Consider the following 288,358-nt stretch of genomic DNA (forward strand, 5'->3'; position numbering starts at 1 on the left):
TTCTACGAGCAGTAATAATACTTGATAACGTTAATATCCTGTGGATGAAAACAAATCCACAGAGAGATCAGAAAGGAACTCAAGGAAACACAGGAACCTAAGATTTCAGTCTGTGTTACATGAAACAATTCAAAATGGCGGACTATTACTTACATTTAAAAAATTTCCGCAATGAGGGCACTAAATACATACTGCAAGATGTTACTCGAAAACACTCAATATTTACCAACGTGTAGTTAAAAAAAAAAAAAGTTTTGGGAGTACAAATCCTCGTAAGGCACCCGCATTCAGTGTTCCAGTCAGTAGTCAGTTACTGCTCCTGCGAATGTATCGATTCTTCTTTGGCTTTTTTCCTTTTCAAAAGCAACCTAGATCCAAGTGCGTTTTTCTCTGTTCTCCTCAAATCCTTAATTTTAATTCATGAATTTACATTACCAATCCCGAAGCAAAAAGGATCCCCGACGCCTGCGGCTACAAAGCAGCTCCGCGGCGGAGTGCGCGAAGGGCAGGAGCGGACGCCCCCTGGCGGCGCAGCCCCGCGGGCCCGGGGCGCCCGAACCCGCCGCCAGGACTCCAGCCCGCGCCGCACCATCGCGCCCGAGCGGCCCGCGCCCCCTCCGGACCCGGCCCGCCAGCGCCAGCGGCCGCGCGGCAAACCGCCACGGTGAGACCCGGCGGCCGCGTAGGCAGTGCCGCGCCGGCACACGGCGCCGACCCAGCGGCTCGGAGCTGGGAGAGAAAGGTGTGAACCCGGAAGTACATCGCTTGCCCGCATCTCGGTGGGAACACGGGGGGCAATAAATCAGGGCCGGCGAAGGCAGGACGCCGCTCCGGCTCCCGAACGGCAACTTGCTGCGAGACCTGTTACTTCCCCACCTGGCCCCGTCCTTCCCCCTCCCCGGCGCGCACGCCTCCTCCCTTCTCCCGGCTGCGCCGCACCGAGCTCCCCTCGACGTTGCTCACGTGCCAGACCCGGGGCCGCGAGCGCCGTCGGCACCCGCGCGCACCCCCGGCCCCTCGAGCACTCGCCCGGCCGCGGGGCGCGCTGCTTACCTCCGGGGCCTCATGGTCGCGTTGCTCGCCCGGGTGGAGCGGGGGAGAGGGTGTGAGTACGAGTGTGGCGTTCGGTCCGGGGACGGGGCGGAGGAAGGGGCCTGGACTCTGCCACTTCCTGAGGGAGCGAGGCGGCCGGACACCGGGGATGCGCGCGGCGGGGCCGGGCCGCTCAGCACACTGTGAGCCGGCGAGGGGACGCGGCGCGGAGGGGCCGGGGAGCGAGGGCGGCGCTCGGCTGCCGGGCTGGAATCCGCGGTCGCCGCCGCTCGGCCGCCACAGCCCGGCGGGGAGGAGGGGGCCGGGCCGGGGTGGGGGGGCCGCGGGGCGCGGCGGCGGCGGCGACACCAGGCTGCTCGACTGGAGCCCTGCGTCAGGCGGCGGCACGCGCACACCTGCCCGCCGCCGCTCCGGGCCGCACTATTGGCTGTCCGCGCGGAGCGCGCGAGATTGAACTTTCCATTCATTCTTGGGCCCGCCGGGCGCGCGCGGCGGCGGCGGAGCTTTCCCCGGGGACTCTCGAGGACGCGCGCTGCCCGCCCCAGCCCAAAGGCGCGTCCCCGCACGGGCTGTGGGCGCGCACGGCCGCTGCCGCCGGCTCTTCGCGTGGCGGTAGCGCGCGTCGGGGCCTGTCACTCGGGTCCCGCTGCGCGCTGCACGGGCTCCTGGAGGACCCTCAGCCGGCGGTCCCTGGGCTGCGCCTGGAGAGGCAGCAGCGAAACTCTAAGAAGGTACCAAATGGTATCCTCAGACCCGCGTCCGCTCCTTAACCAACAAACCCTCTGGAGGTACTGGTAGATAATGTATTCCTAACGGCAGTTCAGAGCAGTGAGTAAAGTAGTGAGCATCGTAGTGTCAGAAGTTGGGTGGAACCTAATATCAGTTCTACACTGTATTTCCTAAACAACAAAATACTGAACCTCAAATTAAATACAGACGTTGTCGCACACAATGCTCGAAGATCTGTGGCCAAAAATACTGTGCTGTATGTATCTATGGTATTTTTTCCCAAAATAACGCTTCCTTCGCCCCTGTTATTTTCTACCTAACGACTTCATAGTTATTTCTTGTCAAAGTTTCTATTTTCTCAGAACCAGATGCGAAGTCCTGATCAGTTATTGTCTGACCAGCTACAAAAATGACAGCCTTGTGATTTGTGAATGGATATGATCAAATATAGACTATTTGGTGGAACTGATTAAAAGGATTAAGTATTTCAGCCAACTAAAAACTAGATGTGTATGTATAACCAATTAAAGTCGAAAAATTTAAACATGACCAATAAAGGCCAGTTAGCTGGATAACCTGTGACTAAAAGGCAAGCCTCGAAACCATTCCTGTATAACGTTGATCATGTTTTTCCTTCCAGCTACTGGATTAGGATTAGGAAACCAGTTCATCTGTCAGGAATAACCAGTCTAGAAAAATCACTTATAGCCTGGGGTTGAGAGAAGTGCAGACAAACTAATCAGAAGCAAAATCCCTATGACTCCCTAAGAATTTTCCAGGTCGACCACCTTTGAAACATTCCCTAAATGGCTGCCTAATTTTCCACTGAGCGTGTGTACAACTTGACTAACTTTAAAGTTGCCTTTTCATTGGGAAGTTCATAAAGTACTTCACATTACTCATGGAGCAATACTGAGGATTCTTTTAGATACAATTCTTAGTTTTAACCATTGTATTAATCCACTGCAATTGATTTGCTACAATGCTGAATACTTTACAGTATGATTTCAAAGATAATTTAGTGGAAAAGGATGCAGACATTGATCACTGGGAATAAAAACAGCAATTATATATCACCATCTGAAATATATGATTTGATTTAAAAGCATTATGGTAAGTTTTTATTTATGAGTAGAGCTTACAAATGATACACTTACACCTACCAGGACACTTAAGGTCCCTTGGCTGTGCCTGGAGGAAGGCAGCAGCGAAATGGAGGACGGTACCAAATAATATCCTCAGCCTGCATGTCTGCTCCTTAACCAACAAACCCTCTGAAGATACTAGCAGATAATGAACTCCTAACGGCAGTTCAGAGCAATGAGTAACGTATTTCAGAATCTAGTGAGCATAGTAGTGTCAGAAGTTTGGGGGAACCTACTCTCCGTTCTGGGTTTCCTCCCCGCCAATACTCTTTCAGATGCTTTTTAAGACTTTAAGTATACTTATGTAATATCTGTTTAAACTCCTGAGAAGACTTGTAATAAGAAAACAAAAATTAAAAACATTAAAATATAACCTGGACTTGGTATTCCAAACAGTCACAAAGTCATCTTTCTTTTTTATTTCTTATTATTACAATGGTTCCATGCCACTGTTACAAAAATGAAAAATGAGACATTGTAATGCTTAATGTATTATTTCATATCAGGTGACAGAAAGGGAAGATAATGAACTTTGATAGACTAAGCACTTAGTAGAGAATATCTTATCATGATTAGAAGTGGATGAAAAGTCACAAGAGAAAGTTAAAAGCAAATGAATTTATCATTTGGGCATGGCCCACGGCAATTATTAAAAGTGTATTTTTCTCTGTTCATTTCTTTGCATTTGTGCTTTTTCAATAAAAATACTTTTAACTGAAAAAAAAAAAGTTGAAAATAAAATGATAATGATAAAAAAAATAATAAAGTAAACAAAATCTTTAAAAAATAAATAAATAAATAAAAGTGTATTTTTCTACCTGGGGCTGTGGTGATAATTTGTAAGTGAGTGAATGAAGGATGCTCAGTTGGGTCTGACTCTTTGCGGCCTCATTTACTGTAACCCGCCAGGCTCCTCTTTCCATGGAATTCTCCAGACAAGAATACGGGCATAGGTAGCCATTCCATCAGCAGGGGTCTTCCAGACCCAGAGGCTGAACCTGAGCTTGGTCTCCTGCATTGCAGGTAGATTCTTCACTGTCTGAGCCACCAGGGAAGACTAAATTGCTTTACTTTAAAAATTATATCTGATAATTACTCCCAGGGAGCACAAGTTTTATTTGTTTCTTTTTACCCATATTAATATCCTCAATGCCTACAACACTGCCTGACACATAGTAGAAAGAAATGTCATTTTTTAATTAGTGCATGAGGATGCATTCTGAATATATTTTCAAGCAATAATTAACAAGACATTTAGAAAATATAGAATACAGTGTATTATATCTCACTTTCCCCTTTTTTAGTGACTGTAGTGTATGAAAATAAATCCCAGACATCGTGACATTTTACTTATGCATTAGAAGTATTGAGTGTTATCATTTGAAAAACTAGGCTCTTTATGTCTTTATTCTCCTGCTCAAAAACAATTTCTAAATAGAGTTTGCTGCTGCTTCTGCTGCTAAGTCACTTCAGTCGGGTCCGACTCTCTGTGACCCCATAGACGGTAGCCCACCAAGCTCCCCATCCCTGGGATTCCCCAGGCAAGAACACTGGAGTGGGTTGCCATTTCCCTCTCCAATGGATGAAAATGTGAAAGTGAAGTTGCTCAGTCGTGTCCGACCCCTAGCGACCCCATGGACTGCAGCCTACCAGGCTCCTCTGTCCATGGGAGTTTCCAGGGAAGAGTACTGGAGTGGGTTGCCATTTCCTTCTCCGAAATAGAGTTTAAGAATAATGAAAGATTAGATTAAAAAAAAAGAAGAATAAATATTGTATTTGTATTATATTTGTTTGCTGGAGCCCACTCTAATTACTTCATCTTCATTTGATCATCTGCAAAGATCCTATTTCCAAATAAAGTCATGTTCACAGTATTGGGGGTTGCTGCTGCTGCTGCTGCTAAATCGCTTCAGTTGTGTCTGACTCTGTGCGACCCCATAGACGGCAGCCCACCAGGCTCCTCTGTCCATGGGATTTTCCAGGCAAGAGTACTGGAGTGGGGTGCCATTGCCTTCTTGCCTTCTCCGGTATTGGGGGTTAGGACTTAAGCAATTTTTGGAAGGGGCACAGTTCAGCCCATAAGGTATTGTTGTTAGAGCTAGCTGATTTTGCTTCTTAACTGATAGCTTTCTGCAGGTACTGACTAGATCCACATAGGATTTTTTTTCCTCCATTTATTATGGTAAGAGAAATAACTCCAGTCATGAAAGCTTGTTTTAAACCGCTATATGCCTATCAGAAACATAATTTATCTTCTTTTCAAAGTTTATAAAGCAAGCACTGTCATCCAGATTGTAGGGTAAGGTATCTATTGAATTCTCTCTCTCATATGCAAAAGAGAAAAATGAAAATTGACAGGAAGTTTAACCTTCATAAAAGTTATGACCAACTTGTACTTGCCAATAGAACTAGCAAAAATCCTAGTTTGACAGCACTGAGTGTTGGCAAGACTGAGTAAATCACTACCTTCATACCCTACTGAGGGAATGCAAAAGGGGTATGACATTTAGAAAGGACAATTTTGTGACATCTTTTGAAATTATAAGTGTAGCCTATGACCTAGCAATCCCTCTTTTGGAAAATATCCTACAGATACAAATGCCCACATGGCAAATTATGTATATACCTGAGTTGAACATTCTTATCATAGCAAATAGAATGGAAATAACCTGGATCCATCAACAGAGGTCATATAAATAAAAAGCAATGGTACGTTGATACAATGGATGGAAAGGACTCCAGAATACATTATTAAATATGAAAAGTCACATGCCAGATTCCACATATACTGCCTTTTGTCTGAGAAATAGAGGTGATAATATGAGTATACTGCTTATATTTGTTGTTATTTGCGTATAGAAACACTGGAAAGATACTTGGGAAATCAAACATTTGCCTATTGGGGATGAATAGGTCAGTGTGTGTAGACTAGGGGTGGGAGGAAGACGATATATGCCTGTTTAATAGTTTTGATATTTGAACCATGTGAATGTGTTAACTTTTTTGAAAAACTTTTAGTGAAAACAGTGAAGTGTGACAAGGTATTAATCCTGTTTCTATGAAAACCAATGCTACTTCTATGAAAACCAATGCTACTTCTATGAAAACCACTGTTTAAAATCTTTCTGCTTCTTGAAAACTCATTTGTTTAAAAAATATCTCCAGAAAATCAGAGAGAATGGACTAATGAAGCAAATGTAATAAAGCCTTAACTGTTGAATCTTGGTATAGGCGTGTGGTAGTTCATCATATTATTCTCTCTAATATGATGTGTCTGAATATCTTCATATTTCTTAAGTTCTCTCTGTTTACATATAGGTTTTCATTCTTCTCATTTATTTTTGGCTGTGCTGGGTCTTCGTTGCTGAGAAGACTGGGCTTCTCTAGTTGAAGAGAAAGGGAGCTACTCTCTAGTTGTAGTGGGTGGACTTCTCACTGAGGTGGCTTCTCTTGTTGCAGAGCACAGTCTTAGGTGCCCTGCAGAATGTGGGATCTTCCCAGACCAGGGATCGAATACATGTCCTTTGCATTGGTAGATGGATTCTTAACCACTGGACCACCAGGGAAGTCCCTCTAATGTTCTCTTAATCATTAGGATTTATAAAATCTCATGGGTTATATAAAAATTGGATAAATTTCTAAAAAGTTAGAGAAATCAGATGTCACTTAAAAATTGTTAGTGCTGCGCTTCCCTGGTGGCTCAGTGGTAAAGAATCCGCCTGCAAATGCAAGAGACACAGGTTCAGACCCTGGTCCAGGAAGATCCCACATGCCACAAAGCAGGTAAGCCCATGTGCCAGATCTGTTGAGCCTGTGCTCTGGTGTCCAGGAGCTGTAACTACTGAGCCCACATGCCACAACTTCTGAAGCCCACGCACCCTAGAGCCCATGCTCTGCAACAGGAGAAGCCATCTCAATGAGAAGCCAGTGCTCCACAACTAGAGAGTAGCCAGCCCCCACTCACTGCAACTGGAGAAAAGCCCACACAGCAACGAAGACCCAGCACAGCCAAAAATAAGTAAATAAAATTATTATTTTTTTAATTGTTAATGCCTAAATTTCTTGGCTTTGGAGGAGTCTACATAATTCAGAGCTTTAAGGCAGTTGGCTAGAAATAATTAGTAAAGCCTCCTTTGAGGTCAGACATGAGTTTGAGTGAACTCCGGGAGTTGGTGATGGACAGGGAGGCCTGGCATGCTATGATTCATGGGGTCGCAAAGAATCGGTCACGACTGAGTGACTGAACTGAACTGAAGCCAACAGGAGAAAAGGAATGCTTGGTTGAAAGATTACTTACTATTACAGTATCTTTCTATATGCAACCAACAGCCTTGCCAATAGTATATATCATAGTCATACACAGAACTGTAGACCCCAACTTTTTAAAATTGGATTTTCTCATCTAGCTCCAACTTCTAAAAGAATCATTATAGTTCATTTTTAAATTGTTAATTTTGATTGTATTTTAAATTATTAGAGCTATGGTATAAAAGCTGTATGTTTTACCTCATCAGTGAGCATATATCTCCTCCAATATATATATGTATTTATAGCATGTATACATACTTGTGTACTAAAACCATTACACTTTCTCTTCCTGCTCCCCTTTTCCCGGCATGTGTAATTCAATGTTTACATTAATGACTATGATTAAGAATGTTTATATAGTTAAGATTATATAACATAAGCTTATATAAGTGACGTGTTATTCTTACTCTGTACTGCATTTTTATTTCCTTGAGTTAACAATTGACTTTGTTTGCATAGGTTTCTGCGTACTTATTGCTGATTCAATCCAAAACTCTATGTTCAGACTATAAAAGTATATTATGTACATTGTAAAACATGTACAAAGTAGAAATTTAAAATAATGAGGTAAAAATCAAATTTCGATTTTGTATTTTCAATTTCTCATTGGATTGTCTTCTGCGCGCTTTCCACTTGGAAACCACTGGATTGGAGCATCCATGTTGGATGCCAAGGACGGTGCACAGTCCTGATCCTGCCCTGCTATTGCTTAAGGGCACAATGAAAATAGAAAAGTACAGATTAATAAAAATGTATCCTCCTTTTTGAGCAAACTCTGGGAAGTAGCAAAGGAGAGGGAAGCCTGGCATGCTGCAGTCCACAGGGTCACAGAGAGTTGGCCATGACTTAGTGACTGAACAACAGCATCATCCCCATTTCTTTACTTCTGCAAAACTGAGATCCAAGATTTAATGATGTGCATCAGTAGCATCATTTTTGTGTATTACAATATAATAATAATTTAGCCCCACTAGGACAGGTATGTTTGCTTTATTCTTTGGAGTAGGTACACAAAAAAATAGTTGTGGATTAGATCCAATAGATGAATACTTGCACCAGTTTCACCCAATTCTCCCAAGTCTTTGAACAGGAAAGGATTTATTAATACTAGCCACAGAAGGTCCAAAATACAGGGTCTTGCAATATTAAAACGGCAACTACATGTTTACCTCATACAGTAAAACATAAAGAGTTTGAAAAGCTTTGGCTAATTAAAAATTAGTCTTGAGGGGCTTTCCTGGTGGCTCAGTGGTAAAGAATCCACCTGCCAATGCAGGGGACACAGGTTCAATCCCTAGTCTAGGAACATCTCACATGCTGTGAAGCAACTAAGCCCACATTGCCACAACTACTGAAGCTCATATGCTCCTTGTGCATGTGTAATCACAGGCAAGAATTCTTTTTATGTGGCTTCTCACACAACTTCTCCTACCTTTGCTTGCTGCTGCTGCTGCTAAGTTGCTTCAGTCGTGTGCGACTGTGTGACCCCATAGACGGCAGCCCACCAGGCTCCCCTGTCCCTGGGATTCTCCAGGCAAGAACACTGGAGTGGGTTGCCATTTCCTTCTCTTACCTTTGCTTACTAGGAAGCAAAGATAGACAATTTTAGTTATTTAGGGAGGGAGGGGGCAATTGCTTCTAACTTTATTTGAGAAAAATAGAAGGTAAATGTATCAGAATAGAGGCTTGGTGGGTGGGGATGGTGAGTGTTGGCTACTGTGATGTGGGTAGCTGGGTTAAGGCCTTTACTTGGTTGCAAGCTGTTTGGACTTTGCAACTTCTGGGCCCCCGAGCTGGGCACACACCTGGAAGGTGATAGTGGTGGTCATCTCTGCCAGTGGGGTGGCCAGTGCGGGCGACGGGACAAGAATTTCAAGCATAGACACATTTGTTCTGAGTTGCTTCCTGGGTGGGGGGAATAGGGAGTGGTATGTGGGCAACATAGGTGGAGGCCCCTTTGTTAATCTTCAAAACATACCCATCTTTTTTTACATAAAATTATGATTGATTCACTAGCCACTGAATGAAAAGGTTAACAAATGACATACATATAAAAATAAATTCAGGTACTTCCATCTCTCTTCAATAATATTTCTCAGAACTTCTTCTAAATATAAATCGTAAGAGGTACTAAGGCAGTATAGTTCAAGGCTCCGTTGCGTAATAATCATTTAATGCAGAAAAGGAGTGCCTGGCATCATCTGCTTTTAGTTTCGTCAGAAACACAACATATGAGACAATACATTTTAAATAATTTTTATAATGGTTTTCTTTTTTTAAACTGGAAGTGCCCTTCAGACTTGTAGGTGGTGATAGCCATGAACCTGTATCTACTCATTTTTAGAGCCCATTTTCATTTAGATTTTCCCCCAACAAAAATTCACAGAGGGGTCAAGGACTGGCCTTAAAAACAGAATTATTGAGAAAAAAAGACTTTGGAGTTATTATGTTGCAACATATTTTGAAATGTCAAAAAACGGAAAAAAAGGTTGCCTCAAAACTTTGCAGATTTGCACACAGTTTGTCTTGTTATTTAACTTTAGCATAGATTATATTAAGCACTTGACTTTTTAAAATATAGAGTTGATGCATGAAGAATTCCAAATTGAGATCTGCCCTGGGTCATTTTCTCTTTTAGTCTTACCTTAGTAACTGAAATTGCTGTGCTTTCAGCACTACAGATCAAGCTAGAAAGCTAGTGTTAAAGTACAAATTGCACTCGGTGTTTAAGATAAGCATGGGAGCTTAAATTCCCTTGGTGTTTAAGATAATCATGGGAGTGTCCCTTAGTGGTAAAGAAACCACCTGCCCTAGCAGGAGCCACAGGTTTGATCACTGATCTGGGAGGATCCCACATGCCATAGAGTGACTAAGCCCATGAACCACAACTATTGAGCCTGTGTTCTAGAGCCCTGAGGCCATGTGCCAGAACTACCGAAGCCCTTGCACCCTAGAGCCGGTGCTCTGCAACAGGAGAAGCCCCTGCAGTGAGAAGCCTGCACACCACAAGTAGAGAAAAGCCCACGGAGCAATGAAGACTCAGCATAGCCAAAAATAAATAAATAAAATGATATATAAAGAGGATAAGCATGAACAAGTTAGCTCAAATTATGTAGCAGAATTAAAATATTGTGATAGCCATCTTTATTCCCATTTGTTAGAAACGCAATATAATCATGGCTGTTAACCTGAAGCAGGTGATAAACTAATGTTAAGCAGTCAGTAAAGCTATTCAGAAGTAAATCTAGCTGAAAACCAGAATGTATTTATTGTAAAGTGAATAGGGAGAAATTATATTGTAATTCATCACTTTTTTGTATGGTGGAAAATAACTTCGAAAACTGAAAAGACAGGGTGTGGGTAAAGAATTAACATGTATGAATCCTAAGTGCCAGACCCTGTTCTAAGCATTCACGGACATTATCTCATTTTCATCTCATAAGAAATCTATGAAATAAGCACAATGGTTTCCCTTTAGAGAGGTGGATTCTGAGGATCCTCAGTGTTTCTCACAGATCACCTACACCAAAACCACCCAGAGAGCTTAATAGAAGTTTAAATTCTTACACCTCAAATCAGATTCCCCTGAATCATAATTTCTGGGGCACCTTCAAGAGAACCAAAAGGCATAAAATACGTAAACTTTTTTGGTGAGTGGATGTTAAAGTCATCAGTTAATCTTTTTCTGTTCATGACAAAGTTCCTTAGTGACCAGTATCTGTGTCTATGATTACATTCCTATGTTATAAATGGTCAATTACTAATTTTTCAACCTGTAAATAAAGACAGTGTAATAGGAAAGAGACCAGCATTCTAGACTTTCATGTTTACCTAGTCTGTTCCTCAGTTGACTGCCAGGAATAGCATCAAAAGCAATTGTTAGGGCCATTCTTAAGGCACACTAGTAGTTATTTTAGTAATATATCCTTTTTATTTTGCTTTCCTTATTTCAGTCTCTCTTTTTCAGTATCTTATTGTACACCAGTTTTTCTTCTTCCCTTACTGTGCCTTGGGTTTGTTACTAGTTTCCGCTGACTTGATGAGGTATTGAATAATGCTCTATTCTACTTTCCCAGTTCTGAACCACTTACGATATATACAGAGAAGCAAGACAGATGGAGATTAAAAAGCTAGGTTGAAAACTAGGGCTTAGATCAACAACCAGTCAAGCTTCCTAATACTTCTCACCATACAAACCTTGGAATGACCCACTTACCTGGAATCACTGCTTCACATGTCGAGCCTTGAGAGTGGGAACAGAGACAAGTAGTAGCCTCCAGCCATGCTTTTAGAAGACAGTTTCAAGTCAGGTATGGGTATTAGTACCATTGTATTGAGACATATTTAGAATATATATGAGTATGTATTGTGACTGTGCAGCAGAGGGTTCTGCTTTTTTTTTTTTGCTGCCATGTAGCAGAGAGTTCTGGATAGAATAGTATGACATAGTCTGTGGCAATGGTTACGTTAACGGTGGGGTCACTCAGCTTCAGATGAAGCCTCCTAAAGTGTTATACAGAGAGGAATAAGACTGTCCCACCCTCACAGTATGTATAATTTAGTAAATAAAGGAGATAGGAAGAACTTATTTCAGTAGTAGCAATAAGAAGAGTGACAACAGCCAGCATTTATCGTGTGTTTACTGTATTCTAGGTGATCATAACACTCAGTTGATCCCTCCCACAGAATCCATTTTTCTAGGTACTAAAATAATTCTTTCTGTATAAGTAGATAAACGGACACTTGGTGGGGGGAGGAGTGGGTATTAAATAGTGTGCTCATGGACACACAGAACAGTAGGTCCTTAAGCTAAGATTTAAACTCAGGAAAAAGAATATGCCAAGTATTAATGAACACAAAACCCAGCATATAAGCTGGAAAGTCAAAATTAACTGGAAAGATGTGTTGGAAAGTATGGTTGCTTTCCTCAACAGACCAGCCCCTTGCCTAGAACACTGTAGCTGTTATTGAATTGTGTGTGATAACCATGATGAGCTTACCTTGAGTTTTGGAGAAGGAAGTGGCAAGAGTCATATTATGTGATTTTTGATTCGAATCTGTGTTTCCATGTTTTGCTAATGATCTGAAGAGAGACAGAAAGGAGAGGGTTTAACAGGCATGTTTCAGAACAGATGGAAGCCAAATCTGACAGTAAGAGAAGTGCCAAGATATCAGGTCCCAGAGATTATGGTGGGTTCAGACACAGATAGCTAGGGCAATTAGAATATGCAAGTAATTAGTGAGAACTAATTAGTTAACAACAGACTTCCAGCTTAAGCCTTGACCACATAAAGTGGCAAAGCCACTGAAATAGCTAAGGTAAAGCTTTAGAACAATGTTCCCAAAGTAGAACATTTAAATTGAAGCAGCAGACATAATTGTAAACAGGTCCAAAATACCTGAAGTGGGATATTTCTATTTTTCATAGCAGTAGCAAAGAAAACTAAAGATCATCATAGATATAAGTTAAGATTTACTCGGAAAGCAACGTGACTTGTACCTAAAAAGATGTATTTCTTTTATATCATTTTGTATATTTTTTCACTTTGTAAAATGAATAACTGTGGATTCACCAAGCAAAAATACTGGAGTGGGTTGCCATGCCCTCCTCCAGGGGATCTTCCCAACACAGGGATCGAACCCAGGTCTCCCACATTGCAAGGCGGGTCCTTTACCATCTGAGCCACCAGAGAAACTCCCAATAAAAGTTTATTTACATTAAACATTTACTTAGTTTAAAGAATTGTCATAGATTCCAGCTAGTAGCCTGTGCTTCTGAATCCTAGTAGGGTAGCCCAATGCTATCTTATATGAGGAAGTATAAGAAATATCTGATGGACAGGAGATGCAAGGATGCAGAAAGTGTCATTGCTTATTAATCTACCCATGTGAACTTCAAAGCAGGTCACAGAATTTTCTTTATTGTTTAGAGACTCAGGAGCCCTTGGAGAAAACTTTGTACCTAACAACTAGGTCCTTGTGATAATGAAATTAGTAAAAAGGGGAGATGAAATCCCCTCAACGTCTATGCAGAATGAAGGTTGAGATTAATGCATCAAGCAGAGAAAACTGTTGCCTACATAGCAAAAGAGACGTTCTTGCTGATCATCAGGAACAGAATATTCCTTTCAGCCTTTTTTTTTTTTTTTGTCTGTCATTCAGGTTCAGTGAATTTTGTTTATCTGTCCTTTCCTGTTTCCATCTGTTGTTGCCCATAGGTGCCTGTGGGAGGTGAGGTGGAGGGTATGAACATCCTGGGCCTGGTGGTGTTTGCCATCGTCTTTGGTGTGGCCCTGCAGAAGCTGGGCCCTGGGAGGGAGCTGCTCATCTGCTGCTTCAGCTCCTTCAGTGATACACCCTGGTGCTGGTCTGCTGGATCATGGGGTAAGTGGTGGAAGGAGGAACATCTGCTCCTTCAAACCGGATGGCCCAGACTCAAATTCAGTGTCAACTATTCCCTGGCTGTGTGACTTCGGGCAAGTGACTTTCTCTGTGCCTGTTTCCTCATCTGTAAGATGGGGACAGTGCTGTATTCCATAGGAGCTAAGACTGATCCCAGAACCTTCTTGATCCTACTGGAAGGTGACAAAAAGACAGCCGAGCTGTGGCCACAGCCTGGCTGTGGGCCATCTCCGTTTTTGAGATTTCAACGTCATCAAATGTTCACCTTTGGATCGATGACCAAAAATAGTGCCTGCTTGATAGGGTTATTATGAAGATGAAATGAGTGACTGAGGCATAAGTAAAGCACTTAGAAAGTGTTTTAAATGTCTAGCACCTACTAATCATTCACAATGTTGGCTACAATTATTACTATTATGTATGTGCTTTTGTTAAATGGCCTCAGATAAGGAGGGAAAAAAACACTCAGAGACATTCGACTTCACCCTTGCCACTTCCCTCTGCCTCATCTCCACATGGTATCACACTGATTCTCAGGACTCATCCTGGATCAGAAGGTCAGAAATCAGAAGGCGAGTGACTTTCCTGGAGGTCCAGTGATTGAGACTCCTAGCTGCCAATGTAGGAGGTGTGGGTTCAATCCCTGGTTGGGGAACAAGGATTCCCACATGCCATGCAGCACAGCCAAAAAAAAAAAAGAGAAAAAGAAATCTGGAGGTAAGTTAGGGCTTCTGCATTTTTACCGAGTCTTCCCCCAGTTCAAACCTGAGTCTGGGGTAGTTGATATCTAAGAAGTTGCTGTGTGGAACTAATAGAAACACTTGGTGGTCAGGTCAGAGCAGGCTCTGCAGCTGGACAGCCTGGCATCTCATCCCAGCGCTGCCATTTCCCAGCTCTGTGCCCTCAGTAACAACAAGTTACTTATCCTGCTGTTCCTCAGTTTCCCCATCTGGAAAATGGACTTGATGGTACCAGGCACAAGTGAGTAAAGTTCATAGGACAGCGCCTAACCCATAGCGTGCCTATAGTAAACAAGCTTAGCTTTGTCAAGCACTTGTATAACTTTTGGGCACATCCCATTGGCTAGAACCTGGGCATTTGGCCAAAACTAGGCGCACAGGTGGCTAGGAAATGGTGCTTTTCTTCTGTTATTAAAAAGGAAAAGAGGTTTGAAGACTGGTGGCTCAAGTGGTAAAGATTCTGCCTGCCAGTCCTGGGGACGTGGGTTTGATCCTTGGGTTGGGAAGATCCCCTGGAGAAGGAAACAGCAACTCACTCCAGTATTCTTGCCTGGGAAATCCCATGGACAGAGGAGCCTGGCAGGCTACAGTCCATGGAGTCACAAAGAGTCAGACATAGCAACTAAACAAGTTAACTGCTTCTATTCTGTCATCACTCTACAAATGAGCCCATCCAGTGATTCTTTTTTTATTTTGGTTATTGTGCTTTTCAGTTTTCTGTTTTCCATTTGATTCTTTTCCTTGTATTTCTTTGCTGCAGTTTTCTGCCTTTTCATTTGTTTCAAAGGAAATCATAATTGCTTTTTGAAGCTTATGGATTGCTCCCTACAGTCCATGTCAGATAATTCCAGTATCTGATGCACCTCAGTGTTGGCATTGTTTCTTTTTTTTTTTTTTTTCATTCAGCTGGTGATTTTCCTGCCTGTTAGTATTACAGGTGATTTTCTGTTGTGTCCTAGACATTTGGGCTGTTGTGTTAGGAAATTCCAGGTCCTGTTTAAATCTTTTTATTTTAGCAGCAGTCACCATGTTTAGGTTTAGCACGCACAACCTGGTCTACTTGTAGCCTGTGGTTTTAGTGACACTTTAATGTTGAGCCTTTATTGTTCTATTTTAGTCTGCTTGGCTCCTCTGGTGCCTCTAGGGTTTCCACTCATCCCTGCTGTTGCAACCTGTGGAGGTGAAAGTCACTTTCCCAGTCCCAGCCACCTGTCTCTGGGTTCGAAAAGGAAATCTTCAGCCCACACCGATAACAAGATTTTCCCCTGGGCCCTTGTTTTCAGAGGAGCTTCCCCTCTGTCCCCACTGCCAATGCCAATGCCTGCCTGCTGTTATTGGCAGGACTCTTCTTTGACCTAGAGGAGAAATGAGTCTACCTGGGCCATCTTCTTCCATCAGATGGGGGTTTAGGAGACATAGAGTATGAATTGCTTTTTATTGCTAGATCAGTTCAGTTCAGTCATTCAGTCATGTCTGACTCTTTGTGACCCCTTGGGCTGCAGCACGCCAGGCTTCCCTGTTCATCACCAACTCCTGGGGCTCGCTCAAACTCATGTCTGTCGTCAAGTCAGTGATGCCATCCAACCATCTCATGCTCTGTCATCCCCTTCTCCTCCTGCCTTCAATCGTTCCCAGCATCAGGGTCTTTTCCAGTGAGTCAGATCTTTGCATCAGGTGGCCAAAGTATTGGAGTTTCAGTTTCAGCATCAGTCCTTCCAATGAGTATTCAGGACTGATTTCCTTTAGGATGGACTTGCTGGATCTCCTTGCTGTACAAGGGACTCTCAAGAGTCTTCTCCAACACCACAATTCAAAAGCATCAATTATTTGGTGTTCAGCTTTCTTTATAGTCCAACTCTCACATCCATACATGACTACTGGAAAAACCATAGCTTTGACTAGATGGACCTTTGTCAGTAATGTCTCTGCTTTTTAATAATGCTGTCTAGGGTGGTCATAACTTTTCTTGCAAAGAGCAAGCGTCTTTTAATTTCATGGCTGCAGTCACCATCTGCAGTGATTTTGGAGCCCAGAATTTATTGCTGGGTAGGGAGGATCATAAGTTACCCAGCCACTGTGATGGTCCTTTAGTCTTGGGTCTCTAGCCAGTCTGCCTTTCCCTTTTAACCTTTCAGAGTCCTCTATGGTTGCTTCTTTTGTTATTTCCAGGGTTTATAGTTGTTCTTGGACAGACAAATCTATAGCATTTTGTCTGGACCAAAAGTCAACCAGAACAGCTATTTTAAAAGGCAGTGTTGTTGTAAATATTCTCCAACCAATCCTTAAAGGACCTGAAACATTCACTGAACAAATACTGTTGAGCACTTACTATGTGTCAGGAAGTGTCATGGAGATAAAAAATGAACAAAGTAGATTTGGTGCCTTTCCTCATAGCGGGGACTGACTGTTCAGTAGAATGGGGAATTATTTCATAGTAAAAGTTATACTTGGAGGCCAAAATGGTATCACTTAGAAAGAACACTTTCTCATCTGTCTGTCTTCCACTGTAGGGTCCATACAACAAAGACCAGGAGCACGTTATGGCTAGAGATGCAGAGAAGAGTGCCGACTTCAGAATGACAGTGAAAATAGTAGCCCAGAAAGCATTGCCAAGGAACAGAATCCTGCAATGTTTACCAAAGAAGAACATGAGCTACATGGGTAGGTCAAAGGAAGGGACTTGAGAGTCCTGGTCCTGATAGTAGGTAGAAGCTCAGGCCAATTCTCATCACCTCCCAGAAACACTGGGGAGAGATGTAGAGGATGGTTTGATTAGTCCAGGAGGTTGGACAGTAATAGGAAACATGTATAGGAGACAATTAAGGCTCTGTTTCACACAACTAATAAGAAGCCAAATTGGGAAAAAAATATCATCTCTGATACTGAGTCATGGAACAGTGTTTTTATCTAACAACTCCCTTTGCTATGGTGATGCTCCGACCTTCAAAATAAAGCTGTGGGGCAATTGGCCATAAAATAAACAATGGATTCAGAGTGTTGTGAGATGCTCAAAATATTTAGACTCTCAAGTTTCTTCAGGGTTCCCTAAAAGCTTGAAGCACAGGCATCCCTACTAAGCTGAACAGGTAACCTGAAAGGGGTTTCAATAATGATTAGTGTATTATGAGAGAACTATCTGATTCAGGTTAAAATATCTGTGTGTTTGTGAGCATCTGCAGTATAATCACTGTCTCACAGAAACAATGGGGAGGTTGTTTCAAGGGCCAATGATTGATACCTGTGGTCTACTGAGATGGAATAGTTTTCATGATGATTGGGAAAACCAGAGCACATCTATAAATGCAAAAGTAGTCCCAGCATCTTCAAATATTTGAATATTTGTAAAGTCAGTTAATTCAGTAAGAGGCCCTAGATCCCTTTTTCTTGAATATTTTCTTCAAATTGATAATTAGATTATATTGAATACAATTTTTGTTGCATTCCAATAAGATTAGTGCCCTTTCTCGGCCTGTGTACTTGTTCTAGTGTATTTATCTTCATTTGGAAAAATTTTATTATTGCTATTTCTTTTTAGTCATTATTCTACCCATTTTTCTATAAGGTATTTTCTTTTTATTTACACATAACCATTTCACATGTAAATTTCTGGTACTAAAATTGTATTTTCTGAAATATTAAAGCTGATTAATTTTCTAAACTTTAATCTTAAAGTTATTGAAATGAAACAAGTTTAGAACAGGATAGAGGACATAATGTACCAAGTAGAATTTTCAGAGATAAGAGTTTGGTGTATACTTTTCCATAGCATCAACAAAGCATTCTAATACTTTTGGTCATTTGTAGTTATTATCAGAGGTAAATCAAGATAATCAGCTGCCCAGTGTACCCCCATTTTAAAAAAATTTTGGCTGCACCGAGTGGCTTGCAGGGTCTTAGTTCTTGGGCAAGGGACGGAACCCAGCACCCTCAGCAGTGGAAGCACAGAGTCCTAACCATTGGACTGCCAGGGGATTCCCTGTACCCCCATTTTGAAAGTGCATGACTAAAAGCATGGGCGGTAGCAAGAACAGCAGAGACCAAGCTGCCTGGAGCCCGTTCTCTAGTGCAGATGGTCAGTTGTAACAGACCTTGTGGTCCCTCAGTTCAGTTGAGTTGCTCAGTCATGTCCAACTCTTTGCGACCCCATGAACCACAGCACGCCAGGCCTCCCTGTCCTTCACCAATTCCCGGAGTTTACCCAAACTCATGTCCATTGAGTCGGTGATGCCATCCAACCATCTCATCCTCTGTCGTCCCCTTCTCCTCCTGCCCTAATCTTTCCCAGCAACAGAACAAGCTTCTTCCAGCTCAGTGTTTTTCATGATGTACTCTGCATATAAGTTAAATAAGCAGGGTGACAGTATACAGCCTTGATGTACTCCTTTTCCTATTTGGAACCAGTCTGTTCAGCTCAGTTCAGTTCAGTCGCTCAGTCGTGTCCGACTCTTTGCGACTCCATGAATCACAGCACGCCAGGCCTCCCTGTCCATCACCAGCTCCCGGAGTTCACTCAAACTCATGTCCACTGAGTCGGTGATGCCATCCAGCCATCTCATTCTCTGTCGTCCCCCGTCTCCTCCCACCCCCAATCCCTCCTAGCATCAGACTCTTTTCCAGTGAGTAAACTCTTCGCATGAGGTGGCCAAAGTATTGGAGTTTCTGCTTTAGCATCAGTCCTTCCAATGAACACCCAGGTTTGATCTCCTCTAGAATGGACTGGTTGGATCTCCTTGCAGTCCAAGGGACTCTCAAGAGTCTTCTCCAGCACCACAGTTCAAAAGCATCAATTCTTCGGCGATCAGCTTTCTTCACAGTCCAACTCTCACATCCATACATGACCACGGGAAAAACCATAGCCTTAGCTACCATTAAAAAAATTCTCCAATCTGGATTCTTGGACCTTCTCAGGTGGCTCAGCAGTAAAGAATTGCCTTCCAAACAGGAGATATGGATTCAGGATTGGGAAGATCCCCTAGAGAAGGAAATGGCAGTCCACTCCAGTATTCTTGCCTGGGAAATCCCATGGATAGAGAAGCCCAGTGGGCTACAGTCCATGGAGTCACAAAAGAGCCCGACACGACTTATTGACTAAAAATAAAAACAACCTGGATTCTGAATCAGGGCAAGAGGGCTCTGAAGTATAAGAGAGAGAGGAGTCTATGTTGGAAGTCAAATTTGCTGCAAAGGAACAAAAACGATGGGATGAAAAAGGATCAGGAAAGAAAAAAAGGAAGGGAGGGAGAGAAAGGAAGGAAAGAAGGGAAAACGAAAAGGGTTAACCAATCTGTCACACTGACCTGATTTCTTAGCTAAAGTCTTTGGGGTTTTGTTTGTTGTCATTTGTTTTTATTGAAGTATAGTTGATTTACAATGTCCTGTTAATTTTCGATGTACGTCACATTCATATGTATGTGTACATACGTATGTATATATGTATATGTACTCTTTTTCAGATCTTTTCCCTTATTGATTATTATAAAATCTATAGAGGTTAGGGCTTCCTAATGGCTCAGTGGTAAAGAATCCACCTGCCAATGCAGGAGACAAAGGTTTTATCCCTGGTCTGGTAAGATCCCACATGCATGGGGCGACTAAGCCTGTGCGCAACAACTACTGAACCTGTGCCCTAGAGCCTGGGAGCTGCAACTACTGACCCAGGTGTTATAGCTACTGAAGCCCACACACCCTAAAGCTCTGTGTGTTCTGCAACAGGAGAGGCCACCCCAGTGAGAAGCCTGTTCTCTGCAACTAGAGTAGCCCCAGCTCTCTGCAACTAGAGAAAAGCCTGTGCAGCAACAAAGACCCAGCACAGCCAAATAAATAATTCTTTTTTTAATATTAAGGTTAGTTCCCTGTGCTATACCCATTGTTGGTTACCCATTTTATATATATAGTAGTGTGTGTATTTAACCAAATTCTTTGACTTATCCTTAAAGTAGAGAAAAACCCAACACCCAAGGACATTCCACTGAATAAGAACAATAAAATACTCTTCACAATTTGGCATACCTGGACAGTGGTGGAGTTTCTTTTTTTAACATAAAGCTGGCTTCTTTCAGCCAGAGGCTTTTAACCCCACCCACTTCTCTACACTTAGGCAACCAGGGGACTGGTTGATTATAGGATAAAAAGCATCAAAATGAAACCTCCACCTTTGTATTCTAAGGTAGTGATTCAGAGGTCCCCAGGTGAGTAAGGACATGCAATAAGATGATTCCACCACACTATTTCTTCAGCAAATTGCAAGAAACACTCCTGTGAAACCTGTGCAAAAATGCTAGAACAAACACGGAATGGACTAGAGGATGAAGAACAGAATTTTACAGAATTCCTTTGATTCTAGATTAAAGAAAATAAGGACTCTACAAAGCAAGAAAAGAATGTCAAATAACCCAAATTCCAGCTCTAACTCTCCATATTGTATTTACTAAAACAAGTAAACAAAAGCAGTCAAAGAATCTTTTTCTTCATCTTTAAAATGTAAAGGAAAATGTATGATCAAGTTGTACAGGAGAGACCTGCCGATACACATTGAACCCACTTAAACACAGAATTAAGTTCAAATAACTCTGGTAATGATACTTAGAAGGCAGAATCTAAATCTTATAATCACTAAAATAAAATCTTTGTGTGTAACAATGATTTAGCTAATAGTCTGGGACAAAATTCTCAGAGCATGCAAACAAAATGGTGAGGCTGGGGAAAATGGAAAGAAGGATTAGTGCCTTATTTTTCTTCTCTATCATAAGACATGCTCCATAGAAACGTTAATTCTGTGGTGTGATTTTTGCCATGTTTTTATTTTTAAGTGAGAAAAGCCTTTTTCATTTTCTTAAAACTAAATTCAGGTGATGCACGAGACTAGCTGTATTATAGAGCCTCACTTATTATAGAACTGTTACAGAAGAGATCTCTGAGACTATCTATGAAAATATCTAATGGCCTAACACATTCTATTGTTTCATTTCAGACTCGGAGCAAAATGATGCCAGTCAGCTGAGCCAAGTGTGTACATTCCTCACTCAACCCCAGACAGCTTAATAATGGTTCATTAAGCAGCTAATTAGACTTGCAGACCTTTCAGCCTGGCTCACAGACCCCACCCAGTCAACACACCTTTGCCGTGCTCCTTTCTCTTGGTGCTTCTCACTTGGCTTTGCTGTTTAGAAGTGGCCCAAGGGGAAGTTTTATATTCTAGGAAAAACAAGCAAACAACTTTTGTATTTTAACCATTCTGTCGGTGCAGTGATTTTTGGTTTGTTTTGTTGACTGTGCAGCAAAAGAGGTGCACTAGGGAACTCAGTGATTCCATGACCTAAATCTAAAAAAAGAGACTGAAAATAGTTGGGCAGGTGCCAAAAAGCTACACAGGCAGCACGTGTGCAGGACCATAACTAGTGTGGTTCTTTTGTGACGAACATCTTGCTCTCATGACCTGAAGGAAATCCCAAAGACATAGATTCAGACTCCACTTATTTGATTGAGATGATTGGGTATTGCTTATGGAGAATCCTTGCAGTTAGAATTTTGTCCTGGTCCTGCCTTGGCAGAGTGCCAGTTTGTGAACCTCCAGGGTCTGCAAACTGGTCATTTAAAGTGAGATTTTTGTTCTTGTTTTGAGAATTGTCATAATTGAATTTATTGTTTCCTAAATATAGTATTTTATGTATTTCAAGCAAACATTTTACTTATTTACCAATTATGTTTTTTCATCAATCATAATAAAGAAAAAAAATGAAACGGACCTCAGAACTGTGGGCAGGATTGCTGTTCATAAGTGCTGACATCTAGTGGTTGCACTTTAATAAAGTTCTTTATTAAAGGACTATCCAGGGAGTCTTTTCTGCGAGTTCTATCGTAAGTGATTTATTTATTTATTGTCTAAAAGACAATTCATGGTACACATTTTATTTACACTCTTGTACATTATCTTAATATAAGTGGGACCGCTTTTCTACTTGAGCTGTTTTTAAACCAAAGCAAAATAACCTATGTAGTACAAAGTGTTAAAATACAGCATAAAGATACAAAAACAGAGATACTAATTCTAACTGGGGCTTCCCTGATGGCTCAGTGGTAAAGAATCCACCTGCAGTGCAGGAGACGCAGGGGCCTTGGGTTCAAATCCCTGGGTCAGGAAGATCCTCTGGAGGAGGGCACGGCAACCCACTCCAGTATTCTTGCCTGAAAAAATCCCTCAGGTGGAGGAACCTGGTGAGCTACAGTACACGGGATCACAAAGCATTGGATGCGACTGAAGTGACTGAGCACGACAATTCTAATTAGGAGTGTAATTATCATGTTTTTTTTTTAATCACAATTTTGTCTAGAAAATCACAGAAACATAGATCACTGATTTGAAAGAAATGCATAAATTTGTAGCAAGGCTTTGTAGTTACAAAAACCAAATGAAATTACCAAAGAATGCACAGATTAATGTTTATTTCACCTTTGGGGCATATTCCTGTACACTTCACCAATGTTACATAAGGAAAAAGAAAAGCGAACCAAATGAAAAACTGAAATCAGAATCACTAATGTTATCAAGTAAGGAAGCAAAATCTAGCAGCCATCAGCAAGAGTACAACACAGGCAATTCTGTAAGAAGAAACAAAATTGCTAGAAAACTGTGTGCATCATACTCTTTCAAACCAGCAAAATGTGCTCCTACGTACAATGGAATATAAACAGAATTGTTCTCTTGTAAGGCACAGAAATGCAAATTCTTTTTTTTTACTCTTGTAGATGAATCAAATGTGTTTGTAATGGTTAATTAAGCTATTACAGAATGGGCCAGGAACAACACATTTATGGATTCTGGAGATGATGCCTGCTCCAATTCTTTAAGGACAGTGGACCTAGTGATGTCGACCTAGTGAAAGTCGCTCAGTTGTGTCCCACTCCATGGACTATACAGTCCATGGACTTCTCCAGGCCAGAATACTGGAGTGGGTAGCCTTTCCCTTCTCCAGGGGATCTTCCCTGGGATCTTCTCCAGGGATCGAACTCAGGTCTCCCTCATTGCAGGTGGATTCTTTACCAGGTGAGCCACAAGGGAAACCCAAGGATACTGGAGTGGGTAGCCTATCCATTCTCCAAGGGATCCCAGAATCGAACTGGGGTCTCCTCATTGAAGGCAGATTCTTTATCAACTGAGCTATCAGGGAAGCCCCAGTGGACAGTGGACACTCTAGCCAAAATTTTTTAAAAAAATATAAACACAGAAGTACAGGATAAAGGTAACTGAGGCTTCTCATTTCTTAACATCATTTAGATGGAAATCAAATTTAAATGCAGTCCAGCGTGCTTTTGAATTGGCTTTGGTTCAGCTCCCAGACCTTGATTGGTTGATGCAGTCTCCTATGAGAATACTCAGAAGGTGTCATCTTAAACAACATACCTATTTTTTATGGTGGAGCCGCTCTTAGTAGCTGTGTCTTCATGGGACTGATAACCTATCACTATCTTTGGAGGAAGTTCTAACCTTTCCTTGTCTCAGTTCAGTTCAGTTGCTCAGTCGTGTCCAACTTTGCGACCCCATGAACCACAGCACGCCAGGACTCCCTGTCCATAACCAACTCCCAGAGTCCACCAAAACCCATGTCCATTGAGTCGGTGATGCCATCCAACCATCTCATCCTCTGTCGTCCCCTTCTCCTCCTGCCCTCAATCTTTCCCAGCATCAGGGTCTTTTCAATTGAGTCAGCTCTTTGCATCAAGTGGCCAATGTATTGGAGCTTCAGCTTCAACATCGGTCCATCCAATGTACACCCAGGACTGATCTCCTTTAGGATGGACTGGCTGGATCTCCTTGCAGTCCAAGGGACTTTCAAGAGTCTTCTCCAGCACCACAGTTCAAAAGCATCAATTCTTCGGCGATCAGCTTTCTTCACAGTCCAACTCTCACATCCATACATGACCACTGGAAAAACCATAGCCTTGACTGCTGCTGCTGCTGCTAAGTTGCTTCAGTCATGTCCGACTCTATGCGACCCCATAGACGGCAGCCCACCAGGCTCCCCTGTCCCTGGGTTTCTCCAGGCAAGAACGATGGAGTGGGTTGCCATTTCCTTCTCCAATGCATGAAAGTGAAAAGTGAAAGTGAAGTAGTTCAGTCTTTTCTGACTCTCAGCGACCCCATGGACTGCAGCCTACCAGGCTCCTCCGTCCATGGGATTTTCCAGGCAAGAATACTGGAGTGGGTTGCCATTTCCTTCTCCAATAGCCTTGACTGGACGGACCTTTGTTGACAAAGTAATGTCTCTGCTTTTTAATATGCTATCTAGGTTGTTCATAAGTTTCCTTCCAAGGAGTAAGCATCTTTTAATTTCATGGCTGCAATCAGCATCTGCAGTGATTTTGGAGCCCAGAAAAATAAAGTCAACCACTGTTTCCACTGTTTCCCCAACTATTTGCCATCAAGTGATGGGACCGGATGCCGTGATCTTAGTTTTCTGAATGTTGAGCTTTAACCCAAATTTTTCACTCTCGTCTTTCACTTTCATCAAGAGGCTCTTTAGTTCTTCACTTTCTGCCATAAGGGTGATGTCATCTGCATATCGGAGGTTATTGATATTTCTCCCAGCAATCTTGATTCCAGCTTGTGCTTCTTCCAGCCCAGTGTTCCTCATGATGTACTCTGCACATAAGTTAAATAAGCAGGGTGACAATATACAGTCTTGAACATTTCTTTTCCTATTTGGAACCAGTCTGTTGTTCCATATCCAGTTCTAACTGTTGCTTCCTGACCTGCATTCAGACTTCTGAAGAGGCAGGTGGTCTGGTATTCCCATCTCTTTCAGAATTTTCCACAGTTTATTGTGATCCACACAGTCAAATTCTTTGGCATAGTCAATAAAGCAGAGATAGATGTTTTTCTGAAACTCTCTTGCTTTTTCAATGATCCAGCCAATGTTGACAATTTGATCTCTGGTTCCTTGGCCTTTTCTAAAACCAGCTTGAACATCTGGAAGTTCACAGTTCATGTATTGCTGAAGCCTGGCAGGAGAATTTTGAGCATTACTTTACTAGCATGTGAGATGAGTGCAATTGTGCGTTAGTTTGAGCATTCTCTGGCATTTCTTTTCTTTGGGATTGGAATGAAAACTGACCTTTTTCAATCCTGTGGCCACTGCTAAGTTCTCCAAATTTGCTGACATATTGAATGCAGCACTTTCACAGCATCATCTTTCAAGATTTGAAATAGCTCAACTGGAATTCCATCACCTCCACTAGCTTTGTTCATAGTGATGCCTCCTAAGGCCCATTTGACTTCACACTCCAGGATGTGTGGCTCTAGATGAGTGTGAGTGATCACACCATCATGATTATCTGGGTCGTGAAGATCTTTTTTGTACAGTTCTGTGTATTCTTGCCATCTCTTCTTAATATCTTCTGCTTCTGTTAGGTCCTACCATTTCTGTCCTTTATTGAGCCCATCTTTGCATGAAATATTTCCTTGGTATCTCTAGTTTTCTTGAAGAGATCGCTAGTCTTTCCCATTCTATTGTTTTCCTCTATTGCTTTGCAGTGATCACCAAGGAAGGCTTTCTTATCTCTCCTTGCTATTCTTTGGAACTCTTCTTTCAAATGGGTGTATCTTTCCTTTTTGCTTTGGTACTTTTCTCAGCTATTTGTAAGGCCTCCTCAGACAGCCATATTGCTTTTTTGCATTTCTTTTTCTTGGGGATGGTCTTGATTCCTGTCTCCTGTACAATGTCATGAACCTCCATCCATAGTTCATCAGACACTCTATCAGATCTAGTCCCTTAAGTCTATTTCTTACTTCCACCGTATAGTCATAAGGGATTTGATTTAGGTCATACCTGAATGGTCTAGTGGTTTTCCCTGCTTTCTTCAATTTAAGTCTGAATTTGGCAATAAGGAGTTCATGATCTGAGCCACAGTCAGCTCGTGGTCTTGTTTTTGCTGACTGTATCGTGCTTCTCCATCTTTGGCTGCAAAGAATATAATCAATCTGATTGTCTACCCTTCCTATTATGTGTAACAGCGTCTCTCTTTTCACAGTCGAGTCCATATTGGTATTTTATCAGCTTTAGCTCTAACATTAACAACAGCACCACGTATATCATCACTGCAGTTGTCATCAAAAGATTCTTCAATAAGGCACAGCAGCATCTCTAGCCAAAAACGATTGAGATCACTTCGTCTCTGCTGTTTGTTCAGTGTTATTAGCCATCATCCTCCTTGTTTGTTTTTCTCATCTTCCCACATAGGCTCAATTCCATCCTTAAAAAGTGAGTAGTCACAGCTGGGCATTAAATTACTAGGCAACTGGATATGGTTGTACAGAGCCCAAAAGTCTTCAAGAGTATCAAACTTAGAGATCAGTTGAAGGTTTGCTTTTGCCAAGTTTTACTTATTTTTAAAAAGCTGGAGTGCCCATCTGTTCTGTAAAGGATGTTTAATATATTATTCTGGATTAGCCACCTCCTGATTAGATTTCTGTTTTCTTCTGTAGGTAGGGATTAGGAGTAGAGGTGGTTTCTGGTTCCACAGTCACCATCTTAGATCCCTCTCCATAATAAGTGATTTTGAAAGTACTTCAAAGTGTGGGTTATTTTGTTTCTCCTTATAAAACTATGTATTTCAAATGCTTTGGTTAAGAAAAACCAGTCTAAAACTTTGAAACTAAACACAGGATTTTCAGACTTTTCCCCCCTGCAACTATGCCCTTCAGAAGTGTGGTGCTTTCTCTTCATAACATCCTGCTCGATGCAGTGATTTTCAGGAAGGTCATGGAGGAGAGTGCAGGTCATGGAGTAGGGTGCAGGTAAGGAGTTTCCTGAACTTCTTGAAACACTAATTTTAAGTCAGTCTTTAGTTCCTGTTTTTTAATGTGGATAGCATTGCTGGATAGTCATGATGTTTAAATTTGTTGGAAATTCCTGGAAGCTTAGATCTCATACTATTTTGGTGATTAAAAAAAAGACCACTTAGAATAAAAACATACACTTATTAGGCATGTGCCCAGACTAGCCCTAGGGATACAACATGAATTATTGTGAACCTTAACACTGAGAAATCTTAATATCAGGAAGCCAAATGTGTCATAAAATAATTTTGATTTAGTATGAGAGGTAATGCATTGGAATTCCAGTAGAACTATTCAAAACCCTAAAGAAGGATGCCATCAAGGTATTGCATTCAATATGTCAGCAAATCTGGAAGACCCAGCAGTGGCTACAAAACTGGAAAAGGTCAGTCCTCATCTTGATTCCCAAGGGTAGTACCAAAGAATGTGCTAACCATCGGACAATCGCACTCATCTCCAATGCTAGTAAGGTCATGCTTAAAATCTTGCATGCTAGGCTTTAGCATTGTGCGAACCAAGAACTTCCAGATGTTCAAGCTGGGTTTAGAAAAGGAAGAGGAACCAGAGATCAAATTGCCAATATTTGCTGAATCATAGAGAAAGCTAGGGGATTCCAGAGAAACATCTACCTCTGTTTCATCAACTACACCAAAGCATTTGACTGTGTGGATCATAATAAACTGTGGAAAGCTCTTATGGAGATGGGAATACCAGACCATCTTACCTTTCTCCTGAGAAAGCTGTATGCAGGTCAAGAAGCAACAGTTAGAACCCTATATGGAACAACTGATTTGTTCAAGGTTGAGCAAGGAGTACAGCAGTACTGTCTGCTGTCACCCTGTTTGTTTATATGCTGAGCACATCATGAGAAATGCCAGGCTGGATGAGTTGCTGCTGCTGCTAAGTCACTTCAGTCGTGTCCAACTCTGTGTGACCCCATAGACGGAAGCCCACCAGGCTCCCCTGTCCCTGGGATTCTCCAGGCAAGAACACTGGAGTGGGTTGCCATTTCCTTCTCCAATGTGTGAAAGTGGAAAGTGAAAGTGAAAGTGAAGTCGTGTCCGACCCTTAGCAACCCCACAGACTGCAGCCTACCAGGCTCCTCCATCCATGGGATTTTCTAGGCAATAGTACTGGAGTGGATTGCTGGATGAGTTACAAGCTGGAATCAAGACAGGTGGGAGAAACATCAACAACCTCAGATATGGAGATGATGCCACTCTAATGGCAGAAAGTGAAGAGGAACTAAAGAGCCTCTTGATGAGAGTGAGGGAAGAGTGTGAAAGAACAAACTTAAAACTAAATATTAAAAAAATAAATAAGATCATGGCATCCAGCCCCAATACTTCATGACAGATAGAGGAGGGGAAAGGTGGAAGTAGTGACAGATTTCTTCTTCTTGGGCTCTAAAATCACTGCGGATGGTGACTATGGCCATGAAATCAGATGTTTTCTTTTTGGCAGGAAAGTTTATAACAAACCTAGACTGTGTGTTGAAAAGCAGAGACATTACTTTTCTGACAAAGGTCCATATAGTCAAGGCTATGGTCTTTCCAGTGGTCACATATAGTTGTGAGAACTGGACCATGAAGAAGGCAGAATGCTGAAGAATTGATGCCTTCAAACTGTGATGCTGCAGAAGACTCCTGAGAGTCCCTTGGACAGCAAGGAGATCAAACCAGTCAATCCCAAAGGAAATCAACCCTGAATATTCATTGGAAGAACTGATGCTGAAGCTGAAACTCCAGTATTTTGGTCATCTGTTGTGAACAGCTGACTCGTTGGAAAAGTCCCTGATGCCAGGAAAGATTGAGGGCAGAAGAAGAGGGCGTCAGAGGATGAGATGGCTGGATGGCATCAGTGATGCAACATACATGAACTTGGGCAAACTCTGGGAGATGGTGAGGGACAGGGAGGCCTGGCGTGCTGCAATCCATGAGGTGGCAAAGAGTCGGACATGACAGGACGACTGAACAACGGCAGCAAATGAAAGGTAAAACTTTTGATTGTGCAAAGCACAAAGGAGAAAGTTACCTGAGAGATGGAAAATCTTCACAAAGAAGTGATCTACAAGCCAGGTTTTGAAAATTATTTATGAATTACCCAGGTGACAAAACAGAGGCATTCCAGACAGGCCATTAGCCACTCAACAAATATTTATATTGAATAGATATAGTATATATTTATATATACTATATATAGTATATATATGCACGGTTATATATATATAAAACCATGGTTATATATATATATGGTTTTATATATATATATATATTTAGTATATATATAGGCATATAGTAGGTGCCTCATGGGTTATAACATGTGCAAAGGCTGGAGATATAAATGATATTTTAGAATGTTATTGCCAAAGCAGAAAATAAGATAAATAGATGGAGCAGTAGGAAATGAAGGTGTGAACTGAGGAAAGACATATCCAAATTCAAATCCCATATCCACCACACTTACTTGGTCTATGCTGCTGCTGCTGCCAAGTCGCTTCAGTCGTGTCCGACTCTGTGTGACCCCATAGACGGCAGCCCACCAGGCTCCCCCTTCCCTGGGATTCTCCAGGCAAGAACACTGGAGTGGGTTGCTATTTCCTTCTCCAATGTGTGAAAGTGAAAAGTGAAAGTGAAGTCGCTCAGTCATGTCCGACCCTTAGCGACCCCATGGACTGCAGCCTACCAGGCTCCTCCATCCATGGGATTTTCCAGGCAAGAGTACTGGAGTGGCTTGCCATTGCCTTCTCCGGAACTTCAGCAAATAACATAAATTCATTAAATATCAGCTCTCCCAGCCGAACAATATAAGAAAGACTGTTTATTAGATTATTGGAAAAGTCAAAGGAGCTTATAGTTGTAAAAGTTCATGGCATCGAACAAGGTCTAAAATATTAATTATTATATCTTTCATCTTTTGCTGAATAATAACTACAAAATATTTGTGGCCTACAATAATTAGCATTTATTTTCATGTTCATTGAGTCTGCAGGTCAACTGGTGATCAAATGATCTAGGCTGTGGTTGGCCAGGAAGTTCTGCTTCAAGCTTGTCTGCTTAACCCACATATCTCATTCTGGGCTCAGATTGCAGGGACAAAGGCAATCAGGGTATATTCTTCTTAGAGTGATGGCAGAAGCACAAGCCCAACCATGCAAGCTCCTTTCAAGCCTCTATTCATGCCACATTCCTAACATACCTTCAGTCAAAGCAATCACATGGCTAAGTCAAAAGTCAGAGGGCGGGAAAGCACTCTGTGCCTCCATGGAAAAATGACAAGGATGTGGATGTATAATACAGAGAGGAATAAGGTTTGGCAGTGATTTACTTTGTTATATATTATAGCAAAGGCCTTGTGTATTATCCTAAGGAGTTTGAACTTCATTTTTCAGGTAATGGCAAAACACCTGATCAAACCTGTGATTTTGTTTACTTATTTTTGATATTTATTTTATTTGTCTGTGCTGGGCCTTAGTTGTGGCATGTGGGATCTTTCTTTTTTTTTTTTTTTCAATTTTGGCTGTGCTTGGTCTTTGTTTGCACCGGGGCTTTTCTCTAATTGCAGTGAGCAGGGGCCATTCTCTATTTGCAGTGTGCAGGCTTCTCATTACAGTGGCTTCTTTTGTTTTGGAGCATGGACTCTAGGACACATGGGCTTCAGTAGTTGCTGCACGTGGGGTCAGTAGTTGCAGCTTATGGGCTCCAGAGTACAGGCTCAGTAATTGTAGCCCATGAGCTTAATTGCCCTATGCCATGTGGGATCTTCCTGGACCAGGGATTGAACTGGTGTCCCCTGCATTGCAAGGCAGACTCCCAACCACTAAACCACCAGGGAAACCCCCCAGACAGGATCTTCAATCTTGGTTGCAGCACATGCGCTCTTTTAGTTGCAGCATTTGGGATGTTTTATCTCAGCATGTGGGATCCAGTTCCCCGACCAGAGATCAAACCCAGGCCTCCTGCATTGGAAGCTGAGTGTTAGCCACTGGACCACCAGGGAGGTCCCAAACCTGATTTTAGAACACAGGTTGCCCTGATGTCGCGGAGAAGAGAACTGAAGACAAATATGACTAAAAGCAGAAATACCCTGACTAAATAAAATAATATGTTGTGGTGATCTTAAAGATGACAAAGGCCTGAGCTAGAGTGGTGCCTTGGCCTGCATCGAGGCAACAGAGTCCACTGAATAAAAAAGAAGAGAGTAATACTGTAGGTTAAATCCTGAGGTTGAATCACGAAAAATTTATTAATTTTATTTTATTGCTTTGTTCATTAAAATTATTGAATAAATCTGACCAGAGCAGTTCTTCAGGCCATGGAATTTAGACTTAATAAATGAGAAGTAATCTTTAATTGCTCCTTTAGTCTCCTGTTGGATGATGTAGAAAGTGAACTCAGAGGTTTACTAGAGGCAGCTTATACTGACTTGGTAAGAACCAAATGTTAAGTTATCAGGAATTTTGTGAGCCAGTTGACTTACGTGTTAAAAATTAAAATGTTGATTTATATTATTAAAAATTAAACTGTATAAACTTACAATGAAATATACTGAAAATAAAGATAATTACTCTGCTTCCAGTCAAGATGAAGTAACAGGAAGTGGATTGACTTGTCCCAGGTGGCGCTAGTGGTAAAAAACGCACCTGCCAATGCAGGAGATGTAAAAGACATGAGTTCAATCCCTGGGTCGGAGCGATCCCCTGGAGGAGGGCATAGCAATCCACTGCAGTATTCTTGCCTGGAGAATGCCATGGACAGAGGAGTCTGGCGGGGTCTCAAAGAGTTGGACACGACTGAAGTGACTTAGCACTGAGAAAGCTTACTGCCGTGAGAAAGGTTCCCAGTCATGGAGCAGAGAGGGAGCATGCCAGCAGAGCCCAGGACTCACTGAGCTGAGGAGACAGACCTGAGGGTCCAGGATAGCAAGGGAGCTCCAGTTCTCAGGCCAATACCAGGGGAGAGACCTGCAGGGAGAGAGCATCTTAGAACTCTGGATAGGGTCCCACTGGAATATTATGCAGAGTACCAACCAGTACATGCATGAAAGAAAATAATTTGATCCTGGAAAAACAACTATCTGAAAGGATTACAGGAAATAGTAGTCTGTGCTCACACATGATCTGAAATAGTGCCTGTTCCCACAGCTGGAAAAACTCATAATTTGGATAAAATACTCAGAAAGGCCTTGGTACTAGGGAACATCCAAATCTAGACTAAACACTGTTCTGGCCTCACCTTAAAAACCCTGAAAATTGAGGCCCGAAAGGAACAAACCATTTTCAAATAACTTTACTACATCTCAGGAAAAGCTCAAGAAGATGTACAGGAGTAAATCAATATGCTGCACTCAACAAAGTAAAATTCAGAGTGTCTAACCCAAGATTACAGGATTGCAAAGAAGCAGGAAAACAGGAGCTGGAGAAAGAAAAATTAATCAATTAAAACCAACTCAGAACATACAGTGTTCATAACTGGCAGAAAGACTAAAAAACTGTTATTTATTGTAGCTGTATTCTATGTGCTCAACATTTAAGCACAAACACAGACTTTCATTTAAGCACAAACACAGACGTTAGGAAGTTGGTGAAGTTGAATACATAGCAATAGAAATGAAACCCAAAGAGTAAAAAGAAAATTTTTAAATGAAATGAGCATCACTGAACTTGGAGATATAAACAACCCAAATATCAATCAGTAGGTAAATGGATAAACAAATTATAGTTGTTCATACTATATGGCTTAGCAATGAAAAGAATAAGTCATTGATACGTACAATATGGGTGAATCTCAAAATAGTCTCTGAGAGAAGTATCATAATGAAAGGGTATACATTGTATGATTCTACCCATATAAAGTTCTGGAAAATCCAAATTATAGTGACAGCAGATATCAGTGATTGCCTGAGGAACAGAGTAAGGATGCAAGGGGCTGAAGGAAGGGATTACAAAAGAGTACAAGGGAAGTTTGGGGGTGATGGATATTCTATTGATGGTTTCATGGGTACATAAATATATCAAAAATTATCAAATTGTACACTTTGCACATGTGCTTTTTATTTTATGCCAATTAGACCTCAGTTTAAAAAAAAAGTCTGACCCACAGTGGTGACTGAGTAAAATTTAGCTGTATTGAACACACACACACACAGATAAGAAATATTCAGAACTTACCATTTCCTAATTATTTTTCCACATTCTATTGTCATCTCTGTTCTTGGGATTACTGTTTACATCTATTGTATCAGTATGGTAACATATGATATTGTGCCACTTTTCATCTCTGCACAGTTCCACATTTACTGATATCATGCTGGTAGCTTGAAATGGGTCATGGTGGGAACATATACATCACAGAAATTGGCAAATGCTACAAATCACAGCCACTCACCTTCCACCCCACCCCCACCCCAATTACAAGAGCTGTAGTTAGTTAGAGATACAGGTCTAAAACCAGGCATTCTGTTCCTAAGTCCAGTGATCCTTTCACCAAACCGTGCTATGCATCTCACCAGGGTAACTAGAAACTGCTGAGAAACACACAGGGGAGTGGCAGACTGAAGCTGAGACTGAAAGGGCCATTTCCTCTGCCTCCCAGCCCGAGGAGCAGCATGCGTTAACACTTTGAGTCACAAGACATTTTCTTCATTGTTTCCTCTCATTTTCATTTCTTCCCCACTCCCTGAACTCCCTTTCCACCTTCTTTTCATCCGATAAAGAAACAGATCTGCTCTTAGACAGCAGTGCTTAGCAAAAAGGGATACATTATTTATAGTGGAATTTCAGCAATCTCTGAAAATGAATTTTCATTTAGCAAGGGTTCTTCCCAACACTTCTTGATGATGATATATTAATATGTCAACTATATTTCTGCTCTAAAATGGGACATATAATTTAAAGATGAAATTTATGCATTTCCACGGTTTGTTTGAAACCTGGATTTTACCAGAAAAGCCACATATGCCAAATTTCTGTCTTCACAAGCCTGTGTGTATAACAAATAGAGTTAAATTAGTTAGTTAAATGTTAATCACTTAGTCGTGTCCAAATCTTCATTTCCCCATGGGCTGTAACTCTTCAGGCTCCTCTTTCCATGGAAATCTCCAGGCAAGAGCACTGGAGTGGATGGCCATCCCTTCTCCAGGGGATCTTCCCAACCCATGGATCAAATCCAGGTCTCCTGCATTGCAGGCAGTTTCTTTACCATTTGAGCCATCAGGGAAGCCTGGAGTTAAATAAGGGATCAATCAAATTTCACATTCCTGCCCCCAACAACTATCACTGGACTTCCAGAATCCCTCTGAATTCTTAGGGCATGTTTCACATCAGCTTAGGAAGTCTTCTCAAATGCTCTGGGGTTTTGGTTACCTGGTTAATGTGTTTCCCAGGAAGGGAAGCCCCTGAAAGTGGTGCCTGGCACTGTTGCCTATGTCCAGTATAAGGTAGAATCTATTGAAGGTGCCATCTCTCATTGCTTTCAGAGCTGCCAAATCTGGAGGTGCCAAAGCAGCCCTATATTTTCTATTGCTGGTGATGCCAAGTCATGCTGATCTGTGAAAAGACATGTGGAGGATACCCCTCTTCCTGGATTATCTCAAGCTGTGTTCCCCTAGCTCCTAGAGTGCCATATAATACATTCCTTGGAATTTTTGGTAACTTTTCTTTCTGGAGGGCTCCAATAAGAACAAATGGAGTGGAGTCTGGGGACAAGGATCCAAGACACAGAACTTACTGTTTCTTCCATCTTTGGCTTCAGGTATGTGATTGAGAGGAAGGGGGACTATGCAGGTGTCAGAGATGGCAGAGGAGAAAAGAAAAGTAGAAAAACAAGATAGAAATCTGGTCCAGACATGTATAAATGCTGGTTTTGACTCAATAGGGCTCTGCTACATCCAATCATGTAAATAACCTTTAATTTTTCCTATCGTGGTAAAAATTGGTCTCATTTAAACTCCTTGAACTAATTCTTACCATACTGGTGAGATGTCTGGGTGGCACATACAGAGATGGTCCGCGGTTGTTTAAGGAAATTATACAAGTGTTAGATCATATCGCCCAGTAGCTTAGCTTTTGTTTTGTTTTTTTTAAACTAATGATCCTTCTCATTCTATCACTGAAACTGGTATTTTTGTTTTTCTGGGAGAAAAATTGAGAAAGGTGCATTCAAACAGCAGGAAGAAATGCACAATAAAGAATCTTTTCCTTTTGCTTCTTTCAGATAATGTTAGCATTAACTAAGGTATAGATCCTAGCACATGAAATCAGTTTTATAAAGAGAAAAATAAGGCTCTGAGAGATTCAATGTGTTAAATTCACAAAGTCCTATAAGACAGAGATGAACTAAAAGTCTATGTCCCTTGACTCCTAAATCAGCAGCCAACCCTCTGTGTTGGCTGCTTGTTTATCACTTTATATCATGTACTCAAATCATAAAGTCCAATCTGCCGATAAATGTTATGGAGGAAAATCTTTCTGTTATAGTCTGATATTTGTTCATGACTGCAACCCATGTAGTTGCTGAGGATTTTCACATGTGCAGCCTTTATGTGGCAGGTATTTGGGAAATCATGAAAGCTTTACAGAATGGTAAAGTAAGAAGTCAAGAGATACCTGGAGTAACAGGCAAATTTGGCCTTGGAGTACAAAACGAAGCAGGGCAAAGGCTAACACAATTTTGCCAAGAAAATGCACTGGTTATAGCAAACACCCTCTTCCAACAACACAAGAGAAGACTCTTCACATGGACATCATCAGATGGTCAACACTGAAATCAGATTCATTATATTCTTTACAGCCGAAGATGGAGAAGCTCTATACAGTTAGCAAAAACAAGACCAGGAGCTGACTGTGTCTCAGATCATGAACTCCTTATTGCCAAATTCAGACTTAAATTGAAGAAAGTAGGGAAAAACACCAGACCATTCAGGCATGACCTAAATCAAATCCCTTATGATTATACAGTAGGAGTGAGAAATAGATTCAAGGGATTAGATATGATAGATAGTGCCTGAAGAACTATGAACGGAGGTTCGTGACATTGTACAGAAGGCAGTGATCAAGACTATCCCCAAGAAAAAGAAATATAAAAAGGCAAAATGGTTGCTTGAGGAGGACTTATAAATAACTGAGAAAAGAAGAGAAGCTAAAGGTAAAGGAGAAAAGGAAAGATATACCCATTTGAATGCAGAGTTCGAAAGAATAGCAAGGAGAGATACAAAAGCCTTCCTCAGTGATTAATGCAAAGAAATAGAGGAAAACAATAGAATGGGAAAGGCTAGAGATCACTTCAAGAAATTTAGAGATACCAAGGGAACATTTCATGAAAAGATGGGCTCAATAAAGGACAGAAATGGTATGGACCTAAGAAGCAGATGATATTAAGAAGAGGTGGCAAGAATACACAGAAGAACTGTACAAAAAAGATCTTCATGACCCAGATAATCACGGTGGTGCGATCACTCACCCAGAGCCAGACATCCTGGAATGTGAAGTCAAGTGGGCCTTAGGAAGCATCACTACAAACAAAGCTAGTGGAGGTGATGGAATTCCAGTTGAGTTCTTTCATATCCTAAAAGATGATGCTGTGAAAGTGCGGCATGCAATATGACAGCAAATGTGGAAAACTTAGCAGTGGCCACACAGGACTGGAAAAGGTCAGTTGTCATTCCAATCCTCAAAAAGGGCAATGACAAAGAATGTTCAAACTGCCGCACAATTGCCCTCATCTCACACACTAGGAAAATAATGCTCAAAATTCTCCAAACCAGTCTTGAATAGTACATGAGCCATGAACTTCCAGATGTTCAAGCTGGATTTAGAAAAGACAGAGAAACCAGAGATCAAATTGCCAACATCCACTGGATCATTGAAAAAGCAAGAGAGTTCCAGAAAAAAAAAATCTACTTCTGCTTTATTGACTACGCCAAAGCCTTTGATTATGTGGATCACAACAAATTGTGGAAAATTCTTAAAGAGATGGGAATACCACACCACCGGACCTGCCTCCTGAGAAATCTTTATGCAGGTCAAGAAGCAGCAGTTAGAACTGGACATGGAACAACAGACAGGTTCCAAATAGGGAAAGGAAGATATTAAGGCTGCATATTGTCACCCCGCTTATTTAACTTGTATGCAGAGTACACCATGAGAAACTCTGGGCTGGTGGAAGCACAAGCTGGAATCAAGATTGCTGGGAGAAATATCAATAACCTCAGATATGCAGATGGCAGAAAGTGAAGAAAAACTAAAGAGCCTCCTGATGAAAGTGAAAGAGGAGAGTGAAAAAGTTGGCTTAAAACTCAACATTCAGAAAACTAAGATCATGGCATCTGGTCCAATCACTTCGTGGCAAATAGATGGGAAACAATGGAAATAGTGAGAGCCTTTATTTTTCTGGGCTACAAAATCACTGCAGATGGTGATTACAGCCATGAAATTAAAAGAATCTTGTACCTTGGAAGAAAAGCTATGACCAACCTAGACAAACATGTTAAAAAGCAGAGATATTGCTTTGCCAACAAAGGTCTGTCTAATCAAAGCTATGTTTTTTCCAGTAGTCATGTATGGATGTGAGAGTTGGACTATAAAGAAAGCTGAATGCTGAAGAACTGATGCTTTTGAACTGTTGTGTTGGAGAAGACTCTTGAGAGTCTCTTGGACTGCAAGGAGATCCAACCAGTTTATCCTAAAGGAAATCAGTCCTGAATATTCATTGGAAGGACTGATGCTGAAACTGAAACTCCAATACTTTGGATACCTGATGCAAAGAACTGACTCACTAGAAAAGACCCTGATGCTGGGAAAGATTGAAGGCGGGAAGAGAAGGGGACGATAGAGGATAAGATGGTTGGATGGCATCACTGACTCGATGGACATGATTGTGAGTAAGCTCTGGGAGTTGGTGATGGACAGGGAAACCTGGTGTGCTGCAGTCCATGGGGTTGCAAAGAGTCCGACACAACTGAGCGACTGAACTGAGAGAATCTTTTGATAAATCATAACCTCCCAGGAGTGCATTATTGTTAAATAGTGTGTTTTTATATCTCCTATAATTCCCCAGAGACACATCACTTGAAAATCAAAACTTGGAATGTTTAAAATCATACTTCTAAACTTCTAAAGCTGCAGAAGCAACTGAATGATTTAGCTCAGACGGGGTTTGTAGGACTTGGTTCTAATATTAGACAAATCAGTTCCCTCATCTCTTGCTGACCTATTTGTTCATCCATCCAAGTCATTACCCTAATCTCTCTATAGCTTCTGTGTCCTGTACAGTAATTAGCACATATGGGATCCATTTGTAGCAAGCAGTGTCACAGACTGTAGCAGGCAGTCTTTGATAATAAGTTTAAATACAAACATTTATGAAAAACTTCCTCCCCTAAGAGGAGCAGCAGATTGATTAATTAGAAACAGTTAAGATTACATTGCTTCCCAGGTGGTGCTAACAGTAAACCCGCCTGCCAGTGCAGGTAGATGTAAGAGACGTGGGTTCAATCCCTGGGTCAGGAATATTCCCTGGAGGAAGGCATGGGAACCCACTCCAGTATTCTTGCCTGGAGAATCCCATGGACAGAGGAGTCTGGTGGGCTGCCGTCCATAGGATCGCAGTCAGTCACGACTGAAGAGACTTAGCACACAAGCAAGGTGTACCTTGGCAATGGTTGACAGGCAAGTGCGGAAGTCTCTTCACTCCAGATATGAATACTGCTCTACAATGTGACACTGGAAGACCTCTTCATTACATGAATGGATATGTCCGGTACCTTATGGGGTGGGAGGCACTGATTGTAAAACTAGATGGCTGTGCAATGACCATTTTTACTCATCCAATCATACTCTGTTAGCTCCTTTATATATCTTTTGAAATTATATATGAAAGCTGTGTTCTGCAAAAGTGGGAACTGTGAACTAGAGAAAATATGTAAATATAATTATACGTACACAGATTTTATACATACTATAGTTGTGTGTGTGTGTGTATATATATATAGGCATATATTTTATCTATTTCCTATATCAAATATACACACCTATAATCAGATGGTAAACAGTCTGCCTATAATGCAGAAGACCCGGGTTAGATCCCTGGGTCAGGTAGATCCCCTGGGGAAGGAAATGGCAACCCACTCCAGTATTCTTGCCTGAAAATCCCATGGACAGAGGAGCCTGGTGGGCTACAGTCCATGGAGTTGCAAAGAGTTGCGTACGACTGAGCGAATAACACTGATTGATGGTACACATACAGATTTTCTCCATATGACATAGAAGAAAGTTTCTTCTCTCGAATTGTTGCTTAAATAGCTCTGCTGTGAATAAGAGAGTCAAGGAGGATAGTGATACTCCACCTGAGTCTGTCTTATTAATTTACTCCTCAATCTTTGCAATAAACACTGCTATAAACATTGCTGCTCATATGGAATGGACATATCATATTCTTTTCCAAAGGACAATGTCAAAAACAAAACATATATAGCATGGCCTTATCATTCCTTTGAAAAAAAGAGTCGCCCATCTTTAGAAAGTTATTTATATTTCCCTGGTTTTCAGTGATAGGCCCTCATCCCAGTACTTTTCTTTAGGCCAAGTAACTCTAATCTTCTAACCTTTTTCCTGGCAGGAGTTAACAAATTATTTCCCATGGGTCAAATCTGGCTTGTTGTCTATTTAAACTAAGAATTTTTTAAAACATTTTTAAATTGTTGTTTAAACATTTTTTTTTTAGTGAAGGAGAATATGTGCTGGAAAAGAATATAGGGCCTACAAAGGTCTAAAAATATTTACTCTATGGCCCTTTATAGATACAGTTAGTTGATCTCTATTCTAGGAGTTAGCTCCAAGGCCCTAATCATTGCATGGGCAGAATGAAAATCATGATGGCCCAGGCTTGTTTCTTGATAGTCCTAGTTATTAGGCAAGACCTGACTGTGTTAGGCATTAGAATAGTTTCCTCTATATCTCTGACCAGAGAATGAGTCTCTTATCTAGAAAGTTATCCTGTAACCAACAAAGCACAAGTTTGGCGAAAGTACACATGGAGCATTGAACAAGTTTGAACACATCCACATAGTCACATTATACCAAATCCACTGAGGTCAATGAACTTCTGTCAATACAACATTACAGTTGCACACTACAGTTGCATAATGATAATTATGCAGGTGATGTAGCAAAATAAAGTGGGTATATGGTCCTCTACTATTTTTGCTTGCTCATTTGCCAAACTCTTGAACTTCTGCTTCTAGTTTCTTTCCACTTAAGTGGCCAGCATTGTCATTCTCTGAGGAAAGAGTCTCTGGTGATAAGCATCTTACCTCTTATACTCTTGGTTTGTTTCTTTAAGACTGCCCTTTATTTAAATTATTTAAAGGTACTTCCCCGGTGGTCCAGTGGCTGGGACTCCAAGCTCCCAGTGCAGGGGGCCTGGGTTGGGGAACTGGTCCAGTTGGGGAACACGCCACAGCTAGGAGTTTGCATGCTGCAACTAAGACTCAGTGCAGCCAAGTAAATAAATAAAATGAAATATTTAAAAATATGTAATAAGAGATTATAAGGATTCCATTTTTACCCTTAAGTAAGAGGTGATTTTCTTCTTGAATGGAAAAAGAACTTTTCCCTATGTACCCCACTTACTTGTTTATTTTTCAAAACACTTAGTTGTTGGCATACCTTTATCTATTTTGGGTAAAATCAAGACAAAAAGGTCTTCTCAATTTATATGCATGTGTACACACACACACATACACACACACATATTTGTGGTTTTCTTCCTAAAGCAGGTTCATATAAAGTCATTTTTTGTCTTGAGAGAAAAAGTTAAAATGAAATCCCTCACATAAGGATGGGAATAATCATGTCAGTTGTCTTCAGTTTTCCCTGTTTCCCAGTTACCTCACTTTCTTTTCATTTTTTTTTTAAATCGTCTCTGGTTCCCTGGGTTAGTGCAAAATAATCAGTAGTGAATTAAGTTATTTGCTTCCAAAATGTCAAAACCATGAGGGCTCCAGGGGACCTAGGTCACAGGTGTGACCTCCAGTCAGTGGCCTCCAATTAATGGTGCTCATGACTGTGAGCACTGCAAATGTTAGCTCTTATCTGTCCACACAGGATCATTGTTTAAAATGATTATCTCACTATTATTGGCATGCACTGAGTACTTTTGAATTTGAATCAGCTTGAATTGAATCAGATCAAAGGGCAGGAAGACCTTACTCTCTGTGCCCTGTTGTTGGCATATGTTTGCCTGCTTCTTCACTTCAAAGTGCTGTTTCTAGTTCTCAAGTCTAAATGCTTTCCTTTTCTATTTTATTCAGCCTCAGCTTGTACCTCAATCCTTTTTGTCCTCAGATTTGACTTTTCCTTTCCCCAAGTGTGACTTTTGGATACCTGATATTAAGACCTTTACCGTGCCTCCTCCCTGGCTCTGTGGATGCCAGATTGGCCTCTGTAGTTGCCCGCTGAACTGTGTCTGTGCTGTCACTCCAGCCACTCCTGCCTGATACACAATAAAATATGCTTTTCTGTAAAAGCAGACTATCCAAAGTAGAGATGTTAAGGGCCCACATATCCCTGTCCATGGTCCTGAATTGCCACTGTACTAAAACACCATGATGGTCTCGTCTTCTCAGATCTGCCTACACTCCATTTATCTTACTCTCCAGTCTGGTTCGTGGTCTTGGCCTCTGAGTTCTATTCTTCCAAGCTTTGGACATGAGCACTATTTTTAAGTTGTGAAGCACCTCTGGGAGGATGCTATGTGGAGACCCTGAAATAGTGGACTTGGCCTGTGTCTGCCACCTAAGTTTATTTTCATTTGATCAAAAGATGTTTAAAACCAAAGGCAATGGCTTGAAAGAAAATGTTGTATGTAGGTGTAACTCTTAGATCTTTCAAATTGTTTTTCCAAGTTATTTTCCAATCCCTCTATATTACTCAACACTTTAACTATGCCCTGCCTGGGCTCTGTGTGTCAATGTACACTGATAGGTTTATATACATAATTATCATTTTGGTACTTTGCACAGGATTTTTATTTTTATTTTTTGGGTACTTTATTTTTGTCACAGGGACAGAGAAAATCTTAGAGCATCTAGATGTTAAGTTTGCCTGGAGAGTTGTGAAACTCTGATAAATGACTATATCATTAATGAAAGATGATTTCAAAGCCTAATGAACACCACTGAAAATGCTGAGTTGATAAGAATCCAGATATTATAAAAATTTTCCTTTATCTTTAGATAAAGATGATTACAAAGAAGAATAGGTTATATGAGTAGGGAAAGTAAAATTTTCATTTTAGGCAAACAAGTTTGGCCATAAATTGATAATCACAGAAGCTGGGCTATCAATACGTGGAGGCTTCTTACATATATTCCCTCTACCTTTGTTCATGTTTGAAAAACATAAAATTTTTTAAAGTTGTTTTATGTAGTTGGAAGTAAGAGACTTTTGAAAAAATTATACTACATCTATATGCTAAAATACCAGATACATATTAAAATTATTTCTGAGTAATTGGCTTATAATGTAAATAGGCTTATAATTAAGTCATAGAAACAGAGCTGTTAGAAACATGGGAAATTCTATCAAGTCTATGTCAAATTCTGTTTAACCAATTCATGAAATATTTTTGTTTTGTTTTTAAACTTGGCAAGATTAATACTTAAGACAACTTGGGATTTTGATTAAACACTTAAAAAATGTAAAGACATGAAGAGTATAAATTTCTGCATATTGCCTTAACTTTTCTTCTCTTGATACAATGTCTCTCCTCAGAATTGACACCTTCATCAGGTTCATGGTATTATCCTTGAAGATTGTTTAAAAAGTGAATTAATATCAGTGTGTAAATTTATAAATACATAGTTCTATTATGCATATATGTGTTAACACATTATTCAGTGTTTTCCTGACAACTGAATTTAAGTGTATTTGGAAGACAGTAGTAGTCATTTGAAGGAAATTACTCCTCCTTTTAAAATACCTATTTCATCTTACAACTTGGTCTGTCATCCCACTATTCCAGTGACAAGATTCTAAGCCTTGCTGGCATAGAAGAGGGAAAAAAGGATGCAGTTTTAAAGATAAAAGAAAATATTTACCACCTATTATTACACAGTCCATGTAGGTATGACTAACTGTTAGCCAGAGCTAATAAAATACCTGGCAGTACTGTATAGGGAAATACTTCTCTAGTTTTCTGAGAGTCCTGGTACTGAGCCAAAATTAGACCTCCAATCATGGTGAATTTTGCTCTGATCCATAATTACAGTCTAACCTGCAGAGTCTGACAACATTGTTCTGGGTCATCCATGTGCTCAGACTGCTTGTCAGTTGTTCTCTGTTAGTTTTGTTGCACATAGAATTACTGCAATTACAGCATCAAAGCACTGTCAGGGACATAAACAATTATCTAATTTGCTTAATGAGGGTGATAGCATAAAGCCACCTCATATTATTGACATGTCAGAGTTTTAAAACATTACCTGCTCCCTTAAATGCCAGATTATTTTTTCCTCTTGCATTAGCAGTTTTCTTTGTGTTTTTTCCCCATTTTATTGGGATGTGCTGACATAAGTTTAAGGTGCACAGTATATTGATTTGATACATTTATAAATTGCAAAATGATTGTCACTTCTCTGCCATCACATTGTTACCATTTCTTTTCTGTGGGGAGAACATCTGAGATCTACTCTGTTAGCAACATTCAAGTATATGGTACCATGTTGGTAGATTTAATCACCATGCTGTATACTACATCCCCAAACTTGTTAATATTATAGCTGAAAGTTTGTACCCCTTAACCAAGATCTCTCCCCTTCCCCCCTGCCCCGCCATCCTCTGGTAACCACCATTCTACTCTCTTTCTCTGAATTTGTCTGTTTTAGATTCCCCATATAAATGATATTATAGATTATTTATCTTTCTCAAAACCCCAATTTCTTTGCCTTTGTGTAAGTTACATCACCTCAAACATCACTGAGGCAGCTCAGCAATGGTGTTATAAGATACGATCTGTTTTTTTTAAGAAAAGTTGTTTTTTCTTTTTTGGAGGGGGGCTGTGCTGGGTTTTTGTTGCTATGTGTGGACTTTCTCTAGTTGCAGCAAGTGAGGCTGCTCTTCGTTGCAGCACTAAGGCTTCTCATTGCAGTGGTTTCTTTTTTTGTGGAGCAGGTTCTCGGGTGCAGGCTCAGCAGTTGCAGCCCATGGGCTTAGTTGCCCCGAAGCATATGGAATCCTCACACAACAGGGATTGAACCCATGTCTCCTGCATTGGCAGGTGGATTCTTAACCACTGGACCACAAAGGAAGTCCAAGACATTGACTTTTAAATACATTATGATAGAATTTCTGTGTATATGAAATTGATAAAAACCTGGGTAACTTTTCCTGAGGCATTGTGGCCTCTTATCAATAAGACTTGCTGTTGGGGTGATAACTTTTAATATTTTTCTACTTAAAATCATATGTCCCTTCCATATCATGGTGGTAGTGGTTTAGTTGCTAAGTAATGTCTGACTCTTGAGACCCCATGGACTGTAGTCCACCAGGCTCCTTTGTCCATGGGATTTCCCAGGCAAGAATACTGGAGTTGATTGCTAATTTCCTTCTCCAAGGGATCTCCTCAATCCAGGGATTGAACTTGAGTCTCTTGCATTGCAGGAGGATTCTTTACCATGGTTGTTTTTCAGTTGCTCAGTCGTGTCTGAATCTTTGCAACCCCATGGACTGCAGCACACCAGGCCTCCCTGTCTCTCACCATCTCCTGGAGCTTGCTCAAACTCATGTCCATTGAGTCGGTGATGCCATCCAATCATCTCATCCTCCGTCATCCCCTTCTCCTCTTGCCTTCAGTCTTTCCCAGCATCAGGATCTTTTCCAGTGAGTCAGCTCTTAGCATCACATGGCCAAAGTGTTGGGGCTTCAGCCTCAGCATCAGTCTCTCCAGTGAATATTCAGGATTGATTTCCTTTAGGATTGCCTGATTTGATCTCCTTGCAGTCCAAGGGATTCTCAAGAGTCTTCTCCAACACCACAGTTCAAAAGCATCAATTCTTTGATGCTCAGCCTTCTTTATAGCCCAACACTCACATCTGTATGTGACTACTGGAAAAACCATAGCTTTGACTAGACAGACCTTTGTTGGCAAAGTAATATACTAGGTTTTTTTAAAATATGCTGTCTAGGTTTGTCATAGCTTTTCTTGCAAGGAGCAAGCATCTTTAATTTCATGGCTGCAGTCAGCATCTGCAGTGATTTTGGAGCCCAAGAAATAAAGTCTCTCACTGTACTGTTGTTTCCCTATCTATTTGCCTATCTATCTGATGGGACCAGATGCCATGATCATAGTTTTTTGAATGATGAATTTTAAGCCAGCCTTTTCACTCTCCTCTTTCACCTTCATTAAGAAGCTCTTTAGTTCTTCTTCGCTTTCTGCCATAAGGGTGATGTCATCTATATATCTGAAGTTATTGATATTTCTCCTGGCAATCTTGGTTCCAGCTTGTGCTTCATCTAGCCTGGTATTTCGCATGATGTATTCTGTACAGAAGTTAAATAAGCAGGGTGACAATATACAGCTTTGACATACTCCTTTCCCATTTGGAATCAGTCTTTTGTTTCATGTCTGGCTCTAACTTTTGATTCTTGGCCTGTATACAGGTTCCACAGGAGGCAGGTAAGGTGGTCTGTTTTTCCCAACCATTTAAGAATTTTCCACAGTTTGTTGTGATCCACATAGTCAAAGGCTTTAACGTAGTCACTGAAGCGAAAGTAGATGTTTTTCTGGAATTCTCTTGCTTTTTCTATGATCCAGTGGTTGTTGGCAATTTGATCTCTGGTTCCTCTACCTTTTCTAAATACAGCTTTAACATCTGGAAGTTCATGGTTCACATACTGTTGAAGCCTAGCTTGGAGAATTTTGAGCATTACTTTGCTAGCATGTCAGATGGATGCAGTTGTGTGGTAGTTTGAACATTTTTTTGCATTGCCTTTCTTTGGAACTGGAATGAAAACTGACCTTTTCTAGTCCTGAGCCAGCAGGAAAGCCCAACTCTTCCATTTGCAGGAGCATATTTCCAGAATCAACTCTGTAGTAAGATTTTTATAGGAGGCAATATGTTTTGAACAAGAGCAGCCATAGTAGGAAGGAGAGAGTAGTGAGTTAGGTATTTAGAATTCTAATTTTTGTTTTGCCATAACTAACCTTGTAGATCTGGACAGCTCATCTAATTTGCTTAGATCTCAATCTTATCTGTCCAATGGAAAGTCTTTTCTGCCTGCAGTGATACTTTTTTTTCCATCACCAAGTATTTTTTGAATATTTAAGGCAGTGAGAATATAGAGATAGAAAGACCACCTCAAAGAAATCACTTAGTGAGAACTTCCTTGGTGGTCCAGTGGTTAAGACTCCAAACTTCTGGTAGCTTACAGTGAAGGGTGTCAGATTTGTGATTTCCAAGGAAGAGAATTTAGCTTCAGGGCCAGAGATGAGGCTTGATCACTCAGAGCTTTTGTGTAGCAGAGTTTTATTACAGTCAAAAATGGACAGAGAAAGGTTCAAATATAAGAAGGGGGCAGAGTGTGCCCTGATTACTAGTTTGGATGAGGCTTTATATACTTTTTTCACTGGTTACTAAGAATAGATTAAAAGAATGCCTCAAGGTTTTAAAGGTCTTACCAGTCTCACATGCTTTGAAAGTGCTGCACTCAATATGCCAGCAAATTTGGAAAACTCAGCAGTGGCCACAGGACTGGAAAAGGTCAGTCTTCATTCCAATCCCAAAGAAAGGGAATGCCAAAGAATGCTCAAACTACTGCACAATTGCACTCATCTCCCACGCTAGTAAAGTCATGCTCAAAATTCTCCAAGCCAGGCTTCAGCAATATGTGAACCGTGAACTCCCAGATGTTCAAGCAGGTTTTAGAAAAGGCAGAGGCACCAGAGATCAAATTGCCAACATCCACTGGATCATGGAGAAAGCAAGAGAGTTCCAGAAAAATATCTATATCTGCTTCATTGACTATGCCAAAGCCTTTGACTCTGTGGATCACAATAAACTGTGGAAAATTCTGAAAGAGATGGGAATCCCAGACCACCTGACCTGCCTCTTGAGAAACCTGTATGCAGGTCAGGAAGCACCAGTTAGAACTGGACATGGAACAACAGACTGGTTCCAAATAGGAAAAGGTGTACGTCAAGGTTGTATATTGTCACCCTGCTTATTTAACTTCTATGCAGAGTACATCATGAGGAACGCTGGGCTGGAAGAAGCACAAGCTGGAATCAAGATTGCCGGGAGAAATATCAATAACCTCAGATATGCAGATGGCACCACCCTTACGGCAGAAAGTGAAGAGGAACTCAAAGGCCTCTTGATGAAAGTGAAAGAGGAGAGGGAAAAGGTTGGCTTGAAGCTCAACATTCAGAAAACGAAGATCATGGCATCTGGTCCCATCACTTCATGGGAAATAGATGGGGAAACAGTGGAAACAGTGTCAGACTTTATTTTTTTGGGCTTCAAAATCACTGCAGATGCTGATTGTAGCCAGGAAATTAAAAGACGCTTACTCCTTGGAAGGAAAGTTATGACCAACCTAGATAGCATATTAAAAAGCAGAGACATTACTTTGCCAACCAAGTTCCGTCTAGTCAAGGCTATGGTTTTTCCCATGGTCATGTATGGATGTGAGAGTTGGACTGTGAAGAAAGTTGATCGCCGAAGAATTGATGCTTTTGAACTGTGGTGCTGGAGAAGACTCTTGAGAGTCCCTTGGACTGCAAGGAGATCCAACCAGTCCATTCTAAAGAAGATCAATCCTGGGTATTCATTGGGAGGACTGATGCTAAAGCTGAAACTCCAATACTTTGGCCACCTCATGCGACGAGTTGACTCACTGGAAAAGACTGTGATACTGGGAAGGATTGGGGGCGGGAGGAGAAGGGGACGACAGAGAATGAGATGGCTGGATGGCATCACTGACCTGATGGACTTGAGTCTGAGTGAACTCCAGGAGTTGGTGATGGACAGGGAGGCCTGGAGTGCTGTGATTCATGGGGTCGCAAAGAGTTGGACACGACTGAGCGACTGAACTGAACTGAACTGAAGAAGGAGAAACATGTCCTGGAGCAAGATATATTGTTGTTATATAATCATTAGTACAGAGTTTAAGGAAAAACGTACTCTTAAGCAAGATGAGTTGTGTAATCATTAGCTCTAGGCTTAAAGAAAAAACATCTTATGTGAGTAAGAAGAACGAATATGGAAAAAACATTTCTCCTTTTCTCCTCTTCGAGGGTTCTGGACCCCTCTTTCCTCCTTGAGGGCTCTGTACTCCTTATCAACCTACCTAAAATTTTACTCTCTCACTTCCAAGAGCTTCTAATGCAAGGGCCATGGGTTCAATCTCTGATCAGGGAACCAAGATCTCATATGCCATGGGACATGGCCAAAAAAATATTAAAAAAAGAAATAGAAATCAATTAGTGAGAAGGACAGTAAAATAACCTAACATGTGGTAATTAAACTATAATGTATGAAGTGAAAGTATTAGTTGCTCAGTTCTGTCTGACTCTTTTTGTGTAGAATAAGCAGTGGGGTCCTAGAAGCCAGAACCCTAACTCATGTAAGGAGTGGCATGAGCTGAGTCTTGAAGAAACAGTAGGACTTAGGCAAGTAAATGAGGCTGGAAGAACATTTCAAGGATAGGCAACAGCACGTCATAGATGTGATATGTGAGAAAGCACTATATATTTAGAGAAAAAGTATTTTGTCATGGTTGGAGTGAGGGGTTCATCTACCAGAATATCAAAAGAAGATGAAGCTGAAAATGGAGCTTTAGAAGAGCCTTTTATGCCATTCCACTAGTCTAAACTGTGTCATGAACATGAAAAAGGCCACTTAATAGTGAATTCTCTGGCAGTTCAGTGGTTAAGACTTCAGGCTTTCAACTGTTGAGGGTCAAGTTTCAATCCCTGGTTGGGGAACTAAGATCCCACAAGCTACATGGCATGGACAAAAATGACCACTTGACAGACTTTAAGTAGGGGAATGATATGATTAAATATTAGAAAGAGACTTGTATTATAGGAGTATAAAGGTTGATTGCAAAGGGTGAGGCCTGACTCAAGGGAATCAATAGAATACTATAGCAAATATTCAAGAAGAATATCCAAGAGGAAGGGATGAATGCCTAATTGTGGCCATGATAATGGTGATAGAGATAAAATAATAGATACAAGAAAGGCTTAAAGGATGGGGATGGAGGAAATGGTGAAGGTGATCAAAAGGTGCAAACTTCAAGCTATATGCTAAATAAGCTTAGGAGATGTAATTTATATCATGGTACAGTTAATACTGCATTTTGTACTTGAAAGTTGCTAAAAGAGTAGATCTGAAAAATTTTCATTACAAGAAAAAAGTGTAACTAAAGTGAATAAATGTTAACTAAACTTATGGTGGTAGCCATTTTGCAACAGACACATATATCAAATCAGTATATAGTACACCTAAAACTAAAAGTAATGTCAATAGTGTCTCAATAAACCTGGAGGGGGAGAAGTTCTTTAGTGGGGGGAGGGTAGGCAGGTGCAATAGAATTGTGAGACCTATTAGATATAAAAATACACAATTCAAAGACGATGTATGATTTCTGGCTTATGCATTTGGATGGATATAGATAAATACTGAGATAAAGAATACGGATAGAATAACAAGATAGTGGACATTTGTTGTTTTTGTGGCTGCCCAGCAGCAGAACTCCTTTCTTTTTGTAGGGAAACTCTCCATAAGTCTCAGCACCCACCTCTCACCGTAGAAGCTAAGTACCAGTTCTGCTGTGGCATCCAGTGTTTGTGTCAGTAGCTAGCAGTTGATAGCAGCCGCGTGGCTGTGGTGCCTGGCATTCATCAGCAGTCACATTGGACTCTTTCTGTGGAGTGATCTGGCTGCTGTCCATATCCCCATGAAATTGCCTGCTTCCCAAGCCTGGCTGTATGCTTTCTAATGTCTTCTCTTCAGTTTAAATCAGTCAGATAAGTTTCTGATGCTTGCAATTAAGTTCTTTGATGATACTAGCAAATTTGGAGGGTAAGTGTGTAGGGCTGTAGAGAAAATATTTTTGTTTCTCTCTAGCTAGGGCTTTGTGAACAACGTTACTGGAACTTGCTCTAGCAAGCTCTTAAAAGTGACTTATGACTAATTAGATAATGAGAGAATTCTGGATTTACCTCAGAGAGGCATGTATTTAGAGTTGGGGATGAGGCATGTGAAAGCCAGGATGTTGGAGGCAACCCTGGGCTATAAAGCTGAAGACAATTGTCTTACCTTTTTCATGAGAACTCTATTTTCAGAGAATAGAGACAAGGACCCTTTCCATCCCACCTCCAAAGAGACTTTCTGAAGGAGAGGGGACAGCTACCTTATTCCTTTATGTAAATGTAGTAGTAGTAGTAGCGTTAGTTGCCCAGTTGTGTTCAACTCTTTGCAATCCCATAGACTATAGCCTGCTAGGCTCCTTTGTCCATGGAATTCTCCAGGCAAGAATATTAGAGTGGGTAGCCATTCCCTTCTCCAGGGGATCTTTCTGACCCAAAGCTTGAACCCAGGTCTTCTGCACTGCAGGCGGATTCTTTACCATTTGAGCCACCAGGGAAGACCTATGTAAATGTACTGATTGCTTTTTGTTGGTGGTGGGAACTCCTTTCCTCCAACACAATCCCTCTGTTTGTAGAGTAATATCTGGCTTTTGTTGTATTACTCCAGGGAAAAGAATAGGGACATGGGGAACCACAGGGTGGTTATTTGCTTTTTGTTAAATTAAAAAAAAAAATGCTGCTGCTGCTGCTAAGTCACTTCAGTCGTGTCTGACTCTGTGCGACCCCATAGACGGAAGCCCACCAGGCTCCCCCGTCCCTGGGATTCTCCAGGCGAGAACACTGGAGTGGGTTGCCATTTCCTTCTCCAATGTGTGAAAGTGGAAAGTGAAAAGTGAAAGTGAAGTCGCTCTCTTGTGTCCGACCCTTAAGGCATAATTGCTTTACAATTATGGTTAGTTTCTTCTGACAAAGTTAATCAGCTATAAGTATACATATATATATAGAGCTCCCTCTGAGAGCTCCCTTCCACCCCGCTCCCTGTTCTTTTGTTTTTAAGTGAATAATTAGGATCTGTCTCTACTTTAGAAACTTCCTGTGTGCATGTGTATGTGTGTGTATTCAGGATAATATTAACAAACAAGGAAAAAGAGGAAGAAATAGTAAATACATTCGTGTATCTTAGAGACATCAGTGGACTGAAGATAGCAATTTTCAGATGATCATAGAGTAATGACTATGGGACTGAAATTTTGAAGTAGTGGCAAAAGATAAGAAATGGATTAAACTTTTACTAAGAAAAAAGTTGTGCTAGTAGAGAACTGATAGTTGGAGAGAAACAACTGATAGTTGGAGCAGATAACTAAGGGCTTACCACCTGGAGGATACACATCCTCAGGGACAGGGTCTAATCCAGCTAGTCAGGAAATTAGAATAGGAATCATTTCCCTCCTGAACCTCATTCTTGCCAACAAGTATTTATGTGTCTACACTTGCCAAGTACTATGATAGGTCCTGAAGATATAGCCATGAGCAAAAATAAACAAAGGTCCCGCCCTCACAGATCATACATTCTTATGTGGGAAGATTAAATAAACAACTCTGTGTGTCAGGCAGAAATGAATATAATGATAAAAAGTAAGATGAATGTTCTTGAAAATGACAGGAGGAGTAAGATAGGTATTGTTTAAAGATAAACTGAGGCATGTTAAAATTTTTAAGGGTTTATTTGAGCAAAAATCCATTCAGATTGGGCAGCATTAAACTAGAAGTGGGTAGAAGTGCTCCACTAACAGGAGCTGGGGCAAGACTTTAATAGAGAAGACATGAAAGCTAAGCAAGGAAATTATATGATGGCTATAGGTTGAGTGGTTGCCTTATTTGGGAAAGCCTAGTTGGTTATTTGTGATTGGCTATTCTTAGGTTTTGCGATCTTAAAATTGAGAAACTAACAGGTTTAGTTTGTGTTCAGTGAATTAAAATGTGCATGTCTTAATTGTCTTCTGTCGAGTATTTCACCTCTCTCTTATCTCCACCACCAGCTTTCACTTGCTCTTTTCTTAAAGATAAAGATAACACCTTAAATTTAACCAGTGTCTCCTTCAGCATGAAACACACATTCTGCCCTTGTTCCATCTATTGAGCACATGATGAAATAGGGATTTGGAGAAATAAAGAGGTGTCAGAAGGATGAAAAGCTTTCTTTTAGCCTTACAGTCTGATGATATCTTCCAAAAATGTTTAAAGTATAATCAACTCAATTATAAAAAGCTGTTCAGAAAAGAATAGCTAATAGAGCAGCTATTCTATAATTATATCAGAATAGCTATACTAGAATAGTCCTAGCCTACTGGCACTTCTCTGAGCAACATTGTAAGAGGTTCATAGTCATGTGGGTCTCTCACTGAGAATCTGACGTCTTCCCACCCTCAATACTCCTGGAAACACCCCTTCCAGAAATGAGGTATTCAGAGTCATCTAATTAGATAAGAGAAAGCTTGGTCTGAGCACAGGAATGTAGAAGATCCCTGCTGAACCCTGACTATTTCTCAGACATCCAATCTGGAGCACCTACTTCCCCTTTCATCTTAATTAATTCAGAAAATGAAAAGAAATCATCCCCCTCCAACCTATTGCTCAGCTAAGAAAGTATCAGTTCAGTGCAGTTCAGTTCAGTCGCTCAGTCGTGTCCGACTCTCCGCGACTCCATGAATCACAGCACGCCAGGCCTCCCTGTCCATCACGCCCGGAGTTCACTCAAACTCATGTCCAGAGTCAGTGATGCCATCCAGCCATCTCATTCTCTGTCGTCCCCTTCTCCTCCCGCCCCCAACCTTTCCCAGCATCAGAGTCTTTTCCAGTGAGTCAACTCGTTGCATGAGGTGGCCAAAGTATTGCAGTTTCAGCTTTAGCATCAGTCCTTCCAATAAACACCCAGGATTGATCTCCTTTAGAATGGACTGGTTGGATCTCCTTGCAGTCCAAGGGACTCTCAAGAGTCTTCTCCAACACCACAGTTCAAAAGCATCAGTTCTTCATTAAACCTCAAAGATTTGCTACATCCTATTTCACATCTGCATACTTGCATTCCCAGGTATCCACATTTTAGGTAATTGTGAAGAAAAAATAAATCCAACCATCTTTATTGTTTTTTGACACAGATTTCCATATGAAGTGAAACCCTGCCCTTTGTGAATGCTATAGGTATACTAAGTCACAAATGTAATTTGAAGAATCAATGCCAAAAATGTTAAAATGTAGAGGATAAACTGGACTGTGTGATTGGGTAAGAAGCCGGGTGGGGCCCCGGGATTCTCTTGTAGCTCAGTCAGTAAAGAATCAGCTTGCAATAAAGGAGACCAGGGTTCAATTCTGGGTTAGGAAGATCCCCTGGAGAAGGAAATGGCAACTCACTCCAATATTCTTGCCTGGAAAATCCCTCAGAGGAGCGTGTTGGGCTACAGTCCATGGGGTCGCAAGAGTCAGACACGACTGAGCAACTAAAATAACAAAGCAGTTATTATAACAAAATACAGAGTTATAAATAACAAAACAGAGGGGTCCAGAAGTCAACGGTTAATTGACTAAGGTTAAATAAGGACTTTGGAGTTGTGGTATGTATCCAGGTGAAATAAAGCTGTAAGAAAATTGCTCTCCCTTGACAGCATGAAATACACCACCTCCAAGACTCAGAGTAGGGACCAAATATTCTGGACCTTGTTCCAAATGGCTAATTTGGGTGAGGAGGCAGAATCTTCCATGATGGCTATTATGGAGGGAAGGTGGGACAGCAGGTTCTGTTAGATCACCTCAGCTTACTTTTTTTTTTAAACCCCCCCCCCCCCCCGCCCCAAGTACTAAGGTATTCAATTAGTCAAGAATTCCTGGGGGTGTGATAGTGCTAAAAATGAAGAATTCAAGACACAAATGCAAGGATGGGGAAAAAAGCAAAAACAATTAAAAGAAGAAAAAAATTTTAAAGTTGGAAGAATAGATGTCAAGGTTGTGCCAAGTAAGGATGTTATTTTCCAGACACAGACAGAGGGTTGAATAAATAAGTCTACTTCCTCTATATTGGCCAAAATTATTTTGCATCTCTAAGCTTCTACCTTTTGAGGAACTATAATACATCTCCCATGCACATGGTTTCTAAGAAAATAGCCTATTTAAAGAGTTTGACCCTGTGTCTTGATCCAGGAGTGAGCCATCAAGAAAAGCTGTAAAATGTGAGATCATGTTTCCCACCATGAAATGCAGAATGAAATGAGTGAAATAAGACAGATTACTGGAATTACCCCCATTTTGCAAATGATGAAAATGGAGGTTTCCAGAGGTTAAGGAAGTTTTTTCAAGGCACATGGTTAGTAGGGATAAAGCCAGGAATTCTAATCATAGCTTGTTTCCCTCTAAGACAAATCCTGGTTGCAGTAAGCACTCAGTAAACACAGGCAACAATTAAAACAAGCCTGGAAAATTTGTTTGAGATCAGATTGTGTCAGGCTTTGGATGATTTGCTTAGGAGGTTAAATTATGGAGAATGAAGACAGCTGCATAGATTCTGAGGCAGGAAGTAAAATGTTTTCAGTTATTCTTTAAGAAGATAACTCTGGCAGAGACCAGAGAACATTCTTCTAATAGTGCTTCCTTCCATCAAGCCATCCTTTTATATTAATGAATTTTTATTTTATATATGCTAGCTGAAGTCATGTTTCTGTCACTTGCAACTGGAAAAGTCCTGATTAATAAATTTCAGTTTGTAGATGAGGAAACTTGAAACCAAAGAGTTGAAATGAATTAACAGTTTTTTGGTGTCAGCGTCAATACTATGTCTCCAAAGAGAGTTCCAGAAAAATATCTACTTCTGCTTTATTGACTATGCCAAAGCCTTTGACTGTGTGGACCACAACAAACTCTGGAAAATTCTTCAAGAGATGGAAATACCAGACCATCTGACCTGCCTCTTGAGAAATATGTATGCAGGTCAGGAAGCAACAGTTAGAACTGGACATGGAACAACAGACTGGTTCCAAATCGGGAAAGGAGTATGTCAAGGCTGCATATTGTCACCCTGCTTATTTGACTTATATGCAGAGTACATCATGAGCAACACTGGGCTGGATGAAACACAAGCTGGAATCAAGATTGCTGGGAGAAATATCAATAACCTCAGGTATGCAGATGACACCACCCTTATGGCAGAAAGTGAAGAGGAACTCAAAAGCCTCTTGATGAAAGTGAAGGAGGAGAGTGAAAAAGCTAAAACTTAACATTCAGAAAACTAAGATCATGGCATCTAGTCCCATCACTTCATGGCAAATAGATGGGGAATCAATGGAAACAGTGTCAGACTTTATTTTTTGGGTTCCAAAATCACTGCAGATGGTGCCTGCAGCCAGGAAATTAAAAGACGCTTACTCCTTGGAAGGAAAGTTATGACCAACCTAGACAGCATATTTAAAAGCAGAGACATTACTTTACCAACAAAGATCCATCTAGTCAAAGCTATGGTTTTCCCAGTATTCATGTATGGATGTGAGAGTTGGAGTATAAAGAAGGCTGAATGCCAAAGAATTGATGCTTTTGAACTGTGGTGTTGGAGAAGACGCTTGAGAGTTTCTTGGACTGCAAGGAAATCCAACCAGTTTATCCTAAAGGAAATCAGTCCTGAATATTCATTGGAAGGACTGATGCTGAAGCTGAAGCTCCAATGCTTTGGCCACCTGATGCAAAGAACTGACTCACTTGAAAAGACCCTGATGCTGGGAAAGATTGAAGGTGGGAGGAGAAGGGGACGACAGAGGATGAGATGGTTGGATGGTATCACTGACTCAATGGACATGTGTTTAACTAAACTCTGGTAGTTGGCGATGGACTGGGAGGCCTGGAGTGCTGCAGTCCATGGGGTTGCAAAAAGTCAGACATGACTGAGCTACTGAACTGAACTGAACTGAAACTACCCTACCCTAGGAAATTAGACCTTTTAATTTTTTAACTGCACTATTTGTCTCAAAAAAAAAAAAAAAAGAAGTGAACAAAATAATCTTCTTCAGGGGAAATTGAAAGTGATTTTTTAGTATAATTGAAACCCACAGTAATATACAGGTGGAAAACCAGCATTCAGAAGCAAGAGGCATTTATTAAATATATCTAGCATAGGATTCGGAGAAGGCAATGGCAAGCCACTCCAGTACTCTTGCCTAGAAAATCCCATGGATGGAGGAGCCTGGTAGGCTGCAGTCCGTGGGGTTGCTAAGGGTCGGACACGACTGAGCGACTTCACTTTCACTTTTCACTTTCACACACTGGAGAAGGAAATGGCAGCCCGCTCCGGTGTTCTTGCCTGGAGAATCCCAGGGACGGGGGAGCCTGGTGGGCTTCCGTCTATGGGGTCACACAGAGTCGGACACGACTGAAGTGACTTAGCAGCAGCAGCAGCATAGGATTGTTGCATAGGTGTATGTGTGTTCAGTCACTTCAGTCGTGTCTCACTTTTGTGGCACTATGAACTGTAGCCTGCCAGGCTCCTCTGTCCATTGGATTCTCCAGGAAAGAATACTGGAGTGGTTGCCATGCCCTTCTCCAGGAGATCTTCCTGACCCAAGGATTGAACCGGTGTCTGCTGCGTCTCCTGCACTGAAGGTGGTTCCTTTACCACTAAGCCACCAGGGAAGCCCCAGGATTATCCCATACTCAAGACTCAATCTTGATAAAGTTCTTCAGATTCTGCAATCTAATGATTTGGAGTTAGAGACCCAGAATTTGCAACTTTTTAACAGGCTTTTTCCTCTCAAAAGATCTTACCCCTGACTACCACTGATCTTGGAGTCATCTTTAACTCTTACCCATCTAGTCAATTGTTCATCTAGAATCAAGTTCTGCATCCTGTCAATATACAGTACTCATATATTTTTCCTTCACTCCTACCTTAAGTACAGTTTTGTTTCCATTAAAACTGTGCAATTGAAGTGGTCTCTTAAATCATTCAATTGTTACCCTTCTTTTCCACTACCATCTGATTATGTTGCTCCCTGCTGCTTGCAGAACTTGCTTCAAGCTCCTGTCCGTGACCTTCAAGACTAACTGAAAGCTGACTAACACATGTTAGCCTTAATTCTCCCACAAGCCTCGGCTAAAAAGCTGCTGATGCTTAACAAGTATCAACTGTTCATATTTGTGGTTAATCAGATTTTCCTGTTTGTTTCTATTTCCCATGTGTCAACATGACCTTTCAAGCATGGAATTTTCCTTCATTTTACTCCCTCCCCACATGAAGTGATGATTCTCTCCCTCACATCCCCAGGGTTTTGAGCACACGGTAAAGGACTCTCCAGTTTGTATTTCTATCAGATTTGTGCATTTTTTTGCCCTGAAGTTGAACTCCTTGAAAGTGAAAAAAGTCTTACTTTTCATTGGACTTTCACCTTGCACCTTGCATATAAATATTTTTTTGCACTGAACTGGGAACTAAGTTACTGATGATGGAAAAACTCACCAACATTTTTTTATTTAATCCAAATTGAATGTTTTAAAAAAGCAGTTGTTGAAATGAGGGAAAAGATAATAATTTCAAATATACACAAGTTCAGTGATGCTGGTCTTCTTGGCACTGTTATTTTATTTTTTGGCAGGAAATATTATCTTTCATGTTCTCTCCAGTGATCACTAAGATTATTAAACTTACTACAAAATTTGGAAAATTCTTTCATAATAATTTCATGAAATTACTGATTTTATCTCATTATGAAAATCAGATTTCTACAAATGTATTAATGGTTTAAATTTTAAAATTCTCAGTATGAGTCTCATTTTGGATGTTATCTATCTCTATGCATATACTAATGCCTCAGTTTGGAAGACATAATTAATGCCTCAATTTGGAAGACATAGCACTGCTGTTAATATTAGCATGAACCTTGCTGCTGCTGCTAAGTTGCTTCAGTCGTGTCCAACTCTGTGAGACCCCATAGACGGCAGCCCACCAGGCTCCTCTGTCCCTGGGATTCTCCAGGCAAGAACATTGGAGTGGGTTGCCATTTCCCTCTCCAATGAATGAAAGTGAAAAGTGAAAGTGAAGTCGCTCAGTTGTGTCCGACTCTTAGCGACCCCATGAACTGTAACCCACTAGGCTCTTCCGTCCATGGGATTTTCCAGGCAAGAGGACTGGGTGCCATGGCCTTCTCAGAGCATGAACCTTACAAAGCAGAAATAGAGACACAGATCTAGCAAACAAACATATGGATACCAAGGTGGGAAACAGTGTGGTGGGATGAATTGGGAGATTGGGATTGACATATATATACTACTATGTATAAAATAGATAGCTAATGAGAACCTAGTGTATTGCACAGGGAACTCTGCTCAGTGTTCCATGGTGACCTAAATGGAAAGGAAATCCAGAAAAAGAGGGGATATATATATACATAGAGCTGATTTACTTTGCTGTATGGCAGAAACTGACACAGCAGTATGAAGGAACTATACTTCAAAAAATATATATATATTAGTAGGAACTGTGAAATTTTTGCAATAGGTGTATGAAAATTTGAAACATCAAGATTATTTTAGTCATAGCACAAAGCTCCTACTTTCCACAATCCCAATTTATATAGAAATTCCATACTTTACATCTCTCCCAAGAGCTAATACATTTTTAATCCTAAACTTTATATAGGCTTTTAGTAACCTACTCCTGAGAAAGTTCTGGTGGCTTGCAATTCATATCCATGAGGAACAGCTGCTGTTGACATAGACTTCCTTCCCAAGGTTGATATGCAGTGAGGAGAATTGGTTTTTATAGTGCTTTGAATTTGTAGTTGGATATGGATTTTTTTTTTAATGGATGAACGCTTTTTTTTTTAATTGAAGGATAATTGTTCTACAGTATTTTGTGGTTTTCTGTCATACATCAACAAGAATCAGACATAGGTACACCCATGTCCCCTCCCTCCCAAACCTCCTTCCCACCTCCCTCCCCATGCCACACTTCTAGATTGTCACAGAGCCCCTCTTTGAGTTCCCTGAGTCATACAGCAAATTCCCATTGGCTATCTATTTGGCTATGGTTTTGTAAATTTCCATGTTACTCTCTCCATATATCTCACCCTCTCCATTCTCCACTACCGCCTAGATACGGATTTTTTAATGTGTATCCTCAATGTTTGTAGTGTGTTATCTCAAGACACAAGAAAATAGAAATAAAATTTATTGCAGTTATATTTTTCCAGAACTAATTCTTTCCCATTTATTAAGCATATATGTTGTCTGGAAGGGAGAACATCTTCCACCCTATCCACAGTCTACTCTGTTTATATTTTCTGTGATTATGGCCATAGATATATTAGGACTTATTTTTACCATCTTATTTTTGTGTTTTGTTTCTACAATGGTAGTTTTTTGTTCTTTGCTTTGTTCTCCTGATCTCTTCCTGGTTTTTAATTAAATTAATTGTGTTCTTTTAAATGGAGAAGTTTAAGCAAGGGTATATCCAATAAAACCAATTTTCAGGGAGGAAAAAAAATCCAGAAATAAAAAAAAATAAAGTTCAAACTAGGTCACAGAAAAATCTAGATTCTTATCAGTGAGAAGCTCTATGCTTTTGATAATGGATGTTATGATACAAAATATCCTCTTAAAGCTTTCATTTGATATTCTTGGTGTTGGCTTCCACAAGCAAGTGAGAATCTTAAATTTTTCAACTATAACGTATGAGGAGCTATTTGGTTTTTTTGTTGTACTCATTGGCAGTTTCTTCTTGGTATGATAAACTGTTCTGTCCAATGTGGAAACCAGTAGGCCCATGTGGCTACTTAATTTAAATTAATTAATTAGACTAATTACATTTAAATTCATATTTAAAATCTAATTGCACTGGCCATATCTCAAGCACCCAGTTGCACCATTTGATTAGTCACTACTATTCTGGACAGTGCAGATGATGGAACATGGCTGTCATTGTAGAAAGTTCTATTGGACAGGCAGTGATAAGCCTATAGTGATACTACAGTTTCCTATGCCTTACAGCAGAACTGTTTGAGAGACTGCATCACGTTACAGAATTCAGAACTGACAATCCACTGCTGCATCCTGTAACTGTAATTGTTCCATCATCTTCTGCTCCTATGGTGAATAGTGACTATCATAGGGAGTGATGCTCACTTTGGAGGTTATTGGGGGCTTCTGCTCTTCACATAAACTCCAGACTTGGTGCCCACAGGGCATCAGAAATGATTTACATGGAGTAACAGCTTAAGGAGCGGCAGTGATAGAGGCTGAGATGCTAACATCTGTAGAGCAGTGGGGATCTTGACTTTCTGAATGGTATGAGGAAGCCAAGAAAAGCAGGGACATTTCCAGTTGAAGCTAGGTTGCCAAGGGTTGGACATGGACTGGTCTATAGTATTTGAATTCCTTTGCAGCTCTGACATCTCCACCTTGTTCGATTGGTTTAGGTCTCATCTGAATCAACTGGTTAGAAGGTCCGTCCTGAGCCTGTTGCTTCACTGGTACGCATGACTGATGGCAGCAGGTGGAACTGATTCAGGATGGCATTGGCAGGGAACACTCAGGCCAGCCACCATCTGCCCTTGTATATCCTGGCAGGTGAGATTCTCTTATGCCTCCTGGGCCAGCCAATATCTAACACCAACATGCATGTGCTCATTCATTGCAGGAACAGCTTTGCTTCTTTAAGGAAGGAGAAGCTTAGAAAGACCAAGCTCTTTGGTTCTCTCTTAACGCCAGCATTATTTGGACACTGGTTATATCCAAGAAGAGAAAAATTATCCCTTTTTGTTGTCAGTGGTGTCAGTAGGCTCTTATTCATTTGACTTGGATTAATTCTTTCATGTTTTAGCTGTTTCAAATTTGTTTTTATCCTGATTTGTGCTTAACTTCTGTGTTGAAAACATGATTTTCCCCCATGAATTTCTTCCACATGTTGTTGGTACTGTCAACTATTTTGCAGCTCCCACAATCAGCCTCTGAATTTTCCACTGGTATCTGTGGTCACCTCGATGCTTTAGCATTGTGCCAAATAAACAAGTTTTCTTTCAGGATATCACCATCAATATCTTCCCCAGTTTTAACTTTGTATTAGGTGCTGTGGTAAATATGAGAATGCAAGGCACACGATAGAGTGACAGCTTTGCCCACATGAAATCGCATAGCAGATAATTAAGCTACAGTTAAGTTACTTGACTCTGTGGATCACAACAAACTGTGGAAAATTCTTCAAGAGATGGGAATACCAGGGCACTTTACCTGCCTTCTGAGAAATCTGTATGCAGGTCAGGAAGCAACAGTTAGAACTGTACATGGAACAACAGGCTGGTTCCAAATAGGAAAAGGAGTACGTCAAGGCTGCATACTGTCACCCTGTTTATTTAACTTATATGCAGAGTATTTCATGTGAAATGCCGGGCTGGGTGAAGCACACAGCTGGAATCAAGATTGCAGGGAGAAATATCAACAACTTCAGATATGCAGATAACACCACCCTTATGGCAGAACATGAAGAAGAACTAAAGAGCCTCTTAATGAAAGTGAAAGAGGAGAGTGAAAAAGTTGGCTTAACTGGTCCCATCACTTCATGTCAAATAGATGGGGAAACAATGCAAACAGTGAGTGACTTTAACTTTTTGGGACTCCAAAATCACTACAGATGGTGCCAGCAGCCATGAAATTAGAAGATGCTCGCTCCTTGGAAGAAAAGTTATGACAGAATATTAAAAAGCAAAAACATTACTTTGCCAACAAAGGTCCATCTAGTCAAAGCTACAGTTTTTCCAGTAGTCATGTATGCATGTGAGAGTTGGAGTATAAAGAAAGCTGAGCTCCAAAGAATTTATGCTTTTGAACTGTGGTGTTGGAGAAGACTCTTGAGAGTCCCTTGGACAGCAAGGAGATCCAACCAGTCCATCCTGAAGGAAATCAGTCCTGAATATTCATTGGAAGGAGTGATGTTGAAGCTAATAGGAAGAACTGACTCATTGGAAAAGCCCCTGATGCTGGGAAAGTTTGAAGGCAGGAAGAGAAGGGGATGACAAGATGAGATGATTGGATGGCATCACCAACTCCATGGACATGAGTTTGAGCAAGCTCAGGGAGCTGGTGATGGACAGGAAAGCCTGACTAGCTGCTTCCCATGGGGTCGCAAAGGGTCGGACACGACTGAGCGACTAAACTGAACTGAATGAAGGAAAAAGTATATTCTGCGTTTGCATTGTTTGACTTTATGATTGTTTAATTCTGAAATATGAAAATCTTAACATTTCAAAAGTTCATGTATCTGAAAAACGTACCAATACTGGCATGACTGAGGATGGATTCTTTTTTTTTTTTTTTTAAGAACAATTGTGCAAACCCCCAATCGGCTATATAATCCGATGGAGTTGAAGGGAGCTGCTCGCGTAAAGCTTTATGGAGCAGGAAAAGAGGGCGTGGGAACACCCTGGTGTTTTCCCAGGAGCTTGCGGGTACGCCCACTCGCGCACTGGTTCCCGCACACACCGCTCTACCCCGGCGTCTGCGTGGTGGAGGCGTGGAGCCACGGGCGCACCGAGCGTGGCTCCGCCCCGGGCCCGCGCGGCTCCAAACTACTGCTCCCAGAAGGCCGTGCGAGTCGGAGAGGGAAGCGGCGGCGGCGACGGCGGCCGCAGGAAGGGCGAGAGCGCCGTCTTCGTCGGCGGGTGTCTCCTCAGTTGTCGGACCGACAGCCCCCGGACGGAGGACGCGGCCGGAGTTTCCCCCGCAGCCTCGGGAGTCAGTCCGGGCGAGCCGGCACCACCGCCCGCCGCACGGGCGCGGGGCGGGATGTAGGGCTCCGAGCGCGGAGGCCGCGGGCGGGCTGGGCGAGCGCGGAGGGCGCGCCGAGGATGGAGAGAGCGATGGAGCAGCTCAATCGCCTGACGCGCTCGCTGCGCCGCGCGCGCACCGTGGAGCTGCCCGACGGTGAGCGGGCCGCGGGGCTGGGGCCGCCGGGGGCGGGCCTCGGGCAGCTGCGGGGGAAACTAACCGAAAGCTGAACAAACGCCCACGTTTACTTTCCTTGGCGGGGAGGGGCCGGTCTGGGACCTCTGGCCACCGCTCGGCCACCACTCCCGCCCCGGGCAGGTGGAGTCTGTGGGAGGGGCCCGGGCCGTGGGTGTCCTGCAGCTGGAAGAAGCAGGACTTTAGGAAGTCTCTCCGGACTGTCGGATAGGGGTTTCGGAGAAGGAGCAGAAATGTCACCCGGATGGCGGAGACCCGGATTCAGAAGACAGCATAGTTGCTGGCCTTTTTCCATTCGCTGCCTGGAAATGCTGGAGGGGTAGAGGAGAGAGATCTCTCCTGCCCCAACACAAGTAGTATCGTTTACTTTAAGCTGCTGAGGGTAATTAAGCGGTCTTTTCTTTTTCAACATGTAGAGCGCCATTTTATTTTTGCAATAAGCAGAGAAATAAAAGGATGTCAAATGTCAAACGTGTACTTGAAGTGCTTGTTTGTTTACATGTATAGACTGTAATATGCATATCCACTTCAGACAGGTTGGGGCTACGGTGCTTCTACAAAGGAGTAAGGCAAGATCCTTTTAGTTAGCAATTTTTAGTTAAGTGTGCAAGAGATCCTTCAGGATAAGTAACACAAGTAATAAAAGAGGTTAGAAAGCCGTTTTGTTTGCAGCCTCATGAATGGTTTACTGGTAGTGGGTGAGAGCCGTGCAGCCTCTAAGAGGCTTTTGATTGTGTACGCGGAACTGAGAGGGTAGCAGTTATGGCTGGTGATTTTTCTTTTTAATGCATTGTATTAGTTTGTATCCGCCCCCGCCCGGAAACTTTCTTTGAGTTGCTGCTGGAGCAGTGATTTTTAAGTTAAAGAAGGAGACCTTGGCACAGAGTCCTCAGAGAAATGTGGACTGGGGACCTAGGGATGATTTTCCTGATTAAGATTTTCCCTTGTTTCTACCTATGATTCAGAACAGCATGAGTTGAGTTGACTGTTTCTTCGAAGTAAGTTTGTACTTGGTACGTTGCTAGTATAAAGTAACAGACTTAATCCCGATGTTAGGAACAAGACTTTTGCCTTCAGCTTATTCGTTCTCTGTTTTGTTTCCACTTTGAGTCCGTTTTTTAAATGCTTACTCATTTCTCACAGATTTTTTGGTGTCTGCTGCTGCGTGTGTAGTTTCATTGACACAGCAATTTGTATTGCTCAGCTTAAATCTCCTTTTTTTTTTGTTTTAACATAAATGTGACTTAGAACACTTGAGTAATATTTCCTGGTTTTAAAGGTAGTATGTTTTCATTGTAGAAAATCTTGAAAGAAAAAAATTATTATTTCTCACCCAGTAATAAACAATGCCTAGTATTTTCTTGAGTTCTTTCTATTATTATTTCTTTCTCTACCAAATCAAGATCATACTGCATATAGTCTTTTGTTCTGCTTTTAGAAAGCATAACGCTTTTTATATCTTTAAACATGCTTAATGATTTTTTAGGCTTTCATACAAAATGTAACAAACATTGACTCTAATTTTTTATAATAGATTTTATGAGGAACAGCTTTGATTTTTAAATCTTGGTCTGCCTTTGTAATTATTTCCTTAGGATTATTACACAGAAGAATATAGATCTAATTATATCAACATTTTAAAGACTAAGTATCAGCCTCTCAAGTTACTCTCTGGAATAGAAAGTTCCACTGACAGTCTGAGAGCCCCTGGACACTAGAGGAATGAAAATAAAACTTTTCTGCAAGTTGCTTACATTTGTTTCTCTTTGATTATAATGAGTTTGCTCATCTTGTTTTAATTTATTCCTAAATTCTGATGAATCTTTTTGAATTCTTTGAGATTGACTCTTTCAAGTACGCTCGTGCATGTGTGCATGCATGTGTGTGTATGTGTTACATTCCAGTTACAAAAATCCAGATTGTTGTGCTTACATTTTAAGGGCTGAACAGAATTTCTGAGACCTGTCTAAATTTAGGAAGTAATCAAATATTTATCTTGCCTTGTTAGAATTCAGTTAATCATTTGATTGGAATAAATTATTAGGGTTGGCCTTTTTAATCAGACTTCACTCTAAAGTTAACTTTGTTGCATAGGATTAAACTGCAGATATTTACTGAATTGGATACTGGGAGGACATATTCATATTTCCTTGAGATGATGAAAACCTGAGTAGTCTCACTAAATAATGGAGTGCAGGTTATTAGGCAGGGCTAACAGGAATTTTGTGAGATAGGAAGTAAGGAAAAAAAATGATTTTAGGGATATAGATTCTCAGTGCACTTTAAAAAGTTGGCTTATATTGTTCATTTATGTAGGAAAAAAAATCTTAAACTACTGCATTTACAATGAATGTAATTTGTTTAATAAAATAATTGAATTTGAGCCCGTTGGAATATATGCTTGAAAGATGATTAGGATAATTACCAATTAAAAACAATTCTCTTCCATTTTATGGTTTGAGGAGAAATTGAATATAGCATAGTGAATCTGAGTTTTCTGTTCTTTGAGGTTTTCCTTTAAACAGTTTTCTGAAACTATTAATAAAAATGGCCAAGGTATTTAATAAAGCGAGAGAAAGTTGTCTTACCACTCTTAAGTGAGAGAAAGTTTAATCTTATCACTCTGAACTTTCATTATATACCTGATTCTCAAGATTTCTTCATGTGTGTGGAGAAGGAAGCACCTGACCCCAAATTTTATTCAGTATTTTCTTAGTATTTGCTGGAGAGTCTCCTAGCATCACAGTTGTGGTTATATTTGTGTTTTCAGATATTTTAGTGTATGTAAGCTATATTTTTTTAATAAGGTTAGGTGTGACTTAAAAATAAGATCTATCTATAAATTTTTATCTAAATACTGTAAATAAACCCATGTGAACTTATGATGTTCACTTAAAATTGTGTACTATCTTGTTATATAAGTTTAAATCACAAATAACGGTATTTCCTGTTTATGACTTTATTATGGAGTGGCTTAATTGAAATTGTCTTGATTCTGGGGGGCAAGGGTTTTATAAGAGAGAAAAAGTGTTGCTCTGCTGAGGGAGGCTTAGTCCAGTGTTTTTTTCAATTCCTGTTGATGATTCCCTGATAGGTAGTGAGAATGATTTAGTGATTGCAGTTAGCATTTTGAAAAAATTGAAATAGAAGAGAATAAAACAGAGTATGTTGTACATGTCAAGATTAAGTACTGTATTGTAGACCTTTTGGTTATTTATATATAGTGTATACTGTGTGCACTGTAAAATTTTTATAATGGGGGCTTTGAAATCAGCCAGCTTTGAATTCCAGTTTAGCCACTTAACGTCACCATCACATACTTATTGCTTAACTAGTGCTTCAATTTTCTAATTTGCAAAATGGGGATAATACTAGTACCTACTTCATAAGGTGCCCATGAGGATAAAAGAGATGATGCATTTATATGTGAAGTGTTTAGAACAGTGCCTTGAAGATAATGGTTTAAAACATGTTGGCTGTTATTAATAGGATTCTTTGGTTATTAACTTCATTTTTATAGTGAAAGACCTGTTGCATTTGCACTCTGGACTTGTGAAGTTTCCTGGGACTAAATTGTTCTTCATGTCCATACTCAAAAATAGTTAAAATAGTGAATAAAAATGTGCAGAAATGGTTACTTCTGTTCTATAAATACTTCGATATATTTCTAAATATGTTTTTTCAAGCATAATCACAATACCATTATTAGAGCCAACACACCAGTAATTTTAATTCTCATCAAATACTCAGTTCATCATATTCAGTTTTCTCCTCTCAAAAATATTATCTTACAGTCAGTTAGTTTAAATCAGTATCCAGTCATAGTCCACACCTTAATTACATTTGGTTGACTCATTCATCTCTTAGGAATCTTTTAGTAACTTTTCCTTCTCCTTTTTTTTTAACTTTCCATTTTTAAGTAATTTTAGACTTAAAGAAAAGTTGCACAGATACTACTCAGTTCTTGTATACCCTTCAGCCAGCTTCCCCTCATGTTCACGTCTTATACAACCAAAGTACAAGTATCAAAACTAAGGAGTTAATATTGGTGTATTGCTATTAGCATTTAAGACGTTTATTAGAGACATTACAGATGTTTATTAGAATGTCAGGAGTTTTCCTACTAATGCCTTTTTTCTATTTTAGGATCCAGTCCAGGATACCACATTGCATTTAGTTGTCATGTTTCCTTAGCCTCCCTTGAACTGTGATAATTCTAATTTTTCCTCGTCTTTCATAAGACTTTTTTAAGAGGACTGATCAGGTATTTTGTGGAATTGCCCTTAATTTGGATTTGTCTAATGTTTTCCCTTGAGTAGATTAAAGATTTTTGGCAAGAACACTGTGAAAGTGGTATGCTCTTCTCAGTGGAAACTCAAGCGCTGTGAAATATCAAACTTTAACTCATTAATTCTAGCACCACTATTAACTTTTTAAGGACTAAATGGGATGTATCAGGGTTATTCATTGTAAATAACTTATTAAAAAACATGAAGCTCTAAGATGCATTGAACTGAGGAATGACCACTAGTAATATATAAAAGTAGATGCAAACAGTGACTGAAATTTACATAAGTATCACATGAGATCATAGGTATTACTGACTTAACTTCTTTTGAATCATTTCTGTGAATTCTATAAAAAATGAAAACGTAAAGTAAGTAATAAGTAAGACTTTAATGCTGTTTTATAAAAACTTCTAAAAATTTCTTTTGTTACAGTATTGACACGAAGCAGCTATTATGTATATTTAATGTTTTAAATTTATTTTAGCATGTATATCTTTGATATTCATATATTCTTAAAATTCCTCCAAAGTACTAGTAGGTATGATGAAACATTCTACATTTTTGCAAATAGTATGTGTAATACTTCTGGTGTTTTGCACTGTTCATAATTATCTTCCATCTCTTCTCCTAGCGTTTTATTTAGAGTTAAGAAAATTTTAAAATAGTCGTAAGTATCACCCTTTGGAAAAAACTGGAGATAAATTAATTCCTTTTTCTGTTTTTTTTTTTTTAATACTTAGATAATGAAACTGCTGTTTATACATTAATGCCAATGGTTATGGCTGATCAACACAGGTAAGTGTGTAATTTCAGAAATTTATATTTTTTAAGAATATGAGTTTACCTAAATGTTGTGTATATAAACATGGACACAGAGTTTGGACATTTTGACCTGGGGTAAGTAATTTAATTCTGTTATAATTTTCTGTCTGTGAAATAGGAAACAGGATTTTCCAAGTTCTTTATCAACTATAATCTACGGTTAGAGATTTTCTTTAATTTTTTTAAAAATTTGCATATTTTATTGAAGTATAGTTGATTTACAGTGTTGTTAAGAGATTTTCTAGATGAATAGTCAGAAATTAAAACAACTATTTGCTTGGTTACTGACGGTGAAAAAAATATGGTTTCTGTTAGAGGTTACTACTGACCTTTGTAGCAGAAAGTTAGGCCTGATGGACAACTTATGCCTTAATATTCTACTATTTTGAAGTTCTTTTCTTTAAATATTCTTTTATTAATGTAGCATTGACACTTTTCTCTTATAGGGCTTGTGTGAGATACAGTTGTCTGACTGTGTAATGAGGTGTAACTTGTAACAGACAACTCTGCTATGGTTAGCCATTGGGTAGTTTGGTATTATAAGGAGAAAGAGACACTGTTATTTGAAACGAGTTTAAAATATAAATGATTTTTTTTTGCTTTGAAATTCCTGTCTGATATAATTAAAATATGTTTGTCTGATTTTTCTTCTTTGGCCAAAATTAATATAGATAGGCTCAACTTTGTGCAAAGGGAGCAGCCAGCCCTACTGTCTTTTTCTCAAGAATCTAGTGGGAGCTGAAGCCAACTTAGGTGTCCTCAGAGCAGGTGACATAGTCAGAGCGGCAGATGAGGAACCCTTCAGCACCAGTTTATAGGTGAGGGCAGTTGAATTTTAGATGATGCTTCACTGGCTGCTGTGCTCTGCTTAGAGAGTAGTGCCTTGTTTTTTTGCTGATGTGAGACAAAACCTTTTGAATAATTGGTAAGGGTAACACTGAAGAGCTATTAACTTGAGTTATTATGTTTTTAAAAACTTTTTTTTTTAAACATTCTTCTTTTTGCATAGGTCTGTTTCTGAGCTACTATCAAATTCAAAGTTTGATGTCAATTATGCATTTGGACGTGTGAAAAGAAGCTTGCTTCACATTGCAGCAAAGTAAGACTAAATATTTTGGATTAAGCTCTGGTCTAAAGTAATGGTCAGTAAGCTTTGAAGCAATGTGATTCCATAGTAGTTATGGAGAGAGATGAGAACAGGTAGCTGAGTGGTTCTTTGTCTTATTGAGGCCATAGTGTGCCACGCTTGCATCATTTCTCTAGATAGCTTTTTAATTTTGGGATTGGACTCAAGTCATATCTGATGTTTTAACTTGTCCTAGATCAGATTAGAGGAGGTTAGGCATGGGGTTTATCTTACCTGAATATACTTAAGAGGGTACATTCATCAAAATTTTATTTTTATCCCACCAATGTAAGATTTTATATGCTAATTGAATGTGAAGTTGTTGGTTTTATACTTTTTTCTTAGGTGTGAGAATCATTTTTATTTATAATGTTCCAGTGTGTAACTAATCAGTTTGTTGATATCACCTTTTAAGATCACCCCACTCCAGTACTCTTGCCTGGAGAATCCCAGGGATGGAGGAGCCTGGTGGGCTGCAGTCCATGGGGTCGCAAAGAATCAGACACGACTGAGCGACTTCACTTTCACTTTTCACTTTCACGCATTGGAGAAGGAAATGGCAACCCACTCCAGTATTCTTGCCTGGAGAATCCCAGGGGCGGCAGAGCCTGGTGGGCTGCCGTCTATGGGGTTGCACAGAGTCAGACACGACTGAAGCGACTTAGCAGCAGTAGCAGCAGCAACTCTCCCTAAATAAAATTGATTTTTCAATATAAATTTGGCTTCTGGAAGGCCAAAAGTTGAGAGTATTATATGGTTTCTTTTATGTGCTAATACTACTTTATTTTGTTTCATATGAATTTATCAAATACTTCATAGATTTTGTAGTAGAATGTGCCCTCTTGAAAGTAGAGGTTATTTACTCTTTATGACAGGAGTTAAATTGTAGGTCAGTATGGACCCCCAAAATAATGTGTTTAATAGAGCTTTTTGTTTTATAATTAAGCTTTGTCAACTATGGCTGTATGTTAAATGCATCTGAACTGTTTTTAATATTGTTTTAGTTGTGGATCAGTGGAATGCTTGGTTCTGCTTTTAAAGAAAGGAGCAAATCCTAACTATCAAGATATTTCGGGCTGTACACCTCTTCATTTGGCAGCTAGAAATGGGTAAATATTTTTTCTTCAGTAGCTTAAGTTGGACTATAAGTTATGACATAGGAAAGCACTCTGCTTTCATTTGGTAATTTTTTTCCCCCAATATTTGCCTTGGGAAGAGGGTCTTGGATTATTACGTTATCCTTTTAAATAACTGTAATAATATCAATAATTTATTAAGTAGGTCACTAATATTTTTCTTCTTAAATATATGTTTGTCAGAGTTTATTTTTACTTATAATGACATTTTTTGAAAAGCATAAGTTTCACTTCTTTGTTTCAGTGTCCTTTTTCCTGCTAGTCGTTCGTCATGTCTAACTCCATGACTTATTTTCCATATTGTTTGGTTAATTTTATTAATGCAATTAAAGACAGAGAGTCCCTTGGACTCCTAGGAGATCCAACCAGTCCATTCTAAAGGAGATCAATCCTGTGTGTTCATTGGAAGGACTGATGCTAAAGCTGAAACTCCGATACTTTGGCCACCTCATGCGACGAGTTGACTCACTGGAAAAGACTCTGATGCTGGGAAAGGTTGGGGGCGGGAGGAGAAGGGGATGACAGAGAATGAGATGGCTGGATGGCATCACCGACTCGATGGACATGAGTTTGAGTGAACTCCGGGAGTTGGTGATGGACAGGGAGGCCTGGCGTGCTGTGATTCATGGGGTCGCGGAGAGTCGGACACGACTGAGCGACTGAACTGAACTGAACTGAAATATATTTTACCTAGTTTATAATTATTTGTGAATGAGTGTACTGACTCGTGTGCTATTTTAAACCCTACTGTACTTTTTATGGATTTCTCCTTTTTGAGAATTTCACAGTCACATCTGTATCTGCCTCTACAATATTTTTCACTTCTTAAAGTTCTCTTGGACTGAGAAACCAGACCAAAATGGTTGGAATTATATTTACAATGAAAATAAGTAGTTTTTGATTCAGGGCTTGAGGAACTTTCAGAAAACTTCTCTTCGAAAAATATTTCTGTGTGTTTATTCTTTGATTACTCTGGAAAGTATTTTGGTTGCCTGTTTTGAACTGAAATTCTGGGTAGTTAAGGTGGCTGCCTAAGTGAGATAGATATGGGGCTAAAATTGTCCACTTCATCAATGTGAGACCAAATTTTTTCAGACAAGTGTTAAAGTGGAACCAGTAAAATAAGAACGATAGTGATATCTAGGTTGGACATGGGAGAGGCATAGTCTTTGACCCTGTCTGATCTGTCCCATTTCCTGATTTAGCATGTGAACCAGTTTAGTTGTCCATGTTGTAAAAGACAATGTGCTGGTTAAACAATTGGTTTTTATAATAATTGGCCACGTTAGGTATGTTGTGGGGTGTCAAAGCCAAGGTTAGAGTAAATAGAGTATTGGGAGTTGAAAAGAATTGGACACGACTGAGTGACTGAACAGCAACAACAACAAGAGTAAATCACTGGTTCCTGTGCTGCCCTGATCTCAGGTCTAGATCCATTATCCCATGTGTTGGTAGGTTAGTGACAAAGCTCTTTTTAGAAGTTACATGTTAAAAATTGTCTCAATAACTGTAAATGGAAGGACAGGTCGGTGCACAGCAGAGATAAAACATCTACTCCTGCTGTAGTAGGGGACTTTGTCATTTAGGAGACCATTGCTTCCCCCCAACCCCGCCCCAGGCTTTGTTGAAGTATAATGGCAAATAAAATTATAAATATAGTTATAGTGTACATCATGATTTTATCTATACATTGTGAAGGGATTTCTCTCATCCATCACCTCAAATATTTATGTTTTTTTTTTTTTATGAGACATTCAATTTGGAGACCATTCCATTTTAAAGATGAAAACATATGACATATTATTTCATAATTCACATGGCAAATCAGTCAAGAGAAAAGGAATAAGAAGAGTCCATAGCCCTTACATAGCATCTAACTTGGATGCATTTCGTTCCTATAAAGATTACTTTTGATATTCAGTACGTAATTGTTTTATTTACTAAATGGGTGCCTTGTACAGCTTAGGGACACCTTGTTCAACTTAAAAAGCTACTTGTTCCTGTAGCTTTTGATGGTTTCAGAAAACTTTTTTTGGTGTGATTTCTCTACAAGTTCAAATTTGTCTTGAATGAAGCAGAAGTCATAGGTGAATTCTGTCCCTTTGGCCGGTCCATCTGATTTGTGGGAATTTTTGTTTTGTTCCCTCATCTGTCATTGTCAGAAAGGTAGAATATTTCTCTTGGCCAGTTTTAGAGTTTCTATCTTCAGCCATCAGTGCTGTATATGTTAGTACTAAATTGCCTTCATTTCTAGTGGAAGACCCCTTAAGTTGCCTCAGAGCACTTGGATGACTGGTCTCTCTGTCCTTTGGGTTACCATCAACTTATAATTGTTGCAGTATCCAGGCAGAAAAGTTGTTGCTCCTGTACAATAGGATCCATCATTGCTCATGATTATATGAGAATTTTAGAAGACTTAAAAATTACTGTGTATCTTTAGGTTGTGTATTGGTCAGATTTGAAACATTTTTTCACTTGTTTTTTGAGGTAGGTTGTGAGCTCATAAAGGTTAGAGCTCATGTATTAATATTTTAGCTCCATTCTAAGCAAAAGAGGTGAGCACTTAATGGATCTTTTTGATTTACTCAAGGTTATGGAAAATAGCAGTGATGATTGTTAAGTAGGAAAAAGGATGTATTTCTCTCATAGTGCCCTGTACCTTTTGCAGTTCATTTTTGGGAGGGGGAGCATTATGTTTTGCTGCTTCTCTTCAATAAATGCTTCTTTGGAGCCCTTTCCCTGGTACAGTACCACACACACACAGACACAGACACACACACACACACACACTGGTACAGTACCACACATACACACACACTGGTACAGTACCACACACACACACACACACTTTAAACAATGTAATACTAATTTTGTGATCTGTTGCCTCACAGTAATGAAGATTTATTTCCTAAGGTTTTCAAAACTGTATTTGCTGAAGAAACTTTGTGAACGTTTGAACTTTAAAGTTTACTCAGAGCTTTATTTTATTCCATTTCTTTGATTAAAATGCTGATTTTAGTTGAATTTAACTTCATTTTAGAAAGAAAGAGTCATAGCAAGAAAAGTAATTTGTTTTCTTTTAAAAGGTTTATTCAGTTAATAACAATTATAACTATTATATATACAGAGGATGAGATGGTTGAATGGCATCCCCGGCTCGATGGACATGAGTTTGATCAAGCTCTGGGAGTTGGTGATGGATAGGGAAGCCTGGTGTGCTGCAGTCCATGGGGTCACAGATTGGACACGACTGAGCGACTGAATGGATAGCTATTATAAGATTGAATAATTAGTAATTAGTTAGCTATGCTTAGTACTGAGTTGATTAAAGAAATGTGATAGGGTATGAAGAAATTTATTATCAGAGTAAATAGTTATTATATTACATGTATTATGTATATTCTCTGTATACCATATATTATTATTTATGTATAGCATATTTGCAAAGGGTTCCTGGACCCAATTCCAGTGTGTGTATGTTGGGGGGGCAGTTGTAGGCTTCATCAAACCAACAAGCAAGTCTCAAATGACAGCAGTTTCCTAAAAGCCAATTCTGACACTATAATGTACCTTTAGGTAGAAGCAGATTCTGTTGGTCAAGGGCTCAGTCCTGTAGACCACCCTCCACTTCAGACGCCAGTTGCCAGGTCAGTTTCAAGTAGTTCTCTGACTGACTGGCTACAGATTGGAGGTTCTGCCATCCTCTTCCAACGCAGGATTCCTGTCGAGAGTCCAGGTTGTAACTAGCACTTTTGATCAGTTGGCTAGAAATCAGAGTTTCCCGTGATCCCTTTCTTGGGCTTGATTAATTTGCTAGAAGTGCTCACTGAACTCAGGGAAATATGTTTGTTTACTCACTAGAGTACTGATTTTTTTTTTTTTTAATAAGAGAGTATTAAAGGATATGAGTCAGTAACCAAATGAAGAGATAGATACACTGGATGAGGTCCTGAACAAAGAGATTTGGGCATGGTCGCAGGTAGAAGCATTTTGGTTCCCCTCCATGGAAGCTCTTCCTGAAAGGGACAAAAAATTGTCCTTTTGGGTCTATGTAGACATCATTACATGGTCATTTTTGACTTAAGTCATTGGCTGTTAGCAGCTGATTCAACCTCTGGTTGCTATCTCCTCCCTTGGAAATAGGAGTGGGACTGAAAGTGCTGTCCAATATGTGGTTGATTCTCCTGGCAACCAGCCCCCACTGTTGGATGGGACCCAAAAGTCACCTTCCCTGAAAGGTTTTCAGGAAAAGAGGCTCATTGCCTTTAATTGTTTAAGGTTTAGAACTGTGAACCAAGAAGTGTGGATTAAGACCAAATATATAAATATATATTCTTGCTGTAAATCACAGTGTCTCAGTATTCACATTAATACTATATATACTATGTTGTATAACATTATACATAGTATGCTATTACGTATACCCCATTTTATATTTTTTATGTATGTATACAATCATTTACTTAATTAGATCATAAACTTCTTCATGCCACAGATTAAATCATATTTTCTTAATTTATTACTGAGCATAGTTAAGCATATACATAAATTGTATATTTTGTATATATATACAAACATATACTCCAGTACTCTTGCCTGGAAAATCCCATGGACGGAGGAGCCTGGTGGGCTGCAGTCCATGGGGTCGCTAAGAGTCGGACACAACTGAGCGACTTCACTTTCACTTTTCACTTGCATGCATTGGAGAAGGAAATGGCAACCCACTCCTGTGTTCTTGCCTGGAAAATCCCAGGGACGGGGGAGCCTGGTGGACTGCCGTCTATGGGGTCGCACAGAGTTGGACACGACTGAAGCGACTTAGCAGCAGCAGCAGCATGTATGTATATAATCACTTACTTAATTAGATCATAAACTTTTTCATGCCACAGATTAAATCATATTTTCTTAATTCATTACTGAGCATAGTTAAGCATATACATACTATATGTATACATAAATGTGTGTATACATATAGTATGTGTGTGTATCACTTTGTTTCCAAAGCATGAGTTTTCATTTAATTATTAATGAAGGAGAAATTGAGATAAACACTGAAGAGTGAGGAAAAATGGATCAGGCTAGGAGGAAACATTGTGAGCAAAATGACATGGGTAGGCAGTTCAAAAGGCAGCAACATACTTTTGTAGATATGTCTCCAAGTAAGATATACAGGTGACCAGATCAAGAGAAGATGCTTAATATCCCTAATCAGGGAAATGCCATTTAAAACTACCTTGAGACACCAACTCAGGTTCATTAGTATGGCTATCAGAAAAAAAACATGAAGTGTTGATGAGGGTGTGGAGAAATTGAACCCCTTGTGCTCTGTTAGTGGGAAAGGGAAATGGTACAGATGCTCTGGAAACTAGTTCATTGCTTCCTCAAAAATAAAAATAGAATTATACTATGATCCAGCAGTTCCACTTCTGGGTATGTACCCCCCAAAATTTCATGCAGAGTCTTGCAGAAATATTTGTATACTTGAATTCATAGCAGTATTATTCACAATAGCTAAAATAAAGGAACCTGAGCATCCATTTCGGAGAAGGCAATGGCAAGCCCCTCCAGTACTTTTGCCTAGAAAATCCCATGGACGGAGGAGCCTGGTAGGCTGCAGTCCATGGGGTCACTAAGTTGGACACGACTGAGCGACTTCACTTTCACTTTTCACTTTCACGCATTGGAGAACGAAATTCCAGTGTTCTTGCCTGGAGAATCCCAGGGACAGGGGAACCTGGTGGGCTGCCGTCTATGGGGTCGCACAGAGTCGGCCATGACTGAAGCGACTTAGCAGCAGCAGCAGCAACAGCAACATCCATTTGCACATGAATGGATAAACTTAATGTGGTATATACATACAGTGGAATATTATTCAGCCTGCATGAATGCTAAGTTGCTTTAGCTGAGTTCGACTCTGAGTGACTCTGTTGATTATAGCCTACCAGGCTCCTCTATCCACCGGATTCTGCAGGCAAGAATACTGGAGTGGGTTGCCATGCCCTTCTCCAGGGGATCTTCCCAACCCAAGGATTGAACCCCATGTTTCTTACGTCTCCTGCATTGGCAGGCAGGTTCTTTACTACTAGTACCACCTGGGAAGCCCCTTAAAAGGTAGGAAATTCTGTATCCATGTTGTATGCTGCAACATGGATGAGCCTTGAGGAGATTATATTTAGTGAAATAAGCCAGTCACAAAAAGACAAACTGTATGATTCTACTTCGGTGAGACATTTAGATAAGGGCAAATCGTAGAGATAAAATGTAGAATAGTGGTTGCCAGGGGCTAGCAGGAGAGGGAATGGGGAGTAACTGTTTAATGGATGCAGAGTTTCAGAAAGCTGAAAAGCGTTCTTGAGATGGATGGTGATGGTGGTTGCACCACAATATGAATATACTTAATATTGTTGATAAAGTGATCAAATGTTAGTCGCTCAGTCATGTCTGACTGTTTGTGACCCCTTGGACTGTAGCATGCCAAGCTTCTCTGTCCATGGAGTTCTCCAGGCAAGAATACTGGAGTGGGTAGTCATTCCTTTCTCCAAGGGATCTTCCTGACCCAGGGATTGAACCCAGGCCTCCTGCATTGCAGGCAGATTCTTTACGGTCTGAGCCACCAGGGAACTCTAATGTCACTGGACTGTACACTTAAAATTGGTTAAGATGATAAATTTATGTTATGTGTATTTTACTACAGTAAAAAAGCTGAAAAAAAAATTAAGTGGGTAAGGTTATGAATAGATAGCCATTTGATTAATCTGTTATTTTTTACAACTCATCTTAGTATTTTAAATATTATACAATCAAGAATATAGGATACAGCATTCATTGAGACATCATTTTACTCTATCCATTCCCCTTCCATTAGACTTATGAATGTCTTACATTTTTAATGAAGATTACTATCTCAAATATTCTGTCAACACTAGAAATTTCATAACATTTTGAATGATGAATTTGTCCCAATGGCATTAAAACCTCATTGTGCCTTTTTAAAATCCTATTATCTTTGAGTCATAGAAACAATTTTGTTTCATATGCTACATTTATTTATTGAAGTATTTATTTAAATATTGCAGATACAGGTTATTTGCTATAGTTAATATTTCAGTAAAATAATTTTCATTTGTTTATTTTTCTAGTAACAGTTGTCTTTACTGTCTCTTTTTCTTTTCAGGCAAAAGAAATGCATGAGTAAATTATTAGAATACAGTGCTGATGTCAACATTTGTAATAATGAAGGTCTTACTGCAGTAAGTGCTAAGAGTTTTTGTCTGAGATTTTAGAAATACTTTTAGAAAATAATATCAAAAGCAATAGTAATGCAAAGTGTAGTACAAGTATTTCTGCAGTTATTTCTTTGTGGTAATTGAGAAGATACAGAATGATTTCAGGTACACTTCTCAGCTGATTTATACATATTGATGGTAAGGGTGAAATATTTAGACTTGATTTGTTCTGAACTCAGCAAAATTATAAAAGTGAGGCAGTAAGAATGATGTGATGTTTGTTTGGTTATGTTGCCTATGCTGTCTCCCAACTACTGTCAAAATTCATTGCCTCTAAAAGTCCTATGAGAGAAAAGCAGAAGAACATCAGTAAGAAAAACTGAAGGCAGTGGATGAGTTTCTTTACCTAGGTGGCAGAGTCAGAGTGAGACATGTATCTTCTGTATCCATCTCAGGAAATGGGAGTGCAAATGGGTACAGGGCTTCTTTGGGGGAAATGAAAATGTTCTAAAATTGATTGTAGTGATGATTGCACAGCTCTGTGAACATACTAAAACCCAGTAAGCTGTATGCTTTAAATAGATGAATTGTAAGGCCTCTGAATTGTATGGCACTTTATGTCAAATAAATATACATCTACTTTATGACACTCTTAGCCTGAAAAAAGGAGAAGGCAATGGCACCCCACTCCAGTACTCTTGCCTGGAAAATCCCATGGATGGAGGAGCCTGGTAGGCTGCAGTCCATGGGGTCGCTAAGAGTTGGACACGACTGAGCGACTTCACTTTCACTTTTCACTTGCATGCATTGGAGAAGGAAATGGCAACCCACTCCAGTGTTCTTGCCTGGAGAATCCCAGGGATGGGGGAGCCTGGTGGACTGCCGTCTATGGGGTCGCACAGAGTCGGACACGATTGAAGCGACTTAGCAGCAGCAGTAGCAGCCTGAAAAAAATAAACATTCTCTTTGTTTTTCTTTAATTTCTTTTTTCTTTTGAACTTTTTATTTTGTATTGGGGTGTAGCCAATTAACAGGGCTTCCCAGGTGGCGCAGTGGTAAAGAATCCACCTGCCAGTGCAAGTGATGCAAGAGATGTGGGTTTAATCCTTGGGTTGGGAAGATCCCCTAGAGTAGGAAATGGTAACCCACTCCAATATGCCTGAAAGATTCTATGGACAGAGGAGCCTGGTAGATACAGTCCATGGGGCTGCAAAAAGTTGAACATGACTGAGCAACTGAGCATACACACACACATAGACGATTAACAATGCTGTGATGGTTTCAGGTGAACAACAAAGGGACTCAGCTGTATATATACATGTACCCTTTCTTCCCTAAACCTCCCTCCCGCCCATGCTGCCACATAACATTGAGCAGAGTTTCAAGTGATATAGAGTAAGCCCTTGTTGGTTATCCATTTTAATGTAGCATGTATACATGACCATCTCAAACTCCCTAAGTATCCCTTCCCCTGGCAACTGTAAGTTTATTTTATAAGTCTGAGTCTCTTTCTGCTTTGTAAATAAGTTCATTTGTATCATTTCTTTCTTAGATTTCATATATAAGGGATATCATGACATTTCTTTATCTGACTTACTTCACTCAGTATGACAGTCTCTAGGCCCCATCCATGTTGCTATAAGTGGCATTATTTCATTCATTTTAATGGCTGAGTAATATTCCATTTCATATATTTACCACTTCTTTATCCATTCCTCTGTCAGTGGACATTTAGGTTGCTTCCTCTCTTAGCTGTTGTAAACAGTGCTACAGTGAACATTGGGATGCATGTATCCTTTCAGATCATGTTTTTCTCTGGATATGTGCCCAGGAGTGGGATTGCAGGGTCATATGGTAGCTCTATTTTTATTTTTTAAAGGAACCTCCATACTCTTCTCCATAGTGGTTGTACCAATTTATGTAACACTGTAGGTGTGTTCCTTTCTCTCCATGTCCTCTCCAGCATTTATTGTTTGTGATTTTTTTGATGATAGTTGTAGTTTTGATTTGCAGTTCTCAGAGTCGGACACGACTGAGCGACTGAACTGAACTGAATAATTAGTGGTGTTGAACATCTTTTCATGTGATTATTGGCCATCTGTGTGTCTTCGTTGGAGAAATGTCTATTTAGGTCTTCTGTGTATTTTTTGAGTGGGTTGTTTGTTTTGATGCTGTTAAATGTCATAAGCTGTTTGTAAATTTTGGAGACTAATCCCTTATCAGTCACAAATATTTGCAAATATTTTCTCCCAATTTGTTGGCTGTCTTTTCATTTGTATTTTTTGTTTCTTTTGCTGTTCAAAAGCTTTTGAGTTTAAGTAGGCTCCATTTATTTATTTTTTATTTCCATTATTCTGGGAGGTAGATCAAAAAGATGTTGCTGTGATTTATGTCAAGAGAGTGTTCTGCCTTTGTTTTCCTCTAGGAGTTTTATAGTGTCTGGTTTCATACCTAGGTCTTTAGTAACATTCTTTTGACCTTCTCAGGTTCCAAATTTCTCACTCCACAGTCAGCTTTTCTCAGTTATTGAATAGATTTAAAAATTTTGTTTCCCTAATTCTAAATAACATGCTAGTATTCCTGCTTTTTGACTTTTCAGTTTTAGGCATCACCTATTGACTTTCTGGAATATAAAGTTAAGTGTTTCTTTTTTAGCCTCACCTCCTCTTATCCCATCATGTACAAGCACATTTCCCTCACACTCATCCAGTAGAGCTGTAATTTTTGTTAGGTCATTTTTCAGTGTTTTAATTTTTTGGCTAAATAAAAACTGTTCATAGTTAGGCCAAAAAGTTTACTATAGTTGCTTTTTGGGGGTGGGGAGAATGCAGTGTTTTGTGGCATGTGGGTTCTTAGTCCCATGACCAGGCATCATACCCGGGTCCTCTGCACTGGGAGTGCAGAGTCTTAACCATTGGACTGCCAGGGAAGTCCCTATAGTTGCTTTTCTTTCTCTCACAGCATTTTGGTTTTCATATGAGTAATAACTGTATTTTCAAAAATGAGATACTTGTAGATTCATATGCAGTTGTAAGAAATAATACAAAGAAATCCTCTATATATTTTGCACAATTTTCCTCAATGGTAACTTTTTATGAAACCATAGAATAATGTTATGACCAGGATATTGACAATGATACAATTTATGTTATTCAGATTTCTCCAGTTTAACTTGTATCCACTTTTACTGGTTTATGTATGTATGTTAAGTTTCAGACAGATTTACTACCTTTATAGGTCTATGTGTCCACTACCGCAGTCAATATTCTTAGTATTTCCAACTCCAAAAAGATGTTTTTTGTTTTCTTTTATAACCACACCTTTCCTTTCCTTCATCCCATGCCTAACCCTGGCAATCAGTAATCTGTTCTTCATTTCTAAAATTTTGTCAAGAGTATAATATAAATGGAATCATACTAGGAATGGGCTTTTGTGTGCTCATCATATTCCGTGGGGATGGATCTTGGTTGTGTGTATTAATAATTCATTCCTCTACATTGCTGACTAGTATTTCTTGGTGTAGATGTACCACTGATTGTTTAACCATTCACCTGTTGAAAGACATCTGGGTTGTTTCCTGTTTGGGCCTATTCTGAATAAAACTGCCATGAACATACTGTACAGGTTTTTGTGTGAATATAAAGGTTTCATGTTTTAGGGAGTAAAGTGCCCAGGAATACAGTTGCTAGGTTGTGTGTTAGTTTCATGTTTAGTTTTAAAATGCACTGGAAAGCTTTTCCAGGCTCACTGTATCATTTTATACTCCCACCTGCAACATATGAATGATCTATTTTTCTGTCATTCTAACCAGCATTTGGTGTTGTCACTGTATTTTATTTTAGTCATCTTGATATAGGTATGTATGTAGTAATATCTCATTGTGGTTTTAATTTGCATTTACCTAATTGCCAATGTTGAACAGCTTTTTGTGTGTTTTATTTGCCATCTGTATATCCTATTTTGTGAAATGAGTTCAAGTCATTTGTCCATTTTCTGTTTCTTTTTTTAATTGAGTTGTTAGAATTCTTTGTATTTTGGAGATACCAAACCTTTGTCAGGTATGTGACTTGCAAATATTTTCTCCCCATCTTTATTTTGCCTTTTAGAACTCTTAACTGGGTCTTTTGTAGTGTGAAAGTTTTAAATTTTGATGAAGTTCAGTATACAGTTTTTATATTTATGGATTGTGTTTTTGGTGTCTAGTTTAGGAACTCTTTACCTTGCTGTGGAGCCTGAAGATTTTCTCTTATCTTTTTCAAAAAGTTTTATAATTTTACATTTTATATCTAAGCCTATGATCTGTTTTGAGCTAATATTTGTCTGTGATGCTTAAGTCAAGGCTCATTTTTTTACCTATGGATTACAGTTACTCTTGCACTGTTTGTTGTAACTATATACTTCCTGTGTGAAATTAGCTTTGTATCTCTCTCAAAAATATTTTAGGCATACCTGTATGAGGTTATTTCTGGGCCCTCAGTTCTGTTCCAGTGAGCTGTGTGCATTTGCTATTATCACACTGTCTTGATTACTTGATTCAGTTCAGTTCAGTCTCTCAGTCGTGTCCGACTCTTTGCAACCATGAATCACAGCATGCCAGGCCTCCCTGTCCATCACCAACTCCCGGTGTTCACTCAAACTCACGTCCATCGAGTCGGTGATGCCATCCAGCCATCTCATTCTCTGTCGTCCCCGTCTCCTCCCACCCCCAATAAGTAAGCCTTAATGTCAGGTAGAGTAATTCCTCCCACTTCATTTTTGTCAAGATTGTGTTAGCTGCTTTGGTTCTTTCACCCATCTGTATAAACTTGTCTATGATGAAAAACTCTGCTGAGATTTTTTTAATTGGAATTGCTTTAAGCCTATAGATGAAGAATTGACATCTTTACTATGTTGAGTCTTCCAGTCTGTAAACACAGTATGTCTCTCTCTTTCTTTAAGTCTTTGATTTCTTTCATTAGAATTTTATGTTGCTCAGCATACAGATCTTGTGCAAGTTTTAAGTATATAGATAGATATTTTATTTTCTTTATAGCAATTGTAAGTAACATTTTTAATTTTGATTTCTGCATGTTTGTTGATAGTACATAGAGATACAGTTGCTTTTTATGTGTTGATCACATATCTTGTGACCTTGCTGAACTCACTTGATTAATTCAGGGGTTTCTGGTAGACTTCTTAGGATTTTCCACATAGATAATTATATCATCTGCAAATTAAAATAATTACAGCTTTTCCTTTTCAATCCATATGTCTTTTCTGTTTCTCCCTTCATTGCAGCTCAAAATTTTGTTTTCTAAATGTGTATTGTCAGTTCTTTACTAGAGTTTCCCTAAACTTTGTAAATATCCTCATAACGTATATTCACTACCTTTCATCTTGAATAGTTTTGAGGGAGTCTGTTACGGAGACTGCTGTTAGATTTAAGTCATATTGGTTGATTTCTTGGCTTGCTGTACAGTGTTATTTGGAATATCTCTTCACCATCATCCTGGAGATGCCCTTGCCTTTCTCTTGTTTTTAGTTTTTATTTATATACATACCTCAGAGATACTGCAGGTTCTGTTCCTGACCATGTTAATAAAATGAATACTGCAGTAAAGTGAGTCACACAGATCTTTTGGTTTCCTAGTTCATATAAAAGTTATATGTAACTAAGAGACACTGCAGGGTGCTTGCTACCTATTCTTGAGCTTTTGGGGAGTTCTGTGATCTCAGTTTTCCTTCTTAGTGTTCTCTTTTACTGGCTTAGGGGTCATCTTTCTGTTCTGACAAAACAGACAAAAGCTTCCAAAATGTGTTGCTATTGTATTCTCTCCTATTCTTTAACTTAATGTGCATATTCAGTTGCTCAGTAGTGTCCGACTCTTTGCAACCCCTTGGACTGTTGCCTGGGAAACCGCTCTCTCCGTGGGATTTTCCCAGCAAGAATACTGGAGTGGGTTGCCATTTCCTCCTCCATTATCTTAATAGATCTGTTGTTTAAGAAAAAGTACCCTTTATTGTCATTTCAGTGGTTTGGGAAGAAGTAGGAGATGGTGCTTGGGATCAAAGCTACCATTTTAAAACAAGTTGCATGATCTGTTATTTTTTTAATGGAAAAAAGGCAGATGAAAAATGCATGGACAGCATAGACCAAAGTTATAGCATTATCTTTGAGTTATAGACTTCTAGGTGTTTTATATTTTTTATTCTCCCCATGTATGTTATTTATGTATGTTTTATGCATTACATGTAAAATATAGGAAATAAAGAATATGACCCCTATTGTGTTGATTACTTTTTAACTTATGTTTGTTGCTGGGGAAGGGAAAATGTTCAGTACCTCTTCTCTAGAGATAAGCTATACTTACAGTCCATGGTCATCTAAGAAGCAGAGTATTAGTGATCCTCAGTTTAGGATTTATAATTACTTTGAACATTGAAATGCTTGATTTGAAGTACATGACTGTGTAACCTACATCCTGATACATATTTTCCCCCATTTAAAATATAGGAAAAAATTATATTGGCTTAAATTTTAATTTTAATCTTTGGTATGCATGTAGTGCTCACAGTTGAGAAATAATTGCATTATTTATTTGCTGTTTTTATATGAAATACTCCTGCATAAATGTTAAGTAACTAAATGGCTGTACAGATACACTGGCTGGCTGTGAATGGGCGGACAGAACTACTCCATGACCTTGTACAACACGTCAGTGACGTCGATGTTGAGGATGCGATGGGGCAGACAGCACTGCATGTGGCCTGCCAGAATGGTCACAAGACGGTAAATCAAGCCTCCAGGACTTTAAGTTGCATGTGTGTTTTTATTTTTTTTTTGTAAACTTTGAGTTCATGAAAAGTTTTTCACTGTTCATAATTGGAACCATAAAGCAAAATCTTAAAACGTTTTCTGCATCATGTGCACTTCTGATTAGTATATTCTGTGTGGATAAAAAGAACAGAAAATAGTGCTTTTAAATATGTTTAATGTAATTTGGATTTCAATTTTATTTTTGATTCATAGATTTATTAGCTGTATGTTTTAAATTTTAAAAATTAAAAAATAATTTAAGTTTATAATGTTTATTCTGTTCTCAGTTTTATCAGACTATTTCATATATGTTTTTTTTTACCATTTTCATATTTTTACCATTAAGCCTCAAGCTTTGAAATTAGACCGTGAAGAGAGAAAGCTCCAACTTTGCTTAAACAGTTCAACTTGGGTTATCATATTTTTCTACTCCCTTGGCATATAACTACTATATAAGTACTAGAATCACAGCTGTTTTCTTTCTTTCTTTTGATTTCTAAAATCATGCATTTGTTTATGGCAGTACTTTACTGTTATCCCTATGTATAAACATTTGGCTTTTAAAATTGCTAATAGTTTTCTTTCTCATTAGGAGACTGCTACCTTATTTAAAGATTGTTAGCTTAAGATTTTAGATTGACTTTCTGCCTTTTATAATTTCCTATCCTGGTTACTTTCAGTTTTTTTCCCACATTTAACGTTACGGATAATAGAATATTATATATTTGCTAACTAAAATAAAAAACCAACTGAAAACAAAAAAACACTGCCGGCGTCTACAAAGATAAAAAATTTATGTTTATTATTTTGTACACATTCTGAGTCTAATGTTTTTGTTGGGAGAATTCTTAGTGGAATCTGGATTTCTGTCTTTGCAAACACATTTTTCCTAACCTGGATTCAGGATGTTGGCTCCTACATACTAAGATGCTTTATGTATGACCTCAATTCACAAAATATTGCACTTCTTTAAGGCAGTGAGCTCAAAGTTGACATTGTCATATGTTTAACAAGAGTTGGATAAAAGAGATATATGAATATTTTTTTCTTTCCTGGCATTTCTTCTGAACACCAGTCTTCATTATTATTCTTTTATCATCTGAAAACTAATTCAGTGTTTTCAGGATTATTCCTTTTCATTACTTTTTACTTTCTGCAAGTCAGTATTACTAAGTTTAAGTAGTATTCTGGTTGGGGGAAAGAATCATCTAAAATCTTCTAATCTTGACAGGCCCCAGGAAGCAACTGTTGCCTGTTAGAGTCCTGCTGGTAGCTCTTATTGAACAGAAAAGCACCTGCTTTAATATTAAATACTCTGCTGAAACAAATGAGTGGCATATCATTTACTAAGATTGTAAACTGTATCTGTTGCCCAGTAACTTGTGTAGTAAAAAACTAAATTCAGATTAGGAATTATCTACAAAAGCTAATTTTAGGTGCCTTGAGCCAGTGAAGAAGCAAAAATTACTCAGAAAACCTTGGTTCAAAATATGTGCATTACAGGGTGCATTGAAAATTTAGAGTTGCCTACTGAAGTTATTGAAGAGTAGTTAGTATAATACACTCCATATGGTTTACAACCTAAAGCAGGTGTGGTAAAGTAAGGGAGAATTGCTCATAGTCAGATGGCCTTTGAAGAACTGTATTTTCAGATTTATAGGTGGCCTGACTTCATGGTGGTGATGGGTTTCACAGGGTTAGATTTTGCAGATATAGTATAGGAGGACGAGTGTAAAAAGTCACGTTGACTTGTGGTTGATTGTAGTAGTGAGGGAGGTTCCTTTCTGACATATTTGGTCCATTATAGTTACCTGCGAGGACCATACACAAAGGGAATGTTTAGCACTATTTTCCGATTCATTGTATATATTTTTAATCCTTCAATTAGGGCGAGAAGGAATCTTGAAAAATTAGTCCATTTCCTAGCCTCCAGACGGAATTCCACCTCTAAAAATCTGTGTTGATAGTTGTGTTAATATTACCTATTGTCATAATGTATTTCTGGGACCTGTTCAAATCTTAGTAGATGAGCATATTCTTTTATCTTAAGTTGAATTTGGTTTAAGGGCTCTGAGATGTAAGTTACTACAGGGTGTAGGGATTATTGATTTTGCTTTTAACTGTATATCTTTCCATAAGTTGAACAAAGTCTAAAATGCTTTGTCAAGTATCAGCAAATGAAAATGGCCTTTGTATTGTCTCAAAGTAGTTAACTTTTGCATAAACTCATTAAAAGGTCTTAAAAATTTATGTCCGTGTAGGCATATACCAGTCCACGTAGGTTTTAAGATCCTTAAGTTTAGAATCAATACTATATATTGATTATATCTTTTATGGGGCTTCCCAGGAGGCTCAGTGGTAGAGAATCCACCTGCCAGTGTAGGAGACACAGGAGATGTGGGTTGGATGCCTGGGTTGGTAAGAACCCCTGGAGTAGCAAATGGCAACCCACTCCAGTATTCTTGCCTGGAAAATTCTGTGGACAGAGGAGCCTGGTGGACTGCAGTGCATGAGTTGCAAAGAGTCAGACAGGACTGAGCATGCACACATATTTTATAGAATAAAATGTAAAACTTTAGAGAGGGAAAGAAGCTCCATTAAAAATATTTTTAAAAGCATATCAACTCTTTTCAAATTAAAGAGGATGATATGTTAAAGAAATGCTCTGAAATTTACCTTTTAATCTCATTTTAGGGAAAATCTCAAGAATGCATGAAAAGATTTTGAACTGGCTAAGAGCTCTAAAGCTTTGTAGAATTTATAATTGAATACTGTATTATTGCTTTGATGACACATAAATTATAGATTTTTATTACTTTTTTTAACAGATAAAAGATTTGGAAGAAAGATTGATTTTGTCATAATTAAGAAATCAAGTAATTTTTGACATGATTTCATATAGATGCATCTGTTTTGTTAGAGGTAAATCAAGATAAGGATATTTTCATCCTCTTGCTGGAAGGATGTGGTTTGGTCAGTTGAAGAGTACAGTATGATCATTTTTGTCCTTGTAACATAATAGCATTATGATTTTAAACTGCTTCAGTTCTGACTCTTGTGACCCCCTGGACTGCACCAGGCTTCCCAGTCCTTCACTATCTCCTGGAGTTTGCTCAGATTCGTGTTCATTGAGTCAGTGATGCCATGTAACCATCTCATCCTCTGCTACCCTCTTTTCCTTTTGCCTTCGGTCTTACCCAGCATCAGAATCTTTTCCAATGAGTTGGCTTTTCTCATCAGGTGACCAAAGTATTGGAGCATCAGCTTTAGCATCAATCCTTCCAGTGAATGTTCAGGATTGATTTCCTTTAGGACTGACTGATTTCATCTCCTTGCAGTGCAAGGGACTCTCAAGAATATTCTCCAGCACTGCAATTCAAAAGCATCAGTTCTTGGGCACTCAGCCTTCTTTATGGTCCAACTCTTACATCCATACACGACCACTGGAAAAACCATAGCTTTGACTATATATGGACCTTTGTTGTCAAAGTGACGTCTCTGCTTTTTAATACACTGTCTAGGTTTGTCACGGCTTTTCTTCGAGGGAGCAAGTGTCTTTTAATTTCATGGCTGCAGTCACCATCTGCAGTGATTTTGGAGCCCAAGAAAAGAAAATCTATCATTCTTCCACCTTTTCCCCTTCTGTTTGCCATGAAGTGATGGGACCAGATGTCATGATCTTAGTTTTTTGAATGTTGAGTTTAAGCCAGCTTTTTTGCTCTCCTCTTTCACCCTCATCAAAAAGCTCTTTAGTTCCTCTTTACTTTCTACCATTAGAATGGTATCATCTGCATATCTGAGATTGTTAATATTTTTCCCTGCAGTCTTGATTCCAGCCTGTGATTCATCCAGCCCAACATATCGAATATTGTACTCTACATAGATGTTAACTAAGCAGGGTGACGGTATATAGCCTTATCTTAAGCCTTTCCCAATTTTGAACCAGTCTGTTGTTCCATGTTCGGTTCTGTTGCTTCTTTACCCGCATACAGGTTTCTCAGGAGACAGGTAAGGTGGTATGATATTCCCATCTTTTTAAGAATTTTCCACAGTGTGATCCACAAAGTCAAAGGCTTTAGTGTAGTCAGTGAAGCAGAAATAGATGTTTTTCTGGAGTTACCTTGCTTTCTCTATGATCCAAAGGATGTTGGCAATTTGATCTCTGGTTCCTCTACTGTTTCTGAATCCAGCCTGTACCTCTGAAAGTTCTCAGTTCATATACTGCTGAAGCCTATCTTGAAAGATTTTGAACGTTACCTTACTAGCATGAGAAACAAATGCAGTTGTACAGTAGTTTAAACAGTCTTTGGCATTGCAGTGAAAACTGACATTTTCCAGTCCTGTGACCACTGTTGAGTTTTCCAAATTTGCTGACACACTGAGTGCAGCACTTTAACAGCATTATCTTTTAGGATTTGAAATAGCTTATCTGGAATTCCATCACCTCCACCAGCTTTGTTTATAATAATGCTTCCTAAGGTCCACTTGTCTTAACACTCCAGGATGTCTGCCTCTAGATGAATGACCACAGCATTGTGATTACCCAGATCATTAAGACCTTTTTTGTACAGTTCTTCTGTGTATTCTTGCCACCTCTTCTTCATCTCTTCTGCTTCTGTTAGGTCCTTACTGTTTCTGTCCTTTATCCTGCCCATTCTTCCTTCTTGCATGAAATGTTCCCTTTCCCCAAGTTTCTTGAAGAGATTTCCAGTCTTATCCATTCTGTTGTTTTCCTCTTTTCTCATCATTGTTCATTTAAGAAGGCCTTCTTACCTCTTCTTGTTCTACTCTGGAACTTTGCATTCAGTTTGGTATACCTTTCCCTTTTTTCCTAGCTTTTCTCTTCTCTGCTATTGGTAAAGCCTCCTCAGACAACCATTTTGCCTTTAATTTCTTTTTCTTTGGGTTGATTTTGGTCACTGCCTCCTGTACATTGTTCCAGACCTCTGTCCATAGTTCTTCAGACACTCTGTTTACTGGATGTAATCCCTTGAATCTGTTTGTCATCTCCACTGTATAATCATAAGGGAGATGATTATACCTAAATGGCCTAGTGGTTTTCCCTACTTTCTTCAATTTAAGCCTGAATTTTGCAATAAGGAGCTGATGATCTGAGCCTCAGTCAGCTCCAGGTCTTGTTTTTACTGACTTTATAGAGCTTCTCCATCTTTGGTTCCTAAGAATATAGTCAGTCTGATTTTAATATTGACCATTTGGTGATGTCCATGTGTAGAGTTGTCTCTTGTGTTGTTGGAAAAGGGTGGTTCCTGTGACCAGTGTATTCTCATGACCAAACTCTCTTAACATTTGCCCTGCTTCATTTTGGCCTCCAAGACCAAACTTGACTGTTAATCCAGATATCTCTTGACTTCCTACCTTTGCATTCCAATCCCCTCTGATGAAAAGCACATCTTTTTGTGGTGTTAGTTCTAGAAGGTCTTGTAGATCTTCATAGAACCAGTCTATTTCAACTTCTTTGGCATCAGTGGTTGAGGCATAGACTTGAATTACTGTGATGTCGAATTGTTTGCCTTAGAAATGAACGGAGACCATTCTGTCATTCTTTAGATTGCACCCAAGTAGTGCATTCTGGACTCTCTTGTTGACTATAAGGGCTACTCCACTTCTTCTAAGGGATTCTTGCCCACAGTAGTAGATACAATGGTCATCTGAATTAAATTTGTCCATTCCTGTCCATTTTAGTTCACTGATTTCTAAGATGTATATGTCCACTGTGTCATCTCCTGCTTGACCACATCTAATTTATTCAGTTGCTGATTCATGTCTGACTCTTTGCAGCCCCATGAACTGCAGCATGCCAGGCTTCCCTGTTCTTCACTATCTCCCTGAGTTTGCCCAAACTGATGTTCATTGAGTCAGTGATGCCATCAGCCATCTCATCCTCTGGTGTCCCCTTCTCCTTCTGCTGTCAATCTTTCCCAGCATCAGAGTCTTTTCCAGTGTGTCATGTCTTTGCCTTGATTCATAAACCTATCATTCTGTGTTCCTATGCAATAGTCTTCTTTACAGTATCAGACTTCATTTTCAACACATCTACAACTGAGCATTGTTTCCACCTTGGCCCAACTACTTCATTCTTTCTGGAGCTATTAGTAATTGCCCTTTACTTTTCCCTAGTAACATATTAGACACCTCTTGACCTGGGTAATTCATCTTCTGGTGTCATATATTTTTGCCTTTTCATACTGTTCATGTGGTTCTTGAGGTTAGAATACTGGAATGGTTTGCCATTCCCTGTTCCAGTGAACCATGTTTTATCAAAACTTTTCACTATGACCCATCTGTCTGGTGGCCCTGCACGGCATGGCTCTTCACTTTATTAAGTTACACCAGCCCTTTCATCAGGACAGACTGTGATCTATAAAGGGGAGCTATACAATACCCGAATTATTGTGTTGTCTGTGGATATTGATTTCAAATAGAATATCGTTTGAAAATTTGTTTATTCATCTGGCTTACTATATAGTCTGGCAACTTTTTTCGTTATCCTTATCTATCCTTATCTATCTCCTAAGGTATATTCTGTCTACTGATTACATAATTAAAGAAAGTGTTGTGAACACTTTGGAAGACACTTAAGAGTAATGATAATATTGGTACTGTTATTGCCATTATTAATATTGATGATATGAATCTGTAAGAATAGTACAAGGATCACTACCTGAACCCTTTAATTCATTTACTCTTGTGCAGTAAGCTAGGCCCAGTGTGTTGTTTGATTCTTAATCTAATTTTTAGAAGTATAGTAAAAAAAACTAATATTGTCCTGAAGGTGTAGTTGCTGAGTCGTGTCTGACTCTGTGACCCCATGGACTGTAGCCCGCCAGGCTACATGGGCAACATGTATGTATAATTGATTTCAGTTTTTTTGACGATGAGTTGAACTTACTTTTTGATAACTTTTTTCATTGTCTTTAGGTCTTTACGATTTATTGACATGTTGAATTGCCACAAATGGCTGATTACTGTTTTCCTGGAATAACTTGGATTTAGAAACTCTGGAGAACTGTCAGTTTGTTCAGTCTCAATTTATGTAAGTCAGAATATATAGCAGGATTAGTTTTGGGACTAATTTCAGTTCACTTAAAAAAGAAATTTTATTTTTATCAGAATAAACTTTATAGTGCTGAATTTATACAGTGATATGAAGGTTCACAAGCAATACGAAATGATAGTTGAACTATGCTTAGAGTAGATGATCTTTGATAGTGACTGCATTTTTTTTTCCCTAAAATTGTAGGCTTGTTAAAGAACAGTTCACTTACGTTCAGTCAGCTGTCTTGAAATTTTTAGCCAACTTCTAAGCTTTTCATCCAGAGAATTACAGGACAGCCATGCAAACTTAATTGAAAGCTTTTGCAAAAACATTAACTGAATTCAGCCTTGAGGCACAATGGTAGATGTACTTAACATTTCAGAGTGTGTTTTTAGGTTCAGAGTAATTTTTTTTAATTCTGATGTTAGAATTTTCCTTTCATCACTTCTGAGAAATGTGAGCATATAATAGAAAGTTCTGTTACTGTGGTTTTTTTCTAACACAACTGGATAATACTGATTTTTGCTCAATATTACATATGGATTCAAAGTCTCGATAGGCTTAGGTGGACAGGCTTCTAGAGAAGACCTGTGTAAACCAGTCACTGATTAGTGAGTTGGCCATTTTATTTAATATATAAGTTGTTTGTGCATTGCTGTCCTGTCATCAGAATTACTTTTAATAAGAGATGAAAGATGCTTTTTTTTTGTTTTTTGATTATCATTTCTTTAGTAATGGTAATACAGCAACTCAGATTTTTACTTATGGTTTAATATTGAGTATCTGTTCCTTTTTACTTTGATCATTGTTGTTCAGAGAGTTGACATTGATAAAGTAGAGCTGCCTTGGATTTCTTGCTTTGTAATTTATCAGCTTATTGGGCACAGGTGGTCTTGGTTAGTCGCTGCCTTCAATTAAATGACTTTTGAGATTGACCCAAACATTAGGTTTGCACATTAGTTTTCCATTCAGGATGTTGTTTTATCACTTGAAAGGTCATGAAGTCTGTTGAAAGTGTAGTTTCTTTTTATGGATTTCTTGAAGGCCATATGCAAATCCCCTTTCAATGCTTTTCTTTCAGAATTCCTTCCTAGCAGTTTCTTACTCTGTAAGAAGGAAGACTCCAATTGTAGATTACCTAGGAATAGGAGAATAGTGTGAGGTTGTTGTTGTTTTAAAGGGAAGGGGGCTGGACAGGGAATCTGAAGGTCTGAATTATTTAAAAAGCATGTTTTCCTGACCTATATTAGATACATAAAATGATTTCAGTTCAATGTATTTCTTCAAATTGTTAGGTTAACTTGAAAGATATAGGTAATCAGCTATCAGTCACAAATATGTATGTTACTATACCTTTACATGTTTACCTTTACTAAATTGTAAGCTGCTAAGCTTAATTTTTTGCAAGTAAATGAGAAGCCATGAAATTTTGAAAACGGCAACTTATGACAATTGTAAATTACAATGATTTTTTTTTTTGGACTTCATGGCTTGTAGTCTTTTAAACAGATGCAGTGCAGTTTTCACAGAAGTATTTGTGTGTAGGGGCTTAGGGGTGAGAAATTTGCTAAAACAAATTGAATCCAGATCTGCCATGGAGAATCCTATCAGTTTTTCTGATAGCACTAAATCACTGTCTAGCATACTACATATTTTATTTCTTATGTCCCTTTGTTTTCTTTTTCCATGAGAATGTAAACTTTATGAAGGCAGATGTTTGTCCATTTTGTTCATTGCTGGGACTCTTGCATCTAAAGTGGTCCCCCCTACTAGCACATATAAACTTTGAAATTTTTAATATAAGGGAGAATGGGCTATTCAAATGCAAAATATTTACAACCAGTGTTCTTCTGCCATTTTCTTTCCATTTCTGAATGTTTGTATTTTTTTTCTTTTGTAACTTTAAGAGAAGTGTATGTTGATAGTGCTCATTCTTGTAAAGGATTGTATCTGATTTGTTTGTCTGTTACTGAAAACTTCTTGGGGATTTTAGTAGCTGAATCCAGAATTCTCTTCAATTATGTTTTGTTTTGTGTTTCTGTATAATTTAAAATCCTTAAGTAGTATTGTTTGTTCAACACCTTTTATATTTTTAATTTAATAAATACTCGAGTGTCCTCCAACTTAATTTTCCTTGTTTCAGAGTTATTGTACATATAGGGAGTTTAACATAGATTGGAATTTTAAAAAAAACAAACTTTTAAGTTATGTGACTTTCTTGCTCCTTTTATTATGTAATTTAATCGATAATTGAGTTCTGCATTATCCTTTCTTCTTCTGTTACAGAGCTTTTACAAAAAGAAATCTGCAAACTTTTTTTTTAAATCACGAAAATTGATGACTTTTCTCTCATTTCACTGCTGCAAGCCAATTTTTTTTCCTTTACCTTCACATCCCTTTATGTATTTTTTTATTCTTACTCTGAGGGAAGTGGGGTTTTCTCCTTGTTTGTCTTCAGGCAGCATTTGATCTACATGGGATCTACTGAAGCTTTTTAAAAATATGTTTCTTTTAATAGTTGTGTATTTTGAGGCTCTTAATTGGGATAATTTTGTTAGAAAAGCAGAAAGATTTATGAATATAAAAGAAAATGCTGGATGAATTTTTTCTTTTCTCTTAATCAAGTGTTTTCCTTTCTTAAGAACAGAATTTTTAATGTATTGTAGAATATTTACTATGTACAAGGATATGATAGAAGCATATTACAGTTCATATTGTGCATCATACTTTCTTGCTATGATTTGCCTGAAGTTTGTCTTACTACTTTGTAGAGGAATATGTTAGTTTAATGGCTAGTTTATTTTACTGTGAGCTCTACAGTATAAATTTTAAAAATGCAGAAATAATGTGAAAACTGTGTGGGTTTAAAAATGGCATTATTTAAAATCTAAGCACAAATAACTTATGTTGGTCCTTGAGCTTGACTCTTAAGTAGGTATTTATAGGGAACCATTATTAGATCATCTGAAATCATAATCACAGGAAACTAGTCGATCTGATCACATGGACCACAGCTGAATGTGGTCCACTGGAGAAGGGAATGGCAAACCAGTATATTTGCCTTGAGAACCCCGTGAACAGTATCAAAGGGCAAAATGATAGGATACTGAATGAGGAATTCCCCAGGTCGGTAGGTGCCCACTATGCTACTGGAGATCAGTGGAGAAATAACTATAGAAGGATTGAAGGGATGGAACAAAAGCAAAACCAATACCCAGTTGTGGATGTGACCGGTGATAGAGGCAAGGTCCGGTGCTGTAAAGAGCAATATTGCATAGGAACCTGGAACGTTAGATCCATGAATCAAGGCAAATTGGAAGTGGTCAAACAGGAGATGGCAAGAGTGACCATAGACATTCTAGGAATCAGTGAATTAAAATGGACTGGAATGGGTGAATTTAACTCAGATGACCATTATATCTACTACTGTGGGCAGGAATCCCTTAGAAGAAATGGAGTAGCCATCATGGTCAACAAGAGAGTCCGAAATGCAGTACTTGGATGCAATCTTAAAAACGACAGAATGATTTCTGTTCATTTCCAAGGCAAACCATTCAATATTACAGTAATCCAGGCCTATGCCCCAACCAGTAACGCTGAAGAAGCCGAAGTTGAATGGTTCTATGAAGACCTACAAGACCTTTTAGAACTAACACCCTAAAAAGATGTCCTTTTCATTATAGGGGACTGGAATGCAAAAGTAGGAAGTCAAGAAACACCTGGAGTAACAGGCAAATTTGGCCTTGGAGCACGGAATGAAGCAGGGCAAAGGCTAATAGAGTTTTGTCAAGAGAATGCACTGGTCATAGCAAACACCCTCTTCCAACAACACAAGAGAAGACTCTACACATGGACATCACTAGATGGTCAACACCAAAATCAGATTGATTATATTCTTTACAACCAAAGATGGAGAAGCTGTATACAGTTAGCAAAAACAAGACCAGGAGCTGACTGTGGCTCAGATCATGAACTTCTTATTGCCAAATTCAGACTTAAATTGAAGAAAGTAGGGAAAACCACTAGGCCATTCAGATATGACCTAAATCAAATCCCTTATGATTATACAGTGGAAGTGAGAAATAGATTTAAGGGACTAGATCTGATTGATAGAGTGCCTGATGAACTCTGGACGGAGATTCGTGACATTGTACAGGAGACAGGGACCAAGACCATCCCCATGGAAAAGAAATGCAAAAAAGCAAAATGACTGTCTGAGGAGGACTTACAAATAGCTGTGAAAAGAAGAGAAGCGAAAAGCAAAGGAGAAAAGGAAAGATATAAGCATCTGAATGCAGAGTTCCAAAGAATAGCAAGGAGAGATAAGAAAGACTTCCTCAGTGATCGATGCAAAGAAATAGAGGGAAACAGAATAGGAAAAACAAGAGACCTCTTCAAGAAAATTAGAGATTCCAAGGGAACATTTCATGCAAAGATGGGCTCGATAAAGGACAGGAATGGTATGGACCTAACAGAAGCAGAAGATGTTAAGAAGAGGTGGCAAGAATACACAGAAGAACTGTACAAAAAAGATCTTCACGACCAAGATAGTCACGATAACGTGATCACTGACCTAGAGCCAGACATCTTGGAATGTGAAGTCAAGTGGGCCTTAGAAAGCATCACTACAAACAAAGCTAGTGGAGGTGATGGAATTCCAGTTGAGCTATTTCAAGTCTTGAAAGATGATACTGTGAAAGTGCTGCACTCAATAGTCCAGCAAATTTGGAAAACTCAGCAGTGGCCACAGGACTGGAAAAGGTCAGTCTTCATTCCAATCCCAAAGAAAGACAATGCCAAAGAATGCTCAAACTACCGCACAATTGCACTCATCTCACACGCTAGTAAGGTCATGCTCCAAATTCTCCAAGCCAGGCTTCAGCAATATGTGAACCGTGAACTCCCAGATGTTCAATCAGGTTTTAGAAAAGGCAGAGGCACCAGAGATCAAATTGCCAACATCCGCTGGATCATGGAGAAAGCAAGAGAGTTCCAGAAAAACATCTATTTCTGCTTCATTGACTATGCCAAAGCCTTTGATTGTGTGTATCACAATAAACTGTGGAAAATTGTGAAAGAGATGGGAAGACCAGATCACCTGACCTGCCTCTTGAGAAACCTGTATGCAGGTCAGGAAGCAACATTAGAACTGTACATGGAACAACAGACTGGTTCCAAATAGGAAAAGGAGTACGTCAAGGCTGTATATTGTCACCTTGCTTATTTAACTTCTATGCAGAGTACATCATGAGGAACGCTGGGCTGGAAGAAGCACAAGCTGGAATCAAGATTGCCGGGAGAAATATCAATAACCTCAGATATGCAGATGACACCACCCTTATGGCAGAAAGTGAAGAGGAACTCAAAAGCCTCTTGATGAAAGTGAAAGAGAGTGAAAAGGTTGGCTTGAAGCTCAACATTCAGAAAACGAAGATCATGGCATCTGGTCCCATCACTTCATGGGAAATAGATGGAAAAACAGTGGAAATAGTGTCAGACTTTATTTTTTTGGGGCTCCAAAATCACTGTGGATGCTGATTGCAGCCATGAAATTAAAATACGCTTACTCCTTGGAAGGAAAGTTATGACCAGCCTCAGTTCAGTTCAGTTCAGTCGCTCAGTCGTGTCCGACTCTCCGCGACCCCATGAATCACAGCATGCCAGGCCTCCCTGTCCATCACCAACTCCCAGCCTAGATAGTATATTAAAAAGCAGAGACATTACTTTGCCAACAAAGGTCCGTCTAGTCAAGGCTATGGTTTTTCCCGTGGTCATGTATGGATGTGAGAGTTGGACTGTGAAGAAACCTGATCGCCAAAGAATTGGTGCTTTTGAATTGTGGTGCTGGAGAAGACGCTTGAGAGTCCCTTGTACTGCAAGGAGATCAATCCTGGGTGTTCATTGGAAGGACTGATGCTAAAGCTGAAACTGCAATACTTTGGCCACCTCACGCGACAAATTGACTCACTGGAAAAGACTCTGATGCTGGGAAAGGTTGAGGGAGGGAGGAGAAGGGGACGACAGAGAATGAGATGGCTGGATGGCATCACCGACTCTATAGACATGAGTTTGAGTGAACTCCGGGAGTTGGTGATGGACAGGGAGGCCTGGCGTGCTGTGATTCATGGGGTCGCAGAGAGTCGGACACGACTGAGCGACTGAACTGAACTGAACTGATCATTATATACTTTTAGCTTTTATATAATTTTTATGAATGCATAATATGTTTTGTTAATTACTGTATTTCAACTCCTCTCTGGTTGCTGCATCTCAGTTGAATATTAATATGTGTTTTTGATGTAATTGACTTCATCTCTTCTGTGCCTTTTGAGAGATGGCTTATTGTCTATATACTTTCTGTAACAGTCAGTGAACATTATTGCTGCAGTCTGTCTCACTTCGGATTTGGATCACACAAACACAGCTTCTAGGTCAGAGGTCAGAAAGGCAAAAGCCATGATCAAAAGGTTCAAATAGGCCTTGCCTTATAAAATAATAACCTAAGTGCTTACTTTCTTATATTTGAGAGTTGTTCTTGACCACTCCTCCTGAGTTTCACAATTGTATAGCTGATAGTAAAGTTTAATATAATAATGTTGCTATTACATAGATTTTTTAATTCCTCCTGAAATAGAAGTAAATTCAAGTAGCAATAATATATGAATAAGTTATCTCTTAAAATATTTTTATCAAAATCTTTGTAATAAAAAATTATAGTCCCTTAAATACCCTTCTTTCTCAATTCATGATCACTAGGCGACAATTTTCGATTCTTTTAGCTTTTCTTCTTGTATCTATTTCCACATATTATTCTTCTATTGTTCTTTCTTAATTTATGACTTTTAGATATCACTGAATCATTTCTTGTTATAGTGAGTGAGGATTTAACTAAATCCTCTTCCCATGCCCTATCTTCCCATTTCTAAAATTAATTATATCAAATTTTTGTGAAGAATTATTCAGTTCAGTCGCTCAGTCTTGTCAGACTCTTTGCGACCCCATGAACTGCAGCACACCAGGCCCCGCTGTCCATCACCAGCTGCTGGAGTCCACCCAAACCCATGTCGATTAAGTCGGTGAAGCCATCCAACCATCTCATCCTCTGTCGTCCCCTTCTCCTCCTGACCTCAATCTTTCCCAGCATCAGGGTCTTTTCAAATGAGTCAGCTCTTCACATCAGGTGGCCAAACTATTGGAGTTTTAGCTTCAACGTCAGTCCTTCCAATAAACACCCAGGACTGATCTCCTTTGTTGTATACAGTTTGGTAAATATTGTTTACTGCTGAGTCAAGTAGTGTAATACAATAACATTTTCTCTAGGATAACTATTAACTTTGCTTAGTTTTTGCTTTTGGTGTGTGAATCAGTTGTTGTTTAGTCACTAAGTCATGTCCAAGTCTTTGCTACCCTGTGGACTACAGCATGCCAGGCTTGTTTGTCCTTCACCATCTCCTGGAGCTTGCTCAAACTCATGTCCATTGAGTCGGTGATGGCATCCAACCATGTCTTCCTATGTTGCCCCCTTCTCCTCCTGCTTTCAGTCGTTCTCAGCATCAGTGTTTTCCAGTGAGTTGGCTCTTTGCATCAGGTGGTCAAAGTATTGGAACTTTAGCATTAGTCTTCCCAATGAATATTCAAGATTGATTTCCTTTAGGATTGACTGATTTGATCTTACTGTCCAGGGGACTCTCGAGTCTTCTCCAGCACCACAGTTCAAAAGCATTGGTTCTTCAGTGCTCAGCCTTCTTTATGGTTCAGTTCTAACATGTGTATGTGACTACTGGAAAAACCATATCTTTGACTATATGGACCTTGGTTGGCACAGTGATGTCTCTGCTTTTTAATACACTGTCTAGGTTTGTCATAGCTTTTCTTCCAAGGAGCAAACGTCTTCTAATTTTGTGACTGTGGTCACTGTTCGCAGTGGTTTTAGAGCCCAAGAAAATAAAGTCTGCCATTGTTTCTACTTTTTCCCCATCTATTTGACATGAAGTGATGGGAACAGATGCCATGATCTTAGTTTTCTGAATGTTGAGTTTTAAGCCAGCGTTTTCATCTTTAGTTCCTTTTCCCTTTCTTCATTAGAGTGGTATCAATGCATATCTGAGATTGTTAATATTTCTGCCAGCAATTTTGATTCTAGCCTGTGATTCATCAAGCCCAGCATTTCACATGATGTACTGTGCATATATATTAAATAAGCAAAGTGACAGTGTACAGCCTTGACGTACTCCTTTCCCAATTTTGAGCCAATCCATTGTTCTGTGTCTGGTTCTAACTGTTGCTTCTTGACCTGCACACAGGTTTCTTAGGAGACAGGTGGCCTGGTATTCCTGTCTCTTTAATAATTTTCCACAGTTTATTGTGATAAACTGTCAAAGGCTTTAGAGTAGTCAATGAAGCAGAAATAGATTTTTTTTGAAATTTTCCTTTTTCTATGATCCAATAGATGTAAATCAGTAATTCTTCCTATATGCTCCCACAAAATCTTTCTCAGTACTGGTTTCTTCAAAGACAAAATCATTAGATAATGTCACTTCCATTGTTTTACTCTAAAGCTGAATATTTGTTAATCTCACCTATGTTTGATCTTCAGTATTCTAGATTCCACATTTTCTATTTTGATATATTGCATTCCCTTGTTTTGGAGGAGAGTATCCTCCAGTAGCTTCTTGAGAACAGATTTGTTGAAGTTAAATTTTTTGATATCTTACATAGCTAATCATGTTTTTTATTTAAAAGCTTATATTTGAATGATAGTGTGTCTGGCTGTGGAATTTTACATTGAAAGTCATTCACTTTACAGTTTTGGGGGTGTTTCATCGTTTACATTTCCATGTTGCTCTTGAAAAGTTTGATGGCAGTCTGGATTCTGTTTATCTCTGGAATCTTATTATCCCCAGTATTATGAAATTTTACTTTGTTATGTCTTGTTCTAGGTCTTTTAATGTATTAAGCTGTGCACTGGTGAGTCTTTTCAATCTAGCAGCTTAGGTTCTTCAGTTCTTGGAGATTTTTTGGGTATTATTTCTTGATTAGTTCCTTTTGGTCTCTTGCCTCCTTTAATTCCTTTATTCTCAGTTTCTATAACATGCCTCCTTGGATTGATTGGCTAGTATTCTCTATTCGTTTTTCTACTGGTTTTCTTATTTTCTTTGTCTTTTTGATTCTTGTAGAATTTTTCAACTCTGTATTTCTAAACTTCTATTGCATTTTTGGGCTTCTCAGGTGGTGCTTGTGGTACAGAACCCGCATGCCACTGCAGGAGACACAAGCCCCAAGTTCCATCTCTGGGTTGGGAAGATCCCCTGGAGAAGGCAGTGGCAACCCACTTCAATATTCATGCCTAGAGAACCCCATGGACACAGGAGCCTGGTGGGCTATATATTGTCCATGGGGTCCTAAAGAGTCAGACAGGATTGAAGTGGCTTCGCATGCATATCATTGAATTTTTACTCTTCCATTAAAATTTTAACGACTTATTGTCTGAATATTTTTCCCCCAGAATCTTGTTTGTGTCCCATGGATAGTATCTAGTCTGTCTTAAGGGTATTAGTTACTTTAAAAATTTTTTTTGCTATTTTCTTTGGTTCCCTTTATTTCTTTATTTTTCTTCCATTTTCTGTTTGTTTTTCAGGTTAGAGGCCTGCTTCAGTTCTGTCTTAAATGTGGTCTGTCCATTCACGTTTAAAAAATTGTCCTATAGACATGTGATAATGTGTACCCTAGTACACATCAGATGATTGCAGAAGTAGAGCTTAGGGGATAAGAGTGTATGTGAATGACTATCAGAGAAACTGAGTTGGCATTGGCTACTGTGCACAGTAAAGGACTTCTTAGCTTTTTAGTATTTTGTATTTTAATTATTATGCTCTTTGAATTTTGAGAAGATTCAGTTCAGTTCAGTTCAGTTCAGTCGCTCAGTCGTGTCCGACTCTCCGCGACCCCATGAATCACAGCACGCCAGGCCTCCCTGTCCATCACCAACTCCCGGAGTTCACTCAAACTCATGTCCACAGAGTCGGTGATGCCATCCAGCCATCTCATTCTCCGTCGTCCCCTTCTCCTCCCGCCCCCAACCTTTCCCAGCATCAGAGTCTTTTCCAGTGAGTCAACTCGTCGCATGAGGTGGCCAAAGTATTGCAGTTTCAGCTTTAGCATCAGTCCTTCCAATGAACATCCAGGATTGATCTCCTTTAGAATGGACTGGTTGGATCTCCTTGCAGTATAAGGGACTCTCTCAAGAGTCTTCTCCAACACCACAGTTCAAAAGCATCGATTCTTCGGCGATCAGCTTTCTTTATAGTCCAACTCTCACATCCATACATGACCACGGGAAAAACCATTGCCTTGACTAGACGGACTTTGGTTGGCAAAGTAATGTCTCTGCTTTTTAATATACTATCTAGGTTGGTCATAACTTTCCTTCCAAGGAGCAAGCGTCTTTTAATTTCATGGCTGCAATCAGTATCTGCAGTGATTTTGGAGCCCCAAAAAATAAAGTCTGACACTGTTTCCACTGTTTTAGAGCTCTGCTATCTACTATTTATTTTTAGAGGCAAAAAATTCAGATATCTAGAGCAGCACTGTCCAGTTTACTAGCCGTATGTAGCTGTTTAAACTTAATTATAATAAAATAAAATTTAAAATTCCATTCCTCAGTTGTACTGGCCACATTTCAAGTCTTTTGTACTTACTTCATGTGTCAGTGATTTTCTGGAACCTTCCCAGGTTAACACAATTTACATTACATTGATAATTCCACAAATACTGTGTAGTGCCTGAGGTGCGGAGCTTACCAAAAAGTGTAATTTATTCAGCCATCATAATTGTCATGTTGCTACTCTTTAAAGATTTGGGTTGTGGTAAGAACTTTCCTTATTAAATGGATTAAAATTGTCGTAACTGTCTTTGACTTCTCTGGCTTTAGTTTTGTTTCTTTTCTTCCCAGACAGTACAGTGCTTGCTGGACAGTGGTGCTGATATTAACAGACCAAATGTATCAGGAGCCACTCCACTGTACTTTGCTTGCAGGTATGATATTTTATATTGCCCAATGCTCTCATTAAAGAAAGTTGCATCTGCTGTATTTCCAAACACAAACATACTTTTATATTTTCTAAAACTCTTGTTTTCCCAGAAATACTGTGCTCCCTTTTAAGATGACATATATAGCATTATGTTTCTTTTATTTAACTGCATGATGAAAACTGTTTTATACTGCCAGGGTTTTCATATGTAGTAAAGTGGAAGCTTTTGATTTACTTGATTACTTAAATTTTAGGCTAATTACTTGGTAAGTTGGAGAAGGCACTGGCGACCCACTCCAGTATTCTTGCCTGGAAAATCCCATGGACGGAGGAGTCTGGTAGGCTGCAGTCCATGGGGTTGTGAAGAGTCGGACACGACTGAGCAACTTCACTTTCCCTTTTCCCTTTCATTAAATGGAGAAGGAAATGGCAACCCACTCCAGTGTTCTTGCCTGGAGAATCCCAGGGACGGGGGAGCCTGGTGGGCTGCCGTCTATGGGATCGCACAGAGTCGGACACGACTGAAGCGACTTAGCAGCACTTGGTAAGTAATAAAAAAGTATCAATAATCTAGTAATTTCCATCATTTTCTTTATCAGTACCAACTTAGTTTCAATAGGTTAAGCTATTAATGTATATCTTAGTTCAGAGCTGTGTCTTTGCTTTCTCTGGATTTGTAACCTAAAAAAAAAATTCTTGAATCATTCTTATTAAATATTAAGCTATATATTATCTTTACACTTTTGTCCTAGTTCATTTTCTTTAAGCATACTTTTTATTGATTGATTCATTCATGTAATAAGCAAACATTTATTTAGCACTCACTGTGTGCCATGCAGTATTATAGGCATTAGTGATACAGTAATAAATAAACCCCAGTTCTTAAGGAGCTGACAGTGTAATAATTATACACATACCTCCCCCTCAACCCCATACAATATGTTCAATTAGTTGTAGTTAGGAGCAGTTCACAGTACACTTGATTTTTTCTTTTTGGTTTAGATTATAAGAATTGTATTATTTATTTAGGCTCCCTATTATAGCTATAATGCTCTCCAGAAAGCTCTTTTCTTTTTCATGTCATTTTACCGGAGGTTTAAAAAATTTTTTTTTGTTGCAGTATTTTGCTTGCAGGATCTTATTTCCTTGACCAGGGATTGAACCTGTGACCTGGCGGTAAAAGAGCTGAGTCCTAACCACTGGACCTCCCAGGAATTCCTGGAGATTTGTTTTAGATGAAACATCTGCTTTTCTTCTTGTTTAACTTCTCTTTTAGGGTCTCTGATGTTGCTTTGATCTGAGTAATTCAAATCATTAAGCCTTAAATTAGAACACAAAGACTTCTGAATCTCTAGACCTCTAGATCTTCCCTGAATTCAGGTTTTTTCTCATGTTATACTTACAATTCGATTGCTTGGCTAGAACACCCGTTCCTTTTTTAGTGTCCTGAATTTATGAATAATAGCATTGATTTCCTGAAATCATATCGTATCTTGAGTGCTTATCTCTAGATCAGACCTTTCTTTGAAACTTCAGATTTGAATGTCCAGTTCTTGATTTACATCATCACTTTGAAGTCTCAGAGAATCTCAACTGTTGACATATCCAAAATATTGCTTCTGATTTCCTTTTCAAGCCTTTTCTCCAGTTTCTCTCATCTCAGTCATTGGAACCCCTATCTTCTCAGTTGTGTGAGCCAGAAACTAGTCATTATTTTTTATTTCTCTTTATCTCTGTCTCTGACCCTCAACTTGGAGTATATTAGTAAGTTCTATAATTTCTACTTTCAGAATATATTCTGAATCTCATCACTTCTCTCCACCTTGCTAACCACTTTAGTTAAAGTTGTAGCGTCTTGTTTAGAATACTGCAGTAGCCTGTTAACCGGTCTTCCTGATTCCTCTGTTGTTTCCCTACCTTCTCTTCTTTCCTCAGAAGCCACGGTGACCTTCTAAAAAATGATTTGGCTATTATCTCGTTGGGTTTAAACCTTGTATTTAAACTTTTCAGTGCCTCTTTATTGAATTTCCTTTAAAATCCAAACCCTGCCTTCTTTCCTGGAGGAGAAATTAGAAACCCACTCTAGTATTCTTCCCTGAAAAATCCCATGAACAGAGGAGCCTGGCAGGGTACATTTCATGGGGTCACAAAGAGTTGGACATGACTGAACAACTGAGCGTGCATGTACACCTTCTTTCATGAAACCTGCATGGTCTGACCCTCACTGTGGTTCAGCCACATTGGTTCTCTTTGAGTTCCTCAAATGCAGTGGATTCTTTCCAGCAGGCTTTTCTACATGCTGTTTGTTTTGCCTGAAATCCTCTTCCGTAGACTTTCTATGTGGCTGACTCCATGTGCTTCATTGTTAATTTTTAGGAAGGAATTCCTGACCAATCTAAGTAGGCCTTTCTGCATATTTCCTATCACAGCATCATGATCATTTCCTTCATAGCACTTTGTATTTTATAGTGTTTATTTACTAGTTTATGATGTGTCTCCCCTGCTGGATTGAAAGCCCAACGAAAGAAAGAATTTTGTCTTATTCATCACTTTATATTCCTTGTGTGGTACAGTGCTTTGTGCTTAGATGCTTTGTAAATGTTTTTGAATGAGTGAATCACTGTAATTACATTTTTAAAAAATTTATGTAAAACAGTGCCATGTGTACTGGTAAAATATAGGTAAGATAAAAAAGCTGAACTTAATGTAAGTTTTTATTGTTGAGAGATGTTAGTAGGTATATCATCATGTGTCTCATTCAAGGATCAGCTGAAACAGGTTTTTTTTTAATTAAATTGAGAAGGTATTGAACTATATAGGAGGTGGGGTTCAAATCACAGCCCCAAAACTGTGCAACTTCTTGATCTCTGAAGCTTTGTTTCTTTGTGAGATGGAAATACTGATTTATACCTTGTGGAACCATAGTGCTAATTAAATGAGATGGCTTATTTAAAGCATCCTGCAGAGGATTTTACACTTAGTAGTTGGTAGATGCTCACTACCAACTAGTTGCAACTAGTTGGTAGCACACTTTTCCACACCTAGTGAGCACAGAGTTGTTTTGTCATCATTCAGTTTCATTGCCCTGCAGGTTTTTCTAAGAAATTTTACTCTTATCCCATAGTACAGGCAAGCCTTTTCTTTCTTCCTTTGTATTCTATTCTAATTCTGAACACTGTTTAATAAAATAGTACTTCTGTGAGTGAGTCATTTCAGATTGCTTTTGAACTAAAATTATGACAGGAACTATCTCCTGGCTACTTTCCTCTCTAGGTATTTTGTATGAGAATTAGGATAATTAATACACTAGATTTTTTTCATGAGAACTATAAGCACACTTTGACTTTCTCCTTCTGCCCAAATCTTCAGGTGCCTTTGTTTTTTATATGGTATTTGCAAATGCTTCAGATCCTTAAATGATTAGGTTGGTTTTGTATTCAGTCATAATACTTGCCATTCCCTTAACTTGGTTCTTTTAATAAAAGTTTGGATGTGTAGTAATTTTCAAATAGTTTCTGTAACTGCAGATAACTTTTATCCTGTTAACGAAAGCAAGGTTTCGCTGGGGTTATATAAATTCAGTAAATTAGAGAGATTTTTATGGCATTTTGGAGGTCTGTAATAAAAGTGAGAGAGGTAAGATTATGAACCTAGTTTACAGCTACTACCAGGCAACTCCTTTCAGTTAGGAAGTCCATTACAAAGTAGCTACATAAAACAGTCCATAGACTCAAAATTGTAAACTTTTAGAATAGAAAAGAACCATTAAGAAAATATAGAAAATACAGCCTCTTTATTTCATCAGCAGTTCCAAAAAATGTTGTGATATGTGTACTATATGCACATTAGCCAAGTTTTCAAATTGTATCACTGCAAGAGTCTAAAGTTGGAGACCTGAAAGTTCTTGAGAAATCAGTTCTAAGTGCTTTAGAAATACTACAGGTTTCTTATTAGTTAAATCTTTGCCAACTTCTTAGTTTCCATAAAATACATTCACACTTTCTTGAAGGGAGTTATCTCAATCAGTGTAAAAAAATAAGTTGAATTGTAAAGAATAGTTATTGAGCACATATTTGTAGTTATTTGAACTGAAAAATCTTTCATGCAGCATTTTGAGAAGTCTGTAACAGGATAATCTTCTTTGTAATTTTTTCACATGAGTCACTTGTGACCCTAATGAGATTATGCAGATTTTATGTATTATAGTAATTGTTTCTTTTAACTTACTTTTGAAATGAAATGCCACCTGGTTACAGATGAGATTTTAATGTAGTTTTAGAAATTATTTCAGCTTCATAAGAATGTCATAGTGATATTTTTTCCTTGATATTAATTATTCTTGTTGCTATATGTGGTAAGAAACTAATCCTAAATAAATTATTATTCAAGGTTTTCTGTTGTTATTTTTTGGTAGCTCAGTACCTTATTTAATGCTTACTTTTCAAATGAATGGTAATCTAAAATTAGAGCCCATCATATAACTCAACAGATACACTGAGTATATGTTATAAGCCAATTGCCCTGCTTGGTGCTATGGAACAAATTATTGTCAAGAACTTTACAGTTTAGTTGGCAAGATTGCTCATCTGACTCAGGTAGTGAATAATTGTAAAAGAAATGTCACTGAAGTCGAACAAAACAGCTTTGTAAATCTGGGGTTTTCATAACGTTAGTATTAGTACTAGTACTAAGTGACTTCATTCCTGTCTGACTGTTTGCTAACGTTGGGTCCTAGCAAAGAAAATTATTGTTTCCTTAAGTAAGCTCAAGTTAGTTTCTTTTCTCATAGTCCTTATTTTTAGGTATTATATAGAATAGGACAGTGTTATTTGTAAAATAATTACTGTTAACTGTATAATACATAATGTGTTGGCCAGCACTTCCACCTGAAATGATGCTTGATGAAGACTTTTCTTAATGTAGACTAGTAAAATTAGTTTCTGTCACTTTTGGAGGGATTGCTGATTTACTTGGTTTCTTGATTTTCTGCTTTTTTAGAGTAAATTAGATACTGTGCTTAAGTTATTTTTCATCTGTTGATATTTGTTTTAAGGAAGGTAATCAGTATTATAATAAAGTTTCAAGAGAGTGATATACCTAATATCTGCCACCAGGTTAATACTAGGATGCTGTTTTTGAAATTAATTTCAGTTACACTTTATGCAGTGTCATTTTGTGGAAAAGAATGAATAGGTTGTTTTTAATCTGTTTAAGTTTCTGATAATCTGTATAGTCTTTATGAAATAACATACTTTTTTAGGTAACAGTACTGTGGGAAAAGTATCGGTCTAGAAAACCAGAGATACGAGTTTGAGTTTCACTTGTGCTTGAATAGTTTGTTTCATCCACAAAATAAAATTCTTTGATCAGATACCCTTCGAAACTGTATGATTTCCTTGGGCATTTTGTAAAAGTAGCTTTAAATAATGAAACCTAGAGGCTTTGCTGGTGGCTCAGTGGTAAAGAGTCTGCCTGCCAGTGCAGGAAACATGGGTTTAATCCCTGGATTGGGAAGATTCCCTGGAGAATGGAATGGCTACCCACTCCAGTATGTTTGCCTGGAGAATTCCATGGACAGAGGAGCCTGGTAGGCTACGATCCACGGGGTCACAAAGAGTCAGACACATCTGAGTGACTAACACTTCCACTTTCAGGGGTTTCCCTGGTGGGTCAGTGGTAAAGAATCTGCCTGCCAGTGCAGGAGACATAGGTTCGATCCCTGGTCCAGGAAGATCCTACGTACCTTGGAGCAACTAAGTCCGTGTGCCACAGCTACTGAGCTTGTGCTCTAAAGTCAGGGGACTGCAATTATTGAGCCCATGTGCAGCAAACTGGTGAAGCCCGAGTGCTCTAGAGCCTATGCTCCACAGCAGGGGAAGCCACTGCAATGAGAAGCCCATGCAGCACAACTAGAGAAAAGCCCAAGCAGCAGCTAAGACCTAGCACAGCCAAAAACATTAAATTAAAAAAATATTTTAAAAATCTTATTAAAAAATAATGAAATCTAGAGTGGTTGTAACTCCCAAAACAACTTGTTTCTGTCTTAAAGTGGTTGCTACACCTACTTGAAAGAGCAGTTAGAGTGAATAGGGCGTGTGGATAAGAATTTTTCATTGCAGGTCAGATTGAATAGCTGTCAGCAGAAACCAGACTGAATGGGCTGATAAAATGAAGGTTGGAAATTAGATAGTATTTTTGGCTAATTAATCTCCCCCCATTTATTTATTTTGATTTTTGTCTTTTTTCCTTCTTTTGTTTTTATTTTTTACCAAGTATTGAAGCGTCATAAAATGTACACTTGTTTTTTGTATTGCGATTCTTTTGGACTAAGAAATCTGGAGACTTGGATCTTTGTGGTGGAAAGCAGGTCAGGCTAGAATTGAGAAGAAAATGATTGAAAGAAAAAAACAGCATAAGCCTGATTAGCAGCAACTTATCTCAAAACGTTATGAGTTATTGTAGTAATACGTCCCAAGTTCAATTCTAAGATTCACTAGGTCAGTTTCTTATCTACATTATTAAAGTATGATTTAACATTGCTAAATTTTTCTAACTGTTGAGGTTGTAGTTCAGATCTTCCTCTCAGTGTTTCAAAATTGTCATCCTCGGTTGATTGATACTAACTGTCCATAATTTATTGAGAAAGACATTTTTATGTCTTATTAAAAAGGTCATATGTTAACTTGGTTCTGTTTCTGTACAGTCATGGTCAGAGAGACACAGCACAAATTCTTCTATTACGAGGCGCCAAGTATCTGTCAGATAAAAATGGAGTAACCCCTCTGGATTTATGTGTACAGGTATGTTGTTAATGTATATTCCTACTGTAGGCTACCAACTCCAGTATTCTTGGGCTTCCCTGGTAGCTTGGCTGGTAAAGAATCTGCCTGGAATTCAGGAGACCTGAGTTGACTTCTGAGTTGGGAAGTTCCCCTGGAGAAGAAAATGGCTGCCCACTCCAGTATTCTGGCCTAGAGAATTCCATGGACTGTATAGTCCAAGGGGTCACAAAGAGTCGGCCACGACTGAGTGATTTTTACTTCACTTCACTTTACTTTGTAATAGAAACTGAGACAGGTAAGATCATTTGTTTTTCCTCAAGTGAGAGGATGGGTACAAAGATTCTTACTCCGTTAAGAATATGATCTTTAAAAGGAACTGTGATAGTATAAGAAATATATCTTTACCTATATCCCAGTTACTAATACAAGAGGCTCTAAGACCCTTGGAATCTCCAGAGTAATAAGAATGTCTTTTTGTGTATTAATGAGATGACTGGTGACTGAAAGACCCTAGGTAGCTTCAGGAAAGGGACTGGTTGACAGATGAGCCATCCATGTTGTTAGAGGCAGCCTCCCCTCCCATTCCTAGGGAGGGAGTTGAGCTAGAGACTGAGTTTAGTTACCAGTGACTGATAATTTAATCATTCTTGCCTGTGTAATGGAACTTTCATAAAAACCCTAAACAGTGTGGTTTCTCAGAGAGCTTCTAGGTTGTTGAACACATCAAAGTGCTGAGAGGGTGGCTCACCCAGAGAGGGCACAGAGTTTTTGTGCCCCTTCCTACATACTTTGCCCTATACATCTCTTCTATTTGCCTGTTCCTGAGTTGTAGCCTTTATAGTGAACATATAACTAAGGTGTTTCCCTGAGTTCTGTGAACAGTTCTAGCAAATTATTAAACCCGAGGAGTAGGTCTTGGGAGCACCTTACTTATAGGTTAGTCAAATGTATGGGTGACGTGGACTTGTGATTGGATTTTGAATTGGGGTCACTCTTGCAGGACTGATTCCCTACTGTGTAGTAGTAGTAGTAGTAAAGTCGCTCAGTCGTGTCCGACTCTGCGACCCCGTGGACGGTACCCTACCAGGCTTCTCCATCCATGGGATTCTCCAGGCAAGAATACTGGAGTGGGTTACCATTTCCTTCTCCAGGGGATCTTCCCAACCCAGGGATCGAATCCGGGTCTCCCACATTGGAGGCAGACGCTTTAACCTCTGAGCCACCAGGGAAGCCCAGTTAGCATCATAATTGAATTAAACGGTGAGATACCCAGTCAGTCAGTGTCCACAGAGAACTGGACAGTTGCTTGGTGTGGAAAACTCACATATTTGGTACCAAACTTATATGTAGAAGAAACAATTTTCCTTTAGGAATTTTGTTTTTAAACCTAGATAATCTTAAATCTTGTTTTTAGGGTGGATATGGAGAGACCTGTGAAGTATTAATTCAGTATCACCCTAGGCTTTTCCAGACAATTATTCAAATGACACAGAATGAAGATCTCCGAGAAAACATGGTAATATAAATGTGCTAATATCTTGTAAACAAACAAGCTTTGTTCATATGTGGTGTATATGGCATTTTATAAATGTGTTTAGTAATTTTATTGTGTAAATATTTTAATAATTTGAGTTGGCTTATCTGCTTTATAGGGTGAGTATGAATTGCATAATAATTAATAAACTTTGTGCTAATATTTGGCCCTGTGAGTCTTCTGTCCTCTGCACCTTTGATCTCTTCTTAAGATAATTAGAATATTTCCCATAGGTAGAGGAAAAGAACCTAAGAAGGAATATCATGTTGTGATTAGTAATCACCAGTTTACTGAGCTCTGTATTTGTAATATTCTTTGAACAATTATAGAGTTTAAGTTTTTTTTTACATTTTAGAAGTTTGGCATTAATTTCCATAAAAAAACTTGGTGACTTCTATTTATACTTTTTCACTGGGTGAGTTTGAACAAAGATTTTTTATCATCTTATCTCTGTATAAGCTTTTGATTTTATGCAAGTCCAGATAATTGTAAAGGACTTGATTCAGCTAATTGAGCTTTGGGATACTTACCAAACTAATAAGTACTTCATTTCTTGACAAAGTTTATTGGATTATTATGTAATTATATTTTTTATTTGTAAAAAATTTAGTTACGGCAAGTTCTGGAGCATTTGTCTCAGCAAAGTGAAAGCCAGTATTTAAAGATTCTAACAAGCCTTGCTGAAGTTGCCACAACAAATGGTCATAAATTGCTTAGGTAAGTGTTTAAAAATACACACAAATCAATAGGCAGCAATATCTGTCAGCTTTGTCTCTTTTTAGGCTTTTCTGGGAATAGTTTATTTTGTTGATGCCATTTGGCAGTGTTAAGATGTTCTAAAAATTTGCTGAGTTATCATTGCACAGAGTCCGACACGACTGAAGCGACTTAGCAGCGGCAGCAGCATTGTTTTGTTTTAAAGGACTAGAGCAATTAACTGAGGAGACTTTAGTCTGTGTAAAGAGACTAAAATAGAGACTGACTTAAGTGGATTTGCGGTTTTGTATCTAGAATTTTATAAAATGACTGCTTAGACTAGCCATATATGTAAAGTGTTCATAAAAAAGTGTCAAGAATGTAGTTTCCGTTCCGTTCTGTTCCGTCGCTCAGTCGTGTCCAACTCTATGCGACCCCGTGGACTGTATCCTACCAGGCTTCTCCGTCCATGGGATTCTCCAGGCAAGAATACTGGAGTGGGTTACCGTTTCCTTCTCCAGGGGATCTTCCCGACCCAGGGATCGAACCCGGGTCTCCCGCTTTGGAGGCAGATGCTTTCAGTTCAGTTCAGTTCAGTTCAGTCGCTTTAATTAACTGAGTATAGGCTAAACTACGGAGAAGGCAATGGCAAGCCACTCCAGTACTGTTGCCTAGAAAATTCCATGGATGGAGGAGCCTGGTACGCTGCAGTCTGTGGGATCGCTAAGGGTCGGACACGACTGAGCGACTTCACTTTCACTTTTCACTTTCACACATTGGAGAAGGAAATGGCAGCCCACTCCAGTGTTCTTGCCTGGAGAATCCCAGGGACGGGGGAGCCTGGTGGGCTTCTGTCTGTGGGGTCACACAGAGTCGGACACGACTGAAGTGACTTAGCAGCAGCAGTAGCAGCAGCAGGCTAAGCTAACTGAGTATAGGCTACAGTTCAACCCTGCAGTATTCTTTATGAAAAATCAGCCCTCATGATTATTTATAAAGTTTACTCCCTGAAATGTCCCCCTCAGTTCAGTTCTTCGTTCTTTCCAATTCTGTGGTTTTAGTGGCTCATAAATAAGTCCATGAAGTTAATGCCTTTATAATATTTTCCTACACCTCCACTTATTTGTATATGATTAGCCACCCCAGTTAGGACTAAACAGCCATTTAAAAATCATTACTGTGTTATTTCTTAGCTTACAGATTTGGCCCACTTCTAGTTTGGATACTTTCTTCCTTTGTAGCTTTCTTTTTACTTCAACTTTTAATACATTGATGGTCTTAGAATAGATCATGATCTTCTCTCACCTCTGTGTGCAACTGGGTTTTGTTCCTCCCAGCTTGCTGCTGCTTCTGTAAATCAGCTACATTGTCAAATCCATTATGTCAGCTCTTTATTCCTGTCTTCCTTCGTACTTTTCATATACTTCAGACCAGAATCATACACTGTACTATTTGCTTAAAACGTTCTGTACATTCATGGTCCAAGATTGCTTTCTTGGATTTATTTATTATCTGGTAAGTCTTTCTTAAACAGTCCTATTCGGTATCTGTTCTGTTCTGTTCTGTCGCTCAGTCGTGTCCGACTCTTTGCGACCCCGTGGACTGTAACCTACCAGGCTTCTCCATCCATGGGATTCTCCAGGCAAGAATACTGGAGTGGGTTACCATTTCCTTCTCCAGGGGATCTTCCTGACCCAGGGATCGAACCCGGGTCTCCCGCATTGGAGGCAGACGCGTTAACCTCTGAGCCACCTATACCATTTGCTAATTTTTCTATTCTCTTTTACCTTTGATACTACTTTATTTATTTTTTTTTTTTTTTGAACAGAGGAAAATTTATGCGTCGAACCTGGACTGGTCACTTATGATAATATACATGCTACAATTCCATTCTCTCCAATCATTCCACCTTCACCCTCTCCCACAGAGTCCCAGAGACTGTTCTAAATGCCTGTGTCTCTTTTGCAGTCTCTTATACAGGGTTCAGGTTACCATTTTTCTAAATTCCATATATATGCGTTAATATACGGTATTGATGTTCTTCTTTCTGGCTTACTTCACTCTGTATAATTGGCTCCAATTTCATCCACCTCATTAAAACTGATTCAAATGCATTCTTTTTGATGGCTGAGAAATACTCCATTGTGTATATGTACCAAAGCTTTCTTATCCATTCATCTGCAGATGGACATCTAGGTTGCTTCCATGTCCTGGCTATTATAAACAGTGCTGCAATGAACATTGGAGTACATGTGTCTCTTTCAATTCTGGTTTCCTCGGTGTGTATGCCCAGGAGTGCGATCGCTGGATCATATGGCAGTTCTATTTCCAGTTTTCTGAGGAATCTCCACACTGTTCTCCATAGTGGCTGTACTAGTTTGCATTCCCACCAACAGTGTAAGAGGGTTCCCTTCTCTCCACACCCTCTCCAGCACTTATTGCATGTAGACTTTTGGATAGCAGCCATTCTGACTGGTGTGAAATGGTATCTCATTGTGGTTTTGATTTGCATTTCTCTGATGATGAGGGATGTTGAGCATTTTTTCATGTGTTTATTAGCCATCTTTATGTCTTCTTTGGAGAAATGTCTGTTTAGTTCTTTGGCCCATTTTTTGATTGGGTCACTTAGTTTTCTGGAATTAAGCTGCAGGAGCTGCTTGTATAATTTGGAGATTAATCCTTTATCAGTTGCTTCATTTGGTATTATTGTCTCCCATTCTGAAGGTTGTCTTCTCACCTTGCTTAGAGTTTCCTTTGCTGTGCAGAAGCTTTTGATTTTAATTAGGTCCCATTTGTTTATTTTTGCTTTTATTTCCAATATTCTGGGAGGTGGGTCTTGGAGGATCCTGCTGTGATTTATGTCGGAGAGTGTTTTGATACTACTTTAGATGCTGTCTTTAAGATTCATTGAATTCTAGCTTACTGTAATGCTCTCCTTTTATTAGTCATTTCTGTTAATCCATTTATATGATGAGGACCTTCTAAGATATACTGAGTATAAGTGTGGGCTCTGGAGTTAGCTGGACTCAGGTTTAAATTCAGACATCACCATTGACTGTGTGTCCCCAGCAGGGAGAGAGTTTCTCTTCATCATCCACTCATCTGGCCAATGCACATTTTTGAGTGCCTGCTATCCACTAGGCCATCTGCTACAAAATGATGACTCAGTTCAGTTGAGTCGCTCAGTCATGTCCGACTCTTTGCGACCCCATGAACCACAGCACACCAGGCCTCCCTGTCCATCACCAACTCCCGGAGTACACTCAAACCCATGCAATCCAACCATCTTATCCTCTGTCGTCCCCTTCTCCTCCTGCCCTCAATCTTTCCCAGCATCAGGGTCTTTTCAAATGAGTCAGCTCTTTGCATGAGGTGGCCAAAGTATTGGCGTTTCAGCTTCAATATCAGTCCTTCCAATGAACACCCAGGATTAATCTCCCTTAGGATGGACTGGTTGGATCTCCTTGCTGTCCAATGGACTCTCAAGAGTCTTCTCCAACACTGCAGTTCAAAAGCATCAATTCTTCGGCGCTCAGCTTTCTTTGTAGTCCAGCTCTCACATCCATACATGACTACTGAAAAAACCATATCCTTGACTAGCTGGACCTTTGTTGGCAAAGTAATGTCTCTGCTTTTTAATATGCTGTCTAGGTTGGTCATAACTTTCCTTCCAAGGAGTAAGCGTCTTTTAATTTCATAGCTGCAGTCACCATCTGCAGTGATTTTGAAGCCCAGAAAAATAAAATCAGCCACTGTTTCCCCATCTATTTTCCATGAAGTGATGGGACCAGATCCATGATCTTAGTTTTCTGAATGTTAAGCTTTAAGCCAACTTTTTCACTCTCCTCTTTCACTTTCATCAAGAGGCTCTTTAGTTCTTCACTTTCTGCCATAGGGTGGTGTCATCTGCGTATCTGAGGTTATTGATATTTCTCCCGGCAATCCTGATTCCAGCTTGTGCTTCCTCCAGCCCAGCATTTCTCATGATTAACACAGACAAAATCTCATCCTATGTTTAATTTATAGGCTAGTCAACATTTAATTTCCTTGTTGAAAAATGATAGTAAATATCTTAATGAATTGTTGTGAGAATGAAATGTTAAGATGTAGGCATATGACCAAGCGTTGTGTCTGGCACATAGTAGAGATGATGATGGTGATAATGATACTTCTTTTTTAAATTCCTCATAATATCTTTATCCTGTTTTCCTACATTAGAAAACTTGGTTTTTCTGCTTAAATATTTACCATATTTTCCACTCTTCCTAGAAATCAGAAGCTTTTATATTTTTATGTTTCTCTGTTTTTGTTTTATGTTCACCTTTAATACATATCTAAGAAGCTTCTAATAAGCTGTGGAATATTCATACATTATTTCCTTTAAACCTCACAGTAACTTTGTGATGTAGGTATTATTTCCATTTTATATATAAGAAAATTGAAGTTCAGTGATTTGCTAGCTAGAAGAAACAGGACTTATATCCTTACTAATTAATGAAGAGCAGATCCTGGGCTCCAATTTAGCTCTTTAAAATGACAGGGTTATTAGTGGAACAAGGAAAACAGGGTAAGAAAAAGGGTTCCATGGCCAGAATTAAGTTCTAAAACTGCTTTGCTAAACTGTACTGCCTCACCACTTACGAAGATACCGTTCAGATATCTTATGGAATCCGTTATTTTGGCCAGTTTGGTCTGTAAACATCTCTGTTAGAATTGATAGTGAGTATTGGATGTGAGAGTTGGACTGTGAAGAAAGCTGATCGCCGAAGAATCGATGCTTTTGAACTGTGGTGTTGGAGAAGACTCTTGAGAGTCCCTTATACTGCAAGGAGATCCAACCAGTCCATTCTAAAGGAGATCAATCCTGGGTGTTCATTGGAGGGACTGATGCTAAAGCTGAAACTGCAATACTTTGGCCACCTCATGCGACGAGTTGACTCACTGGAAAAGACTCTGATGCTGGGAAAGGTTGGGGGCGGGAGGAGAAGGGGACGACGGAGAATGAGATGGCTGGATGGCATCACCGACTCTGTGGACATGAGTTTGAGTGTACTCCGGGAGTTGGTGATGGACAGGGAGGCCTGGCGTGCTGTGATTCATGGGGTTGCGGAGAGTCGGACACGAGCGACTGAACTGAACTGAACTGATTGGTTAATAGTACTGTGTTAGAATTTGTTGTATTGGTGCTGTCTTGGCAAAACCTAGTCCTCCTCCTGTGTTTCTCCTTTACTTTGACATACTACCACTTTTCACAACATTTCAGAAATCAAGTGTATGAATTTTTATTTCTGATACCGAGCAATTCTTTGGTAGGACACTTAGGACACCAGCTGGTGTCCTACAGTTTAACTCAATTCTGACACTGTCTACCTGGAGAAAGCATCACATCCCATAGGTTAAGGACTCAGTCCTAGGAGACTGCTCCCCATCTCAGATATCCGTTGCAAATAGTGGATCCCCAGATTACCCACAAATTTTGTTCCCTGACTACACATATCAGAGGTTTTCATGATCACCTGCCATTTGGATTTCTAGAACAGCTCACAGAATTCGGGGAAACACTTTTGTTTACCAGTTCCCTTGTGGCTCAGCTGATAAAGAATCCGCCTGCAGTGCTGGATCCCTGGGTTGGGACGATGCCCTGGAGAAGGGAATGGCTACCCACTCCAGTATTCTGGCCTGGAGAATTCCATGGATAGTATAGTCCATGGGGTTGCAAAGAGTTGGACATGGCTGAGCAACTTTCACTTTTTTCACTTTATTAAAGGATGTCGTGACCATCTCCAGGGGACCTTCCCAACCCAGAGATCAAATCCATGTCTCCTGCTTTGGCTGCTGCTGCTAAGTCGCTTCAGTCGTGTCCGACTCTGTGCGACCCCATAGACGGCAGCCCACCAGGCTCCCCCGTCCCTGGGATTCTCCAGGCAAGAACACTGGAGTGGGTTGCCATTTGGCAGGCAGGTTCTTTATCACCAGTGCCACCTGGGAAGCCCATGATAAAGGACACAGATGAACAACTAGATGAATAGATATATAGAATGAAGTCTGAAAGGGTCCAGAGTACAGGAGTTGCCATAATGTTGGGGTGTGTCACCCTTACACTATGTGTATGTGTGTGCATGCTTGGAAGCTTGCTGAACCCCCCATATTTTTGTTTTTTTTATGGAAGATGTGTTAATCATTAATAGCATTTGCAGCCCCTACCCTTCTCTGGAGAATGGAGATTGAAGGTGAAAATTCCAAGCTTCTAATCATTACTTGGTCTTTCTAGTGACTAGCCCCCATCCACAAACCCAGTATTAGTTGCCTAATTACAGTGAAAGATACTGGTTTCACCCAAGAAGTTCCATGGGATTTAGGAACTCTGTGTCAGGAACTGGGGTCAAAACCCAGTGTGAGAACGAAAGATGCTCCTAGTGTACTACTTATCAGTTTGGAAGTGGTAAGGGTTTTAGGAGCTTCATACCAGGAAAGTGGGGAGAGGGGCAGAAGACAATATGACAATGTTTATTTTTTCTACTATCTCACAGCTAACTAGGTTAGTTTCTTAAGACCTCAAATACAAACCATCCCTCTCTGCCAGTTTAGTTTAATGGTACTTTTTACAGATTGTTTTTATTTTGTTCATTTATTTGTGAATCATTTTATGTTTCTTAACTCACAATGTGATGTAATTTTGGCCATTTTAAATAGAATTTTAATTAAAATAATTCAAATATGTATTATTAATTAGCAATGATTGAGATGTTCTGTAGCATACTTTGGGAAAAATGGATAGCCTTTTGTCTAACTGAATTAGGAGTATTTGTTAAAGATAAATATTTAATGAGGGCCCTTTTGCACATATGGGTGTATTTCACTAAATAAGTGAGTTATCTTGCTTCCTATATATTTATGATTGAAGGCAAAGATAGTTATCAGTGTGCTATCCTTGTAAAAGAGAAATCACAGCTATTTGCTAAATAAGACATTGACTGAAAGTATACTCTTATATTAACCAAAAGTAAGCAGGTTGACAGGGCTTTGAATTAGGAAGTTTACAATATAAAAGTTAATTTAACTTTTAAAAAGTTAAATTAACTTTTTAACTCTTATATTGAGACCTGGTGGCTTGTGAAGAAATTATCATTTTATGATGAGCTGGAGAAGTTTGTGATGAAGTTTGGATTCTGTGATCTTTCTGTATAATATGAAAGATATTTCACAGGTTAGAAAGTGAAAAATGACGTTGTTTAGATCAGTGACTTAACTTGGAAGAAGTTTAAACTGGGTAAAGTAGTATTCATATAGTCTAATAATCTTAGATTATTTCTTGTTGTTGTTCGGTCGCTAAGTCATGTCCGACTCTTTGTGACCCCATGAATTACAGCATGCCAGGCTTCCTTGTCATTCGCTGTCTCCCTTAATTTGCTCAAACTCATGTCCATTGAGTCAGTGATGCCATCCAAATATCTCATCCTCTGTCACCTACTTCTCTTGCCCTCACTCTTTCCTACCAAGTCTTTCCCAAACAAGGTCTTTTCCAGTGAGTCAGCTCTTCCCATCACGTGGCCACAGGATTGGAGCTTCAGCTTCAGAACCAGTCCTTCCAGTGAATATTCATGCTTTATTTCCTTTAGGATTGACTGGTTGGATCTCCTTGCTGTCCAGGGAACTTCCAAGAGTCTTCAGCACCACAGTTCGAAAGCATCCATTCTTTGGTGCCCAGACTTCTTTATGGTCCAGCTGTCACATCTGTACATTACTTATGGAAAAACCATAGCTTTGACTATATGGACTTTGTTGGCAAAGTGATGTCTCTGCCTTTTAATACACTGTCTAGGTTTGTCATAGTTATTCTTCCAAGGAGCAAGCGTCTTTTAATTCTGTGGCTGCAGTCACCATCTGCATTGATTTTGGATCCCAAGAGAATGAAATCCGACAGTTTCCACATTTTCCCCATCTATTTGCCATGAAGTGATGGGACCAGATGCCATAATCTGCATTTTTTGAATATTGAGTTTTAAGCCAGCTTTTTCATTCTTCTCTTTTACCTTCATCAAGAGGCTCTTTAGTTCCTCTTCACTTTCTGCCATTAAAGTGGTATCATTTGCATATTTGAGGTTGCTAATATTTCTCCCAGCAATCTTGATTTCAACTTGTGATTCATCCAGCCTGACATTTTGCATGATGTACTCAGCAAGTAAGTTAAATAAACAGGGTGACAACGTACAGCCTTGATGTACTCCTTTCCCAGTTTAGAACCAGTTTGTTGTTCCATATCCAGTTTTAACAGTTCCTTCTTGTCCTTCATACAGGTTTCTCAGGAAGCAGGTAATATGGTCTTATATTCCCATCTCATTAAGAATATTCCTTAGTTTACTGTGATCCACACAGTCAAAGGCATAGTCAGTGAAGCAGAAGTAGTTTTTTTGGAATTCCCTTGCATTTTCTATGATTTGGTGGATGTTGGCAGTTTGATCTCTAGTTCCTCTGCTTTTTTTAAATCCAGCTTGTACATCTGGAAGTGCTTGGTTCACATACTGCTGAAGCCCAGCATGAAGGATTTTGAGCATTACCTTCCTAGCATGTGAAATGAGTGGAATTGTGTGGTAATTTGAACATTCTTTGGCATTGCCTTTCTTTGGGATTAAAATAAAACTTATCTTTTACAGTCCTATGGCTACTACTGAGTTTTACTCCAAGGCCAAACTTGCATGTTATTCTAGGTATCTCTTAACTTCCTGCTTTTGCTTTCCAGTTCCCTATGATGCGAAGGACATCTTTTTTTGGGTGTTGGTTCTAAAAAAATCTTGTAGGTCTTCACAGAATCATTCAGCTTCATCTTTAGCTTCTTCAGTGGTTGGGGCATAGACTTGGGTTACTGTGATGTTGAATGATTTGCCTTGGAAATGAACCGAAATCATTCTGTCATTTTTGAGAGTGCAACCAACTACTGCATTTCAGACTCTTGTTGACTGTGAGGGCTACTCCATTTTTTATAAGGGATTCTTGCTCACAGTAGTAGATATAATGGTTATTTGAATTAAATTTGCCCATTCTCATCCATTTTAATTCACTGATTCTTAAGATGTCAGTGTTCACTCCTGGTATCTCATTTTTGACCACATCAAATTTACAAGGTCCGTCTAGTCAAGGCTATGGTTTTGCCCGTGGTCATGTATGGATGTGAGAGTTGGACTGTGAAGAAAGCTGATCGCCGAAGAATTGATGCTTTTGAACTGTGGTGCTGGAGAAGACTCTTGAGAGTCCCTTGGACTGCAAGGAGATCCAACCAGTCCATTCTAGAGGAGATCAATCCTGGGTGTTCATTGGAAGGACTTATGCCAAAGCTGAAACTGCAATACTTTGGCCACCTCATGCGACAAGTTGACTCACTGGAAAAGATTCTGATGCTGGGAGCGATTGGGGGTAGGAGGAGACAGGGACGACAGAGAATGAGGTGGCTGGATGGCATCACCGACTCGATGGACATGAGTTTGAGTGAACTCCGGGAGTTGGTGATGGACAGGGAGGCCTTTCGTGTTGTGGTTCATGGGGTCGCTAAGAGTCAGACACGACTGAGCAACTGAACTGAACTGAATTTACCTTGATTCATGGACCTAACGTTCCAGGTTCCTATGCAGTATTGTTCTTTATGGCATTGGACTTTACTTTCACCACCAGATAGAACCACAGCTGGGTGTCATTTCCGTTTTAGCTCAGCCTCTTCATTCTTTCTGTAGCTATTTCTCTGCTCTTCCCCAGTAGTATATTGGATACCTACTGACCTGGGAAGTTCATCTTTCACTGTCATATCTTTTTGCCTTTTCGTATTGTTCATGGGTTTCTCAAGGCAAGAATACTGAAGTGGTTTGTTTGCCGTTCTCTTCTTCAGTGGACTACGTTTTGTCAGGCCCTAACTAGCAGGGACGTGCCTTTAGCCACTCAGTGTAGCTGGATGGCATGCCCCGTACCCTAGTTGTCCCACTGCTGGTCCTCATTGAGTGTATAATGACTGATATTAAACTATGTTAATAATTGATGATATTCCTATGCCATTGTATAAGAAAATACTTCTTACCTTAAAATTAACTCATGAAGTTCTCTAGATCAGGTACTTAAAGCGAATATTTATATATATGGTAATTTCACTGAGGAAAATTAAATTCACATCTTTCTCATAAAAAAATTTGAGAGTCATTGAAGCTAATGTTGCAATAGCTGCAATACAATATAATAAAGAAATATTAGTTTTAACCAAATTCCTTTTTTCTTTTGTCAGTCTCAAGAGTCTTATGTTGTAGAATTAAAAGCAGCTTTGTAAAGGCAAATATGTAAAAATCCATGCAAGTTAAACTAACGATTCTATGTGCATTAGATCCACAGTTACTAAAACAAAGGTTTTGCTAATGTGTTGTAGCTATCCTAGTCACATACAGTATGGATGGCAATAGGTGTTATATTTTACTAACACTTGTAACTGACAATTAATTTTTATTTATTATTTTTAATAATTTTTAGAATGAGGAAACAGCATGAATGTTGAAATTAAATGTCATGAAATTTTGGTTCAGTTGTCATTAGAATAGAAAATACCATCTGATTTTTCACTTATCAAATCAGAATACTTAGAATAGGCATTTCCTATTTCTTCATTACTGATCATTATTGTTTGCAATGTTAGAGGATACCCAAAAATATCATAAAGGAAGATTTTAATGAACTAAGGAAAGTAGGGTAAGCTTTGACGATTAAATTTATACAAAGGCAGTCATACCATTCTGCTCAAATGTTTATGCAGCTCTTTACTCTGCTTTTGTGTACCATTGTAATACAAGATAACTTATGTTGAAGGTTTCAAAATAAAACCACCCCCTGAACAACAACGACAAATTTTTTTTTTTAAGATCAGTTGTTAGATTCCATACACTTTTAGTCGAACTCCTTCATTTTCTCAGTGGAAGAGTAATGATTGATATCCATAATGATGATGAACAATTTCCAGGCACTGTGGGATTTTAAAGGGCTTTTTGATTTGTCAAAGAAAAGTTACATTATATTTAATATGGTTTAGAATTAATTGCATTGGCCTTTTCATAGTAGGATATATTTCTTTTATGTACAGTCATTCAGTTCAGTTCAGTTGCTCAGTTGTGTCCGACTCTTTGCGACCCCATGAATCACAGCACTCCAGGCCTCCCTGTCCATCCCATTATAGGGAACCACCCTGATACAGATAGTAACATTTGGTTGCTATTCTGGAATAGGCTACGGAAAATGGGGTTATGGATAGAATAACAAAGTTCAACCTCTACCATTGACTTGTAGGTTGGCCTAAGATTATAATCAACATTTCTATTGTTGGTTCTCAGTGAAATACTCTTAGAGTTCTAAAGAATCAGCTTAATTTATAAATTAAGTAGTGATTTTCTTCATATTTTATACTTTGATCATTGGTATATTCTAGTTGCTTAAAAGCTAATAACTCATTCATATACAATCCACAAGATGTGTATTTGCTAACTTTCTGGTAAACAAAACATTCCATCCCATATCATGATAGGAAAGAAATTTTACTCATTAAATTATCAGACAGATGGTAAGCATAATAAAAATGTTTTAAAATAAGTATTTTAAGATGAATTTGTTTTACTACACCTAATCTGTTCATATTTTAATTTTTATTTTCAGCATATCTAGTAATTACGATGCTCAAATGAAGAGTCTTTTAAGAATCGTGAGGATATTTTGTCATGTCTTTCGAATTGGTCCATCCTCTCCCAGTAATGGAATTGACATGGGCTACAATGGGAATAAAACTCCAAGGAGCCAGGTGTTCAAGGTCAGAAAAGTATATGATGTTGTTAAGAAGATAGATGTAAAAGAGATGAATTTGACAAAGCAAACATTCATTAATCAGAAACCTCTTGAACAGGATGTAACTTTGGTTTATACCTGTGACTGACACTTTTTAAACCAAGACCTTTCTCCTTTCTTCTGTCTAATCAGCAGCAAGTCAGTTGGTGAGCTTTCTGTGTTTCTCCTACAAGTGAAATTTTAATTCCACTAGTCTTTTATTCTAAGAGTATGATATTTAGTGTTTAAATCTAATTAAATCTACTTTAAAAATCGGATTATAGGTCTTAAATGTAGCCATCATGATTTTTTAAAAAAATATTTCTTATCAGAAAGAGAGAAAATAGCCAGTTTTTATTTAGGATTTATTATCGTGTGTGTTGTGTGTGTGTGTTTTTAAAGTAAGTTTACTTTAATTTATTGGGTTTACTAGCAATTCCTGGGATAACTTCAAGTCAGGAAACATTGAGATCTTTTCTTAATGTATTTTGTATTGCTTCAGCTCTGTGTCTTTTTTCTCATCCTTTTTTTCCCTCATTGTGCCATCTCCTGGAAGAAGGAAGTTATGCATCTTGTAATTCAGATTTTAGGTTTTTAGTGTACCACTTTCTTTAATACTGATTAGAAGTGATAATTTCCTGTTTTTGTAAAATTCGAATCTGAATTATTGATCTGTTTTGTTAGTGCTGTTTTAAGTGGGTTTTACTGCTCAGACATTCACATTACAAGTTGTTCTTAATGTGTTTCTAATATGACTCATGCTGTAAGTTACTGAATCTACCCCTGATTGATTTTTCTACTTGTTCTTCTATTCATCTGTAATGGTGGGTAAACAATCAAACCAAATATAGATATAGTCACTATAGACAAACTGAGTAGAGATTATATTTATTATTGTCTTTGTTTTGATTTCAACTTGCCACCTATTGCTAATGATATCAGAAAATAATTATGTGCTAATAATAAGTAACCTCTTTATAGGCATTTAGTGCTTGATGTAAATGTTATTTTTCTACCCAGCCAGTCAGTACAGATAAAACATAGTAGAAAAAGATATCATTGTTTATTTTAGCATTTCTCTTATGGAATCCAGACTCGTTGTTTTTATTGTTATATATTAATGAGTATATAATATATTAATTTGGTGCAAAAGTAATTGTGGTTTTACATGTTTTCACTTTCCCATATGGTACTGGAATAGTTTCTTAAATAAATGTGGTTATGTTATAGATGATTTTAATGCACATTTCTCGCTTTATGTTTTTATGCTAATGACATTACTTGCTGTTTATTTTAGACTATAGAAATTATGTTAAACAAAAAGTAAATTCAAGCAGTTTTTAAAATTTGAGTTCAAAATGGGTTGCAAAGCAGCAGAGACAACTTGCAACATCAACCATACATTTAGCCCAGGAACTGCTAATGAATGTACAGTGCAGTGGTGGTTTCAAGAAGTTTTGCAAAGATGAGAGCCTTGAAGATGAGTGTAGTGATTGGTCATCAGAAGTTGACAACGACCAATTGAGAGCAGTTGTGAAAGCTGATCCACTTAAAACTACACACAAAATTGCCAAAGGACTCAGTGTCCACCATTCTAGTCATTTGGCATTTGAAGGAAATTGTAAAGATGAAAGAACTCAATAAGTGGGTGCCTTATGAGCTGACCAAAAATAAAAAAAATCGTTGTTTTGAAGTGTTGTCTTCTCTTATTCTATTCAACAGCAATGAACCATTTCTTGATCTAATTATGACATGTGATGAGAAATGGATTTTATGTGACAAACTGACAATGATCAGTTCAGTGGTTGGACTGAAAAGAAGCTCCAAAGCACTTCCCAAAGAGAAGTTTGCACCAGAAAAAAGTCATGGTTACTGTTTGGTAGTCTGCTGCTGCTCTGATCCACTACAGCTTTATGAATACTGGTGAAACCATTACATCTGAGAAGTATGCTCAGCAAATCGATGAGATCCACCAAAAGCTGCAATGCCTGCAACCGGTATTGGTCAATAGAATCGTTCCAGTTCTTCTCCATGACAGTGCCCGACCACATGTTGCACAGCCAGCACTTCAAAAGTTGAACAAATTGGGCTGTGAAGTTTTACCTCATCTGCTGTGTTCACCTGACCTCTTGCCAGCCGACTGCCACTTGAAGCATCTCAACAACTTTTGTAGGGAAAACACTTCCACAACCAGCTGGAGGCAGAAAATACTTTTCAAGAGTTCATCCAAACCTGAAGCATGGGTTTTTACACTACAGGAATAAAAAAACGTATTTGTCGTTGGCAAAAATGTGTTGATTGTAATGGTTCCTATTTTGATAATAAAAATGTGTTTGAGCCTAGTTATAATGATTTAAAATTCATGGTGCAAAATCACAATTACACTTTCATCAACCTAATATAAAGTCCTTTACTCATATTTTATTTGTTAGTATCTTTATTTCTCTTCTTGAGGAATTTTTTTTTCTGTGTCATTGACAGTTGATTTTGTTTCTGACCACTGATTTTCTCTTAAATTTTGACCTTTCTCTTTGGTAAAACATTTTTGTTACAAAACTCAAATCAGTTTTTTTTTAAACATCAGCAAGTGTTGCTCTTAAGGAATTAATTTCTTTCTATCTAATTTTATGAATTAATTGTGTGGACTCTTTCGAGGATGGCAAAATGATCTGCCCTCCCACTTACAAGGATAAAAAATAGAAACTACATTGTGATCCATGTATTTAATGTCTTCTGTTCATTGTGGGATGATTGAAGTTATAAAAATCTGAACCATCTGCTGAGTTGCTACAATGTAAGATTGGAAATGCCATGTTAATTTTTACCACATTTTGTCTAAGGTAGTAGTTGATCCCTACTTTCTGTTTCATTAACTAGGTACTCTAACATGTCACTTTATTGTTGGGATTAGCTAATGGGTTTTCCATTAAGAATGAGTGGGTTTATAGGCCATGTGTTTTTAGTAGGTGAAATTGTTTAACATCCTGTTATTAGTTTTCTGATTTATCTTAGAAGTACTTTAAGTTAATCTTAACACTTAGCCATTCTTTCAGTGTTAAGAGATTTTTATCTAGAGCCTTGCAAACTTTGAAACATCTGAAGGAGAAGGTAGTGTGAATGAGGAAGATAGTTTAGGCTTCTTGAATCCTGATACGCTCTTTTTTTGTGAGTAGTCAACTGTGACTATTAATGGTTTCATAGAATTATAATTGGAGAAATTTGGAAGCCGAGAATGATTGAGAAACTTTTAAGATCTTTTGGATTATGGCATTTGACATTATGAGGTGAGAATAGACTAATTAACAGAATTTCAAAATACTGTTGATGAATTTAAGTTAATAATGCTTTCCTGTCAAATTTGTACCTAATTTGGCACATGGGTAGTGAAGTTTTTTTTAATTGTCCAACAAGTTTGGGATTTTTATGTTATAGCTTTGACTTGTTAATTTGAAATATTTTGAAAATCATGTATGATTGTCAAATCATTGATGTTATAGGTAGAATATAGTTTTGTGGTGAAAATCAACTCAGTAATAAGAAATGAAGTATTATATTCATAGTGCCAAGAAGCCTAATATTTTCCATAGCCATTGACTCATTTTTCTGTAACAGTTGATATGTATGGTTTTATGTATCTAGTGTTTTTATCAGTATTATTTATGAATAGATATGGTTTGCAATTATTTATTTTTAATGTTTTAAATTTATTTTAATCTTTTTTGTCTGTGACTGCTAGTCCAGTTAGAAATTAAAGTTATTTTCACAGCATTCTTTTTATTGAGGAATGAATCTTCTTAACAAGTCTTCAAAGGGACAACTCCCTAGGTAAAAATGCTTTAAGGTTGAGATTTCTTTTTAGTGCACGTATGAATGAGGAAATATACAGTGAGAAAAAGAGAAAATAAAGAAAGGCCTAAGATGAGTGATAACTTCTCTCCTTTTTTTTCCTCATTCTCTTTTAATTCTTAGCTGAGCTACTTTATTGAACTCTTTCTAGCTTTTCTCAGTATCGTTCTTGTCACTGTCATTTTTACTCAGATCAGCTTTTTTAAATATTATTTCTGGAATTATTCAGACTTCACCTTTAATTTTTGCAGGTTGTCAGCTTTTGAGAATAGGATGGTTGCAGTTCAGGCTCAGTGCTCTCATCCGCACGTGAGCAGTAGGTATTGCTTCCTGCCTTAGCCTTCATCTCTATCCAGTGTGGCAATTTTCTGAGTTTTGTCGCTCTCACTTAGAGACCATTTATTCCTTTTGTTTGAAGCAGTTTTTCAACACCACCTGTTCTTTCTTTGGAGGGCGTTAATTTTTTTGATGTAAAGCTAAAATAGTTTTGCTGACATAAAATGTTCTTTTCATGTTTTATAGTAGGGCTAATGTTTTTCTCATGAAGAGAAACTATAGACCCAAACCTGGATCATGATTAAAATTAAGACATTTTCAGTGAAGGTACCGTGTTAGTTTTGATGGCTGCTGGTGCTTCTTGCCCTCCTTTTAAGCAGTTTACCCATCCTTTAAGAAGTTAGGTACCCGACTCCTGTGCCTAACCTTGGAAAAGCCTTGTTTGTGGGGGAGAAGGGTGCTCATTTCAACCTCAGAAAATGTTTCTCAGAAATTAGCTTCTCACTTTGTGAACCTGTTTACCTAGGCTGTATTAATTAAATATGTGTTGAATGAGTGAACTGTTTTTTTGTTGATGGTGGAAGGGTTTTTTCCTTCTTGCTTTTTGGCTTAATGTTTAAGTGAAAATTTAGGGGTGATTTAAGTGTTTGCAGATTCAATAAGTAGAATGGTCTCAAAAAGAGAATGTTCTGGGAATCTGAAGATAGGCTGAAGGTAATAGTGGTGGGATTTATTAGATAATAATTAGAAAGAATTTCTTGGCAGAACAGAACTTTAGAAAAGTTCTAAATATGGTTGTGTAATCTCTTTACAATACTGGCCTTTAAAAAATAAGAATCTTTTACTTGAAATAGGTAAGGGTGGGTCTTTCAGAAGCAGATGTCTAGTTTGTAACATTCTGTGATCATATAAGAATCAAAAAGTAAGATTAATTTTTATATTCATTTGTAGAAAGACAGTTTATCACTCTCATTAGGAATATTGAGAATAGTGTGGGAATGGAAGACTATTTAACTACTATCTCCCTTGCCCTCCTGTGCCTTCACTGTCCATTTTTATTTGGGTTTTATAATGTTCTAACAGGTCTTTCTTTCCTCCGAGTTTTATTGAGCTATAATTGTTATATAAAATGTTGAGTAACTTCAAAGTATAGTATGATGATTTGATACAAGTATGTATTGCAAAATCTTTACTCCAGTAAGGTTAGCTGGCACATCCTTCACCTCACATAATCACTGCTTTGTTGCTCTTGTGCTGAGAACATTAAAGCTTTACTCTCGTAGCAACTTTTAATTGTACAATACAGTGTTGATAACTATAGTGACCATGCTGTGCATTAGATCCCCAGTAACATGTCTTTGAATAGTAGTTGGGCATTGATTTTTCTCCTTCTGTTAAAAACTACTATTTACTAGAGATGATGTATGTATTTCATCTTCTCCAGTCCTTAGTTCTGTTGTAGCACTTGTGATCACATGGTATTTTAAAAGTAAATTTTCATTTGCTGTTAATTTACAAAAAACATTTCATTCTTCTCAAAACGAATATTTTATATAGTGTAGAAATAATAAACGGTTTATTCCCATTTTCTTTTTTATTAAGCTGTTAATCTTTACTTTGAATTATGGATTTGCTAGTCAATATTTGATAATTACTATTATTAGAGATGAGTTGTGTGTATTGGGTATGCCTCTGTGTGTATGTGTACTTGTAAATGCTGTGATATCTAAAATTTCTTGTTGTAAATTTTCAAAATCTCAGAGATTACGTGTAAAGAAAAAGGCAGTAAACCAAGTTGTTTATTAAGTTCTTTATGAATACTTATTTTTTTAATTGAAAAACAACATAATTAAAAACAGTCGACACATTAATACAGTAAAGATTTTAGGGAATTGTACTCATAAAAGTAATTATGGTTTTCAAACTAAATAATTGAAAATTTTTAAAAGAAGGAAGATTGCTTATAAATTTTTTTGTTAGAGTTTAGTTTTCCTTTTTTTATTCCAAGGAATAAATAAATGCAAAATAAGCTTTTGCTATAAATGAAGTAATTATGTGACATTTATATTTTTGTTACTTATTTTTAGGCATTGCAGTCACCTAAACTTGGGAAAATAGAAGTATCTAGAGTAAATATTCTCTCTTATAATATTTGTCTGAGTGGGTTTCTTTTTTTTTCCTTCAGTTTAAGAATGACGGTTTTAAAAAAAACACTTTTCTTTTTTTCTTAGCCTCTTGAATTGCTTTGGCACTCGTTAGATGAATGGCTAGTTTTAATAGCTACAGAATTGATGAAAAACAAAAAGGACTCGACGGATATCACTTCTATTTTGCTGAAACAAAAAGGCCAAGATCAAGATGGTACTTCCATTCCTCCATTTGAACCTCCAGGACCTGGGAGCTATGAAAATCTGTCCACTGGCACAGGGGAATCTAAACCAGATGCTCTTGGAGGGAAACAGGAAGCCAGTGCAGACTGTCAGGATGTTATTTCTATGACAGCTAACCGGCTAAGTGCTGTCATTCAAGCTTTTTACATGTGCTGTTCTTGTCAGATGCCTCCAGGGTAAGAAAGTTTCTGCTTATTTTGTGTGCTGATCTCTGCCTATCAGTAACCAGTGTTGTGGCTGGAGCAGCCCTTGTGGTTCTTATTATGATTGCAAGACACCCTTCAGCAATAACCATCAGGAAACTTTGGGGAAAAAAAAGGTTTATTACTTACAGGACCTGGAAATTACATGACACACCTGGGGCCACACAGCAAGGTTGCCAGTAGAAAGAAAGCTTGAGGGCTTGAGGTTCTGTTTTTATTGGAGCTTAAGGTAGAGGCCTGGGGTTTCGAAAGCTCACTCTTTATTGGTGAATTTAAAACACTGAGAGTGGGAATTTAAAGCATGAGAAAACACAAGTGGCTCGAATTGTCAGTTATCAAAATCAATCAAGATCTCTGAAACAAAGGAGCTTGGAGATGAGGGGTGGCTCTTTATCTAGCTGTGTATCTGGCATTGTGTTTATTGGAGATAGTCATCTTGGAAGTGGACAAAGTGGAGGGCATCTGATAGATTTTCCTGGTTTGTAGTTTGAATGTATCTGGTGATTTTTCTGAGTGGCCCATAGCAATAGGCATGAGGGTTATCCATATATGAGCTGTTGTGGTTATTTCTCTGAATTTTACATCAAGTTGTCCTAATCTATCTTATATGAATTTGGAAAAGGAGCAGTTTTAGTTCTCAGTGATTCCAAGTAAGAAGGATGGGAGAAAAATTGGAAACATTAATTTGGAGAATTTTAGCTAGATGTTGGAGGAGATGAAAATTCAGTATTCAGTCCAGTTTACAGGTAGGGAAAAAAACCTCAAAGACAGTAAAGAGGACTAGAATCTGATATCTACAAGGGTGTACTGTAATTTTCCATTGAAATGTAATTTTTCTCTTTACTGTTGCCCTATTCCTATCAGAGATAATCAGGGTAAGACTACTATGTTTGCACAGTAAATCTAGTTTTGTTAAACTTGACCTGGTTATTTATATAGTGGAGGAAGAATAGTGATTGGTTATTTAGGCTCCTTTCTGTCTATTTTGCAAGAACTTTTCATAAGGAATCTCAGATTGAACGTTTAAAAGCCTCTGGAGGCTAAAAAGCCAAGCCAAGGACTCACCATCACATTTTGCCTGCAGTACCTATAGATTTGAGTGAATTCCTCTCTCCTTGAGGTCCCCAAAATATCTTGAAGTTTCTGGGCCTGCCAGGAAGTGACCTTCCTTACTTACCTGGTAACTCTGCCAGGAACCCTGTAAGCAAGGTACCAGCTTGATTTTTCCACAGTTTTATTGGCTTCATAAAATTTACACCCTTAGTTCCCTAAAGTTGTCTGGTCATATCAGAGTCTATACATGCTTCTGTCAAAGGGAGACATTCCAGTCAAACCTTTGGCAGTATAACCAGTGTTTTCGATTGTGTCGTGTTACAAGGAGAACACATTCTTACTGAACTTATGCAAGTAACTATATTGCCATGAAAATAAGAGAGTTTCCAAATTCTGGAGGGATCAGGTTAGGAGAAAAAGTAGCTGTTTCATGTTTGTTCACAGAGGTATGCTTTACCAAAATGTTGAGTTATTGCTAGCGTAGAAGGAAAAGTTTCTGTAAGTTTGAAAAGCAAAATATTGAAGAACTAGTAGTGTTCGGAGAAGGTAATGGCAACCCACTCCAGTACTCTTGCCTGGAAAATCCCATGGACGTAGGAGCCTGGTAGGCTGCAGTCCATGCGGTTGTGAAGAGTTGGACACAACTGAGCGACTTCACTTTCACTTTTCACTTTCATGCATTGGAGAAGGAAATGGCAACCCACTTCAGTGTTCTTGCCTGGAGAATCCGAGGGACGGCAGAGCTTGGTGGGCTGCCATCTATGGGGTCGCACAGAGTTGGACACGACTGAAGCGACTTAGCAGCAGTAGTGTGTCAAACAAAAATTCATAAAAATTGTGATCATCCTTCATGAACTCATTAAGTCCTATATAATTCTTGATATTGTTCTTTGGTTAGCAGTGTTATAAATCTGTTTTTCCCTTAAAGTTCTATAAATGCTTACCCAGTTCAGTGGTAGGATGTGAAAATTATCACAAACTTGTATTTGTCAGAGTCCTTTCCATGAATCGCCTTAAAGATGAAGCACCTTTGCAGAAGCATCAGAGTAAAATAATAACTGTCTGTAATTGGGAAAAGACTTGAAAAATGCCAGTGGTTAAAAATATGATGAGAGTTCATTGTAATGCAGTTGACAGGGGAATTTGGTTATTTCTGTGACACACAACATTTTAAGATGATAACTGGAATTACGATGAATAACATTACATATCAGAGTTTTAGGAAATTTTGTATTATTTCTGGAGCACTTATGGTAATAGTACATATCCAAATAAGGATATTGATAAGGAAGGTTTAGCATTATTTCTTATCTGACGTTTAATGTATCAGGTAAGCCTAATTAGTTTAATGTCTCTCTTTTTATAAGGAGAGAAAACATATCTTTTGAGATGTTCCAGGGGCCTTTTGAAAAATCCAAAAGTTACTTCTGGATCAAAAAGACTTTGTTTAGAGTTTGAATTGGGGAAGTCTGTCAAAAAATATTAAAAATATTTTAGACACTTGACCAAATAGGATCACAGGTCATTATGAAATAATACTTATCTACCTAACCAAAGTGACAGATGATTTTAAAGGCAAATGCAGATACTTACATTGTTGTGAGCAAATGTTAACTCTTCCTATTGAGAAGACTCATTTTTCTTAAGTAATCAAATACCTGATTAAGATAGCATGGGACTTCTCTGGTGACTCAGATGGTAAAGAGTCCACCTACAATGTAGGAGACTCGTGTTCAAACCCTGGGTCAGAAAGATCCCCTGGAGAAGGAAATGGCACCCATTCCAGTATTCTTGCCTGGAGAATTCCATGGACAGAGGAGCCTTGTGGGCTACAGTCCATGGGGTCACAAAGAATTGGATATGACTGAGCGAGTTTCACTTAATCACTTAAAGACAGCATGAAATACAGGAAATTATTTTGATAAAATACAAAATCTTTGCTTTTCTAACCAGATTACTTAGAGGGTAAAGGAAAACCTTTTACAGTCTCTTTCTCTGTCAGCAGCAGACAAACATGGCAGGAAAACTGTCCTTTTAACAGATGAAAAAAATTGCATAAACATATCATTGATAATAAAGCTTGTTGGAAAAGAAAAACAACCTTAGGATAACAGTTGAATTTTAGCCAGCCTGACAGTACAAGGTAAAATCCTCTCATTCTGTATCTTTCCACCTTGCTGTCTTTTCTATATCATTTTGTTCTTTATTTCCCTCTTTCCTCTTCTGAAATAACCAGCTTTACTTAAGGACAAAATTACTTAAAATTCTCTTAACGAGAGGGTGACAGGACGAGATGGTTGGATGGCATCACCGACTCAAAGGACATGAGTTTGAGCAAACTTCCCTTCCCTGTGAAGGACAGGGAATCATGGCATGCTGCAGTCCATGGGGTTGCAAAGAGTCGGACAGGACTTAGTGAGTGAATATCAACAACCTCATACCTTTCTTATTCCAAAACCCATCCTACTTTCCTTGCATTCAGAGACAGTTCCTCTGTTATTTTCACTAGTTTAAATTACATATGTTAATCAGAATTCTTAACCCTTAGAAACTTTACTTTCTAGTGAAAACTGAGAAGCAAGCAACTATAAACTGCCTGCTATATCAGCATTCTTTGTATTGGCAAATTTATGAGTAAGTTTCCTAATTTCTAGAAGCAATGCTTCCTTATAGTATAATTTTTCAGTGTGGTACGAGACATGTTTACCAAGGAGAACCAAATTTATCATTAGTGCCTCTGTAATGAAAAGCTCAAAGTGGATGAACCGATGTTCAGTATTTATTAGTGTTTTACCTTATTTGGAAATGACCCAGATAGTCAGTAAATTTTCCATCATTTAACTTAGCAGAACTCTGAAGTTTCAAGTCACCAAAGAGATTTGGGAAACTATTTTTAAGAAGGCATTCCATAAAATACGTATGGATGTGAGAGTTGGACCATAAAGAAGGCTGAGTGCTGAAGAATTGATGCTTTTGATCTGTAGTGTTGGAGAAGACTCTTGAGAGTCCCTTGGACTGCAAAGAGATCAAACCAGTCAATTGTAAAGGAACTTAATCCTGAATATTCATTGGAAGGACTGATGCTGAAGCTCCAATCTTGACCACCTGATGTGAAGAATCGACTCGTTGGAAAAGACCCTGATGCTGGGACAGATTGAAGGCAGGAGGAGAAGGGGACGACAGAGGATGAGATGATTGGATGGCATCACTGGCTTGATGGACATGAGTTTGAGCAGGCACTGGAAGATGGTGAAGGACAGGGAGGCCTAGTGTGCTGCAGTCCATGGGGTTGCAAAGAGTTGGACATGACTGAGCGACTGAACAACAACAAAACTATCGCTGAAAAGTTCACCTAAACTCTTACTAGTCTACTTATATCTCTTTAAATCGCTTGTTCTTAACAATTATCTTTAGATTATTCATGAAAGTCTCATGAGACGTTAGGCAAAATTGGTCATCATCCCAAGTAATTTTTCTTGCTGACAAATTTTGTAACCTAGAAAACATGAACTTATTTGAATAGTAAACCCAAGTAGAATAAAAACTGCATGTCTATATTATATCTAATATTGATAAATTTGAGACATGGCTTTTAATTGAACTCACAAACTTAAACTATCTTTTATTTTTAGAAGATTATCCCAGATCACATGGAATTGAAAAATGTTGGATTAGTTCATGCATTACTGAGTTTCAGAATACTTAATTCATAGTATTTATTTTTAAGCCAATTAAATACAGCTTTCTTACAAATTAATTTTGTCAGTACTATCCAGAGATAGAGAAAAAAAGTCGCTTGCATGTAACATATATCCATAGACATACAGAAACATGCAGCCAGACAGAACCACCCTATAGTTTCCATTCCAAAATTTTCCCTGTGAATCAGGTGCAACAATATGCAACTTACTATTTTATAGATTACCTTTGAGTCCAGATTGTATCTGGCAGATGGAACAAGTTAAGGTTACCTGCTCCTGTGCTGCTGCTGCTGCTAAGTCGCTTCAATCGTGTCCAACTCTGTGCGACCCCATAGACATCAGCCCACCAGGCTCCCCCGTCCCTGGGATTCTCCAGGCAAAAACACTGGAGTGGGTTGCCATTTCCTTCTCCAATGCATGAAAGTGAAAAGTGAAAGTGAAGTTGCTCAGTCGTGTCCAACTCATGGTGACCCTATGGACTGTAGCCTACCAGGCTCCTCCGTCCATGGGATTTTCCAGGCAAGGGTACTGGAGTGGGGTGCCATTGACCTGCTTTTTACTAGCATTTGTGGAGAATACTTCTAAGATTTGTATTTGTCTTTGGCAGGTTATCTTCAGGAGGGTGTGGACGAGATTTTCAGTAAGAGAGATTTTACAACAGTTTATATTTTAAAAGGCCTCTTTCCCTCCCACTTTTTCCTTCATTTTCTGGTGATTGTGGGCAGAGTTTTAGTTACCTTCTTGGTTATTTATATTTCAAAGGCATGATGAGACTTAGATCTTCAGGGACAGAGGAAGAATGTAAGTTTCCTCCTAGGACTTTTAGTGCCTTTTGGATGGTTTTTGTATCCCAACAAAAGGTAGTAGGGCTGTCTTGTTCTTAGCGTGAGTGTCCTGTAAGAATAATTCTCTGGACTCAGGGTCAGATGGGGCTTATCCAGGGTTAAAAATGAAGAGGCAATCAATTTGGTCATGGACATGATGAACCCATTGGACCATGCCAATTTTGCACAGCAGGAGATGGGCCTCATCTTAATATTTTCCATTCACAGTGAGCCTTAGCAGTGATCACTATGATGGAAAAGTTGGCATGGGGTCAGCCATTAAATACGCAAGTGAGGGGAGGCAGTGCCCTGGTAATGAATGTTGGTGGGTCCAGGAGCCTTTTGCCTTCTCGTGTCCCTTTCTTTCCTCACTTATAGCCTTGATAACCCTGTCAACTTTTGATTTGGCAGCAGGGAATCCTCATGAGGCATGTTTCCTAGTTCTGCCTTGTGCAGGAGAAAGTGGAAAGTGGGTCAGGATCTGTATTAGACTATTGCTCTTCTTGTTCAGTCGCTCAGTCTTGTTGAACTCTTAGCCACCCCATGGACTGCAACACGCCAGGCTTCCCTGTCCTTCACTATTTCCCAGACTTTGCTCAGACTCATGTCTGTTGTGTCAGTGATGCCATCCAACCAACTTGTCCTCTTGTCAGTGAAGGAGTAGTTTTTTATCTGTTTCTACTTCTTTTTTTTTTTTTTCCTTTTACCTTAATCTTATGTGTTGTTACTGGAAAATTTTGGATGACAACACTGTGAGCCCCTTTGTAGTGGCTGCTTTCCTTTCCAGGGTGTCCCAAGGGAGCATTCCAGAATGGTGGTCTGCCTCTATTAGCATCATATGCTCAGGCTCTTGGGAAAAGCTCCCAGGCTTCTGAAATGTAATATAAAAATCTTAGCATCTTAGCATCCATGTGTGACATTGAATAATGCGCAGGAAGCCACCAGGAGGTTTTGTGTTTATCAGAGAGCTAGTGTACCTCCTCAGGGTTCCTAGGAGGCACTGGCACCAGAGGTTTAGAATATATTTATTTGTCCATTCATTTTTTAGCAGCTTTATACCAGGGATTGGACTCAATGTCCCATTGGGTTAGGGGACAAAGAGCAACAGTAGTGAGTGAAGTAGTGACATGGGGTCCATAGTCTTCTCTGGTGGTCCCATTGGTTTCCATTGTGAGGCTGTTTTACTCTTCTAGGTTAGGACTTGTAGTCTAGGCACAACCCACTGACTCCGTGGCTGCATGTGGGAGTCTCTCCTCCTCACCTCGGGAATATTCTTGTGCCTTTAGCCAGAGCCTTTCCTCGGGTAGTGGTGATAGTCTTGCTATCCAGTTCACTCTCGTTGGCTCTTCCTGGCCTTGAGGTATGGAGGACCCTCACACACATTAGTAGTCAGTTAAGGTCTTTATAATTAGTGGTCTCATCATCTCATTAGACCATATGGCCTTGATCACACCTCTCTGAGATTGTTGGATTATGGCATCCATGACCTCTTGGTTTGGATGCCTCAGGCAACACACAGTAGGCACTATGTAAAAGCACGTCACAGCAAGACAGACCCTTAGCAAGTGTCAGTCTTTTCCCAGATGGTGTTACTTACCTGAGTTAAGTGGTAGTAAGCAAGCTGCACCTAACAGGCATTCCCCTTGATTTACTGCAGTGGTAATCATGCAGTCCTGCAGACTATGCCAGATGTTTTATGTGCCAGTCTCTACCTATCAATAACCAGTGTTGTGGCTGGACTAATCCTTGATTCTTATTATGATTACAGATGTCCTTCAGCAATAACTGTTGGAAACCTTTGAGGGGAGAAAGATTACTTCTAGGACCTGGAAATTACATGGCACACCTGGGGCCACACAGCGAGGTTATTGTAGAGGGAGAGAGAAAAAGTGCATATAAGCCTGGGGTTGAGGGTGGAGGGGCACTTGGGTTTTGAAAAGTGAAAGTCACTCAGTCATGTCCAACTCTTTGTGACTCCATGGACTAGTTTTCTTCAGGCCAGAATACTGGGGTGGGTGGCCGTTGCCTTCTCCAGGGAATCTTCCCAACCCAGGGATCCAACTCAGGTCTACCATATTGCAGGCAGATTCTTTACCAGCTGAGCCACCAGCATACTGGAGTGGGTAGCCTATCCCTTCTCCAGTGGATCTTCCCAAGCTGGGAATCAAACCATGGTCTCCTGCATTGCGTACAGATTCTTTACCAGCTGAGCTATCAGGCCCTATCATGACATGAATGAATTACATCCCAAGACACTCTCTTTCTCTTTAATTATATGGTCATCATGTAATCTGGTTACTTTTTATTTTTCAAATCTCTATCCAGGGAATCCCAAGAATAATGGAGTGGGTTGCCTTGCTCTTCTTCAGGGGATCTTCCCAACCCAGGGATCAAACCCACGTCTCTTGTATCTCTTGCTTTGGTAGGCAGGTTCTTTACCACTAGTGCTACCTGGGAAAGGTTCTGAGGACTCACTTTTTATTGGTAAATTAAAAACATAAGAGTGGGAATATAAAGCATGAGAAGAGTAAAAGTCAAATGATCCAAATGGTCAGTTATCAAAGTTAACCAAAATCTCTAAACACAGGAGCCTCAGTGGGAGGCATTCTGGTTCTTTATGTAGTTGTGGGGCTGGCATTGTGTTTATTCGAGATTTGAAGTGGATGCCTCACCAACCAAGCCTTAAGTCAGGTACTTGCATTATAAAGTAGAGAAAACCCAGTTTCTGATGAAGAAAAGCTATAATTTTTTTTTTGTAATTGCAGAAATAAATAATACTTTGCTGTTTTGGTTCTATTCTAATCTTTAGGACACTCATTGAACTGATCTGGAACTAATACAGAATATTTGAGTTTTAAACATCCATATATGTTATTAACATGTAGGATGGTGAATGTTGCTTTCTATAGGATCGTTTAATTATATGTTGGAAACAGAGATACTTAAAACTTCAAGGTTTTTAAAAAGTCACTTTATATCATCTGTTCATGAAAAATTATTATCTATATCTGAGTGTGTGTGTATATTTATATATTTCACATTATAAATTGACTAGACATGCCTCAGACTCTATAAAGGCAATCCAAACCCCGTTTTCATTTTTGATTAGAAGCCAGTCGAATTCAATGCATAGTCAAATTTACCATATCACCAACTTTTGTCTATGTATTCTGATTGGTTTTTACCCTCCACAGAATGACTTCACCCCGTTTCATTGAATTTGTCTGCAAACATGATGAAGTTTTAAAATGCTTTGTTAACAGGTAAAACTTTCTTGGTTTAATGGACTGCTCTTGTAACTTTTTCTTTCTTACAGTTTTTATCTCAATAGAAAAAATATTACTTCTGTTATTATCTAAAAAATGTTCAATGACAAGTACGAGTATAGTAAGTATGGGTTAATATGTATTTTTATTCTATTTCAATATCTGTGTATCTAAATTTATATGTCACTTAATGCTACTTATCCTTCCCATTTATACAAGCAGTGCATGTTTTTCTTTTTAGGAATCCCAAGATTATATTTGACCACTTTCATTTCCTTCTTGAATGTCCTGAATTGATGTCAAGATTCATGCATATCATAAAGGCACAGGTAGTGCTTTTTAAAAATCTCTCTTTAGCCTGTCTAAGGAAAATTAAGTTTTTAATTTGAATACTATTCAGTAGAGTAATTACTAGAGACCACCTGCTGTAAGTGAAGTGACATTACCTTATTCTTTCGTATATGGAGTTACCCTAGTGTATTACTTTTGTTTGAGGAGTAAATTTAAGAAATGTGTATTGAGTGCCTACTGTGTGCGATGATAGCACCTTGTCACATTCCTGAAATGGAACACTAATCCTGTAAGGCCGATGGTTCTTGGGGATTTTATCCCCAAATACATTTGGGAAATATAACAAATGCCTTGTTGGGGATTTATAAAGCATATCAGCGGTTTACTAAAGGCTTTGGAAGCCCTTTGGTAAATACAGTGGTTTAACTTTGTTAGTCCTCCAAACTTACTTGACCTGAGAGCTCTCCTTCCCAAGGGTTCATTCCGTATATCTCATTTTTTATGAGACATGCTTGGGAAAAGCTCATTTTGCTGTTACCAGCTATGTGACTTTGGGTATCTTTCTAACATTCTTGAGCCTTGAGATCTTCATTTACAAAAATAGAGATAATGACTCTTTAACTTCATAAAACCTCTGTTGTGAAGAATATGTTTTTAAATAGTGACTGGTATATATTTTCAATAAGTGGTAATTGTTTTGGAGATCAAAAGCATATGTTCTATCTCCAAAGGGATCTTAATTCAGCCTAGCAGGGGAGATAATAAATGTACCTGTAAAATATTGTAATTGTAGTATCACAGTTTTACCTAGTTCTTCAGGAGTTTGAGGGAGGAAGGGCTTGCGTTTGGCTGCTGTAGTCAAGGGAGATTTTAAAAAGGAGGTGGATTTTAATCTAGACTTTGAAAAACATGCAAATTTTTGATAGGAATATATGGGGAAGATGAACATTCTAGCCAAGATATGGGTCAGGGCATGTAGGTGGAAAAGTTGGTTAAAGCAGGAATTTTGTGTAGGTGAGGAATGAGATATAATTCTGGGAAGGTAGATTAGGGTTATACTACATGGAACCTTGATTGCCAGATTGAAGAATTTTCATTTGCTAGACTGTCAGGAGCCACTGATAACTTTATTTCAGGAGAAGAACATGATCCTGCCGAAGTTTTAGGAAATAGTTTGTCTGAAATGTAGGCTAGACTGGAGGCACAGATTTGGTTATTAGTCATAAGGTAATGCTATAGGTGTTTTAAAATGTCTTCAGGTACAGTGATCCTTTCAATAATTAAAGCTAAGAACTAAGCTTTATAAAATTATACACATGTATATAGGTCTTCTTTGGCATCTGTTTAATAATGATGATATAAAAGAGAAAGTAGTAGTAATAACTTAACATTTATTGAGTGCTAACTTTAGGTCAGGTTCCATACATTTGTTTTATATAGATTATTTTCATACCAATCATATGATATAGGTACTTATTTACTGAAGAGGTTAAATAACTTGTTTAAGTCATTCAGCTGCTTTGTGGGGGAATTAGAATCTAAAAAAAAAAAATCTTCTCTGGTTCTTAAATTCATTTTCTTAATCTATACTGTTATCCATTCTAGGGTAAATGTGATTATAGGTAAAAGAATCTTATAGTTTTTGAAAGAGGTAGTTTGCTATTTTTAATACTGTCTCTATTTTTCACTTCCTGAGTGATTCATTCAAAAAACATCTGCATTAGCTATCTACCTTCTTAATTCACAGAGGGGGTTTTGTCACCTAAATACAGGTGTCCACATGCATAGTGGTGGCCCAGTGAGAGGTTTTGGAGATTGGAAGTGCTAAAGGAGGGTGTATGTGTGGAAGAGAAGCTCAGCCTGGTGTGTGTGAGTTGGAGCAGTATATGGAGGATGTCCAGTGTGCAAGCTGGTGATAGTTGCTCAGGGTAGTTTGACAGAACTTGAGTGGGGTAACAGAGCTTGGGAGATCAGTCCTGGGTGTTCATTGGAAGGACTGAGGCTAAAGCTGAAACTCCAATACTTTGGCCACCTCATGCGACGAGTTGACTCACTGGAAAAGACTCTGATGCTGGGAAGGATTGAGGGGGGAAGGAGAAGGGGACGACAGAGAATGAGGTGGCTGGATGGCATCACCGACTCGATGGACATGAGTTTGAGTGAACTCCAGGAGTTGGTGATAGACAGGGAGGCCTGGCGTGCTGTGATTCATGGGGTCACAAAGAGTCAGACACGACTGAGCGACTGAACTGAACTGAACTGAACAGAGCTTGAGTGGGGTATAGTGTGTCTATGCAGTGAATGGTCCACATCAGTGACAGAAGATTGATTATGTATAAGGTAGGGCAGTTGACTGAATTAGTAAAGATAATGGAAGCCTAGTGTCTTACTATTGGAGAAAGGAGTTAAAAGATGGAGGAAAACAATGAATCATGTACTGTTGAATTAGAATTGGAGATACCAGTGTGAACTTAAGAGTTTCCAATGTCGGTAGATAGATATAGCAAACCTGGGACCCACTTCTTGGACTCTGAATACCATTCTCAGTAGACTAGGACCTGTTGGAGAAATGGCTAATTCAGGGAAAGTGTGAGATGAGCCTGGATCATCTTACTGTGCAAGAAAGTTGTTCAGAGAATGATGAATGATGAGGTTGTGTCAAAATGATTCAGAAGCAGCTTGAATAGACTCTAGTGGCCAAATCTGGAATAATTTGAACCTCAAAATAAATAGTGATGGCAAAATGCTGCAAATAAAATTGAAGCTCGTAAGTCTATAGTGAAAGAATTAATGAATAAATGGAAACTATGATGAAGGGTGGTATATTTTTATAATCTCAGAGTATGTCCTTTTAGAATACTAATTACAAAGATTAAAAAGGAACTTTACAGTGGAAAAGCTTGGCAATGATCCCAGCAGACATACCAGCATGCCAGCACTGAGAATATGGCATCACTTCTTAGATATTGCTGTTAAAGATGCACACCCTGAATTTAATCATGGGAAATCATGGTTATTGTTATTCTGTCACTAAGTTGTGTTCCATTCTCTGTGACACCATAATAATCAGACTAACTCTAATTGAGAGGCATTCTACAATATAACTGACCCGCATTCTTTAAATGTAGGTCCTGAAAATTAAGAAAGCACAGAACAACTGTGCCAAATAAAAGAGACAGCTATTAATAAATACAGTTCATGAGTCATTATGCTATACAGGATATTATTTGGAATGTGGTAAAACTTGAAACGGAGAAGGCAATGGCAAGCCACTCCAGTACTCTTGCTTAGAAAATCCCATGGATGGAGGAGCATGGTAGGCTGCAGTCCTTGGGGTCGCTAAGGGTTGGACACGACTGAGCGACTTCACTTTCACACATTGGAGAAGGAAATGGCAGCCCACTCCAGTGTTCTTGCCTGGAGAATCCCAGGGACGGGGGAGCCTGGTGGGCTTCCGTCTATAGGGTCACACAGAGTCAGACACGACTGAGGTGACTTAGCAGCAGCAGCAAAACTTGAAATGGGGTCTGAAGATTAGATATAATAATATATCAGTGTTAATTTCCTGATTTTGATGATTGTGAACTGCTTCTGTAGATGAATTCTCTTGTTTGTAGGAAATATACACTAAAGTATTTTCTGGAACTGTCTGGATATCATGTTAGCAACTTACCTTAGGGGGAAAAAGACACCATTGTACTATACTAAGAAACTGGAGGCTATGACAGAAAAAAGTAAAAACAACTACTTCTGCTAAGGGATTGACTTCTTCTGTTGGTGGTTTTCAGGTGGCCTGGTAGTTAAAGGGAGAGACATTTTGTATTGCTGTACAAATACTGTTAAGAGGAGCCTCTGTTATCAGTCCTGTTTTGTGAATTATTTTATGGAAATACAGGTACTCAGAAAGTTTACATACAGAAATGTGTCCTTTGGTTTTGTAGGCTTATGTACATATATGTGTTGGGGAGATATTTTGATCTTAACAGCTAATTTAATAGCTTTTTGTACCTTTTAATGTTACATTTGAACTACTTAAAAAAAAAGTTGCCATATGTGTTTATTGTAAAACTGGTTCTCATTTTCTAGATAAAGGATAGAGTTTAATATTTAATCTCTTATAATGGCAAATGGGTTTGCTGTCATTTAAAATACTTAATTTGCAGTCATTTTAACATTGGTATGAGTGATAAGAACAGTATCTGTTAGCATTCTCAGTTCAATTCAGTCACTCAGTTGTGTCTGACTCTTTGCGACCCCTTGGTCTGCAGCACACCAGGCTTCCCTGTCTGTCACCAATTCCTGGAGTCTGCTCAAACTCATATCCATTGAGTTGGTGATCCCATCCAACCATCTCATCCTCCATTGTCCCCTTCTTCTCCTACCTTCAATCTTTCCCGGCATCAGGGTCTTTTCAAATGAGTCAGTTCTTCGCATCAGATGGCCAAAGTTAGGATTCTGGGAGTTGAGTATTTTCACAGATTACCTAACCTCTTGGTGCTGCATTTTTCCCTTCTGTGAAATGGGGATAATAATGAGTCCCTTTTTCTCAGAGTGTTGTAAGGGTTTTATGTGAAAATGCATGTTAAGTGCTTAAAATAGTACCTGGCTTATAGGTGCTTTAATAAACATTAGTTAATTTATGATTATAATAATTACTGTCTTCATTTAATCCTCAGAATTAGCCCTTCCAAGTAGGTATGATTTTCCCCACTTTACAGGTAGGAAGACTGAGAGGATTACATGTAGGAAGTTCTGAGAGGATTGGTAATTCCCCTCAGGTCACAAACCTAGTAGTGATAGATCTAGGATTTCAAAACATTGTTTATCAAAATCCAAAGCCCATATTTAAATACATTACTTCTGTGTAATGCTTTCTCCTCTTTTACCTAGATTTTAGGAATAATCAGTATTAAAATGTCAAGCACTTAACATTCTAGTCTGTGTACTAAAAATGAAATATACCCAGTAATGAATATAACAATAGCAGCATTTTATTCAAAGTGTGGAAAGCTTCTAGAAATATGGATAAAATTATATATTTAATTTTGGAAAAGGAACATTTTTTCTTATTGGAAGAATAGATATTAAAAGGCAAAAATTAATCTTGCACAAGTTATTTTCATAAAAACATTTTATTAAGAATTAATTAAAAGTGTTGTTTTAAGTCTTTTGAAGCAAAACTAATATTTGGCTCAGATAAAGAAATTTACTGGTGTCCTAAAAATTGCATGAGAGAGAACCTCTTTGTGGTGTTGGAAATTGATTATATTTATCTCTTGAAACTGTTGGCTTTTGTGGTATTGAAGCGCCCTGATTCTCCTTTGACTTTTCTAGCTGTGTATATCATTTGGTAATAGGCAAATTCTCAGTATTGACCTGTGATCATAAACTTCTCCATTCTTGGTGTATGTCCCTGTATCTTTAATCTCTTGAACATGAGATATTACCTTGTCTCCTATATTATCTTCATTCATGACTTTCCAGTGTCTCATCTGTAGAACATTCTAGCATTTATTTCCAAGCTCTTAGTAGTTATATCCCTATTAACCTTAAATTCAGAATTTATAAGATCTCATTTGTTACCTTCACCAGTACCTTCTAGTAATTGGGGTAGATAGTAGTGGGGCAGGGGGGTCCCCCTCTAAGCTATTTCTGATGTAAAGTTCTGTCCTTAGAGACCTTCTCTTAAAGGAGTAATGTCTTTCGAATTTTCTTTATTGTTCTTTCCTGCCATGACCAGGACCATATCACTCAATTACTAGTATTTCAGCTGCTGTGTAGATGGCCTTCCTTTATCCTGGTACTACTCTCATTTTAATTACTGCATTTACCACGCTATTTCTCTGACCAGGTACCTTCAGTGGCCATTGTGTCTTGATTTGAAGGATCCATACTTATGTCTTTGATTTACTTACAAAAACTTATTTCCTTCAATGTATATAGGGTTATGCTGGCCCCTTCACTGCATCTTCCAGGGGGACGTGATTTCTTTTGTGCCTTTTTTCTTGTCTCCCTTAGCCTGGTGTGCTTTCTTTCCCTCCTGCTTGGCAGATCCTACCCACCTGTAAGTCCTGGTTCAGACCAGGATCTCATGAAGCCTTTGTACTCCACTCATCTGCACAGTCTCAAAATTCTTAGTACACTGTGATCTGTACATTACTGTTTAGAACTTGGTATCATTATATGTGTTGTATTGTTTCAGTGTTAGTCTCATCTCTTTATACTGAACAGTTTCTAGCAGTGAAATTTTTACAGCTCTAATGTTACCTGGAGTGTCCGCACGTAGTAGGTACTCAGTAATACTTTCTGTTTAATAAAATTACAAATCACTTACAGTTTGCATATCTGGCGTATGAACGAAAGGTAGAGACTATCTTAACTGTTCACAAGGTCTTATTTTTCGGTTTTTAGGATGGAGGAAGGAAAGAAAAACAGTTTAACAAATTCCATTTTAGTTGCTGCATATGTTTGAAGGATAGAAGTTAGAATTAGGTGTAAAGATTGTTTTCATGGAAAATTAAATGGAATATGCTACATAATTTTTCTGGATATGGAAATTCATTCTTACAAACCTTTTGGGGTTTAAAAGAAATTAAGTGTGTGTTCAATTGTATGTCTGATATTGAATTCTTTTAATTTATCAAGTCTTTTCTGTAGATAATGCAGGGAATTAAAAGAAATACACTAGGTAGTCAAAGTATTTCAACTTAGATCGGCCTTTTTGTGACTAGTAGGTGAAATGTCAGAACATTATTTAGAACTAGTTATAAATGTATAAGAATGATTATTTGTAGAAAGGACATTTAGAATGCTAGTTAAGTAAATCTGATAGTTAAGTGACTGAAATCCTGCTAACATATTTTACTGTTATTTGTTGGGATAGCCATTTAAAGATCGCTGTGAATGGTTCTATGAACATTTGCATTCAGGACAGCCAGATTCAGACATGGTGCACAGGCCAGTGAATGAAAATGATATCCTGCTGGTTCATAGAGGTATGTTTAGAAATAAAGTGATGTGTGTATAAGGCACAAAATACTAGTTTTTGTAAATTTTAGTATGTGAAATTAACCACTGCTACATATTTAGATTCTATTTTTAGGAGTAGCTGTGAAGTTGTGTCAAAAGCAAATTGTGCAAAGCTAAAGCAAGGAATTGCTGTACGGTTCCATGGAGAAGAAGGCATGGTGGGTATACAAATAAGTGTTGTTAAGATCACTGTCTATAAAAGATTGAAAAGCCCTTGCATAAAGTTTAAGATTTAACTGATAGTAGATAAGAAATTTAATGTTATTATAATTTAGAAAAAATTTCATCATTATATTTCTATTGATACTTAATCTTATTTTCTTGAACTCAGGGTCAAGGTGTTGTCCGTGAGTGGTTTGATATTCTGTCTAATGAGATAGTCAATCCTGATTATGCATTGTTTACCCAGTCAGCTGATGGTAAGTTGTACAGTTGAGATGACTTTTTCTGTGACCTGTCACATTTTCAGACTGCACTGCTTCAGTGCCTTTTATCCTTTGATTTCTACAGTAGCCTTGTGAGCTATGGTGACTGTTCCCTTTTCATAGATGAGGAAATTGAAGTTCAGAGAATTTGTCTATGATAGCCGTTCACGAGTGGTAAGATCATGAGTAGAACCTGACTCAGCATAGCATTCTTTCCTCTATAAGCAGTTGGTTCTCAAATGCTTATCTCAAGTACTATTGCTGGCCTCAAGGAAGTTTTCATCAGTTGTTTGTAAAATAAAACTAAATTTATTCAGTTTAAGGCTTGTCCTTTAGTCTACTTGTCTTGAATTAAAATTTCCTTTTATAAAATGGTCCTAGTAGATGAACTTTGAAAAAAATATAAGTACTTGTTTGGAAAAATTAAAATTTGCTAACCCTATATGAGTTTCCAACTCTTGGAAGTTTTTTGATCATTAAAAACAAAGTCTAGAAGTCATGGTATTAAATCTTAACTGATGGCATCACCGACTCTATGGACATGAGTTTGAGTGAACTCCGGGAGTTGGTGATGGACAGGGAGCCCTGGCGTGCTGTGATTCATGGGGTCGCAGAGTCGGACACGACTGAGCGACTGAACTGAACTGAAGTGAACTGATAGTATGTTTACATTACTATAGTAACTTTGTTTTCAATCCTTTTAAAAGATTAATGTGGTAACTGAAAAGCTTTTATTTATCCATGTAATACAGATAAAAAACACTTCCTTATTGAAATGTTGTTTGCTGCCTACAGACTTATGATTTGATATTGTAGGCTAAAGGGCTTCCCTGGTGGCTCAGACGGTGCAGAAATTTGCCTGCATTGTGGGAGACCTGGGTTTGATTCCTGGCTGGGGAAGATCCCCTGGAGAAGGGAATGGCAACCCACTCCAGTATTCTTGCCTGAAGGATTTCATGGACAGAGGAGACTGCTGAACTGCATCCATGGATTCCTAAGAGTCAGACACAACTAAGTGACTAACACACATACATTGTAGACTAAATGGAAGTGGTTACCACCTCATGTGTATAAGATATACCTGAGAGTTTTTTAACTTAAGAAGACTTATATCCAAGTGAAGGTGGGATTTCAGTTTTTAAATGCTTTGTAGAGTTGCTTTTATTTTCTGAAAATTTTTTCTTTTTCAGTGTTTAAATTCTTCTGTAAGAAGAGAATGTCTCGTTAATTATAGTTTCTGATTGCATTCAACCAAACCAGCAGATATCTGCACTGAATAAGAAGGATGACTCTAAGAGAAGCAAGTGGGGTTGGGCTTCATGATGCTAGGCAGCTGCAGGAATTCACCTGTTTGATGGGTTTCTCAAACATACTTGGTGTATTTGAAATTATTTAGGAATATGGGACTTGCTGCTTTAATTCTGTAACCTTTTGATTATTTTCTCTGAGATAAATTGGCATCTTTGTGATTTTTATGACAAGTTTGATGAAGCCCTGGTTTAGCTATTTAGGCCTAATCTTTGAAGCAAGATTTAGCATTAAGACATTGTATTTTAGATTTATATCTTTTCTTCATAGTCCCTTATTCTGAGCTGTCTCTTTAGTTTCATATCTGAGAAATATATTTGGTATGAAATCTAGATTTCACACCAGATGTACTTACTCATTCCTGCTGGCTCAGATGGTAAAGAATCCGCCTGTAATGCAGAAGACAGCGTGCAGTGCAGAAGATCTGGGTTTGATCCCTGGGTCAGGAAGATCCCCTGGAGAAGGAATGGCACCCTACTCCAGTATTCTTGCTTGGGAAACTTCAGGGACAGTCCTCTGGCAGGCTACAGTCCATGGGGTTGGAAGAGTTAGACACAACTTTAGATATTAAACCACCACGGCCACTTACTCTATGTTGAAGCACATAGACCATAAAGTTTGTGACTCATCCTTTTTGTAAGCCATGTCGGTTTTCTCTTTGGGGTTATATTATTAATGAAAAGTAGATGAAACATTTTCTTGTTCTAGAAAGTTACATTTAGGATTCCCAAATATGGGAGATGCTTGGGTAGACCTAATGTATACAGAAATTTCTTTAAAATGTGCTTTCTAATTAAATTAAGATGCTTACTGTAGAGCAATAGTCATGGAGGGGAGGGACCAGTGCCTTTGGTGTGTTCTACTGAATGTCAATCTCTGTGCTGTCCTTCTTTTTGCTGTGATCTTGGGCTTGTAAATGTAATATTTCTGGAGCTCAATTCCCTTATTTGAAAATGGTGATTACCTGTGGTTTGTAATGTAGTGGGAAATCAGCTGATGTGTAAAAATGCTTAGTCCAATGCCTGGCACATAGAAATCAGAAATAAATATTAGGGGCTATTACTGTTCTGTGAAAACGATATTTTCTTATTGTATAGGTTTTTTCTGAGATGATGAAATGTCACAGTTTTACGGATTTGAACTTAAGGCATGACATAAACTTTATATTCTATCTTAATTCATTTTCAAGTTAAAAACTTATGCATTTCCTGAAGTCTTTTTCCCTTGTTTATTTCCTTTTTGTTCTCTTGATTTCTCTGTATCTATTCTATTTGATAATTCAGATTTCCCAGTAAGTACTTAAAGAAGTTATGTACAGACTTATGAGGGGAAATAGGTAAAATTGTGATTATTCTTAGATATTATTACTTTTGAAATTATATTTGTCTTTGAAGTCTTTCTTCATCTCACAAAACTTTGCTTTAACTTTTCATACCCAGTCTTACATTGTGACTGGGAATGATTCTCAATAGATTCTTAACAGTGGCCCTTTTAAGTCATTCAGCTGTAAGCATCCATATGGGTACCTTACATTTGAGTAAACTTACTGGTCATGGTAATTTAGTCCAGTGCCAGCACTGATAAAATCCAGCGAAGCACAGAGTTTATGTGTGCTCCTGTTGAGTAAAGTTTCACTTGTGTATCTGTCATGTCATCCAGCAAGTGAGACAGAGTCCGCCCTTGTCTTGGTCACTTTCATGTCTTTAGTTCCCAGCACTCTGCAGGGGTTAGAGGTGATGCTCATCGATGGGTATTGAATAAATTTGGCCAACAAACAAAAATGTATGCTCAATAACCAAACATTTTACTTTCCAATACTTTGCTTTCCCTTTATTTATTTTTGATGTTATTTCATTAGATTTATCAGTTATTCTTTCTTTTTGCTCAAGTGCCTAGAAGAGAAGTAAATAGCATGATCTTAATGAATATTTGTTGAGTGAATGAGAGAATTTGTAATTTGAGGTAGTGATCACATGAAAAAATAAAGAGGATTGAGATCTTGCTGTTTAGGTTTATCCATTGCACTGGATTTTTTTTTTTTTTTGAGACCGTTTTATTGTGGTAAAATTTACATAACATAAAATTTACCATTTTAACTGTTTAGAAGTGTATACTTCACTGGCTGTGAGTATATTCATCACTATCTGTTTCCAGACTTTTTTTTTTTTCCCCACATAGCACTCCATTGCACTAGAATTTGGCAGTAGTAACTATTACTGATACTGTTTTAACTTTTATACCTCAGTGGTACCTATTCAAACTTGTTTATTTGTTATGATGAAAACAGTTGTACATTTAGAAATTTTAGTTATTCTCTTGCAGTGCTTTATTCTTTGAGGAACAAAATGAGGTGAATACCTGCTACACTGGGCATGTATAGATGAATGAGACAATGTCTGCCCTAATTCACAGCCTAAATAGTTATTTCCACACTGCTTGGGAAAATGTGAACACTTGTGTACGTGTGTTTGTTTATGTGTTTCTAGGATCTCTCTGACACATCTTCCAGCTACCTTCAGTGAAAAGTATTCTAAAATTTTCTCTCTGCACAGGCTTACTTTGATAAGTATATGAAAATTAATGATTATCTTTAGTATTTTCAATTCCACTGTTAAATATTCCACACAGAACATTCTTATGGAAGTTTATGCACAATGTAACTTCAGCTTTGCTGAAGTTGTCTGTGAGCTGATAATTTACCTGCATTGAAGTGATCTCTTTTATACATAATCTTAAATTATTTTATCTTGATTTTAATAGGAACAACTTTTCAACCTAATAGCAACTCCTCTGTAAATCCTGATCACTTGAACTATTTCCGGTTTGCTGGACAGATTTTGGGATTAGCTCTGAACCATAGGCAACTGGTGAACATTTACTTCACGAGATCATTCTATAAGCACATTCTTGGTATGGCTCTATTGTTATTTCCATAAACATATATTTAAAGTGTTTTTTTAATAGTCTTTAGGGAAAGCTAAGTAAGCCGTGGCAGTTGGGTGAATAATTTTTATTTTGATTGGAGATTTATTTGATTGATGTTATTTTGCTCTGCTCCTGCTATTTTGCTGTCTGCATATGTAAGGCATTTGAGGGCCTGAGGGAGAGGAAAAAATGTACATTTTTGATAAAATTTTTTTCCCCATTTTAGTGTGTTTATGCTAAAAATGCATTTTAATAAGAATACACTTAAGAGAATTGGTACTTTTTAAAGTTTATAATAATTTCCTGAAGAGCTCTTTCAATGAAAGGCTAATTGTAGAAATGTGGCAGTAACATAAGCTTAAATTTACAGACTTCCAAATTTAGGAATTAGCTTTCATTTAAATCATGCTGTGTATTGGATTATAATATTTTGCAGTTTTACAGAGTATCTGTAGAGGGCAGTGTTTCACCATTAAACAGATAAGGAAAGGCAGAAACATTTAGAATGTAACTGCTGTATGTTTGCATTTTTAGGTATTCCCGTGAATTACCAAGATGTGGCATCCATTGATCCAGAATATGCCAAAAACTTGCAATGGATTTTAGATAATGATATTAGTGATTTGGGTCTAGAATTAACTTTTTCTGTTGAGACTGATGTGTTTGGAGCAATGGAAGAGGTGCCCTTGAAACCCGGGGGTGGAAGTATTCTTGTAACACAAAATAACAAAGTAAGTATTCAAATTTTTACCTTAACCATTGTTTGTAACTTAGCCCTGATATTTTGCTAATTGCTCTAAAGTCTTGGCACTAGCTAGAAAAACTTTCACTGTTAGAGTTTTGTAACATTTATAGCAGATAAAATATTTAAATTGACTAAACCATCAAATGAACTTCAAATTATAAAGGATCATTTCCGTGCTGTGTTAGATATCCTGAAGCAGTTTCTTAAGCAGCCTAGAGCACAGTTCAGTTGATTGTGTAAGTTGGGCATGTGCATATCAAAACATGCGATTAGAAACACAAACTCACATCAGTATCATATTTGCACTAAATCACTATTTCATCTTTTAAAAGTAAAATATTGAGTTCTAACACAGAGAAAAAACTCCAGTGTTTAAACTTTGTACTCACTTTTGGGATCCAGTATATTCTGTTAGACCTCTGAATTTGATTTTTTTTTTTAACTTTATAACTTGATTATTTTTATTTATTATTATATTTCCTGTTTGTATATATATTTTTAAAAGCTTGGTGCACGTTTTAAATTACACTGTTAAAAGTTATATTACTTTAATATATAATATGGGCTTCCCTTGTGGCTCAGCTGGTAAAGAATCCGCCTGCAATGTGGGAAACCTGGGTTCAATCTCTGGGTTGGGACGATCCCCTGGAGGAAAGGCTACCTACTCCAATATTCTGGCCTGGAGAATTCCATGGACTCTATAATCCATGGGATCATAAAGAGTCAGACACGACTGAGTGACTTTCACTTTCAGGTTTTTTTTTCAATATATGTTTTATGTTTTGATAAAATAGGAAAGTGAGAGTCTGAAAATCTGATTTTGGAATTCCAGTTTGGTCACTTAGCAGCAGCAGCGGCAGCACTTACCAGTAGCAACTTATGGTAAAACACAACTAAAACCTTTTTCCTTTCCTTTCATTGGATTTTAGTTCCAAGACTGCTTCAGGATCAGCTAACTATAAAAATAATAATCGTTGAATCATTTTATAGACTAAAGATTTAATATAATTTTTTTATTTGTTTTTTTAAAGGCCAAAAGACTTGGCCATATTTTAACCTCTTTGAGTCTCAGTTTTCTATTCTGTGTGACTGTAATAATAACACCTTCCATGCAGAATTGGTACCAGCATTTTGTAAACTGAAAAGCACAACCCAAACATTAGTTGTTATTGAATAGTTTTCTATAACAATAGATTCATGGGTTTCACATATCTGTAGGAATGAAGACCTAAGTTGCTGCTGCTGCTGCTAAGTCACTTCAGTCGTGTCCGACTCTGCGCGACCCCATAGACAGAAGCCCACCAGGCTCCCCTGTCCCTGGGATTCTCCAGGCAAGAACACTGGAGTGGGTTGCCATTTCCTTCTCCAATGTGTGAAAGTGGAAAGTGAAAGTGAAGTCGCTCAGTCGTGTCCGACCCATAGCGACCCCACGGACTGCAGCCTATCAGGCTCCTTCATCCATGGGATTTTCCAGGCAAGGGTACTGGAGTGGGGTGCCATCGCCCTCTCCAGAAGACCTAAGTTAAGCTATGTAATTTTACTTTTTTGAAACTTAGGTACTATATATATTTAAAAAATACATGAAATTTAGTTTTGGAAAATAAAATCAGGAGCTGAGTTTTTACACATTTATACTTAACTAATTTTGGTCTAAATCCTTTACACATGAAGACACCGAAGTCTGAAGAGTTAATGGTAAAGCTGGAGCCAAAACCCAGGTCTCCTAGTTTCAAGTCTAATGTTCTTCATCCTGTTAGCAAAATGAATCACATTGAGGAAGATCTTTTAATATATTTTTAATATAATGAATATGTTTAGCTCTAGAAGATTAAAATGCTATTAAAATAGCAAAATTAGATTGATGAATTTGTCAGTGAATAGAAGTATTTTAAAAAATCTAATTATCAGATTGTCTGTCTCATAGTACTTCCCAAGTGGCAGTAGTGCTAAAGAACCCACCGGCCAATGCAGGAGAAATAAGAGATGTAGGTTTGATCCCTGGGTTGGGGAGATACCCTGGAGGAGGGCATGGCAACCCACTCCAGTGTTCTTGCCTGGAAAAATCCAATGGACAGAGGAACCTGGTGGGCTATAGTCCATTGGGTTGCAAGGAGTCAGACATGACTGAAGTGACTCAGCACGCACACACTCATTGTGCATTTATTATTTTATTTTACACTGGATACTTCCTCTCAGTTAGGGGTAATAAAGTCATAGAATAGAATCTTCATTATAACCAAGAGATTGCTTTTCATGGGAGACCCTCATATATGACTCCTGTCCGTGAATACACTATCTGGTAGGTGAATCTGTCATTCCTCTCAGATCCATTTTATATGAGGAAGTATAAAGGCTCATTAGCAATTGCGTGGTAAATAGCTATATTTATATTTGTATCTAACTGCGTCCCCCCCCCACTCTGATGTGATTTTTGTTTAGTTTTTTAAAATACATTTTTATTAATTCTTTTGCCTTTGTATCTTTCTGTTGAAATCTAGAACAAAGGAGCATTTTTAATAAATAATAACAAATACAAATACACTTACATTAAGGTTATACTCTTGATCATGGTCTAGCCTGAGGCTGGAATAGTCCTGTAACATTAAAAAGCTTGGAAGTCTTGTTTCTAAGTTTAACACTATACTATTGACATTGTTTTGTTAATGACTGACTGCTTTTTTATGGAGAATAATTGTTTTACAGTGTTGTATTGGTTTCTGCCATACAACAGGGTGAATCAGTCATAACTATATGTTTATCCCCTTCCTCTTGAGTCTTCCTCTCACCCTGCCCACCCCTGTAGGTCATCACAGAATGCCAGGCTGGGCTCCCTGTGTTATATGGCAGCTTACCACTAGCTGTCTATTTTACATGTGATGGTGTATATATGTCAGTGTTACTTTCTCATGATGAGCTTCGGTAACAGAGGATCTCAATCACTAATATGTTAGTTCTCAGCTTTTGTTTTTCTAATATAAACAATTGCCACAATAAATTGAGCCCTTTCATTTTCTAATATTACCAGTAAGCAATAAGCAAGCTGATTTTTTAAATTAAAAATCTTTAGAAATATCTTAAATTGATCACTTGATTTAGAATTCAGTTTACAAATAAAGTTTTCAAATTGTCTTCTTTAGAATTATTATTTTTTTAGCATGTATTTCTGTCATGAAATTTTGTTATTTTAGGGCCAACCTTTTACTTATTTATCTTTATAGATGTAAAGTTATAATTGTCACATTTGGAGTCAACTTCAGAATTTGTAAGCATATTGAATCTTAAATTTAGACTTGCCAAGCTTGTTAGTAAGAAAAAAGTCTATGTAAGCTGTTCTCCACATGGGGGAGTCATTTATTCCTGTTTTATTGAAAGGCTTTGATAATTATAGAGTGAAACCAAATAGGTAAAATACATTTGTTTAAAAAAAGTACATTAATAAATATAGGTAGTATAGGGAGAACAATATATATCAGTTCCACATTTGAAATAAAATGCTCTTTTAAATTTAATTTTGTATCTGTGATTTGTTTTAAAATCTAGAGGAAAAAAAAACCCTTTCGTTTCACTTTAGAAAATGACTGAATTACCAGGGGATGAACATTTACATTTAAATGGTATTTTCAGCTTTTTAAAGAAGAGCTTTTCCCTTTCACTCTTCATTTTCAGTTTTAATTCTTGACCAAAGGGTGTTAGGAATGAAATATTTTTGTTAAACTTTCAGTTCTAGTTCTTAGAGTAAGCTTTGTGGCTTTTAAGCATTAACACCTTTACCCTACTAATCATAAAGTTCATTCAGGCTAGGAGGGGAAAAAAGTGAGGTGAGATGGGACAGGATATCAGGGAATGTAAGAAATAGCATGGAAGTTGAGTTGCAGAGGAAAAGCATTAAGTGATCACATAGGAGTAGTTAAGGGGAGAAAGAAGCGTTCTGGGCTTATAGGGAAGCACAGAGATGATAGAGCATGATATGTTTCGGTAAGCGTGGGAAGGTCAGAGTTGTAGGTGTTAGCTTAGATTGCAGAGTAAATGAATGGGAGGAGATGAGATGGAGCAAGTAGACAGGGGCCAAATCCTGAAAGACATTGCATCCACCATTAGAAATTTGAAAGTTACTCTGAAGGCTAGGGGATGATTGCAGATGCTGTAGAGGGCAATGACCTGAATGAATTTCTTTAATTTTTTTTTTTTTAAAGAAAAACAGCACCAATCTCAGCTTGGATTGTGAAGAATGAGTTGAAATGGGGTAATACTGGAGTCAGGGTAACTGATAGGTGACAGTGGAATTGGTGTTGGGGAGCATGCATAAGGGATTTTTTAAGACAGTGGGAGCAAGGATAGTGAAAATGAGTTAGCTTTTTAGGATGTAGAATTTATAGAACCTGGTATCCATGCTAGCAGTTTGGGAAGGTGACAAAGAAGAAGGAGGATGAGCTGCTTAGGTGGACAGGCTCCAGAATGACAAATGGTATTGTTACCCTCCTAGCCATTAACCTCATCATAGCATTTGCATTTTCTAGTGATATAATAACCACTGCCTATTGAGTACTTTGTGTATATTTTATGTATTTGAGCCATGTTCTTTATGCATTTCTCATTTACTGTAACAGCCTTTTGAGGTAATTATTTCTATTCTTTCAGTGTGGAAACAGCTTTAATAATAAAAGCATGTGATATTTATTAAGTGCTTATAATGTACTGCTGCTAGGCACTGCTAAAGGTGTTTTGTTTGTATTAACTTAAACAATCATATGAGGTCTAGATACCCATTTCTGCAGGTGAGGAAACTGAAGCATGGCGAGGTTAAATTGCTTTCCTCCAAATCGCAGGGTAATAAATGGTGGATGTGAATCCAGTCTATAAATTTCAAGCCTGAGCTTATAACTATGACACTATATTTCTTTAGAAATTAAATAACTAAGGGCTCAAAATTGGTAACTGGTAGACCCTCAGTTTAAATCAGGTTCTGTATGGTTGTGTAACTGCTGGGTCTCTTATTTACTAAGGCAGTGGATATGAACAAGGTAACATACAAATTTAGTATGCTTTCCAAATTTATGATTCGCAAAGGGTAAGGGTGGGGAGGGAGGGAGGGATAAATTAGGAGTTTGGGATTAGCAGATATGTACTGAAGTGAAGTCGCTCAGTTGTGTCCAACTGTTTGGAACCCCGTGGGCTGTAGCCCACCATGCTCCTCTGTCCATGGGATTTTCCAGGCAAGGGTACTGGAGTGGGTTGCCATTTCCTTCTCCAAGCAGATATGTATGGTGTTAGTTTCAGATGTGCAGCAAAATGATTCAGTAACGTGTGTGTATTCTTTTTCATAACCTATGATGGAAAAGAATATGAAAAAGAATACACCCACACACACGTAACTGAATCATTTTGCTGCACATCTGAAACTAACACCATTTCGTATATCAACTGTACTTCCATTTAAAAAGCTTGGTATAGTTTCCTCCATTTCATTTTTATTTGGTTGTTCTCAGTGTGTATGTTAACTATGCTGTGCTCAGTCGTGTTTGACTTTTGTGACCCTATGGACTGTAGTCGGCCAGGCTCCTCTGTCCATGGGGATTCTCCAGGCAGAGATACCGGAGTGGGTTCCCATGCCCTCCTCCAGGGGATCTTCCCAACCCAGGAATCAAACCCAGGTCTCCCACATTGCAGGCGGATTCTTTACTCTCTGAGTCATCAGAGAAGCCCAGTGTGTGTGTGTGTGTACTCATTATTATATTTTATTGCCAGTTTCATTTGATTTATTTCACATACAGACACATTTGATGCCTGTACTAGTAAAAAATCGAAACTTCTCTATATAGATTATTGACTTAAAGTGGATTGCTTATGTGTGTCTTCAGAAAAGTATACTGTGAAAGGTCTTTTAATACTCTGGAAACTGTTAAAACAGTTTAGGTCTAAGGTTCTCAATATTGAGTGTATTTTTCTATTTGAGTTTTAAATTATCTTTAGTATCTTTTTGTCAACAATGGAGAATATCTTTTTCTTTGCATTTTAGTTCATATATTCTAAAAATTCACTTCAAAAATCACCAAATCCATGTAATGGTAATCTGAAGAATCACTATTTTCAATGACTGAATTTGTTCCAAGTAAACTGAAGTAATAGGATATTTATCATACCTTCAGTCTTTATAGCTTAATTTGTGACCTTAAAAATAATATACTGGTAAAGGATAAATTATTGGAAAATGTTACATTGTTTAAATGTGCCTCTCTTTTCTTATACCTACTTATTCATGCGGAAGAAACCTGGTGTCCTTTGAGTTTTTCCTGAAGAAATTTTCAGTAAGAACTCTTACATATGATAGCAATAGTAATCAAGTGGATAAGCCCAGGAAAGAAGCTTTTACTGTTAAAGGATTTATATTCAAACAGTGAACTGCATGGTGCCAGTTATAATGCCATTTAAACTGTTCGTTTAAAACTAAAAATAACTATTTCAAACAATTTTATGGGTTATGTCCAAGTTTATCAGTTTACTTCGAAGGGGATAAGAACATCTTGCTTTCACTATTAAAAGTTAACTATTAGTTAAGTAAGTATATCTTTTAAGAAATAGTGAAAAAAATTTTCAAGAGGAAAAATATTCTTAAAAAAAAGGTGTCAGTTTTCAGCATTACCACTACTCCTCATAAAAAGACATAATTTAGACTCAAAGCCTGAAAAGAAGTTAACATTTTAAGGAAGATTTCAAGGGATGATATTATTCATTCCCTAGATTAAAAAGACTAGGAGATTTTAAAACAAAATGTTTCTGTAACTGTCTGTATAATTTAACTAGAATATTATGTCTGAAAACTGAATCTCAATCTTACTGTTTTTATTTTTTCCCTTTGCAGTTATTTTTTGCTTACCTATCTTATATCAATTATGAGGCTTGGGGTTGAGCTTTAAAGAATTTGCTAAGGCTCTTTTTTATTGTTGTTATAATAGCTTATGGTGAACGATGTCGGATTCGTGATCTCTGAAGAAGATTTAGCTTCGGGACCAGGGACCAGGCTTGATCATTCAAGAGCTTTTGTATAGCAGAGTTTTATTAAAGTACGAAAAGGGACAGAGAAAGCGTGTGACATAAATATCAGAAGGGGTATGGAGAGTTCCCCACTTGCTAGTCTTAGAAAAGGGAGTTACATACTTTTTAAATTGCTTATTACAATAAATCAAAAGAATGTCTCAAGGTTGTAAAGATCTTACTAGACCCACTCCCATAATTTACGTTTTAAGATAACAGGATTAGCCAGAAGGTTTTCAGGAAGGAGAAACTGTCCTCAAGCAGGATACATTGTTGTTATATAATCCTTGTGTGTTGTGTGTTAGTCATTCAGTAGTGTCTGACTCTTTGTGACCCCACAGACTATAGCCCGCCAGGCTTCTCTGTCCGTGGAATTCTTCAGGCAAGAATACTGGAGTGGATTGCCATTCCCTTCTCCAGAGGAACTTCCCAACCCAGGGACTGAATCCTGGTCTCCTGCCTCACAGGCAGATTCTTTACCATTTGAGCTACAGCGAAGTCTTAAGATGAGTTGTTTGTTGTGTAATCATCAGTTCCAGGCTTAAAGAAAAAAACATTTTATGTGACTTAAGACTAAGGAATGTAGAGAAAAGATGTTTGTTTTTTCTTCCTTCTTGAGAATCCCAGACTCCATCTCCACTTTGAGAGCCCCAGACCCCTTTCTCCTCCTCGAGGACCTCAGACTTCTTATCAACCTGCCTAGGAAAAATTGACTGTCTCAGTTGCCTGTGCTGAAACTTCCTAAGTTGAAAACTTTCTATAATCACAACTATTTCACCAGAGCAGGTACTCACTCAGATTCTTTAGTATAGTTAATTCTCCAGTTTAATTCTGTGATATCTGGTATTATTTTATGCCCTCAAAGGATTAACAAAACTCAGGTAGGAGCAAATATGACTCTAGGATGTGCTATCTGTTGGCAATAAAATATCCCTACCCCTGAGTTACGTCATTTCTTTAAATACCTTAGAATTAAGTGAGATTTTAGGTTTCACTTATATTTCATGTTTATTTGAGAAACTCCTTATGCCAGTGTTTTGTGGACTCATGGTCATCTACATGTTGACTGTTTCCTTAGAGCATTTAAGATATTTGATGTAGTTACTCAGGAGCATGAAATGTGGGGGTGAGTTACTTGGCCTTTGTAGGTGGTGGGACTGTCTGTAGCCAGTGTAGTATTTCTGCACAGTATGCATAGTAAAAATGTTAATGTATAATGATAGTTAATGTTCATAGTAATAATTGTATTACCAATAACATGTTAATATGTGTTACTGTCTTTTGAGGATGTGTTCTGTAAGGAAGCAGGGAAACATTTTAGAAACAGTTGGATTTAGATTTTTTTCTGTTAAACACATTTATCTTTCACCTTTCTGAAAACTCTTACTTTACTAAACAACTCAGAAGAATTTGTGCTGGCTAGGATTTTATTATTTTACTGAGAAATAACTTAGACCAACATTTCTCTATATTTAAATTAATATGGAGACTGGGATTTGAAGGAACTGATTTTTCACAAATTGATATCCAATAACTATAGGCCAGAGATACAAAACTAAGTATGGGAAATAGTATATTTGTGAAAATTAATTTTTTAAAACAATGTATGTGGAAATAATAGGAATTAATTGATAGAAAAGTGTGTACTATTCAGATAAATATAGAATGCAGTGACAAATTAAAATAGATAAAACTATACTTGAACAGTTTATGCTTCATAATTTGAGGTGTTGATTAATGACTCAAGCGAATAGTACCTTAAGATAAAGAGAAATATATAATTAATGAATGGAGCAGAAAAAGTTTTAGTATTTTCATTAAGCAGATTAGTTAGAGCAGACATCAATTAAAATATAATCATGTGTTAGTGCAAAAATCATTGGTAGTTATTATGTGTATATTTTATTTCTTAGATTGGATCCTGAAGATTCAATTTGTGTTGCTGTTTGATTGGCACACGTTTCCATGTCCCCCTCTCTCTAAATACCTGGATGTAACTTGTAGAATCTGATTAATTCCTATTCAGTGGAGAAAAACCTTTGGGTGGTTGGGAGTGGGATTTGGAGTGAGAGTAGATTGAATAGCATGGTATGTAGATGGTAATAGATGGTAGCTTTCCCCATGCCAGATTGCAGGAGCCATGCAGGGTTGGGGAAAGCTGTGAGCAATCCATTGTGACATTTCTGTAGCTCTGAGATGTATGGAGAATTCATAGCTGGAGTCATGTACAACGTGTTGGCTCAGTGCCTGTGGGTATTTTTGAGGGATTGAGGGGAACAGTGTCAGATTAATAACCCCCCAAGAAAAGATTAAAAGAAGGGGCCTAAAATAGGCTTTTTCTCTCTGCATTTAGAGCATTCATTCCTGGGAGGTGAGAACTATATACATATTGCTTTTAATTCTTGAAGTTTCACTTAGATGGGTAATTTAAAATGTATGAATATTAATGGAAACTGGCAACCCACTCCAGTATTCTTGCCTGGGGAATCTGTGGACAGAGGAGCCTGTGGACAGAGGAGCCTGGTGTACTACAGTCCATGCAGTTGCAAAGAGTCAGATGTGACTGAGCGACTGATAGACACACACACACACACACACACACACACACGAATAATAACAATGATAGGGTTTAATATACAGAGAGATACGGTCATTCACTTTGATCTGAGCCAAAATACATTTTTTTGCCGCTGCTGCTGAGTCACTTCAGTCGTGTCCGACTCTGTGTGACCCCATAGACGGCAGCCCAAATTTTAAGTGACACTATTCTTGATGATGTATATTTTAAATGTGTCAAAATAGTTTACTCAGAATGTTGTTGTTTTAACTCAGAATAGGCTGCACTTGAGTCATTTGATCAAGTTCAGAGTGTGTTTTAAATGAATTTATTGAATGTATATTCATCTCGTTATTTGTTGAACAGAAAACGGCAGCCACATTTTTAAGAGCTGAGGATCATTTCAGTTCAGTTCAATTGTTAAGTCCTGTATGACTGTTTGCGACCTCATGGACTGCAGCACACCATGCCTCCCTGTCCATCACCAAATCCCAGAGTTTACTCAAACTCATGTCCATTGAGTTGGTGATTCCATCCAACCATCTCATCCTCTGTCATCCACTTCTCCTTCTGCCTTCAATCTTTCCCAGCATCAGGGTCTTTTCCAGTGAGTCAGCTCTTCACATCAGGTGGCCAAAGTATTGAACTTTCAGCTTCAACATCAGTTCTTCCAATGAATATCCAGGACTGATCTCCTTTAGGATAGACTGGTTGGATCTCCTTGCAGTCCAAGGGAATCTCAAGAGTCTTCTCCAACACCACAGTTCAAAAGCATCAATTCTTTGGCGCTTAGCTTTCTTTATAGTCCAACTCTCACATCCATACATGACTCCTGGAAGAACCATAGCCTTGACTAGATGGACCTTTGTTGGCAAAGTGATGTCTCTGCTTTTTAATATGCTGTCTAAGTTCCTCATAACTTTCCTTCCAAGGAGTAAGTGTCTTTTAATTTCCTGGCTGCAATCACCATCTGCAGTGATTTTGGAACTCCCAGAAATAAAGTCAGCCACTGTTTTCACTGTTTCCCCATATCTTTGCCATGAAGTGATGGGACTGGCTGCCATGATCTTAGTTTTCGGAATGTTGAGCTTTAAGCCAACTTTTTCACTCTCCTCTTCACTTTCATCAAAAGGCTCTTTAGTTCTTCTTCGCTTTCTGCCATAAGGGTGGTGTCATCTGCATATCTGAGGTTATTGATATTTCTCCCAGAAATCTTGATTCCAGCCTGTGCTTTATCCAGCCCAGCATTTCTCATGGTGTACTCTGCATATAAGTTAAATAAGCAGGGTGACAATATACAGCCTTGATGTACTCCTTTTCATATTTGGAACCAGTCTGTTGTTCCATGTCCGGTTCTAACTGTTGCTTCCTGACCTGCATACAGGTTTCTCAAGAGGCAGGTCAGGCGGTCTGGTATTCCCATTTCTTGAAGAATTTCCCACAGTTTATTGTGATCCACACAGTCAAAGGCTTTGGCATAGTCAATAAAGCAGAAATAGATGTTTTCTGGAGCTCTCTTGCTTTTTCAGCGATCCAGTGGATGCTGGCAATTTGATCTCTGGTTCCTCTGCCTTTTCTAAAACCTGCTTGAACATCTGAAGTTAACAGTTCACGTATTGATGAAGCCTGACTTGGAGAATTTTGAGCATTACTTCACTAGCATGTGAGATGAGTGCAGTTGTGTGGTAGTTTGAGCATTCTTTGGCATTGCCTTTCTTTGGGATTGGGATGAAGACTGACCTTTTCCAGTCCTGTGGCCACTGCTAAGTTTTCCAAATTTGCTGGCATATTGAGTGCAGCACTTTCACAGCATCATCTTTTAGGATTTGAAATAGCTCAACTGGAATTCCATCACCTCCACTAGCTTTGTTCCTAGTGATGCTTCCTAAGGTCCACTTGACTTCGCATTCCAGGATGTCTGGCTCTTGGTGAGTGATCATGCTACTGCTCCTGCTGCTAAGTCGCTTCAGTCGTGTCCAACTCTGTGCGACCCCGTAGACGGCAGCCCACTAGGCTCCTCTGTCCCTGGAATTCTCCAGGCAAGAACACTGGAGTTGGTTGCCATTTCCTGCCCCAATGCATGAAAGTGAAAAGTGAAAGTGAAGTCGCTCAGTCATGCCTGACTCTTAGTGACCCCATGGACTGCAGCCTACCAGGCTCCTCTGTCCATGGGATTTTCCAGGCAAGAGTACTGGAGTGGGTTGCCATTGCCTTCTCCGGAGTGATCATACCATCGTCATTATCTGGGTCATGAAGATCTTTTTTGTATAATTCTTCTGTGTATTCTTGCCACCTCATCTTAATATCTTCTGCTTCTGTTAGGTCCATACCACTTCTGTCTTTTATTGTGTCCATCTTTGCATGAAATGTCCCCTTAGTCTCTCTTTTCTTGAAGATATCTCTAGTCTTTTCCATTCTGTTGATTTCCTCTATTTCTTTGCACTGATCACTGAGGAAGAACTGAGGATATATAGTGGTAGACAAACAGAACCTCTGCTTGCAGAGAGATTACAGTCTAATGAGACATTTAAGAAAAAAAGCAGACAAGTATACAGATGGTGAGACCTGAACAAGCTGTGTTTGGGGGATAGCGTTAGGGAACAAAGGGGAAAGTGGAAGGAAATGAGATGAGAGGGTAATGCAGAGGTTGGGTCGTTTGGGGCCTTATGGATTAGGGAAGGAATTTGGACTTTACTTCAAGTGTGATGGGAAGTCATTGTAGGGTTTTTGAAAGGAAGGTTATGTGATCTGAATTACATATATAAAAAAATATATATATATGCAAACATAGTTTAAAAAGTCACTCTGATGTGAAGAAGCAATACAAACATGGCAGCAGTGACACCAGATAGTCTAATATCCAGGTGAGAGATGATGGCTTGAACCAAGGTGCCACGAGTGGAGGTGATGCCACAAAGTCTGACAGAATATTTTTTGAAGATAGACCTGATAGCATTCGCTGATAGAAGGTGTGAGAGAAACCTGGATGATTGACTCCTAGGATCTTGGCCTAAACAGCTTAATGAATGATAGATTACTCTTTTGCTGAAATGTGTGAACATTGGTGCCAAATTAATTCTAAACCTTTATTTCTAAGATAAGAAATGGTCAGCAGTATCTTAAGTATGTGAAATTAAAAAAAAATAATCTCAGAAACCTTTTTTTTTTTTAATAGGCAGAGTACGTCCAGCTTGTCACTGAACTGCGAATGACAAGAGCCATTCAGCCTCAGATCAATGCTTTTTTACAGGGCTTTCATATGTTCATTCCACCGTCCCTCATACAACTTTTTGATGAATATGAATTGGTAAGGAAAAGCGTCAGTTCTTTTGCTGTTACAACACAACACAAAACTCCATTTGATGTAATTTAGAAATAATTTTAGTGCACAATAATGAATGGAATAATGTAGAAAATATGGTAAACCATTAAAATGTTCATGTTCAGGGAGTTGTAAGATTTGTGATTGTGCCTCTCTAAAGGTTAATAACTAGGTTAGCAGTTCCGAATGAGAAGTAGAGTATAGGTGGTGATTAACAAAAATGGAATGTATTTCCAAAGTATTCCACATGGGAGATGATGAAGGCCAATCTTCCCAGAGGCATTATTTACATTATTTCTGAATTTTTTAATTTCCAGAATAAAACAAAAATAGTGGGAAAGTATTATTGTTTTATATCTTTCCAAATTTAATGTCTGGCTTCATAGAAGAAACTGGGTTCTCACATCTATTTCTGCTTATAATCTGTTGTGATATGTTATTTGACTGAAATATATAGAGAAAATTCAGCCTCAGTTGGAAAAGGGAGAACCTTGCAGACTCCTTGAATAGATCTCAAACACCTAAGATTTGTCAGACACCACCTTATATTGACCTTTGTTAATATTTTTCAGAGTATACTGTATACTATATATACCTTATATATTTTTGAGGAGTTGCTGTAGGAGAAGTGACTTTGAACCACATGTATCTTTCTCTGCAATAACAAAATCTGATGTTCTGGCCTGTCAGTATTGAGCGTAGGCTAGTTATTGCCTTATTTTACCGAGTAAACACATCCAACTTTGAGATATGGTCTGATTTAGAGATGTGGACAAGCTTTTTTCATGTTCTGTTTTCACTTGAGGAATACTATGGTAAAATACTTTCGCCATTCTTAATTTCATTCTTAGTTATTTGATTGATATTTTGTTTGTTTGATGATCTTCCTGAAAAAAAGGATACCAAAAGTCATTAGTAGGAAAATTGTGTTTTTTTTTCACCTTTATGGAAATTTGACTTTAAAGGGTTGGAATTATTTCAGAATAGAGTTCTTCTAAGGCCTAAATCTGTTTTTATGTTTTTAAAAATAACTTTTTATTATAACTTCTTTTTTCTAGTGATTAGAGTTACTTGATCTTTTTCTTTGCTTAACTCAGATTTATTTAGGTCTCTGTTGTTATTTTTATATTGAGAGTATAGTATCTTTATAAAATTTAACAAATTCATAAAATATATATAAACAAAAGAGAATAATGTTCTTAGAATTGTTGCACATATAAACTTGTGGCATATGTGTTTCTTTGTAAACATGAAGGATTATCGCTCATGTTTTAATTAAATTGTATTAGTGTAGCGACATCTCCACATCTCACAATATTTGTGATTATTAGTATCAAGGGTTCTCTACCATGTAGTACTTGTTATTGATAACATGCAGACACTGTCACAGAAATAAATCAGTTTTACATGGGATTAGTTTCTAATTAAGACAGATTTGCTATTTAAATGTAATCTCTTTTTTCCACCAAAGAAGATTAATGAAATATTTTCTTCTTTCCCAAAGGAGCTACTGCTTTCTGGCATGCCAGAAATTGATGTGAGTGATTGGATAAAAAATACAGAATACACAAGTGGCTATGAAAGAGAAGATCCAGTTATTCAGGTAAAATCTCTCTAGAGCTTAGAATGAAGTTAAGTTTTGCCATTTAATCTTGTAAGCTTTTCAGCACTATTGAATGAAAACCTATATTAATTAACAAAGTAAAGTTTTTCCCTAAATTCTTCTCATGGGAATTCCATATGAAAGCTTTGTATGAAATCTTTTTTGATAAATGAGTTTCATAGAATAAAATATGCTTTATGAATATTGCATATTGCTCTGGTACTAAGAAGCCTACAATTGCTCTGAAATGTGAGTTTAGTTTTTTATTGTTGTCTTTAGTGGTTCTGGGAAGTTGTGGAAGATATTACTCCAGAGGAGAGAGTTCTTCTCTTGCAGTTTGTTACTGGCAGGTAAGAAGTGTTTTTATGATAATATAGAAAGAATTTAATGTATTCCATTTCTAATGGATTAGAGATAAGCAACTCAAAGTGAATTATTACTCTGAATTGTCTGTTTCTCACCTCCTTTTCTATATTTTTAGATATTAAACAAAGGATTATTCAGAGTTAAAATATATAGTAGTACCCAAAATATGTTTATTTAAGGTATAAAAAATTGTTCCTATCAGAACTGTCAACGTATATATTATTTTGTAACTTGATAGTCTTTTCAATCTGTAAGTCAGTAATAGTAGCCAATAGTTGTTGCTGGGACAACACACACACACAATACATATAATACCCATATGCAACATTTTTTTCTTCAATTTTCGTCAGATTTTAACGTTTTAAGATATGTGGCCTAAAAACTAATTTGTGATACCATACATTGAAAACTGTACATTTGGAAACAATTAAACATCATCAGTGTTAGAAAACTAAATGATTTAAATCTCTCTTAACTTGCAGTTCTGAAAGATGTAAAAGAAAGGTGTGATTTTCATTGTTGGTAACTTAGAATTTCATATGTATCCTTCTATTTATGAAAGTATAGTTCGGTTGTTTCATTATAAATTTGCATGGTTCTTCTAAGAAAATTGGAACATAGAAAACTAAAATAAGAAAAATCATCACTTGCCAGCAATAGCCATTATAAATAATTTGATATATTTATTTTTTACTACCTTTTTTTAAAAACATAGTGTGAATGTATATCTATATTACATACATGTAACTTAAAGTCCATTGTTTTATTTTTTAAATTTTATTTATTTGTCTGCACTGCATTTTAGTTGTGGCATGCAGGCTGTTTGATTTTTGTTGCAGCATGCAGGTTCTTTAGTTGTAGCATGTGGAATCTGGTTCCCCAGCCAGGAATCGAACCCAGGCCCCCTGCACTGAAAGCGCAGAGTCTTTGCCATTGGACCACCAGTGAAGTCCTCACTGTTTTATTTTTAAAGCAGTTTGTAACCATTGTAGAAAATTGGAAAATGGAGAATATAGAAAGGAGAAAATGAAAATCCCATAAGTAATTACACTGTTCATAGATAACACTATTACTATTTTGCTGTATTATTTAGTTTTTTAAGTATATAGTTAGAAAAATAGTTGGAGTTACAATGTATACCTAATTTTATTTATTTATTTACTTTTTTATTTATAAATAAAAAAAATATAGTATAATAATATAATAAATATACCTAATTTTTTAAAGAATAAATACAACATGAATTAGTCACAGATTGTAGACTAAAAATATGAAACAAAATCTTGTCAGTTTTTTGTTTCCTTGGCTTCTTAGTGCCAAGAAATACCTAGAGATTTGAGTAATTTAATAAAAAGAGTTAAAAATTATGTTTTATATGTAGGAAGGTTAGATTAAAATTTTATAAAATCATCTTTCATCTCAGTCTCTGAATGTAATCTATTTTGGTTATTCTTCCAAAGTTTTTCGGACATATACAAGTTTTATTTAAAAAAAAACAAAACACATTGTTCTCTTTTATAACTTTTGAATTTAATAATATATTATTTAAAATGGATTCATTTATAGATCTGATTTTTTAAATGGCTATCTATTCTTAAATCTATTGACCTCTCAGCAGCCGTGAAGACATACCTCACGTCCAAGGTAAGAGAAACCCAAGTAAGACGGTAGGCACTAAGAGAGGGCACCAGAGGGCAGACCGACTGAAACCACGATCATAGAAAACTAGCCACTCTGATCACATGGACCATAGCCTTGTCTAACTCAATGTAAGACATGCCGTGTATGGCCACCCAAGACGGACGGGTCATGGTGAAGAGGTGTGAAAGAATGTGGTCTGCTGGAGAAGGGAGTGGCAAACCACTTCAGTATTCTTGCCTTGAGAACCCCATGAACAGTATGAAAAGGCAGAAAGACAGGACACTGAAAGATGAACTCCCTAGGTTGGTAGGTGCCCAATATACTACTGGAGATCAGTGGAGAAATAACTCCAGAAAGAATGAACGGATGGAGCGAAAGCAAAAACAACACCCAGTTGTGGATGTGACTGGTGATAGAAGCAAGGTCCAATGCTGTAAAGAGCAGCATTGCATAGGAACCTGGAATGTTAGGTCCATGAATCAAGGCAAATTGGAAGTGGTCAAACAGGAGATGGCAAGAGTGAACGTCGACATTCTAGGAATCAGCGAACTAAAATGGACTGGAATGGGTGCATTTAACTCAGATGTTCATTATATCTACAACTGTGGGCAGGAATCCCTAAGAAGAAATGGAGTAGCCATCATAGTCAACAGAGAGTCCAAAATGCAGTACTTGGATGCAATCTCTGAAATGATAGAATGATCTGTGTTCGTTTTCAAGGCAAACCATTCAATATCATGGTAATCCAAGTCTATACCCCGATGAGTAACACTGAAGAAGCTGAAGTTGAACGGTTCTATGAAGACCTACAAGACCTTTTAGAACTAACACCCAAAAAAGATGTCGTTTTCATTATAGGAGACTGGAATGCAAAAGTAGGATGTCAAGAAACACCTGGAGTAACAGGCAGATTTGGCCTTGGAGTACAGAATGAAGCAGGGCAAAGGCTAATAGAGTTCTGCCAAGAGAACGCACTGGTCATAGCAAACACCCTCTTCCAACAACACAAGAGAAGACATCACCAGATGGCCAACACCGAAATCAGATTGATTATATTCTTTGCAGCAAAGATGGGGAAGCTCTATACAGTCAGCAGAAACAAGGCTGGGAGCTGACTGTGGCTCAGATCATGAACTCCTTATTGCCAGATTCAGACTTAAATTGAAGAAAGTGGGGAAAACCACTAGACCATTCAGATATGACCTAAATCAAATCCCTTATGATTATACAGTGGAAGTGAGAAATAGATTTAAGGGACTAGATCTGAATGAGTGCCTGATGAACTGTGGATGGAGGTTCGTTACATTGTACAGGAGAAAGGGATCAAGACCATCCCCACGAAAAGAAATGCAAAATGGCTGTCTGAGGAGGCCTTAGAAATAGCTGTTTAAAGAAGAGAAGCGAAAAGCAAAGGAGAAAAGGAAAGATATACCCATTTGAATGCAGAGTTCCAAAGAGTAGCAAGGAGAGATACGAAAACCTTCCTCAGAGATCAATGCAAAGAAATAGAGGAAAACAATAGAATGGGAAAGACTAGAGATTTCTTCGGGAAAATCAGAGATACCAAGGGAACATTTCATGCAAAGAGGGGCTCGATAAAGGACAGAAATGGTATGGACCTAACAGAAGCAGAAGATATTAAGAAGAGGTGGCAAGAATACACAGAAGAACTATACAAAAAAGATCTTCACGACCAAGATAATCATGATGGCGTGATCACTCACCTAGAGCCAGACATCCTGGAATGTGAAGTCAAGTGGGCCTTAAAAAGCATCACTGTGAACAAAGCTAGTGGAGGTGATGGAATTCCAGTTGAGCTATTTCAAATCCTGAAAGATGATTCTGTGAAAGTGCTGCACTCAATATACCAGCAAATTTGGAAAACTCAGCAGTGGCCACAGGACTGGAAAAGGTCAGTCTTCATCCCAATCCCAAAGAAAGGCAATGCCAAAGAATGCTCAAACTACTGCACAATTGCACTCGTCTCACACGCTAGTAAAGTCATACTCAAAATTCTCCAAGCCAGGCTTCAGCAATACATGAACCGTGAACTTCTGTTCAAGCTGGTTTTAGAAAAGGCAGAGGAACCAGAGATCAAATTGCCAACATCTGCTGGATGATCGAAAAAGCAAGAGAGTTCCAGAAAAACATTTATTTCTGCTTTATTGACTATGCCAAAGCCTTTGACTGTGTGGATCACAATAAATTGTGGAAAGTTCTTCAAGAGATGGGAATACCAGACCACCTGATCTGCCTCTTGAGAAACCTGTATGCAGGTCAGAAAGCAACAGTTAGAACCGGACATGGAACAACAGACTGGTTCCATTTAGGAAAAGGAGTACGTCAAGGCTGTATATTGTCACCCTGCTTATTTAACTTATATGCAGAGTACACCATGAGAAACGCTGGGCTGGATGAAGCACAGGCTGGAATCAAGATTGCTGGGAGAAATATCAATAACCTCAGATATGCAGATGACACCACCCTTATGGCAGAAAGTGAAGAAGATCTAACGAGCCTCTTGATGAAAGTGAAAGAGGAGAGTGAAAAAACTGGCTTAAAGCTCAACATTCAGAAAACCAAGATCATGGCAGCCAGTCCCATCACTTCATGGCAGATAGAGGGGGAAACAGTGGCTGACTTTATTTTGGGAGGCTCCAATATCACTGCAGATGGTGACTGCAGCCATGAAATTAAAAGACGCTTACTCCTTGGAAGGAAAGTTTTGACCAACCTAGACAGCATATTAAAAAGCAGAGACATTACTTTGCCAACAAAGGTCTGTCTAGTCAAGGCTATGGTTTTTCCAGTAGTCATGTATGGATGTGAGAGTTGGACTGTAAAGAAAGCTGAGCGCCGAAGAATTGATGCTTTTGAACTGTGGTGTTGGAGAAGACTCTTGAGAGTCCTTTGGACTGCAGTGAGATCCAACCAGTCCATCCTAAAGGAGATCAGTCCTGGGTATTCATTGGAAGGACTGATGTTGTAGCAGAAAGTCCAGTACTTTGGCCACCTGATGTGAAGAGCTGACTCATTTGAAAAGACCCTTGATGCTGGGAAAGATTGAGGGCAGGAGGAGAAGAGGATGAGAAAGGATGAGATGGTTGGATGGAATCACCAACTGAATGGACATGAGTTTGGGTAAACTCCCGGAGCTGGTGATGGACAGGGAGGCCTGGTGCTGTGCTGTATGGTATCACAGAGTTGGACAGGACTGAGCGATTGAACTGAACTGAATGGATATTGTCCTTTATTGCTGTTTATGAATTCCTGTATGAATAATGCTGAAGAAATAAGCAGCCTGGTGGGCTGCTGTCTATGGGGTTGCACAGAGTTGGACATGACTGAAGCGACTTAGCAGCAGCAGCAGTTTGATTATTTATAAATATAGGATAAATAGGATAAGCATATAGGGAAAATTCTTAAAAGGGAAATTTTTGCATGCAAAGTATATAAATTTTTATAACTTTGAGACATTCCTCACTTAAACTTCAGAAAGATACCATTATTAACATCAGCAGGGAATGAGAGGCCCTGGTTCTTTCATTCTGTCAATGTAAGATATAATCATTTTTATTTCCGTACTTTCTTATATGTTTACTTTGTCTTGGAATAGATTTCCTGTCTTTATTTTTGTATATTATTCTACCATCATTTTAAAAAAAATTGTTTTTTAATGTTCCTAGATATATAGATAGGGACATTTATAATTCTGCAAATATTTTCCCCAGTTTATCATTTCCTTTTTAATTTTATTAAGTTAGACATATAGATTTTCATATAGATTATAAATTTAATTTTTAAAAATTCTATAATGAAGATTCTAAATTAGGTTGCAAGCTGATTATTACTTTCCTTACAGTTTTTTTTTAAATATATTCTTCCCTACTCCCAAGCTTTTGTATACTTATATGTTTTTTCACATTTTTTGGTAACATTTTTGTTTCTGTTTTTACATACCAGTTTTTAAGCCATGTGGACTTTATTTTGGTTTATGTTGTAAGCCAGGGCTCTTTAATTTTTTTCTAAGTGGTTTATATTTAAATGCTGTTTAATAAATTACTATATTTTCCTTCATGATTTGGTCGGTATGAGTCTTTAAAATGCAGGAAATGAATATTCAAGTTCTTTAGTACTAAAATTGTTAGTTTGCTACTGTTATAAAAAACACTTGGATTAGTGATACACAATATGTCTCCTGGGTCTATAGTCATAGTTAGCAATGCTGAAGAGAACTGCACTGTTTGCTATTTAACTGATAGAGAAGTATAGTAGCAAATCATTTAAACTGAGATGAAGGATTTGGGTAAAGATTAGAAGCCAAGGAGGCTGAAGGGAAACTAAGCTTTACCTTCAAGTTGAAAAATCCACTTTTCAGCACTTCGTCAAAATGGAGTCCTTGCTTTGAATTTAAACAGAGTAAATCTTAAGTTTTTTTAAACCATAACTTTCCTTTTACACTAGACCCAGTTATCAATAGGTATAGTGTTTGCCCTACTAGACCAAAACTATGTACTTTTTTCCTTTTTTGCACTTTCTGGAAAATTCTGTCTATCCTTTAGATTGTAAAACGTCTTCCTCCATATCCATTATTTAGTCTAGAACAATCTTACTAAAGAGTTGTAGGAGACTAGAGTTGTGTTCTAGTTGTAGGAACAAGAATCTGTATCATCAGTAACTTTAAAGTATTTTTATGGTGGTGACAGTATTTTGTTTATCTACAAGACAGTCTTAAATTTCTAACTTTTGTTTCATTATCTGTTAGTAATCAATGTCAGACTATATGACTACTTTGTATAAAATAGAAATATGTCATTTTAATTAACTGTAATTTTACATTGTATAATTCAGGTGTCATAATACTCAACCAAAGACAGTTTCATTTATTTTTCTCATACATGCTTAAGCTTGATGAGCCGTAATCTTAGCTTAAGATCCACTGGTTATTCAAGTAGGGGGCCCAGTCAATGTTTGTAGTTTAGAAGAGGAATAGGATTTCAGGTATTGTTTGTGAATATCAGTTTACAGAATATTTTCAGTTTAGATATTAAAATTGGAGGCTCACCTGATTTTTGAAAATTTATTTATATGAATATTAAAATTGAAATAGTTGTGATATTGAAATTTGTGCTATAATTTGTGTAAGAATCAGTGTCAAGGCTCATTTTCTCACCTGTCCTGATGAAGTGGTATATTTGTATTTAAAATCTGCCTCTAATATCTTTCATCCCTTTTTATTTTTGGTCACCTTTGTTAATTTTTTAGGCAAAGGTTAATAAACTAATAGATGAACTAATGTTGAATTTTATTTCACTTTATAGACATATATATTCCGGTCTTTAGATATTCTCTTGCCCTAAGTAGGAATTTCTCATATGTTAGGGTTTTGTTAGGAAGATTCAGGAATCCTTTTAACATTCACTTGTATTTCTAAGGTAAGTTTAGGCATTTCATCAATAAAGTATTTAATAGTAACCAAACTACTTCCTAGCTAGAAAAGAAAACTGCTAGTTTTAGAGATCTTTTTCTATTGGATTGTTTTTTTCTCTGTGAATGTGTGCATATCATCTGTGATTTAAATATTAATAGAATATCTTGGTGCATTATTCAACAGTTTTTTTAGTGTGTGTGGTAAGACATATATAACATTTTAATCAGTTTTAAATGTACAGTTCTGTGTACATTCACATTGTCATACAGCCATCACTTCCATTCATCTCCTGAGCTTTTTTATTTTCCTCAGTTGAAACTGTACCCATTAAACACTAACTTTCCATTTCCCATACCCCCAGTCTCTGGCAGCCACCATTCTACTTTCTGTCTATTCTATATGAGTTTGATTACTTTAGGTCCCTTATAGGTAGAATCATATGATGCCTTTCTGTGACAGACTTATTTCACTTAGCATGATGTCCTCAGTATTCATCCACAGTATAGCATATGTCAGAATTCCCTTCCTTTTTCAGGATGAATAGTATTCTGTTGTATGTGTTTACCACATTGTGCTTATCCTTCTATCCATGGATGGTTACTTATGTTGCATCCACAATTTGGCTATTGTGAGTAATGCTGTTATGAACATGGCATGTACAAATATCTCTGAGTCTCTGCTTTCTGTTCTGTTGGATATATACTATAATTCTATGCTTAATTTTTTGAGAAACTGTCATAATGTTTTCCATAGTTGCCTGCACCATTTTATATTGCCTTCAGTTCAGTTCAGTCGCTCAGTCGTGTCCGACTCTTTGCGACCCCATGAACCACAGCACGCCAGACCTCCCTGTCCATCACCAACTCCCGGAGTTCACTCAAACTCATGTCCATCGAGTCGGTGATGCTATCCAGCCATCTCATTCTCTGTTGTCCCCGTCTCCTCCTAAGCCCAATCCCTCCCAGCATCAGACTCTTTTCCAGTGAGTCAACTAGTCGCATGAGGTGGCCAAAGTATTGCAGTTTCAGCTTTAGCATCAGTCCTTCCAATGAACACCCAGGATTGATCTCCTCTAGAATGGACTGGTTGGATCTCCTTGCAGTCCAAGGGACTCTCAAGAGTCTTCTCCAGCACCACAGTTCAAAAGCATCAATTCTTCGGCGATCAGCTTTCTTCACAGTCCAACTCTCACATCCATACATGACCACGGGAAAAACCATAGCCTTGACTAGACGGACCTTTGTTGGCAAAGTAATGTCTCTGCTTTTTAATATGCTATCTAGGTTGGTCATAACTTTCCTTCCAAGGAGTAAGCGTCTTTTAATTTCATGGCTGCAATCAGCATCTGCAGTGATTTTGGAGCCCCAAAAAATAAAGTCTGACACTGTTTCCACTGTTTCCCCATCTATTTCCCATGAAGTGATGGGACCAGATGCCATGATCTTCGTTTTCTGAATGTTGAGCTTCAAGCCAACCTTTTCACTCTCCTCTTTCACTTTCATCAAGAGGCCTTTGAGTTCCTCTTCACTTTCTGCCATAAGGGTGGTGTCATCTGCATATCTGAGGTTATTGATATTTCTCCCGGCAATCTTGATTCCAGCTTGTGCTTCTTCCAGCCCAGCGTTCCTCATGATGTACTCTGCATATAAGTTAAATAAGCAGGGTGACAATATACAACCTTGACGTATGCCTTTTCCTATTTGGAACCAGTCTGTTGTTCCATGTCCAGTTCTGACTGTTGCTTCCTGACCTGCATACAGGTTTCTCAAGAGGCAGGTCAGGTGGTCTGGGATTCCCATCTCTTTCAGAATTTTCCACAGTTTACTGTGATCCACACAGTCAAAGGCTTTGGCATAGTCGATGAAGCAGAAATAGATGTTTTTCTGGAACTCTCTTGCTTTCTCCATGATCCAGTGGATGTTGGCAATTTGATCTGTGGTTCCTCTGCCTTTTCTAAAACCTGCTTGAACATCTGGAAGTTCACGATTCACATATTGCTGAAACGTGGCTTGGAGAATTTTGAGCATGACTTTACTAGTGTGTGAGATGAGTGCAATTGTGTGGTAGTTTGAGCATTCTTTGGCATTCCCTTTTTTTGGGATTGGAATGAAGACTGACCTTTTCCAGTCCTGTGGCCATTGCTGAGTTTTCCGAATTTGCTGGCATATTGCCTTCAGCAGTTGCATAAGGGTTTCAATTTCTGCATGTCCTTTCCAAACTTGTATTTTTTCTGATGCCTTTTTTTTTAAATAGCTGTCATCTTAATACCTGTGAGGTAGTTATATCAGTGTAGGTTTTTCTTTTAACATTAAAAATAATTAATTTACTTATTTTGGCTGTGCTGGGTGTTCGTTGCTGCACAGGCTTTTCTCTAAGTGCAGGGATTAAGGGTTACTTGCTAGTTGTGGTGTGTAGACTTCTCATTGCAGTGGCTTCTCTTGCTGTGGAGCACTAAGGCATGCAGGCCTCAGCATTTGTGGCGCATGTGCTCAGTAGTTGCAGGTCACAGGCTCTAGAGGATAGACTCAGTAGTTGTAGCACATGGGCTTAGTTTAAGTTCTTCAGCATGTGAGATCTTCCTGGACCAGGGATCAAACCCATTGGAAGGTGGACTCTTTACCACTGAAACACCAGGGAAGCCCTCAGCCCTCAGTGTGGTTTTGATTTGCATTTCCCTAATGACAAGTGATTTTGATTGAACATCTTTTGAATGCTTATAAGCCATTTGTGTATTTTCTTTGGAAAAATGTCTGTTTGAACCTTGTCCTTATTTTTTAAATTGGGCTTTTGTTGTTAAGTTGTAGGAGCTCTATTTATTGGGTTGGGCAAAAAGTTATTTGGGTTTTCCTGTAAGATGTTGCAGAAGAAACTGAATGTACGTTTTGGCCAATGTGGTACTTTCTCAATATTGATTCCTTGTCATATTTATGATTTAAAAATATTTTCTCCTTTGGCTCACCTTTTCATTCAGTTCATGGTATCCTTTGGCACCCAAGTTTTAATTTTATGTCCAATTTATCTATTTTTCTTTTGTTGCCTGTGTCTTTGGTATCATATCCTAGAAATTATTACCAAATCCAGTGTCAAAAAGCTTTTCCCCTGGATTTTCTTCTAAGAATTTTATAGGTTTACCTCTTCATTTAGTTCTCTGATTCGTTTTGAGTTAACTGTATACGGTGTTAGGTAAAGATCTAACTTCATTTTTTTGTAGTGAATATTCAGTTTTCTCAGCACAGTTTGTTGAAAGGACTGTCCTTTTTCTGTTGAATGTTCTTAACACTCCTGTCAAAAATCATTTGGCTGTGTATTTGAGGGTTTATTTTGAGGTTCTCCATTATATTTCTATCTGTCTTTATGTCAATACACACCATTTTGATTACTGTAGTTTTGTAGTTTAAATTTCAAAATTAGAAACTGTGAGGATTCTGGCTTTGTTCATCTTTCTGTAGTCTATGTTCAGTTCAGTTCAGTCACTCAGTCGTGTTTGAATCTTTGTGACCCCAAGACTGCAGCATACCAGGCTTTCCCGTGCATCAGTAACTCCTGGAGCTTACTAAAACCCATGTCCATAGAGTTGGTGATGCCTTCCAACCATCTCATGCTGTGTTGTCCCCTTCTCCTCCCTCTTTCCCAGCATCAGGATCTTTTCAAATGAGTCAGCTCTTCACATCAGGTGGCCAAGGTTGGAGCTTCAGCTTCAGCATCAGTTCTTCCAATGATATTCAGGACTGATTTCCTTTAGGATGGACTGGTTGGATCTCCTTGCAGTCCAAGGGACTCTCAAGAGTCTTCTCCAACACCACAGTTCAAAAGCATCAATTCTTCAGTGATCAGCTTTCTTTATAGTCCAATTCACATCCATACATGATTCCTGGAAAATAATAGCTTTGACTAGACGGACCTTTGTTGGCAAAGTAATGTCTCTGCTTTTTAATATGCTGTCTAGGTTAGTCATAACTTTTCTTCCAAGGAGTAAAGCGTCTTTTAATATCATGGCTGCAGTCACCATCTGCACTGATTTTGGAGCCCAAGAAAATAAAGTCTGCCACTGTTTCCTCATCTATTTGCCATGAAGTGATGGGACCAGATGCCATGATCTTAGTTTTCTGAATGTTGAGCTTTTAAGCCAACTTTTTCACTCTCCTCTTTCACTTTCATCAAGAGGCTCTTTAGTTCTTTACTTTCTGCCATAAGGGTGGTGTCATCTGCATATCTGAGGTTATTGATATTTCTTCCGGCAATCTTGATTTCAGCTTGTGCTTCATCCAGCCCAGCATTTCTTATGATGTACACTGCATATAAGTTACATAAGCACGGTGACAGTATGCAGCGTTGGCATACTCCTTTCCCAATTTGGAACCAGTCTGTTGTTCCATGTCCAGTTCTAATGGTTGCTTTTTGACCTGCATACAGATTTCTCAAGAGGCAGGTCAGGTGGTCTGGTATTCCCACCTCTTTCAGAATTTTCCAGTTTGTTGTGATCCACACAGTCAAAGACTTTGGCATAGTCAATAAAGCAGAAATAGATGTTTTTCTGGAACTCTGTTGCTTTTTCAATGATTCAGTGGATGTTGGCAATTTGATCTCTGGTTCCTCTGCCTTTTCTAAAACCAGCTTGAACAAATGGAAGTTCACATATTGTTGACGCCTGGCTTGGAAAATTTTGAGCATTACTTTGCTAATGTGTGAGATGAGTGTAATTGTGTGGTAGTTTGAATGTACTTTGGCATTGCCTTTCTTTGGGATTGGAATAAAACTGACCTTTTCCAGTCCTGTGACCACTGCTGAGTTTTCCAACTTTGCTGGCATATTGAGTGCAGCACTTTCACAGCATCATCTTTTAGAATTTGAAATAGCTCAACTGGAATTCCATCACCTCCACTAGCTTTGTCTGTAGTAATGCTTCCTAAGGCCCACTTGATTTTGCATTCCAGGACATCTCGCTCCAAGTAAGTGATAACACCATCGTGGTTATCTGGGTCATGAAGATCTTTTTTGTATATTCTTCTGGGTATTCTTGCCACCTCTTCTTAATGTCTTCTGCTTGTTAAGTCCATACCATTTCTGTCCTTTATTAAGCTCATCTTTGCATGAAATGTTCCCTTGGTATCTCTAATTTTCTTGAAAAGATCTCTAGTCTTTCCCATTCTATTGTTTTCTTCTATTCTTTTCACTGATCACTGAGGAAGGCTTTCTTATCTCTCCTTGCTATTCTTTGGAACTCTGCATTCAAATGCATTCTCATTATGTCAGGTAACATTTAAAAAAATTCATCCGATGTAAACCTCTGGAAAGATAAGTGTAAAGAATTCTCTAATTTTCCCACTGTTTAAAAGAATACAAAACAAAAACCTTTGAGCCTAGATATTTTCACAAACAGGGAAATCATTTTGGATTACACATAAAAGCCTCTGTTGCTTGAATTAATCAAGTAAAACATTTATTTATTCAGCAAATATTTAATGACTGTCTGCTAGATACTAGTCATTTTTATAATTCGAAATATATCTGTTTCAAATATTTTTCTTGCATGGTTACAACTTACTAGATATGAACTCTTAGTTCCAGGGTCCCACATGGTGGATTTGCTAATATCATGGGTGGAAGTGGATTGCAAAACTTCACAATTGCTGCTGTGCCATATACTCCAAATCTTCTACCTACTTCAAGCACATGGTATGTTAAATTAGTTTATTTAAATGCACTGTGAATTGTCTGATTAATTTTAAATGATCAAAGGTCTGACTGCTTATTGCTTCATTGAGAGGAAAATCTCAACAGTGTTCTCTGTTCATTTTGTAATCACTGATAAATAAAGAACTATATAGTATTAGTTTCTTGCCTTCCGCTTTGTAGGTAGGGAAAATGTTTGAGAAAACTATCTACTTAGATTCTGTGTGTGCATGTATGCTGAGTTGCTTCAGTTGTGTCTGACTCTGCGACCGTAGACTGTAGCCCGCCAGGCTCCTTTATCCATAGGATTCTCCAGGCAAGAATACTGGAGTCGGTTGCCTTGCTCTCCTTCAGGGGATCTTCCCAACCCAGGGACCAAACCCATGTCTCTTATGTCTCCTGCATTGGCAGGTGGGTTCTTTTACCACTAGCGCGACCTGGGAAGCCCCACCTATACTTTAATTGAATACATATAGTTCAAATATCACTAAAGTTACACTGTCATAAGTATCACTGAGTTACACCATCATTTCAAACTTAATTGCCCTATTGCTTATTTATTTTAGACTGGAGGGAACTTATTTTTGTCTGGTACATTTGCATACTAAAGAAAACTGCAGTGCAGCAGGGTTTGGTGTTTTTTTTTCCTTTTTAAATACTACTTCAGGGTTTTCCAATTTGAATGCAAATTTGAGAGGGTGGTTTTATGTTAATTTTGAGTAGTGTTTTCACTTCTAGACAAAACAATAAAATATTTCAGAGCTTTCCGATTTAATAGTGGTATATTTTTCTTTTAAAGCATCAACATGCTCAAGTTACCTGAATACCCAAGCAAAGAAATACTCAAGGACAGGCTTCTTGTGGCACTACATTGTGGCAGCTACGGTTACACAATGGCATAATGAAGTCTGGAAAATTCCTCTGACTGGTGATGCGCAATTCAGAGTGGCAGAAGTAATTTAGGAAACTGTCAACAGAAAAGCAGCCCAAATGCAGCCCATAGGCAGGGCTGATGTTTAAAATTCATAAGGGATCAGGTTTTCTTTTTTTCCTCTCTCACTTTCCCTTTTATGTCTTCTCAGTTTGTGATACAATTAGAAAATATAAAATCACAGTAGTCTTTATTTCAGAAATGCTAATTGAAAATAACAGAAACTGTCCTTTTTCACATTTAGTCTGATCCAAGAGTGTGTTAAGGCAGCATCCTATTCTACATTCCACATCTCCTATGTAACTGTTACGTTAAAAAGGTGTTCTCTCTTTATTTTTCTATATAATAGATTGTATTAGGACATCCAGCCTGGTATGTCCTATTGCATGTAAAGTGCCGTTTATATTTTGGAAAACTCCTGTATAGAATGGGTTAATTTACATTGTGTATAAAGCCACAAATATGTATTTTCCCATATTGAATCTATATTGCAATGATGTTTTTTAGCTTTTCAGTATTTTACTATGTAAAGTTTAGACTGATGTGACTAATAAACAGCTGACGAAATAACATCTGATTTATATATTAAAGCTTTGGCTGTATTGTATGAATTATTGTCTCAAAGTTATTCTTATGCTTTGTTTAATTATATTTAGATAAAATTAAAATATGATATTTTACCATGTTTCTTTTCATTACTATGGTTTTATCTGTGGACTCTAATGTCACATTTGAAAACATAGTCCAGTGTGCAGATTACAATTTAAGTATGTAATTCTTCCTTAAATTTGCTTTTTATGATTAAAATGTTGAATTCAAGTGATATATACCTAATATAGAGCATTGGATTTTTAAATTTTAGGGTGGGCTAATCAGTTTTCTTTTGAAAAGACGCATTTGAATAGTTACAGCATACCTTTTGGGGAGAAGCAAGAACACTCTGACATTCAAAAATATTAATGGAGGAATTTGTAATGTTTAGGGCCTTGCCTCTGGAAACTTAAAATAGACTATCCAGTGGCATCATTATTGGTAAAATGACTCTTATATGCATATTTTCTCATATATATGCAAATACAGCAGCCACTGTAGTTGTCACTGACAAATATAGACAATATATACATTGTCTGTATCAGTATAGACAAAATGTATATACGTGTATATAGGCTTATGTGTTGAAAAAAGCTTTGCTAAGTTATAAAACTTCTTTAATACATGTTTTTGGTCCTCTTCCATTATTGTTTTTTTTAATGTTAAGAAAAAATCTTTCAACAGATTACATTAGAAACAAGGAAATCTCTTAAAATTACTAGTAGCTCTAAAATTAGGATTCAGATGCTTTATTTACAATAAATGAAGCTAGTAGTTTTTAAAACGTTGGGTTTTGAAACTTTTGTACAAGAGGTCATTGCCTTCTAACTTCAAATAGGTTATTTAATATTATGTTGCTTATAACTTTAGTATTTATAAACATTTATTTCTGTTTATAGTCATACATCGGCTTTTGTCAGGCTGGTCCTTTTGCAGGTATTTATGAGAGGAGATAATAAAACATTTAAAATCTCATGGTTTTATATCCATGAATTTGAATATTTTTATATAGAGCTAGCAATTTTAGGGTTTATTCTGTTTATCTTTAGTTTCTAAACTTTAAGAATTTAGTTAATATAAAAAGGTTTTATATGGATTAAAATTCCTATTTAAACTAGAGGCAGCAGGTCTCTAATTTATTCTGTTCCCAGAATTTCTTCTGTAAGTAGATGAATATGTTGAATGCAAGTATAAAAAAGTGATTAGAGATTTTCTTCCCCTTTGGGTAAAAGATTACACTAATAGGAAAATAACTCTTACAACATGTGGTAGTTTCATTTAAGGAAGAAAACAGAGAAATACAGCATTTTACAGAAATGAAACTAGAAGACAAAGGAGCATATTGTAGGAAACTGACTAATGAAAACATCTGGGCAAGAGTAATATTATTATTATAATAATCATTATATCTATAATATGATTAATTTAAAATAAGTCTAATTAAAGTTATTTGAGAGGATAGTGACCACATAGTTAATAAAAACCATCTTCTAATTCATCTAAAAACAAAAGGTAATAGAATCTAATGAAATCTATGCTGCTGCTGCTGCTGCTGCTGCTAAGTCACTTCAGTCGTGTCCGACTCTGTGTGACCCCATAGACGGCAGCCCACCAGGCTCCCCCGTCCCTGGGATTCTCCAGGCAAGAACACTGGAGTGGGTTGCCATTTCCTTCTCCTAAGTACAGCCAGTTTTGGTGATGTCTTTGTTGGCTTTGATGGCAGAATGATAGCTTTAAACATAGGTTGTGTGTTGGAGGCTCACAGATAATTCCCACTCACACGTGTTTTGTTTGTCATGCCAATTCTAAATGTTGAGTAAGTTGTCAACATTTAAAAAACCAGGAGATTTCACTTAGAAGTCAATATTTTTGACTTTTGAGAAATCAGATAATTTAACGTTGGGCAGAGATTCCCTAGAAGGCATTAGTTCAGTTCAGTCGCTCAGTCGTGTCCGACACTCCGCGACCCCATGAATCACAGCACGCCAGGCCTCCCTGTCCATCACCAACTCCCGGAAGGCATTAGTAGTAGGCTGGAGTTCAGTAAAAGTCACTTCTTGGAATGCTGAACATGGCCTCCAGTTTGCCATTTTCTTACCCCAACCTGCTTCACTATTTTCCTGGACATTGATGGCATTGGAGTTTGCTTTTAAAAAGGAAAAAAGAAATTCTGTTGATTAGAAATGTTCTCTTGGAGTATAAAGTGAAACAAATTCTTTGGAAGGCAATTTGGCAATATCAGACTTTTAAAATGTACACAAGTCTTTGACTCAACAATTCTACATCTAAGACTTCATCTGTGGAGATACTTGTACACATATATAACATATTTGTACAAGAATGTTCACTGAAGACTTGTTCATTATAGAGAAAAATGGAAATATCAGTAAGGGGTTGCTAATTGTGTCATATCTATACTGCTGCTGCTGCTACTAAGTCACTTCAGTCGTGTCCGACTCTGTGTGACCCCATAGACGGAAGCCCACCAGGCTCCCCCGTCCCTGGGATATTAATTCACATTTACAAAGAATGAAATGGATGAGTACACATAAATGTTTAAGTTCATTAAATGAAATAAGATGTATTAAAGTGTTGTTAATATTACTGTGTAAATACCATATATATATATAGGGTTATATGCTAGAAAAGTTTCTGGGCCAGAGACATGCTATTTCTGGGAAAGCATAAGATGGGATGAAGACTTTTTCACTATATAAAGTTTTTAGCCTATTTGTCTAAATCACAGTTCAGTTCAGTTCAGCTGCTCGGTTGTGTCTGACTGTTTGCGACCCCACGGACTGCAGCACGCCAGGCCTCTCTGTCCATCACCAACTCCCGGAGCTTACTCAACTCATGTTCATAGAGTCGATGATGCCATCCAACCATCTCATCCTCTGTTGTCCACTTCTCCTCCTGCTTTCAATCTTTCCCAGCATCAGGGTCTTTTCAAATGAGTCAGTTCTTTGTATCAAGTGGCCAAAGTATTGGAGTTTCAGCTTCAGCATTAGTCCTTCCAATGAAAATTCATGACTGATTCCCTTTAGGATGGACTGGTTGGTTCTTGCAGTCCAAGGGACTCTCAAAAGACTTCTCCAACACCACAGTTTAAAAGCATCAATTCTTTGGCGCTTCTCCAACACCACAGTTCAAAAGCATCAATTCTTTGGCGCTCAGCTTTATAGTGCAAGTCTCACATCCATACATGACTGGATGGACCTTTTTTGGTAAAATAATGTCTCTGCTTTTTAATATGCTGTCTAGGTTGGTCATAGCTTTTCCTCCAAGGAACAAGCATCTAAATCACAAGCCTGTGTTATTTTCTATATGATATATGTATTACATATCCAGTATGCTAAATCAAGAGAAATCTCAGTAGTAGGTTTTATTGAATCTATAAAATGCCACAGCAATAGTGATAAGTAATAATTTAATAATCACAAAACATTTTATAAAAGATTAAAATATCCTAATTAAATTCTTTTCCTAACAAAGTCAAAGAAAGGAATGCCTCCTTGCCCACAAAGCTCTATTTCCATGTTGCCTGATAAACAGCACTGTTTTTAGCTCTCTTAAATTCTATTAATTAGAAATTTATTTGAATTTACACCTCCCCACCCCGATTTTTGTTTTTTTTAAATAACAGAAGTGGTACCTATTTATTATGGTAAAATATAGAAAGCATGGATTCTTATAGACTGGAAAAAGCACTAAATTATACTGCTTAGATTTCTAATATTTTTTGCTTTTATAAGTAAATAATAGTTATATTCCAGGAATAAGTAACATTTTCTGGGTTACTTGTTGAAATGTTCATCAGTTGCTCCATAGTTGTGGAATTACTGTTGGAACACTCAGGAAGGGGCTGTTGGAACAGAGAACCCTTAAGTAGGACTGATAGGATTGTTCCAAAAGCACAATTAGGGCTGTGTACCTTCCCAGAGTGTGAAAGGGTTAGAAAGAGCTAGAAGGCTGTGACAAAGGTAAATTAGTTTCAATAATTGCTTACTTCCAGTCTTCTTCCCAAGAATAGGGAAGGAAATTCATCTCGTATGTGACAGAAGACCCAGTCTCAAGATCTGGAACTTAAGCTTTTAATGTTATATAGTTCAGCTACATCAAGGGTCACTTACATGCTTATGTGTTAAACTAGAAACCTAGCTTCCTAAAAATGGACTCATGGTTTTTTTGGAGTGCAACCAGTTTGTCAATTGGAAAATGTGTACTTGCTGTCTTTGTGAGTGGGCATTTAGCTAATATCAAAATTTTGGTTATTTTCACCACAAAATTCAGGCATATCCATGTGTACCTATACTTACAATTGCTTTTTCTTGTGAAACATGCTCCTCTGTTTCCTGTATACTTCCACACTTGTTAGGCAACAAAACATACTTTTAAGGTTAACAGTAGTAACATAAATCCGAAGTTTGCAGTTTGACTTAAGATATTTTAATATGGACAAGATTTCTGTTAGAATGTCTTTTGTGAAATTCTTAGGTCTTGGGTTATGGTTACCTGACTTGGTCTGGTGTAAATTGGCATAAATTTATTTAATTTATAACTAGTCCTTTCATTTTACAGATGAGAAAATTAGAGACTGGAGAGGTGATGACTTCCTTAAGCCTTCATGGCTACTTAATCAAGCTAGAATTTAGAACTTAGATTTTCTGATTTTTAGTCCACTAGGTTTTCTTTTACTCCATGCTGTCTCTTTATGACATAACTGCATTATAAAAAGACTCTTAGAAAAACACCTGCAGCCTACTAATAGTCTTGTAAGACAAGCCAGTTGGGAAACTATAACTTAATAAGCTGATAGTTAAGAGTGATTAATTGGACTATATTTCTTCTCTCCTACTGTGCCACAATAAGCGAGGGTGGATATTTTACCATCTCAAGATGAAAAAGAACAGATGTATTGTCAGATCATAGATCATGGGTAGTCATTAACTTTTATTATCTTTATAAAGTGTTCAATTTCAAGCATACTTGGTGCTTGGAAAGACATTGTGCATCTAATGTTGCAAAACCATTAAAACCATAAACTGAGAATATAATGACTATAATGGTATATTCGTGTGAGTGAATCAAGTCTAGCTGAGTGAAATGGAGGGGAAGAAGTCCTAGGTGGGTGCTGGTTATATGGTTAGTGGAGAAAACTGTTCAAAACAATTCAACAGATTCCCTTAAATGCCTTCTATGTATTCAATACTGGTTTAGGGACAATGACCAGGTCACTCCCCTCAAAGAAAATAAAATGAAGTTGGGCAGATGGAAGGCCTACTTGAAGAGGTTTTAAAACTGGCATGTGGCATATGATAAGGGTAAAAAACAGTTACAGAAAGTATTAGGAGAAGAAGAGATTCATATAGACTGAGTGTCCAAGGCAGCTTTAAGCATCTGGTCTAATTGAATTGTCAAATTGCCCTGTATATTTGGAGACAAATAAATTGATTATCCTGTTGATTGAGCAAATAGGTGAAAATGTTAAACATGATAAACAGAGTGAAATAAAACTAATGTGTGCCAGTCAGTGGGTTTTTCTAAAGTTTTTCACTACTGTATTATTAGTTTGCTCAGTTCTGTGTTCTGATTATTCATTGAGAATTCTGATCTGGTGGCTTCATGATTTGAAGGCTATTGTGTCTGGCTGTCTTATGTTTTTCTGAGAAGAGTGGCAATATCTGACTTTTTGAAAAGCTATTGTAAAAGTGGGGAAGAGTTCTTAAAGTGGTGGCTATACAGTATTCAAGTAAAATTAATATTGTCATTCAAATTCCAAATTTCTAAAACAGTTTGGAGGTTCCTCAGAAAATTAAACATAGAGTTACCATATGATCCACCAGTTCCAGTTCTGAATAGTTATCTGAAGGAAATGAAAATATTTGAAAAGAAATCTGCACTTCCATGTTCTTCTGCAGCATTATTTACAATAGCCATGATATGGATGCATAAGTGTCCATAGATGGATAAATGGATAAGGAAAATGTGGTACATGTATGAATGGAATATTCTTCAGCCATAAAAATAGGAAATCTTGCCATTTGTGACAACATGGATGGACCTTGAGGGTGCTATGCTAAGTGAAGTAAGTCAGAAAGATGAACATCATATGATCTCAATTACGTGTGGAATCTTGAGAAAAAGAAGAAAGTTCTCAAAAGAGATTGGTGGTTGCAAGAAGGAGGAGGGTAGAGGGTGGATGAAATGGGTGCAAAGAGTCAAAAGGTATAAACCTAAAGTAAATAAATCATGGAAATGTAAACCATTACACTTATCACATTTAAGTATTATGATTAAGTATTACATTAATCACAACTTAGTGATTACAGTTCATAATTACTGTATATTTGAAAGTTGCTGAAAGAATCTTAAAAGTTTTTGTGATTATGTTACAAAAATAAGACAGATGTTAACTAGACTTACTGTGGTGATCATTTTGCAATATATACAAATATTGAATCGATATGTTTTACATCTGAAACTAATATGTCAATTACATCTCAGTTTTTAAAAAGATAGCTATGGACTAGAAAAATGGGAATTAATAAACAACATGAAACAAACAGTTAAATATAGAATTTCATATCTTGCTTTAAAAAAAAGTTGAAAATATAGGGAACACGTGGCTTGAGAGTAATTAATGAGGGGGAAACTACCCTAAGAAATTTCGGTGACTACTAGCTAGCTTCATAGAAGCCAATACTGTAACATGAATGAATGAATACATAGTAAGTTATCAATGCATTAATAACCATATTTATTTCTTGCCAAGGGTAGTAGGCATACTGTCGTTTTCTCTTCAGGCCATATACGGAGTGTATGTCCAGGGTCTCTCAACTACTGATATTTTGGATATTTCTTGTTGTAGGGGGCTGTCTTGTGCAGTGTAGGCTGTTTAGCAGCATTCCCGGCCTCTACCTGTGAACTTCCCTGATGGCTCAGTGGTAAAGAATCTGCCTGCAATGCAGGAATCACGAGTTCAATCCTGGTTCAGGAAGATACCCTGGAGAAGGAAATAGCAACGCACTCCAGTATTCTTGCCTGGAAAATCCTATGGACAGAGGAGCCTGGCAGGCTACAGTCCATGGGGTGGCGAAAGAGTCAGACATGATGTAGCAACTAAACAAAACTGGCCGCTACCCACTTGGTTGTGGTTCAGTCACTCAGTTGTGTCTGACTCTTTGCAATCCCTTGGACTGCAGAATGCCAGGTTTCCCTGTCTCTCATCATCTCCTGGAGTTTGCTCAGACTCATGTCCATTGAGTTGGTGATGCCATCCAACCATCTCTTCCTCTGTCGTCCCCTTCTCCTCCTGCCTTCAGTCTTTCCCAGCATCGGTCTTTTCCAGTGAGTCGACTCTTCGCATCAGATGGCCAAAGCATTGGAGCTTCAGCTTTAGCATCAGTCCTTCCCATGAATATTCAGGGTTGATTTCCTTTAGGATTGATTATACATTAGGTATGATCTCCTTGCAGTCCAAGGGACTCTCAAGAGTCTTCTCCAACACCACAGTTTGAAGGCATCAATTCTTTTTTCTCTCTTTCGCTCAGCTTTCTTTATGGTCCAGCTCTCATATCCACACATGACTACTGGAAAAATCATAACTTTGACTATACAGATCTCTGTTGGCAAACTAATGTCTCTGGCTTTTTAATATGCTGTCTAGGTTTGTCATAGCTTTTCTTCCAAGGAACAAGCATCTCTACCCACTAGATGTCAGTAGTATCTGTCCCTGGATCATGATATTCAAAAATGCCTGCTGCTGCTGCTAAGTCACTTCAGTCGTGTCCGACTCTGTGTGACCCCATAGACGGAAGCCCACCAGGCTCCCCCGTCCCTGGGATTCTCCAGGCAAAACTGCCTCTAGTTGAGAACCACTAAGCTGGAGATGCCTCTGCAGACAGCTACTTTCACTTTCAAGGGGCACCTGGATGTGGTGACATCTGACTCTAAGGTTGGCTTCTTTAGGGTGGGACTGCTTTGATTCTGCTAGGCATCTGGGTGCACCACCAACCCAGGGTCATTCTAAACCCTAGTCCTACCTTGACGTTTCTTTTTTTTTTTTTAAAAAAAAGAATTTTATTAAAAAAGCACAAATGCAAAGAAATGAACAGAGGAAAATTTATGCGTCGAACCTGGACTGGTCACTTATGATAATATACATGCTACAATTCCATTCTCTCCAATCATTCCACCTTCACCCTCTCCCACAGAGTCCCAAAGACTGTTCTATATACCTATGTCTCTTTTGCAGTCTCTTATACAGGGTTCAGGTTACCATTTTTCTAAATTCCATATATATATGCGTTAATATACGGTATTGATGTTCTTCTTTCTGGCTTACTTCACTCTGTATAATTGGCTCCAATTTCATCCACCTCATTAAAACTGATTCAAATGCATTCTTTTTGATGGCTGAGAAATACTCCATTGTGTATATGTACCAAAGCTTTCTTATCCATTCATCTGCAGATGGACATCTAGGTTGCTTCCATGTCCTGGCTATTATAAACAGTGCTGCAATGAACATTGGAGTACATGTGTCTCTTTCAATTCTGGTTTCCTCGGTGTGTATGCCCAGGAGTGCGATCGCTGGATCATATGGCAGTTCTATTTCCAGTTTTCTGAGGAATCTCCACACTGTTCTCCATAGTGGCTGTACTAGTTTGCATTCCCACCAACAGTGTAAGAGGGTTCCCTTCTCTCCACACCCTCTCCAGCACTTATTGCATGTAGACTTTTGGATAGCAGCCATTCTGACTGGTGTGAAATGGTATCTCAATGTGGTTTTGATTTGCATTTCTCTGATGATGAGGGATGTTGAGCATTTTTTCATGTGTTTATTAGCCATCTTTATGTCTTCTTTGGAGAAATGTCTGTTTAGTTCTTTGGCCCATTTTTTGATTGGGTCACTTAGTTTTCTGGAATTAAGCTGCAGGAGCTGCTTGTATAATTTGGAGATTAATCCTTTATCAGTTGCTTCATTTGGTATTATTGTCTCCCATTCTGAAGGTTGTCTTCTCACCTTGCTTAGAGTTTCCTTTGCTGTGCAGAAGCTTTTGATTTTAATTAGGTCCCATTTGTTTATTTTTGCTTTTATTTCCAATATTCTGGGAGGTGGGTCTTGGAGGATCCTGCTGTGATTTATGTCGGAGAGTGTTTTGCCTACGTTCTCCTCTAGGAGTTTTATAGTTTCTGGTCTTACATTTAGATCTTTAATCCATTTTGAGTTTATTTTGGTGTATGGTGTTAGGAAGTGTTCTAGTTTCATTCTTTTACAAGTGGCTGACCAGTTTTCCCAGCACCACTTGTTTCTTTGATACTACTCCAATGGTATGAATTTGGACTAGAAGCCCAAATGAAGGTCTGTTTTGTGGTTCCAAATTCTTAGGAAAGGCTTTTTCCTCTGCTACTAGTACTGCTGCTGCTGCTGCTGCTAAGTCACTTCAGTCGTGTCCGACTCTGTGTGACCCCATAGACAGCAGCCCACCAGGCTTCCCCGTCCCTGGGATTCTCCAGGCAAGAACACGAGTGGGTTGCCATTTCCTTCTCCAATACATGAAAAGTGAAAGTGAAGTCGCTCAGTCGTGTCCTACTCTTCTTGACCCCATGGACTGCAGCCCACCAGGCTCCTCTGCCCATGGGATTTTCCAGGCAAGAGCTACTAGCACTAGGGAATCAGAAATTATTAATAGGTTTTCTTATCTGTGATGGAGGAGGCAGTGGATCTATGGGTCATTGAAGTCTCCTATTAGCCTTCCCACCTTGGTCAGGCCCTGGACTTTGGCTTGTGTCTCCATCCCCACAACCCTAAGAAATCAAAAGCAAGGTTCTCAGGATCAGTGAACATCATGAGTGAAAATCGACTTCATGGTTCAGCTTGCCTCTCTAGGCCCACATTTTCTTTTGATTTTAGGCACCTCAGTGTTCTTTACTTTCCTGCCAACTTATTAGCGTGTAATTTTTTTTTTTCATTTGAGTTTATGTATCAATTTGGGTGTTTTTCAGTGAGATGATAAGTTGGACTGACCATCTATGCTGTACTATGACCTGACATGAAAATATTTATTATTGATTTTAGAAAAATTAATGAAATTTCTCAGAATTCAGGAAGTCTTCCCTAATTCATCATTATTCCATACAGTAACCGGAGCACAAGTGAGAGAATCAGTTTGCCTAGGCTGGAATCTTATTTTTAATATTTGCTAGCGTGTGGTCACAGGTAAGTTAATCAACCTCTTGTTGCCTCAGTCTTCTCATCAGAAGAACAGTACCTATTTAATGTAGCTATGATGAGAATTTAATAACTAACATAAAGCATTTAGAATAATGGAAAATACCAGGCTTCCGTCTATGGGGTCACACAGAGTCGGACATGACTGAAGTGACTTAGCAGCAGCAGCATACATTAGTTATTTTTGGCCCTGCTGCGTGGCTTGCAGGATCTCAGTTCCTCGACTAAGGATTGGACCTGGGCCCCGGCAGTGGAAGTGCCGAGTCTAAACCAGTAGGCCACAAGGGAGCTCCATACCTCTTATTATGACCATTCTTTCATATACCTTCTAGCCAATCTACTCTTTCATTGCCCTTTAAACTACATGTCAATATTTTTCTTAAAGCTCTCTTCCAACTGTTAATAAGTGGAAGTCATTCTCAAAGAACACTTGTCCCGTCACTTAGGGAGAATTTGAGAATTTTCAGTGCTGCACTCTACCAAACCCCACACAGTTACTGATGCCTCCACATCTGCTCTCTGTTTCCTTCTTTAAAGTGTGGAAGGGTTCTCTGTAGGGAGCAGAGGGACTCAGACAGTGCTGCCCTACTCAGGAATAGGACCCTCAACAGTGCTATCCCCCTTAGCTACTCTAGACACTAGAACCAAAGCTCCAATAACAAGATTTCCAGCATTGGGAAGACCTCAAAACTCAAGGTCATCAGATCTAGGTTTGAGTTTCAGCCCTGGGAGTTTACTAATGATGTAAATGATGCTACCATCTCTACCAACCTCTCAGCGCTGTGATAATTAAACAGGAAAAAGTACTTAAAGATTTTGGTAAGTGTAAAGCCCTAAATTGGTACAAGCATTATTAAGAGTTTGGGAATCCTTGTTTAAAAGATAGGGAGTCATTAAAAGCACCAATGCAAACATCTTGAGGACTGGAGCACTCCATTGGTAGGTGCTTGTGAGGATAGTGGGTTATATGACATGAAGCCTGGTGGATGTTATATCATTAAGCATGAATTGACATCACCACACACAGGAGTGTACTCCTCCACCAGGCCCAAAGCAGTGATCATTAACCTATGCACAAGAGGCTAGAGTTTGTGTGTCAACACAGAGTTCTGCTGTATGTGCTTATCCCTCTAAATACTTGTGACATACTATGTCAAGGGTTCAGCAGCTGAATTTCACATAGGGCAGTGTGATTCATCGGGATTATTAGGATCCTCCAGGAATAACTTCCCTGAGTTGATTGCCTTTGACAGATCAGTTTGCTTAGATTAAAAAGCAATTGCTGCTGTCTAGTCAAATTTAAACACTTTGGCTAGAAGTAGCTGAACTCTAACTGTGTCCAGTCTATAGAAACACCTTTATGTGAAAATTGCATCCACTGTAGTGAAGAGAAAACTGAGTTAGCAATACTCTGGGGTATGGTTTTGTAATAATGTGAAGGAGTGTAAATGCCAAACAAAAGTGACCCTAGGCATATGCAAGGGAGGGAAGGGTACATTGCTTTTAATAGCAACTTTATCCGTGCCCAATGTACTGTGAAGGTGGTGACAGATGTGTGAGGTACTACTCTGATCACATTTGTACAACAATGACTACTGTTAGAACTGGAGGAGGAAGGGCTCACATTCTGGCTGAACATTGGAAAGTATTTTGAGATATACGCACGTGTCTCACAATTCCCCCTTTCTGAACATACCCCAGAATTTAATAGAAGAAACAATACTATCAAGAAGAAGAAACAGTAGTATGCTAAGATTTAAATCATCTTTTAAAAAGTGAGTGGAATATCTGACTTAAGTGAAATTTAAGCCTGATGTCTGAAATTACATCCCCAGCCTGCGTTAACTGTAGATAAAAAAAGAGGTTGAGATGACATTAAGCTGACATCCACTCTATCTCTGGTGAGTCAGCAAAACGGAGTCCTGAAAGAAGTGTGAATAAAAGGCAAGTTTCATACACACCATCCCTTTTATCACAGCTCTCTTTTATATTTAGGCTCCTTGATCTCTCTGAATATGGTAGGTGATGGAGAGGAGGAGGAGGAGATGAGAAGCCTGGCTTGATGGGCTCCTGTCTACTCTCTCAGGAGTTGAAGTCCCCTGAGAGTATAATCCTCACTTGGACCTAGACTACGGAAAGCCTTGGTTACACAGTTTTAATTTTAGTGAATTTGTAGTGGATTTTTGTCAACAAACAGCATCATTACCATGTTGATCTATTAGTATCTTTTGTCGACTTGCGTGACCATCATGATGACCTGAGTTTAGATCATTTTCATCATCCCAAAGAAACCCAAGTATCAGGAATCAGCGACTCCACCTGCCTGGATCATCACAGTGCCAGTCACTAGGAAGATAAATCTAAACACTCTGCTCACTGCATCTTGTTATCCGAATTACCAAGGGAAACACAACACAGTCAAGTACTGGATGGAGCAACAGTATCACTCACACAGAGAAGAGAGGGAGCAAAATGAGCTCTAACAGGCTACTGGTCACTTCTGGCTAGTGCTTCCCCAGCGGAACCTGACACCCGGTAATCGGCCTACACACACCCATCTCCAGCCACGCCAGAAGAACCTCAATCCCTCCACTGTGGGATCTGAAATACTAAAAACTGGAGGTTCTCTGAGGAGAACAAAGGACATTCACTGACGACAGGGACCAAGTGGCAGAGCAGTTCTGGACACACTGGTCCGCCTGCAGCAGCGGCAGCCCCAGCCCTGCGCGTCCAGCCTGTCGCCACCTGGACTCCTCCAGCTCCGGATACGCAGGCGCCCTGCGGGGAGGAGCCCCGGGAGGCCCAGTAAGTCCTGGTCTTAGCGTGGGGCCGGAAGCTTCTGGAAGCCGCGGAAAGCGCAGGGGTGGGCGTCCCTCTCCTCACTGCTGCTGCTGGTGCCGCGGGGCTGTAGCAGGTGCTCGGGGGGGCTGCTCAGCAGCTCCTTGGCCCCCGATCCTCTAGGCGCTTTGCTCGGGGCATCGCGGGCGTCCAAGGGGCTGTGAACTTCATTCGTTCACAACCGGCCAGGTGCATCTCTTACCCAGAGGGGCTCCCGTGAGAGGGCGCTGCGCAGCTCCGCGGCCGGCGGTCACGTGCAGGGGGGCGGCCAGTCAGTCTGCCAGCGCCGGCCTGCACCCCAGCCGCTTGCCTAGTGCTGGCACCCGCTGCGTCGGGTGCCAGGGGCCCGCCACCTTGTGCTCTGGTACCGTTGCCGCCTCCTCCTCCTGGCTCCGGCCGGCTCCGCACCTTATGGGCCATGGCTACCCATGCCTGGTAGGGCCTCTGGAGGGTGCTCTGTGCCCACGGCCTGGGGTTCTCGGCCTGGGCTTTCTCCCAGGAAAGGATGCCGGTCCCGGAGTGGATGACTGTGGCATGGTCCAGTGAGAGCCGCAACCGCTATCTCTTTGGCAGGGAGGAGATCCCCGGACTGTCGGGCCCTGGCTCCCGGACTCTCTGTCTCTGGAGGGGGCGACGGCCAGCCCGGCCCTGCTTGGCACAGGTGTGCTCCATCTTGGGCAAGGCCTGGAACTGGAAGCTGTAGCCCGTGGTGATTGCCAGCGTCATGTAGGCCCCTCCAGCTCCCAGAACGCTTTGAGCAGCTTTCACCACAGGTGTGTAGTAGACCTGGAAGAGCGAGAGGCAGAGCCTTTCTGTAACCAAATGGCTGCGAACCGCTCCCCCCTAGGCTCTGGAGAATCATCTGTGACTTCGTAGGCTCTCTGTCTGCTGCGATGACCTCAGCCTTCACCTTCTTCAGCAGCTGCTCTTGGACTAAACCAGCACAGCAGGAGCTAGAAGGTCAGAATGTGCAGCCTCGGTGCCTAGGTCCAGGCAGCGGCAGTGGGTGAGCTCCAGCCCCGCCCTAGCTGCACAGGCTGAGGGGCCCCGGGGGTGGGGGTGGCAGGCAGATGGCCCACACGTAGCACAAGCCCATAAAGCACGATGAAGGGAAAGCAGAATACGGCCAGTTGATAGGAACTGCAGCCCTGTCGGGATGCGGCGGGCCCAGAGCAGCAGCGCAAAGGTCATCCAGCCCTGGTGGGTGATGCTCCACTCCATCATGGCCATAAGGGCACACATATGCCACATGAGCTGACTCAGGTGGTGCAGAGAAGGTGTCACTCTAGGTTCAGCCAGCCTGGGGCTGCTGGATGGGATGTGGCCAGACTGGTCATGCACAGTGCAGTGCGGTCCTCTGTATCAGGTCCCATAGGAATGGGCATCATATTCTGGGCGGCCTCCTCCTCTTTGGCAGCAGCAGCCCTGGCCTGGTCCATTTCCATCACTTTCTCTTTCCCCTCCTCACCACTGGCCATGAATTTCCTCTGGTCCAAGGAACTTCAGGAGGAGGTTCAGAAGCTGAACTCTAAGACCTGCTGGGTCCTGAAAGAGATCTTCAAGAGACTGCAGTTCAAGGTCATGCGTCTGGAGCAGATGAGCCTGGATGAAGATGATGCCTCAGCTCTCTTATACATGATCAAGTAACTAGAACTGAATTCCCACCAAACAACATCTCTTTCAACAAGTGGATAGGTGCCAGGGACAGCTGGCTGCTCAGGACTGGGGCAGTAGACCTTTTAAATAGTAGGCAGATATCCTAAGCTGAGCTTGGTGTGCGTTCATGTTAAGTCACTTCAGTCGAGTCCAACTCTTTGAGACCCTATGGACTGGAGCCCGCTATGCTCCTCTTGGAGGATTAAAACCTCCTGTAGGGAAGAGGGGCAAAACCTCCCTTGATCTTGATATTCCATATGAATACAGACCATGAAAGTGGAGCCTCATGATCCTGTTGACCTTTTGCATTTTAAGTAGGAAATGTCAGAAGAGTTACCAGAGGCATAACTGACTTGTGGCAGCCAAGTATTCATAGGGATGCTGCTCTTCCATCCTTCAATGTTGGCTCTTCTTATCATTGTGAAGCACGATTTGTCAACGGTCAGATTGTTCACCCTAATAAAGAATGTGAGCTGGAATTTCACCGTGGAGAGATAGGTTAGTTTCACCCTACTGTTGATATGTTTTTGCCATGGTAATGCTGATTAGTTTAAGAGGAACCACCCAGTTATTTTAAATAAACAATTCTGGAATTCGTTTTAAGTTCAAAGATGTGTACTGAGTTACACACTTTTGAATTTTATTTTGCTAATGCAATCTGAATGGAAAAATTTAACAAACTTTCTACAGTCATATTTTAGACACTCGGAATTTTGTTCCTGGAAAGGTTTTGGAGATTATCTGGCCCAGGAATTACACTGCAGCCACTTAATGCCAGTCAGTGTCAGTCAATTATCTCTAGACTGGACTGAGGGCCTAGTGATGCTGGATCTTCCAATTAAAAAAAATAATGGAAATCTGGAAATTCATGGGAAATCTTCAAATTTTTAAATAGCAGCAATGAATTAAAAACTCTTAAAACTCTGTTAAAGTCAGAGACCCTGCTGTTTTAGTTTATTTGTATCCTGCTTTGTCCTCAGCTTGCTATGAACTGGTGATGGATGTAGCTAAAGAGTATAATTGAAGGAGTTCTAGAAGATGGTCTTGCTAGACCTTAACACTGACACACACAAGAAAAAAAGTTATCAGCTGTAGCCTTTTAGTATAAATTTTGGCTATTTGGAGCCAGATAGGTATTAAGAAGCTATGTCAGTGAACTTTCTTCCCTCTTTAAGCTTTCACACTCGATTAGCCAGTTACTTATGAAGTTGGACCTTCAAAGACACTTTATGTTAGCCCTGGGAGTTGTCCCCTTTACTCAGCTAGAACTTGACAAAATGCTTTAAAATCAAGCATCTCTTCTCCTACTCAGTTCAAGTTTTAAGGATTGGTATCTTATGGGAGTGAAGCTCTCATAAAGAAGCATCCTGGGCACTTTGAAATTCAAGGTACATGGCCTAGGACACATGACCATAGAAAATCCAGGACCATTACTCAAAGTAGAATATTTAAAACTCTCAATATATTTAAAGCAATATTTGCAAGTGACTAAAGATGCATTTTAGAATACACAGTTGCAAAAAGCTACATTAAGTTAGTTTACAACTGCCTCAAGCTGCAAAAAGAAAAAAAAAAATACTGTGAATTCTATAGTATTTTTTTCATTTGGTGAAATTTTAACTGTTAATGTTTTTGGCATTGTGCTTTGTACCATTTATTAAATAAAAATTTTAAAAAATAAAATGATAAAGTGAAAGAAAAAAAGATGCATTTTAAAAATTGAGAATGGGTGCTTTTGTTTTGGAGCTAGAGATGGAATATCCCTTGTGATCTTTTTTTCTTGCTGATAATGGGATTTGATTTTTTTGTTCAGATAAGAGCTGGCTTGAGCATTTTGTGCTCGAAAGTGTTTTGAGCTGTTACAGATGACTGCCATAGTCCTTGGTTTCCCGATTCCTTTCTTACTTGAGATTTCCTTCCTGGGGACTTTGCCTTACAGCAGAAGAATGAACCTCTGGCCACATCTTGTCATTCTGGTGTGTGGTCAGCCTTATACAAATTTCAGGGAAAGGCAAGGTGAAGTAGGCTCCTAACTTTTCTCTTTTCTACCTATAAACATTTAGAACTAGAAGCCTTTGAACCAACATGACTGGGTGTCTAAATATGTTTTGCCAAATAAGACAGTCCTTTTATTTTTTAAAAAATTAATTAATTTGCTTTAATTGGAGTATAATTACAATCTTGTGGTGGTTTTTGCCATACATCGACATGAATCAGCCATGGGTGCACATGTGTCCCAACATCCTGAATGTCCCCCCACCTCCCTCCCCACCCCATCCCTCTGGGTTGTCCCAGAGCACCGGCCTTGAGTGCCCTGCTTCATGCATGGAACTTGCACTGGTTATCTATTTTACATATGGTAATATATATGTTTTGGTGCTACTCTTTCAAATAATCCCACCCTCACTTTCTCCCAGAGTCCAACAGTCTGTTCTTTACATCTGTGTCTCTTTTGCTGCCTTGCATATAGAATCATGGAACCATTTAATGGTGAAAATGAAAATCTTCTACAGTCAGCCCAGGAGCGTGCCTGATGCTGGAAAATTTTAAAAATGTGATGAGACCCTCTTACTGAAAGACTGAAGTGCTTTTACTCCCTTGTGTGTTTTGTACTCTGTTTAGGCACTATCGATTTCCCCCCTTAATGAATAAGCAATTGAAGTATATACTTTATGTGCCGGTAGGTGACTATGAGATGCTTCTGAAAATTAGTCACTAGCAAGTACAATTCATGTGTGAAGCAACTGTTTTGTGGCAGCTGGACTTAGCTTAAAATTGAGAATGTCCTAAACTGGCTTTCAGGATCATAAATTAATTTCATGTGGAACCCCACCAAACCTTTTGGCATTAAATGGAGCATGATATTAATGTTTGAAATGTATATCACACTTGATGAGATGGCTGGCCTTTCTGATAAAAAGTGAGTCCAGAGGCTAGACATCTGGTGGTGGTGTTTATGCAAAATATATTGTCAAATTTCAGCATATAAAAAAAGTAATGATTGTTGTTCTCTTTTGTTGCCATTCCTCCCAGGAGCATGTTATTGTCTGCTTGCTAGTCAAAATTATGTTAAATGACAATAATAATAATAGATAAGTTTCACAGGGTTCCAAACTTACCGTTACCATTTGGTTGTTCTTAGGGAATGTGACTTATGATCTCTGCTTTGTGATGCTGGAGTTTCTTTTTCACACATATAGGTGAAATCCACTCAAAGGATAAAGGAGGAAGATGTATGTTTTTCAAATTCTGGCTTCCTCTTTACCACCTGCTTTTATTTATGTAAAAAGAGAGCACATTGTATTTCTTTCTCTTCTGAAAGTAATTTATTCCATTTCAGTTAGCTTTCCAGTTCTAGTTGATACTTACTTTGAAGGTATGCTTTATAATTTTCATCAGATTCTTAGTTTTACTTTTGTAAAATTTAAGACCTGTGACTTCAAATTATTATTATTTCTTTACCCATTAGAAGTCACTTTAATGTGTTTAAAGGAGCTTCAAAATACTTAAGCTGATGAAGATAGTATGTGTTTCAGTGGTTTAAGTCTACCATGATAATTATTTGAGATATTCTGAATTTGAACTTAAAGAATGTAGATGTGATTTTATCTGAATATATTATCTATTTCCCACGCTTCAGAGTGGGAAAGAGGTGCTGGCATCCATTCATTTCTATTCTGTCTGGAAAACATTCCAACCATTCCTTTGTACATTTGTTAAATCCTACTTATCATTCAAGCATTTTGGTATAGGTAGCATTCATTCTTGGAGAAGGCAATGCAACCCACTCCCGTACTCTTGCCTAGCAAATCCCATGGATGGAGGAGCCTGGTGGGCTGCAGTCCGTGGGGTCGCTAAGAGTCGGACACGACTGAGCGACTTCACTTTCACTTTTCACTTTCATGCATTGGAGAAGGAAATGGCAACCCACTCCAGTGTTCTTGCCTGGAGAATCCCAGGGATGGGGGAGCCTGGTGGGCTGTTGTCTATGGGGTCGCACAGAGTCGGACACGACTGGAGCAACTTAGTAGCAGCAGCAGCATTCATTACTTGTTCCACAAGCTCCTTACACTGATGCCCAAGGAAAACCTTCTTTCATGCAAGTCAAAAGTGAGAGTGTTAGTTGCTCAGTCATGTTGACTCTTTGCGACCCTGTGGACTGTAGCCTGCCAGACTCCTCTGTCCATGGGATTCTCCAGGCAAGAGTACTAGAGTGGGCAGCTAGTCCCTTCTCCAAGGGATTGTCCCAACCCAGGGATCGAACCCGAGTTTCCTGCTTTGCAGGCAGATTCTTTACCATCTAAGCCATGAAGGAAGCCTCTCTTTCGTGCAGTGTTCCTTTAAATATGGGAAGTTTTAAATGGGCCACCCTGGGACTATCCTTTCAATAGCATCTTGAGGAGACTTTCCTCACATTGTTACTGTCAAGGAGAACCTAGACCTGTGTTAAAGCAAGCAATACAAAGTAATTTATATTGATGAAAAAAAAATCTAAACTTTAGTGGAATCACTGTATTGTTCAGCAAAAATGAGACTGTAATTTTGAAGACCTTTTCCAGTGACTGAACTGCCGTTTGACTGAATTGTCCTGGCCTCCTGTGAGTGGATCCCAACCAATAAAATGAAATCTCTTTGTTGCTTGAGGTTATAAGCTTTTGTTCTTTGATAATAAGTTTAGTCCAGAGATATTTCTTTACTATAAATTTGTTTCCACTGAAGTGCTCATAAACAGTATCTGCTTCCATTTCGGGTGGAAGAACCAAGTTCTAACATCTTGTAGAGTAAGCATATGCACTAAGAATCAATATGTGTTTTATTAGCACTGAGAGACTCATTGGATTGATTTTTTTTTTTCTTTTTACCTTTATGGGCAATTGCTATAAAAAGGTAAATTAAAAAGTTAACCATCTGCTACCTCACTTTTCATTTAAAATCTTTTATTTGATTACTCTTTCCAGGTAATCAATGCTTTCTATTTTGCTATTATGCTGGTTAGTGAATGAAGGTGGTTTTAATTTATAGCTTTTATTTGTCTAACAGTATTGTCAGAGTCACAATCTTTATGCATCCTATTAGTAGTCTGGAAAATATTTCTTACTACATCGAAATAGAGCAAAATTCAATTTAGAAATATAATTTCCTGCCATGGAGACACTTGATAACAGGGTGGAGATTAATGGAGCCCAGTGACAGAAACTTGATTTAAAGCAGGAGATTAATACTGCTTTATCAGCCTACACTGCAAGTGAATTGGCTCTGAAAGAAAAAAAATCTGTTTGAAGTTGCTGAGTTGTCGGCTTGGTTGGTTGGGAAAAGGTCTCTGGACATTATTTTGTTATTGCTGAGTATTTGCTGCGTGCTTGTCTATTTGACAACATAGGAAGAAACCTGCATACAACACCAGCCTTACTTATTTTACAGTAGTAACATGGTTCTTATTATTTCTTTTGATCCCACAGGAAGTTTGAATGCTGTGGAGGTCAGCTTCTGACTTAAGGGGATTATACTCAGTAAATCATGTCAAAATTAACGAATAGAATTGCGCTGACACTCTAGTTTGGTTGGATTTAAGTAAAATGTTTAAATGGTATTTTTAATTGCAAAGCTCCTGCCCCTAAATCCCATTATAAATACCTTTTCCCCCTATCCTTTATAGAAGTCATTAATTTCCTTTCCCAACTATAAAAGTATGAATCTTCCAAAAGAATTAAGTCAAATCTGAAGATTACCCAAGGGGATGGAATGCCCACTAGAATTGTTCTGAAACAAAATTTGGAGCTTGGTGAACTGAGTACCAAAGGAATTGGGTCCAAATTTTTATTAAAAAAAAAAAGTTCTTCCCAGGAAATTTTAAGTATTCGTATTGCTGGGATTAAATCTTTTGAATTTATGCTTGAGCTATATGAATTTTTAAACTTGGTATTTGTCTAACAAATCCCTCCTGAAAAATAGAAAAAAAATAGAGTAAGTTCCTTACCCAGTAGCTTCACAGAAATGGCTGCATGTTTTTCAAAAAGCTTGACTCTTTACATAATTACTTACAGGTGAATTACTTAGTTACTTTATTACTGAGGGAGAGAGATATGTTTAACAACTTTTGTTTTAACTGACTGAAAACTTGAAGAAATGAACTGATACAAATTTTTCATTAATTTTTATTAAGTTCTCTAATAGAGAATTTTGCTAGAGGTCAGAATATCTAGGCTGTAGTTTAAGGTCATTTAACAACATTGTGTTCTAATGGACATTTTAAAACCACTTTTCTTAACAAGAGAGCTGAATAGTGATAATAATATCAGCTTTACTATATCACAGGTTATTGAGAATATCAAATGAGATGATTTATGCAAAATGTTTAGATATTAAAGGACTATAGGAATATAAGCAGTTTTACTTAAAATAGTATTCCTATATGTAGACTGCTTTAAATATATTGCATTTAGGATTTTGTTGGAGGAAAATGCTTTTTCTTGTAGAGTCTACCTTAGTATTATGATGATGTAACTAAATCTATCAGTATTTTTTGGAATTGACCTACTGAAGGTGGTTTAGATATTTTTAAATATGTGGAGAGTAATTACTTATAGTTTGCTTCTCTTTGGAAAGAAACACATGGAATAAATGAAGTAAAAGAAATTTAAGGCCACTTAGATTTGCTCATGGTGGGCTCTCAATACAAGTTAAAAAATATGATAATGAATGAAGGATAGTGAAGATGGTCAGCTTAGTGAATGTGAGTTCTGAGGATGAGCTTGGTGCTTTGAGTGGCGCTCTGCTGATGTCGCCCCTTGTGGCCTTTTTAGGTCTTATTAGCTTCTAGACCCTGTTTGTTTGGTGCTTGCCAAAATTGCATATGTCCAAAGGGAACAGTAGACCCTGTTAAAACTTTTCCTGGCTGAAGGCACATATGAAACTCCCAGGCTAAGCATCTTAAAGTGGCTACACATTCACTCAGAGGGGAAGGAGTTTCAGGAAGGAATTTAAAATCATTTTCAAGCCATAAGAATTTAACAAAGAGGACAACCTAAAAGGGTCTTTAACTTCAGAGAACATGCCTATGCTTTTATTCCATCTTGTTTCACTGATCCAGAGAGACCTTCAGTGAATATGCCCCTTTGACCTTTACCTAGTCATCAAATTACCCTCATCCTGCTTTTTCTCTTTTTCACTTCCTTTTCCAAATGGCCTTTCTTTGGTGATGCAGTTTAAATTGTGCAGTGCCTCCTTCAGACATTGCCACTTGGATTAATTTTAATCCCCTCCATTCTGATCTTGCTGGGACATGACCATCAAGTGTGCTGACCCGTTGGGAGCCAGTTTGGGTTCTGCCTGGGGTTCATGGCAACCCCAGATATATATAAACATTTTATTTTCCGTAGTATTGAAGATTTTGCTTCTCTTTTGTTTTTCCTTTTACATCGCCTCTTCTCTGTGTTAAGAGTGATATTTGGGAACAAGAGAGCAGGTATGAAGGTTACCGGCTATCACAATTGTGTGGCCCTTGAGTCCGAGTTGGCAAATCAGATTCTGGAGACACAGACAGGCTTTATCTAACACTGCTCTTACTGAGCTTTCTGGAAGGGAAGACAAGAGACTCAACAAGGAAATACAGCATCATCAACTCATGGGGAGGCCAGGCAGGTACCCTAGTAGCAGCTTTTTTTTTTTTTTTGGCCCCCTCACCCATGCAAGGCCAAAGTGTGAGAGCCAAGATGTGTGGGGTCACCTTGTTACAAAGAGGCCACAGTCTCCTTCCCCCTCAGTCTTGTATATGGTTTTCATCAGGCCTGAGATCTGCATGCCAGCTCGCAGATCCCCAACCCAGGTTTTTGTTTCACACAGTACAGAGGGAGAGACAACTGTTCTCTATTTATCTTAACTCTACTGTTTCCAAGGAAACAGGGCCTTGGGAGACCGAGGTCATTCTCAGGCAGGCCTGCCTCAGCCAGGCCTGGTGTTAACCCTTTGCTCGCACTTACACATGCTGCTATAGAAATGGTAGATGCAAACCACTAGATGCAATGCTAATGCCAAGCTTCAGTGTGCCAGTAGAGTGTCTTTAGTATGAACATTTACCATTGTATAGTTTCCAGGGCACTAAATAGAGACAGTCTTAGATACTCCACACTCACTGAGTGTACACTGCGTGTCTCACCTGATCTTAGGTACTGAGGATGCAAAAATGGGCAGGACAGAGGCCTGGCCACGAAACACTTCAGAATCTAGGGCAGTTCTCTCTACATTTGAGTTACTACAAACCTCCAAGTTCCGTGTGGAACTGAGTGCTCTTTATGGGAGCATGAAGAAAGCAACTTACTCTTCTGCCATTATTTTGTGTCTTATAGATCTTATTCAGCCTTTCCTTACAAGCATGAACATACAGAATAGTAACTGATGTTCTATAATGATGATTCTGGGATGTTGTAAGGTCATAAAGTACCCTCTGAGTCACTGAAAATAGAGTTTGGAGTTATCTGTAATTTATTATATTCTAGACCACAAATATTCACATTGTCTTTGTATTGACTTGTTAAATTCAGTCTAGATAATGTCACTAGGAGCATTTCACGATATTCAAGACATTAAGTTATGGAAAAATAAACAAGAGTACTCCAAATCCAAACTTATGGAACTTATGCCTTCCAAGACTTCATATGTGCTGAAAAAGCGTAATTACTGAAAACACTTTAGATAAGTCCATTAGCTGCAGTTCTGTAATGGATTATTGACAGGGAGAGTGTTAAGGGATGTTATATCCCTACTCTTGAAACAGATGTCAGGGTACATAACCACTGCCTTATACAACCTGGGTCTGGATATCACCAGCAGATGCAGTTATAAGTAGGGGAAGTCAGGGATCTAACCTAGTCATTCTGGTTTCTTTACCTAGGATACTTAGTTTGTAACATTCACCGATGGTATTCATTTATTTTGCTTATTATCTGAGTAGAAAATTAATTCATGAGTCTTTTGCCAGTGAGAATCCAGGTTTAATGTTAGCTGAGAACATGTTCAATATTCAGATTTTGTTTCAACAAACAGTTTCTGAGTTTCTACTAAATGCCAGGCACTTCCACATGAATTATCTAATTTGATTCTTACTAGAAATAAGCCTTTTATAATGTTTCATTTTTCAACTGAGGACCTTAAGTTCGAAAAAGTTGAATAACTTGACTGAGTCACACAACTGGAAAATGGGAGAGCTGGAATTTGAACCCCTGTCTTTTGAGTCAAAAGATGTCCTATTTATTATGACACCTCCAACTGTAAATTGGGAGGAAAAAAGCAAGAAAAACTTTATGCAACTATTTAGAGGTCACTAGGTAAGAAGTTGTAAAGAAGCCATAAAAACATAATATCTTTTTAGCTCCTCAAAGCAAATTTAGCATATGTTCCTTGCTTTGGTAACTTGTAGATTTTTTGCAAGTCTCAACTCAAATGTGACCACTTCAGAGACCTTCTCTTTGTTTTCTATCTCAGTGTAATGTTTGTTTTCTTTATTGCATATTTCTTAATTTTTACTTCATGTTTACCTTCTAAAAATATACTTCTTTTCTGTTTTTGCCTTGGGCTATGAGGTTGATAAAGCCATTGTCTTTCCAGTGTTCAGCACGATGACTACCATATGGCAGACCCTTAATTGATGTTTGTGGAATTAATTAATGACTATATGAAATACAACCAATGAACAGGACCAAAATAGATGTCTGTCACCTTTCATCCTGATTAAAAATTAGAATTGGTAAAATCAGAATTGTTTAAAATTTGCTGACTGAGCACACATATTTAACCACCATTCTCTCCCCTAATCCCACTAAAATATGAGTAAAAGGTTTTATTAAACAAGGAATACATCTTCAAGGAAAAGGCGATCAGGTGACGACAACAGCCATGAAATTTTGGATGCTGGAGAATAGATGAATTCTTTGCAAATGCCGAAGCAGATTTGAGAAGTCTGAACCCTGGCCCAGAGTTGGGAAAGTTGAAAAAGCATCCTGAGTAGCACTGCAAAACTCTGATAAAGCCCCCCATTAGTGTCAAGCATTCTAGAAGGAGATGCGGAGGTGGGCCAAGGACAGGGGCACTGGTTGGAACGTCTGTCTGGTGCGTGGTAAAGCTTCTGGCCCCAGATCTGATCTTCCTTGCTTCATTTTGGAACAGAACCCCCTCATCACCGAGTTTTAGCTGAGCATGTGCTGCCCAGAGACCAACGGCATTTCTGGGACTGATTTGGCAGGGAGAGATGGCTACATGAATCAGTTTTAGCTAATGGAATGTGATGGGTCAGGCTTTTGGAAAAGAAATTAGTTGCTCTTCAGTTTCTTTCTCCTCTCTTCCTGTGGGCTGGAATGTGGATATCATGCTGAGTTAACCTTGACCATGCCCATACTGATGAAGAGGACCTCCTAGGAGAAGGTGGAGCAGCAGTTAGAATGTACCTGGATTTTTCTTTTTCTATTTTTTTTTCTTTTTTTTCTCCTCATGAAGCACAGCCTACCCACCCATGACCATCTGTCGATGTCTGAACTATTTTTTGAGATAAAAATCATCTTCTTAATTAACAAAAAAACAGATCTTAGGACCTTCTCTCCAACTCTGCACAGCCAGGTGACTGTGTCTTGCCTATGTGGCAGAATACCGGAGGTTTATTTATCCAGGCCCATACCCAGGTGGTATAGTAGTGAAAAATCCACCTGCCAATGCAGGAGACGCAAAAGATGCAGATTTGATCCCTGGGTCAGGAAGATCCCTTGGAGTAGGAAATGGCAACCCACTTCAGTACTCCTGTCTAGAAAATTCCATGGACAGAAGAGCCAGGCAGGCTTCACTACATGGGGATTGCAGAGTTGGACACGACTGAGCGACTGAGCATGTCCACACACATACTGAAAATAGAGAGATTTAAGTGAATGTTTACATACTGGTAATGTGGTTTCGGTTCCCCTTTCACTTCTCCTGTCAGTTCCCAGGTTGGAGAGTCAGGCTTTACCTATATGCAGGAAACTTGAAAGAGTCTAAAAAATCTGATCAACCCAAGAGAAAGACCTTCATCTTCTGAAGGTCCATTGAGTGAATGGACCTTGGCATGCGACTACACAGAGGAACAAAGTTGCCAAACCTCATCCAAGTATACAGAGAGCTTCAATAAACTTATTAGTGAAAGATTTCTAAATAGAGGCAGACAACCAGAGATCTTCATGCCTTTTAGGAAAATGTCCATTAAGACAGACAGAGATGAAAACAACCTAAAAGAAGCATCTTGGAGGGAATAAACAATAGGAAAGCAATAGAAGAAGAAAATAGAACCAGAAGAAATTACTAATATAATCAGGGATGGAAGAACACACTGCAGTCATGGACCAAAAAAAAATAGTGGCTATAAAAATAACATTCAGAAAACAATAAACAATCCTAAATGTTTAAACTATGAGAGAAGAAATGAAAGTCAGTGGAAGGGCATGAAGATAAAGTTGAAGAAATAAGCCAGAAGATAGACCAAAAAATAATATTTAAAACATTGTAGTACTGAAGGACAAGAGTTTCCAGAATCAAAGAGCCCATGGACTGGTATCAATGTATCAAACCACTTTGGTGTTACATGGAGGGGAAAGTAGGCAGAAGGTAAGAGATAGTGTTTTTATAAGAGGACTATTTGCCCCATTTGATCATTTAAAATATTCACATGTGTAACTTGGTTAAATGTAACATTTTAAAGAAAGCTATTACGTTAAATTCTTTTCATAGCAATAATAGCTACTGTTATACTGAGGACATTCTGTTAGTCATGACTAAGTTTTTTGAGACATTATTCCTTTTTCCTTTTAAGTTTTTTTTTTTGACTGGACCACTTTTTTAGTCTTTATTGAGTTTGTTACAATATTGCTTTCATTTTGTTTTGTTTGTTTTTATTTTAGCCAGGAGGCATGTGGATCTTAGCTCCCTGACAAGGGATCTAACCCACATCCCCTGCATTGGAAGGCAGAGTCTTAACCACTGGACCACCAGGGAAGTTCCAGAGACTTTATTTCTAGTTTTTATATGAACCCTGAATTAGTATCACCAGTTTTTATATGAACCCTGAATTAGTATCACCAGTTTTTATATGAACCCTGAATTAGCATCACCACGTATAGAGAAGAAAACTACCCCTCAAGAGCAGTTAAATGACTTTTCCAACACCACATCTGTGGCCCCAAAGCCCACCCTCTGCCCTCTAGAACTGCCTTTACTTGCTTGCATTAGTCCCCCAGGACTTGCCTGGAGATAACTGTATTCCTGGCTTTATGGGAGTCCTGGGACTCAGCCTCATGTGGCTTTTCTGTGTAAAATACCTTCATGATGGTGGCAGAAGAGCAGGAAGTGCTGAATTTGATCGCAAGAAGTGACAACTTTGTTCTCTTCTAGCTATGGAGGCTTTTAGGAGGCTTTTCTGCTGGCCACTGCTGAGGGAGAGCGAGCCCTTGGATGCCAGAGGCCGTTCTGGTAGCATCATGTTGAGTAGAAGCGGGAGGGTGGATGACAAATGTCAATATGTGAATGAAATCTGGCTTTTGATTCTCTTATTTTGTGAGCTGGTTTTAGACTGTTAAGTTCTGTCGAGGTAACTTCCGTGTAAACTAGAACTGACAGATAATAAACATATAGCTAGGGCTGTAGCAACAGAAATCGATGCACTTCAAGTTCCACATAGGAGAAAACGGTCAAGATGTCTCAAGTCCTTTTAGAGTGATAAATACAATTTACACAATAAGCAAGAAGCAATGATTGGGAATAGATGGTGTAAGATCCCGTCTAGGAGATGGCCAAGAGGTGTCTGATGGGGGTGATGTTGCTAACCTTAGAAACTGTCAACAAATTGGCTCTGAAAGTTATAAAACACTTGTAAATATAAACCACAAAGACAGAAAAAACTTAGGTTCTGTGTGGCTCCCCATCACCCACATAATGGTGACAAGCCCTGGCCTGGATGGTATAGCAGGTTGTTATTGTAAACAGTACTGCCTTGCTGGTCTGAGAGAAGTGGAACCAAACAACAGCTGTGTATAAACACAGAAAACATTTCAGTCCAAATACAGGCAAGAGGAGCCCGTGTTTCTAGAGCACTTTCCCCAGGCTAAATTGTGTACCATATCATTTGCCATACATAATCTGAATGACACACTCCTTTGATGGGAGACTGTGTGGGAAGCAAGATGCACTCACTGAAGTTTTATGGTGATATCTGTTATAAAATAGGCCTTGTGCATCTCCCAATCTATAAAGATTGTGTATTTCAGTAGTCTCATTACAGGGCCTTGGGAGTGCAGACATATCCCCATTCCCTCTCCAAAGATTATATGCTTTATGCTGATCCCTCTTTCTGAAGAAGGAGTCTTACAAGGAGGCAGGGAGATGTCACATGGGCCGAGTCTTGTCCATGGGACCAGTTACCAGAGCAGAGAGGCCCTGAGCAAGGTTTCAAATTGCTTTCTCAAGGCCACCCTTGACCCTGGACAAGTTTCCTAACCTCTCTGGAACTAGGTATCTTCTGTTGGAAACAGGGATGATGCCAGTCCCTACTTTAGAGCACAGCTGTGAGCAGTCAGTGGGATAATGCACATGGAGCAGACAGCAGGGCGTGCATGCAGTCAGCACTCAAAAGACGTCAGTTCTCAACTCTAAGCTCTGTTTCTTCAATCCTTGAATGGGGGCAATAAAACCCTCTCCATGGAGTTTGTGGAATTAGAGCTGGTGTAGGTGGAGAGTCTGACTCATGCCGAGTCCTTGATGATCGGTCACCGTTCTCCCGGAGCCCTGCAAAGCCCATCGGAGTCTGGAGTTGTAGAAGGATTCAGCAGTGTGACAGTTGATGCCACGAGACACACAAACCTCATGGAGATTCGTTACGTTAATGGGATACGGTCTCTTTTCTCTCTCTTTACCTCATTCAGTCAGGCTCATGGAGTTGATGCACCCCTGGCTTCTGAGGTTCCGGCTCAAGGCAACAACCCAGGCAGTGACCGGATGGATGTGCCTTGTTTCCTGCATCCCCGGCCCAGCTGCTCCCCTCGACTGTCTCCCTTTCTTGTTCAATGGCTAGCAGCTAGAGAAAAGGCTTCCCTGGTGGCTCAGATGGTAAAGAATATGCCTGCAATGCAGGAGACCCGGTTTCGATCCTTGGGTTGGGAAGATCCCCTGGAGAAAGGAATGGCAAACCTCTCCAGTATTCTTGCCTGGAGAATCCCATCGCCAGAGGAGCTTGGCAGGTCTACAGCCCATGGGGTCTCAAAGAGTCAGACACGATTGAGAGACTTTCACTCACTCACTGACTCAGAGAAAAGGTCTAAAGAAAGCGTCTCTACTCTTTCTTACCTGCTCCTCTCTTCTTTGCTGCATACAAAAAGATTAAGAAGGTATGATTTAAGGAAGTAAATCTAGTCTGGCATATTCCAGTGTTCCAGATAACTGTTTTTTTTTTTTTAATAGCCTAAATCATAAAGACTTAGAACATCAACAACTATTTTATCATCTCTGACAATTTCCAATAAGGAATTTGGGGAGGGCTCAGCTGGACAGTTCTGACTCTGGGTCTCTCATGTGTTTACATCAGACAGTGGCTGGAAATGGAACTCAGGGGCCTTGAGTAGCTGGGTGCTACCTGGCACTGTTCTCTTCATGTAGTCTCAGCACTCGCGTTCCCCTTGGTTGGGATAGTTTGGTTCCTCATAGCATAGTGGCCTCAGGGTAATTCAGACTGCTTCTGTGGTAGCTTAGGGCTCAGGCATGCATGTTCTAGAACGCCAAGTGAAAGCTGTATTGCCTTTATGACCCAGATTCAGAAGCAGGACTGGCTCTATAATTTGTGGGGCTTGGCGCAAAAGGAAAATGTGGGTCCTTTGTTCAAAAATTGCTAAGAACCTCAAGACTGTAATAGCAGAGCATTAAATCAAGTGAGGGGCTTCCCAGGTGGTACCAGTGGTAAAGAAGCCACCTGCCAGTCCAGGAGACGTAAGACACATGGGTTCAATTCCTGGGTCAGGAAGGTTCCTTGGAGGAGGGCATGGCAACACACTCCAGTATTCTTTCCTGGAGAATGTTATGTATGGACTGAAGAGCCTGTTGGGCTACAGTCCATAGCATCACAAAAAGAGTCAGACGTGACTGAAATGACTTATTACATACTTGCAAACCAAGAGAGGGGCATGCTGCCCTCTATGATGTCATATGTCCCACAGCTGTGAAAGTTACATAGTGTCCCTGTCATCATATACTCTTGGTGGACCCATTATTAAGGTCAACCCATATTCAAGGACATGGAACTTGGAAACCCATTTTGAGATGAAGAGTGTCAGTGAATTTGCAGACATGAATTTAAATGCTGCCTCTGCCTTTTTAGGACTTTTCTGTGTTCTGCTGATCATTGTCTTTATTCTTGTTGCATGTGTATTACTCTTTCCTTAGATGAGGGTCCTAAGTACTATTTGTAGAATTTTTTTTCAGTTTTAATTCGAGGTTAGTCAAATATAAATTTTAAATATGTCTCTAACAGTTGTATGGAATTATGATGTTCAAATTTACTTCATGAAATACTTCTGCCCCCACTGGAGATGGCCTGTCAGAATTTCCTGCTTGTCTCTGAGCTCTGGACTGGGTGGCAAGCTGCCTCTGGTGTATGTCCATTTGTGCTCAATTTGTGCTCAGCACCTGCCAGGGCAGGGGAAGCAGTTAAATTCACTGAATTTCTTCAAGAGGAAGAAAAACTTCTTGAGTGGGGATCAAGCTGATATGAAAAAAAAAAAATGTTCCCTGCTCCCAGTACACACATAAACACACACAGACACACACAAACCAACTGGCCACTCTTTGGACAAATATATGAACAGCACCCTCTACTTGGGCCCATTGAACATCTTGGTCTGTAGCTACAAAGGGTTTTTCTATTTAATCCTCATTGTCGTGTAACTGGGCTTTCCAGGTGGTGCTAGTGGTAAAGAACCCACTTATCAATTTAGGAGACCAGAGTTTGATCTCTGAGTAGGGAAGATCCCCTGGAGGAGGGCGTGACAACCCACTTCAGTATCCTTGCCTGGAGAATCTCCATGGACGGAGGAGCCTGGTGGGCTACAGTCCATAGTCAAGACTTTCCAGGTTATTGTCTTATAATCAGGCCACTGAGTTTCTTAATTAAATGAAACTTACATATTAACCATCTTGTTTATGTTACTTAAAGTTTATGTGCTGTGTGTGTGCTCAGTCGCTTTAGTCACGTCCAACGCTTTGTGACCCAGTGGACTGCAGTCTGCCAGTCTCCGAAATCCATGGGGTTTTCCAGGCAAGAATATAGGAGTGGGTTGCATGCTCTCCTCCAGAGGCTTTTCCTGACTCAGGTCAAATCCAAATCTCCTGCGTCTTCTGCATTGCAGGCAGATTCTTTACTGCCTAGCCACCAGGGAAGCCCTTTGGCAATAAACTGTTAGATATTGTTAACAGAGCAAGACTGAGTATAGCCCTCAGCACACAGCTGTTGTTGCTGTGCACCCATTATCCTACACCCCATTACCAGGCAGTGATTACCGCAGGACTGGCCATGGTCCTGCTCAGCCATTGGTCAGTGCCACAGTGGGCCCCACCCACAAGCAACCGACTGTCAAAGAGTGACCGTTAGTGGGCATTCAGCCAACTGTCAGTGGAATGGTGGTCGTGGGGTGAAGAATGAGGTAAGAGGCAGATTCCGGCCTTCCCCTACCCCACCCCTGCACTCCAGCCCAGCGGGCCTTGGGCCAGTGGGTGAGCTGGGGGGCTCAAGGAAGTTTGTTCCTTGGGGACTGTCTCCTGCATGGCTCCAGAGTCCTCTCCAGGGCCACCCGTTGGCTGGATTGAGGCCTTGAGACAGTGGCGAACCTCTCCCCCATCCCTGTCCCTGTGACTTAATAGCAACAGCAGTCTGCCTGGGTTGCAGTCTGTGGGACCTACCTACCCCGCTTCCCACTCACCTACCCTGCCACCTTGGGTGGCCTAAGAAGCCTAAGGGCCAGTTGGGTCCTGAGCACCTGGCTCCCTCAGCTGACAGCTGGGCAGTGTCTGGGGACCTGTCCTTGCAGGGAGCTTCCAACTGAGATGTGCCTCCTCTTCTCCAGGACCGGGAACTCAGAGGGGGAAAGTTGTGCCTTGGGACCTTGCTCTTTCTTGTCAGAGAACAACATTCGTTTGGGAGAGATTTATAGGAACATGGTTACCTGACCATGACCTGACCTCAAGAATAAAGGCTCTGACACCAAGAAGTTTGCAACAACTAACCACGTTCCTCCCTCACCCTTCTTAGAAAAGGGCTTTCCTGAATGTTTTCTTGGGAATTTGGGGTTTTTAAGTCCACCTGTCTCCTTGCATGGCCCTCAGTAAACCTTCCTCTTGCAAACTCCGACCTTTTGGTATTGTTTGGCCTTACTCTGCATTGGGCGCATGAACTTCTGTTTTTGGTAACAGTATCAGTTAGATATTAACTAGCATGTTTATGACACTTTGTTCACCTGTCACCTTCAATTGTATCATTAGGGTGGTGCAAAACTAATTGCAGTTTTGCATTGTTGAACTTTGCCATTTGATATTGGAATACATTCTTACATGTGGTTATGCTATACATTATTTTAATGCTCATTTCTCACTTTTATTTTGCTAATGACTTACTACTTGCTGTTTATTTTATATTTATTTTAGACTATAGAAATGATGTTAGAGAAAAAGTGAGTTCAAGTGATTTTCTTATTTGAGTACAAAATGGGTCTTAAAGCAGTGGAGACAACTCACAACATCAACAATGCATTTGGTCTAGGAACAGCTAATGAATATACAGTGCAGTGGTGGTTCAAAAAGTTTTTTAAAAGAGGTGAGAGCCTTGAAGATGAGGAGTATAGTGGCTGGACATTGTAACAATGACAAATTGAGAGGATCATTGAAGCTGATACTCTTACACGAGAAGTTGCTGAAGAACTCAGTGTTGACCATTCTATGGTCATTGGGCAATTTAAGCAAATTGGAAAGGTGAAAAAGCTCGATAACTGGGTGCCTCATGAATTGATCACAAAAAAAAATCATATTTTGAAGTGTTTTTTTCTTATTCTACACAACAACAGTGAACCATTTCTCGATCAGATTGTGATGTGCAATGAAAAGTGGATTTTATGTGACAACCAGACATGACCAGCTCAGTGGTTGGACTGAGAAGAAGCTTCAAGCACTTCCCAAAGCCAAACTTGTACCATAAAAAGGTCATGGTTACTGTTTGATGACTTGCTGCCTGTCTGATCCATTACAGCTTTCTGAATCCTGGCAAAACCATTATATCTGAGAAGTATGTTCAGCAAATTGATGAGATGCACCGAAAACTGCAATGCATACAGCCAGCATTGGTCAACAGAAAGGGCCCAATTCTTCTCCAGGACAACCCCTGACCATACCTCCCCAACCAACATTTCAAAAGTTGAATGAATTGGGCTATGACGTTTTTGCCTCATCCACCGTATTTACCTGACCTCTCTCACCAACCAGTTAGCACTTCTTCAAGCATCTCGACAACTTTTTGTAGGGAAAATGCTTCCACAACCAGCAGGAGGCAGAAAATGCTTTCCAAGAGTTTGCTGAATTCTGAAACATGGGTTTTTATGTTACAGGAATAAACAAGCATTTCTTGTTGGCAAAAATGTATTATTGATTGTAATGGTTCCTATTTTTATTAATAAAGATGTGTTTGAGCCTACTTATAATGATTTAAAATTCAAGGTCCAAAACTACAATTACTTTTGTACTAACCTAAATATTACCCAGTTGGAAGCTCTCAAGAAAACACTATAGTATTTGTCCCTGCTGATAGTTGAGAAAACTGAGATTCAAATGTGAGTGCTTTTTTGAGGATCACTTAGCTTTTAAGACATGGAGCTGAGGACCGAACTCAGATCTTCTACCTCCAAATACTTGTTGTGCATTCACACTGCATCATGGTTTTTCCCACTGAATTTCAGACTGCACTCAATTTAGTGCTTGATGAACAATGAGAGATAATATACAGTCACTTGTTCATTATCTATGTCAACAACAAGACTCAGTGGTGCCAGCAGTGCTAAAGCACAGATTATTGCCTAATGTCTCAAGACCTTGCTTGAACTTTTTCTTATTTTAAATAGATAATATATGAACATGACTGAAAAATTCAAAAGATTTCCCCCATCCTTGATCCTACAACTGTATACATGTATACATATATCCCTTAAACACACAAATGTGGTAGCATGCCACATGTTCTGTTCTGCACCTTGATTTACTTCTTATAATAATATTCTTATACCCTTAGATATATCTTACTCCTTTTATCAATTGCAGAATATTTCATTGTTTGTGTGTACTAGCACTTATTTAACCAGTTCTCCACTGAAGGGCATTTGATTTTCACCTGATTGTTTTCTATTACCAAAAATGTTACAATTTAATTTTCATTTACATACTTTTTTTGTACACACGTGAAAGTATTTTTATATGATACATTAGAGTCAGAATAAGTGTCTGTAAAATTTTCATAGACTTTAAATTTTAATGTACGTGGAACTTATGTGTCAAAATTTGTGCATTTAACTGATGAGCCTATTTGTAAGGCAGCAATAGGGCTTCAGGGCTTCCCAGGTGGCAGTAGTGGTAAAGAACTTGCTTGCCAATGCTGGAGACATAGGAGACCTAGTTTTGATCCCTGGGTTGGGAAGATTCCCTGGAGGACAGCATGACATCCCATTCCAGTATTCTTGCCTGGGAAATCCCATGGAAAAGGAGTCTGGCGGGCTAGAGTCTATAGGGTTGCAAAGAGACGCTGTTGAAGTGACTTAGCATGCCCACAGTAGAGATGCAGACATAGAGAACAGACTTGTGGACACAGGAGGGGAAGGAGAAGGTGGGATGGATTGAGAGCATATTATTGATACACGTACATTCAGTTCAGTTCAGTCGTTCAGTCGTGTCCGACTCTTTGCGACCCCATGAATCACAGCATGCCAGGCCTCCCTGTCCACCACCAACTCCCAGAGTTCACTCAAACTCACGTCCATCGAGTCGGTGATGCCATCCAGCCATCTCATTCTCGGTCGTCCCCTTCTCCTCCCACCCCCAATCCCTCCCAGCATCAGACTCTTTTTCCAGTGAGTCAACTCTTTGCTTGAGGTGGCCAAAGTATTGGAGTTTCAGCTTTAGCATCAGTCCTTCCAATGACCATCCAGGATTGATCTCCTTTAGAATGGACTGGTTGGATCTCCTTGCAGTCCAAGGTACTCTCCGTGTGTTAAATAGATAGCCAGTGGGAATTAGCTGTATAACACAGGGAGCTCAACCTGGTGCTCTGGGACAGCCTAGAGGGGTGGGATGAGATAGAGGTGGGAAGGAGTTTCATGAGGGAGGGAACATATGTATACCTATGGCTGATTCATGTTGATGTATCACAGAAACCAACACAACATTGTAAAGCAATTATCCTCCAATTAAAAATAAATAAATTAAAAAAATTTGTGTATTTATATTTTTGACAAATATCTCCAAGTATCACTGTAAAGTGTTGTTGGAGGAAGTTATTGAGAGAATGTGACTGCTGGTTTTCCTGTAAGCTGGACCTTGGTAATAGCAGGCTCCTATGCCCTCCCCTCCTCATGGAATGTACATTCTACCCAGAGTTCCCATAGATGGAGCTGTTTCAACGACACAGCCTTGAGAATAATGTGGTGTTGAGACATCTGGACAGTATGTGTGACTGAATGTGGTTAAGACCTCTGTGTAAACTTTTAAGGTTCTGATGGGTGAGTGTGAAGCTCTACTCATCTTGCAGCTGCCCAAGACAAGCCTTGTAAGTAAGTTCCCTTGCTTATTAAACACCCACCTACCAATCTGGAGGTTCTGCCTGCCTCTTCAGTTTCTCTTTGCCCACCCTGTATAGGGACCAATTTCTGATTTCACCTGGGAACTCCTGAGGTTAAGAATCAACCTCATAATATATAGGTTGATATCCTATATACTTGGGGATATAAGTTGTTTTACTTATATCCCACCAACATTATAGAAGAGTATTTGTTTCACCTTTTCAATCTAATACACAGTTAAATTTTGTTTTTCTGCAGTCTTGATAGTTAAAAAATGGAATCATAAGTGAGTTTCACTTATTTTGAGTAAGGTTGACTATCTTCTAATATGCTGGGAAGTCATTTATTTGTATTTAATTTTCTGTGACTCACTGTTTTTGTCTATTTTTTCCCATTTGAGATGTTGATATTTTCTTATTGATGGAGTGTTTATATGTGTTGCAAATACATTCTCCTGTGTTATTTTCAAGTGGGAGAAAGCGTTTTCAGGCAGAGAGAATAGAAAGTGAAAATATCCTGAGGCAAGCAGGAAGACTAGAAAGAACAGTGAGGCTGTCTCTCTCCACTTTGTAATTTCTTTTCAAGTAGAAATTACAAATTGTTGTGTAGTCAATTCATCATTTTTATATTATAGTTTTAAGATAGTTTCAAGACCATCATAATCTGAGATAGTAAAATTTTCTCCCATGTTTTCTTTTAGCAATTATAATGGTTTCATTTTGTATGTTGAAATCTGTCCATCCATAATTTATTTTTGTGAAAGGTAAAAAAGCAGAAATATATTTTCCGCCAGATGGCCACTCAATTCTGGCAACATTTATTGGACAATTTATCTTTTACCTATTATTTGGAAGGACACTTTTATCACAACTTAAATGTCTGTATGTATTTGAGTCCATTTCCGAACTCTGTGTTCTGCTCTCCTGTTCTGTACTTTCAGGTGTAATACCATACTGCTTTAATTAGTATGGTTTTATAGTATCTTTCCTTCTGTGGTTGGGCTTACCTTCTCATTACTGACCTTCCTCAGAATATTCTTGACTATTTTGTGAGTTTATTTTTTATTAACTTTAGAATCAGATTGTTTCATTCAAAATATTCCTGTTAGTGTCTTTATTGGGATAGCATTAAATGGACATCTTTAATATTTAGTCTTACAAGCTATTCATCTGAATTTCAAGGTGAGTTTTCTTGAAGTTGACAAATGTATGAGGACAAGTATGAATAAAATTCTCATTTTATAGAAGAGAATTGAGAAGAGAATGTTTTGAGAGGTTCCAAACATCCTTATTCTTCAAAATCACAAAAATGACAAGTCTTGAAAAGGGCCTACGGCCAGATTTTCTCCCTTACATTGTTGATTTCTTTCTATCACAGTGCACTGTCTACACATCTAACCAGTCTCATCTATCCCCTTGTGACAGGGAGAGACAGGTACTGGAGTACACTTGTCATGGCATACAACCATGCTCAGAAATCTGCTGAAGTAAAAATAGCTTTATGGTGGGAAAGACTTCAGTTCCTCCATGAGTTTGCTGTTTTCTCCCTTGCCCCTGGAATGTGCTTTCTGTACATCAAGAAAAAAATTAAAGCTAATTACTTGTCTTGAAAACTAAAACTTTTGAAAATAAGTTTCCTTATTGGAATAACATTAACAAAATTCCAACTATAAACTTAGAGTGAACAAGGCATTCTTCAAGCTTGATTCATTTTTGGTAAAAAAGAGTTTCTTCTAAGACAACTGTATAATCATATATATATGATGTCATTTATTTCACATTTTGCATCATAAATAAAAAATTTGAGGGCTTTATCAGTTTTCCCAGGATTCTCTATTAATCCGGTGGTATTTAAATATTTTTTTCTTTGCTATACTCAGCTGTTATTATCCCTGCTTATTTTGTATTTAAAAAAAAATATGTAAAGGGTTCTCTTTCTGCTGAATTATGATTCATCAATAGCTTTGCTTATAATTCCAGCAGTTCTCAACCATAACTTTTGTTGACTTTATGAATTTATTCATCTTTTGCAAGTCTGGCAATTTACTTTGTCATACATTGAATTTGTACTGAGATTTTATATAGCTTGTGATATCTAATAGTGTGAATAACCCCTCCCCTCACACCCCCGCCCCCAAAGGATGTCCACATCCTAATGTGTAGAACTTGTGAATGTCACCTTATATGGCAAAAGGGACTTTGCAGATATGATTAAGTTAAGGCTTTTGAGATTGTCAGAATCTTACCCTGGATTATCAGGGTGGATCTGATGCAATCACAGAGGTCATTATAAGAGAAAGGCAGGAGATCACAGTGAGTTGTAAATGGGATGATGGAAGCAAGAGTTGGCACAGGCAGTTACTAAGTCAAGGAAAGCTCACCTCCTTGAGAAGTTAAAAGAGGCAAGGAACAGATTCCCCTTAGGAGCTTCCAGAAGGAAGAAGCCCTGCTAACACTTTGATATTAGCCCCTCAAGAATCATTTCAGACTTCTTATCTCCAGAATTGTAAAAGGAAAAGTGAATGTTGTTTTAAGGGACTTAGTTTGTAGTAATAAGAATCTGATTCAGCCAGATACTAATCAAAATGCTGACCTCAGAGAGGACAATAGTGATAGATGAGGTTGTGGAGAATTGTGGGATAAACAGAAACCATACGTTGGTAAATATTTTAATGACTTTAGCTTCTAGAGATAGCCTGTAACTGTGTGTATGAGTATCTCTGCATATGTACAATGAACAATGAATATTCAAAAGGCAACCTTTTCCTCCTCCTGTCTTGTCAAGAAACAAGATTCTTCCTTGAACTACTGGATATAGTTGGGGAAATGTTTGTAGATAAAAGCTGAAGGAGCTACAGAAGATTGATGACTGAACACAATAAAGAGCCTGAAACTATCTGAGTAATAAAGGAAAAGATGCTGACAGATTAATGAGAAATAGAGCTTATTGATGCTGGAACATTTTAAGAGAGAGAGTAAGAACAAGGGCAGCTCTGCCAAGAAACAGAACTTGTGGGACAAAGATGAGTAAGGAGGATTTTTAGAAAGTGTTCCTGTGTGTTCACAATATCGTAATTTAGATCTCTGTTGCGCCTCAACCAGCTCCTCTTAATGAAAACCTTGAGCAATGATCCAGAGTTAGGCTTTTGTTTCTTTACTTTTTAAAATCAGCTCTGTAGTGAGGCTGGTTGTAAAGCAGGAGGAGGCACATCTTTCTTGGGATTGCATGTTATCAAAATAAACTGTGATTGTTTTGATAATCTTACCAAAAGCTTCCAAACTAGGTCTCTGTGATATTCTAGGCTGGGACCAAGATGCCTTCAGCTCTCTGATCTTTACCATTCTGGGTAAAGCCTTCTTGTTGATTACCTTCTTAGAGGGGTCTTTGTGGCAATTTGTGCTTCCTGAGTTGTGAGTAAGACATTCAGAAGAGAAAACTTTATAACCTCAGCTTTAGGCTTCTGTTTCTCATTTTCTTTGCTTTTCTGAACTTTTAACAGTCAAACATCTGTCATGTTGGAGTTTCTTCCTCTGGCTGTAGTTTCCTTGGCCTCTCTTGTAACTGACTGTTTGGATGAATGTTCCTCTTTGGGGCAGCTCCTATGCTGTTTTGATGAGCATGGTGTGGAAATTTGAGAGTAAAGTCAACAAACTGTGTACAATTGCACACAAAAGCCCATATCCTTATACTACTTCATACACCATCGACCAAACTCTAATAATTTTGACCGATAACAATCACGATTACAACAATATTCAGGGTTTGTGGCCCAAAGGAAATGCAGGCTACATAGCCATTTTCCACATCATGCTTGGTGAGTTTCAGCCTGAAGCACTTGGGGGCTTCTGGGCAGTTTCAATTAGGTGTCTCCTTTACTTTGTTCTCTGTCCTACCCCCAGAGAGAATCAAGGGCAGTTTTCAACACTGAAATACCCTCTCCATGTTATTGAGCTCCTGGGCACTGCATGAAATTATCCTATGATGTGCTATGAGATTTGAATGTTTTAGTTTTATTATTGCTACTTGTTCTCTCAGTTTAAGTGTAGCTGAGTGAGTCACAGTTGGTCGGATCATTTAGGGGGTCCAGCTTACTGGGAATGCCCCTGCAGAGCCACATGTGTTCACGATTCCCATTCTCAGCAACAACTCCCTCATGGGAAAGAGGGCTACCGTCCAAGTATTTATGATCTGAATTGATACATTCAGAGAGAACATAATAGGATTTATTTTCCTTTAGGCTCTGAAAGTCCTGTGTTGTAGTACCCATATGGACTGTCTTGTCTTGCCAGTGCTTCATGAAACGTGGCCAAGTCCACAGAGCCAAGGCCTCCAACTGGCCTGTGTAACTGAGAGGTAGGCATGTGGTTGTGGCTAGTAGATGCATCTTTTCTGGCTCTGAGGATATAATTAAGTCCTGAGTGATTATTGAAGAGAACTAAGAGCTCTGGATGTGCAAAATGAGGAACGGAGTTCTTAATATTATACAAACGAGAAGCAAGGACTTGTGTCGGCAAATTTTTGACAAAGGTGGAATAAATGGACAAACCTGAGTTATCTCTTTTTAAAATGTGAATTTGGTAAGCAGAAAGAACCTGCTACAGACAGGATCATTTACAAAACAAAGATGAAAATCTTACATAAAAATCTATGTTTTGCCTGGTGGCTGGCATGCTAGGATTATTTTGACAGAAAGTAAATAGCAAGGCGATATTGAGATGTGAGAGAAAAAAATTTGGATCAATCCATGTGTTGTTCCATGAAAGGATCCAATCAATTCTGCTCCCGTTGCCAGAGGAAGAAGTTACATAGCCGTGTTGAGTAAGGTTCACAAATTGCTCTCCAATCAAGAAGTAAATAATATCTAAACCCTGCAAATTGAATTTTTATTAAGAAATTTATCTCTGGTTACCCTGGAGTTTATGAAATCTTTTAGTGCTTGTGGAGGAAGGCAATATATCTCAATGTACAAAACCAGACTGATTGGGGTGAGGAATTTTAATTTTTAGGGTCAGGGACATACCTCACCTTTTAAAACAGGCTTAACGAGAAGGGAGCAGACAAATGTTGCTTTAAAAGCCATTCTAATTCTTCATGCATTGTCCTTTATCTATATTACCACTCCTGTTGCTAGTTTCATGTACTTTACAAATTGGAATTTATGGATTTTTTGCATAAGAAGGTCACAATTTCCTAAATTGAGTAAATAATAAATAAATAAATCCCTCTCTGTCATCGACTTGCTGAGTACTTACATCTATATATTCATTGTTTTCTGCATTCATAATATGCCAGTACTGCTATTAATAAAATTTGTATTTCCTGTACAGGGCTTGTTTAACTAGAAAATGTAAGTGGTAGTTCTTAACCTAACATTTTTCAAAGAAGAACTAGTTGAAATGTTTATTCTGCTCTTGCACTGCCCATTTTCAGATTCTCTTCTATATAAACAGGTGATAATGATAACAGCGATTATTAATCCATGTTGAAAATTTACTATGTGAAAGGTAAATTACTATGTAGGTTCTCATTTAAGAAAGGTGTAATTTTCCTCATACTATGGTGGAAGAAACTGAGGCTCAGAGAGTTTAAAAACTTGCTTGTATAGTCAAGGATAATAAGTGTTAGAGTCAGGTTTTGAACCTGGCCTGTCAGGATAGGCTGGATTAAGCTGTATTAGGCCAAAATCTCAGTGGTTTAAAACAGCAAAGATTTATTGTTTATAACCCTTGGCATCACATGTCCATTTTTTCTCTAAGCGGTTTCTGATTCATGGTTTGTTCACTCAGAGTCCGGGTAGATAACTGGACACAGTGACTGGGCAAGTGGATGGGCCACTTGGGTATTGGCTCTTATTGCCTTCTGCCTAGAAGTGGTGCATGCTTGTCCTCTCATTTCATTGGCCAAAGCAGTTCACTTGGCCCTGCCTTTTCACTGGGACAGGGAAATGTGTTATCACCCTGTGTACAGAAGGCAGGCAACAGGCAGTGTCAGTGGATAGCTTAATACCACATACTTTCAAAAGAAACCTATGTTGGTCTTAAGTATATGTTAGCTTAAAAAAATTCCAATGTATGTTAGCTACAACTTAAAAAGGGCCCTAGATCTGTTAAGGTTCAGAAAAGATATGACTGCTCTGGAAATTGGTCAAATTCAGTTACCTGAATTAATGACTTCCTTGTAGAAGAATTCAATGGTTTTATATTTTGTTTCCCCCAAATGGCAGTATTTATAATGATTTGTTTGTTAGCTAGATTTTGAAGAAGAGACAGATTTAAAAGTAACCAGTGCAGATATGTTGAGAAAATAATTTAAAGGACAGAAAAAATTTCCTAGCTTCTATGAGGGTTCCCATTTATATAATCCATAGCAGAGACTGAAAATTAGAATTTAGGCTTTTAATAGGATAGATCATCTGGTACTTTCTTCTGGGATTGTTTTGGTAAAATAGGAAGGTGTAAATTAACTCTCCAGTGTCAATTTGAGTAAGCCCTTGAGGCAAATGACAGGAAGATTGGTTAGAGAAATTTCTCTAGCAGAAGAGAGGACAGTGTTGGTTGTGCTTGAAAGCAAAAGAAATGCTGCTGCTGCTGCTGCTAAGTCGCTTCAGTTGTGTCCTACTCTTTGCGACCCCACAGACGGCAGCCCACCAGGCTCCCCTGTCCCTGGGATTCTCCAGGCAAGAACACTGGAGTGGGTTGCCATTTCCTTCTCCAATGCATGAAAGGGAAAATGTAGTTGCTCATTCGTGTCTGACCCTTAGCGACCCCGTGGACTTCAGCCTACCAGGTTCCTCCGTCCACGGGATTTTCCAGGCAAGAGTACTAGAGTGGGGTGCCATTGCCTTCTCCAAAGAAATGTTAGCTATCCTAAAATAAAAATTCTCCGCAGTGATGGCAGTTAATAAATGGCCTGTCACACAAAAATATAATGAAATCATCTGGAATTCTGTCTTGTAGTTTGGTCCAGAATTTGTGATTTTTAACTTTGGCATTTAAATTTTGTGCTTCTTTCAACATTAGCTGAGCATGGCAATTCCACAAAGGCGTAATAGAACCACTGGAGCTCTATGCTTCTGCCTTGCCGTGCTGGCCAGGGCTCTTGTGTGCTTGGTGAAAGATGCAATCATACAATCAAAGTAATATTTTCCTTGAGGTTCCCTGGGGCAGATTGGTTCTGTAATTTTCCAGTAATTGTTTGGAAAAGACAGCCCTAGATTTAGTCTTTCTCTTTAATCTCCTCCCCCCCTCCAACTCAATTCTCTGCATTGAGGCTCCTGGATTCTCTTTTGCCAGCCTCGCTTAAGTACCTGGAATTGGGGTGGCGTGGTCTGTGTCGTTAATTATGGAGTGGGATTTAAGTGCCTCCCTGAATGGGCTCCTACTCCAGAAATCCCCTCTATTTCTGCAGGCCAGTGCCTAGAATATCTCTCCACAATTGTTATAAAGGCTAAAGTATTCTCAAGCATTGGACTTGTGGAAGGAAGAGCTGAGGTGACCTTTTGAGAGGAACATTCTTTTGTTTTGAGTTTACAACCTGGGAGATAACTAATGTTTGTACATATAGATTTTTTCCTTTTACTTATGAATCACAGGTGATTGCTATTGATTGCTTTTAAATATTTCCCCCCTCCATTTCACTGGTAAGAATACAGAGGCTCCAGGTTGTTGACCAAGTCAAACAGAAAATGCTGGAATCTGGCTTTTTAGACTTCAGATCCAGTGCTCTTCTCTTATGCTGGCATTTTCTTGTTAGCATTCAGCCATGAGGAGTAATAAAATGGAAGTAATTAATAATATTCCAATGTACTCCCATTTGAAACCGCAGTAGTTCAGCAGACCCGTACTTCCTATGGGAAGTACTGCTTGAGGATGGAGTCCCTCTTGTGATGTGGTCTGCCGCCCTCTGCTGTCCGTGGAGCCCACCTTTATTGTTGCTTGATCTCTTCTGGATTTGATCTTGATCTTCCTAGTGCAACGTCTCTCAGCTGAGTGTGCAGCTGTTATTTGAAGGTGAGAAACAATTCTGGTTGGCGCCTCACATAAGAAAAATATTAGAGAAAATCAAAGAATGTAGGACTTGATATTTCTCCTGCAATATACTCCTGTGTGTGAATGTTCCCCTTTCTCCTGCCATATAATGAGGGCACTTTCACTATCTAATTCCCAGAATGTTCCTGGCCTCGCCTTGGCTCTGGCATTCTCCCAATTTCCTTTGAAAGAGAATAAACATTCTTCTCCAAATTATTCCTAGCAAGGAAGCTAAGGGGACTAATGCCAGAGATTTATGACACATCTAGAAGCCTGGGAGCCCTGGGAGGAATTGGGCCAGAACTCCTCGGGTTCTCAGGGAGAAAGATGGAGAAGATCCATGACTAGGGCTCAGAAAGCCAGGTTGGATTCTGCAGGGTGGCAGTGGCAGCATGGGTCTGTGGTAGGAAGGGGAAGGTCTTCATGGAGTGGGTCCAAGTCCAACAGATTAGCCAAAACTACAAGGCAGGCAATTGGAAATTGAAAGGGCACAGGGCAGGGACTGATGAGTGGTTTGGCTAGTTAAGAGTTGATTAATAAATAAAAGGCAAGAATTCTGACATGCTAACTTGAGGTTTTTGTTGCATGACTTTCTCTGGGACAACGGAAAAGTAATTATAGGGTTGGCTGAAAAGTTTGTTCAGGTTTTTCCATAACATCTTAACCTGAATGAACTTTTTGGCCAAACCAGTGTATATAGTAGCCTTGACCACTGTCAAAAGGAGTTGTCAATTTGCATAGTCTCTAATATACCATCTAAGGTTTGTTAATTATGATTCCCACTCTGATGAGTTCTGTAACAGTTTATATAAATTACAACACCTGTCATAACATTATCTGGTGCAAATACCAGAACAAAGGTGGCAAATTCTCTTATATCAATGGTTCTCAGAGTGTGGTCCCTGGGCTAGTAGTATCAGCATCACCTGGAAATTTATTAGAAATGCAAATTCTTGGGCCCCATCCCAGACTCAATGCATCAGCAACTGGGGGCAGGGCTCAGCAATCTGTCTTTTAAACAAGCCCTACAGATGATTGTTATTCATGCTCAAATCTGGGCAGCAGTACTCTAGATTATAAGTATAAATGATGAAGCTCAGATTGCTTCCACCAGGGAAGGACTATAGGTGATTTGTTGGATGAAGAGAGAAAGGATGCAGAAAGACAAGGCAAAGATTTGAAAGACACATGTCTCTGCTGTGTTCCGAATGACTAAGATTGCTTGAAGTTTGACCACTGGATAAATTGGGGCAAAAACAATACCATACTGCTTAAAGGTGGGTTGCCAAGGTCACAAAAGGGCAAGGTGGAGAGTCAAAGAAATGATGACAGCCAGGATTGATCAGGCACACTCTATGATTGTTTTGGGATGTGATCGTGAACCCGTTGCCCTGGGTTCTGACTCTGTGACCTTCTTTAATTTAGATGCAGTAAAATAATATCCTCCTGAAAAGGGCAAGATAAAAATTATTTCAAAGAAATTAATTTCCTCAGATAAAAAGGAGTTAACAATGTCCTCTGAAAATTTTTTTCAAAAAATATTTATTCAATTTGGGGAATAATAAATGATAAAAGCATCAGAAAGCGTCTTCTTTAATCCTTTATTAAAAGTATGATTCAAAAGTCTTCAATTAAAAAAGCACAGAAGGGCCATAAGCATCATCCTAGTCTTCACTGTCTAGTTATTTCTTTCTTGAAAGACCAGAATTTTAAAAACCATGGTGTTATATAATAAATTGCTTCTGGAGAAGTTGGTCCTTATGGCTGGAGTTCCTGAAACTGCAAAATAAGTCAGCTTGTGCCAGGGAGATGAAGGGAAACCTGTTCTCAATTACCGGGCAGCTGGTATGTTTTAATTGTTTGCTTTTTATAAGCAGTAAAATAAAAGGAGTAGTCCTTAAGTATCCTTATACACCGTTAATGCAGTGCTTCCCACACTTGTCATGTATCACAATCCCCAGGGAACTTGTTAAAAATGCAGATTGCCCACCCCTTGAGGTTATGATTTAGTAGGGATATGATTTTTAACAAGCATACAATGATTTTGGTGCAGGTGGTTTGAAGACCACACTTTTCGAAACTCTGCCCAGGGCCTACCCATAATTTATGTGCTCATTATTTGAGCATTTCTAAGTGACTGACGATTCACAAAAAAACAGGTTAGTGTAGGTAAAGGCTTAACTGTGAGCAACACATGCTTACTCTAATAGAGCTTCATTATTTGGCATTTGGGGAAAATGAGTGTTATATACCCACACAAAAAATTTTTAAAAATTAACAGACTTTATATTTTAAAGCAGTTTAGGTTTACAGTTACTGGAGCATATAATACAGAGTTCCCTCTCTCCCCTGTTGAGCGTGCCCCCTCTTGTTAATATCTTGCATTAGTGTGGTATATTTGTTACAACTGAACCAATATTTGTATATTACTATGAACTAAGGTCTATAGCTTACATTAGGGTTCATTTTTGTGTCATAAAGTTCTATGGGTTTTGATAAATGCATAGTCTTGTGTCCATTATTTTAACATCCTGAAGAATAGTTCCACTGATGTAAAAACATCCTCTACGGTCCCCCTATTCATCCCATTCCCACTCTTGGCTGCTGCTGCTAAGTCACTTCAGTCGTGTCCGACTCCGTGTGACCCCATAGACGGCAGCCCACCAGGCTCCGCCGTCCCTGGGATTCTCCAGGCAAGAACACTGGAGTGGGTTGCCATTTCCTTCTCCAATGCGTAAAAGTGAAAAGAGAAAGTGAAGTCGCTCAGTCGTGTCCGACCCTGAGCGACCCCACAGACTGCAGCCTACCAGGCTCCTCCGTCCATGGGATTTTCTAGGCAAGAGTACTGGAGTGGCTTGCCATTGCCTTCTCCGCCCACTCTCGGCAACTGATCTTTTTATTGTCACTATAGTTTTAGTTTCTCCAGTGTGTCATATGATTGTAATCATGTAGTGTGTAGACTTTTCACACTTGTTCTTTTCATTAAGAAATATGCATTTAAGATTCTGTTATGCCTTTTAATGGCTTGATAGCTTATTTCTTCTTATTGCTGAATAAAATTCCGTTGTATGGATGTCCCACAGTTTGCTTATCTGTTCCCTTTTTGGAGGCTATCTTGTTTGCTTCCAGTTTTGGGCAATTATGAATAAAGCTGCTATAAACATTTGTGGGCTGGTTTTTGTGTGGATGTAACTTTTAGCTCATTTGACTAAATACTTAAGAGTGTGATTGCTGGATTGTATGATAAACTATATTTAATTTTGTAAGGAACTGCCAAACTTTTTTAAAGTGGTTGTAAAATTTTGCATTCCTGTCAGCAACGAATGAGAATTCTTGTTGTTCCACATCCATACCAGCATTTGCTATTGTTCATTTTTTAAAAAAATTTTTTGCCACTTTAGTAGGTATGTCATGGTATCCAAGTGATGTTTTAATTGCAATTCTCTGATAATATATGATGTTTGATATCTTTTTATATGCTTATTTGCTATCTGTTTATCTTTTTAGTGAGATATCTGGTTAGATCTTTTGCCTGTTTTATGATTGGGTTGTTTTCTTATTATTGCATTTTAAGAATTCTTTGAAGGACTTTGTATATAAGTCCTTCATTAGATATGTTTTATAAATATTTTATATCAGTCTTTGGCTTATCTTTTTATTAACAGTCTCTTTTGCATAACAGAAGTTTTTGATTTTCTTGAAGTCCAACTAGCCAATTTTTTCCTTCATAGATTGTGCATATATAGGTATTTATATAAAAACTCATCGCCAAACCCAAAGTCACCTGGATATTTTTCCAATGTTATCTTCTAGAAGTTTTATAGTTTTGCAATTTACATTTAGGCCTATGATCCATTTTGAGTGTTTTTGCAAAATGTGTAAGGCCAGTGTCTAGATTCTTCCCTTTTTTTTTTTTGCATGTGGATATCCAGTTGTTACAAAACCATTTGATGAAAAGTCTATCATTTCTCCACTGAATTGTCCTTGTTTCTTTGTCAAAAATTAGTTGACTGTATTTGTGTGGGTCTATTTTGGGGGTCTCTATTCTTTTCCATTGATTTGTCTATTCTTTCACCAATACCACACTGTCTTGATCATTATTGTAGCTTTACAGTATGTCTTGAAGTCACATAGTGTCAATCCTCAGACTTCATTCATCTTCAATATTGTATTGGTTATTCTGGGTCTTTTGTCTTTGCAGTGTTTATTTTTGTTGACACACAAAAAACTTGCTAGGATTTTGATTTTGATTATATTGATTATAGATTAAATTCAATTCAGTTCAGTTCAGTAGCTCAGTCATGTCCAACTTTTTGTGACCCCATGGACTGCAGCATGCCAGGTGTCCCTGTCCATCACCAACCCCCAGAACCTACTCAAACTCATGTCCATCATGTTGGTGATGCCATCCATCCATCTCATCCTCTGTTGTCCCCTTTTCCTCCCATCTTCAATCTTTCCCAGCATCAGTGTCATTTCCAATGAGTTGGTTCTTCCCATCAGGTGGCCAAAGTATTGGAGTTTCAGCTTCAGCATCAGTCTTCCAATGAAAATTCAGGACTGATTTCCTTTAGGATGGACTGCAGTCCAAGGGACTCTTAAGAGTCTTCTCCAACACCACAGTTCAAAAGCATCAACTCTTCGGTACTCAGCTTTCTTCACAGTCCAACTCTCACATCCACACCATAGCTTTGACTAGATGGACCTTTGTCGGCAAAGTAATGTCTCTGCTTTTTATTATGCCCTCTAGGTTGGTCATAACTTTTCTTCCGAGGAGCAAGCGTCTTTTAATTTCATGGCTGCAGTCACCATCTGCAGTGATTTTGGAGTTAAGTTTGTGAGAATTAGTATTTTAAGAATATTGACTTTTCCCAACCAGGGAAATTGGAGAAGGCAATGGCACCCCACTCCAGTACTCTTGCCTGGGAAATCTCATGGACAGAGGAGCCTGGTAGGTTGCAGTCCGTGGGGTCACTGATGATTGAGCAACTTCACTTTTCCTTTTCACTTTCATGCATCGGAGAAGGAAATGGCAACCCACTCCAGTATTCTTGCCTGGAGAATCCCAGGGACGGGGGAGCCTGGTTGGCTGCCGTCTATGGGGTCGCACAGAGTTGGACACGACTGAAGTGACTTAGCAGCAGCAGCAGCAACCAGGGAAATAAATCTTTTAATATGTAAAAAATTTCTCTGTAAACTTTCAAACTTTGCATAATACAACACTTTCACAATAATATTAATAAAATGTAATGTTAACTTCTCTAACTTTCTAAATGTATATGAAATAAAATTTGACATTTCCCTTATGGCTTAGGATAGTCATTATGAGTCTCATTGTGCCCTGGTTGCTAATACAGTTGTATCTACTGTTTCATATTCTTTCTCTGTATTAGGTATCTTAGTTATCCTTTATGGCTAATTGTTTGCTTGTCTTTGTTACCAGCTGGATTGTAGGCTTCCTCAGGGCCAAGATCATGTTGTGGTTATTGCTGTCTCCCAAGTCTGAGAGACTCTTTATAAATGTTTGTCAAGTGGACCATGACTTTCTCTAATATCCATTTCTCTTTTTTAATTTTTACTTATAGCCTATTGTACTGAAGAAAAACAGACAAATCAACTTTATTAAGAACTGTCTGCTTGAAAAGAATTGCTAAGACTCTAAACAAAGTCCTTAGTACATTTTTTTGTGGGACCTATTATGGCTTTCGGTGAAGCAGTTTTACTGTGCATTTTTTTTTGGCTACTCCATGTGGCTTGCAGGATCTTCTTATTAGTTCCTTTAGCAGGGTTCAAACCTGTGCCCTTGGTAGTAAAATTGCAGAACCCTAACTATTGGACCCGGAGAAAGCAATGGCAAGCCACTCCAGTACTCTTGCCTAGAAAATCCCATGGACGGAGGAGCCAGGTAGGCTGCAGTCCATGGGGTTGCTACGAGTCAGACATGACCGAGTGACTTCACTTTCACTTTTCACTTTCACACATTGGAGAAGGAAATGGCAACCCACTCCAGTGTTCTTGCCTGGAGAATCCCAGGGACGGGGGAGCCTGGTGGGCTGCCGTCTATGGGGTCACACGGAGTCGGACACGACTGAAGTGACTTAGCAGCAGCAGCAGCAGCTACTGGACTACCAGAGAATTCCTGACTACTGTATATTTTTAAACATACAGAAAGTTTGAATTCCTATGTGCTCTCCACCTAAATAGAAATTATTGTTAACATTTTTCTATAATTTCTTTTTCTCACCCTCAGTGTAGTAACACATACACACATATTAACACATGCAAACACATATGCTGTACTTTTTGAAAATTAGTAAAAGTTCCAAAATTATAAATATTTCAACATGTATCATCTAACAGGAAAGGCAATGGAAATAGTTTATTATACTTAAGGAAGTTAACAGTAATCATGAACATTCTTTAGTAGTCATTCCATATTTAAATTTCTCAGTTGTTACAAGAATGTCTTTTATATAAGCCAGTCTAGGTTCCTACATTGCAATTGGCTGGTGTGTTCTGTTTTCTTATGTGGTATGTTAAGTTGTACTGTGTGGCTTTGGGTAAGTTCCTTTATATCCCTGTTCAGTACAGGATGATCTGTAATATTGTTGTGAGCTCCGAGAATGTCTGAGTCTATGATTGTAGCCATTTTAGGTCAACAATTTTGTCTTTTATCTATTTATTTTGCTGCACTGCCCAGCGTATGAGATCTTAGTTCTCTGACTACAGGTTGAACTTTTGTCCTCTGCATTAGAAGCATACAGTCTTAACCACTGGACCACCAGGAAAATCCCTGTGTTTTATTTTTAAGTATCAATAAAAATAGGGATGTTATGAAATAATTTGACAGGAACTGATAAGCCACCAAATTAAAAAGCAGTGTATTTAAGTCAGATTTTAAATACCAACCAAACCAGGCAAATGTCCATGGAGCTTTTTTCCCCAGTTTTACTGAAAAATAATTAACATATATTACATGGAACTTTTAAATTATTTCTTCTATGTTGAACTCATCTGTGTGAAAATCTACCCATGGAGATTGATGTCTTTAAATACTGCTGAGAACCAAGATAGGAATTGAGGTTGTAGACCACTTGTTGAAACTTTTTCTGGCACAATAATATTCTTTACTATTATGACTTGTGGTGTTGGAGAAGACTCTTGAGAGTCCCTTGGACTGCAAGGAGATCCAACCAGTCCATTCTAAAGGAGATCAGTCCTGGGTGTTCATTGGAAGGACTGATGCTAAAGCTGAAGCTCCAATTCTTTGGCTACCTCATGCGAAGAGTTGACTCACTGGAAAAGACTCTGATGCTGGGAGGGATTGGGGGCAGGAGGAGAAGGGGACTACAGAGAATGAGATGGTTGGATGGCATCACCAACTCGATGGAGGTGAGTTTGAGTGAACTCCGGGAGTTGGTGATGGACAGCGAGGCCTGGCGTGCTGTGATTCATGGGGTCGCAGAGTCAGACACGACTGAGCGACTGAACTGAACTGAACTGATTATGACTCTGCTCAGAAAATAAAACATTTTAGACAGCTGAATTAATTCCTCATGCCAAAATAGTAATGATTTTAAAACATTTAAAAACTTTTCATTTTATAATTTAGACTTTTCAAAAAATTACCAAAAATAAGAACTGTAAATATTCTCTACTCAGATCCTCTAGATGTTTATATCTTGCCTAGTTGAAGTGTAATTCTCAAAATTCCTTCAAACTTTCCTTAAGGAATTTTGTTTTTTACTTAAGGAATATCTTAAATTTCTGTTTTGGATGAGACTGTCCAGTATTCTTGGACTTTAAAACTCCCATACCCACTTTACAGACTGGAGAAGATAGTTCTTTACCACATCCTCATATGTACTTTTAAAAATTCTAACCTCATTTCCAGTTGGAGAAGGAAATGGCAACCCACTCCAGTATTCTTGCCTAGAGAATCTCATGGACAGAGGAGCCTGGTAGGCTGCTGTCCATAGGGTCGCACAGAGTTGGACACGACTGAAGTGACTTAGCATGCATGCATGCATTGGAGAAGGAAATGGCAACCCACTCTAGTATTCTTGCCTGGAGAATCCCAGGGATAGAGGAGCCTGGTGGGCTGCCATCTATGGGGTCACACCGAGGCGGACATGACTGAAGTGACTTAGCAGCAGCAGCATCTCCAGTATTTTTCCTTATAAGGAGCTAGAGAAACACTACAGATATGGTAGGTTGAGTTCTGAATAATTTGTTTCTGATATAAACTTAAGGCTTTGTTCTAGAGAATTCCTCTTAGAATAGAACACAAAAATGGAAAAAAAAATTAGTAAACTACTTTGTGTGACAAAGTTGGCTGCAAAATCCAAAAAATGAATGTTAGTATTTTAGCTTTCCCCAGGTTACAATTTCGGAGAAGGCAATGGCAAGCCACTCCAGTACTCTTGCCTAGAAAATCCCATGGATGGAGGAGCCTGGTAGGCTGCAGTCCGTGGGGTCGCTAAGGGTCGGACACGACTGAGCGACTTCACTTTCACTTTTCACTTTCACACATTGGAGAAGGAAATGGCAACCCACTCCAGTGTTCTTGCCTGGAGAATCCCAGGGATGGGGGAGCCTGGTGGGCTTCCGTCTATGGGGTCACACAGAGTCGGACACGACTGAAGTGACTTAGCAGCAGCAGCAGCAGCAGCAGCAGCAGGTTACAATTTTAAAAAATCGTTATTGCCCAGAAGTGCTTAAGAGATTACAGCCGTTACATTTTTTTTAAGGTTAAAAGTCCTGAGAATAATTTTACAGTCAAACTGCTTATTTTTGTTATTTTGGAGATGAATATGTAGTGTTTAAATAGTGCCAGGTAGGGCTTCCTCACTCTACCTTTAAGCTGTATAACACTGTAAATCTTTTACATATAAGCATTTCATTTTAAAACTATATTCCAGATGAAATAAGCTTTAGCATCCTCAAGCAAAATATTTAAAATCTAATTGTAATTAACTTGACTTGTGTTATGTTTTTATTAGCATGGGCCTTTCAATTGCTTTGGTAGATTTTATGAATTTTGATACTCGTCTTGATAAGCTCACGTAGAGAGACATTTGGAAGTGGTATTGGTGAAAAGATGGCTTAAATTCAGGAATTTGGGCAGGCAGTTATATAAATTCAATGTAGATTCATATTTTTATGTGTACAATTTAATAATTTCAAATTTAACAGAGTATTTCTTATATGAAGTTCACCATTATGTTCATCTTTCTTAGAGGATTAGTGAGATTAAGGGAATAGTATTAAGCAAAGCTAAGAAATTAAACTGTGAAAGCCAAAGAGTCAGGCTTAGAGTGCTATAATGAAAGTCTATCCAAAAATAAATAAATTGGGGTAAGAATTAGAATATTTCTGCATATAACTCAGTGTTTAATTTTCTGTCCTTTTTAATTGGGAAAAGAGTCCTTGGTCCAAATGGACATGTTAGGCTATCAAAAGACCTAGTGATATTCCTATGACCTTAGAAATATTATTAGTGCCCCAAGAGTGTCGTAACCAGATATCATTGATAAAATTAAGTTTCTTAAACTAGATTGCCAAAGTAAAGTATAAAACATGAGGATGAATTTAAATTTATCACTGAGGAAAGCTAAAATCTACCTGTGTAAAAATTTTGATACCAATTGAACTATGTTAAGGATGGCAGCTGTGTGGAGGAAGAAGGGGATAACAGAATTCATCTCTGTAGACAAGTTTGGATGTGTTTATCTGCTGAGTAACAGAAAATCCTGACTCAAAATGGTTTACACAAGAAGGAATATTTATTATCTTACATAGCAGTAAGTCCAAATGTGAACAGCTCCAGATTTGTTGATTCAGCTACTCAACAAGAGCAGGAATATAAGTTCCCTGCATCTTTCTGTTCTGCCCTCTTGGACCTGTTGACTTAGTTCCCCACATGGTTGCAAGGTGGCTGCCATAGCTCCAGGAATCATTACCAACACAGTGACATTGGGTGCAGGGGGTGGTTATCCCCAACTATCTTTTTTTGTTAATAAGGAGAGCCTTTCCAAAATTTCCCACACATCCAGAATTATATCCAGGATTATACCTCATGTGCATATCCAAACTAATCCTTGACAATAAGAACAGGAAACCAGGCAGTGTGGAGGAGGTCTTCCTTCCTCTCCTGAGCATCACAATGTACAGAGGGGAGGAGATACCCAAGCAATGTAGGCATCTTTTTAGCAAAAGGGAAAGAGAGGACTGGATTTTGATTTCTTCTACTGTAAGTAGCATAATTTTCCCATCTCTAATCAAGCTTCAATATTTAGTATGAAGGGACTGGGATTCTTTACCAACTGAGCTATCAGGGAAGCCTGAAGGGATTGGGAGGAGCTATCAAATGAATTTACCATATATGGGCCAATGTGTTAATAAACCAATGTGTCAGAAAGACATTGGGGGAAAGAAAGTGGTAACTATCTTAGCCAGTGAGTAAAAGTTCAGCAGTGCTCTGAGGGCTGAAGTGCTTCAGTGCTGTGACCCACAAAAGAGCAGTTAACCTTCTTCATCTCAAATCTTTTTCAGCTATCTATAGAAGAGAATTTCTATTTTAAGGTGAAGAGACTTCTGCAGAATATCTGGCTGTGGAGTTTATGGGAAGGATTCTGAAAAAAGGATACATTTTGTGTTATCTTAATAATATGATCTATCCTGAGGCTTGTTTGAAGTTGGCAAATAGAAGCATGTAGTTCCCAAAGAGATTTTTGTGTCAACCTATACAAGAAATGTGGAAATTTTAAACACGTTTGAAATGTAAAAATACAGTTTATAGCTTATCAAAGTATATGGTAGATAAGAAATGTAGCTGATTATTCTAATCCTTTACTTTGAAACTGTGTTGCATGGATTGGTCCATAACTTCTCATTCTTCCACTTACTGTAATAATAAAATCATATAAATAATAATAAAAAAGCTCAGAACCCTTTACTTCATCACCCATGTATGTGAATATAATTCTGGTTGATTGCTTGTCTGTCCCCACAAGATTCTAAGCTCTCATAATGGTTTCTGAATTTTCATGTAGGATGGCCTTGGGGCTGCAATCTCTCTGAAGGGGAGGTATGTATGGAGGACTTGAAGTTTTATTTGCCCAGTACTAAAATCATTGTGAAAAATGAGTAGAATGGTAGTGAGAGTAAGCATGGGGATGCTGGTTGAGATGATGGAGTTTCAAGCACTCCTCCAACCACAATCTGTTTTATGATAAGCAACTCAAAACTGGGTCTATAGTTCAACGTCATATCCCCAGCACCAAGAAATGTGATATCTAACACCTGTTGAATGACAGGATAACCAGAATCTGTTTCCATTTGTCAAAAGTAGAAACTAACTTGTCACATGAAGTGATGAGTGGTGACTTTTTATTTGTTTTCCTAATTGTAAAGCCTGTAGGAAGTGGAATGACAGATTTTTTTTTTTTGTAAATTAAACTCAAGTAGTCTAATTTTGCAGATGTGTATTCCCCCTCTCTAGCATAAATCTTCAGGTGCTTTTTTTTGTGTGTGAAAAGATACAAAAGAAATAAATGTTCTCAGTCCTGTTTATATCTGAAAATATCTCTATCTCACCCTTACATTTGATGGGATATTTCGGTGCTGAATTTTAGTCAAAATTATCTGCTGTCAGAATTTGTGGCCACTTCTTTTCTGCCTTCTAGCCTTTACTGCAACTGGTATATAAAGTGTTGGTCTTGAAATTTGTCTTCAAAGTACCCTGGAATTCAAGTAAAGAACTGTCAGAACTGATACAGTTGATAGAGACAATGGAGTCTGCAAGTTGCAAGTTCAAAATCATAGGATAAGTGCAGGTAGCAGTTTTAATGGTTATTAAGCATGAACTTTGAGGTCAGACAGTCCTGAGTTTAAGCCATAGCTACCCTTGGTTTTTATTTGATGTGTTACTATGGGAAATTACTTAATCTCTAAGACTAGTTTCCTTGTGCATAAAATGTAGGCGATAACAGTGTTTATAATAGGATTGTTGTGATGAATCAATGGGAGTGCTCACATAACCTATAGTACATAAAAAGATCTCAGCAAAATATATTTTTACTCATGATTATTGTTATAATTTGTCATAATAATACTTATATAAATGTCTTGATTAGAGTTTATGAGGCAGCTCAACTATATAAGAAGTACATTATAAAAAATTATGAAAAAGCTAAGAACATTGAAGTGAAAATTCAAACAGCATAAATGTGAATAAAACAAAAATGAAAAGACTTTATTGTCCTACAGCCTAACCTTACTTCCCAGAGGAAGCCAGTGAAAAAAATTTTTAAATTAATTTTTATGTAAAATGTCTCCACAATGCTCAGTAAGGTGATTTATCAACTTTAAATAGTGTCAATCGACCCTGTGCCATAAATATTGGTGAATTAAGGCTGCTTGCATATTTTCTTTCCACCTTCACCACACTAGCTTCATTTGAGTTAATCATATTTTAGTTTTTCTATTGATTACCTTTGTAACTTTAAATCATATGCCTAACCCCTATTTCTTGATATGATATAGACAGTCTTGCTCCCTGTGATTGACATGATCAAATTAGCATTCCTATCCTTTCCAATTCCTCTTCCCATATAACCAACTCACCACTATCATCACATATATTGCTTGTACATTGTCAAGATAAATCATATTTATATTGTGTTTGGATATACATGTTGGTCTGTAGGTTGATTCAGAAAATAGAAAATCAATTGAGAATTTTTTAATTTTTTTTAAATATTCTTTTTTAAAAACAGACACATTTGATTGATTGATTGACTGGCCATATGGCACATGGGATCTTAGTTCCCTAACCAAGGATTGAACGCAGTCCCCCTGCAGTGGAAGCACAGAGTCTTAACCACTGGACCACCATACTATTTGCCAAACCAAATAGTATGATTGGACTTATGGAGAAGGTATAATTTTAATGTCACAAAGGTAGTGTTGTTCATAAAATAATGTTATAAGCATAAAGCTCAGATGGACTTTTTATTTTAACACTGTCATTTTTCAAGATCATGCCACTGTTTATTTGGATCTCATTCTTTTTCATATTTGTTTCTCTTACACTTTGTCTTTTATAAAAGAAAGACAGCCTAGCCTAAGATTGTCAGCTGTTTAACCATAATTTTTCTTTAATACAGATTAACCATATTAGTGTACAAGGGAAATAAATTTTCTCAGGCTTTTACTTCTTAAACTATATCTATCTTACCCTCATGTGATAGGATTCTTAGGTGTTGAATTTCGGATTCAGTATTATTTCCTCTGAATTTGAGGCCATTGTTTGTCTGTCTTCTAGCACTTAGTGTGACTGGTGTTAAATCTAGTGTCATTATGTTTCTCATTCCTGTGCATGAAATCTTTGTTTCATGTGGTTTGTTTCATCCTCAGGAAGGTCTTCAGATCATCAGCTCCTTATTACAAAACTCGGGCTCAAATTGAAGAAAGTCGGGAAAACCACTAGACCATTCAGGTATGACCTAAATCAAATTCCTTATGATTATACAGTTGAGGTGACAAATAGATTCAAAGGGTTAGATCTAGTAGACAGAGTGCCTGAAGAACTATGGATGGAGACTGTAACATTGTACAGGAAGAGGTGACCAAAACCATCCCCAAGAAAAAGAAATTCAAAAAAGCAAAGTGGTTGTCTGAGCAGGCCTTACAAATAGCTGAGAAAAGAAGAGAAGTGAAAGGCAAAGGAGAAAAGGAAAGATATACCCAACTGAATGCTGAGTTGCAGATAATAGCAAAGAGAGCTAAGAAAGCTTTCTTAAGTGAACAATGCACAGAAATAGAGGAAAACAATAAAATGGGAAAGACTAGAGATCTCTTTGAGAAAACTAGACATACCAAGGGAACATTTCATGCAAAGATAGGCACAATAAAGGACAAAAATGGCAAGGACCTAACAGAAGCAGAAAAGATTAATAAAATGTGGCAAGAAATACAGAGAACTGTACAATAAAGCTCTTAATGACCCAAATAACCGCTATGGTGTGGTCACTCACTTAGAGCCAGAAACCTTGGAGTGTGAAGTCAGTTGGGCATTAGGAAGCATTACTACAAACAAAGCTAGTGGAGATGATGGAATTCCCAGCTGGCTATTTCAAATCCTAAAAGATGATGCTGGTAAAGTGCTGCACTCATTATGCCAGCAAATTTGGAAAACTCAGCAGTGGCAACAGGACTGGAAAATGTCAGTTTTCATTCCAATCCCAAAGAAAAGCAGTGCCAAAGAATGTTCAAATTACTGTACAATTGTACTCATTTTACATTCCAGCAAGATTATCAAAATCCTTCATGCTAGCTTCAGCAGTACATGAACTAAGAATTTCCAGATGTGCAAGCTGGATTTAGAAAAGGCAGAGAAACCAGAGATCAAATTGCCAACATATTCTGGATCATAGAAAAATAAAGGGAATTCCAAAAAAACATCTACTTCTGCTTCATTGACTATGCTAAAACCTTGACTGTGTGGATCACAACAAACTGTGGAATATTCTTAATGAGATGGGAATACCAGATACATTACCTGCCTCCTGAGAAAACTGTATGCAATAAGCAACAGTTAGAACTAAACATGGAACAATGGACTGGTTCCAAATTGGGAAAGAAGTACATCATGGCTGTATATTGTCACCCTTGTCACCCTTGCTTATTTAACTTCTATGCAGAAGTACATCATGTGAAATTCCAGACTGAATGAATCACTAACTGGAATCAAGATTGCCTGGAGAGATATCAACAACTTCAGATATGCAGATGATATCACTTTAATGACAGAAAGTGAAGAGGAACTAAAGAGCCTCTTGATGAAGGTGAAAGAGAAGAATGAAAAAGCTGGCTTAGAACTCAGCATTCAAAAAACGAAGATTATGGCATCTGGTTCTATCATTTCGTGACAAATAGATGGGGAAAATGTGGAGACAGTGTCAGATTTCATTTTTTTGGTATCCAAAGTCAATGCTTGATTTTTGATTAAAGATGCTTGTTCTTTGAAAGAATAGCTATGAGAAACCTAGACAGCATATTTAAAAGCAGAGACATCACTTTGCTGACAAAAGTCCGAATAATCAAAGCCATGGTTTTTCCTGTAGTCATGTATGGATGTGAGAGTTAAAGCTGAGTGCTGAAGAATTGATGCTTCAAACTGTGGTGCTGAAGAAGGCTCTTGAGAGTCCCTTGGACAGCAAGGAGCTCAAACTAGTCAATCCTAAAGGAAATCAACCCTGAATATTTATTGGAAGGACTGATGTTGAAGCTGAAGCCCCAGTACTTTGGCCACCTGATTCAAAGAGCCAACTCACTGGAAAACACCCTGATACTAGGAAAGACTGAGGGCAACTTAGGATGAGATGGTTGGATGGCATCACTGACTCAATGAACATGAGTTTGAGAAAACTCAGGGAGACAGTGAAGGACAGGGAAACCTGGCATGCTGCAGTTATGGGGTTGCAATGAGTCAGACGCAACTTAGTGACTGAACAATAGCAACAACTTTATCCTTGGGGCTCTTGAAATTCACTGGGATTTGTTCAAGTCTTCTGCTTGGCTGTCACTGACACTCTCATATGAAGACTCATGTTGTTCTTCAGCTCTGGGAAATTTTCTTCAGTAATTTTAAATTTTATTTCATTATCTTATCCCTATTTCTTTTTCCTTACTTTTTATGAGACACATATGTGTTCTTGAGGATTTATCCTCTATGCATCAACTTTTCTTTCATATTTTCTCTTTTTCTTTTGATTGTATAATGTGTGACCCTTTTATACATGTCAATCATATTTTTAGATTCCAAGAACAATTTTTTTATTTGCTCTTTTTTTGGAGGGAAGTGTTTATAATATCATCCTAAATATCTCTGGGAATACTAAGTGGCTTTCTTTTGTATCAGGTCAGTTTTCTTCGCTTGTCTTGGTCCTTTTCTCTTGGATTCTTGCTGTTCCTTGGATAGCATTAATGCTTGATTTTCTGCTCAGATTCATGATTATAGAACAAAGTTCATAGACAAAGGTGGCTGCTGTGGGTTTTATTTGTGTCATTGTGGAAAGGCACTGACTTTTGAAAGATCTTTTTTTAATTGAAAAATTAATGCATACTGGTACTAAAAAATTTAAAGCAAAAACAAAAAAGGAAATGAAAAGGGGTATATACTGAAAATCATGAACCTCTCAGAAACCCTCTCAACTGTTAACCTCTTTTACTTAGACTGTTTCTTTAGTCTCCTTCTAGGAAGTTTATACAGGAATGTTTATATCTATATATATTCCCTATTTTTACAATAATGGTAGTAAGTTATACATGTTATTCTTCGCTTTGCTTTAAAAATGATGTGTATCCTTGTATAAACTTCTTGGGGCTTGAAAGTGAAAGTTTACTCACTCAGTCGTGTCTGATTCTTTGTGACTCCATGGACAGAAGAGCCTTCCCTGTCCATGGAATTCTCCAGGCAAGCATCTTGGAGTGTGTAGCCATTCCCTTCTCAAGGGGATCTTCCCAACCCTGGGATCAAACCCAGGTCTCCAGCATTGCAGGCAAATTCTTAACCAGTAAACATTTTTAAAGGAGATATTTCTGGGTTACAGGGTATGTGTATTTGAAGCATGGATTAAACATTTTTGTTATATTAGTTAGTTTCTTATATGGATTATAGGTGTTCATTGGAGAAAAGTCCAAAGGTACAAAAAGATATAGTAAAAATTAAATCTTTTCCAACTCTTCCTTGTCTTTCTCTGATACCCTTCTCAATCTCAACCAAGACCTGTATCACATATAGCGGTTTGTTAGTGTGTTTGTGTGTATTGAAACTTTTGTCACATATGGATGTGTGCGTCTGTGTGTGTTTCTTCTCAGGTAAATTCCTAGAAGTAAGATAGCTGAGTCAAAGATATGGGAGGCATTTCTTTTTAAAAGTGAGTAAATATTTTTTCTGTGAAAAATATTCATGTTTAGTATTTTAAAATGGATCCATTTGAGCCCTCCTGTATGTGCCATGAGTCAGGGCCTGAGAGTTACATCTTATGCTCCTTCACTCACTTCTGCTTTTCCCAAATCCATATTCCATATGGATGCCAAGGTTTTATCCAGGGATGGATGTTTATCTTCACCTGTATCAGAACAGAGTAGAATCTTGCAGTTTCATATACTCTCCATTCCTTCCTTCTAGCATTAGAATCCATGGAAGATGACAAATAAGAAATAGCGTTTGGTTCATTTGGTCTCTCTTCAGCACTGTCGAAGGTAAATGGTGCAATTAGATGTTTGCATAACAACATAAACAGGCCAATATTTGATGCAGGGCAACTTTCTGTGCAGAACAGTGTAATTGCTGAAATGCTGTTTGTCTTCCTACCTTTTCATTGCTATCATTTTCGTTCATTTCTAGTGCCTTTTACAAGCTTTCATTTCTCCATCTGTGGACAGTCTTGGTTGAGTGTATGAGGTTTCTAGTGGCACTGATCTGCAGAAAGGCATAGACCCCTTTTTACAGCACTAAAAGAATCAGAACAGTGTCAAGAAAGCATAATTTTGCATTGAAATTTGCAAAGATGAGCAGTTTGTTTTATTAATTTTCATTGTTAGTTTAGGTGAACATTGTGGAGATTTACACTGATAAATAAAGCAAGACTGGGTGGTAGAATGTTAATGGAATTTTAAAATCAGCATATGTTCGATTGGAAACCATCTGCGTCTCCTAGAAACTATGTGACCTTGGCAAAATGAAAGTAATATTTCTGTGTCTCCACCTTCTCATCTGTAAATATTCATAGGATTGTTGTGGGGATTAAAGAGATAATGTAAGCAAAGGACCTCTTCAAGTGCTATCAGTGTTATGTAAAATTATAATGTTAACGTGAGACATAGAACTTATTAAAATCAACAAGATTAATTTTCATTATAATTTCTAACATTGCACATTATGTTAGATTATTAGTTTCAGATACATTGTGTTTTCATAGTTTAATGGAAAATATGGAAGGTCATAGGTTTTTGGATGGGGTATCTCATGATTCACATATATCTCGGCCTTAATGAATGTTGCCAGAATCCCAATAGGACCAGAGCCCAGGTGTAGTGGGAGCCAAGGTCAGGACTGGTGATGATAGATTGGAAAAGGCATGGCATGCCAGCCCCAAGGAGAGTGGATCTTACTTGTTGAATATTGGAAATCTGTGGGGCTGTCACTTTGGAAGCATGATATGGAATATAGAAAGATACCAATAGACACAACAAGAGGGTGAAAAATTCTTCAGTGGCAAAGGATCCCCAGAAACATCCTCACTTGGAATAACTACATAAGGCAGAAGTCTATTTGGCATGGTCCCACGTGGAAGCATAGGTCTCCCAAAGTTCTATAGAGGGCACTACGGCTGCTGACTCTATTTCTGTTGATGGCGAGTTGGCCAGGAGTGAGAAGTTCACCTTTACATTCTTGGCAGGTTTTATAGCCTCCTGCCACCTGTCTGACTGTGTTGTAGACACTGGCTTGGGTCTGCTTACTTACTAGGTGCAAGAAACTGTTGCAGAAGAAGCTCAGCCCATCTCTGAGTCTTTACTCAAGAGAGTAGGTGGTGGAATTGACACAGCTGAGCAGATCTAGGCTGTAGGCCTGTCTTAGTTTATTCCTGTAGGGTGCAACAGGGGCTCAGAAGAAGCAGGAAAAACAGTGAGCAGAGCACAATGGATTGGTTAAGAAAGAGGCTGAGACCAGGGAGAGCACTGAGGACCATTGCCATAGGTGAGGAATGAAGTAGCCATGTCTTAATTTGGAAAGTGTAGTGGGATGGGAGATGGCAGAGACAGTGTGAGAGAAGAATCAATATTAGAGGAGTTAGAAGAATGAATATTAGAAAGGAGAAGCTAGAGATAGGAGACCAGGATTATGTCAAGGCTTCACACTCAGGTGGGAGGGAAGAGGAGGAGGAGAAGATGTGGATAATGGGGAGAAGAGATGTGACAAGTGTCTACCAGGAGGCTGGAAATGAAACAGGAGGTAATAGAGCAGGGCACAACCTTTAAAAGAATGACATGGCCATAGAATGGGACAAAAACTGGTTAGAACCAATAAGTAGGTCCAAGATGGTGGAAGATTTGATTTCCAGTGGAACTTGAGCCTCATTATACACTCATTGTAATACATTAGCATGCTAAATGACACACCCACCAGCATCATGACCATTCTGAGGCCAACCATAAAAGGTCAAAAAGTGGGCAGTGGCCCAATTCCTGGAAATTCCCACCCTCTTCCCCAAAATAATTGGAATAGTCTTCCCACTCACTGGGCTGTGAAATTACCCAGCCCATAAAAACTAACCATGCCATGTTTCAAGGCCCTCTCATTTCAATTGTGCGCTCTCTTTCATCTTTTGAGATGGCCTACACTCTGTGGAGTATGTTTCTGTCTAAATAAATACATTTCTTAGCTATCATTTCATCCCTGAATTCTTTTGCGAGGAAGAAAGGACCTTAAATTCACTGACAGCAGAAAGGCAAAAGTTAAAAGAGCATTCAGAATTAGACAGAAAATAAATTCAGAAGGTTTCATTTATAAGCCAAAGGGAAAAAACTTGGTATAATAGAAGGTTCTACAGACTGTATTCCAATGAAACAATTTGCTTTCACAGAAGAGTTTTATTCAGATCATACAAGATCTAATTTGAGAGAGGATGCTCAGCACCCGTGCTGGCTCTGCCTTCTGTTGCCTTCCTTCAGGTCTGTGGTGCAGAAATCTTGGCACTCATAAATCTTGGTTGAATGACTATGTGGAACTGCAGTGTCTGGCGGACCCTGAAAACAGCACTATGCACAAGGTAAGACCCACCAATTTTGAGTCATCACCCACTTACTTAGACACCATGTATACCAGTGGTGCTCAACTTTGCTGTGCATAAGAATCACTTGGGGAATTTAAAAAAATCCTTAGGCCAGGGTACTATACAGACCAAATGCATTCCCCTCCACTGGGGATTTTAATGTGCATTCAAGGATCAGAAACACAGCCAAATATCCCCTCTGAGTGAAAAGCATTGTTGCTGCTCAAACAATGTTGTCCTCTTGAATTACTCTTGTGGAGTTGGTGGTGCAGGCATTTTTTCTGTATGAACCTGCCCATGCTGTACTACAAGGCAGTATAGAAAGATGTGGGAGGTGTAGAGGATGTTGGGGGACTGGGGAAGACGTCAAAGAGGGAAGAGGAACCAGGGAAACACCATGGCAAGGTCACCAATAGAGGGGCCTTCAGAAGTGTGAGTTGGTCGTCAGTATCTGTCACTGTCAGATGCCATGGTGATTTAGGCATGGTGAGGAGCTAGAAAAAGCCAGAGGGTGGCATTGAGTTTCAGCATATGGTGTTTGGAAGACAGTATGTGAAACAAGTAAGGAGTAAGAGCCTGAAAACATGGAAGTAGTGAGTATAGACAGAGGTGATAAACTGGTGGTGCATGTGCTTCACAAATGTAATTTGAATGACCTTCACGTAATTGTCCTTCAAAACATTCACATGTTACAAAAATAGTTTTCAATGTTTATAAATTGGGAAGTTTCATATAAAACATAATTTTTTATTTCTCTTGAAAAAACTGGGAGATCTGACACTGTTTGCTTCCTGTTGGCAATAATTGGTCATCTACCTTAGAAATAACTGCTTTCTTGGTTCACCACACAGTCCTGTCCCTGTGATTATCCTTTCCACTCAGCTCATTTCTCTCATGTGCATGACCTCCCTGGCCTCTGTCGGGAAGTGAATCTGAGACTTGGACTTGATGCAAATATCTGTTAGGTGGTTTGAAAGGGAGAGGAGGAGCCCTGGGCTCCATTCATAGGTGTTAAAGAGAAAACCAAAAGCCCTGAATGGCATTCCTTATGTTAGAGCTGATACCAGACTTAGATTTAGCACCTGACTTAGTGGCAGTTAGGACTTCCCTGGTGGCTCAGACAGTAAAGCGTCTGCCTACAATGTGGGAGAACTGGGCTCGATCCCTGAGTCAGGAAGATCCTCTGGAGAAGGAAATTGCAACCCACTCCAGTACTCTGGCTCAGAGGTTAAAGCGTCTGCCTCCAATGCGGGAGACCTGGGTTCGATCCCTGGGTCGGGAAGATCCCCTGGAGAAGGAAATGGTAACCCACTCCAGTATTCTTGCCTGGAGAATCCCATGGATGGAGAAGCCTGGTAGGCTACAGTCCACGGGGTCGCATAGAGTCGGACACGACTGAGCGACGGAACGGACGGACGGACCAGTACTCTTGCCTGGAAAATCCCATGGATGGAGGAGCGTGGTAGGCTACAGTCCATGGGGTCACTAAGAGTTGGACAGGACTGAGCCACTTCATTTTTCACTTTCACTTTTAGTGGTAGTTTCAACCTTCCTCAGGAACAGAACCTTAGTCAGCCCACCTGGAATATTCTGATGGGCATCAAGGAGGTAATCTGTCCCGTGGGCCCTCTCTATTGCTCACCCCTGCCCCCTAAAGGAAGAAGATATAATCTGCATTATAGACCTCCACTCTTCCTTCAAAAGAAGATGACCTGGCTTGAAACAGTCCTTTCTTTTCTTTTGCTAATAGCTTCTTGCCCCACCCTCCTGCCTGTAAGAACCTCCAGTTTTTGTATAGCCTTTCACTTGTTCAGTCGCTCAGTCCTGTCCAACTCTTTGCAATCCCATGGACTGCTGCACGCCAGGCTTCCCTGTCCTGCACCATATTCTGGAGCTTGCTCAAACTCATGTCCCTTGAGTTGGGGATGCCGTCCAACCATCTTGTCCTTTGTCATCCCTTCTTCTCCTGCCTTCACTCTTTTCCAGCATCATGGTCTTTTCTAATGAGTTGGCTCTTCACATCAGGTGGCCAAAGTGTTGGAACTTTAGCTTCAGCATCAGTCCTTCCAGTGAATATTCAGGGTTGATTTTCCTTTAGGATGCACTGGTTGGATCTCCTTGCAGTCCAAGGGACTCTCAAGAGTCTTATCCAACAACATAGTTCAAAAGTATCAATTCTTTATCACTCAGCCTTCTTTATGGTCCAGCTCTCACATCCATACATGATTATTGGAAAAACCATAGCTTTGATTATACGTATCTTTGTTGACAAAGTGATGTCTCTGTTTTTAATATGTTGTCTAGGTTTGTCATAGCTTTTCTTCCAAGGCACACTAATGCTGAAGAAGCTGAAGTTGAATGGTTCTATGAGGACGTACAAGACCTTCTAGAACTAACACCAAAAAGAGATGTCCTTTTCATCATAGGGGACTGGAATGCAAAAGTAGGAAGTGAAGAGATACCTGGAGTAATAGGCAAGTTTGGCCTTGGAGTACAGAATGAAACAGGGCAAAAGCTAACAGTTTTGCCAAGAGAATGCACTGATCATACAAACACCCTCTTCCAACAACATAAGATATGATACTACTCATGGACATCATCAGATGGTCAATACTGAAATTAGATTGATTATATTCTTTGCAGCCAAAGATGGAGAAGCTCTATACAGTCAGCAAAAACAAGATGCGGAGCTGACTGTGGCTCAGATCATGAACTCCTTATTGCAAAATTCAGACTTAAATTGCAGTAGGTTGGGAAAATCACTAGGCCATTCTGGTATGACCTAAATCAAATCCCTTATGATTATCCAGTGGAAGTGACAAATAGATTCAAGAGATTAGATTTGATGGACCGAGTGCCTGAAGAACTATGGGTAGAGGTTTGTAACATTGTACAGGTGACCAAAACCATCCCCAAGAAATAGAAAATCAAAAAGGCAAAGTGGTTGTCTGAGCAGGCCTTACAAATAGCTGAGACAAGAAGAGAAGCAAAAGAAAAAGGAGAAACGGAAAGATATACCCAACTGAATGCAGAGTTACAGAGAATAGCAAGGAGAGATAAGAAAGCCTTCTTGTGTGAACAGTGCGAAGAAATAGAGGAAAATAATAGAATGGGAAATACTAGAGATCTCTTTAAGAAAACTGGACATACCAAGGGAACATTTCATGCAAAGATGGGTACAATAAAGGACAGAAACGGTATGTATCTAGCAGAAGCAGAAGATATTAAGAAGAGGTGGAAAGAATACACAGAAGAACTGTACAAGAAGATCTTAATGGCTCAGATAACCACGATGGTGTGGTCATTCACCTAGAGCCCGACGTCCTGGAGTGCAAAGTGAAAGGGGCCTTAAGAAGCATCACTACGAACAAAGCTAGTGGAGGTGATGGAATTCCCAGCTGAGCTATTTCAAATCCTAAATGATGATGCTATGAAAGTGCTGCCTGCAAATTTGGAAAACTCAGCAATGGCCACAGGACTGGAAAAGGTCGGTTTTCAAGCCAATCTCAAAGAAAGGCAGTGCCAAAGAAGGTTCAGACTACTGCATAATTGCACTCATTTCACAGCCTTTTAGAGTGCCCTTCTGTTTACTAGATGGGATGCTTCCCAATTCATGAATGACTGAATAAAGCCAATTAGATCTTCAAATTAACTTGGCTGAATTTTTTTTAGCAGAGGTGAAGGGGGAGAAATCCATGTTGAGGCTGTTGTGGGGGGTGGATATCAGGGAATTGGAACAGGTAGAGGGGAAGGTGGAATAAAGGAAGAGCTTCTGGTGGTTAGTCTGGAATAAGAACACAGACGTGGGAAGGAAAAAGAGGATGTTTGAAGATAGAAAACTTGGGGAGGAGAGGAAAGAATATGAGAGCCTGTTAGTATCACAAGTTCATCACCACTAGTTAGGTAGAGGACACAGCAGTGTGTTTGAGCAATATGGAGAAGATTTGGAGCAATCATAATAGGAATAAAGGAAAGAAATTTAAACTCAGGATGGGGAGTGGGAAACTGGCCCTGAAAAGTACTCAGTACATAAGGATTTCTGATGACTTATTTAGAAACAGCTTTTCCTTATTGATTTGAGACAATAGTTTTAAAATAGAAAATTATCTTTTGTAGCTTTTGGAGTCATGTTATTTTAAAACTCATTTTAAAATATAAAATTTCAGGGGCTTTAGGGATAAGTTCCATATAAACCATTAGCATAATAAAGCTTATTTACATTTTATGGTAACTCAATTATATGCTGCAAGTTTTCTGTTCCATTGTTTTTCCAATGGTAGCACCATTTTATTAAATCATGTAAGGAAGTGGTTTAAAAGCACTTCTGCCAAAATATTCAAATGTTGTGATTCAAGCCAATATTTCTGTTTGACTGAACCCTTTCAGATAATATAAAAGCCATTTATATTTATTGAATGGAACAAATGTTTGTTTCCTAGGGAAATTTTTTTCTTTTTTTGTTATTCAGGTCTGTTTATTTTTAGAGATGGAAGGCATTATGTAAGCTGAAATGGTATTGCATCAAAATTATCCTTCATCAGTTTGTTTTATACCACTTATTTTTAATTGATGCTGGCAGCTCCTAGGTTGCTCACTGGTAAATTTGTTTTGCTAACTTAAGTATTTGGAGATTGTTTCATGAAGTCTGAAGAGCATTACAAATCCTGAACTTGTATTTTAGGAGGTCATGGCTTATAGAAAAGTGGGAAGGTAAAGAATAGTATTGTTTTATTGAAGACTTTATAAGTTAGGCAGAAAATAAATTTTCATATTAAGAATGTATATATCTGTGTTTTATATACTTCATAGAATTATGTTACATGACTTTTTGTACCAATTAATTTTCTTCACAAGAAAGGAAAATTTTCTGTGCTTAAAAGACAGTCTTTTAAATTGGTTAACAGAATTATATAATGTGAGGGATACTGAGCGTTGGGGTTTGAAGGGGTCAATCAGTTCATTACAGCTGAGTTTTGAATTAACTGGGAAACAGACACAGGAAATGGACATTGTGGGAAAAAAAAAGCAAAACAGGACTAGACTTAGATGTGGGGCCAAAATGGGCTTCCTATTCCCCTTTCTTCCAAGTGTATCTAGTGAGACCTTTGTGGTGGATAGATTGTGCCTACAGAGTGCTATTTCCCTGCTATCTTCTTGAGAGACAGTGGCCCAATGCACCCTGAGTGAGAAGTCACTTGCAGCCTTGCATCACTGATCTACCCAGTGGTGAAGAGTGGGCAAAGGACATCAGGCTCTCAGCACAAATCACAGAAAATATGCTCCTTCTCCTGGAAGCCAGTGGGTAGTATCCATATAGCTACAGTTTCTACATCTAGAGCAGAAGTTCTTATTCTGTGAGCCTGCAAGAATGTGAGGACATAAAAGGAAGGTTCCACTTATACTAGGAAACTCAGTTCCTACATACCTCTAACTAAGTGCCACACTGCACAGAGTTTTACAGTTAGGAATCATTTATCTGGGTTATTTCTTCTTTTAGTCCTCTGATTTATTGAAAATGGATTTGATAGAAAGAGAAGGACAGTTATACATAAAGTCATGAGAAGCACCATATTATGTATCCGCTAGCTTTTAACGTGTTGAGAGAGGATAATGTAGCATGAGACAAGAAACTGCTTTATGTCTTTTCCCCTTCTTTCCTCTTCTTTTCTACTTCCCCTTCTCACTGCCACTGATGAGGCAGGTAGCAAATCCACGAACCTCTGTGCCTTGTGCCTAAACCCAAAGTTTATTTCTCAGTTCAGTTCAGTTCAGTCGCTCAGTCGTGTCCGACTCTCCGCGACCCCATGAATCACAGCACGCCAGGCCTCCCTGTCCATCACCAACTCCTGGAGTTCACTCAAACTCATGTCCATCGAGTCGGTGATGCCATCCAGCCATCTCATTCTCTGTCGTCCCCTTCTCCTCCCACCCCCAATTCTTCCCAGCATCAGAGTCTTTTCCAGTGAGTCAACTCGTCGCATGAGGTGGCCAAAGTATTGGACTTTCAGCTTTAGCATCAGTCCTTCCAATGAACACCCAGGATTGATCTCCTCTAGAATGGACTGGTTGGATCTCCCTGCAGTCCAAGGGACTCTCAAGAGTCTTCTCCAGCACCACGGTTCAAAAGCATCAATTCTTTGGCGATCAGCTTTCTTCACAGTCCAACTCTCACATCCATGCATGACCACGGGAAAAACCATAGTCTTGACTAGGTGGACCTTGGTTGGCAAAGTAATGTCTCTGCTTTTTAATATGCTATCTAGGCTGGTCATAACTTTCCTTCCAAGGAGTAAGCGTCTTTTAAGTTCATGGCTGCAATCAGCATCCGCAGTGATTTTGGAGCCCCAAAAAATAAAGTCTGACACTGTTTCCACTGTTTCCCCATCTATTTCCCATGAAGTGATGGGACCAGATGCCATGATCTTCGTTTTCTGAATGCTGAGCTTCAAGCCAAACTTTTCACTCTCCTCTTTCACTTTCATCAAGAGGCTTTTTAGTTCCTCTTCACTTTCTGCCATAAGGGTGGTGTCATCTGCATATCTGAGGTTATTGATATTTCTCCCGGCAATCTTGATTCCAGCTTGTGCTTCTTCCAGTCCAGCGTTCCTCATGATGTACTCTGCATATAAGTTAAATAAGCAGGGTGACAATATACATCCTTGACGTACTCCTTTTCCTATTTGGAACCAGTCTGTTGTTCCATGACCAGTTCTAACTGTTGCTTAAAAAGTTCATTTCTAGACTTGAGTAATTGGGCCATGGGGTAATCAGTTCAGTGCAGTTCAGTCATTTGGTCATGTCCAACTCTTTGCGACCCCATGAATTGCAGCATGCCAGGCCTCCCTGTCCATCACCAACTCCCAGAGTCCACCCAAACTCATGTCCCATCAAGTCGGTGATACCATCCAGCCATCTCATCCTCTGTTGTCCCCTTCTCTTCCTGCCCCCAATCCCTCCCAGCATCAGAGTCTTTTTGAATGAGTCAATCCTTCACATGAGGTGGCCAAAATATTGAAGTTTCAGCTTCAGCATCAGTCCTTCCAATGAACACCCAGGACTGATCTCCTTTAGGATGGACTGGTTGGATTTCCCTGCTGTTCAAGGGACTCTCAAGAGTCTTCTCCAACACCACAGTTCAAAAGCATCAGTTCTTCGGCGATCAGCTTTCTTCACCATCCAACTCTCACATCCATACATGACCACTGGAAAAACCATAGCCTTGACTAGACGGACCTTAGTTGGCAAAGTAATGTCTCTGCTTTTTAATATGCTGTCTAGCTTGGTCATAACTTTCTTTCCAAGGAGTCATGGCTGCAATCACCATCTGCAGTGATTTTGGAGCCCAAAAAAATAGTCTGTCACTGTTTCCCCATTTCCGATGAAGTGATGGGACCAGATGCCATGATCTTAGTTTCCTGAATGTTGAGTTTTAAGCCAACTTTTTCACTTTCCTCTTTCACTTTGATCAAGAGGCTTTTTAGTTCCTCTTCACTTTCTGCCATAAGGGTCGTGTCATCTGCATATCTGAGGTTATTGGTATTTCTCCCGGCAATCTTGATTCCAACTTGTGCTTCTTCCAGTCCAATGTTTCTCATGATGTACTCTACATATAAGTTAAATAAGCAGGGTGACAATGTAGTTGCCCATAAAAAGGACAAAGATGCTTTGTTTTTTGACTTGTGAAAAAGTGTCACTTTATGAATTTGTTGCCCAAATTTTAGTTGACAGAACATGATCTGGTGACTACACCAAGCACTCACAAATGATGCTCAGTTGAACTCCGACTTTTCTCCTATATGATCTCCTGGCTCCAGATTGTTGTTGTTTAGTTGCTAAGTCATCTCTGACTCTTGTAACCCCATGGACTGTAGCTCCCCCAGCTTCTCTGTCCATGGGATTCACAGGCAAGAATACTAGAGTGGGTTGCAATTTCCTTCTCCAGGGGATTTTCTCAACCCAGGAGTTAAAACCTGCATTGGTAAGTGGATTCTTTACCTCTGTGCCACCAGGGAAGCCTGGCTTCTAGATTAGCCTCCTCCAATTCCTATTCCACAGTTCACCAGGGAAAGCCACTAAATTATATGGAAAAGCAAGAGAAGGCTAATTACAAAGTTCAGATGGATACCTTGGATTGGGTGTGTGGGAGTGGTCAGGGGTGTAGATTGGGAGGTCTTATGGTGCCTCAAAGGCACTGGTAGAAATTTTTAAGTTGGGTGTTATATACAAGCTCATTCATTTTTATTGATATTTTTCTACTTTTTACCAGTATTATTTATACCTTTTTATAAATATTTCATCATTTGAAGTTATAAAACTAATTTAAATTATGAATATGAATCTTACCATTTATATTGTGCAATGCCAGTTTTCAATGCATTTAACTCAAAATGGAAGCTCCAAGATAGCATAATTTTATTTCATATATGTATATGTATTTTGTTTTTAGTAGATCGGTGGAAATGTTGTATAAAATGAACTCAATTGTTTTCATTTCACTTCTTGATACTGTTACATTCTACCAATGCTCTTCAGCTTACTGATGAGTAAGGAAGAACTGAAAGGGAAGGGAATTATGGGTTTTTTTCCTTCTGTGTCATCATTTTCAGTGAGTTTGTCTAATAGAGGGAAGTAAGGACATGACTGAGCGACTGAACTGAACTGAACTGAACTCATGTATGAAAGAATATGATGAAGTTCTTCGATATTGTTTTGTAAAAATGCTGCTGCTTTCCTTTTGCACTGAAAGTAAGCTCTGGCTAATATGGAAAACATGGCCTCTTGGGGTTGTTATTTATTCTGTTTTAAATATAACATACTTGCTTTGTACTCACTTTGAATCTCATAGAATTATCACACATTGTAGGTCCACTGGAATGCTATGCTGATGGGCATTATAAATGCTATGCAGAAAATGAAGTTTGTATTTCTTCTGCTCATGTGCATGGTCATTGTCCCATTGGGCTTCTCTTACAGAACACAAGTTCGAAGATAAAATTATTAAGAATTTCAAAATGGCAAGTACAGAACATTAAACCAAACCTGTTTAAATCTGTTGGGCACAGGGCCTTTGTGACTGAACAGATTGCACACCTGAAGAGGTATCTGCTCATAACCCTGATGAGGATTCTGATTGGCCCAGGCTGGGTCAGGTATGGATCCCTGGACATATCCCTTGGTCCAGTGTATGGAACACTCTGATTGGCCAGGCCTGGCTCACCTGTCCACAAATGGAGCCAAAAACAAGGGATTTTCAGCTTTCCCAGCTAGGAGTAGTAGGGGATTGCTTCCTCTAAAGATCCAACAATAGGCAAACAACAGATGTTAACTGTTGCTCTACATCTGCCCCTGTTTTAATCCTTAAACACCCCACGCTGTTGCCTCAGGGACCTTTTTGTCATTCCTCAAATATCCCAGGTTCTGGCATGACTTTGCTTTTGCACACATTCTTCTTCTTGAAACATGTTTCCTCTTCTGGAAAACTTTTACTAATTCCGTAACACTCAGTTCAAACTCACTTCCTCTGCGGAGTCTTCTCTCACACCTTAAACATTTATAGTTGTTTGTTTTTGAGTCACAGCACTATCGCTTCTATTCCAAAGCATCTGTATTCTTGTCTACTTCTCTTCCTAGACTCTGCAGTCCTTGGGAGCAGGGACTGTCTTATCCTTTTTTTCAGCATTCAGTGTAAAGCAAATGCCTGTTACATAGTATGTCTTGGATAAGTGGTGAATAAAACACAAAAAGCTGATGTCATAAAATAATATTTTCAAGCTGCCTTCTCTAATATTAAACTGGTACCCCCAAAGGATAAATGAATCCTGTGTTTGAGATATCATTGGAAGTGTAAGAGAATTTTCAGTTTTTTTTTTCTCAAATACTGGGCTGTTTTCTGGATAATGGAAGCATCTCCTGGTTGAAAACTCTTAGAAGAGACCAATTAAATGCAAAACTCAGAGAAGTAACATTTTTTAATTCAGATAAATTTCCAAGAGTCTTTTCTTAAGATCAAGCATGCTGTCTGGGGGTCAGTCCTTGATTACTGTCTGCTGACAGGCAGTAGACACCATTTTCCTCCTTGCTCACTGGGCAGATCAGCCTGGGGTTTTGGGAACTCAAGAGCTACATGCATCGCGAATATGAGACTGGTCATGCATCACCTCTTATCATGATATTCGTCCTCACATAATTATGCTCTATTGTAATAGCACCAGCTAGAGGTGCAGGAAACAAATGATATGACCCTGTTCTCACCTTGAGATCCCCTTTCTGGTTCCATGTATTTAGAAGCTCCATTCCAGCACATGTCAAGATGAAGGAGCTGCTGCTCAAAATTCTGCCTTTGGAAAACTTGCTCCAGGGAAGGAGCAGCCATTGGAACAATGTAGGCAATTTCCTGATGTTAGAAACAGGCTAAGCTGAAAGTGTAGAAAGCCCTCTGGAACTTAATACATGTAATTCTTAGACTCCAACAAGAAGGATAAAATATGGAACTAAAATACACAAGATGAAATTGGCAGCAATTAAAATTATATCCAAATAAATTAAAAAGTCAATTATTCATAAGAAAATAGTATGAATTAGTATAAAGAATAAAGCAATAAAAAGAAATATGATCATGCAGAATTGTGAGAAGAAACCTTTATTGTCTCAATATCTCTGTTTTCTTAGCAAACTCTTGATCTATTTCTGCCCACTATACTTTAGGTTTAATCTTTAAATCTTGACTGTTCTCCAAGGAAATGAAACATATACAGATCATTTTTATGCAGTTGTACTTAAAATATTGTTTTCTCTGGATAAATCACCCTACTAGCTATTACTTTCAGTTTGACATTGTATTAAAGTTTTGAACTTGTTTTCTATTGCTCCATATTGTTGAAAACAAGCTGATAAAAGAAAACCTTAAATATAAACTGAAATGCAGTATATAATTGAGAGATTGCTAGAATTTTAAAAACATATAAAAATTGAGCAAGTCATGTGTGGGCTCCCATATTTCTAGTCCTGAATAATTTTTAGTCAATTTATTGATTCATATAATGTTCACCATCCATCATACCTATAAGAAAACTGTAAACTATGATTAATGCTCCTTGTAAGCATTATGTTTGATTGGTCAGGGTGCTGTATCATCATAGAAAAATTAATCACTTAAATCAATATTGAATTGAGATATATGGTTAAGATATCTAAAAACACTCTGTCTCTAATCATTATTTGGTGGTTTTTCTAATCCTGCAAGAAGATGAATGTTGTATTAGCTAATGACATCTGATTCAGGGCATCTTGTAACTAACAGCTCCCAAGGAAAGAAAGTCCACTAATGGAAGTTGTAATAAAGGGTAAAGGAAAGAATATGACAGAAAAAATTAAAGGTGCCAGAAAAAATAGGCTTTAAATTGAGAGTAATGAATCACGTTTTGCTCTTGCATGGCAACAATAATCTGTCACCTCCCACACCCTTCTTGGATGAAAAAAACTAATTGGCCTCAGAGATAACATCTGCTAAATGTAGTGTCAGGATAACAGGTGGTTAGAAATGTGTTAAAAAAAGCACCTTAATTAAACTGATACCCATGAATTCTCAAAACTTTAAAACTTCCTATTGAATGATCACATACATTTGAAGAAATGTGTGGCTGTTTTGTAAACTGGAGATTAAATTCAAATACATTAAAAAACTGTCACTGACTTAAATTGAGAATAAAAACCTCATTTTTTAGTCTTTTGGTAATTTACAACTCAGAAAAGAATTCATAACCAGAGACTTCTTTGGGGGTAAATGTTGAGATGAACAATTAAATGCTCATGGGCTTTGTATATTCATGTGTATGTGGAGTGTGTGCTTGCGTGCTCACTCACTTCAGTCATTTCAGACTCTTTGTGATTCTACGAACTATAGCCTGCCAGGTTCCTCTGTCCATGGGATTCACCAGGCAAGAATACTGGAGTGGGTTGTCATGCCCTCTCCAAGGGTATCTTCCTGACCCAGGGATTGAAGTTGGGTCTCTTGCATTGCAGGTGAAGTCTTTACCACTGAGCCACTGGGAAAGGCTGTATGTGGAGTACATACAATTAAATATTCAACATTGTTCTACCATTATTAAATTTAATATATATATGAACACCAGAAATACAATAATGGGTTTCTACTTTCAAGTCTGGCCTCATTTAGCCTGGCCTTCTTCTTCTTCTGCTGCTGCTGCTAAGTCACTTCAGTCGTGTCATAATTCAAGTCATTCCTTTATTTGTACAACCAAATGTGAGTACTAGCTTTTCTATAAGTCTGTTCTGTTTCAGAAAATATGTTTAGAAGGAAGGTTGAATATCTGAATTCCCCTTGGTTCTGAACGCAGAATACTGATCCACAGAAAAGAAGCTTCTGTGCTGTATTGATTTTGCAGAAATACCTGATAAACCAAAGTTAAACATGTTTCTTCACATTCTTAGAGCCTGTGATATGACTAAACTGTATTGTGACTTTCTGAGAAGAGGATATAGTACTTAGCATTGACCTTCACTTTTTGACCATGAAAACCTGGACAGAAGAATCCTTGACCATAGGATGGAAGAATATGTTGCCAAAGTCAATTTCCCTGTTCGTGATGGTCATTTTATACCTCAGAGGAGGGTTACACCTTAACTGGGAGTGAAGAAAGTGACACCTGCCTAGTAAATAGGTCCTGGGATCCCTACCCAGGATACCAAAGTGTTTTCCCTACCACACAGGATGGGCTTTGGAAGGAATGGGTGACCAAGACAGGCATCCTGAACAGCATAAAGTCAGGAATCGAAGAGGCTGGGTGAGCTGCAGGGGGACCTTCCTCCATGCCACACTTTGAGTTGTTCTTCGAGCATCATAGAACTTATTCTGTATATCTGCTTTCACTGTGCTTTTAAAATATTAACCTATCAATGAATGATTTATGCATTAGTAAATGGGTGGTGAGGCAAACCTGGGCCTGATCCTAACAGGGAAACCGAAGGCCGGTTCCTGTGGTCTGAGGAGGCTGAAGAGCTGCCCTTAGAATAGTCTTGCATTTAGTCTGTGTAACTTTCATGTGCCATATACTCAGAGCTCTCTCATCTAACACATCACTCAAGATGCTCTTTGAACTGCTTTTCGTTCAGGGTTACCCATTTGTACAGCCTTTACTAAGATCTCAGATGTTTTTACGGTGATCCTTGAATATTATTGCTACCCTTGGTGATGACATTTGTGGCAGGGATTTGTGTCATTGGGTTATCTCAAAGTGTACCTCCCTACTCTGCGTGTGTCCATGCTAAGTCCCTTCCGTTGTGTCTGATGGACTTCAGCCTGCCAGGCTCCACTGTCCATGGGATTCTCCAGGCAAGAATACTGGAGTGGGTTGCCATGCCCTCCTCCATGGGATCTTCCCAACCCAAGGATCAAACCGGTGTCTCTTTTGTCTACCTGCATTGGCAGAGGGATTCTTTACCACCTGGGAAGCCATCTTGGACTGCAAAGGGTGGTGGGGGGAGCCAGCTGCCTCAGGTGCAGTTAGTGGGGGGAAGGAACATTATGAGTAGAGAATTTAAAAACAATAATAAAACTAGGTTGATCTGCTTTGTATTGTTATCATGCTCCAGTGATTTTAAACAGTGCAGTATAATAAAAATACTCCTACCTGCAGGGGCAGGTGCCACCCCTAACCAATGCTATTAAAAACTTGTGTTGGAGAAACTAAACATACTTCTTTTTATATGTTATGCTTTCCCCTCCTAATCTGTCATAAGGACAATTTAATCTCTCTTAATTGGTAAAATGGAATTATTTAAAATTAGCAGTCTTATCCACAAAAATTTAAAATCAGTTTCTAATTAAGTTGCTTCTTCTTGATTACTGACAGAAAAATGCCTATATAAGAAAAAGTGCTAGGTTTAAAACACTTAAATCCTAGGCTTTTTTCTTGTTTTAAGAGAGGAAGCATTGTATTGTTGGCTTTACTGTTTTTTTAAAAAAATTATTTATTTTAATTGGAGGATAATTACAATATTGTGGTGGTTTTTGCCATACATCAATATGAATTGGCCATAGGTATACATGTGTCCCCTCCATTCTGAACTCCCCTGCTACCTCCCTTCCCACTCCATCCCTCCAAGCTGCCACAGAGCACCAGCTTTGGGTGCCCTGCATCATACATCAAACTCGCACTGTTTATTTTACATATGGTAATGTGTATGTTCCAAAGCTATTCTCTCAAATCATCCCACCCTCTCCTTCTCCCACCATGTCCAAAAGTCTGTTCTTAACATCTCTGTTTGCTCTGCTTCTCTGCATGTAGGATTGTTGGTGCCATCTTTCTAGATTCCATATATATGCATTAATATATGGTATTTGTCTCTTTCTGACTTCACTCTGTATAACTGCTTTACTCCTGATGCAAAACCCTTGGTTGTCATGGTGACTTTGAAGCTGTGTAACCATTGAAAGTTTGGACCCAGAGTCAACTCTCCAGGCCTCCAGGCCTCTTTTTCTAAAGTCAGGCTGATGCTCCTAAAAGTCATGAATGAAGGAACTAGTCAGGTAATTCAACAACACGGTCATTTCAACTAACTATGCCAAATTAGGATAATTTTCAAAAATCTGTACTAAAGGAATAATAATTGATTATATAACTATGTTAGCTTTGCTCATTTTTAGAAAAATAAATATGTGAGGTCTACTAACTCTCAAATAGTAATGCTGGACGTTTAAAGATAGTCTCTCAAACTTCTAGAACTCTTAAAGGGGAAAAAAGAAATTCCTTAATGATCCAGAAATTCTGTTGCAGATGTTAGGAGGTGAAAAAACCCCAGAAATACATAATGTTTACAGATGGTAGACACTTCATAATCAGGCTGAAATTAGCCCACAATGAGGATTTTGCTACTGTTGCTGCCTTGTTGCCTTGTCTCATTATTTTCGTTGAGGTTTCTTCTAGGCTTATTTCCTATCTTGAAACACTCAAGTGTATACAAAAGCATTCAGTATTCATAATGGACATAATTGAATTTTTTTGGTCTTTACCTGGGAAATGAGTATTTTAGACATGGTTCCCAAAGATCTGTGAATGTCAGCTGCTTTTTTCAGTGATCAAAAAGACTGGTTTTTCTTCATTTGTTTTTTTTTTTTTTAAAAAAAAGATTTCTTGCCTAGTCTGTGCTAACACCATTGTAGGGGCTGAGATTGAGCAGAGAGTAGGTTCTCTGCCTTCCAGGAACTTGTCTTCTCTTTATGGGAAGGGGATTGGAGAAAACAGATGGAGTCAAGATGTGCAGATGTAGTTTTTTTGATTCATTTAGAATCCTTGCATAATAAACCTTTTATTCTAAACAATGAGCCCAGCAATGTGAGAGTAATGTACTTTTTGGGGTCAAAAGTTCCTACAAATATTTCCAGATGTCAATTAGACCTCATAGTTTTGACTTAGATTGAGCAGTCTGCCTGTCTTTCAGGGAAGCTAAACTCTCTCTAGGCTTGGCCCTGGTCATTTTTCCTAAGCCAGTGCAGTCAGAACTTTCATTTCATCTTGTGGTAACTCTTCCCAAACCTGGCTGTGCTTCAGAATCACATAGGAAATCACTTAAGATACTAGTTTAAAAAAAAAAAAATCCATTCTCAGTTATAGTCTATATTTCTAGGAATGAGGGCATGCAGGACCTGGGATCTGTGGTATTCATAAAGTGCCCCAGAAGATTCTAATTAAACCAGCTGGCACCACTTTTCAAGCCAGATTTTAGAAACTACTACCAGATTAGTCTTTCTAATGCAGAGACTTCTTCAACCTTTTCTTCTGAAAGCTCAGAACTTTACAGTGTAAAGTATAAGGGATTTGAGGAGTCAGTCAAACCCACCTTCTTTCTCCTTGATGCCGTCAGCACTCCTACTTACACTTCTGTTTCCTCACAGCCTCACGGTCCAATTCACTCTTCTCCTCAAGGTCATATTCCCTCCTCCCTTTCCCCTTCTTCTTTATTCTTTCAAAGCCCGGCTCAAGCCCCACCTCTAACATGACAACATCCCCTCCTTGCTGTCCTGAGTGGAGGACAGTGGACTCTTTTAGTCTTTATCATTTGGATCACTCATTTGTCAACTCTTGAGACGTTTTCTAAGTGACTGGGACACATGGCATGCCATTTGTGCAATTCATTAATGACAAGCAAGTAAACAGCATTCACCAACACTCTTTAGAGATTAGTGCTGCTTGCTTGTATTTCAGAAGACATTTTGTAAATTCAGTGAAGATGTAAGCCTGTCTTTGTCACTAAAGCCATGCTCAACGCCTGGCACATAAAAGTCTATAATTATTTGTTGAACAAAGGAAAATTCCTATGTTATTGTCTCATATTGTTTGGTATAACTTTTTGATAACTGTCTGGTGCCTGCTGTAACGAGGGTTTGGAGCTTTGCTTTTCACTCCTGTGTTCTCATTATTTCCTTTTCAGCACACAGTGGGAGTTTAAGCTGTCCACTTGACACCATGCCTGTCCCAGAATGAGGCTGTTTTTCATGACTTCAGAAGGCAAGTAGAGTAACCTGAATTACACTGTTTGTAATGTATAAACCTAGAGGTTCCTCCACGGTGAACATTCTATCAGTTCAAAATTCTCACTCTGTTCCATAAAAGTGATCGTGTTGGCTGTCTGAGCTTGTTTATTGTTGTGGGGTTTAGGGCAACTTTGAGCCTCTGACCCTACTTCACTAGAGAACTTCCATATTTCTGATTTTAATTGTGTTCATGTTTCATAATATACTTCATCTTCATTGCATATGATCTTTTTGATAGCTATCAGAAATAGCCCTTATCATTCCTGAAAGTAGACATTCCATTAATTCTCATAGTAAATCTTCAAGAGAAAAAAAAAACACCTGATAAAGCAGTTGCCTGTCCACATCTGGATTTAGAAAGCGTCTTTTGCTACCAACTCTACAGTTGCAAATAATCTTTGGTAATACAAAAACTTATGTGAATGGCAGCCAAACTTTGCTTATTTTGGCATAGATATTTGCTGGAAGCTGAAGAATGGGTCCTTGACATATTTTTACTAAACTATACAGTGAGTTGAGTACAGTTGATTCTAAATGGACCCTTGAGATTCAGCCTGTTTTACCCTAAACTGAAAGCAGAAAACTGGGTGTTTCCACTGGCACCAAGTGAAGGCTTCATTCATTCATTTCTTCAGTAATTGTTTAGTGAGCATCTTTTACAGGTCAGATACCACGGGAAGACCTGGGGTACAAAGATGAATAAGACAAGTGTACCCTTATTCCACTGAAATCATAGTTTATTCAGATGGACAGACATTAAGTGGAGGATTAACTAGTAATGGTTTAGCTACTGAAGGGATAGTGGTACAAAGTAAAAAGTAAAAACCTAGTGTATAATGAAAAGACATAATTAGAGCTCCCAACCTCATCTGAGGTGGTGAGTTGAGAGGAGGAGTGGGAGTTCAGAAAATGGGTGCTACTTGTATATAAAACCTTAAGAAAGTGGGAATTATCAAGGCAGAGAGAAGAGTTACCAACTCCACAAATATAGAAATAATAAATGCTTATACAAATGGCATTCTTATGATAAAATCTGCTATACACATCTGATCCTTTTTCATATTTGTCCTGTCACTGATACTAGGTAAGAAGGACTTATGATCTGTAAAACCAGTTAAAATAACTATATTATGAGGAACAGAATGCTATTAAGGAAACTTTGAAGGTCAGGAGATGAAAAAGATTGTAAATGTTTTTTAAGAGAAAATGCCTGTTTGAAGTATCACATGAGAGCTCGAAACCATTCTACTAAACATTCACACTAAGCAGAAGACTTTTCTTTATTTCTTGACATATACGAATTATAATATATTTTAACCTTCTAGATAAAACTGTGCCTGATTGACAATCCAGTTATAAGAAAATACTTAGTATTTTGGGTGTTTAATAAAGTAACTAATGCATTCCCCATTTGTCAAAAATAATATAAGGAAATAAAGAAGAAAAAGCAGACAGAAGATAAGATAAGCAAGAAAGTGAAAGTGTTAGTTGCTCAGTTGTGTCCGACTCTTTGTGACCCCATGGGCTGTAGCCTGCCAGGCTCCTCTGTCCATGGGATTCTCCAGGCAAGAATACTGGGGTGGATTGCCATTTCCTTTTCTAGGGGATATGCCTAATCCAGGGATCGAACCCGGGTCTCCTACATTGAAGGTGGATTCTTTACCACCTGAGCCACCAGGGAAGACCCAAGATAAGCAAGATGGGTAAATTTAACACATTATCTTATGAAAAATATGTTTAAAATTAAGTAAATTAGTTTTTCATTCTTCTTCAGAGAGTTAAATACTCATTTAAGAACTGGAATCATTCTATATTGACAAGAATGATAAGCATGTTGATGGGAAAATAGTCTTGACTTTTCTCTATACCTTACTTTTGGAGTCCCTGGTATTTTAGGTGAATTTAAAATTAAGTTCTCATGTGAAATTCACTTGTGTTTCCTTCCAATATTGGATGCTGTACTAGGTTTAAGGGCTGAGAGAGGAAAGAAACTAGCAGTGCAGTTTTAGGCAGATGTGGGCTGGAGCTGCAGTCACCTGAGCTAGCCCCTTGACTGTTGCTATTGAATTTAATTCTAACAGCAAGTTTTTTACATGTGGGAAAGCTGAGGCTCAGAGAGCTTAACTAATTTGCTGAAGTATTTGAACCAGGATTCAGACGTAGTCCAAAGCCCATTTTATTTCTTCTCAATTAAAGAAAAAATGGTTTTTTCCCCCCAAAGAGAAAGAATGTCTGATTTTCTTTATTATTCTGGATTAGTGGTTGTCTATAAAATGCTGAGAGGTCTCATAAAGGTAAACTTACATCTGGTGACTGGTTCAAAGAGAATTTTCTTAACTAGATGGTAAAATGTTCCTTAGAAGGGCTGAGTGTAAAAACAGTTTGGATTGCTAATAACTTTCTTGTTCATATTTGCTTTAAAGTTTTACTTTTCTTGCAAACATAGAGATGTGCAATCTTAAGAGATAGAAATACATAAGAGCATAAAGAAAAAAAATTCCAACATGCCACCAAACACAACTGTTTTTTTAACATTACTGTTTTCTGCTAGTCTATTTCCTGTGAAAGTGTCTTCCCAGCCATGTAGTCATACTAAATATAAAATTTTGTGTCATTTTCACTTAAAACTATAGTATAAGACTCTTTAATCTCTTAATAAAAATTGTTTGTAAAACTGATCTTAATAGATGCATATTATTCCATTGTATAACTTAGAAACAAGCAAGTGAAGGATTCATGTTATAAATGGATTATTATAATTCATGTTAGGACTACTGAGGGAAATGTAAGGTGCAATAAAATTTCATATTTTCTTTCTGTGAAAAGTCTTCTAAAAACCAATTAGTTTCCTTCAGATTAAGATATTTGCCAAATGGGATAAATTCACAGTAAACTGTATAGGTCAGGGTGTACATCTTTTGTCTAGACTTTTGGAGAAAAATTTGATCAATCCTTTAAACTTTATGGTAATTTGGGCCAAGGCATTTGATCATCTTTCCTGTGTCTGAAGATGTGTTTGGTAGGAAGGCTTTTTGTCCTTTGTATTTTGGTTGGGTAAAGTGAATATTTCAGCAAGTATACAAAATAAGCCTATACCTCTTCTTGTTTTTAATCCATAAATATTTTAATCCCAGAAAACCTGAAGCATCAAGATTTACTTTATGTACATAGTCCTACCTATAGTCTGATGTTTCCTGGACACTGAGATAAGAGCACAGATTCTTAAATTATATAGCCTGAAGTCGAATCCCGAGTCTACTACTTAGGAATTGTGTAGTTTGGAGCAAGTTGCTCAGCCTCTGACCCCATTTTTCTCATCTATAATGTGAACATAATAAACATCACCTACTTCAGAAGGCTCCTATGAGGACTAAGTGGATCGATATATGTAAAGCATTTAAAATTGTGCCTGGTGCACTGCAAGTGGTAAATAAATGTTAGCTGTTGGACAGGGAGGCCTGGCGTGTTGCAGTCCATGGGGTTGCAAAGAGTCGGACACAATGGGCAACTGAACAACAACAACAATTATTGCTGTTCTTATTAGGCTTTCATGTCTCATTTGGTAACAAAGACTAGGTTAACCAGATCTTTGGTTACATGCCATTTTCACAGTAAAGCTTGGAGGTGGGGTGGATCGGGAGAGTGGGGAGTAGTATATACACTACTAATGAGAACCCTGGAGAAGGCAATGGCACCCCACTCCAGTACTCTTGCCTGGAGAATCCCACGGGTGGAGGAGCCTGGTAGGCTGCAATCCATGGGGTCGCTAAGAGTTGGACACGACTGAGCGACTTCACTTTCACTTTTCACTTTCACGCATTGGAGAAGGAAATGGCAACCCACTCCAGTGTTCTGCCTGGAGAATCCCAGGGACGGGGGAGCCTGGTGGGCTGCCGTCTATGGGGTCACACAGAGTCGGACACGACTGAAGCGACTTAGCAGCAATGAGAACCTACTGTGTAGCTCAGGGAACTCTACCCGGTGCTAGTGGTGACCTAAATGACAAGGAAATCCAAAAACAGGGGATACATATATATGCATGCTAAGTCCCTTCAGTCATGTCCGATTCCTTGTGACCTGATGGACTGTAGCCCACCAGGCTCCTCTATCCATGGGATTCTCCAGACGAGAATACAGGGGTGGGTTGCCATGCCCTCCGCTGGGGGATCTTCCTGACCCAGGAATTGAACCCGTGTCCCTTATGTCTCCTGCATTGGCAGGTGGGTTCTTAATCACCAGTGCCACCTGGGAAGCTGATATATTTGTTGTACAGTAGAAACTAACACAACATAGTAAAGCAACTACACTCCAGTAAAAATTAATTAAAAAGAAAGCCTGATCCACTCTGAAATGCCTTTGAAGGCACAGCATCTAGATCCCTCAGGAAGGCTACCTGTTGTTTTAGCTCATTACCTCGCATCAGGTGTCTATTCCTAGATGTTTATTTCTGAGATTAGTCTTTCCTTCAGTTGCTAATTTGATTATTGATAATATGATTTGGGACTTTGGAACTCACTGTATGGTGCTGGAAACATCCTTCACATAATGGAGCTGATTCTGCAGCTACCTCCAGCAGAATTTCTGCCTGCTCCAATCTCCATTGGGAGGGAAAGAGGAAAGCACGAACTGAGAACTGTGATTGTGCTCATCTGGTTGGAGTGAAGGCTTTGTTATGGGGAAGGTGGAATACAACTCATTGAATGTAGGTTGGCACTTAGAGTGCTTGGATTCTATTCTGTACATTATGGGGAGGGATAGATTGAAAGAAGGACAATCCTTCCCAAGAACCCAGAGTATGAATCTCCCATCCATTTGTCCCATAAATCCCCCAATTCATGTATTCTTAAATTTAATTCATTTCTTAGTTATAGAATGTCAGGGGACATCACTTTTGCATTCCCACCAATAACCCACTTGATGCAAAGGGCTGACTCATCGGAAAAGACCCTGATGCTGGGAAAGATTGAGGGCAGGAAGAGAAGGGGGTGACAGAGGATGAGATGGTTGGGTGGTATCACTGACTCAATGGTCATGAGTTTGAGCAAACCCAGAGAGATAGTGAAGGACAGGGAAGCCTAGTGTGCTGCAGTACATGGGGTCATAAAAAGTTAGATGTGACTTAGCAGCTGAACAACAACAAAATAACCAAGTACCATAATCACTGAGGAAGATATTTTTTGGGTTGATAGTTTTTTCATAGTCCTCAAGTCATCATATTCACATGGATTCTGCTTCCATTCCTGTAGATCTGGCCCTGGACCCCAAAGATTTTGTGTGACATTTCTATTCTTTGGGAACTAGAAAAATTGAGATTCAAATATTTTATAAGCATGATTATGAGGATTACTATTCTTTAATTCCTTAACTGTAACAAAATCTCACTCTTATGAGTAGTTATTTGCTAGGCTATATACATACTCATACAAAATCAATGTTCTGAACTTCCTAAGTGATCAAAATTCCTGAGTGTTTTGCCCAGAAGTAAATGGCTGTCCTAGTCTAATAGGTTAATTCTTTTATCAATTAAAGAATTCTCAAGAATCTTCCAGAACACAGTTGTCTATGTAACAAAGTCACTGGATAATGAGGGGAAACATTTCTATTAATAATATAGTGCAGAAACTATGAGGCAATTGCAGTGAGGTTAAAGGATAAGAACAAAATGCCAGAAGGAAGCTGTTAATTGAAAGGCTAATTTTTATTGTGTTTTGTAACAAATTCTGTGGAGATTTTATGTACCACCCCAGACTGTAGTTAATTATACTTAGCTCTAGATTTCCACAGTTTATTCATGCCCTTATTTTAGCACTTACATATCCTGTTGTAGGCTTCTGTGGTGGCTCAGATGGTAAAGAATCTGCCTGCAATACAGGAGGTCTGGGTTCAATCCCTGGATCAGGAAGATCCCCTGGAGAAGGGAATGGCTACCTATTCCAGTATTCTCGTTTGGGAAATCCCATGGACAGAGGAGCCTGGCAGTCTACAATCCATGTGGTCACAAAGTGTCAGACATGACTGAACGACTAACACTTTCATATCCTGTTGTAATTAACTGGTTTATATCTGTCATTTTCATTAATCTGCTGATCCTTGATACGGGGGCTGGGCTACTTATTCACTGGTCCCTTGCAGATGACATAGGCATGGTAGATAGTACGTGCTCAATAAATGTTTGATCTTTGTTGAGGAAGGATCTGTGTTTATAAAAGTCAGGGTTAAGTAATTGACAATTGCCACCAGTCAGCAGCAGATTAAAAGAAAACAAACCTCATTACAGAGTCAGACTTAGAAATGGTATTCTATAGCTACAAGTCAGCATCTACAGAAACTAAGAGACACTTGATCCATTTTCTGTAACTGAGAAGAAGGTCTACCAGAGTTATGATATGTTCATGAGTTATGATATGGAGCTTTTTTGGCAAAAAGTAGGTATAATTAATATCAAACATCGATAGATGACTTTTCAGTTCATCTGTGACTTAAACATCGGAGTGGATCTTAGGTAGATCAGGGCTGATTTCTTTTTGTTGCTCTTGTTCAGTTGCTTAGTCATGTCTGACTTTTTGTGAAGCCAGGGAATGCAGCATGCCAAGCTTCCCTGTCTCTTCACCATCTCCCAGAGCTTGCTCAAACTTATGTCCATCAAGTTGGTGATGACATCCAACCATCTCATCCTCTGTCGTCCCCTTCTCCTCCTGACTTCAATCTTTCCCAGCATCATGGTCTTTTCCAAAGAATCAGACTCTTTGCATCAGATGGCCCAAGTACTGAGCTTCAGCTTCAGCATCTGTTCTTCAGTGAATATTTCGGGTTGATTTGTTTTAGGATTGACTGGTTTGATCTCCTTGCAGTCCAAGGGACTCTCAAGAGTCTTCTCCAACACCACAGTTCGAAAGCATCAATTCTTTGGTGCTCAGTCAGCCTTCTTCATGGTCCAACTCTCACATCCATACATGACTACTGGAAAAACCATAGCTTAGACTAGACAGACCTTTGTTGGCAAAGTGTTGTCTCTGCTTTTTAATATGCTGTCTAGATTTGTCATATCTTTTCTTCCAAGGAGCAAGCTTCTTTTAATTTCATGGCTGCAGTTGCCATCTGCACTGATTTTGGAGCCCAAGAAAATAAAATTGCCAGGTATCAAAGGGCTTCCCAGGTAGCACTAGTGGTAAAGAACCCACCTGCCAATACAAGAGACATAAGAGACGTGAGTTCGATCCCTGGGAAGATCCCCTGGAGAAGAAAATGGCAACCTACTCCAGTATACTTGCCTGGAGATTCCCATGGACAGAGGAGCCTTGTGGGTTACAGTCCATAGGGTCGCAAAGAGTTGGACATGACTGAAGTGACTTTGCATGCACACATGCAAAGAGGCAGCAGTCGGGAGCTGAACAGCTTTAGCATTCTAGAGTCCCCTGTGTCTGCAGGATTCCTGAGTGACAGGGTAGCTCTCTGCTCTGCCTGGGCTGGGGTTGGTCTGGGGAGTTCATGTGACATTTCACCCTCAGAAGTGCTTGCTGCAGCTTACTCTGGTCATCTACTCTTTTTCTGACCCAGACCATCCTTAGGTCACATCCCACCCCACAGCTGATCATACATGTCCGTCTATATCTGTGTCCTTGTTTTAGCTACAGGAAAACCATGCCAAGCAATGATAGGCAAAGGAAAGGGTGCTGAATGCCACAATGCAAACTCCAGACCCCAGACTAAATTCAGTAAATGTTCCCATTTATTCCATCTCCATCACCAGCTCTAGAGTCATTTGCCACAGCTTCCTAGCTGGTCTCCCAAATATGTGCATCTGTGCTAAGTTGCTTCAGTCATGTCCAACTCTTTGTGACCCTATGGACTGTAGCCTGCTAGGCCCCTGTGTCCATTGGATTCTCCAGGCAAGAATACTGGAGTGGGTTGCCATGCTCTCCTCCAGGGGACCTCTTCCATACCCAGGGATCAAACCCAAGTCTCTTTTGTCTCTTGCATTGGCAGGTGGATTCTTTACTTGGGAATCTGGGAAACTACCCCCTCCCAAATATGCCTATATCCAAATCATATCAGTCAGCAAGATGCAAATCTTGCAAACCTAAGATGCAAATCCGATCGTGTCAGCACCCCTTGCCTTCCAATGCTTAAATTCCTGAGGTTTCCTTATCTCTTAGGATAAAATCCTAAACCCTCAGCCTGGTCCCCAAGCCCTGCATGGTGTGGCACCGGGCCTCAGCTCCTACTCTGCTTTGTCTTCCTGCATTCTCTAGTTATTTTCTCTACTGTAGCATGTCTTCTCACCACAAGACCTCTGCATGTATAGCTCCTTCTCCCTCATCCATCTCCCCAGTCCTCTTTGCCTGATTAATGCTCGTCCTTCAGCTTTCAGCTCAAATGCCTCTTCTCCAGTGAGGATTCCCCCGTTTAATTATGCTTTCATAAAACTTCCCATGCTTCCAAGCACATATCTCAGTTTGTAAGTAAACATGGATCCATGTGATTATTGGGTTTGTGTTTATCTCCTCTTTAGACTGTAAATTTCATGGGTGCAGGGGTCATGTCTGTGTTTGTGTCCTCAGTGACTAACATAGTGCCATCTACACAGTAGTTGCTCCATAAATATCTCATTACTAAAAAAAAAAAAGAAAAAAAGGCAGCTATCACAACTCATACTTGTTGCATTCCAGATACATTTCTGGAAGTTATTTATAAATCATCCAGTCATCACCACACCTGTATTAGGCACATTCACTTTTATTATGCCCATTTTACAGTTAAGGAAACTAAGTCAGAGAGAGATAAAGAATTCTCAGGTTACACAGTGGTTGGCAGCCTTAGCATTTGTACTCAGTTTTCATTCTTTACATCTGTCTGCTATACTGCCTCTTGGGTGAGGAGATTTATTATCTAATCCTGACACCAAGCCTATGAAATAAGTATTATCTTCTCCATTGCATGGATAAGTAAACTGAATCTCAGTGAGTTATGGTAACTTAACCAAGGTCATGTTTCTGTTAAATGATGAAGCCAAAATCTGAATGCAAATGCCCTAAAAATCATTGCAATTTTCTTCACTGCAGTCTTTCTCTGGGTGTGCTATAACATATTGGAAGGCAGCTATGCTTACCACTATACCACCAACGCTATAACATATTGAATGAGAAAATTTGGCTTAGAGAAAATAACTAGAAAGTCACTAATTATCATAATACCAGTAATGACACATTATTTAATGAGTGCTTGCTATGTGTGCAGTGATCTGTGATGTTCTTTAGGGGGATTCCTGCCTTGAATCCTGACAAGGATCCTGTGAAGGAGAAATACCCCAGTACTTTTAAGACCTTGGTAAAATTGTGAAAGTCCAGGGAGCAAGTATTCCTTCCCCTCCAAATCAGAAGATAGAAAGCTGCAATGGTCTGCTATTCTTGTGGCTGGATGCTGATGGCTGGATTCGCTTTTGAAGCTCACTTGAGATTACAGAGAATGAAATCCAGTAAGGGATGTTTAAGCTGGAGAAAAGCTCATGATTTATGTGTTTTTCTCTTTTCATTTAAACAGTGCAGACACTGATCAGGATGGAAACCTCACAGGGAAACCCTGGTCTGAAATGCCATTTCACTCCAGTTTCTTTAGTGTTATGCAGTGTGGTTGCAAGATGTGCTGAAATGGATATTTAGTGCTGCTGTATTCTGAGATGTATTTACATGGTGTTTTTGTAGTCTGTGCATGTTCCTTCTGTTTATTACTAAATAAGCTCTGATTTCATCGTTGTTGATTTAATCGAAGACTGACATACTGACATTGAAAAGATGATGTAAGATTGTATCTCAGAGTAAAGCATACAGCCTGGAAACTGGAAACTCAGAAGTAAATACCAATATCTGTGAATAAAGAAGCAATTTTTAGAATTTGCTTTACATGGCTCTTAAGGAACCTATCACATTAATATCTATGTACATTATTTCTCACTACAAAACTAGTGAATGCTCATTTAATACTTTCAGATAAGAGTGAGGTTTTACTGAGAGCTTGATTCTTCCAGAAAAGCCAACAATGACAAGAACAAAACCCCAAGTGTAACAAATTATTGCCTGCATTGATTACAATGCCTTTTTCCTCCCAAAGAAGGTTTTTGGTTGATGCAATCCTAGTATCAAAGGAGTGATTTGCTCAGAACTGTCATTTGTGGTGTTTGGCTCCAAATTATGGGCTAAAGATACATCAAGGCATGAATAGAAGTGTGTCTTTTTGAGAAATGTTCATTCATGTTCCTTCTGTATGTGCTGTGAGACATGCCTATCATCCTACAGATCCTTTCTTTTCTTCCACTAACCTCTTCCCTTGGCTTCAAAATATTCTACAGAAAAATGAAATGCAACTATATTTTATATTAAAATGGTGGGAATTTTTCTTTTACTGAGTTGAAAGACTTTTCTCAGACATAAAGATTTGCTGCTCCCTGTATCTCTGGGCTTTACCTAGCTGATAAACAGCCCATGGATTTCACAAACATAACTGCATTTCCATTACCTCTCACTGACAAATTACAGCCTGCCAATGGAACTGCCATAGCAGAGAGCAGGCATTTGGTTTTAAACTGTCTTCTTTTTCTTAAATTCTTAAAACAAGGCCATGATTCTTCATATTTAGTTGAAATGGAAAATGCTCAGGCTCAGTGCACACAAGGAAATTGCAATCTCACTCTCTCCTGCTCCCCCCTTTCCTATCTCCTTTCATTTACTGTAACTCTTTACTTCACTGCAGTCCTGCAAAAACTCTCAGGGAGCCGGAACCATGGGCTGGGGGTGAAACTACGTGCCCAGCACGGCCGCCTCTTTTAGAGCCAAACCACAGAACCTTGCTTGAGGTCATCTTTTACATTGTATTTTGATTTTATAGAGCTGCTTTTGATAGACAGAAGACAGCCACATTGCTGAGATGTGTGCAGCATGATGGCTTTATAAGAAGAAAAGAAAACCCCAAAGGTTATTCAGTTACCTACTGGGCTCATCCAGTGCTCCAGTTTTGGAGGAGATGGTGGGAGAAAGAAAAGTTCTTGTTTCAATGTGTGATAGTAGATACAGGAAGCTGTCTTGGCCAGATTAATTTTCCATGAAGAAAATATTTAATAAAAGAGATAGAAGGTGCTCACTGCTCTGCTCTCTAAGCTTTTTTATCTCATCATGAAATTATATTGTATTTTGAAATAATTTGACCTGATCTCTTCTTGACAAAGTATATTTGTTAAGAGATGCTTCTGCTTTGCTTGAGTTTCTAGGACCATGGAGTGGGGTATTTTCCTGTCTGGACCCCAGAAGCAAGAGATGCCTACTTTTACACCTTCCAGGTTATCACAGGAAGGATGTCCTGGTTCTGGGGACATTTCTTGGAAATGGCCTTGGTGCATCCCTGTTGTCCAAGAGGCCCAGCAAACTCCTCTCACTGAAAAGGGTGTATGAGTCCCACTGGGTTCAATGCAGTGGAGACCATCCACAGAGGGTTAATTGCCTAGGTGGTAGCACCTTAAGGAAGTCCTTTTACACTCTGAGCCTCAGTTTCCTCTGAATGATTGAGACAATAAAGCTTACCTTCCCCTTCCCCTACAGGGCTGAGAAAATTAAATGGGGTCTTGGATGTGAGATACTTTCTAAAACAGAATGAACTCATCAAACAGAACCTGTTTTCAGTTTCATATCATTGTTGTTAAGGAGATGGATGTTCCTGTCCTTACTTGCCCCAATCTCCCTAACTGTATTTGAACCTTCTGTCTAGGCTTGAAAAATTACTTTTCAAATTCTTCTTCCTAGCCACTATCAGAACAGTAAATAAAACATCTGGTTTGTTGTCTGCCTTTCGTACTAGGCGTCAATGCTAGGAGGAAGGTATTTCAATACTATATTGTTTGGCTCATTTCTGTTTCCTTGTAGTCTAGTGACAAGTGCTCAGAAAGTTCACCAATCTACTGTTTGGACCCCTTTTGTTCTTCTGCTTCTGCCTTCTGGTAGGGTCTTCCCTCTTGGGGACTATGAAGATATGGAGATATTTTGGGCAAGTGTGAGTTTTAATCTGTAAGAGTCTAATGATTTTACTTCTCACTAAAATATCCCCCAGTTCCGTTATGGTTTGATTTTCTGAGCACCTACACTTTTAGGAAAGTAGGCCAAATGCCCTTACTAAATCATTAGGTTTTTTAAAGAAATGCTTCAAGAAATTAAAGAATGAGTGTTTTTATACTTGTTCATTGAAACCAGACCTCTAGCTAAAAAATGCTTGCTTGTTTCATTGATGGCCTCTCATTTGAATTTAGTTCAAGTGCAACCTAGATTGTTTTTCGAAGCTTATAATTAAACTCAAGTCATGAAAGCAAGAAGAAAGTGATATGTGTGTCCATTTTATTTCACTGCATGTTCAGAACTTCTAGGGACCTGTGAAATGGACTATAGTCTATAATATGGTACATTTATGATTTAATAGATTTAAAAAATAATCTTTACTAATATTCCTTTATGTTGAAATCTTAATAAATTATACAGCTTTTATGAACTGTGGAATTACTGAAATGTTTTCAAAGTTGTTCTTTATTCTCTTTCAGTGTGATACTGCAGAGAGCTTTGTGATTTTTATTTTGAGTAATTAAACCTAAGATACAATACACTTTAATTGCCTCTTTGAAGGACTGCAGAGCAAAAATAAAATATTTTCAGAAAAATGATTTGGAAGAGCAAATATGAAAGCTAATATGTATGTTTTGTGTGTGCATATCTTTATACATATATATGTGTGTGCTCAGTTGCTCAGTTGTGTCTGACTCTTTGTGACCCCATGGACTATAGCCTGCCAGACTCTTCTGTCCATGGAATTTTCCAGGTAAGATTACTGGAGTGGGTTGCCATTTCTTCATCCAGGGGATCTTCTTGAATCCCCATGTCCTGCTTCTCCTGCATCAGTAGTATATTCTTTACCATTGCACCACCTGGGAAACCCATACAAATGTAAATATGTATATAAATGACATTTCAGAACTTTATTCAATAGAGTCCTTTTTCTTTTTAATTAGGAAATATTTATATAAAATAACATCTTTAATATATATCTGATGTTACTAAGTATAATATTGGATAAGCAATCCTCAATATGAATAAATCTCAAAAAGTTCTTTAAAAATGAAAATGTTTATGCTCCTGTGAGCATGGTGACAATTGCTACTTCATTTTAAATGTAAAATATGGTGAAATGCCACCTCATGCAACGAGTTGACTCACTGGAAAAGAGTCTGATGCTGGGAGGGATTGGGGGCAGGAGGAGACGGGGACGACAGAGAATGAGATGGCTGGAGGGCATCACTGACTCGATGGACATGAGTTTGAGTGAACTCCGGGAGTTGGTGATGGACAGGGAGGCCTGGTGTGCTGTGATTCATGGGGTCGCAAAGAGTCGGACACGACTGAGCGACTAAACTGAACTGAACTGAGTAACATTTGGTTTGTAGCACCTAGAAACAAGGCTTGGTAGAGTAGCTTTCTATATCGAAGGGTGAGTGACAAATCATCCTATTACCTGCCTGCCCACCTGAGTGCCTCCAGGCACAGAGTGGACGCACTGGCAGTGTGGTCCCTTTGTCCAGTGATCAGGCAGGATTATGAAAGCCTGGAGAGTTTCCTTAACTCAAGTTTAAGACAATAAAGGTACTGACACTGATAGAACACTTACTGTGGAATGTGAGTTGCATTCACTTATCTAGTATGAGTTTAAGTGCAAGTGTATTAAACAAAAATTTCAAACACTATACCAGGACGTGATATACTGGGACACTGAGTGATCCATTTCTGGCTCCTCGTGCTAGGAATTGATGACTCTTAGTTGACACTTAATTTGTATCTCTCATCACCGTGAAACTGTTTCTGTTCTGGTTGGTTCCCATTTTTCCTGTTTGTTAGTTGTTCAGTTTCTGCATGCCCTCTTCTCTCTGAGCTTTTCTGTCTTGTCCATTTGTGCTGGGATCAGAACCCTCCTGTTATCAGAACCCTTTTTACTAATTGCAGAGAATTTTCATTGTATTTGCAGTTAACTCAAAGTGAAGATTTCGTCTCTTGTGACTCTGTCATCTGTATTGCATCTGTATTGTGGGTTGCTTTCTTTGTGAGTTGCTGCAAAATGTTTGTATTTGTTATTATTTGAATATAACTTTTCTGCCATTTTCTCATTTATGCATTTTTATACTTCCATCAGGGTAGTGTCATTTTCTTGTTTACCTCTGTGCTAACATGGAGAGGAGGGTTATGGTTACTTTGTTCTTTATTGCTAGGAAGCGTGATTTCCACATTGGGTTTGAGCTGACAGTGGATTTCTTCACTGGGCAGACACATAGACTCCTTTACATTTTGGTCTAATGAGATTTCATTATTAGTATGGGATTACATAACATGTCTGCCTGTCACAAAGTCTTCAAAATTCTCACAAGTCAAGAGAGATATTAGTTTTGAATGTAAAATTTTCATGTAAATAATGGACATAGACAGGTAAGTTCAATATTCTGCTCTGTTCCATGAATAATTTTCATTATATGTGCATTACGAACTGCTTTACTGGTTTGGATAACTTCATTCTGGAAATAACTGCTTATCTTACTTTCCTGTGATTGAAAATAGATGTTGATTTACAGAGACTTTGAAAGGTTTTGGTCTGAATGAGAATACAAATATGTTGTGCTCATGTTGGAGTCATAACCCCTTTGCCTTAGTGTGGTCTCTAGAACTATAAAACAGGCTTAATGTCAGAAGTCAATTGAGAACACATGTTCTTTGTTAATTGCATGTTTATGATTAGGTTCCAAATAAAATCTTAGAAGTTTTTCTTCTCCAATTGCCAATCTTACATTGAAATACAAAGCATGATTTTCTTAAAAGACTTTTATTTTTAAGTAATTTTAAATCTGCAGAAGACTTGAAAAGATAGTACAGAGAATTTCTGTATACCTTTCACCCTGCTTCCCCTTGTGGTAACATCTTACGTCACCACGGTACATTTATCAAACCAAGAAATTAGCATCAGTACAGAACTATTAAACTACAGAATTATTTTGGATTTCACAAGTTCTTTGTTTTATGAAGGACAGATATTAAAATTATTTTTATTTATAGAGTATAGGATTATTTTATAAAATCTGATAAAATTATATCTTTAAGGGAATGGACTGTCTGATGTATAATAGATATATTTTGGGGAGCTTCTCAGGAAAAGTTAATGAAGAATGTTAAATAATTTTAGATGAAAATTTTAGATGAAAACATTAAAGCATTCAGCATCTTTGTTTTGGTACACCAAAATCACAATTGATTATTTTGATCAATATGTTCATTATTCTGTATAATATGAATATAGTATTATTTATATGGATATTTCTTTCAAATGAATGTAATTTTGCTTTGCTTAAAAGTCAGTAATGTGGATATAAGTAAATTTCTAAAACAGTCTCTCCTTTCATTCTGTAATCTTTGAATTCAGTGATTTTCTCACAAGCTTTTCCTTGTAAACACAAAGAATTTTGCACGTTATGGAGAATACTGCCAGTTTTGATGAAAGCTGGAATAATTTTTATTTTCAGGGAGTGTATAAAAAACAACCAACAATCTGATGAATAAAAAAGTACTACAAAGGTGTGTAGGCAAATAGTATAGCTCTATCAACCCTCCTATTTTTCATTTTATTTGATAGCTTGGCAAATATTAAGCTAAATATGTAGAAGACAGAATTTTAGCTTAGCAACTTTAATACATTTGAGAAGACCATTGTCTTTCTTCACTTTGCCCTTCTGTTCTTGTGCTTGGTAAAGGCATGATACCTCGGATCTCTGACTTTTCAAACATTTTCTTTTCATAAATACCTGGGCACTAGGCTCAGTAGAGAGCTTCCCTGGTGCCTCAGATGGACAAGAATCCGCCTGCAGTGCAGGAGACCTGGGTTCGATCCCTGGGTCAGGAAGAGCCCCTGGAGAAGGGAACAGCTACCCATTCCAGTATTCTTGCCTGGAGAATTCCATGAATGGAGGAGTCTGGCAGGCTAAAGTCCATGGGGTCGCAAAGAGTCAGACATGACTAACTAACACTTCCTTACTCACAGGCTTAGTAGAACACAAAGCAACTATGTGCAGCATTCAAACAAAAAAGGAAAAATGAATTCTAACTTAAAAAAAAACAAACATGACTCAATATACTAGAAAGTTGGAGAAGGACTGGGGCTTCTGATAAAATTTGAGGTTTTGCTCTCATCCTTTTTTCAACAAAGCAAATAATATCTATCGGAGCTGATATTAAAGTGAAATATAAGTGTATGTATGTGTGCTTCTCAGACTTTAACCCAGGAGATATGTTGTGATTATCAATAAAAAATGGATTTAAAATATAAGTGTTGGAAAGAATTCTCATCTGTTGAGAGTGAGGGTTATCAGTATAAATGTAAGGGGCGTAGATTAAAAAGTATTTGCCTGAACTTCCTTTGAATCTGGTAAAGGAAATCTTAAAGTTGAAATTAGATTTCTTCAACCATAAATGAGATATACCAAGGAGAGGTTTACAAGGAAAGCATTTTCCCAATGCTTCGCATTAGGTTCCATTTATAAAGGTAAATTTTAAATGGAGTGGAGGAGGATCAGTATTGTTAGGGCCAATTCTAATTTAGGTATTCCTACTTGGCACTCAGTGGTGCTGCAGCAGAGTTGGACTTAAATCTATTACTATTACCAGAATGGAAGCCTATTAAAGAGAACTGTTCGAGTTGAAAGGTTGGCACATGTATTGATTTTTATGTAGGCCAATGTTATGGAAAGATTAAAGCCAATGTTGCAGAAGTAGGGGAGTTCTCTTAGGCTTTCCTCCTTTGAATTTCCACTGTTGGACTGGTTTCCTCCATGGGAAGGCCATGGGGCAAGGGAGAAATCTTTCCAAAGTCTTTTAAATGTTTTTGTTTTGATCTTTATATTGGAAATCTCCGTAGTCTGGAACTGTCTCTTTGAATTTGCGATGTCTGATATCACTGTGCTTGCTGTGGTCAAGAAGACCTACTGTGTAGCACCTTGGAGCTAATGGTCAGTGGCAGTGCTATAAGGGCTGTCTCTTTTCATCAGTATTTTATTTATTTGGGGATTATAAGAACAACCTGTGCAGTGGTAGAGAAATTCCTTAGTTTCTCAAAGATAAGCAAAAAGAGTGTTAGTCATTTAGATATAATAAGAGCTCCTCTTTGGTTCACCCAAATAAAGTTGGGTTTATATTAGAGAAATGATGGTATTTAATCCAAAAGTAATTCAATTCAAATTACAAACTCTTAATAATCTTTATTGATTTAATTTTCTTTCTTGGTGTTAGTTGGGAGTTTATCCCTTTTTATTTGTCTCTGTATGTGGCAGAGTCAAGCTGGGAACTTCATGGGGGGCTAACAGGAAAAAGCTGCTACAGGAGATTGGCTGTAATACCCCCAAGCAGTGGGGGAGGAGAGAGAGCTATGGATGTGTTTCTATTTAAATGGAGAGAGTGTCATATCCCTTGGATACCTGAGCTTAAGGATGCCCCAAGCTAACCCCAGGAAATAAAATCATCAAGTTCCAACTAGTTGAACAAATAATGAAAATTATAGACAACAGATCTTTGCTAGGGTTTGTTAATATCCCATGCGATGTTATGGGATTATGTGAAGAATGACATGGAATTTAATGGCCAACTTGTCCTTTAACTTTCTACCTTTGTATGCAGCTTCACCACAGTCCTAACTGTCAACAGATGCTCAAGAAGGCATGGGGAAGATAGAATTTTACTGTATAAGTAGGGTTGGGTGAAAGTAGAAAATGTTGAAGGGAGACAGAACGCAATCTGAGAATGCTTTCATGGTGTACATATTAGTTATCTACTGTTGTGTAACACACTACAAAACTTAGCAGCCTAATACAATCAACGTCTATTATGTCTTGGTTTCTGTGTACAGGAATCCTTACATGGCTTAGCTGCAGGCTTCCACCACAACTTCTCTCACAAGACTGCAATTAAAGTGCAGGCTGGGAATGCAATCTTGTCTGAAGACTCAACAGGGAGTTGTTCAGTCGATCAGTCATGTCTGACTCTTTGCTACCACATGGACTGCAGCACACCAGGCTTCCCTGTCCTTCACCATCTCCCAAAGTTTGCTCAAACTCATTTCCATTGAGTCGGTGATGCCATCCAACCATCTCATTCTAGGTCACCCCCTTTTCCTCCTGCCTTCAATCTTTCCCAGCATCAGGGCCTTTTCTAATGAGTTGGCTCCTGCGTCAGGCTCTTTTGCATCTCCAATACGTGCCTAGTACTGGAGCTTCCCCTTCAGCATCAGTCCTTCCAACGAATATTCAGGGTTGATTTCCTTTAGGATGGACTGGTTGGATCTCCTTGCAGTCCAAGGGACTCTCAAGAGTCTTCTCCAACACTACAGTTCAAAAGCATCAATTTGTCGGTGTTCAGCCTTCTTTATGATCCAACTCTCACATCCATACATGACTACTGGAAAGACCATAGCTTTGATTATACAGACTTTTGTCAGCAAAGTAATGTCTCTAGTTTTAATATGCTGTCTAGGTTTGTGTGGTTGTTGGCAGGACTCAGTCCTCCCCCAGTTTCTTATCCCATAGTCCTCTTCATAAGGCTCCTCACAGCATGGTTTCTGATTTCAGGCAGAGCCAGTAATAGAGGGCATATACTATGGAAGCCAGGTCTCTTTGCAACTTAATCTTGGAAGTGACATCTTAGCATTTCTTCTGCATCCTATTTACAGAAGTGAGTGTGTAGTTTCAACCTATACTCAGGAGAAAGGAGTGCATAAAGTCATGAATATCAGAAGGTTGGGGTCAGTGAGGGTCATCTTAGAGGCTGTGTCCCACAGTTTACTATAGATTTTCCCATTTCAAAGGAAAATTGAACCACTGTTAGTTTATATAAATTATCTGTGTATTGATAGAATTTAGTGATTAGATGAAGAAAATGCCATTCTGAACTAAGATTATCGTGTGGCTAAATCTATTGGAGTACTCTCTGATAATTGTTTGAAATCTTTCTATCTTTTCAGTTTTCTATCCTTTTCAGTAAATATTGTCCCTTGTTTATCCTTCCCAAGGTTGACGACCTGCTCGTTAGTCTGAATCCTGTGTCCCTAACCCTTTGCATCATTCTCCTGTATTAAATATAATCTAGTCTTGTTTTTTTTAAAGCACAGTTTTAAAATATGACAAAAATATAGATTAAAAAATTAAAAATTCTGAAAAATTAATTCAGAATGCTGCTAAGTCGCTTCAGTCATGTCCAACTCTGTGTGACCCCATAGACGGCAGCCAATCAGGCTCCCCCATCCCTGGGATTCTCCAGGCAAGAATACTGGAGTGGGTTGCCATTTCCTTCTCCAATGCATGAAAGTGAAAATTGAGTATTGCTACTCCTGCTTTCTTTTGGTCTCTATTTGTGTGGAATATTTTTCCAGCCCTTCACTTTCTTGAAAGTGAGGTCACTCAGTTGTGTCCAACTCTTAGCGACCACATGTACTGCAGCCTACCAGGCTCCTCTGTCCATGGGATTTTCCAGGCAAGAGTACTGGAGTGGGTTGCCATTGCCTTTTCCTAATTCAGAATGAGGTTTTGGCAAATAATAACTTTTTAATGCCTTTACCTCTTCGAGTTATAACTGTATTTTGTCATGGAATTTCCCTATAGGCTCCTCATTCTTCAAGTTCTCAAGTCCTTAGATGTCACCTTCTCAAGATAGTCTTTCTTGACCATCCTCCTTAAATAGTCCCCACACCCCCTCTGTTTTTTCTTCCCTGCACATCATCCAGTTTATACCATCCTATCACTTCCCATTACTTGAGAGTATCCACCTTATTTCCATGTTTGATTATTGCCTCTCTATCACTAGAATTTAAGCTTAATGAAGACATTGTCTTTTCAAAAAAATTAATTTTTTTTAATCGGAGGATAATTACTTTACAATATTGTGATGGTTTTTGCCATATGTCAACATGAATTAGCCACAGGTACACATATGTCCCCCCATCCTGAACCCTCCTCCCATCTCTCTTCCCACCTCATCCCTCTGGGTTGTCCCAGAGCACTGGCTTTGAGTGCCCTGCTTCATGCATTAAACTTGCACTGGTTATCTGTTTTACATATGGTGATATACGTGTTTCAGTGCTATTCTTTCAAATAATCTCACCCTCGCCTTCTCCCACAGAGTCCAAAAGTCTGTTCTTTACATCTGTGTCTCTTTTGCTGCCTTCCATTTAAGATCATTGTTACTGTCTTTCTAAATTCCATATATATGCGTTAATATACAGTATTGGTGTTTCTCTTTATGACTTACTTCACTCTGTATAAAAGGCTCCAGTTTCATCCACCTCATTAGAACTGACTTAAATTTATGTTCCTTTTCATAGCTGAGTATTATTCCATTGTGTATCTGTACCACAACTTTGTTATCCATTTGTCTGTGGATGGATGTCTAGGTTTGCTTCTATGTCCTAGCTATTGTGAACAGTGCTGCAGTGAATACTGGGGTACATGTGTCTCTTTCAGTTCTGGTTTCCTTGGTGTGTATGCCCAGCAGTGGGATTGCTGGGTCTTATGGTAGTTCCCAGTTCTTATGGTCTAGTCCCAGTTTTTTAAGGGATCTTCACACTGTTATCCATAGTGGCTATACCAGTTTGCATTCCCACCAACAGTGTAAGAGGGTTCCCTTTTCTCCACACCCTCTCCAGCATTTATTGTTTGTAGACTTTTTGATGGCAGCCATTCTAACTGGAGTGAGATGATACCTCATTGTGTTTTTGATTTGCATTTCTCTAACAATGAGTGGTGTCTAGCATCTTTTCATGTGTTTGTTAACTATCTGTTTGTCTTCTTTGGAGAAATGTCTGTTTAGTTCTTTTGCCCACTTTTTGATTGGGTTGTTCGTTTTTCTGGTATTGAACTGCATGAGCTGCTTGTATATTTTGGAGATTAATTCTTTGTCAGTTGTTTCATTTGCTATTATTTTCTCCCATTCTGAAGTCTGCCTTTTCATCTTGCTTATTGTTTCCTTCATTGTGCAAAAGCTTTTAAGTTTAGTTAGGTCCCATTTGTTTATTTTTGTTTTTATTTCCATTACTCTGGGAGGTGGATCATGGAGGAACTTGCTGTGATTTATATCAGAGAGTGTTCTGCCTATATTTTCCTCTAAGAGTTTTATAATTTCTGGTCTTACATTTAGATCTTTAATCCATTTTGAGTTTATTTTTAACATTGCCTCTTTGTTTACTGTTATATCATCAATGTGTGTGCTAAGTCACTTCAGTCGTGTCTGACTCTTTGTGACCCTGTGGACTATAGCCCACTACCTCCTCTGTCCATGGGATTCTCCAGGCAAGAATACTGGAATGGGTTGTCATGTCCTCCTCCAGGGGATCTTCCTGACTTAGGGATTGAACTTGCATCTTCTACGGCTCTTGCATTGCAGGCAGATTCTTTACCACTGAGCCACCAGGGAAGTTCTCTATCATCAATACTTAGTTCTTATCTCATAGGAGGAACTCAAGAAATATTTGTTGAATGAATGAATATGGGATTTCAGGAACCGGAGCAGGAGCAGGGAGAACTGTTTTTACCCAAGCAGGCCTTTAGGTATTCCTTCCATCACACCTATCTCCTTCAACCTTGAGTTGAGTTTGTTTGACTCAAATAGTTCTAGAGTGGGCTGTAATGTATTCAGTTGACAGAACTGGACCTATGAGTCTGAGAAGTTCAGCTGTAATGTGGTGTTAATAATAGCTGTTATGGTTAGGAAGCTCATAAAGGTGTACTTAGAATGCCTTCTAGCCTTAAAAGCTATGAATCTATGATTCTTGTCTTGACCAAATAATTAAAAAAAAGAAAGAAAGAAAATGTAAAGCTTTGGGACAAGGAGCCACTCAACTTTGTGATCCAAGTGTCTTCTGATTTTTACAGTGATAGTTCCTGTTATTAAGTATGATGACCATATTCTGGGGTTCTTTGAATTATTGCGGGACAGTATAGAAAATGACAGAGAATATAAGCAAAGTTCAGGCTTCCCAGGTGGTGCTAGTGGTAAAGAACCCACCAGCCAGCGCAGGACACATAAGAGACGTGGGTTCAATCCCTGGGTTGGGAAGATCCCATGGAGGAGGGCATGGCAACACACTCCAGTATTCTTGCCTGGAAGATCCCCATGGACAGAGGAGCCTGGCAGGCTACAGTCCATAGGGTTGCAAAGAGTTGGACATGACTGAAGCGACTTAGCGTGCACGTACAAGCAAACCACAGGGAACCACATTCCAATAAATCTGTAGAGGAAAATTGCTTCAGGTTGAGATTAAAAAAAAACCTGTCGAGAATGGTCCTGCCCCGAATAGAGCATTTTAAATTAAAAAAAATCTTATGCTTTCCTTGCTTTGGTTTCATTTTCACCCAATGTGGAGCATGACTTGATAGTCCTGTATTGTGTTTTAATATAGCTCATCACCGTGTTTCTTTTCCATTGCAGCAAAGTGAGTTGAAAGCTTGAAGGATTTCTCCTGCAATAATTCCCCAGATCTCATTCCTGGTCAGCACCGTGCAGCTCATTTCCATTAAGCAGATAGTCCTCCTTTTTCTTCTTTGCTTCCAGACTCATAATTCTGTGCTTATCTGCACTGAACTTCATTTGCATTTATTAGCTGGGTAGGTACTTGAAATGTCTAAAACCCTTTTATCTGCCTGCTTTGTTTCTCATTATTTGCTGTCTCTTCCAATTTAGTATTAACTGCAAACTTGAAATGTTTCTTCTGAAACTGTTGTTCAAATTCTTTGCATACCAATGTAGGGCCTGAAACTGATGTCTGCCAGGATCCAGTCAGTAACCTGGTTCTGCTTTGAAAAAATGTAACTTCTCACTTTTTACTTTTTTCGCTTGACTGATTGAGGTATGACATTTTAAAGTACATTTTTTCATATGGTGTTTTGTTGGACATTTGAACCATTGAGCCTCTCCACTATGGTAGATGGAGCTCTGAGGAGCAACACATGGCCAGGCAGGGGCTGCCTGCCCTCCTGAAGCACGCGGACTGTTTCGTGCAGAGATGTCTATGTTGTCCATACCATTTTGCCCTCTACTCAATCCCAACAGTTTTCCTGAACTTCAGTTTTTTTAGGATTTGGGCCTTCATTGAATAATATAATACAAGATGACTTTCTAAAACTCAGAATTATTTTAAAAAGACATTGTTTACTCTATTTATTTTTTCCTTTACAAAGTCCCATGGGAGAAATTGCTTTCAGATTTCAGCATCAGGAATAATTCTCCTGAATGACTGATTTGTTTTTAATCATACATTGTGATTAGAGAACATCTTCTACCCACCCTTCTGTGTTGTCTGCCAAGTAACTTGCAGGCACATTTGTATTTCACTCCCAGAAAATGTGCCAGATGCAGACCTTTAAATGCTACTCTCACTAGGGAGTTTAGCCTGTCTCTTCTCGGCTTTCATACAATAGCCTCATAATCTCTGTCATCCACCATCTAGAATTCCTTCCATTAGCTGTAAGAAAACTGAAGTCTTATTCCTTTTATGTATTTTTCCAAACTGTCCAAGATCTTTCCCATAACATGACAAATTGGAAGTAAATAAATTATTTATATGAGGTTGGGGGGCTGTTTGAGCCTCGGGTTTGGATCATTTAACTCTCCTAAACTGGTGTTCAGAGATGAGCCTGAGCAATACAAATAGCTGTGGGAACTTGAATAAGTCACATGCCAGTGTGTACATGCTCAGTAACTCAGTTGTGTCCAACTCTTTGTGACCCCAAGAACTGTATCCTGCCAGGCTCCTCTGTCCATGAAATTTTCCAGGCAAGAATACTAGAGCAAGTTGCCATGCTCTCCTCCAGGGCATCTTCCCCACCCAGGGATCGAACCCGAGTCTTCTGCATCTCCTGCATTAGCAACAGATTCTTTACCACTGAGCCGCCTGGGAAGCCCCTTAAGAAGTGAGACTGGGCAGCAAACAAGCTGTGAGGGTCCTCTGTGAAAGGGCTAAGGGAGAGGCAAAGGCAGGCTGTTAGGGCCACCCAGAGGAAGATGCCAAACAAACTTCAGGAGCTGTTGAAGAGGTGGAAAGAAGGGCATGTGAGTGACATTTAGAAGAGCAGGAAGGAGTTAGTCAGGAAGGCACTTTTAATGCCTGGAAACTGCATTTGCCAACATACTAAGACATGAAAGACTAGTGCCTGTTCAGGGCAGCAGTAGCATTTTTATCTCTTTGGGTTATGGATCAGGTGGAAAATGAGACAGGAGGGTCTCCAGAGACTGCATATTGAAGGGTTGTGTGTGCTCTGCTGAGACATTTGGACCTCATTCCACGGATCACAGTGATCCACTGAGGGAGTTTAAATGATGTGAGCAGAAGTGAACAGATTTGAAATTTAGAAAGAGAGCCCTCTTATATTAGTATGGTTGATAGATTCTAGGGGTTAGATAAAATATCAGGGCAGTTTTTCATCTCATCCCTAGAAGCGTGTAGGAGTTACCTAGACTTCTGATGTGAATGAACTGGTGAAGAGTGGCAGTGCCATTCACTATGAAAGAGAATGCAGGGGAGGGCCAGCTTGTAAGAGAAAATGAAGTCTCTGTTGTCAACAGATTGAGTCTGAAGGGCTATTAGGATACTTATGTTGGGATGATCCAGACTGTTTGAAATAATAGCCAATGAGTTTGAGTGAACTCCGGGAGTTGGTGATGGACAGGGAGGCCTGGCATGCTATGATTCATGGGGTCGCGGAGAGTCGGACACGACTGAGCGACTGAACTGAACTGAATATGTAAGTAAAACGCCAATTGTTTTAACTGCATTACCTCATCTAACCCTTGGAATCAGCTCTATTATCCTATTTCTAGATGAGAAAATGAAGCCTGGAAAGATTAAGTACCTTGTTTAATATCATAGAGCTGGGAAGGGGCTAAACTCCAAATTCCACTTTTAACTACAATTATGTTCTGATAGGAGCTTATGAGAGCAGTTGAGATGAACATGTACAGCTGGCATGTTATGTTCACAATGACATGGCTGAAGATGGAAGCCTGGGAAATACCAATATATTGGGTTCCAGCAGAAGAAGAGTGGCTTGTGAAGGATGCAGAAAGCAGAGGAAACAGGGGAAGAAGAACATGGAGAGAGAGTATTATATCAGGAACATTGGCACCACCAGACTCTGGCAGTGTCATTGTAGGCAATCTGTACTTTGTCTCTGAGCCTTTGCTGATTTTCTCTGTGAAATGGAGATAATGCTACTATGAAAGCTCTCTTGTGTATTCATCAAGATGCATGGCACATAGTAAGTGCTCAGTAAATGGCAGTGGCTTTGTCGCTAAGTCATGTCCAACTCTTGTGACCCCATGGACTGTAGCCTGCCAGGCTCCTCTGTCCATGGGATTCTCCAGGCAAGAGTACTGGAGTGGGTTGCTATTTCCTTCTTCATTGTGTGGCACATAGTAAGTGCCCAGTAAATGGTAGCTACTGCTATTACAATGAAAAAAAATTAAGCAATGGAACAGTTTTAAGAAAGAGTTGCCATTGCTTTTAAATGCTGCAGTCAATCACATTAGTAAGGGAGATAGCATCATTTTGGGATAGAAACACAGAGAGCAGAATCCAAGAGTTTTGGTAACTATGAAAACAGCAGGAAAAAATTTCCCTCAGTTATGCATCTGCTATTAATTTTTCATTACAGAGAACAAATACCTTGGTATCAGTTTTCTTCAAAATCAATTGCAGTGAATTCTGTGAATTATGAATGCCAATAAAACGTTGATCATTTATAATTACTTGAAAATAACACTGCATTGAAAAAGTGTTAAGGCAGTCTCATTATACTGAGTATTAAAACTTGCTGTACATCTATTAATCAAAGAGAGGATTTGGCAAAGGACAAAGGCAAGTATAGTTTAGGATTTAAACCTTCCTTTGTTATAGGATTCTCTTCCCACTCCTTCTTCATGGTATCATTTTACAGAAGTAAGGAGGTTCAGGACCCCCCCAAATCAAAAGAGGCATTCATATTTGAGTGACCATTTTACTCCTGATGCAGTCCTTGACATTGGACACTTTGCTTTAACTCCTCATCACACGTTTTCTCATCTGTGAAAACCAAAGGATACATTTTAGATTTGTATATAAAATTTCTCAATTGGCAGATCATAGCAGCTAGTTAACAAAAATACACTGTAGGCCAAACAAGTTATATTTGTGGACAGAATTTCATTCCCAGACCACCGATTTGAAAATATGGTTCACACAAATTCTGAGATTTTAGTTAGAAAGGATTTAGAGAGCCCTCTGTGTGCTTAGCCTGCAAAATGATGCCAGACTTGGCATAGATAAAGGGGTGGCTCTTTACATCTCCCACTGCCACAGCCATGTCTGTGCATCTGCAATGGATGGTCGTGCGGAACTGCCACAGTTTCTTGATCAAGACAAACAAGCAGACGTACAGCACTGAACCCAATAATCTGAAGGCCCGCAACTCTTTCGGCTGCGATGGGCTCATTCACTACAAGACGGTGGGAGTGGAGCTGGTGACAGACAGCAAAGTGGTCATGGTGGTGAGGCGGAGATCCAGCCAGAGCAAACTGGCCACTTCTTGAGGCAGACCACCATCAACAAAAATGCCGGGGCCACCCTTGGCAGCATCTGACATAAGAACAAATACCTAATAGATTTGTTCAGGGCCACCATCTGCAGAGTCAGCACTATCCAGTGCCGCTAGAAGCCTGTAATGGTGAAGAAGTGGACACTGGACACCGCTCCCCACCTCCCCCAGGCCTCGAACCACCACAAGAGCTCCTGAGCGAATTTTTATTTTCTTCCCCAAATAAATATGGCTGTCAGCAGACTTTCCACAACCAAAAAAATAAAAGGTAAAGGGGTGTACTGAAGATGTTTCAGGCAAAGCTTTTTGCCTCAAGGGAGCTATAACCTCCTTGGAAAGACAAGATTTACCAATGGGAAACTTAGAATACAGAGTTCTGAAAGAAGGGCTTTCCTTATATACTTAAGAGATCTGAATCTTAGAAAGATCTAGTGAGTAGCAGAGTTGGTTGTTGAACCAGTCTTTCTGAGCCCTCCCCAAGGTAAACACACATTCCATAGATGGTGTGTTTTCTGGTGATAGTGATGCTGTTGGGAGTTCAGAGGGAGAGAGGGGTTTAGGACTGAGCTCTTCATCAAGGTCATACGGGTAGAGTACTGGAGGATGAGAGGCTTAAAGGAAAAACATGGAA

The 288,358-nt window shown here is 38.9% G+C and overlaps 1 protein-coding gene and 2 pseudogenes across 7 annotated transcripts; 2 read left to right on the forward strand and 1 right to left on the reverse strand.

The window, feature by feature from the left end:
- Nucleotides 1-23,764: 23,764 nt before the first annotated feature.
- Nucleotides 23,765-26,903, reverse strand: LOC129561077 (eukaryotic translation initiation factor 4E-like; annotated as a pseudogene).
- Nucleotides 26,904-62,921: 36,018 nt separating this feature from the next.
- HACE1 (HECT domain and ankyrin repeat containing E3 ubiquitin protein ligase 1) lies at nucleotides 62,922-181,136 on the forward strand. Of its 7 annotated transcripts, XM_088840685.1 has the most exons (25): nucleotides 63,164-63,247; nucleotides 68,316-68,370; nucleotides 69,069-69,215; nucleotides 69,407-69,496; nucleotides 70,528-70,632; nucleotides 77,834-77,909; nucleotides 84,523-84,654; nucleotides 102,690-102,772; nucleotides 109,472-109,568; nucleotides 110,965-111,066; nucleotides 111,695-111,801; nucleotides 123,454-123,604; nucleotides 129,972-130,306; nucleotides 139,106-139,174; nucleotides 139,419-139,506; nucleotides 146,352-146,463; nucleotides 146,558-146,655; nucleotides 146,829-146,916; nucleotides 150,991-151,140; nucleotides 151,690-151,886; nucleotides 164,665-164,796; nucleotides 166,316-166,414; nucleotides 166,694-166,764; nucleotides 179,401-179,528; nucleotides 180,325-181,136. In XM_088840685.1, exons 3-25 carry the CDS (start codon nucleotides 69,187-69,189, stop codon nucleotides 180,486-180,488), a joined length of 2,703 nt encoding a protein of 900 aa, XP_088696811.1. In that variant the 5' UTR covers nucleotides 63,164-63,247; nucleotides 68,316-68,370; nucleotides 69,069-69,186; the 3' UTR covers nucleotides 180,489-181,136. The 7 variants fall into 7 exon arrangements, with proteins under 7 accessions (XP_088696809.1, XP_088696810.1, XP_088696812.1 ...); XM_088840683.1 differs by lacking the exon at nucleotides 69,069-69,215 and having other exon boundaries at nucleotides 62,922-63,247; XM_088840684.1 differs by lacking the exon at nucleotides 69,069-69,215 and having other exon boundaries at nucleotides 62,922-63,247; nucleotides 179,415-179,528.
- Nucleotides 181,137-287,494: 106,358 nt separating this feature from the next.
- LOC129561163 (large ribosomal subunit protein eL28 pseudogene) lies at nucleotides 287,495-287,881 on the forward strand (annotated as a pseudogene).
- Nucleotides 287,882-288,358: the final 477 nt, after the last annotated feature.

The sequence above is a fragment of the Moschus berezovskii genome, chromosome 10 (assembly GCF_049115385.1).
Source record: "Moschus berezovskii isolate FMDL1 chromosome 10, NW_MosBer_1.0, whole genome shotgun sequence".
NCBI classification, from domain to species: Eukaryota; Metazoa; Chordata; class Mammalia; order Artiodactyla; family Moschidae; genus Moschus; species Moschus berezovskii.

Bases quoted from the DNA above. Each gene is read 5' to 3' on its own strand.
- HACE1 (XM_088840683.1), top strand. From the start codon at position 63,172: ATGGAGAGAGCGATGGAGCAGCTCAATCGCCTGACGCGCTCGCTGCGC. The intron at 109,569-110,964 runs GTATGTTGTTAA...TCTTGTTTTTAG, and splicing joins CTCTGGATTTATGTGTACAG to GGTGGATATGGAGAGACCTG. The intron at 166,765-179,400 runs GTAAGAAGTGTT...ACAACTTACTAG, and splicing joins TTGCAGTTTGTTACTGGCAG to ATATGAACTCTTAGTTCCAG.